Source organism: Hesperophylax consimilis, chromosome 15, assembly GCF_061612785.1.
Source record: "Hesperophylax consimilis isolate HC1 chromosome 15, BYU_Hcon_1.0, whole genome shotgun sequence".
NCBI classification, from domain to species: domain Eukaryota; kingdom Metazoa; phylum Arthropoda; class Insecta; order Trichoptera; family Limnephilidae; genus Hesperophylax; species Hesperophylax consimilis.
Window position 1 is genome coordinate 5,742,266 of NC_142850.1, and position 288,358 is coordinate 6,030,623.

Consider the following 288,358-nt stretch of genomic DNA (forward strand, 5'->3'; position numbering starts at 1 on the left):
ATGCTGGATGCTTTGTTGATGGTAAACGGCTTGAACCTCTACACATCTTCGCCAAATATGACATAGACCTCGAGGCATTTTTACCTGAGAGTCTCCTGTGTGGAGCTAATGCAAAAAAACTCTCTAAACGTACAAAAAAAGGTGGCTGTTAGTTGGATAGGTTGGGCTCTCGACTGACAAATCTAAGTCGGACAAATCCATATAAAATCTGACGAGGGACCTAGAGTTCTTTTAAAAAAAAAATTGTCAATATCACAAGAGTCCCAACTGCTCCCAATCATTTGGAGCCAGTGAGGTATGCCCATCTGGGGTATGTTGTGTGGCTGAAGTTAGTTGAAAGGGAAATTAGATGGGAAATAGGATGGTGAAGAGTACCTGGCTCTTAAGATCTGGTCACCAAACACGTTTCAAGCAACGTTTTAATTCTACATGGTGGTTATTTATTATTTTATATTTATATTATTCACTTATTATTTAAAATCCTAAATAATGGTCTGGACTCACCAGAACTTACCAATTTAATAAAACTTCGTATTAAGTCTAGATCAACCCGACAATCTGATTTATTTTATCTAACCTCGTGTAGAACAAACATTCGAAAAAATTCCCCAATTTCTCGTATATGTGCACAATATAATACAAAATTTTACAGCATTGACATTTTTGGTAATAACCTAAAGAAATATCGATATGAAGTAATGCGTACGATCGATTATTAATATGAGAGTATGGAATGTATCGGCAGCATCTCCTATCCTCTTCCTATTTTCCTCTTCCTCTCCCCTTCCTTTAACACCAAATTAATTTTAAGATACTAAAACTTCATTTCTAATGAACTTTAACATAAGAAACTTCTGTGGCTTGAATTTAGTTAACTTGTATATTTATATCTATCATTGTATATTATATAAAAGCTGTTTGTTTCTTACAACATAAATTACACCAAGGCGATACTGAGAGTCTCTTCCACTCTTTAACGTGCCGCAAACATTCTATATATTATTTTAAATGAGTAATTTGTGAAATAAAACAAATTAATCAAATAAAACTTACTTGCGTACACCGGGATTTGAACCCGCGACCTCCAGCTTGCTAGTCGAAAGCCTCGGCCCTCGACCAAGGAGGCCGTCTGATCCTGAGACCTGATGGCTAGAAAGCTTTGGCGTGTCTGCACGTTGTCAACGTTTAAATTGTCAAAAAAAAAATCCCCTATCTAGAAATATTTGACAGAAAAGAACATCAAAATACATTTGCTGGTATTCCATTGGTATTGGTAGGAACTCAGGATGGTTTTGTCTTAAAATAGACCTTATACGGTATTATAGTCCTTATGGATAAAGCTAACGTTACGAGATGAACTGTAAAAAGGGTTAATTCAATACTAGTTCTTCTGAGAGCATTTCTGAGACCTGTACGTCTTTAAGTAGCTACAACAGTGATAAAATCTAATATACTGCTGAAAGCTAAAATACGTCAGCTAAAAAGGAAAATTTTGCTAAGGTCTTCCAGGGAAGTCGTTTTGCGTTTTAATTATTATTTATTTTTTTAAACAATAATACAAAGCTGACTCGAAATATTATATTAAAAATTAGTGACGTTTGAAACTGACTGCGCTACGTGGTAAAACTAGATATCTACTACGTAAAAAAACCACATCATTTTATCATTGTGATGTATGGTAATAAGTTGAGTATTTAAGCGATAGATGGCGCTAGTCATAAAGCTTACTCCAGAGTCAGTCAGATATCGCTAGAGTGTAACAGATGCTTGTGAGGTTACAGTGAGAGGGAACAAGCTTCTCGAACCAGAGAATTACCAACCCTCGGGTAATGAACAGTGTAGCTAAATCCAGACCAATTATTTGTAACGTAAATGAACACAATTATAAGTAGAACCTTTTACTTTATTCAAAGAGTCCCAACACTACTATCTGCAAACTAAGACAGATATAACAATTATTACATCAATAAATACACCACCATCACGAAAATCGCCTAGCATTGAACTTTTCAAATGATTGAACCAAACCAAATGTTTCGTAAATTAATAGGGATAATATATACGACGCTTTAAATATTTGTTGACTATTGACTTTTTCTTTGCACTCAATGCAGAAAAACCGATTTTTCCATAAAATGAATTTTTCGCTGGCTGCCCCCATTTCTCACCAAATAATGAATATAACACTAGAAGTGCCTTCCATACAAATTTGATTGAAAACAAATATTCCATCTAGCTCAACCTCCCAACGTTTCGTCTCACACTCGCCTGGAATCGTAAATCTCCATCCCATATGAATTTTGAAAAAAAAACATAGTTTTGTATGGATATATAGGCCCAAATTATATCACGAAACACGCCCACAAGGCACGTCTTATGTTATTCTTTACTCTATGTCAAATACCTAAAATGAAAATAAGTTGATAGGAGTGAACGAATAAATGTATTCGTTCCATCACATACATCGATTCATTTAGAATTTTAAAACCACCATTGCAACCGAGGAATTATCAGAGAATAGTGGAGCAGTTTTGGGGTGGTGAAGCTTTAACGTGAATGCACTAGAGTAGAGCTTTATTTGTTTCAAGAACTTTGTTGGTTTACGTAGAAACATACCTTATTTTATCTTTTGATAGTTATCACTTTTATGATCATTATTTGTTGATATTTTTACAGTTGTCTCATATATGTAGTTACTATTTTTCTTATGAACCTCATAACACCGTCTCTTCTCTGTGAGCTGTGATACTGTTGCTATGTCAAAAAAATTTTTAAACGTATTATTCCTGTAATACGTTTTTGCGAGTCAAAATATTATATTTTCAAAACTTTTGCAAAAGATTTTATGTAGGCATGTGAATTTTGTAATAAATGGGTCTTGGAGCGATGCATCTAAACACTATAAACATTCTGCGTTATAAGGATGTTACAACGGACTGAAATGATGGTGGCTAGTAAAAGACGAGTAATATATGTATTACATACTGGTGTCTGAAAACGCTTAGTACAAACGGAAAACCGGTGAATCTATCTCACATTTGGATATGAGTTCGAGGTTTTTTGGGTCAAATTTGAAAAAAAATATCGCCAGGGGTTATAATCAGCTGTTTATTGTCTTTAAAAATGCGTCAAAGTGTAGACCCAGCTCTAAATTGTTTACACAATGTGATGTTTCCAGAATTTGCTGCTTGAACCACTAGTTTTCGGACACCGTGCATATCATGATAATGATTGCATTTTTCCATTGAGGGAAGCAGCAATACGTACATCGTTTGTCTCCCAATTATTTAGTGTGTTAGAAAGGGTTCCATGAAAACTCAACACAGTGACAGTTCAACACACTTTTTAAAAGTGATATAAAGTCATTAGAAACTATGAAATTATTATTTTTTTAACCTAACCTAACCTACTTAACCCAGTTAATAAAATTTTTGTTTCATCACTTTCCATGACTTTATATAACTTTTTAAAGATGTGATGAATTATCACTGTGATGATTTATCCGGTCACCGTAAGAAAGAGCTGCAGCCTTATTGTGATAAAGAACGTAAGTTTAATTATGGGGTCTAGTAAAATGATGTTTTTTCGTGTTTTTGTTACTCTTTTATTTTTATTTATTAGACAATTTGTATAGCGCCGCTTTTGTGAGATATCACCTCAGGGGCGCTTTACAGTTGATGCAGATATTACAAAAAATATAAATATTACAAAAACCAAGTGAAATTGAGTTAAACAAAAGAAGTACAGGAACAGGTGACACGAAGATAGAAGATGGAGACTGCAGCAAGAATCCTAGGTGGTGAGGAAACTGGACCAGCTGCTGCAGCAAGAGAGTCCACCGCGTCCACCAACAGTGCCAGCACGAGGTTCGTCATCCGTCCAGGTATGTGTCTGCTGCTAATAGAGCGCTGACACAATATCCTCTCAATAGATACCAGACCTTGGCAGCACCGCTGTGACATTCGACGAAAATAGAGGATGGAGACTCTGCAGCAAGAGCCCTAGGTGGTGAAGAAACTGGACTAGCTGCTGCAGCGAGAGAGTCAACCAACAGTGCCAGCAAGAGGTTTTTCATCCGTCCAGGTGTGTGTCTGCTGCTAATTAAGCGCTGACAAAGTATTCTCACATAGATAACAGACCTTGGCAGCATCAATGTGACGTTCGGCAAGTCCATCATTCATATCCACGTAATCTTGCTTCTGGTGATTGTATTAGCGACAAGAAAAGCGACGGTCGGCATAATAAATCACCCTGGGCTTAGCGAAACACTTTAAGTGCCTTCAGAGTTTCCAAGAATATGCCCATGGAGCTTTCAAACTGGGTACAATATGGCTGATCAAGCGATTGGTTGTATATATTTATAAATTTTGCATATTATTTAATTAATATTATTCTTCAAAATATTAAAAACTGAAAATGAGAAACTGCTTACTGCGGTTTAACGCTAATGAATCCACTAACATTTTTCCGCTTATCCCATATTTTAGGTTTTATAAATCAGGCACATTATGACGAGCGATCACTCGAAACGTTTTTGCAAACATGCCATAGTATGCCAGAAATCGCTCGAGTGTATATGTTTACAATTATTTACACTATCGTAAGTAATAAACAAACGTGTCAAATGATTTACAATTGAATATAATAAGAACATACATAATAAACTAAATATTTTCAGAAATAATATTTTGACGTTAAGAATTTATTTAGGTTTATTTTAAACATCTAAATTGCTATCTATAATTTAATACATGGAATAGAAACTCGTGAATCGTTTTGACAGCTATTTTGACTAAAAACTTCATCTTGATAATTCAATTCGCTTGCGTAGTTTACGTTAGATTAAAATCAAAAGATTAAGAAGAGAAGTGTTGAGTTTATCTTAACCCTTTAAAGGTTTTGGCCCTGTTCATTCTATTCAATTTTCCAACTGTGAAAATAATTGTTCTTTAATAATGAACGCCAATAATATCTTGGCAAATTAATTGATTTCATCTTTTTTTACATTAACTCCACACAGGAAGCCCCAATGAAAATAATTTCCCTTAGAGCCTATCTTATCTGTGGGAATGCTTTGAGAGTTGTCTTTTTGAGTGGACATGGGTTTAGACGAGACGGTAAAATATTCGCAAAAGCTGGCAAGTCATAGAAGCGACCTGTTCTCATGTCAACCGTGTTCAAATGTCGGGCGCGCGTTTAGCTTGTTTCCCGAACGCGCACCGGTGCTAAAGGGATCAATGACGCTAGTTCATCAGAGCATCTTCCATTGTAATACCGGTAGAACAAGACCAGCTTTAAATATTGCAATCAGTTTCTTAAGATATGGGAACCTATCAAACGGAGCGCCGTTTCCACACACAGTCAAGGGATTTTTCAAGTATTTCAGAGTTGGTCGCCAAATTAAACAGTGGGGCGCCACTTTCAATTGCACAGGATCAGCAGTCGTGTATTATCTGCAGTATCTCCGGGACCTATACAGTACACCCAACTTCGAGAGGTTAACTTGACTCTGGCTTCGATGGAGCTTCCGATTCGTGCCTCGGCTGGTCACTTAGAAAGACAAGAAGATTGAATTCCTTCCGTTGAAGGAGCATACATTGTCATTTCGAACTCTTTTACACTTGAACTTGCACACATCTACTTTCACATCGTTAACGGTTCCCATAAAAACAACCCTAATGTAAACATAATATATGCTGCTAATTCCTTAATAGTTTCCTTTCTCTTTGGTGAAAAGCTTTGATGTAAGGATTATGGACCTTTATTGCCATTGTGCACATCTAAGTATAGCATATTAAAATATACCAGTGGTGTGCAATATCTTTTCCGTTTTTTGCTATTTTCTATCTCGATTCATTTTTAATGTTTAAAATGTCAACATTCTTAATAGAATTTCTTCTCGACTAGCAATCGGAATGTCGCGGGTTTAATTTCTGGAGTGCGCAAATAAATTTTATTTGATTGATTTGTATTAATTTACAGTTAAATCATTTCAAATAATATAAGGTATATTTGCGGCACGTTTCGTAGTGGAAGATACTCTCAGTATCGCCCTGATGAGAATTGAAACGTTGCTTGAAATGGCTTTATCCGTGTTTGATGACTAGATTTGAATAGCCAGGTACTTCCCCACCGTGCTCTCTCCTATCTCCTTCCCCTCCCCACTACCCTCAGCTTCACAACATACCCCCAATTGGGGACGCCATAATCTAACCAGATGGTTCCAGGTGGTTGGGAGCAGTTGGGGCTCTTGTGTGGTATTAAAATAAAAAGAAAATAACCTGAAATAATAAAAAACGTTCACGGTCTATAAGCTAGTGTGTTTTGTCAGAGCAAGAAAAATTATGAATAATGTGCAATAAGCTTAAAAACAAACCTTTAATTTTTAGGATGTTTTTCGGCACGACAACAAAATTTTGATGGGGGTGTATTTCTCTGGGTATAGGTTTTATAAAATGTACGAAGAAACGAGTGTAAGGAGAAATAATTACGTGATGGTGAATAGTGGAAGAAGTCGGGGACGCTAGGGGAAGATATTTCACAACCAAGTGAATCAAATACTACAGAAAGTTCATTTCAAGAGTCTGAACTCCAGAACACTATAACAAAGGTAATTGTATGAATGTGAATGAAGCAAGAAATGTGTGCCAAGAGATAGTTGATATACTAGTTGTCCAGAACATACTGGTTGTATACCACTGCATAAAATTTGTTTAGCTTAAAATTGATAATTCAGTTAGTTAATAATTTTGTTAGGTTTTCTTATGCATATATGAATTATAATCTGTTTGCTTTATATTTGTATTGAATTAGGTAATAATAAAATATTGTATTTTGGTATCTACTGTTCTAATGGACCTCAAAGCAAACATCAAGAGTATTATAATACTATTTGTCTTCTGGGAACTCCTTGATCCAATATACACCACAAAGGGAGTTATTCCTACATCTCTAGCTGCCCCTCTCCTCCCAGGGATTAATATAAATATTAATGTAAGTACACGACCCTTCCATTGTCGTCCGTCAAAGCCAAAAAGGCAAAAGGCTGTATTATTGTAGCAAAAGTGGTGTGTTCTGATTTCCGTAACAACGGGTTTCCAACAAAAATATTTAAAATTGTCGGTGTTTCTGCTATCGTGGTACGAGAACACGCCGTCAGATGGAATGCAGGAAAACACTTCTTCTTTTTGACATATAAATTTATTAATTCACAATATATTTGCAGAGGATCTTATTTTCCTCTGCTAAAACTTAAACTGAAAGAAATAAAGGTCTAGTTTCCTCTATTCTTCAGTTTTCCCTAGGTTTACATAAACCTAGTAATTATCTCACGACTGACTGCCTAGGTACGCATGTACCTACCAGTTATAGCAAAACTCTAATACTGTCCTTTTTCTGGGAGGTATCTGTATTTAAACTAAATTCTGAAGGACATTTTACCAAAATAAAGATGTTCCACCCGCTCGTTGGCAAACAACATTCTTAACATAAAATAAAATGCACTAAACTATTCTTAATGATACAAACGTGACTTAAACAATACAAATATTTTAAAGGGATTATTTTAAGGGACATGAAACTTTATTTGGGGTTTTTATTACTATGGGACAGGGGTGGGAAAGGTATTGGCAAATATTTTTAGGCATAATGGTTTAACTAGGGTGATCATAAAATATAAAGCGAACAGCCCTATTTGAAAGCTGCCGCTGCTTGCAGTAAAATGTCACTAATTCTTAAATCATAAATGATACAAACAAGGCAATATGTTTATAAAAATACCAGGCCAAAGAATTGTTTTATTGTAGGGTCGAATCTGCAAATGTAGGAAGCTACACTATCTTTAAAAATACGAACTGTGAGAACTGGCCTGAAGGTTAAATTTTACTGAGCAATATGTAATAGTCGCATTCTGGAAGATCCATACCTCCTCCCGTGAAGATACTTCACAAAATAGGCAAAGAATGCGACTGTTTATCTTTGTTAGGTACCTACTGCTTGTCTACGAAAATTACCAATTAAATTTATTAAAATGTCTAAAATACAAATATTTATGCTACTCTTAAAACTAAAAATTCCGTGAAATATGTAAATCTTATGACTAAAAATTTTGTAGTTGGTAATGTCTTAAAACTATAAATTCCGTAAAAAATGTATATCTTATGACTAAATGGTTGTAGTAGGTAATTTCGCATTCACCTCCCCCCTTAAACCCGCCTTGAGCATGTAAGTATGTAATATCTTGTATTAATTTCTTCTCACTTTCTACTGAATTTACACTATCTAAATAGTCGTCCATGTAATGTTTTGTTTTTATTGCTTCGACGGCCTGGGGATACTGAGATAAAAATTGATCCGCGTTTTTATTTTTTACGAATTGCGCCGAACAAGGTGATGATTTTACGCCAAAAATCATTGAATTCGTAGCGTATACATACGGGGCTACCTTACGATCTATTCCTCTCCATAAAAACAACTGAAACGGTGTATCTTCATCAATAATTTTAATTTGTAAAAACATTTCTTGAATATCGGCGGTGAATGCAATTTTATTTTGCCTAAATTTAAAAAGCATTCCTAGCAGAGAATTATATAGATCGGGCCCGGTTAAAAGCCTATCATTCAAAGAAATTCCCTTTGATTTTGCCGCCGCATCAAATACAACCCGAAGCTTTCCTGGCTTATTTGGGTTGTAAACAGCAAAAGGTGGTAAATAAAATTTATCCGAGCTATCCGGATACCTACCACTGAAATTGAATTTTTTTGCATTTCCTTTATCTAAATAATGTTGAATTTTGTTGCAGTAGGCTTCCACAAATTCAGGGTCTTTGTCCATTCTCTTTTCTAAAGTTTTAAATCTATTTTCCGCAACCTGAAGACTATCAGGGAAATATCTCTCTTCATCCTTCCACAGCAAACCTGTCTCCCAATGACATCCCTGACTATCGCGTTTTGTGGTACTTTCTAACAGGGAATATGCACGTTTATCATCTTTGCATATTTTCGGGCTCACTACTCCCATCTCGTCTATTTTAAAACTCTCTTTGATAATTTCATGCAATTCGCTATTTTCGTTTTCCTGAACATGAAAATTGAATTCTATACTATTTCCCGTTTTCTTTGAAATATGGCCGAGCGCGACCCAACCAAGCTTTGTATAAGATAATGATACCTTATGTTTATCTCCCTGAACTATTTTTCTGGAAATAATTAATTCCCAGTTGTTTTGCCCAATTAACATTTGGGGTTTTACATTCCTTTCAAAGCGAGGAGCATTCTTTAAGAGTTTATTACTCGAAATTTAAGAATTAGATAGCGCCATTTGAGCTGGTATCTTTAAATCCCGAACGGTTCGAGCACTAGCTATGTACGATTCTACTTCGTTTTTACCTTTTATTGTTACATTTATTGACATAGAATCCGCGTTGTTGGAGCTCATTTCATTGACTCCATGCAATGAGAGGTCACTAACTGGTCCAGACAAACCGATTTGTTTGGCTACTTCTTGGTCTAACAATGTGACGGTTGACCCATCGTCTAATAGCGCATGAATATCTCGGCTTCCGAGTGGCCCGTATACCGTAATCGGAATAATTTTTAAAAGTACTTGATTACTTTCCCACGTGTTTGTGACAACTTCATCGGTTTCCACCCGATTGTGATTAACCAAAAAATCATGAAATTTTTTGTTTGGTGATTTTAAATTTACTTTACAATTAAAACGGGAATGTCCGTACCCTAAGCACTTATAACAAACATTATTATATTTAGCAATTTCCCATCTTTGCGTTATTGGGACATTTTTGAATTTCTCACATTGCCAAATCTGGTGTTCTCCTTTGCAAACACAGCACGGTGGTTTTCCATTATTAGTGGTGTGATAAAGGAATTTTTTTGACGTATCGTACGAACGTTCGAAATGATTATTTTTGGATGTATAAGGCCTATTAAAATTTTGTTTATTTTGATGTTGATTAGCTTGCCGTGGATGATAATTATTACTATACTGCTTGAAATGGTTATTGGAAGCGAATTTAGTTTCATTACTGATTTTAGAATTAAAACTTATTCCTGAGTCACGTGAATTAATTACGATTTCTTCCAGCCAAAGTGATAAATAGCAGAGTATTGGCTGTGTTGTGTTCCGCCTATCTTTGTCTGTAAGCCACAACGTTCTTAGTGTACTAGGTAGTTTACCGATTAATGTCGATAACAAATCTGGATTGTGCAAATGTCCGATATTTTTAAATGATTTTAACATAGAAATTAAATTTTTTACTTTACAAGAAAATCGAATTATGGCGTCTGAACTGGTATTCTCATCTAATTTACTTAAATTTCGGATCTCACCAATAGTTTTTTGTATGATGTGATCCGTGTTGCCAAAAATATTTTCTAACGTATTTATTATTTCCTTGACATTGCAAGGAGATAATAGAAGGGAAGAAACCGCGTCACGCGCCTCTCCTTTTAACGCTTTTTGTAATCTATATAAATTTTCGCTGTCAGATACTTTTAAGAAGTCTGTGGTATGATGGTATATTGATTTGAATGCAATCCATTCAATTGGATTGCCGTTAAATGTGGGAAGATCATTGACTTTGGGCCTGGTATTATATAAAGACATTGCCTTACCAATTGATTCCGCGAGACGGTCTTCAGTTATAGCAGGTGTTGGTCCCTGGAATCGGCCCTGCGAATCTGGCAACTGTTGCCCGTCGTGTTGCTCCGCTAAGTTGAATGGCTGCTCTGATGTACGCAGCTCCCAGTAGCTACTGCTTGGCTGCTGAGGCTGCGTCGACTGCAGCTGAAGAGATTGCCCTACCGAGGGCTGCTGATGCGATGTTCCTCTGGGTGGGAGTAGCTCGTACCGCCCGCCCTGCTGCTGCTGCTCCAACCGCTGTCCCAAGTGCAGCGGAAGAGTCTGCTCTGCCCGAGGCTCCAATTGCGATGGGAGAGTCTGCCCTGTCAAGGGCTGCTGCTCTGAGGATCCTTTTGGTGGGAGAAATGCGTACCGCCCACCCTTGTGCTGCTCCAACCGCTGTTCCAATTGCAGCGGATGAGCCTGCTCTACCCGAGGTTCCATTTGCGACGGGAGAGTCTGCCCTGCCAAGGGCTGTTGCTGTGCAGTTCTTGTGGGCGGTTGTAGTGATAACCGCCCATCATGGAGCAGTTCCTGTTGCTGCTCCATTTGAACTCGAAGAGGCTGTTCATCGTGACCTCCAAGTTCTGATGATGAACTGTGATGTGACTGGTCCACCCAGTCATTGACTCTATCCTCGAGAGTCCGTTGCGAAGTCCTTGATGCAGCTTCTAAAACGAGCGCCGCATGTTGCTCCTCTGCTTCCAATATTGACATTGCTGCAGCCATCTTTGCTTCGGAAGCAGCCATCTTTGCTTCGGCCATCTCCGTAAGTAGGCGGGCCTTTTGTCTCGTGATGTGCACCTTGGTTGCTGAAGCTTTTATTTGAGCCTCCGTCCAGCTGCTGCTGGTTCCCGCCTTGCTGCCGCAGACAGATGACGTCTTTGAGTGTTGTCCCGCTTCCATGATGCTGCTGTTCCCGATCCGGCTCGAAGGACCATATGTTTCTGCTATCGTGGTACGAGAACACGCCGTCAGATGGAATGCAGGAAAACACTTCTTCTTTTTGACATATAAATTTATTAATTCACAATATATTTGCAGAGGATCTTATTTTCCTCTGCTAAAACTTAAACTGAAAGAAATAAAGGTCTAGTTTCCTCTATTCTTCAGTTTTCCCTAGGTTTACATAAACCTAGTAATTATCTCACGACTGACTGCCTAGGTACGCATGTACCTACCAGTTATAGCAAAACTCTAATACTGTCCTTTTTCTGGGAGGTATCTGTATTTAAACTAAATTCTGAAGGACATTTTACCAAAATAAAGATGTTCCACCCGCTCGTTGGCAAACAACATTCTTAACATAAAATAAAATGCACTAAACTATTCTTAATGATACAAACGTGACTTAAACAATACAAATATTTTAAAGGGATTATTTTAAGGGACATGAAACTTTATTTGGGGTTTTTATTACTATGGGACAGGGGTGGGAAAGGTATTGGCAAATATTTTTAGGCATAATGGTTTAACTAGGGTGATCATAAAATATAAAGCGAACAGCCCTATTTGAAAGCTGCCGCTGCTTGCAGTAAAATGTCACTAATTCTTAAATCATAAATGATACAAACAAGGCAATATGTTTATAAAAATACCAGGCCAAAGAATTGTTTTATTGTAGGGTCGAATCTGCAAATGTAGGAAGCTACACTATCTTTAAAAATACGAACTGTGAGAACTGGCCTGAAGGTTAAATTTTACTGAGCAATATGTAATAGTCGCATTCTGGAAGATCCAGTCGGGTACCTACCCCACCTATGCATTACCTACAATAGGTAAGTACCTACCTCTCCTACCCATTACCTACAATAATACTTACAATAGGTACCTACCTTACCTATCCATTACTTACAAAAGTAGTTACATAGGTTGGTACCTACCAAAGATATTAGAAGAACGAGATGTGCTATGAGCAGTTCGTACTGAGTGGAATTGTTTTGCCGAGTGTCGCCGGTTTTGTTCACCAATACTACTGCACACCTTCGTTTGCGCTAAGGTATCCGCACTAATACATAGAACAGATTTCTGTGCGTACACGTCCCGATACCGTTCAAAGTACCCTAATTAGGTAGTACTCCGGCTACGGTCCGGCGGCCAACATAGCGTATCTCGTTCTTCTAATATCTTTGGTACTTACCTCTCTTGTCCATTACCTACAATAGTAGTTACAACAGGTAAGTACCTACCTCACCTATCCATTATCTACAATAGTAGTTACATATTGAGTACCTACCTCATCTATTCATTAGCTTCAATAGTAGTTACAATAGTTAAGTACAGTGGTGCCTCACACAACGAACTTAATTCGTTCCAGGAGCAAGTTCGTTATGCGAAAAGTTCGTTATGTGAAACGCGTTTTCCCATAACAATACATGTTAAAAAAAATAATTCGTTCTGTAGCATAAAATATGGTAAGATGACATAAAAAAAAGATAATTTTTTTTTTTCTTTAGATCTTCATAAATTATCTTGGCCTTGTAACAGATAATATCTTGGGTTGTTACGTCACCTTTCACCTGCCTGTCCTTAATCCAAATCGCTAATAGCCTCTCCATTTCCTCGTGGATTGAAGATCTATGTTTTTCATTAAATAGTTTTGATACTCCTTTGGCTACTTTGGCTGATTTTATTGCATCCTTGTTTTTCAAAATGGTGAAAATGGTGGTCTTGTTGAGGCCAAACTCTTTGACGAGGTCACACTGTTTTACCCCACATTCACTCCTTCTAATTATTTCCTGTTTCATTTCAAGAGAAATCACCTTCCTGCTTTTTTTAGAACCCATCATATAAAAAAAATGTTGAGTTTATCTTAAAAGGACGACTGCCGTGATACGTGTGCGATTTAATTCGTAATGAAGAACGATTGCTGCGATACGTGCGTAAGTTAAGCGTACTACGCAGTGACCATAAATGAACCACTCACTAGATCAATATCTTCGGGTTTTTAGTACTGAGCCCATGGGTCCTAATGTTTGCCATAGATAAAAGTCTGAAACTGAAAAATATACGTCACTACTACACATACTCACCATCGACTAGGATAGAAACTATAAAAAAGGCGTAACCATAGACAATATAATTCTCATTCGGAGCCAACCCATTGGCTAGCCTAAAATCGGCCAATGACAGCGGCCTATAAACATGCATGAAGTTCGTGACAGCGGCCTATAAACATGCATGAAGTTCGCACTGGAATGTGGAAAATATACGTCACAAGTCACCCATAGAGATTACCGTGTCTTTTTTTCTGACCCACTTTTTTCTCGGAGTTATACCCCCCTGGCAGTGACTAACGAGTCTAACGACTGCCTGCGCGGGAGGATGCAATTAATCGGCAGTGATCGTAGAAGATCGGGCGACTTCGTTGTGTGAAGCGAAGTTCGTTGTATGAATCGTGAAATGAACGAAAAGGAAGTTCGTTGTGTGCAGCATTCGCTGTGCGAGGCGTTCGTTGTGTGAGGCACCACTGTACCTACCTCACCTATCCATTACCTACAATAGTACATATATTGTGGGTACCTACCACACCTATCCATTCGTTTTAATAGTAGTTACAATAGGTAAGTACCTATCTCATTTTCGTTTTCAAACAAGACCGTATAACAAGTATACCTTACTTTGTTAATTTTTGTTATTTACTGTAGGCACTCGGTTAGGCATGTATCTATACATTTTTTTCCTATTTTCTTTGTATTTGTTGAACATATTAACCTTGATTCCTTTTGTTTTCTTTTTATGTTTCAAAAAATTGTTTGCTATAGTACCAATAAAGATAAATTCCTGTAGCCAGTAATTAAACTATTCTTATTTATTAAGATTTAAAAGCCCTTAGGGCGTAAATAAATAAATAATTTTCAAAATTAAAGATTGGATTCTTCTCTTTTTACAGATAACTAGCTGTAAAAAGTCAATCCCCGTCACGGCTGTGGCTCTTTTCAGAATTTAAAGAGTATTCTCGAATATTCCGGAACCTCCACTCAGTTTGGAGTCTTATAGAACCTTCTTGAACTTCTCCTTCCAGAACTACGAGTTGTTGTAGTAATATTAAGTGTTAAGGTTAACAGCGAGATTGCAACAATAACATTTGGCTGTCATCAGTTGTTTTGTTTTGCTCTATCTAAAAATAATTTTATACCATTCTTTTTTGCTTTCTGGCAAAAAAGGGTGTAGTGTGTTGTGCCTTGAGGTTTCTTCTTCCTCCTGATCTTCCAGGAGTCACTTTTCGCTGCTGATTTCCAGATATTTATAAACTTTTTTACTTCTGTCATTTTCCATACTATTGTTGTAGTTGTTTACTGTTGTGAATAATGGAGGAAGATTTCCCCCCTGGACCCCCTACAGAGCCCCCAGATCCCTCTCCGGAACCCCCAGACGGGGAAAATGTAGAAATTTCTGACAGTGATTCTGTCATTTTGACTTCTACCAAAAAAAGGAAATTTACTCCTTCCCCAATAAAACTTGACTCGCCTTCGACTTCACAGTCCCCACCAACACTTTCTCAACTTCCTCCAACAAACTTTTATTCTCCTCATTCCCGTGGCCCATTCATAGTATACGCCCAAAAAACTGAGCAAGGAAAAACCATCCACCCTCTTGAATTTGGCAAATTCCTATCAAATAGCAAGAATCTTTCAATCAAGCCTGGAGGTGTAAAAGCCGAGGGTCGCTTCCGAATCTCCGTCGAATTCCTCTCAGGGTCAGCTGCCAACAGTTTCATCAAAAATATCTTCATTTCATCTAATTCAAAGTTCAAGGCATATATCCCTACTTTCAATGTCACTCGCATGGGCCTGGTCAGAGGTATCTCGACCGATCTGTCCATCGCAGAAATTCTGTCTTCACTTTCAACCCCCCAACACATTGGCAATCCCATAAAAGCCAGGAGGCTAAATTACAAGGACTCCTCTGAGGGTATAATTTTTTGGAAGCCCTCCCAATCTGTCGTTATCACCTTTGAAGGTCAATCTCTTCCCTCCCATATATATTTATTCTTCAACTCATTACCAGTTGAAATGTATACTTATCCCACCACTCAATGCTTCAATTGCTGCCGTTTTGGTCGTACAAAAGCTGCATACAGATCTCAACCCAGATGTTTTAAATGTTGAGAAAACCATGCAGCTGACCAATGTCCTTCTTCCTCCTCACCTAAATGTTTTAACTGCTCAGGCTCACATACAGCCATCAACACTTCTTGCCCAGAACAATCTCGCCAAAAAATATCAAAATTTCTATGGCCTCTCGGAACTTGTCTTTTCTGCAGGCTTCTAAACTATTCCCGCCTGTCAAAAAATCATTTGCTGAGGCTTTATCCAGCAACTCCTCATCCAACCCTCTTCCCTCCTCTACAACAACTTCTTCTCGTTCAACTAAATTCACATACAAAAATGCTATCTCTAAACCGGCTTCTGGATACGATCAGCAACAACACAACTCACTGCTCTTAAATCCCAATGGTTCATCTCTTTCAAATGCCACAAATGGGTGTGCAAATAAATATAATCCCTCCTCAATGAACTCTCATAAACTTTCTGAAAAACTCTCCCATCATCATCATCAGTACTGATATTAATTTATCAATTTCTAAACAGGAAGTTTGTCTTGCCGTCTTTATAGATATAGAAGGCGCCTTTGACAATGTTTCCATCCCAATCTCGAAAAAAAAACTTCTAGGCCTTGGCCTTCCCCCCATGTTTGTCCAATCTATTATTAATCTATTTCTAGTTAGAAAAATTTTCATTGAACTTCCAGATATTTCTCCTCAAAGTAGGTCTATTTGGAAAGGTTTACCACAAGGCGATGTATTGTCCCCCTTACTGTATAATATATACACATATGATATGCATGTCGCTATTCCCCCACAAGTAAAAGTTATTGAGTTCGCAGATGACATAGCTTTCTTCTTATCATCCAAAATCATCCCTCTCGCCGTCAAATATCTTAACGAAGCCATAAATGCCCTTTGCACATGGCTCACGTTAAATGGTCTTGAACTTTCAATCCAAAAGACTCAGTGTGTCACCTTCTCAAACCGCCATAAAAACCCCCCCGTTCAAATTTTATTTAAAAATTCTCCAATCCCCAACGCTTCTGAAGTAAAATTTTTGGGAGTAACATTTGATAGGAAACTTAAATGGTCTTCCCATATTAATAATTTAGTTATTAAAGGCGAAAAAAATATAAATACCATCAGATTATTATCTGGCGTTTGGTGGGGAGCTCACCCTACTTGCATTAAGTTGCTTTACAACGCACTTATTCGAAGCCATCTTGACTATGCCTGCCCACTTTTTAGTACTGCCTCAAAAAATGTACTTGATAAATTAGACAAAATTCAATCTAAATCTTTGCGAATTATAACTGGAGCGATGCAATCATCACCCATCAATTCCCTTCAAGTAGAATGTTCTGATCCTCCTCTTTATTTAAGGCGTCAACTATTTGCTGACAAATTTGTTCTTAAATGTTTAAATTCTAAATGTCATCAGGTTATCCCCAGCGTCTCGTTGTTCATTGAGTCAACCCATTCATCTACAATCAGAGCTTCAACTAAACCTCTTCCTGACATCTGTAAAAATTTTAAGTCTCTCTCAGAGCTTCACATCATCCAAAATGATCTACTTCCCTTATACAAATTAAAATATAGTCACGTCACCCTATCCCCAACAATAATAGAAGGGATCGGAATCCTTAAAAGTCATTCCAATCTCCCGGCCCGAACTGTCAATAATATGTTCAATGACATTATTTCATCTAAATGGCCCAACTTTTCTCTTTTATTTACTGATGGATCCAAATCTCCCGACTCTCCTAACTGTGGTATAGGTATTAACGTTTACCACAATAATTCTAATGACAGAATATTTCATTCAATTTCAAATCAATTTTCAATATTTTCAGCCGAGTGTATTGCAATAATAGAATCTATCAAATATATAATCAAAAATAATTTTGAACATTCCCTCGTTCTCTCTGACTCTCTCAGTTCCCTCCAAAAACTTAAATCCAGTCCTCTTCTTCATCCTGATGATCACTTTGTATGCCTTATTCGAGAGATGATAGCCTCCATTCAAAGCTCTGGTAAAACTGTAACTCTGATTTGGATTCCTGGACATGTTGGTGTCATGGGTAATGATATTGCGGATGCCTTGGCAAAACAAGGAGCGTCCAACCCTGTTGTTACCCTCGTAAACCACATTCCCCTACCTGACATTTTTTCCATCATCAAAGATAGATCCCGCAATGTTTGGTCGGAGTATTGGCACATTGCTAGTCAATCCAAGGGAGCCTGCTATGCCTCAATACAAAGGACTATTCCATCAAAACCGTGGTTTCAGCAATTTCCTCATTTTTCCAAAAAATAAATTTCTTCACTCATTCGAATGAGGATCGTAGATTGTTCCGTTCCTTCCCATCTTTTTAAAATTCACGTTGTTGACTCCCCAGATTGTACATTCTGTGGTCTAGAAGTGGGAACTTTAGATCACATATTTTTTGGTTGTCCCTCTCTAAACAAATATCCTCTCTTCTATCAAGCCTTATCTAAAATTGCCTCCCCTCCATTCAACATCTCATCTCTTCTAAGTCTGAACTCGACTCCAATTTTCATTATAATTTTTAAATTTGCCTATTTAAATAAAATTAATATTTAAATTCACCTTTCATTTCTCAATAATTTTAAATGATGGCCAAGAACACCCTTGAAGGGTGAAAGCCAGAAATAATGGGAAAAAAGGTTAACAGCCACCCTCTATTGGTTTATTTCTTAAGTTATTGGTTGCAAGGTTTTGAACTTGACTAAACCTCTGTACACATATTGGTTAATATTAAAAGCAATAGAGGTCTGCTGAGCTCATAGGGTAAAATCATTTCTTGTTATTATTTGAAAATATCAAGTCGTTTTTTTTATAAAACGCTGTTCTTATTGACAAACTTTCTTCTCCATTATAACAGCATGATATTTCAGAGTATCGAGGAGGCATCGGGTTTTTTTAGTGTAAACATTTTTTTTCATTATTAAATAATTAATCAATTGACAGAGTATAATCATTAATGTTAACTAAAATAATTCATAAAATTAGTTTTCACTGCTTTTGATTTTTTAATGATAGATTCTTCTATAGAAGCTGGCGCTTGTGTCTAGAAGGGTGGTGAGCATCAAGATGAAGAATATTTAGTGTTTGTATTTATGAATATTAAAATTTATAATTGATTAAGAAGATAGTTTCATCATTGTGGTATTTTTACATTGAACTTCTCTTTAATCGCTTTTAGTAGGTGTTTATCGTTTTCGGTTTTTCTGATATTTTCGGGTAAGATGTTGAAGTATTTTTTCCTTAGATATATGTAATGATGTTGAGCAAAATAGGTGTTTCATTTTCGAATGAAATAATGAAATAATTCGTTGGAAATATATGTTTTTGGTGAGAACGACTTTTAGTTAAAAAACTGTGATTTTTTTTTCTTTTATTATTTGAATTATTATGTTTTTCGGACAAGATCATTAAATTTTAACTCTACAAAAATGAGGTGTGTTGGATAATCTCTTGGTTTTTTCAATATTATTTTTATAATTAGACGTTGTATAATTTCAACAAGGAGTATATTTGTTATGTATGCAGCTCCCCAGCTGATTACAGCGTATTGGAGATTTGATTGTACTATAGCGTGGTAGACCGTTGTTAGATTTTCCTATGAGACTATGACTATGACGGCCCTCATAGTCCAGTGGTAACGCATTGGACTGCCATTCCGAAGGTCGCGGGTTCGAACCCGGCGTGCGCAAATAAATTTTATTTGATTAATTTGTGTTATTTCACAATTAATTAATTAAAATAATATATAGTATATTTGCGGCACGTTCCAGAGTGGAAGATACTACCAGTATCGCCCTGGTGTAAGACCACCATTCAGAATTGAAACGTTGCTCCAAATGGCTTTAGCCGTGTTTAGTGACTAGATCTGAATAGCCAGGTACTTCCCCACCTTCCTCTTTCCCTTCCCCACTTACCTTCAGCCTCACAACATCCCCCAATTGGGGATGCCATAGTCTCACTGGCTCCAGACGGGAGCAGTTGGGACTCTTGTGAGGTATTCACTATAAAAAAAATAAATAAAAAAAATTAGAGAAAATTTAGGATTTTCAAAAATATATAAATTGATTTATTTTGTTGACGGTAAGGTTGATTTGATCTTTCCAGTTTAGGTTTATGTCTATTATTATTCTTACGTATTTCAATATGGAACCGTTTTTTGTATAGTTATTTTAATTATTATTTTTTAAATTGTCAGGCATAATTATGTCAAAATTTTGTGGAACGTCATTTGATTTTATTGCAAATGGTATAACTAGAGTTTTTCGCTATTTAGAGACAGTAAGCTTATGTCAAACCAGTATTAAAGAGTAAAATTACAATCATCATCTGATTTTTCCATGTAAAATAAAACTCAGTGAATTGATCCGAGTATTTTTTATTGAAGAGACTTTGAAATATTAACATTTAGTCAGCTACTAAACTACTCTTCTTATCTTCTTAACTCCTCAATAATACTCAATTATTCAATGACACCTTAATGAAAAACGAGAGTATATTCATTTAACAGCGGGTTTCTGGAAACCATTATTTTTTAACACAGAAACGGATATCCAGAAACGCGCTGGATGGCAGCACTGAATTCATGCCGAAAATATACCTAGACATAAAAGCGCTGTCCCAAGCTGAGTAGTTTCTGTTAGTTCGTTACAAGATTTCTTACCACTGGTTTTACCAGCGAGTTTTAGTTTTGAAAATACGTGGTGTGAAATCAGGCTGAAAAATAATTTTACTATATCTGCAATTATTTACCGAGATGTATATCTTAACTAGAAACTAACTAAATATTTTTCTATAGCCGAAAAGCAAAAAATTTAAAGGTATGGAATTTTGTCTTTAATCATAAGTTTAATAATTTGATTTATAATGACAAAGAGTTCATATAGCGCAGTTTTCTGTGAGTTCATTTCAGGGCGCTGCTTGTATTAGGTATCTGATAGTATTATTATGCTATCCTCTGGACGTTTTCGGCCCTCTGATTGGTTGAATTCAAATCGTATGTTTCGGGTAATTTCCGCATTCCGCAGACCGGACCCAAAAAATTAAGACCAGATTTCATAATGAAATATTTACTTCATAATTCATAATTTACCTGCGACCAAAACTGGAATCTTCTAGTGCTCCAATTTCGCCTTAGATTATAATAGATATTTTTTTATTATTAAAGGAGAATGAAGATATTATAAGAAAGACAAAAGAATATGCTTTAATGATGTGGGTAAATAATAAAAAAAAATATTCCGTCTTTCGCGAGCACCTCACCAGGAGAACCTGTTTTTAGGTGTTCACGTGTTTTTTTTAAACACAGTTATCGTCATACTAATTAGATTCTTACAAGCCTGATCAATATTGGTATAATAAAACCGGCCTCGAGCCTGGTTTAAAAACGTTTTAACCAAACAGACGCCATGGTAATAAGTCAAGTTTTCACTATTCTGACCTTACGCCCTGCGTAATATTTATACCACGTTTTTAAATAAGCCTTTTTTATTGAATTATAGTATTTAAAAAAATAAACTGCAATCCTTTTCTTAAGCTTTGTCTATTTAAATTTAAATTTGGACTTTTTGATAGGAAAACATTCGTATTTTGTTGATTCATTAAATGAATTTTCTTCTTTTAAATAATGTTAGGAGCCAGTATATCTTGACTGAGCTCGTCAGAATCAATAAAAGCCAAAACCATTTATCGGAATTTATTTTATATAGTAAACGGGGCTCATTTACAATTTTTCGACAATGTTTTTGGGAAGAGAAATAATAATTGTGTGAAAAAGTGTGATGTATACCCACCGATTTAAAAAAAAAATTGATGTCACCAAAGCCAGGCATTTGAAATTGATTAGCTGTTCAATAAGGAATTTTTATCAATCAAAATTTGGAAATCATCGACTTTAAAAATGATAACTCGACTAATTTCACTACCAATCTATGATCCATGCTATATTTAGACAGGTAAAATAAATGTTCAGTTTAATTTTTTTATTTTACGAAACTACTTTTTTGAGAACTGAAAAACGTTCATTTTTAATGGAAAAATTTAAAATAAATTGGTGGCCATTTTATTTTCCCACTAAGTCACAGACAATTGCAAGGAAATAAAGACAGCTTTATTACAAGGAATGTTATCAGAGGATTTAGATTTGTCTTCTTCTTTGGTGAGTCGTTCCTTGGGCAAGTCGATGTAGGGCTCTTCGGGTGTCCTTTTGATCCGGTGAAGAGGCAGGGACTCTTTGATTGGTCCAGCGTACAGTACATCTCTGGTTACAGAATCCGACATGGCATCATATGAGAACAGGGCAATCAGAAAAACGAGCTTCACCCTGAAAAACAATAATATGAAAAAATGTTACATCAATTTTATGCATATTATTATTACATCTAGGTATAGTTATGCCTTCCTACAATTTATTATTTCTGATGTACGAGTATGTAAATAAAATATGATAGGCACCGTCTATCAGAAAAAATATTATTCTCATTTTGTCAAGACACAAACATCTAAACTTAATTTATTCTAGGACATAAAGGTATTGAGGGCAACGAGCGGGCTGACAAACTAGCAAAGAAAGAGGCGAAAGCACCACTTGTAGGATCCGAGCCGGCCGTAGGAGTAGCAGCTTGCCACACTAAATTACATATTGATAGGTGGGTCAAATCCCAACACCCGCAAAGAATGGCAGATGGCACATGGAGTGAGACAATCCAAAGTACTCATAAAAGGATCAGACCCTAGACGAACCAAGAAACTACTCGATATGGACAGAAACTCACTGAGGGAACTGGTAGGACTACTAAGGGGACACTGCCATATCAGAAGACACATGCAGATATTGGGAGTGGAAAACACCAATATATGCAGAAAATGTGAAGAGGATGACTCCAATTCACCTATGGTGCCAATGTCCTGCCCTTGTGGGAACTAGGCTCAGATACCTGGAGAGACATACAGTAGAACCATGAGACAAAGCCACATACCCAATAACAACACTGGTGAACTTTATTAAATTGAGATTGGGTCTTTGTTAAACGATTGAGGTAAAATAATTAATAATTTATTTAGAACGCCAAGGTTTTAGTAGTTGGTGGTATATTTACCAAATTATGTGGAGAAAGTTTTTTTTTTAATTTTAAAGATTGTCAGTTTATAATTTGAATTTAACAAAAAAACGCATGTAGTGAGATTTTCCTTTTTGATCATATGGAAATCGGGAAACCCGGGACTCACTTCGGCACACTCTTGAAAAGTGGTATAAATTCATGAAAAAAAACTAAGCAAAATAGGTCACGTGGGGTCATCTTTTTTATCACTAATGAATTTATATCACTTTTCAAAAGAGTGTTGAATTGCCACTCTCCTGAGTAGCAATGGAAACAAAATTAGGACATATTTGATTTTACGATTAAATTATTTTTTTTTTACATAGAGAAATTTATTATATCTGTTTTGTATATTTATAACCCACCCTTATGATTATGGTGTAAATATTCCTCTCATAACCTCTACCAAGTGGAAATCAACTTATGAAAAGAAATAGTATAGAATTTAAAAAAGTGTATAAAAGTGTGTAAAGTGTAAAAATATAAATGAAAAATGTTTATAAACAGCAAAAGAAATTATTCAAACGCAATAAGAAATTTGGGACACCTTATGGAAAATAAAACAGTTTTCAGCGGCAGAATAATAAGTCATTACTCGAATGAAAATTCACGTAATTTTTAGAATTTAAACTTTTTTGTTTTTATTATTTCATATAACTTATTTTCGTCATAAAAAGTCTTCATACATTAATATATTACAGTGTTAAGATTTTTTACATCACTGACCAATAAAATAACAACATTCAAAATAAACCAAATAAAAAAAAATAAAAATATAAACAGTTATGATAAAGTTCAACTACTTAAAGGTACAAAAAGCGTTTTTTAAAATAATTTCTAGGCTTACATTTAAACATGGGATGGGTATTAATAATAACAATGCGAAAAGGTGATGTTATTCAATTATTCAAACCGCATTTATTCAATTATTAGGTTATTCAATTATTCTGTTATTCAAACTTATTAATTTATTCTATTATTCAATTATTCTGTTATTTAATTATTCTGTTAATTAATTATTCTCTTATTAAATTATTCTGTTATTCAATTATTCTGTTATTCAAACTTATTAAATTATTCTGTTATTCAAAATTATCGTATTAATTTGTTGCAAATCACATCACAACCGAAATTATTTCGTTTAAATAATATAAAAGAAGACTCACATTAACAGCATAATTGGATTCTGAAGGATCTTATATAGAATAGAGCACTGTGCATTTACAAAGTACAACCAAAGCCGGCGGTTGAAGAACACTAACGGTAGGTAAGTACACCAGGTAAGGATTTGTTAGAAATCATCTCTTCGAAGTTTTCCCTGCATGTACTCTAGTAAAGTAATGGCATTCCGTGAAATTGGTTTATGTTATAATATTTTCCAGTTTGTGGTCTTGTTTCGTTCTCCTAGAGTCGAGAGTATTCTTAGTGCATAATAGGATAATAGTTAGAGAAAATTTAAATTGCCTTGTAATAAAACAGTAGGGAACATTCGTTTATCAAAATAACGTGTGTTGCGTTTGATTTTATGGGTAATATGCTAATAATTTCATTGACGTCTGCTCAAACTAACCAACTTTTGCTATTTTTATTTAGATTTTAAAACATTATTTGATAGTGTGGGCTTCACTGTGTGCTTTACACGTGCTGAGGCATCCATTTTACAATTTAATAATAATCAATAAAAATATAATGTAAAATAATAAATTGAAATAAAATACAATAAAACTGAGATTAAATAAAATACAATTTAGCGGAAAAAAAATCGGCAAATTTGTATATGTTTTGTTTATTACGTATATACGTTTTATTCGTTTATGTTATTTGTTTTTAATATTCCATATTTGTTCTTTAATCCATTTTGTATCTAAATGTTTTTCGTTTCCGTCATTTTTTGTATCAGGACAAAGATTGTTGAATGTTTTCATTGCCTGGAATTTGTAGCGCTTTTGTCCAAAGCATGTGTTTTCCGTCGGAGTTTATATGTTATACGCTTGTCTAAGTGGTCTATTAATGATAGTTTGTTTGTTGAAATCAGTATTTTTGGTAAAAAATATTGTTTAGTAGTGTTTTTTTACGTAATTGGCAAGTATCTAGTACGTAAAACGTGTTGATTATTTGGTCTGTGTCATTCATTCTATGTTTTTCAGTATTACCATTAAAGTGGTTTCTTTGCGGTTTCCATATGGCCGATAGCTGAGTCTGTTTCTCCTCCCCAAATAATAATAACGATTGAATAATTTGTACAGCGCCCTAAGAGATGAAATCAACGCAAGGGCGTTTAATTGAATTCGTATTCTATAAAGGATTGACAAATTTTTTCTTCATAAGAAATTAATAAGTAAGTACCTACATAAATATTTTTATCGTGAAATATCTATCCCGACAGCCTTCATTGGTCCAGGGGTATGGCTATCGACTATCAAGCCGAAGATCGCGGGTTGAAATCCCGGGGTGCGCAAGTAAATTTTATTTGCGTTATTTCACAATTTATTCATTTAAAATAATATGTAGTATACTTGCGGCACGTTCCAGAGTGGAAGATACTCTCAGTATTCGTGTACCACCAGCCAAAATTGAAACGTTACTTTAAATGGCTTTAGCTGTGTTTGGTGACAAGATCTGAATAGCCAGGTGCTCTCCTACCTTCCTGTCCCACGTCTCCTTCCCCTTCCCACTACGTTCAGCCTCACAACACACCCCAATTGGGGATGCCATAGTCTCACTGGCTCCACTTTGGGACTTTTTTAGGAGCAGTTGGGACTGCGGGACTCTCGATCCATCACATCAGTTTTCTTTACTACTAGCAAGTAGACAGTTTTTGATTCGCGGTTACTTAATATTTTTCCGTCATCATACGTCGTCTTTTCGTGTATGCACTGTGCCCATGGAACTAATATCCATACTATTAGATTGTGCCTGTCCAGTGTCCGCAATATATATTTTTTTCAAATTGTGGAATAAAGATATGTCTCGCTTTAAATTAAATTCAAATAAACCCACTCTTTTCGAGAGCAGCTGTGTATTCACGATCAGTGCCGAACTAAACCCTGTGGCCACTTATTAACTAAGTTTTTCATTATTACTAACGAGCAATTGCAAGACACGAATCCAAACATTTTTGGTTATTTTAATGTACTAACAAATCTCTAAATATTATTTTTTATCATTTTGTTACGCGTGTTTAGTTTATATATTATTTTTAAAACGTTCCTTCTGCAAGACGTGATAAAGTACCTACAGCATTTTTCAACCAGGGTCAATTTACCCCCATAGAGAACATAGAAAATTGAAGAGGCTGTTGGTTAAAAATCCAGTTTATAAGATTCCAATGTAAGAATACAAAAGCATGATAAACAATTATTATTTACGAGTAATCCATAACATATTACAACATTGATAAGAAAGTGTTCAGTGGTTATTTCGGTGCCAGAATGTCTTATTTGACAGGACGCAGAAAAATTGATTTAAAAATTATTTTTAACGAGAAACGCTGAACCAATCACAGTGCCTACGCCTACGTACCTACATTACTTTTTAAAGTACATCTATTTGAAGTTCACCTTTGTTTTAGAGTGAATTAATTAATTAAAGAATTAATGCAAATTTGTAAGTGGAAATTAACCCACTTCCCGACATCCAATCGAGCTGAAATTCGGCAGTAAGACTCGATGTCGATGACAATGGATTGTATCAATGTAGCCATCACGTACACACATGCGAATATATACGCATTTCTCTGAAATTGGATGACATTACAGCAGTTAATATACGAAATAGATGTCAGTCCTACCCGATCGGCATTTGGCGAGGTTGGTACAGTTATCGACTCCAGTTCCTGGGTAGGAAGGTTTAATCCTAAGTCAAACAAAAAACATAGTTTTTGAAGTGTAAAATTTTCAAAATAAATGTATTTATAGCAAAAAAATAACTAACGGATTGCGCTTACAATTGGACATCGAAAGCTTTAAAGCATTTTTGGTTCATTGTCGCTGAACTCATGGGCCCATGGATCCATGGGCAATGGCCTACTATGCTAATGAACAATCCGGCACTGATCACAATAGTATTAAGTATTCGCCATTTAATCTGCGTCACCCGCCGAACGGTGTGTGACCATTTTTAACGCTTCGACAGAAACACACGTCGTTGGTTTTTATTGCCGATTCTACGCCCGTAAAAAAAGAAATCAGTTTTTAGTTATAAGAATTCAAGGCGACACAGGACTCATAATGGGGGTTTGCTCGAGGTTCACATTTTAATTTATTCCGACGAATTCGTAACTTTAATACTATATTTTCAGACAGGTACCCACGGATGTTAGACCTGCATTATCATTAAAACAATTTACATGAAACGGTTGGAAAAATTATAAAACCTCTTTAGCCAGATTCCAGAATTTTTCTAGACGATGAATTGGTGAATTCCTTCAAAACATCTGAGATTTTAGTAATACGATTTTATTTGATTGATTGACTTTTATATGATAAAATAATATATGGCACATTTGCGGCACGTTCCAGAGTTAAAGATACTCTCAGTATCGCCCTGGTGTAAGACCATAATTCAGAATTGAAACGTTGCTTGAAATGGCTTTAGCCGTGTTTGGTGACCAGATCTAAATCACAACATCCTCTTCCCGTCTCTTTCCCCTCCCCACTACCTTCAGCCTCACAACATACACCAATTGGAGATTCCATAGTTTCACTGGCTTGGATGGTTAGGAGCTTTTGGGACTCTTGTGCGGTAGTCACATAAAAAAAAATAAACCCCACAGAAAGGTCAATTTTCTAGGCCTGCCAGGGCATATTTGACCGTAGGTTGGTCCAATACCCCGGGTCTCTCGCCGATTCTGTTTGTAGACGCCTTCTTCACGATTCTCACTTTATTTTTGAGTATTCGCTAGGGTAAATTAGACCTTAGGTCCATCCGATACACCAGGCCGCGCGTCGCATATTTTTGTTGACGTCTTCTTCACTTACGTTAATTCCCACTTTATTTTAGGGTATTGAGTTGTCTTAAATGGAGACATTTTGAAATTTATCTGGAAGTGGCGCGGCAAGTCATGGGCACAAGAAATGAACAGCGTGGCTACTCCATGATGTTTCAAGGTCACTCAAATAACAAGTGACTCGAAAGCTGTCACTGTAAATACTACTGAACATAATAAACAATGAATAAAGAATATACGGAATTCGAAAAATCATGGCAACTTGGATATGCATGGAGAAATAAAATCAAATAAATTACAATTTTATTATTTTCACTAAATCAATTAAACTATTTACTTTCCCCCCGTCAGAATAATGGGTCACTCCCTGAAAGTACGGAATTTAAAACATGAATATCGAGTAATTTAGATGTTTTTCTAGCCTATTATTCAAATTGCTGTGTTTTCGAAATGGCAACATTTTTAATATTCATTTTGCTGAAGCTTGTAAAATTATTCATATATTAACTTAAATTTAGATGGTTTTTTTTAGTGACTATATAACAGTTAATGATTTTGTCATTCTGGCAGTGTAGACCCAGCTCCGCCCACTGTCCTAGTGTGAACAGTCGTTTGGAAGACAGAACAATGAATCAAGACACTGTCTCAGAGATCGACGGGCAAGCTATCTCTGCAGGATAGCGTCTTACCCCCACCATTGCGCTTGGCCGCGTTGTCCGCGTGTAAACACGTTTTGACAAGACAGTAGGACAATAGCCAATAGCTCCGCGCATACGAATCCGTATTTCGGATTAAAAAATGTCGCGTAGATGGAACCCTACAATACATCTAGGTACAAAAGACCGATAATAATATTTTTCGTGAAATCGCTCTTAACCGTTATATTTCCATTTTGACAGCATTCTAACTAAGTGAACTAAAGCGACAGGACACTATTGTATTGACATTTTTTTAAACATTCTTTCTAATTTGAAGCCTATTTTTCCAATAATAATTAACATTTATTTAGGGCCTCTCAGACACCTACATTTCTCACGTGTTATTGGAGTGCCCAGTCACTTACATTACAGTTTTGAAGGTCTAAAAACTGACATCAACACAAAAAATTTTGCAAACAGAATAATGCATTTCGAAAAATACCCCCTATGAAGAGAATATGAAAGGAACTAATAGTAAAACTTTTTTTCTAAGAATTACAAACAAAATAATGCGTTTTGATAACTTATATTACCTAAAAGACCGGTCAGTGGCTGAGTTGGCATCGCGTTTGGGTCCCACCCAGGTGTAGTGTATTCACTTCTTCGGATGGCTTAGTCCTCCATTACAACAAAAGCAACATTTTCCGCTTTCTGTGGTGTTAGTAGAATATGTTCAAATATATTCAGGTTATTCGTAAAAAGGGTGTATTTCTTTTAAACAAAAATAAATGTACCATGCAAATGTAAAACTAACGCTTACACTAAAAGTGCTAGTGAATCCATAATACTCTGCCAGTAAGTTAAAATCACGTATTATTAAAAAGTCATTCATTAAGGCGAAGTTTAATGCTAAATCACTATTTTGATTAATCTTTATAACGAATAGGTGTACATTATGAATACCAACAAATATTCTTTAGATAAATTTAAGGTTTTTCTATCGTTTCGCTTGAGTAGAATGCAAATAAAATAATAAAATACTCAATTAAATATATAAATGTAAACAACTAAAAAAATATTTTTCAATAGAAATGTATGAACGCGTAAAGGAAACAACTTTAAAAAAATACAGTATTATAGCTAAGATAATCTGTGACAGTTTCACTTAATTAACTTTTTTGCTTTAGTATAAAATTATTTACAAATTAAATAAAAAACAGTTTTGTGCTTGAAATCGAACGTTTCTAGACTCTGTTTGTCAAGCGATTTTAATAATAATAATATTACCTACAATTAAGGTATACCAAGAATACACACATTTTTGGCTTGTAGCTTCCTCTGTAGGTTTTTCTTTCTGTTTTATCGGAACGACGAGACAGAGGGCTCGATAATGGAGAGAGTCCCGATTTATTAGGATGGATGGCAACCCTATCCTATTCATTGTTCGTTCCCTGTCACTTTGACGTTTACCATACTATTTAGAATCAGATGGTTGATTTATGTTTAGAATATAGATCTGAAATATCTGAAATAGTTCATAAATTTATGTTTAGAATATAGATCTGAAATATCTGAAATAGTTGGTTAATAATATTGTAATAAATCTATTATAATAATATAGTCTGTGGTAAAAGAAACTCAATACTAATGGACATAGACTAAATAATACATCAATGCTAATGGACCAAATAATGCTTTTTAGGTCTATGGGTAAATGGGGCAAATGTCAACGCTCAACTCAAGACTTGTCTACGGCTTGTTTTGACAGTTCGGCGTTTTTGACGTTTTGAATTCTGTTGGTGTTATTATTTATGTAGATATTGAGACATAGATTTATAGATCTAAAACATTTGCTTTAACTGTTTCGTGGCAAACGAAAAGTAACATAACATTATAAAATGGTGAGTTAAATAGCCGATTTTCTACTTGCCATCAGTACAATAATACCGAACATTATTTTTAGTTAAATACATTGTTTGAGAGATAATACACGAAGTTGTAATAATAAATATATTGTTATTGATTTTTTAGTCTTAACTATTACTTAATCCCCGAGATTAACCACTAAAAGGGGCAAATAATATAAACCTAAGCTAATTGTCATTTTGTTTTCCAGAAATTGAAATGTTTTGGAGAGAACACCTGCCCTGACTGGGTGCTTGCAGGACTGTACGCTGCATCAGGCCTCACAGCTCCTCGAGCCAAGGCTTTGGCAGTGCTGGTGGCTGAAAATCTCACTGGAGAACCTTTGCAGGTTAACTCAATATTCAAATTTTGATAAAGTTGACAAAATTTCCAAAATATTATCTTTGCTGCACTAAGCTTTGATTAAACAGTTACTTTTGAACCATTAATTTATTTTGCAGGAAGAAAATGTGAAAAGCATCTTGGCAGATGTCCAAAAAGGTAATTATTATAAAATATAATTTAATATATCAGTGTCAAAACCAAAATTTGGGTAATGACCATATATGAATTGATAATTTTCTTTTTTATGTAACATATACTTTTTGACATATTAAGATATGTTGTTTCACAGAATTTTAACAATTTATCAAAGTTTGAAGTACTATTCAAGTACTGTTATTATCCAAGTACTGTGAACAACCGGCCCGTGATGAAATAATAATAGAAAGTGAATTGAACTTTCACAGAAATTGAATTTTAACTTTGAAATATGTTAAATTGTTCAAATTCTGTGAAACCCGTCCTTATTATCTTTTTTGAGCTCTTTAAAAATATAACTGCTAAAATGGAATATAATTAAGTAAAATGTTTATGGTAACTAGATTGAAAGTAATTTTATTTATGAGATGAAAAAAGATAAGGGTGTACATTACTTCGTAGTCTGTTGTTTTTATTCAGTTTTGGGTCTAATCTTGTGTTTAATTTGTAGATTCAGTAACCGATATGAAGAAAGTTCTGGCTGCAATGTTATTTACGCTGACCAGTGCTACTAAATGGGGCTCTGATGGATCACAGTTGGATGCCGACCTTCGCAGTGTTGGAGTTGCTTCGGAGGTGACCAGGGGATTGAGGGTCGCTTTAGACAACCATGGCTCTGAAATTGGTGCTGCCTTGAGAAAACAAACCTTGACATGTAAGTAAAAACACCCTCAGAAACTAAGATATTATTTCAGTACCTATTTATTTTGCTCATACGCTCCTTGCTTTTTAAAAATGCATTGTGATGTTTGTCAATTTATGCATGTCAATTATTTTTACAGCCATATACAGAATTCAAAGAGATAATTAAAAAAAAGTTGAATTTTAGAATAATGACATCTGTGAGATTATCAGCAAAACTTTTTTATTTTACGTGAGATATTTCTTAGTGGAAGTATGAATTTATATGTCCGCCATCTCTTGAATAATTTTGGAAGCTTTTTTCATTATAATTATTAATATTTTTGCGTGACAGCCATCTATTGGAAATTTATCAAAACATTTGTAAATAAAATTTGTTTATTTTTCAGTTACAAAGTTAAAAGATGTTTCCACCAGTCAGGCGCCAGATGGCAGTATCGACTGCATTCAATTGGACATGAAACTTGAGGATGTTTTGAAAAAAAAGGATAATGATCACACTATACTCATCCAAAAACGAGATTTAGGAGAATTATTGAGTGAACTAAAGAAAGCAAGAAGCTTTATGGAGACGACGTAGAGATTCAAACATTCCAAAATATATTTATATCAAAACCCCCCACTCAAGAAAACCACTCTATTATAAAAAATATTATTATATTAAATCGTGTTTTCTCGTAGTAATAACAATGTAAAAAACTTATAAAGTACTGTCTATTCTTAAAATAATTATTAAAATCTTGCGAAAAAACAGTTTTTTTTGTTTATTTTAGAATTTATTATAAAAATATTAACAATAAATTTATTATGCTTATTTAAAAAATAATATTGATGGATACAACAATTTGTACCGAATTAACAAAATTATTACTATTTTTAAATGCGTAGAGAGAGCCATCTGTTAAATATAGCATGAATTGAATTGCCAGCCATCTGTTGGTAAAATGTCACAACTTTTTCCTATGCATTTTATTTAGTTATTACGCCTTAAAATGGCATTTACAATAGAATGATACATCGGATTATAAGCAAACAGTGGTACACAGAAGAATAAGTAATGTGTACACAATATTATTGCAAGTGATACAGCTGTTAATAGAAGTGCAGTTAGACAATACATAATTAAAAGAAATATCTACTAGTGTAATAATAGTTGAATGAATAGTAGGTTTGTTTAAGACCTGACATAAATCGAGGTATGAGGTGTTTATGATAATAGATAGTAATTAATACAAAATAAATTCTATTAAGGTATAGAATGTTATAATAACAGAGAATATTTGAATTGAACAGAATATTAATATGTATAAAAACAGTGGCTTGTTAACATTTATAAATCTAGCAAAATATTATAATAGAGTAATTAGTTTATTGTCACCTTCAAAATTAATTATATTTGGAATAGTTGGGCAGGTAACGCAATTTGGCTTTGATAATTTCAGGTCTGTCAGCGATTTAATGATACGTTTGGATATGAAATAATAATTTTTAATAAAATAACACATGGTAGCTAAACTTGTAAGATATGGTTTCATTTCAAATGGAAAGTTAAAAGCAGTTTTAACAAGTCAGACGCTAGATGGCGGTTTCGACGACTCAACTTATTAATTCGGGAATTTTGAAAGAAACGGATAAAAATAATCATTATCATTCTTTCCTCATCCAGGTTAGAGATTAGAAGAAATAGTGAGTAAATTGAAGGAAGCAAGAACCTTTGTGGAGATAAAGGTGCAGTATAGTCGAGATTCAACTATACTAATATAATACATGTATTTATTTCTGGTTAATCTTAATAAGGAAAGATAATTTATTAGTAAGCTTTTGGGACTTCTAATTACCACAACATATAACATACCTACATCAAATTAAAAATAATTTATAGTGTATTTGCGGCACGTTCCAGGGTGGAAGATACTTTCAGTATCTCCCTGGTGTAAGACCACAAATCAGAATTGAAACGATGCATGAAATGGCTTTGGTTGTGTTTGGTGACCAGTTCTGAATATCCAGGTACTTCCGCAATTTCCTCTTCCCCGTCTCCATCCCATCCCAACTACCTCACTTGCCAGACGGTTGGGAGCTGTGAGACTCTTGTGCTGTTATATATTTAAAAAATCCCTTATGTACGCCCTTGTTACCTTGTTACTTCCATAACATAAAGGTTTAAAATATTAGCATTTTCAAAATTAACTTCACACTAGAAGCCCTGGCCCTGAGGAAAATAATTTCTCTCTCGGCCTATGTCATCTTTGGGGATGCGTGGAGGGTCTGTTTGAGGAGAGGCGACAGTGAACATGTCACAAGTAATATGTGTTGTTTAAAAGTTAGAGCATCATAATCTTGTTCTGAGGGACTTTGAGAACACGAACTCACGAATGAAACGCAGTTTTGTTTTCAAACAATAAAATATTCAAATTTAATGTAAATTGAAGTACGAACATGGTTCTTATAATATAGGCTACGATTAAGGCAAGACAGAGAATGTGTAACTTACCTATTGAGAGATTTTACATTAACATACGCAATTTATCGAAGGTTGAACGGCGATGGAAAACTTTAATGGTGTCCTTTAGGCTCTAGGTTGACGCATAAATTAATCGTCAGACTCCTTGTGAGTTGATCCGAATGATCCCGCTCTTGTAAGTGTGGAATCCATCCTTAGCTCAATGCGTCTCTTCCCAAATTTTCATCGTCAATGTGATGTTGGAAATGAAGTCTTCGTGCTTCAAACAGGCGTGCGTACTAAATAATTAGAGTTAAATTCCTTTGAAGGGTGTATTTAGTTCCATGTCAGCCCAGTGTAACTTCCAGTCTCTAGTCCATGAACCACTCCTTCAAAGATTCCCCGGGAGCGGGTGCGCTCCTGTTCGCAGTAGTTTCTTGAATACCGCTGATTTGATTATTATGCGCGGACATTGGGGGACCTTCGTTTACTTTGGCAAACTCCGTCTAGAGTTGGGATAGCAGGAATAGGGATGTTCAGGTTTGTGACAATTGGGTACTAACCTACACGTTACAAACATTGATCTCGAAGGTACTCGTGTTGTAGGAGGGAAGAAACACAGAGGCCGGAAAATGGTTCCACAGCCGAGCTGTGTAACTGAAGTAACTGAAGAACGTGATAGGATGTCAACCGCGTACTAACGCTGGACGCACGTTTGCAATGTTAACCTATGTTACATTATTATGAAATTAGGATAATTTACACACTTTCAACTGATTTAAAAAATCACGGGAATGTTCTTCAAAAACTACTTAAATAATTTTTGTAAATTTGTTTGTATTTTATGAATTAAAGTTAGTACAATAAATTAATACATATTTAAACACATCTACTTAAATTTCATTTTTGGTACCTAATGAATGAAAGAATAAATGTAAATCTTGGAAATTTTTCCACTTTTCGACATTCGGTCGAACATATAGACTCGTTGTAGATGACAATGCGTTCTTTCAATTGTTGACAATTACACAAATACACGGACATATACGCACTTTTCTGAAATCGGACATTACATTATTGTTACAACTGTTTCGGCTTTCTAGGCCATTTTCATACTGTGGTTTTAACCACGTTTATATGTTTTATTTTTATTTTTATTTTTGCGGGTTGATCTTTTTAAATATTATTTCGCCCGCCATGCAAGGGATGTCTCTTTGTTATGGTGGGTGAATTTGTAAATTATAAATAATATGTATCAAGGACGAGATGTTTCACAGATTTTGAACAATTCATCAAATTCCAAAGGTGATTTTTAAATTCTGTTAAGGTGGTTCTATTCAAATTCTATTATTATTTCAGTTTTGTGAAGCCCCTGACCAATAATGATATAATAATAGTGGCCATACCTCATGGTCTGTTCAAAGTCCACTCCAAACCTCAACCCCGAAGACGACAGTTTTCAATCTAGGCCTCTTGTGTTGATTGAAAAATAAATTAAAATTTAATTGAATCTGTGATTTACATGAAAATAGTGTATGAGCTCACCCAGAGATGGCACTATATTAATATATTAGGTTACCCATAGATGTCGTTAGCTGTCGAGTGTTGTAGAGGCCGGGGTATAATAAATAAAATGGCAACGTCAAGGTCGGGGTCCATAATATTTGGTCCATTTAATTAAGATATCATAGCTTATTCGTCATCTCAGTTGGACAAGGTTACTGACATTTATTTTAAAAATTAAATACAAAATACTTTTGTATACAAAACCAATTCTTTTGCTTATTTATATAACCAGAATAACTTTAAGAGCCATGTGTATTGTATTTACGTAGATGCTTGTATGACAAAGTTCTAACATCAAGTTTTTAAAGCTTCCAATTTTTTACAAGGTTCTAACATCACTTTGAACCTTCTACAATTGCCATTTTGTTTGTATGTGACAGTTGATCGTTTTGTAGTTCAGTGGAGTTTTTCACTTTAGTTGGATAGGGTTCTAACTTCGCCTTACCATGTTCTGAGGTATCAAAGTTTGCAAAGACGATTTTTTACAATTCATTCAACATTTTCTGCTATTAGTTTAATATATTGTTTTAATATTTAATTATAACGTGGACACGTGGTCCTATCTTGGAATGGCGTTACGGAAATATAGTTAGAACCTTATGCAATTAACACATTCCCTACTTATCACGAATAAACTTAGAAAACATATTTATTTCTTCAAAAAAATTAGAAACATAATAGACTCCAAATCAATGAAAATTGTTTATTACTTTCTTTGTCAATCTATCATTGAGTATGGAATAATCGAATGGGGAAGTGCAACACTATCAGCTTTAGATTCATTATCTAAGGCACAAAAAATAATTATGAAATATTCTTAAAGTTCCCTTAATAACAAGTACCTACTGCAGATATATTCTCGAAATTCCATGTATTAAATATTCGACAAATTGACACAAAAACCATCTTAACTCATCTGTTTAAAAATAAAACACATACATTTTATGAAAATACCCAAAATATTGTAAACACGAGGCACAAAACCATAGAACTCATACAAACACCTAAAACAAACACATCATTTGGTCAAAGAAATTTCAAATACATTGCGTCTAAAATATACAATAACCTACCTGAAAAAACAAGACAATCGAATAATATTAACAAAATACAAAATCCTGATCAAACAATGGATCATCGAAAAAGGTCGTGAAATAATTAGTCAACTCACCCAAATATAATCCTTTATCTCATTATTGTTTCCACTACATACCAACCTGAAATTTTTTCTCAAATATTTTTGCTTTATTGAAAAATGCACTTTATTTTAATAGTATAAAATATTTGTAAACTAGTCTGTCTCAACACAGGATTTCCCAGTGAGACAGGCAAAGCCAAAAAAAATATGTTAACCTTTTTATATAGATGCACATAATAAAAAAATATTATTCCCTAGCTGTTAACCGGTAGCTAAACACAATGAAAATTCAACACAACTTTAAAAAGTGATATAAAGTCATGAAAAGTGATGAAACACGAACTAGGTTAGGATTAGAAGTTAGTGTTTATCATCGCTTTTAATTATTTTATATCACTTTTTAAATATTTTCCATTAAAATGTGTCAAATAAAATAAATAAGATTCAACCTCGAAATCATAAATCGGTAATAGATTACGAGATATCGTCTTTGCAAACGTTTACACCTCAAAGCTCAGAACAAGGTAAAGTGAGGTTAGAACCCTCTCCAACTGAGGTGACTCATCGTCGATCGATCACAAGTGTTTTGTTAAAGACAGAGTTTTATTTAATAAGAGAGTTTGAGAGAGACACAACAGAATCCTCGGCACTCCGAAATAAAAAAAACTTTAATCCAGGGTTGTACAAATACATAATGTATTAATGTACTGACCTTGTTGGCCACTTGAACAAGTCGCTATAGGTGCGTACCGTCGTACCATCACCCGCCGAAGCTCGTTACCTCGCAATCCTCGCATAATCAATCCGCTGCTCATTTGTATAGCGCCATGTGCGTGCAATTCGAGCACAAAGCTAATAACGCTGATGATATTCGATTAAGCGTATTACAATTAAAACGATGTACGTGCGCGCGGCCTAATTGCAGTTTGATGCCCAATCAACGGTGCAAATGTATTGTTGCGTCGGGTGGCGGATGTAAGCTGTATATAAAGCAGTCCCATACATAATATATGATTCGTTTTCATTGTATAAAGCCAGCTTGCTGAGTACTCTTTGATGATACTTTTGTTCCGCCGTAGTCCACACACGGTTCAGAGGGTTGGTCAACCTTTATTTTATTTTACTCACGAAATCGTTTAGTTAAAACAAAGCTTAAATTATATGAATGTTAACCGGTAGGTACATATAATAAAAATAATAATTTGGAAATTTCATTTATTTCAGATGGACAGAAGTGGTGCGGTCAATGACAGTCTAAAAAATAAGTGTCTTCATTGTTGCTACGTAAAGCCGGGATCACGTCTAGCTGATAATGATAACTTTACAATATTGGATCGATATGCGTAACTATGATATCCTGAGCACGATCAAACTGTTGATATCCAAACCGAAGTTGATAACGCAATAAATCACAACGAGATACATGCTGACAACACTCCCTATGAATTGACAATCTTAAACCACAGACGGCTACTTAAATATTTAATATGTTCATTAGTTCATGAGGTCATTAGGCATACTACCAACTTTTATTTCTCGATGCTGGAACGGTATCAATTGATCGGGTCTTAGATGACTTCTATGGATCGTGTAGATAATTTCTTTTAGTTCTAAGAGCTTAGTTAGTACACTCGCATTCATTAATAATCCTCTTATTTTGCATAAAAAACGACAATTATCCAAAAAGTTGTGTATATTGACAGCCCGGAGGCCGCGCTAAAAGTAGCGGCTTTTGTCTACTGACTCTCAGAATTATATTCTTACCGTGCTCGCAAATTTCGCTAACTGACCATTGATAAATTGTCAGTATCATATTGACATAGAGCTTTATCGATCGTCCTTAATAGACCTCATGATCTATTCTATGATCCATGGAATCTATAAAAAAGATCAGTAGGTATGGACTTTTCTATAAAATATAACCTAAAGTTTCGTCCTTTATTGACCGTAGATTCTCAAAGAATAGATCAGGTGAGAGCCTTTTAATTTAAACTGTAAATTTGGTATCACTTATCATTGTCTGAGTGTAGAGTAATCCTGTTTTAACACAACCATTTGCAATTCGTACGTTTGTAATTTTTTGTCCGTCCCGTTTCTGGTTCAAGATGGTGGCCATTTTAATGGTTCAGTGACATTGACGTTTGGTTTATGTTCAGTGAATATTATTATACCGGTAGGTGCATAGTCGAAACAATGGCTATCGTAACCGACTAGGATATTTTCAGGTGTTTAAAATAAAAGGTTCTGTATTCCTGTCAGTCACGAACATCCACAGCCCGGGTGTGCTCTCCTGTAATATAATGTACATAGCTGATATTCCCGCTTTTATAATAATACTCTAATATCGTATGTATTATCTAGTAGGGATGGGCGATAAAAACCTCATTATCGCCAATATCGGAGCACGTGGCGTTCCCAGGAAAAGTTTCCCGAAAGACGCCATCTTGCTAATCTGGTCCGAAGTTGGCTGCGGAAGTTTTTGCGGTTGGCGGCCCTGGACAACTGCTGGAACACTGCGGGCAACTTCACACCGATCACGCTTGCAAACTGTATAAAACCAAATGTCACCTCGGCACAACATACTCTACTGCGGGGAAAATTCGGAAAGTTTTGCCGCTGCCCGAAATTTATGAATGATTATCTATTTATAAACTCCGACTTAGTACAACATTAACCAATAAGTTTTACTTTAATGTGAAAACTCGTTGTATTATTTTATATTTAGTTGGAATATGTTGTCATTATGTGTTATTATCTTTTTACCTAATGAGCGAAGGGAGGATGACTCCTTTTTACACAATCAACATATTTACTTACATACGGAAAAAAACGAGTATTGCGAATCTCTTCAAATTATTGGTAATCCTGTTATAAACGGAATTGCGGGCCGTTTCCTGACAAACTTTTAATAAATTCCTATTATTTAGGATCACGCATTGATCAGATCATGTTGATAATATATAATGACGAAATTCTAAAATATTAGAATTTTCATGAACACGTGTTCCGACATCGTGATAAGATATTCGTAATTTACTAAAAGTTTATCAGGAAACCTATTAATTCATTCGTTAAGGCCTGCAATCCCGTTTTAACAATAATTTGAAGAGATTCTTAATAAATTAGTACACAATACATATTTGTCTCCATGTAAGCAACAAATAATACCATTGTGTTTTTTTAAGAAAAGCTTAGTAAAAAAAGTAGATATATTTAGGCCTTTCGTACACGAAAGAGATACATACAAGCTACGTGACTGTGACGCAAACACAAGTAGCCTACCGATAAGCTTCTCTTTAAATATGGTTTCCGTACACGGCGCTGTACGAATTATATTGAACTTGATCACTTTTTCAAGTCCAGACGTGGAATTAAGACGATAACAAGTGACACTAACGAAGAAGACAATAATATTTGTCTTCTTTATATTTACAGACACAAAAAATTATCTAAAAGAATATTTGGGGATCACCCATACAACGAAATAAATGTTAATAGTAAGGCATTTGTTGCCGGCAATGACCTATATAAGAATGAAGTCGAATTGACTTTTCTTTCCACCTCCAATCCACGCCCTTTCCGCTAAAAAAATTCTAACGTATTCCGAAAAATCATAGTATGAACATGGATATTTTCCCACCTCCAGAACAAATTTAACATTCAAATCATGTTCGGACGTATTTCTATCAAACGAGCAGCAGATGCGAGTGCCACTGACGTCAAACACGTAGTCGACGCGTCGCGTGTGTACGAACACTAACAAAATAGAATGGTGGATACTCACGAGCGGCGCGTATGCTACGCGCACAAAACTCGAGTCGCTTGTAAGTATATCCGTGTACGAATGACCTTACTGAAAATCAGTGAAATGCTGAAATGTAATAGCTACAAAGCCAAGCTCAAATTGTATGCAGCTATAAAAACTCTCGATGTTAGACTTAATTATGGCATCGGGAAATAATGCACCTACACAGCTTTCCCGGTCTCGTGTATTTGTAAATGGCGATAAGGTTTAAATTCCCGCTTAACACCATCCGCCTGTTTTGATTTATGCAAGAAAAAAACATGGCCAAAAAGTGCCTTTTATTTTATTTTGTGGATGTTCAGCCATAAATATTTAATTTTTTTCGATCATTTTATAAATAACTTAATTTGCCACAGTATTCAATAAAATCATAACCGAAAATGGATTCGTAAGTAGGAGATTTTGAACTTTAAAGCAGTTTTCATAGGCTTATACATTATTTTTTTCTGGGCTTATAAAAAGACTTATATAAAAAATACTCGATTATTTCAAAGGTCAAAATGTATTCTACTCGCAGTATTTAATTAAAGCATCTGAAACATTTCTAGGCGAACGAATTTTCAAACCAAAAACACATGATTTTGCATTACTACGTATGGCATCGCCTTAAGTACAATATTAATATTTTCACTAGCAACGCGATGTTGCCATGTGAATAGGTTTTTAAAAACTTTGAAGTAATTTTTAAAAATAATTTCACTATCAATGGCTTAGAATTAAAATATTGTATCTCCATTAATATTATTTTATTTAAGAAACAAACAGTCATTTGTATATTTAGCATAAACAGCAATTATTTTACAATATTAGACTGATAATGTTCCATTAATTCTAGAGAATATGTTTTCATAATATTGAGAAAAGAGATACTGAATCAGAGGCGGATTTGCCCTTAGGCCTATGTAGGCCCGGGCCTAGGGCGGCCAGATATTAGGGGCGGCCAATCGTGACAAAAAAGTCACAGATGATAACAAGAAATGACTTCCTAAGCACCTAAATATTGTACGTACGAAATAGCGATATGCAAGAGCGTACTCACACACAGCGCGCCCCCACGCCCCGCAGCCGCCCTCGCCACACCTATCATGCTCCGTCGCTCGCCCGCTCGCGTATTTTCAATCCATTCAGTTGCGCTAGCGACTGAACCGCCTTAGGTATTGTTATGCATAATAGCGTGTTCACACACAGAGCTATAATATGCGTGGGATGGCGTATTTCAGCATATCGCTCGCCATACTTTCCAATTTGGAATGTACGGCGAGCGATATGCCGAAATACGCCATCCCACGCATATTATAGCTCTGTGTGAACACGCTCTTAATCACCTTACAAAAGCTATAATAAATAAATAAATCAGAGATTATAAAATAATACAATAATAAGATGTTATTTATGCCAATTATGAACTTTCCACTGATGATAGTGAATAATGAAGTGTGACATTATAAAGGTATTTTCTTTAAAAAATAAAAATATATATATTTTTAGTTAAAATCTATGAAAAAGGGGGGGGGGGGTGGAGGAACGTAGGAATAGGATTAAGAGGCAAAGGATTTTTATTTCTTTTTAGCATTGTTCTAAAGTAGCCTACGGAGTTGGGATTTTTGACATCTATGGTCAAAATAGATAAAGCATTGCAATTTGCAATAGCTCCGTGTTAAAATAAACGGCTGGCCAAGAAAATGTTTTAAATAATTACAGTAAATGTTTTACGAATGGTAGGAAATGTGGTCTATTTTTGGACCGAAATCAATCGCAGAAAAATAAAAGTGGTCCGTTGTCCATTTTTCGACCGAAATCGTTCCAGAGGAACAAACCCGCAAAGTTTGGATACTCCTGGTCAATATGATGGGTACTGAGAAAGGGGCGGCTACATGCTCTGGGGCCTAGGGCGGCCAAGACTGCAAATCCGCCTCTGTACTGAATGATTGCAAATCTTCGAAAATTAGATTTTGTAATACAGAAATATAAATTTTGGTACAAATTATAGTAATCTTATCTGATGTAAATACAATATTTATATATAATATCTTAGCACGAACTATCGTTAATAAAAAAATATTATGATTAAGGAGATACAATATCTGTTCTCATAAAAATATTGCCTGTATGAATCACAATAAATTTTATATTTTTCTTATATTGAGTTTTATTTTCCAATGTACATTTGTTACTTAATTTTTTTTTACTTTGCTACCGTTTTTGACACATCTGTGTCATTAACTAGCAATCTAAGCTTAGTTAATGCCACAGCTGTGTCGAAAGTAAACAAAATTTAAGTAACAAATGTACATTGGAAAATAAAACTCAGTAAAACAAAAATGTCTAGAAATTGTTACATAGTTAATGCCCAAGAAATACAAAAATATTTTAATATGTTTACATCTTTGGGATGGTAGTTTTAGGAGATGCAATATTTGTACAAAGACATATGGACCATCTTTAGTATATTTCAGTACTTAACCCATTTTCGACCGAAATTGGAGATACAACATTTTTACTCTTACTTTAAGCCATCGATATTATGTTGTCACTACATTGTTTTTGCGATATTTTTTACTATCATTTGTTTCGATTAATTATCCTGAGCATTGTTGTGATGATAAACACAGATTTTTTTGTTAACATTATTATTAATTATTACACAATGTTAGTTCCGCTAAGCCTCCACCTATGTGTAATATAGCTCCATACAAGAGTAAACAACCAGATTACAGATTCGATTACGTTTCTTCCCTTAGGACTGAAAGCTACGATGGACCAATGCGGGATGAATTCGGACGATCACAACAAATAATAATAAAATAAGATACCAAGAGTCGGAAATGGATATTGTTATTCCAGCTTCCCGATCATACCGCCAGGTTCTGTTATGATGTGAAATAACTGGAATAAACGGATAAATGTCTGGGGGAGGGAATACAGATTTCTGTTTTATCTTCTTTATCCCTTCTATTTTCAAATTCAATTTTTCCCGTGCGCCCCCGGGAAGCCGCGGGCAGAGGGCTTTGTGTATTGAAATCCGAATCGAATATCAATCGGATGACTGTTTGTTTTGTAAAAAGGAATAAGTATTTTCATTTCATTTTTATTTATTTGCTTGGTACTATAATAACACGTGATGTAGAATCTCTTTTCTGATCATCTGATAATTCATTTGAATTGCTTAGGTACCTGTATTGTATATCAAAAATTTATATAAATATATTTACACATAATTGATTTTTCTAGGAAGCAGGGTTCAAGGCTGTTTACAAGCTATTTGTTTTTTTTACCAATACAACCAATATTGGTTGAGAAATCTATTCTCGTGTTTGATGTTAGAGTACAGTTTTAATTTAAGCCCATTTAAATGATTGCCCAGCATTTTACGTAGGTAGAAATGTTCAAACGAGGATGGTTGAATCATCGGTACAATATTGAATGTGAATATTATATCTTTATTGAAAGAATTGAATCTTCATGTTGACAAATCTATTCGTATACATATTGCGTTAAATAATTCGGTTTAACACGAATATATAGTTTTGTTCGTTTAAGAACTCAATTCTTTCTAGAAAGGCATACAAATACAATACTGTACCGATTGTTCCAATATTGTATTTGTATGCCTTTCTTGAATGAATTGAGTTTTTTTACTGACAAAACTGTTTATTCATATTCATATTCATATTGCGTACCTATGTACGGGCGCAAACAAATAATTTCATAGTCGTATAGGAGCTATTGGATACTGATATCTCGTCGAAATGTTTCGCTATTATCACGCGATTGAGCGGGGACCGGATTCGGTAGTTTACGGTTAAACGTGGAATCATTTTTTTCTCTTCGTGCCCCATATAATGGGGATAGTCTGCATTCTCGACAAATCAATTCCAATTTTTAAAAAGACTTGTGTTAAATATTGTAAAATAGGTAGGTACTGTATCGCTTGTCTGAATTCTCCAAACACGCGATTCAATTTTTTTCAAATGAAATTTATTTAAGGCAAAAGTTCTTGAGTTCATTTAACCATAGAGGCTCAACCGAAATGGGTATTTTTATTTATCTTGACGAAATGAAGTTCTGAGGGTTGTTCCCTTTTCATCCATATCCGCAGAGTGACCGCTGGGTAGCTGGAGGTAGCCGGGGGTAGCCTGTGGGGGTGGGGGACGGGAAGTGACGGGGGGAGCACTTTGTAAATCTTTACGTGTAAAGTTATCGCAGGATCAAAACATCCCCTGAACGGACGTGATTCGTTCACAGTAAAGGCGATACCAGACGCTTTCAATACGTATCTATTACCACGCATACTCGTATCATGTGAGTAGGATCTGACAATATATCCCTAAACCCATAAGGTACGACTATATTCTACATTGTATCAAATATTAGAAAGAGTTAGACAATAAGCTTGAGTTATATATAATCAATTAATAATGTCTAAAAATCAAATTAATATTTAAAAAAATAAGTTGTATATAATGAATAATCAATTAACAACGTCTAAACAAATTAATATTTTAAAATACTAGGTATTGATTATTCAACAAACCTCGCTTTTGAAGAATTAAAAATATTATAATTTGATGATCCGTCAAGAAAAATGTTATAATTTAAATTATAAAAGACATGTATTCCCATCACATAAATGTAACGCCTTATTTTTACAACATCAATACCTATATGTACCTAAATATTTTTGGAAAAAATACATCAACAGCGTACTAGAAATTATCAGAACAATTAGGGGTGAAAAATACATACACGAAGAAAAATTATCCTGTTAAAAAAGTGATAGCAGCCAATTTCCTGATAATATATTAGTCATTCAGAATATATCGAGAACACGGGATCTTTTCCTATTATATATTAAGACGGAATGCGACACTATCAACATCAGTATGAACAGGTGTTCCACCGTTCTCATAAAACATTCGCTTTTTACTGATAATTTGTTAGAAACTAGGTGAATTCATTCGTTAAAGGCCTGCAATCCCGTTTTTGACCAAAAAATGGATAATTTGACCAGATTACAGAAAAAAAAAACAATATTACATCAGTAAGTTTTCTCCGTGTACCTAGGAAAAGCAAATAAAAACCAATAATTGAATGTAAACAAAAAATTACTTCTTCAATTTCATCCAAAACCAATTACTCTCCTACCTAATGATTAAATTATCTTCTTAATTAGAAAACAAAATTAAAGTGTTCATCATTATTAATTTTAAAATCTACCATTTTTAATAGTAGCTCCACACAGAAGGCGCAGTGAAAAATATTTCCCCTCTGGGCCTATGTTGTCTTTGAGGATGCTGTGCGGGGTATTTTTTCAAGGAAAGGAAGGAAACGCAGTTCAGGAAAGAAAAAAGGCATGAGGGGTGGGTAAGAACTTAAGGCTCAGTGGGTCCAGGAGTAACAGACGTATGAATCCATCCCTCCCAATGCAGTCCAAGGCGATGGGTCGAGAGCCCGGCAGGAGAGGTCAAAAGGTCTCCCACAACCATTCTCTCCCGATCCGACCCGCCACGCAGTAAATGAGCAAGCGCATCCGCCGCCAAGACCTAGAAAAAACTCGCTCCATGAACCCGAGCACCCCTGCTTAGTCACCAAACGTAGCGAACCAATAGTGGCGATCTATGGCAGAGGTGCTAGTTTTCCAATACTTGGCGGTACCCATACGACGACGGTTGCCTCCCAAATTGAGATCAAATTAAACTAAAAATCTTCCTTTTTATAAACACGATGATGAGAAAAGTAAGTGAAAAAACAAAAAAAACATTACATTACAATCGTCAAATAGTATTTTGTAAATATTATTATCATATTATACTTTTATTAATAAATTGTATTTCACATGACAGAATACTAATAGTAATAATAATTGTATCGAACGTCATCAAATAGTTTTTTCTTGTACAGGCCTAGAGGCCCCTTACAATAATGTTTGTTTATTTCAGCTGAACACAGCGTTGAGAGCAATACTCTGTCTGCCATATAAAAGCGTACATTTAAATAAATTTATGATATTATGTTGAAAATAAATTAAAATAAAACATATTTAATTAACTGTTTTGAGTTTAATACAATAAAATCTAAAACTTTTTGTAGTTTTCGACAAAAAAAAACAATTAAAATTAAACCAATATTTTCTTATCTTAAATGTCTAAGTAAATCAATAACTATTTTCATTTAAATTTAATGATTCAATTAGATACTAAAAATTCGACAAGGGATAATAAGTGTTTAGGAAAAACTACTAAATTTAAATAAATTTTTAAAACAAAAAAAAAATGTTCCAGCTTAGATGATGAAATAGTTTCTTCGTCTTAGAATGTTAGTTAGATTTTGCCAGATATTATTGTGGATAAATTAAAGTGAAACGTTTCAAAAAAGTCAAGGCCTATTATGTTTGTAGGTATCCGAAAAAGTCAAGGCTTATTATGTATGTATGTATGAACCCGAAAAAGTCAAGGCCTATTATGTATGTAGGTACCCGAAAAAGTCAAGACTTATTGTGTATGTAGGTACTCGAAAAAGTCAACGCCTATTGTGTATGTAGGTACCCGAAAAATTCAAGGCCTATTGTGTATGTAGGTACCCGAAAAAGTCAAGACTTATTGTGTATGTAGGTACTCGAAAAAGTCAACGCCTATTGTGTATGTAGGTACCCGAAAAATTCAAGGCCTATTGTGTATGTAGGTACCCGAAAAAGTCAAGACTTATTGTGTATGTAGGTACTCGAAAAAGTCAACGCCTATTGTGTATGTAGGTACCCGAAAAATTCAAGGTCTATTGTGTATGTAGGTACCCGAAAAATTCAAGGTCTATTGTGTATGTAGGTACCCGAAAAATTCAAGGCCTATTGTGTATGTAGGTACCCGAAAAAGTCAAGACTTATTGTGTATGTAGGTACTCGAAAAAGTCAACGCCTATTGTGTATGTAGGTACCCGAAAAATTCAAGGTCTATTGTGTATGTAGGTACCCGAAAAATTCAAGGTCTATTGTGTATGTAGGTACCCGAAAAATTCAAGGTCTATTGTGTATGTAGGTACCCGAAAAATTCAAGGTCTATTGTGTATGTAGGTACCCGAAAAATTCAAGGTCTATTGTGTATGTAGGTACCCGAAAAATTCAAGGTCTATTGTGTATGTAGGTACCCGAAAAATTCAAGGTCTATTGTGTATGTAGGTACCCGAAAAATTCAAGGTCTATTGTGTATGTAGGTACCCGAAAAATTCAAGGTCTATTGTGTATGTAGGTACCCGAAAAATTCAAGGTCTTTTGTGTATGTAGGTACCCGAAAAATTCAAGGTCTATTGTGTATGTAGGTACCCGAAAAATTCAAGGTCTATTGTGTATGTAGGTACCCGAAAAATTCAAGGTCTATTGTGTATGTAGGTACCCGAAAAATTCAAGGTCTATTGTGTATGTAGGTACCCGAAAAATTCAAGGTCTATTGTGTATGTAGGTACCCGAAAAATTCAAGGTCTATTGTGTATGTAGGTACCCGAAAAATTCAAGGTCTATTGTGTATGTAGGTACCCGAAAAATTCAAGGTCTATTGTGTATGTAGGTACCCGAAAAATTCAAGGTCTATTGTGTATGTAGGTACCCGAAAAATTCAAGGTCTATTGTGTATGTAGGTACCCGAAAAATTCAAGGTCTATTGTGTATGTAGGTACCCGAAAAATTCAAGGTCTATTGTGTATGTAGGTACCCGAAAAATTCAAGGTCTATTGTGTATGTAGGTACCCGAAAAATTCAAGGTCTATTGTGTATGTAGGTACCCGAAAAATTCAAGGTCTATTGTGTATGTAGGTACCCGAAAAATTCAAGGTCTATTGTGTATGTAGGTACCCGAAAAATTCAAGGTCTATTGTGTATGTAGGTACCCGAAAAATTCAAGGTCTATTGTGTATGTAGGTACCCGAAAAATTCAAGGTCTATTGTGTATGTAGGTACCCGAAAAATTCAAGGTCTATTGTGTATGTAGGTACCCGAAAAAGTTAACGGAAACTTGAAAGGGAAAATCATACCACTATTTCTTTCGTTTTAGAAATCACATACCGAGTACACTTCGATTTCCAAATCATTTGCCGCTTTCTGCCTGAGGCCACATGAGAATTTGTCATCCCCACGCTAAGTCCCTACTTTCTTCTTCCTTTCTGGCCTGAAGTTATTTATTTCACCTCTGTTATTGTCCATTCAAAAAGAAAATGCTTTATACTATGATAACAATAAACACATGGGAATACAGTAAACACTCCGAGCTATTTTTTTGAAAATTCAGTTTCTATTATTTCCTGAAATCAGATTGTCTTTCAGATATTCGCAGAAAGCAGTACCTACCTAAAACACCAATAATATTATTACAAAATAGGTAGGCATATACATGGGTGTTCGGAGGTAAAGTGCGCTAATTTCGGGAGGCCATTTTACATGATGGTAGAAGTTATAAATAACTTTTAATTCCAATGTTCATTTTCCCAAAAAACAATTAAATTTGTTTAGTAAAAATAAAAATAAACTACCTTAATCAAAAAAAGAATCATATAACTAAAGCATATTTTTTAATTGTACTATCATGTAGAATCACCCCCCCCCCCCCGCGATGTGGAGCTTTACGACTATAGTAAATAATAAATATGATTGTAAACTTAATACATGGAGAAAAATGAGTAAGGCTGATTGATTAGAAATCCTGTTCATTACAAAACGTGATTTCAATCTATATCCTTATAAAATATTAGTCTATTCAGAATATACCTAAACACGTGTTCAAGCAGGTGTCCTTTTCTCGATAAATATAATGACGAAATTTTACAATATTAGAATTTTTATAAACACGTGTTCTTACATCCTGATAACATATTCGTGTTTTACCGACAGTTTGATAGGAAACCTGTCAAGAAAATCAACTGTGAAGAAAATAAAATGCCATGTACTATAATATAGGCCGGCATAGTCCAGTGGTAACGCATTGGACTGCCATTCCGAAGGTCGCGGGTTCGAACCCGGCGTGCGCAAATAAATTTTATTTGATTAATTTGTGTTATTTCACAATTAATTAATTAAAATAATATATAGTATATTTGCGGCACGTTCCAGAGTGGAAGATACTACCAGTATCGCCCTGGTGTAAGACCACCATTCAGAATTAAAACGTTGCTCCAAATGGCTTTAGCCGTGTTTAGTGACTAGATCTGAATAGCCAGGTACTTCCCCACCTTCCTCTTTCCCTTCCCCACTTACCTTCAGCCTCACAACATCCCCCAATTGGGGATGCCATAGTCTCACTGGCTCCAGACGGGAGCAGTTGGGACTCTTGTGAGGTATTCACTATAAAAAAAAATATATATATATATATATTTTTTTTCTACATATCCTATATAGGTAACAAACATATGATTACAAATTATGTAGGTGTTCGAGTAAGTACAAGTACAACACAAAGGTTTGTACCTAATTAATTGCAATTAAAATCATGTGTTAAATTAATAAGCAGTAGGTTAATGCGATCCAATTAATTAATTTCAATTAAATAAAATTGTACAAAGAAGCGAAGCTACCAGTTGACAATGGAGTTTTGATACCTACCCTGATGTAGGGCAGTGAGGCATGGAACTGGAAGAGTAAGGATGAAAGTAGACCGAATGCTGTGGAAATGAGATCACTAAGCCGTATGTGTGTTAAACCATTTATGATCGTGAGAGAAATGTGGAGATCCGCTAAGAATGTAAGGCTGATGGAAGCGTAATGAGTAAGATTAGGAAAGCAACGCTTAGATGGTTTGGGCATGTAGAGCGAATGAACGAAGAAAGGAGTGGAAGGAGAATATGTGACGCAAATGTGAGTGGTAGTAGAAGTCGGGGACGCCCAAGGAAGATATGGCGCGATCAAGTAAATCAGAATAGTAATAAGAGTAGGGCCTTCACCGGTGCATTCACCCAAATTCGCAGTTATTGAAGTTACCACATTATTGAGCGAAAACATCTTAATACAAGTATAGGTATGTTCAAAGGTATTAGGAACTAACACGAAAAATTCTGCCTCAACACAGGCTAGCCTAGTGAGGCGGTATTTGAGAAACCTAAACTGTACTTTTATTTTCTTTTTACCTTCACAATATTATTTTTGTATTTTTCTGTTAATTTTATAACCTTAAATATAAAAGTTACAAATCAATGTACACCATAATATGTATGTATAGTTGTAATGTGTAAACTTTCCTAAATAAAGATATTATTATTATATGTTATTATTAGATACTTTAGTCGGGTCATATCAAGAGACAGAATAATATAAAAGTATGTATGAGACGTTGTATGAATGTGAATGAGGCAAGAAGTGTGTACCGAGATCGATTTGTTTGAAACGGCGTGAAGGTAGCCAGATAAATAATTATTTCGTTAATGCAACTTACCACCATTGTACTTTGATCAAAACTTTCCAAATTTTCACAAAATTGTGAAAAATTAACACTAAAGTCAAATAGCCACAAGCAAGTTGCTTCAAAGTGTTTGCAAAGATTGCTTAAACTCGTTAACTTTCAGGCTATTTTGTTCGTGTTTTTTCTGGAATAATATCGAATAAGTTACAATTCAAATTGCGTTTAGAACTTTGTTGGCCTTCCTCACCCGGGATTCGATCGCCATATACAAAAAGATAATAGTTTTTCGTGGCTAGAATATGTACACAAAACGTATCGGTAAAATATTCCGTTCAAAAAGCATAGATACGAATATATGTAGCTTCAGATGGAATCCATAGATGGCGGAATAGTAATAGAGGAGCGACCATGGTACACCTGCCGCCTGGAGGAGGAACTAAAGTGCTAGTGACGGGAAAGGAATCGCAAATAATAGAACGAAAATAAAATTTTATGGGAAATGAAAGTTTGAAAAATCACGGTTCCTGGTTTTTTGAGGTAGGTACTTTAAGGGTATCCCATTGATATTACAATTGAAAGAGGTGTGTTACAAATAATACTACACGGAGAAAAATGACATTAAAATCCTGCTAAAAACGTGACATTTCATGATATTCATACTTTCACAATATATCGAAAAACGTGTTCATACAGCTGCTGTGTTATTATATGAAAATATTAGAATTTTCATGAAGAAACACATTCGTGTTTTACTGAAATTTTAGTAGGAAATGTGTCAATTCATTTGTTAAAAGTCTGCAGTCCCGTTTTCAACAGGAATACCAATAATTATTGGTATTCATGTTAAATTATAATTTTAAGAAAATAAAAAAATAGTAATATTTTGTACAAGTTTTCTACGTGTAGGCGTATTATTTGGTAACCGGATAAATCATTACAATGATAATTCTTCACATCTTTAAAAAGTTATATAAAGTCATGGAAAGTGATGAAAGAAAAACTTTATTAACTGGGTTATGTAGGTTAGGTTAGGTTAGGTTAAAAAAAATTTTTTTTCACCGTTTCTAATGACTTTATATCGCTTTTTAAAAGTGTGTTGAATTGTCACTGTGTTGAGTTATCATGGAACCGTGTTATTTATAAAAAATATATTAACAAATACGATAGGTATGAATGATAGTCGATTTTTTGGAAAATTATGCACAAAGTTTTTTTGGAGTGGAGTTTTTTTACATGATATTAAAAAAAAATACTGTAGCACGGGTGTCCTTAATTTGTGGCATAATGAACGGAGAAAACTCACAGAAATAAAAAAAAAACTGTTCATATTTTAAGAATCTGGTAATCTGGTGGTTTTTCTGTTAAAAACGGGACTGCAGGCCTTCAACGAATGAATTAACAGAGTTCCTAACAAAATATCAGTTAAAACCGAAACTTTTATGAGGACCGCGGAATGCGTGTTCATAAAAATACTGATATTGTGGCATTTCGTCGTTATATTTATTAGGAAAAGAACACCTGCATGAACACGTGTTTCGATATATTTTGAATAGACTTACATTTTATCAAGAAATGGATTGTCATGACGTTATTAGCAGTATTTCAATAAATCAGTCATACTCATTTTTCTCCATGTATCTCCTCATGGTCTCTTCAAAACCCACTCCACACCTCTGATATACTGATATTGTCACATTTCGTCATGATATTAACATACTAATATTGTCGCATTCCGTCATGATATTGACGTACTTATATTGTCACATTCCGTCATGATATTAACATACTAATATTGTCGCATTCTGTCATGATATTAACATACGAATATTGTCGCATTCCGTCATGATATTGACATACTAATATTGACGCATTCCGTCATGATATTGACGTACTGATATTGTCACATTCCGTCATGATATTAACATACTAATATTGTCGCATTCTGTCATGATATTGACATACTAATACTGTCGCATTCCGTCATGATATTGACGTACTTACATTGTCACATTCCGTCATGATATTAACATACTAATATTGTCGCATTCTGTCATAATATTAACATACGAATATTGTCGCATTCCGTCATGATATTGACATACTAATATTGTCGCATTCCATCATGATATTAACATACTAATATTGTCGCATTCTGTCATGATATTAACATACGCATACTGTCGCATTCCGTCATGATATTGTCGCATTCCGTAATGATATTAATATACTGATATTATTGCATTCCGTCATTACATTTATTGGGAAAAGAACACGTGTTCTCGATACGTGTTAAAATAACGACAAAATGTGAAAACTCGCACATGGAAGCGACTAAATTGAACAAAAGCAAATTGAAGAAATGCAATTCTTTCTAAAAACTTCGGTAAATTCATTTCTATTCGTTCGCCGCCGTTTTGTACCCCTGCAATCTTTATATTATGTGAATTGTTTGCATATCCAATAGCATCCATATGTGTCGATGGTCAAACAATTTCAATTCCGGAAAGGAAAATATATTCTTGGGGTATCTCCACTTCCAACCAGTCTCCCCTTCCCCAAATTCTCAATCTCACACAGTCGCTGTGGGCGGTGGGCGGTGGGGTTGGGCGGCTATATAAAGTTTAACATTTCCCCCCCGGATCGTGTTAGATGCTGGAGCCTTGACGGTCCGAGTTGAATGCATTATTTTTGAATAAATGTGTCTGCTTGATGGATTCAGACAATAGCTTGTTTTTTCAAAGACATGATTATTTATTAGACAAACAGTGATTTCAAAATGTTTGATTTCGTTATAACAAAATCAGAAATAATATATTTGTTTTGGCATTTCTACGTAGTTAAAAACAAATGATCGAAATCTAGACATTGAATCATATTTATCTTGATGTAAGTGATATTATTACATAATTGAAGAATAAAATAATTCTAACAAATTTAAACGAAAAATGAAACAGAACAAGAAAATACACAAAAAAATAAATAGGGAACGTTCTCAACTGGGAATCAAACGCAGGATCTCTCTCTTAGCGGGAAAACACCTCTAACCACTTGATCATTGGGACCTAATTAATTTAATTTTTGTCGATCTCATATTTCAATTTTAGAATTAACAATATTATCTTTCACATAATTTTACCCATATTTTTGGAAGCATTATTTTTGAATGATTAAAAAGTTCCAAAGAATTTGTGTGTAAACTCATTGGGATTTCTCTAGCAAGAAATAAAAATAATAATAAAAAATAACCTAGATAGTGTCTTGGATAAACATTTAAGACAATATTCCCGTTTGTGATCGTTACCTCTTATTTTTTCTGTGTCTTGTTCTGTTTCATGTTTTCTTTAAATTTATTAGTATGTATTATCTTCTTCCTCAATCATATATTACATTGATGGATATAACCTTCAAAGGTCACGCCATTAAAATTTGAATATTATATTTAAAGTTTTTTTAATGTTGGATAATGTTATTATTAAAATAAAAAAAACAACAGTTATATAAACAAGGCGAAACAGCAGTCACGCATAGTAATAATAATTACACCACAGAACTAATTTTAAAATAAACAGTTTTTTTAATAAATTAAATAGTTATATTATCTCTAGTTAGTATTAAATAAAGTCGCTATCCGCGTCTGTCTTCTGTACTAAGCACGGATTTTGATAGGGTTTTCAATGTCATTTCTTCCAGAAGGTTTACATATATGTATGATACGGTTCTATGATAAATCAACACAATGACAATTAAACACACCTTTAAAAAAGTTATATAAAATCATTAGAAACGATGAAAAAAAATTACACCTAACCTAACCCAACCTACTTAACTCAGTTAATAAAGTTTTTGTTTCATCACTTGTTTCATGACTTTATATAACTTTTTAAATATGTCATGAATTATCATTTTGATGAGTTTTCCGGTCACCCACTTAAATTACCGGCGAAAACCATGTCTTAATTCACAAAAGATTTCAAACGACAATTTTTAAAATACATTTTTATTTGTTGTGTTGTGTGTTGTTTGCAGGAAAGTGCATTTAATTAAAAATATTTGTTAAATTATGGTATTTACATTTAACTACATATTTAAGAATATCGTTTTGCGACCAACATTACTTAGTAAATGTATGCAATAGAATAGGTACACCAAGAGGTGGGGCTGCCAAGAAACAAAAGCAAATAATTTTCAATTTCCATCGCGTAAATTGCTGGTAGACTGAATATGTCTTTTAATGTCGTCACATATCTCAGGGTCTAAAAAGGTTCACTCCATCCTTATTGAATAAGCACAAAATGGAGTTAGTTTTCAGTTTGGCCGCGTTGGCGCTGTAACCGCAGCTATAACTCTGTATTAAGACAACCTACGACTGGAAAAAAGGCAAAAAGAGTGAAGATATATACTGGGAATCCATTTAATGGCCTCTCGGTACATGCTGCAGATATAGGCTTTTTCAGTTAGCTGGAACCGGCGGCGATAATTGACTGAAATTTATAGTTTGGTCACTTTCTTGTCTTAAGTTGTTACGGCGGATTTCACAGCTCGGGTGCTAAACCAACAGGGTTGCCAAAAACATTTTTCATACATTGAACGTTATTAGGTAATTTAATGAGGAACTCCAGTTGATTCATGTTTTTTTCAATATTCACCGACTAATTTCAATGTCAGTATATACTATATACCTCAAAAATAAGCACGTTTTTCTTATTAGATTTTTTTAAACTTACAAACACACCGCTGAGTGTTGTAAGTGGCATAAAGGAATTTTAACTTTTTAAGTTAAGATTTTATTTTTAACAATTGTGGATTTTATATTTAAAAGAATTTTTCAAAGGCCGCCAAAATGATAAATCTGACGGGGTACGCATGACGTTATACAAACCATGTTTTTTTCGATTAACAGTAAGGTCAATCCCATCCAGGGCGGCTTGAAAACAAAAACCCAATTAAAATATTTAGGAATATTTCCAAGAAAATTTAACTCTTTTGAAATAATTTGTAAGCTGCAGTAGTGTGGGAATATACGCAGTGCAACTAAGCATAAAACTCTCAAGTCGATCCGTGATGTAGCTGTTGTGTGCTGTCAGAACCCGCGGACCAATCACAGGGTGTTTGAGTGTCTCACGGTTTTAATAGTATTTAAATGAAGTTTTTTTCTCTCTTTTATTCTTATTTATATGCAATAAACCTAAAACTTGTGAATTCAAAATCAGTGTTTGGTCTTTGGCATTCCTTATTGTTTATCATCGAGTGTAAACTAACCCTTTTGGTGGGCAAGTTTGTAAAATTATTGATAACTGTTTAAGTCGAGTAAATTGGAGTTAATGGTCAATTTGTTATTAAACCAAGGGATTAGTTTACAACTAATTCCTTGGTTTTTTTTATTTTAAAAAATCTAAGGTTGATGTAGGTGCAGTTAGGTATTATGAAATTCTTTATCAGAAAGCCTCATGGTTTGTCTTTGAGATGGTTTGAAGTAAAATTATTATTATTAATGGAAATAAAATTTGTTTATTGTTTTTGGCAACCCTGCACGTAACCCCGAGATGACTACCACCCCTCTCTTCCCTTCTCTAGCAACACCGCTCTCCACCCACCTAATGTGTCACTTAAAACACTTTGCTATCGGGCCAAGGGGGAGGGAGGGGGATGCGAATACAGAATGAACTAAATACACAGTCACACGAATGGTTAATCACAAATACAGTACAATAAATTACAATATTTAATGATCAATATTATTGTTTTACATGTAAATAGGTACACTTTCTAAAGCTTTTTGTTATATTCGTGTGGCCACTAGACCACACGTCAAAGGTGTGGGGATGTATCGAAGCATAGCATTCTTGTTTGTAAATGATTCACTTTATTTTATTTTTTGTAAAAATTTAGAAATAAGTTTTATTTCTACTAATTATTAGTTTAATGACGTGACCAAAGCAGATACGTGCATTCAATATACTCTCATAAGTACTGCCTACCCTACCTGATTGACATAAAAATGTAAATAACATAAAAAATTTCAAACTTATTTCCCAAAATCAAACTTTACTTATGAACGCACACTATAACGTGTCAAAAGCACAAACTAAGTATGCCAATTATTGCTGACGTCAGAGTATTCAATGTTAATTATATACTGCATAAAATATGTATAAGTGTGCTGTGTTTGGATTAAATTCTTTTGCGTTAGTTCCTAAATAGCCAGACCTTTTGTGAACTAATTTTGACGGCCAGAAAATATCAGTGCCATCCGTAGGTATTATTATTGTCTGTTTTTATTAAGCGGAAAAATATAGAAAAGTATGGACTACAGCTTATCCTGATCCAAAACACTGTTCACACGGAGAAAACTATGGATTATTCATTGAAAATCTCTTCAAATTATTCGATTTCCTGTTAAAAACGGGGTTGAGCCATTATCGAATAAATTGATAGTTATCCCGATGAACTTTAGGTAAAATACCAAAGTTTTGTCACGATGTCTGAACGCGTGTTCATAAATCTACTAACATTTTTGCATTTTGTCATTATACATTATTAAGACCAACGCATTTATATGATCAGGTGTTCCAATATGATTACGAATTTACCGACACTTTATCAGGAAGCGGCTTGTAGTCCCATTTTTAACAGGATGACTAATAATTTAAGGAGATTTTCAATAAATCACCATTACTTATTTTTCTCCATAAACGCCACTGGTCCTAAAAGGGCATTGAGAATATTCGTGGATTGTCTATAGAATGGTTTCGTAACAGTTAGGTGCATGGCAATCATATATTAGAAATTGCTTCTTCACAACAACACTCACATTCGCATATTTTTACCTCTGACTTTTAATTAACTTTTAATCAAAAATTTTTAAGAATTTTCAATGTATAAAAGCTGATTTTTTTTTTGCTTTTTGAAAACATGTCAATTAATTATTTTTCTCTCCTGACTCGGTCTCCGAATTTCCTTTATCAATCTGTACCCAGCATTGGCCAACTAGCGCCCTCCCCTGCTAAGTGAGACAAACGGCCACTCAGAGAACTAACCGCACCCCCAGGGGTGGACTAAGGGAAGGGGGACTAGGGGTAGAGGGGACAGTAGCGACAAGTTACGCGGGATAAACAAAAACAGGGGATTCCCGGTCCCGCACCCTCGTTACGCGCCTTTCTTCTAATGACGTTTAAATCATTAGGGAAAGTTTACGGCCGCTGTTTTATTCAGTCACTTTGAAAAGGGTAAAGAGACAGCTAGTAGCCTCTGCAGGAGGAGTTCAATATAGAGCTACAACTATCTTTTACAATTATATTATTATTTATTGACAATCACAAGCAACAATGTACTTTTTGGGAGACAGTCGCACTTTTCTATGCAATCTCTTAATTTTGTAAAAGAACTCTTGGCTTGCATTATGAGATATTTAAATACGAATGTTAGAAGGAGCGCGCTAATATTAAAAAAAACGATAATAGTAAAGCAAAAATGGTGAAAATATTTAATAAAACACGACTAGTTTGAAATAGAACAAAAATCTCCAGATAAATTGATTAGTTGCATTTAAAGATGCACTGTATCTTTTCTTGCCTATAACATATTAGATAACAGAACAAAACGTTATTTTAATAATTTTCGGAGCTCACTTTGTGATTTTTTTCTATCGATGGAATTTCATATAATTAACTTTTCGGCATAACAAATGTACAGATATTATCTCCAAAAGTTACAAATATATATTTTATTAAACTTAAATACTTATAAATCGTTTGAAATTGGGTTTGAGCGGTCTTAAATATTGTACTTACTGTAGTTTGTAGAATAATTATTGATTTAGGAACATGTCATCATTCCTCGTCTCAATAAATTTTACATGATTCCTTATAGACTATATTTAAGGGATTTCATCTTGAGTTATTTAAAACAATATTGTCTCTAATGTGGAGATTGTATAATGCCGTAAAATATAATGAATGTGGTGATTGTATAATGCCGTAGACTGTAACGAATGTGGAGATTGCATAATGCCGTAGAATGTAACGAATGTGGAGATTGTATAATGCCGTAGAATGTAACGAATGTGGAGATTGTATAATACCGTAGAATGTAACGAATGTGGAGGTTGTATAATGCCGTAGAATGTAACGAATGTGGAGATTGTATAATGCTGTAGAATGTAACGAATGTGGAGATTGTATAATACCGTAGAATGTAACGAATGATAATGCCGTAGAATGTAACGAATGTGGAGATTGTATAATGCCGTAGAATGAAGCGAATGTGGAGATTGTGTAATGCCGTAGAGTGTAAAAAATGTGGAGATTGTATAATGCCGTAGAATGAAGCGAATGTGGAGATTGTGTAATGCCGTAGAGTGTAAAAAATGTGGAGATTGTATAATGCCGTAGAATGCAGCGAATGAGGAGATTGTATAATGCCGTAGAATGAAACGAATGTGGAGATTGTGTAATGCCGTAGAATGTAACAAATGTGGAGATTGTATAATGCCGTAGAATGAAACGAATGTGGAGATTGTGTAATGCCGTAGAATGTAACAAATGTGGAGATTGTATAATGCCGTAGAATGAAACGAATGTGGAGATTGTACAATGCCGAAGAATGTAACTATATAGGCATGATTACTTTATAATCCTTTATTATTATTAATCTTCTTTAATTCTTTTCTTTCTCTGTACTATATACTTAGTATATTTTATAATGCTGAAAATTTTAAAATGGAGTGTTGACGTCTATGCATATCCCAAAGGCAATTTTATTAATGTCATATTTGTTAACACTCTGTAAATGTTTCAATCAATAAATAAGTGATCATCTCGCCTTACGCAGATTAAAAATATTATTATAAATTATTACATATTACACATCATTATTTTTAATCAGTATATATTTTTTAATTATTATCATAAAAATTATTAGTAATGATAATTGATATTATTATTTGGTTGAGATAATTGAAATGTTTAACATGAATAATTTTATTTGACCAGGATTCTAATATATCCTGGTTGGGATTTATAAAAATTGGCATTCTCGTCGTATAAATTTAAAGGTGTAATGTTTCTATCTGCTTTGCAAATTATTTTGTGCATTTCTGAGCTATGGAGCTTTCCTATGTAAAAAATTAGTAATTATCATTACCATAGATTCTTGAATTAATTATTTAAATTTATCTGTTACATTAACGAAAACAACGTTTAAAAAAGGCCATTAGGGTTTGAATTTAAACACACTTTTCACCAATCAATAAATATTTTCGTCAAATAAACGGATGCTATGAAACTCTCATGATAGAATTGATTTTGCAAGCCATGAATATTTGTGATGTACCTACTAATATTTTGAGTCGAAGAAAATTGTGCAAACGTTTATTCATTTAGAATTAACGGCACAAGCGATATTTATAAATATAAAAGTCATAGTGCAATATGGAAAGAAAGGAAAAATTATGAGATTATATATGTTAACAAGAAAAAAATACACTTTAGTACAAAGTTATTAAAATAAATGAAAAATAAACAAAAAAACTGTTATCTCGTTAAAATACGCGCTGCTTAAATGTTTAATCAGTACAGATTTATATTAAAATAGAGGCATAATACAAACATAAGCTACCATAGCATACGTGTTACCAATGGTGTGTAATATATTTATGATAAAATTGTAGCCAGAAACCGTAGTATAATTATTACAATAATACATACTAAGGAACTTTGATCTTATGTTAGGATCATGAAAGTGAATTAACATTTATATATCAGGGCTATCCAACTTTATTTTTTTAAAATTATAAAATGTTAGCTCAACAGTAGGTTTTTATTGAGGCAAAAATTTGACAGATTTCTGATTCATGAAATTTCCAGGCAGATACGTATAAATGTCTGTACTGTTATTATTTTCAAAAATACTTGTTTTCGTGCTTAGAACTTGAACCCGCCGGGTATTTAAGTGATAGTTTTGGCAGATAAGGTTATAGAACTAAAGGCTTAATAATCTTAATAAGGATATTTTAGTGGAATAAGGCTGTTCCCTCGTACAGCCGTATCTACGTACTAGCCGAGCGGCCGGTGATTAATTGTCCGAGATACCCAAATGTATTTTCATTACAGACTATCGCTATTACTAAGGGACATTATCTCCTAGAATTTGAATTAAAGTTTCGAATTACCGACGTACTCACCTGTTTTCATGGGTAGTTAGTTTGTTGGAATATATTTATTGATTTCTATAGATTCGTTCCGACACTTTACATTAGTTGAACCCGACCAGCAAATAAATAATAATTAATCTGTGAAATTTTATTTTAATTTTATTTTATTTTATTTTATTAGGAACATTAACAGGTTTATAAGATAACATGCATAGAGAAGGTTAAAAAGCAATAAACAAACAAAGAAAACAAAGAAAGGTTAAAAACAAAGAAATGTTAAAAACAAGGAAATAATAAGAGAAAATGTATATATACAGGGTGTCCGGAAACTCGTAGTACAAGCGGGAAACTGGTGAATCTACATCACATTTGGAGTCGATTTTGTAGTATATATTTTTTTGATTTGAGCTTTCGTTATCGAGTAAATCGACTTAGAAGTTGATTTTTTTTTTTTTTAATCAAATTCTTATAAATTATTACTGAAGATCAAAGTACCCAACTAATTAAAACTATTTGAAAGTAAAACAAATGAAGAAACTCGGATTTGAAGCATTATTTTGAAATCACCCTTCATTTAATCCGGTGTAATCATAAAATATTTCTGCTCTGCAGGGTTAAAACATCTGTTGTTCAACCCTAAACACCAGAAAAAACTTTAACCCTAAAATAGCCGAAAAAATTTTTTTTTTGGTTTTTTTTTTTTTGTGAAAATGCTCAAATCAAAAAACTTTATGTTTGTTTGGGTTCCCCATGTGGTGTAGATTCTCCAGTTTCCCGCTTGTACTACGAGTTTCCGGACACCGTGTATATATATACACGTATAAACACATACATACATATATATACATAAACATGCATATACACATATAAATACATATGTACACACATACATATACATAGTTGCATACATACATACGCATACATACATGCATACATACATACATACACACACGTACATTTGATATTAAATACAAATAATATGTAAGAGTGATAATGAATAAATGATGAATGATGATTTTCACAATATTAATGTGTTTGTGACTTCCCATCAATCCTTGAGATTTTTTTCTCAAAATACGGCGCTATAAAAAATTCAATGATATGGACACAACTTTTAATTAACATAATATTTAACTCCTCAGGCCTTTGGCATATTCTGAACGTGTGCGAAAACTAAACACTGTTTTTGAAAGGTGTCCAAATACGCTATAAATTTTTTTTACCACAAATAAACATATGATTTTCTGAAATATTAAAATTTTTAAGGCTAACATAAAAGTTTTAAATACGGTTCACTTTACATTTTTTCATTTAAAAATTGAACTAAAATTACTGATAATAAAAAAAACATAAATTTTACTGTACGAATGAATTATAAAAATATATTTACTACCGAAACTATAAAGTCTGCACAAACGTATTTTCACAAACTATGAATATAAAGAGAAAACGTGTTTATTAAAGACTTAAATTATATTTTTCTGATTCTGATTATTGTACTAAGAATGTGTTTTTATTGATTTTAAGAACAATCTAAAAACCACACATTCCGAAATGGTTCCAACTGGCTACAACGTCAATGTATACCAATTATGACAACGCCGCCAAATTCTTTTTTGGCGGCTAATCGAAAATGGTACATTTTAAATCGTTATTGAAAGTTCATTCGTCAACTTAAAAATAAATAGAAAAGAACTTCATTATTATTCGAGATTAAAAAAAAACAGTAAAAATACCCTATTGATGATTCGGGCTAGATTGTAGAAGCCATATAAATCAGAAGAAAATATAATTAAGAATAATAATGTATGAATGCTAGTTATAATAAATTAGACATTTGTGAAAAAACTATATATTTACATCATAAATTATTGTCCTTACTAATTCTGTAGAATCCCTATTTGATATCAATGGTCACATCACAAAAAAGTTTTGTTACACACTATTATTATTTGGCAGATAGCATTTAAATTTCAAACGGGGGGTTGGTTATTTTGAATAATTTTCTATGTAAATGGTGTTCCGTTTTACACCCATAAAACTCGACCGCCGATAACAAAAGGGCGGCTATAAAATTATATTTATTAGTCATATCGTCATTAAGATAAGGCGAATGATAGTTCTTTTGTCGTTTGGGTTATTGATACAATTATAAATATGTTAATTTTTATGTCGCGTAAAAATTAAAACAATTTGGCGTCAGACAAATCACACGTTTGCATGGGAACGTGATATTGATTTGCATCCAAAGATATTTTTTTGAAGTCGTTGTCATTTACACATTACAAACTGACTCGTTATTAAATTTTAGAAGACTCTATGTAGCTAGATACTGTTGGCGTAAAGCTTGGTACGAGGCGTATCAAGTTTGCCTAGATTTATAGCTAGAACAGTGATTTTTCTTGCATTTTTTTATACAATGGTGTTCAAAAAAAATTGTTATTGGATTAGTGTTTTGATTTTTAATTAATGATTATTCAAACAATAATCGAATTATTACTATTACTTGTACTTTACAAAGATACTGCGAAATTCCGAAAATTGGGACAACTAGGCTTTATAGATCTCTAATTTCTAATATTTACTAACAGCAATCGGCAAAAGTACGAAATATGTGATGAACCTTTGAAGTATACAGGTTCATCCTAGCCTAGTCTCCTAGCTAACCTAACCTAACCTAACTAAAACGTTTCCCGAAATGACTTAGTAAACGTTCAGTAGAAGTTGGTTCATATTCGGAATTTTACCAAAAATAATGATTGTTATTTTGTTACCGATAGGATTTTTCAACCATAAACCATTTTCGGAAAATCTAAATTATGCCAATTTTCGGCGTTTTAAGTTATATTATATTATTTCTCATACTTAGGCCCTATATTGCTTAATCTTATTCCCGATGTATGGAAATCAAAAAGTGCTAACATTCTCCGAAATCTGGTAAATAATTGGCTTCTGATCTTGGGGAGAGATGAATGCGAAAATATGCTAATTAACAGTCATTAACTTGCTTTTCTTAAATGTCGTTTTTTCGAACTACACTGTATTTTATTTTATTTTATATATATGTATTACAGTAAATTTATGTGTTTACCATTGTAAATTTAAAATCTTCTTATAACCTTTCTTTACATCTTTTTATTTTATTTTTCCTTTTTTTAATTTCTCAACTCTATTTTAAATTTTAAATATTAATTTCATCAAAATAAAAAGTAAAATTTCAATTTTATAAACTCGTATGTCAATAATTTTTTACGATATTGCTATTTTTTGTATTATCATATTTGAATATTCTTTTGGTCTATTCTCTACGTTTATATTATTTAAAATACAAGTTAGCCTCTTCCTATAATATATATTTTTTTCTTTTCATATTATTTATAAAGTGCAATAAGTAAAAGTCAATACACTAGACTAAACATGAATCGCTTTTAATAAATATGCCTATTTCTGACTGTTCTAAAACAGGTATTCTCCTAGTTGGACAGCCAAAGATCATTGTAATATGTAATATGTCATGTTTAAAAAAAAAATAATAAATAAAAAAATAATAAATAAATAAATAAATTATATTCTCAAACTTAAACGTAATACCTATGTTGTGAGATAGTAATACGCAGCATCTTTCTTCCCTTACTTAAAAGCATTTAAATTTTAAACCAACCCCCGAAGTAATGGGAGCCGCGATGCCAATCGTATGCTGAACATTCTGAACAATATGAGAGCAATCTCTACATGGATCTTAAATGTCACTACATTTAGAAGCATAAAACGACTTTAAAATGCGGTGACCATGGTTTCTAAGGAAAACCAATCACATTTTATTTTTTATTTTGTGAAATCAACTGATGCAATAAAACGAATAAGCTTTTACACTTTTTTTCCGATTTTACAGCCAATAAAACCAAAAATTGCAGATTTCCTTGCATACGAAAAACCATATATTAAGACAAAAAAACTCAAACACGTAAACAAATAAAAACATTAAAAAATCTATACGAAGAGCAGGTGCTATATATAAACCATACGAGTTGTTCCCAAAAGCGAAGAATTTAGCCTGAGGCGTCAAACATCATTTGCGTAAGAAGATACTTACGCGTTATAATTTCCTTTTTAATGTTCTTAAATCTAAGTTGGTTTTTTTAATGTGAAACACGTGCAGTATCCCAACTGCTGTCAACCGTCTGGAGTGAGCCTGTGTGGAAACCCCAGTGAGACTATGGCATCCCCAATTAGGGTATGTTGTGAGGTTGAAGATTGTGGAGAGGGTAAGGAGATATGGAGGAGGAAGGTTAGGAAGTACCTAACTATTCAGGTCTGGTCATCACACACGGCCAAAGTCATTTCAAGCAAAGTTTCAATTCTGAATGGTGGTCTTGCACCAGGGCGATACTGAGAGTATCTTCTACTCTGGAACGGGTCCCAAATATACTATATATATTATTTTAAATGAGTAAATTTTGAAATAACACACATCAATCAAATTAAATTTACCTTTACTGATGCCGTCAGTTTTATTACATACTATCATTGTCAAACCGATCAGGCAATAAGACCCATATTCTAAAAACAGAGAAAATTTGCGTATTGTTACATGAAAGCACGCTTCATTCTACAAATATAATTATTGTTTTAATATAGCTTGCTTGCAGATATCCTGACTAGCTTACTTTATGCAATCATAGAGCTACAATTAAAGGCGCTACTGTTTACTAATATCTCTTCGAAACTTGTTCCACAATTAGAACGGTATAAGCGGTGAGCGTAGACACGATTCGGTAGTTTTAGTTAGAGCTTTGGGAGAGTTGGAGGTCAGTTGGAGGTAAAAAAGCGGAGCCTATTTTTCATGTCTCATCTACACGTCATAATACCTCAATGTATGCAGTACAATGAAACCTCCAAAAGAAAACATCTCTATAATAATCCCCCCAAATAGTATTTGTGAGCCTCTGACTTGTTGCTCTGAATGACTTTCGGTTCTGATGATGAATATTTCAAGACTTGAATGTCCTTAGAAGGAGTAAGAAGCGCCAAACGGCACAACACCCCAAAATTCAAACATTATACCTGCTGAATCCAATAATATTTACGATTTACAGCTTCAGATGTACTTAAAAGTGGATTCCAAATAATTTAAACAAATCGGAATGAGAAGCACATAGTACAATCACAATATAGTGAGTTCTACCGCGATACGTTGAGGTAATTATCGTCACAAACAAATTAATGGTTACTTAAAGTTATATTATTCACTTCCAAGATAGTAAGCTTCCTTTTTTTACTTTTCGACGAGATCGTGTACACGAAAAACAGCAATAAACTTGCTTCCGAGGTACTCACAATACTTCTTATGTTTTCAAAATCAATCGCTCTAGAATTAGCACTATTTATTTACAATTTTCATGCTTCATAATTCAAATAGTTTTCCAGTAAGGTGATGATGACACGTAGGAACTGGATACATGACGTTCCGGTAGGAACCAAGCACATACTTATTTAAAGACAAAACAATATCAGTTTTTTAAATCATTGGTCTATGTATGACAATATTTTATTATTTGACCATAATTTTCATTATTGTTCGCTTTTGTCCACCACACAATCACGAGCGCGTGCGGGTGTCCTGAAGTCATTTCCCCGGGGGAGTCACCCTAAGCGTGGCAGCCGCGTGGCAAGACGCGTGGCGGCCACGTGGCGTGGATCGAGATCCATCCGCACACCTAATCGAAGCGTGTAATACGATAACACTTGTAGACACCAGTGTAAACAGGGACTAAATGGAGGATAGTATCGGGCGTGAACCTAATTTGAATTTGAACATGTCACGATATGGAAATGATAAGAAATTATGTTTACTCATTGTTTGGTGCGGTGTCCACTTCTCAAATGTTCAGATTTATTTTATTTTATGTAATACTTCTAATCTTCATAAAATTTTCCTTTAATAAGTGTTTTAAAATTTTGAAATTGACCCAAGCAGAAAAACCTGAAAATCAACAGAAGAATCACTCTGCACAAAAATTCGGGTTTCAAAGACAAGAAATTTCAAATCATGGAAGAACGAATTTATTTATTATAAAATAGGCAATGGTCGTATGTTTGTGCACGATAGACTCAAAAACTACTCGACCGATTTTGCTGAAAACTTCAAAGTTTGTTCTCAATAATGGGAGGAATGTTTAAAAAGTGCTTTGAATAGTAGAAGAAATCGGGGACGCCCAAAGAATACTTCACGACATATCTCTGCTCTGGAATAAGATACGGAGTATAAATCATTAAGCAAATATTTAAATAATAACGACTCTTAAGAATAAACCAATTCCAATCTCTATGAAAGAGATCGGACTAAAAATAGGCTGTCTGTTTTTGTTTCTGTTACGATATGGGTAATCCAAAATTACCACTAGTATGGAATTTTTTTACTATTTTCTTGAATTGATTTAAACACCCTATATTTTAACTGAGCATATTATAAAGCAACGGAGCTTTAGAAGAAAAAGTTATTTTGTCCAAATAATGTTCTGGTAAGAAGAACCTAATCTAGAATAAAAGAAAACTTTTATTTCTTCCAGATTATTTTTTAAATTAATTTTTGTTCAACATTTAAAGGCTCTAGGATTGTCTTGTGACAAGAACCCCAACAGACAACATCATATGAAAACATTGATTGAAAAAGCGCATAGTATACAGTTTTTAATGTAACTATGTCAAATATATTTCTTAAAGTCTTGAAGATGTAGCCTGGCTTTCTTATTTTGTTTGTTGATTTAGTAATATGATTGTTCCTTTTTAGATTCCTGTTTATCAATTATTAAGCCATGATATTTGATATTGTCTATTCTTTCCAAAGGTTGAAAATTACACTCCTACACCCAAAAATGTTTTTTTAAATAAAGATGGTTGATTTACAGAAGAAATTTTAAAACAAATTAATTTTGTTTTGGTCATGTTTAAGGTTAACAGGGTTTGACTAAGCCAAATTTTGACTCCCCTTAATCCCGCCACGCACTTAACATAAGTTTAGCAAATATCAAAACAGTGTCATCTGCAAATATAACTGAAGTACCAGAAAACGGCAGCTTACAAAGGTCGTTAATATATAACAAAAATAAAATTGGACCTAGAACACTACCCTGAGGAACACCACATACAATAGATTTATTTGAATTAATGTGATCATTAATCATTACCCTCTGTGATTTATTTCAAGATAAGATTATGAACTTATTCGTTTATAAATATAACATCACATTCCCTGTTGTAAATAGATGCCTGTCAATTTCAACACACGGGAATTTCACTTAGGGATTGTCATCTTTTGGATGCTATATGGAAAGTCGTTTAAAGGAAAAGGAGAAGAGGAAGTTGAAGAGGAAAACGATATGAGGGGTGGAGTTATTATTATCATGTAACCTTTACTAACTTTTCTAGTAAATAAAATAAGCATTCCAGCATATAAGGTAACATGAAAAAGGTTAGTAGATACAACTTTTTTGACGATCTAGACTTTAAAACTTAAGTCCGCCATTGTTTTTTCTTTCACTTAAACATTTTAATAAGACGTTATTATACGAAGCGAATGATGGAAAATAATCCAATAATTTCCCCGAAAGTCGAATAAAATATGAAAGAAAGGAAGTCTTTTCGATTATAATAAACCTTCTCATTAATCATTCAATACATAAAAAGGAAAGGAAAGTTTGCTGCTGCAGAAGTTAAACTCAAAGTAAATTGAATTATGAATAGATTTTTTAAAGTCATTCTTTATTTTTCGATCGCTGGACTGCCTCTCCGGCTGATTAGAATGCCTTCCACGCAGGATGGGATTTGGAGCATTACTTAAAAATAGTTTTTTTTTGTATTAACGTCATTATAAACCGTAGAGCTACTTTTAGAGGCGCTACTGCATACTAATATCTCGTCAAAACTTATTTCATTATTAGAACGCGTCGACCGGATGTGGTAGTTTTCGAGAGTTGGAGGTAAAAAATCAGAACCTATTTTTGGCTTTTGTCTCATCTATTTAAAAGAATATCATCTTATAAACCTGTTATCTACTTACCACAGGTGAAAATAAGTATCACTGTTGGTATTCAGTCCAAATGAAATAGCTCTGTAAGCGAATAGTCTGATGATAAATATCACTGGTGTTCTGTTTACTTGAAGTGGCCTTGAAAGCAAATAGTCTGATGATAAAGATCACTGGTATTCTGTTCACTCCAAGTAGCTCTGTAAGCGAATAGTCTGATGATAAATTTCACCAGTATTCTGTCCACTCCAAGTAGCTCTGTTATTATGTTGACTTAAAGTAGTAATGAACATAGGTAAGAGATAATGGAATAATAGTGAACGTAAGTTCATGATGAATGTTCGAGAGAAAGAAGGATATAAAAGGCCTGTTCATGTCTTTATAAGTCTTTTCCTTTTTTGAAAATTATATCAGTAGTTCTTTAACGACACTAAATATTTTCAAATAACTCTCCCAATTGTTGTAAAATATTAAACATCTTCTACAATTACCAGTTTTAATTCAGGTCTGAAAGTGTTCAATTTTATATGTACTTGTTATCAGAGTGAATATTTTAATACACCTTCCCATTAACAAAACACTTCCCATTAACACAAACCAGCAGAAGTGTTCCAGGCGTTTCTCGACTTTTCTCTACTTTCAATAAATATAATATCCGTGTATTATAATATATATATAAACCTTTCGGAAGAAATTCTCTAAATGATAGTGAAAACCCTATCAAACTCCATTGCATAGTTTAGAAGAACTCAGCGCACAAACAGACAGAAGCGGATAGTGACTTTGTTTTGTACTATTAAGAAGAGATATTACAATGAGATTTATAACCATGAATAAGTTAATCCCAATAAAATGAAATGTTTTTCAATTCCAATGCAGTTCTGCGTCTTTTTTATAACTTAACGATATGGAAAATGAATCACGAAAGAAATGCTTCCGTCTCTTCCCCTCGTCCTTCCCCTCCCCTTTGCGATCAGTTATTACGGAAAGATCCCAATTCATCGATAGAGCGGCGAAAACTCATTTTCTAATTGAAATTTCGCAGCGTTTCCTGAAAACATTTCAGAAGTTTTTAGTGAGGCTTTTTATTTATTTGATGAAGGCTTTTTACATGAGATTTATTCCATTTGCCTAAATCGACGCGTTTAACTACCAGTCTTGATCAAGGTGGTTAAACAATTAATAAACAAGCAGTAAAATATCACTTTAGAAAATGTTTGTACTATTAAATTGTATAATATTATTTAAGCAATTATTACTCGCCTGAAATATCCATACAAACTAAAAAATATCTCCGCGGTAAAAATAAATGCCGCTGATGGGAATTGAACCAGTACCTTCTGATTGACGATCAGGTGCTCTGAACCACTAAGCTACGTCGGCTTATTCCCAACCCGTCAAATAATTCAATATGTACTAGTATCAAAAGTATCAAAAGTCGTATTCATATCTGGGACCGAAATTATTTAATAAAATCCCCCAAGAATTAAATATTCAAATATGCAAAATGTCCTTCATCGGTTCAATAATAACTAAATGGTTGATTGGCTTGGGGAGGGTGGCGTCTGGAAAACTATTAAATGATGTCGCTAATGTTTCCTATTAATTCATTTAGTAAATACTTAATAAATATTCAAATTTGATAAAATAAAACAACAACAACAACACTTGGCAATTTTTAACAGCATTTGGTTCCTTAGAACGGGCAATCTGGAACTAATATTGACCTATAATTCATAATAACAAATGTACTTATTTTGAATATAGGTACTTATGCAGTTATTGCAATATTATTATCTTGTCATTTTCGCTATATACATGTATCTTATGTACCTAATGTAATAAATAAAATAAAAGAAATATTTCAATCAACAATTATTGATTTTTATTTTTTTTTACCTGTAAAAAACAAATTTTATGTTATTATTAATATAATATTATAAAAAAAATAACTATAAAATCGGTTTATTATTAATTTATGTGTTAAAGCTCATAATACCTGGATTTTTAAAAACAATTTTCCAAACCGCAAAAATGCTATGATTTAAAGATAAAACATAATTATAATATGAAAATAGAAATAATATTAGACTGTTTTAGTAATTTAAACCCCAGGTAAATCTATATTATCCCCAATTACATTAATTTTCAAATAGTTTTTATTTTATTTATTTGCTTTTGGGTTGTTATGCCGTGTTGCGCTAACTCCTTCTTTAGCCAACGTTTCGGAAAGCATTGCAGTGTCCAACATCAGGGCAGATGTGTTATTTTTATATTTTCAAATGGAATCGCTGTTTTTGAATGTACACCAAAATGAAATACTGCCTTTGAAAACAGATGAAAGAAATAGAATCGTATTTCTACAGAATAAACTGTAGAAATACGAATCTAAACACATTGAATTAGAACGTATTATAAAGGTTATTATCACTGAACTTTTTTTCGTTTCACATAAAAATAATTGCAAAAAATCACGCAATGACTTTTGGAATAATATTAGAATAATTTGAAAGCGTTGGAAACCTTTGATGGAAATATAAAGCGTGGTGTTGTCTCTTTCCAACACAAATCATATATCTTACCGCAATACAACAGGAGTAAGAAATAATTTTTTCTTACTCCTTACTTGAAGAAAATCAATGTTTGTTTGTAGTGTAGTGTAATTTTTATGTCTCTATTGTTTATATCTCTATTATGATTTGATTTATATCTACAACCTCTCTCCATGGCTATAAATGTATGGAGCTATAACTTACCTTTATAGCTAGCCATTTAACGTGTGTAGTGTAGATTGAGGTAAAGTAAAAAGATGTAGTTTGATAATTTAAGTTTAATGAAAATACGTTACACTATAACACGAAATTAATATCAGAAGGATTTTGTAGGAACCGAGAATTGTCGACTGCCAGGCCGGACTCGAGAAACAGGAATAGTGGCCGTTTACGGAACTACCAGCGAGCTCTGTTTTCGTGTGGCGATCCCCAAAACAGTGTTTCCGTATTAAAAATATTATTTAAAATTGATTGACAGTTCTTGATTCCACAAATGTGTTGTTTTGTAAATTTTTCGTTTTATATAATCTTTTGTTTTGTATAATTTTTTAATTCATATTCCTTCCTCACAAATTTAAATAACTTATTCCATATTATGCTGTCTCAGTTAAAGTCACAAGGAGGAAATCCATAATTGGTTTTATTTTACTATATAATACTTATGTACAAACTGATTAAATGTAAACTGTCGATTTTCCGAAAATGAATAATTAAATAAATAAAATCTTACCCTGTTTTACTAACGTTTTAATACTTCAAATTACAAGTTATTTAAAAAAATATATTTATTCACCGTCCACAAAGTGTTTCAGGCTTATTTTCGGAGCCGTCTGTTTTAAGCATGAGCGTCGTGATTTAATTTATAATTTTTAATCATAAACATTTTTAATTTCGATCAATAAGAAAGCCATTTCATTAAATTAATAAAACGCCCTGGTACAAAATGTCCATTAAAAGATTCATTACTCATTTTCTGTGACGTTTTCTCCGTTCCGTTCTCCTATGCAGCGAGCGGGGAGGAGCGATATGGAAAGCTAATTCACCTGCAGTTTATCGAAATGGCCCGGGAAATTACCACTCGGCACCTTAAAGACTTTTTCACCCCCGGAATCGAACCCGGTGCTTAAACTCACCTGCAGGGATGTTAATATGCCTGGAGTACAACTAAGGCAATTCTCTTCAAATAATAATAATAATAATTGTCTTATACATACTCCTCACTGGAATCACTCAATCTAAATTATATGAATAATACGAAGTTACTATTGTAAATATTTCTTCAATTATCCCAAAATTCAAAATGATTATATGAAAATAAAACACAATTTAATCAAAATACACGGAGAAAACTTAATGATAAAAAATTAATTCATCAAAAATTAATCATTAAAAATTTAAACGTATTTAGATCTGATAAAGAATTTATACATAAAAATGCAAAAATCAGTCATTTTAAATACATGTAGGATTACGAAAGATTTTTTAAATATTTATATTGAGGGATCAGTAGGATTTATAGATCCAATTAGAAGTTCTAACGAGCCCTCTGATATGAAAATATCTAGAGTCGGTGAATTATTTTCCCATTTGATCTCTTGTGATTTGACGTGTTGTTTTTGTATTATTTTGTATTTATTATGCTTATATAATGCACTTGCATATCGTGTATTGACTAGATGATCATTTGTGGAAAAGTGTGTGGAAGGCTTTAGTTTTTCCTGTGGGGAAGATTTAACTCGGACATTAAGTCGAAAAAATAATATTGCTAAACTAGTAAGTATCTCTTCAAATTATTTGTGTCCATTTAAAAATGGGTTTGACCCTTTACGAATGAATTGATAGGTTTCCTGATAAACTTTTAGAAAAATTCTAATAAATTGTCAGAATGTAGGAACACGTGATCACAAAAATCTTCGTAACATTTTCGCATTTCGTCATTACATTAAGACAAATATAAATATTACGATATTATTACGAATTTACTGAAAGTTCACCAGGAAACGGCCTGCAGTCCCTGTTTTTAATCGGATTATCGAGAATCGGATTGAAAACGGCCCTATATAAAGAATTCAATAATAAAAATAATAATGTATCACATTGCAAAACGAAATAATTTTCTTGCTTTATGGGATATTTGACATAATTTTTCGCAAATTTCGAAAAATGTACAATAATTTTATTTCAATTCGGATTCAATCGGAAACAGTCGTTAAATAAGAGGTTGAAGTTCAAACATTCAAAACATATTTACACCACTGTAGTTACTCCCTCAATCCAGCAATCGAACCTGCACCTTCTTGCTTGGCGACATGTGTTGCCCCCGGGCGGCCCCGGTCGCAGCCCCGCCCGCCCCGTGTTGTGCCACTGGATCCGGTGGGGCACGATTGGCCCGCCTAATTTATATCCAATAACAAAGCGAAACCGTTGAAAAAGTTAATATTATTTTAGGGAAATATTATTGCATTATTGGAATGATGGAATTATATAATCTGGGTACAGTCAATCTAGGTGGCACAGTACATGAAGATACATTCAGAGAAATTTTCTTCGATTTATTTCATTGTTTCCAATGCAGCTTGAATGTTAGACGGATGTAATTTACTTAACGATTTTGGGTTTTTAAATAAGCCATGGGAAAATGATTCATCATGGTATGCTTAGGTTGCGTATTTTTACCAAATGCTGAAATGAGACAAGAATCCGGATCGTGCAAATTTAAAATGAAAAAAAAAAAACAACCGAATGCACGCTTACGTAAATGTTTCACACGATGTCCGAACAACGCACAGAGCCGCAAGCCGCCCTACTAGCAAGTAAGTTAATAAATGCCTGAACATGGAATTACAGCATTTAATTTACGAAATAAATGTCGGTCATCCAATCAGCATTTGGCGACGTTGGTAGAGTTGTTGACTGGTAGGAAGCTTCGATACTCAGTCGAACCATTTTAAAAAATTGATTTCTAAAATAGATGTACCTCCATTCTAGTAAAAAAAACTTTTTTGATAACTTTTGCAATGCATTGATAAGATACGGTCACATCTAGGACTAGAACCTAGGACCCTGAAATTTACATATAAAATGGAAATGGAAAATAAAACAAAAATTGGTAGTTCTTATTTGAAGTATGATACAGTTAAGTGTGAGCGAAGGAGATAGGGTCACGTTAAGTTGGTAGAGACGCGCCTTGGCAAGGCGAGGATTCCGGGTTCAAGTCTTAGATGCGACCGTAGCTTTTCCGATGTTTCTGTTTCAGATTTTCGTTTAAGAACTGTTAAGTAGGTTTTGGTCTCAGAAGATCATAAAACAGAGGAGTATGTTCTCTACCATACTTCACTATTAGTTATAGGTACACATATTTTGTTACATAAACTTTGTTCAATTAGAACGCGCCAATCTAGGTAGTAACAAATTTTTAGAATGTTTATGCACAAATAAACTCAGGGGTGAAAGTTCGCAACCAGGTCGTGTGTCAGTATCATGATAGTTTTTTTTTAGGATGGTATCTCAATGTACATAAATAAAAGGCGGTGCATGGATTGATATTACATGTATTGGATACCTTTTGGACATTTTGCTGATGAGCCCTAGCTCAACAGATTAACAGAATTATATAATTTTGACTTACCCCAAAGACCGACCAGTTTTTAGCTATCTGTATCTAAACTACGGGAGCCGAACATCGCGTTTTCTAATGCCGAACACTGTTTTTCTTGATGGGAGAAGCGACGGAACGTCCCGCACACCCTTTCGGCGGCTGACGTAACTCCGTAGAAGCGTGATCCGTCTTCTGGAAAGGTGGATATACTCCTCCTGGCCACATCCATAAACCCCAGCTATCTATAAGCGCGTAGCCGTTCCTGGGGATGCTGCAACCCAAACAAAGGGCTCTTTCTCGGCCCGTCGAACACGTGTGATGTTGGGATTCAATCTCCAAAAATCAAGAAGAACGAAGTTCCCGCTTGACAGCCATGCATGGCACGAAATATTAATTGCGTATGATCCAATCCTACGCAGGATTGACCGTTACTTTACGGATTCCCGTTCAATCGTATAACGCCGGTCGTGTGGTGACGTGAATGATTTAGTATTACTATTTGAGTCTTTACTCATTAAGTTATTCCAAAAATGAATAATTATTTAGTGCTGAAATAATAAATTTAAAAAAATAGAAAATATAAAAAAAATAAGAATATTTTTTCATTTGATTTTCCGTTAGCTCTGCATGGATCACTTCCAATTTACTGCAACCATTCCCCCTTACCCTCCCACGTTCGATGCTCGATTAATAAAAACTGTGATTTTATGAGCGAGCACTTAGTAATTTCGCTAAGTTTGGGGGTGCAAATGTCGGAATGACTTGCATATTGTTTTTTTATGCCCCCATCCCCCACGAATCGCGGACGCCACTGCGAGATTTATTAATTCTAACGTTTTGCCAACATTGGCGAGAAGTTTTTTTTAATTAAGTTTTGCCATTTTACAAACTGTTTCACAGGCAATTTGGGACAGCATTACAACATCGCCTGATTGGTGGGTATAGTTTTAAGATCACCCTCTTATATTTTATGATTGATCAATTTTTAAATTATTTTGAAATTTCTTTGTTTGAAAAAATCGCAGTAAAGATAAATATTCATAAAATTTTTGTAACTTTAATAATTTTAACTAGGTACTGCAAATCATCAAATATCGATTCCACGACAACTCTGGATAGTGACAAATCAACACACTTTTGTAAAGTTATATAAATTCAATTATTGAATAGAATATTAGCGATTTTTAAACGAAAATTTGAAACAGAATAATCAGAAAAAGATACGGTCACATCTAAGACTCCAACCCAGGACCCTTGCCATATCTCCTTCGGTCATATTTTATTATATCATACTTCGAATAAGAACTAACAACATTCATTTATTCATTTCTCTCGCATTTTTATTGGCAGCTATCTTTATGTATGATCGCAAGATTCAACCAGAACTAAATGCAATCTTGACAGTATCTGGTAATTATTAAATAATATTTGGTTTATATTATTATTATCCAAGTAATATAAGTATAATGAAAACAAAATATTTAATCATTGAAGACAATATTTGCGATTCTCAAATGAAAATTTGAAACAGAAGAATCAGAAAAAGGTTACGGTCGCATCTCGGAATTTATCGGGGCCCTGGTCAAACACTGAGTTATAACTACCATATTCCCTTCGGTCATATTTGACTTGATTATACTTCAACTAAAAACTACCAACATTATCTCCATTTTCTTAATGCATATTTTTATTATATGATATCTTTATGTATGATTGCAAGATTCTTTCCGAACTAAATGCAATCTAGAAAGTGTCTTGGATAAACATTACCATTTTTATTTTAATGTTGACATCTATTGACTTTTCGGCAAGTCTAGAATTAATATTTTATTTTTGGAATAACTTACTGAATAAAACCTCAAATTATTATATTTAATCATTGAAGACAGTATTGGCGAATTTAAAACGAAAAATTGAAACAGAAAAAGATATGTTCGCAACTAGGAATTGAACAATTGAATAAAATAAAATAAGGAAAATGTCAAATTTATTCCCAGCAAGGGAAATCCTAGTGAGGAAAACATAATAAAATACAATTAGGTTAATACGAATCATTGTAAATAAATGTCATTAAAATCTTCTTATAAATCAAAAACTTATTATTTATTTATTTATTAACTTTCGGGAAATCGACAGTTTACATTTAATCAGTTTGTACATATAAGTATTATTTAGAAAAATAAAACCAATTATAGATTTTCTCCTTGTGACTTTACCTCTACAGAGACAGCATAATATGGAATAAGTTATTTAAATTTGTGAGAATTTATACAAAACAAAAGATTATTTAAAACGAAAAATTTACAAAACATTACATTTATAGCCATGGAGAGAGGTTATAGATATAAATCAAATAATAATAGAGATATAAACAATAGAGACATAAATATTATTCACAATTCATTAGAGAAATATTCTTTTATGGACCTCTTGTATTTGGTAAGTTTGCAACTGAAAATATCAACCTTGGATAATATGAATAATACTATAATATTATGAAATGTGTATTTATTTTTCCACTGAATTTCGTAATTCGCAAATTTTCATAAAGTTGTACTCATTCTTCATGGCATCCGCCGTTGATAGTAAATGTGTTTGCGTTTAGCTAATAAGAGCAATAAGCCATAAGCTAAAAGGAGTGAGCAAGTGGGTAGGTACGAGCGGCCGGAGTTCCTTAGTATTACCGGAGTGCAATTCAATATCGCGAAATGTGCCCTGGCTATAAATTTTAAAACAGCGTTTTCATTCCAATTATTTGTTTTTCTTTGCTTTAGTAGCCTGCCTCTTGGAAATATGTACCTTTTGAAGGAGGTTGGGATAAAACAATGCAATATCTTACAAATTATTATTTTTATTTAGAGAAATGTTCCTAATTACTTATAATATTTTGATTGTGCAGTAGGGAATGAACCTAATTTTTCCCCAAAAAACAAAAGCTTTATTTACAAGAAATATATATTAAAAGTGTTGTAATATTATTATTATTTTGTAATGTGTATATATGTCTGCGTATTCGTCTGTGTATGAATTCCATAATATATTTATTTATTTATTATTTATTAACGCCCTATCGGGCTTTTACATAGTAAGTTGACAGTATATGTATATAAGTGTAACATGTACATAGCACAATAGCTAAATATAATTTACTCATAAGGTAATTAGAAAATAATATGGTAAAGTAAATCAAAGTATGAAGGCTAGACCTTTTTTTAAAGCTAATAAATATTACAAGTTAATAACTAGCAAATAGGTCAAAAATTAGTTGCCTTTTGAAACTCTCAAAGTTATTAATACCAAATATGTCGATAAGTTTACAATATTTGTTTGCAAGTTGATGAATTCTTGGAATTGGTGAGTACAAAGAGTAGTTAGTATCGAGGTTATTGTTACATTTAAAAGTGTCTATGCTTCGAGTTTGTCTGGCAGGTACATTCATATAAATTAATTCCAATAATTCAGGGCTGTCAATGAGAGATTTGATAATTTTGAATAAAAATAATATATCAGTTAGAACTCTTCTATCCGATAGTTTGAGAAGCCTGGTTTCGGTACGTAAGTTATTATAATTTATAAATTCGATGGGAATATTCATTTTAAAATTGATGTACAGAAGAAATTTATTTTGTACCTTTTCTAAGGCTTGAGAATGGACTTTGTAGAACGGTGACCATACTGTTGAATTATATTCTATTTTACTTCGTACTAATGAGCAATATAAATGTTTTAAAGTTAACACATTTTTAAACTTTGCCCCCATTCTCAAAATAAAACCGAGCATTCTCATTGCATCGCTAGTAGCTTCATCGATGTGTAAGTTAAACTGTAGACTTTCGTGGAATAAGATACCGAGATCTAGAATCTGTGAAACTCGAAGAAGATTAGCGCCATTAATGAAATAAAAAAAATGAAGAGGATTTTTACCTTTGTAAAAACTAATAATCTGGCATTTACTAATATTTAGTTGCAAATCATTTTCTGAACACCAAGCAAATAGTTTATTCAGATTCGACTGCAAAATAGCGCGATCATTATCATCTTTAATTATTCTGTAGATCTTCAAATCATCGGCAAATAACAGAACTTTGACTTGCTAAAAATATTTACTATCTCATTGATGAACAAACAAAATAATATTGGGCCCAGATGAGATCCCTGCGGTACTCAACTTGATGCCGCATGTACATTAACGTATAAGTTAGATATACATATCTCCCTTAAATTAACTAAGTATAATAAGACATGTTTTAAGATTTTCACGGCTAAAAGTATTATAGTGATATATTTTGGTGGCATATTTACGATGGGGATTAATTGACACTGTAATACTGTCCGAAACGTGGGATAGAGAATGAGATAGCGCAACACTGTAATAATACCCCAAAAATAAATCAATATAAATAACGCAAATTTTTTCAACGTTAAAAGCATCCATTTATAAATTACTAAAAAAGTGTTTATTGGTGACTTTCGTGTTATATTATTTTCATTTTAAAAAAATGATCCCTTAAAGCTGTTGTTACATTGCACTGCATATATATTATGATAAGGTAAAGTGAACTAAACCGGACAACCCCTAAAAGTGTGGTAGGAACCTTCATAAAAATACTGACTCAGAAATGAACATACCATCCTTCTGTATTTTTAGCATTTACCACAAAACTGACTCTAAAAATTGGAGACTTCAAGAGCGGTAATTGTTTAGTATAACGATCCCATTGACGAACAATGTCAACAGGGGGGGTGTCATCCCACCCAACCTTTAGAACCCACAACTTTTGTACTAGGGATTTGGCGAAAAACGTCAAAGGGCATAGAAAACCGAGAAGGTCAAAAACCCGAGCGACTTCACCGAGGATAGTGCGTTTAGTACACTCGCGATCGAGGCATAGGACTTCGAATGAAAATGTATCATTTCGTGGCTCCCACTTTAATCCCAATACCCTGAGAATGTGAGAGTTATCAACATCCATGGACACCAAGTCATTGAGGCAGTATTTCGGAGGCAGATCGGCGAGTAATTCTGGTTTGTTACTAGCCCACTTCCGCAATTCGAATTGACCTCGTTTGAACAGCTCGATAACTTCGGTTTTCGTTTGTTGAGCTTGTTCCAAGCTGTTGACGACAACCGGTGACGATGTCATCTATGAAAATATCCGAAGTTAGCACACGACGCGCTAGCGGTAAATCATAACCTTCATCTTTGGTCAACTGTTTGACAGTACGACAGGCCAAAAATGGGGCGGAGGAGACACCATAGGTTACAGTGTTTAGTTGGTACTCTTGGATGGGTTCCGACGAATGAAAACGCCAAAATATTCTTCGGAAAGCACGATCTGGTTCTTGAACCAATATTTGGCGATACATTTGTCGTACATCAGCAGTAAACACTACCGATGGTATACGGAATTTTAGCAAAAGCTCCAGCAGGTTCTTTTGAAGCTTTGGACCGATAAGCAAGGTATCATTTAACGAGGATCCGTTCACATCCGTCGCTGAGACGTCGAAAACCACTCTTAACTTAGTGCTAGCGCTGCCTGGACGAAGAATGCAATGATGAGGTATGTGATACTTTCCCTTATGCAAATCTTTTCCAGGAACACGAGTCATGTGACCACTATGTAAATAAACATTGTAGTGGAAAACAGTTTTAACGCATTAATCGTAGTCCTTACACATGTAACTGTTAATTTATTTTAACAGTAGCTCAAAAACAAGGCCACGAGGAACATAATTTCCCTCAGGATCTATGTCATCTTTAGGGATGCTATTGGTAGGGCCTTTTCAAGGGAAAGAAGGGGAAGATGTTCAGGGAAGGAAAAAGGTATGATGAGTAAGTAGTAATCTGGAATCTGTGGATCCAGGAGTGATGGATGTATGAATCCATCTCTTCATCTGCGGTCCCAGGCAATTTGGTGGAGAGAGTCATTCTGGAGAGATCAAATGGTCTCCCTCGACCAGTTTCTCACGATCCGGCCGCCAATACAGTAAGTGGCACAGTTGGTAGACGCATCCACCGCCTAGACCTATAAAAACTTCACCCATGAACCCGGTCACCCCTGCTAAGTCATCAAGCGCAACGAACCACTTTGGGAGAGGTGTTGGTTCCCGGAGCGGCGGTACCCATAACCACCTCTCAAATTAGGTAAGCTTTAAATAAGGTTAAAGAATATATCAAATTAAATATTTTATTAATATTTCTCCTGTGTCGAAACAGAGATATGTGGCGGTCTATCGTCTCTGATTGCCCCTGCGAGGAAACAGCGTGATCATTAGAAAATTAGTTTTTTCAAATTTTTCTGTCTTTTACACTTCATGGGTGTTCCAGACCATCATTTAATTTTAATTTATTAATTAATTAAGCCATAAAATTTAAAATATTAACATACCTATCTACTGTATTTTAGCATTTATCACAAAAGTAACTGTTAAATTAGTTAGAGTATGAAAATTAATGAAATGTTATAAATCTGCAAGTTACAGAATTTCACATGTTTTTAGGTTGACTTATCGGTGGAAAAAATCAAGTCATTAAATGTATTTGTTTATTTCGTCATGTTCTCCATAACACGACAATACGCAAATGTAGTATTACGGAGAAATTACTAATTTGAGGCAAATGTAAGTATAAAAAGGTGACTATTGTAAGTGATAATGAAAATGTCGATAGTCAATGTAAGGAGTCGAGTCGCTCAGTTGATTGGCGCGTTCTGATAGGCAGAAATCCTCTTTTTCGGAGCATAAAAAAGTGTATAGGTTCTTCAAATTAATTCACCATTAACAATCAGTTTCTAGATAGAATAGAAATGTACCATTGTTTAAGTATATAGTTAATATGATTAGGTTTAAGGCATTCTCACTATTTACTATTTTCAGCAGAAAATGTGACATTTTCCCCCAGTCTTCCCTAATGTTTTTTTGTTCTGTAGTTGACTTCGAGTCTTGTTCTCATTAAGAACAAAACGCCTTTCTTTTCTAGCAAATTCATAAAACTGGGTAAAAAGAAAGAAATCGTTTGCATCGCGACCAAAAAAATCATTCCTGTAGACAGACTTTTCTATAAAATTCCTCACTCACTATCCTTATTTAGATTTGATCGGGTATCATTTTAACTGGTGTATTGCAACGAAATTTAGCCTAAGTGGAAGAATAAAAGTACAAAATAACCCATTTATTTCCTGATTTCAATATCCAAGTCTGCAATTTGCAAATAAGGGAACATTAGCACGATTTATCTATTAGCCAATACTAAAGCATTGCTATTTTAATGTTTCTCTGTTAAGTTAACGAATAAAGCGAACGAACAACTATAGCTGTAAATCAAATTTTCGCTTTTGCACCCCTTTAATTGGAGTTAAGAAAAAATATTTAAATGAAGAAACTTTCTCCACTAATCATTTGGCTGATTTGAAAGTTTTAAAATTAAAAAATTAAACTTATTATTCACTTTTTTTATTTCATCTCTTTCTTAGATCCGATTACTGCATGATTTATAAGATAGATTTATCGTAAATTAACGAGCACTCTCCAATATCTCTAATATTAGTTAATTGACATTTTTCAATATTTTTTTTCATGTTATCAATAGATAATAATAAAACAACAGTACAGAATAGCAGTTTTGTCATTAAATATAAATTTTCTACAGAATATAATAGAGAAATGCTACGTTTTTGTAATAACTGTGCTATTTTAATTTTTCATAATAAGCACAAGGAGAAAAATGACTATTGCTAATTTATTAAGAATCACTTCCAATTATTGGAAATTCCTTTTAAAATGGGATTACAGACCTTACAAATGAATTAACAGTTTCTTGATAAAATTTGAGAATATTACGAATATATTATTATCATTGAAAATTCGAATATTCTTTTGTATTATCGTGATGCATTATCAAGGCAAAACGATAAAATATTCTTAAATTGATTAATAAGGCCTTTTAAAATATCAAACTCTCAAACTTCAAAAATATACAAGTTCTGCTAGCACGTAAAATGTATTAATGTATAATGTATAAATGTATAAGATTTTTTTGCATTTTATGTAAGATTAGGAAAATATATTTTTATGTTTGGTCTTCACTTCCAATGCCAAAATACACATTTTCGAAAATATTGTACATACATTATATTAAAGAAGTCTTCGTGAACGCCATTAATAATAAGTTACTAAATAATATAAATTTCAACCAAAATAAATAATATTTATTGCTTATTCAATAATGTAGGAACAGAACGAAAATATTTTTTTTAAATTATGAAATATGACAAATTTATTGATTTGAATGCACTCAACCTTCCAGGGACATGAAATTATTCAAAAGCCACATAAATAATCGTAAAAGGCCTCAACCTGTGCCTGTTTTTGTGGCCTATCTGTTTTTTACGATTCCAAACTACGTATGGAAGTAACTGCAGTACCTACCTATATGTGGAACATGGTCCTATAAATGTATGGATTCCTTCGAATCCATTTCGGCTTTTATTACCCTTCCGATCGCACCTTGGACTTTGATTTTCTTTCCAAGGCAGGTAAATAAAATATTTTACAATTCCACTTACACACGCGCGCTGTAGCTACCGTGGAAGGTAGTCAAATGTACCATGTAACAAAATGGATCTAAATCAAATCTCAGGTAGGAGATTTATTCGTAAACGGTGAACGCTATGTGTTCCATGTCAGGGGTATTCAAACTGTTATTCCTCGTAGAACACAAACACTAAACACAAGCCATTTACCATCAGGTGTAAGTATTTTGTTTATAATGTATACAACAGATAGGGGTTAACATAAAATAAAACTTACAAATAATTTATACCAACCGTTCAATAATATTGTGGTACAATATGTTGAAATAGAATGATATGTACGTTTGTAAAAAAAAGTTTGGGTCAAGTAAAGTCAAGTGAAAAGAAGATGTTCGAGAAATTTTGTCCCGAATCTTGCCACTAAAGTGGATGTTACGTCCCATTTGCTCAAGAGGTTGGTAAAATGTTAACTTGATTCTTTGGAAAGGAATGTGGAATGTTTCTGGGTTTCTCAGTAGATGGTGATTAATATCGATTGTGGCCAAGAGGGATGATTCTATCTGGTTATTTATAATTTTAAAAAAATTGACGTTGTTTTTATCACGATCATTTTATATTTCTAATTTGAAAATATTCTAGGCGTTTCTTAATGTCGGTAAATTGTTTAGACAATCCAGCTCTGTAGAATAATGTCCGAGTTATTCCTTTTGAACTGTTTCGATCAATATTTTATGATTATCATATATTGGACTCAAATTATTAAACTACAAAACCGAATACGAGAATGCTGCAAATAATGAATGTGTTTAAAGTGGCTTAGTGACTCCATGTAGAAATCCAAGAAGATGATTTGCTCTGGTTACTAGATATGTTTTCTAAGTGGAAGTTAAAATGATCTTTGTATTCGATGCCGAGGAATTGGATTGGTTATCAAGTACCACACATAAATGTTATGTTTAGAGGCTACTTGATTACGATTTTTAGACAAGCTAACGAGCAACATTTTATGATATCGTTGTCATTTTATTTATGAGCGCCATGAACATATTGCTATTATATCATTTTAAAGCAATAAACAATCAGTTAGAGATCAATTCCGGTGGAATACTTTAAAATCTTCTGCATATATAAGATAACTACAAATATCCGGAACAGAAGCGGACTAAGATTAGATCCACGGGGAACGCCGGAATCAACTAAAATAGCGGTTGATGTGAAGCCATGTCATGCTACCAGTTAACTCTGGTAAGATATGTGGATTCTAGCCAACTGAATTAATCTCCATATTTATTTCATAAAAAGAGCTTTTGATTTCTAATCAACGGTTGCTTACCTCTGTTCCATGTAACAATATTAAACTGGATGGCTCGGCATTCATAAATGGACAATTTATAACCGATGTTAATGGATTCAGTTTTACCTGTAAAACACTTAACTTGATGTGCCGTTTAGACTGTAGGTATAATGTATAGATATAACACGTATTTAAGATAGAGATATTTCGATTAATAGTATTTTTGAAAGTGGACGTCATAGAAAAAAAAAACATGGATACTAAATGAAAACTGTGCAGTTTTTCCATAAAATAGAATACATTGAATAATTATTCATTGTTAGTTAAAATTGCCAAAAGATTTTGAGATTATTTCAATATTATTAGGGTTTTTATAAAATTACCGGTTTAACCACCTAACTTTCCAAGAGATTTAAAAGTCTTTTTCATAAACCTTTAATAAATTTTACTTATTTTTACAGTCAAATGAATATTGGACGCAAAGAACACATTTATTCCTTTCTAAACAGATTTATGTAATTTTAGGAAATTTTTAATTTCGAACAAAAGGTTTTTTAAATTTTGGGAAGTAGCTAAGTACCTCCATGCTAACTTTTTTACAAAAAAAATTGTGACTTGCTTATATTTTGTTTATTTACTTTCTTCTTATCAACAGACTCATATATTACCGACAGGATATTTTATGCACCTACGAACAGAATTAATTAGAATTAATTTTGAACTTTGCATCAATTTAAATTATTACGAGGTTTAAAACAGGAACAATATTTTTATCAAAAAAACAAACATTCCGTATTGCTACATATATTTAAATTATCATATTAAAATTATCTTTGATGCAATAAGAATGACTGCTGTGGAAATGAGCCTTTTGGCGTATGTGTGGTAAAACCACGTATGATCGTTTGAGAAATATGGAGATTCGCAAAGAATGCAAGGTGCATAATGAGTAAGTTTAAGAAAGGGACGTTTAGATGGTTTGGTTATGTAGAACGAATGAACGAAGAAAAGACTGTAAGGAGAATATATTAGGCGATTGTGAATAGTGATTATAAGGAGGACATGGCACGATCGAGTAAACCAAATACTTGAGTCGGGCCATGTAAAGAGTAAGAATAACAGTATGTATGAGACGATGTATGAATGTGAATGAAGCAAGGAGTGTGTGCCAAGACCAAGTTATTTGGCTTTCTGTCCTCTGTACCTACTGTGATGGTTAGTTAATTAGTTAGTTAGTTAATAATTATTTGTATACACTGACATAATTATATAAAGCCCCAAAAATGATTATACAAATTTCTCGCTTTCAACGGTGGAAGTTTTTGTTGACTTACAAAAAAAAGAAATGGGGATATTAGACATCGAATGAAACGCGGGGTCATTAGCCTTTATCGCATCATAGACTAGAAGCACCAATCTTATCACAAGTCCATCCCTTCTCGGGCGGGAGGGGTAGGAGTGTTTGAGGTGGCTTTGAGGTTTTGATTCGTAGACGTTTGGTTTTTTGCTCCCTCGCCAATACATGGCATAATAATAATATTTCCCCCCGGCAGTAAAGCCCGGGTACCTGGGCCAGGTGCGGGGGTCATAAAGTTTTATTCCTTTCATTTGTTTTAATGCTCATGTCTTTGAAATGTTTGTATTCCGAGATTTGGTTATGTCCTATGCATGCATAGCGCATAGCGGCGGAAGCCAATAAATGTTACGTGAACCCGAAGGTTTAATAAAGTGGACGGAACAGCGGATTTATTTGCAAAGCTTATGAATAATTTTCATTTTGGTAAGACTAAACTATCTCATCCGGAATAATGTAATTTTATTTGTGCGAACGTTTGTCCCACTTTTCGCAATGCGAACTTTAGCCAAATCCACACATCATATACCTATATATAAATATAATAGGTATTTAAGATTAATCGTTTTTATAAAACTTATACACCGAGAAAAAAGAGAATTTCTAATTTATTTAGAATCTCTTGAGATTATTCGTTATCCGTTTAATAACTAAATTGCAGGCACTTATCGAATGAATTGATAGGTTGTATGAAAAGTTTAGTAAAATATGTGTAACATGTGTTAATGGATAATGAAAATCATTAAATTTTCGCATTTCACCATCACAGATTATCAAGACAAACGCAGGTGCATGAACACGTGTTTCGATGTATAAGGGATTTACTAAAATAATATCAGGAAACGTCCTGCATTTCCGCTTTTAACCGGATTACCAATAATTTGAAGAGATTCTTAATGAATTATCAATACTTATTTTCTTTCGTGTACTTTCTTTTTTTCAAAAAAATAATTTAATGCATGATATTGCTAGTAATCATAATGTATATTTAAATATTTCAAAGAGAGTTGTTCTTAGATTTTGAATTGAAGGTGGATACGATTGGATGTGTTTGCATAGATTAAGATCTTATCTTAACCAATATCATCTAGAATATCAGATATACAAGTAATTGTTGGATAATTAAAACTTTAAAAGTCAATTTCCTCAAATTTTTAATCATGAATCACCCTCGAATATTCGTGCTTTCAAATAAGGAATTATAAAAAGATGACTTTAAAAAAATCCCCGAGGCACATAAATAGCAGTTACCGTTTACGCAGAATTATTATAATAAGTGAAAAATCACGGGACATATTATAATTGTAGAATTTGTGAAGCTGAAAGTATTTTTAAAATATTTCTCTCAGGGTCATTGCCCATTCTAAACGAATTTGTCATTTTTCTTTACAGTGTAATAATATTTTTTTGTTGACGAATAATTAGAGAGACAACCAGAAATACATTTCGAATCAACACTGTAAGTAAACTTTAAAGATTATTATTAAAATAAAGATTTAAATCTGTCAAACATATAAACTAAATAAAAAATATATATATACTTTATCACACGTCTGATATGATTTATACATATCAGTTCCAAATTCAAAAATTAAAAGTCAATTGATTATGAATAATTTTACGCATTACGAGAGAGTACAATTTCAAATCACGCATGCACCCATGCGACGAAAACCGAAATTAGTGCATTTTTAATTACTTGTCATTTTTACAAGCTACGGAACAGTTATAAAATTTGATTATCTAATTATTTCTTCAGTTCACTACCTACCTTAAAATCTTAAATACTACCAAAAAATAATTTAAAAGGAAGTAAGTTAGAACTACAGCTGAAATGGAAAACAAGGTTCACTTTTTACATTACAATTGATTCCACGAGACGTCAAATAAACTAAGCAGAAAATCTGGGTCGATATTTTTTGGTTTTTATTTTAGAAATTTCGTGCCGAAAACCGTGAGGCATCATTTTTTTCTTAATATGCTTTTTCCTATATCTATATTGACGGCTTAGAGTTAAAATATTAAATCACCAATCAATGGTATTGACAAAACCAAAATAGAAAATTTTCAAACATCCCAAAAATTAGATTTTATGATGTAAAGTTTTTTTATTCTATATGTAAATAAAAACACATTATTTTGTGTAAATAAAATATTTTGTTATAATGCTTAGCATAAAATAAAAATAATATATTGTTAAAGAAATACAATAAATGTACCAAGTCAGTTAAACATTTCCTGCAGGATTCAAAGTATTTTAATAATGTTTACCACTTTTTTGACGATATGTTTAGGAAATGCAATATTTGAACCCAAAAAAACAAAGGTTATCTTTAGTGCATTTCAGTAGTTAACTCATTTTCGACCAACATTGGAGATACAATATTTTCTCGTTTAACGTTCAAAGAATCATAGCTTGAAATGATGAATGACAAAAATTGCTTAGGTTAGGACTGGTGTTCAATTTGAGATATAGCTGTATTGGATCAAAATATTGATTGAACAAAGTAATTAATACAAATAATATGAACAATACTAATGAAAATAAATAAATAAAGATGCTTTTTAACCATTGAAGACATCACATTAGCGACTCTCAAATGAAAATGTGAAATAGAAAATGACAAAAAGATTCGGGCCCATCTAGAAATTGAACCCAGGGCTTTATTCTATCACTCAGTTAATCCAACCCTATACTCTTTGGTCATATTTAACTGCGATCATACTTTAACTAAGAACCACCAACATCATTAACATAATCATACTTCGACGAAGAACCATCAAAACCATCTTTATATATGATTGCAATATTCTTTCCGAAATAAACGCAATCTAGATAGTGTCTTGGATTAAAATATTTTTTTTTTGATGTGCGACATCTTTTGACTTTTCCACAAGTTTAAGATGAATATTTTACTACTTTTTTGGAATAACTTAACGAGTAAAACTATAGAGCAGTCTTTCTCAAAGTGGGCGATAACGTCCATTTGAAGACGCTGGAGGCTTTCGGAGGGGCAGTAAAAGGCTCAAAGAAAAATATGGGGCGTTAAGGAAATCTAGAGGGGCGATTCAGTGTGTAGTAACGTTGCTAACTAAAAATAGAAATCGGCTACAAGTCACTGAACTACGGCTGTTTTTAAGGGAATTCGAGCCTGATATTGACAAAACCGTCAAAATGCATCAGATTCATCCTTACCATTAGATCAGTTTTAAATTCAAAGCCTACTTTTAATGTTAATTATGTAAATACATATTTCTAAATATGATAAGGTATTTTATTTCTTATCATTGAAACATTCTTTGTTCTCAGAAATTGTCCGATCATTAGCTGAGTTGACATCGCGTTTGGGTCCCACCTAGGGAATGCAATCCCGGTATACCGGGATCCCGAAATACCGGGATCCCGCAGACATTTTGCGGGACTAATCTCGGTCGAAAATTTTGCGGGATCCCGCTGGACTGGCGGGATTACAGAGAAGCTTCTACAACTCGACGTCCAGTTCTTCCACATCGGCTCATTGTGAACCTCAACCATCAACAAATAAAATCACTGACCATTTTTCAAGCGAAAACAATACCGTCGAAAAGAGGGTATCACGAATGGTAACAATTATTTTACAAGCACATTGAAAAATCTCCTGATAAAAGATACATGACGTCAACGGGACTCGAACCCGTGTCCCTTCGATTTCCGGTCGAAAGCTCTGACCACTGAGCTATGGAGGCTTATCTCTTATCCGCGAAATAATTCAATATATACTATTGTTTCATTCAACAATTACTGCTTGTTACAAGAAAGTTTACCATTCCAAGTTTTCTGTACCTCGTCGGATTTGCGAGATCTTTAGCCGGGGGTTTTAACTTACCAACATCGTCTAATTCAATCAAATCAATGGTTATGAATTACGGCAAGACACTAAAAATGATGGTTATTCAAGATCTTTTAAAGCTGAAAGAGAGCAACTACAGATTTACCCTCACTTACTCTGAATTACTTCGAGTCCGGTGGATTAAAAGGCACATACCTTCAATTCACTTACAATGCGCTAATGACTATTGTGCCAACCAGCGTGGAAGCTGATATTGGTCACATTCTATCTATCCTGTACAAATAATAATGGATGTTTAAAAATTATATATTTATTTATTTTATTGATACATGATTTAGAGAGTACATGTGGTTTGATTTTACAGTTTGCGGACAGAATCTGTACATTGCTATAATATAAATAAGAAAAATGATGTATAGCTAGTTTGGGCTACAAGAAGAGGATGGAGAAGTTAGAAAATTATAAGAAGATGAAAAATTTGAGAAATTATTAGTAAATAGATCACACTAATTAATTATGTACATACTATACCGTTAAGTTAGGGAATAAGGATATATTATGTTTTGTCAGAAAGGTAATTAAATTGATAGAGTGTAGAATGAATGGGTATTGTAGTTGTAATGTATTCCGTGTGTAAGGATCCATTTCGTTATTTGTTTTTTAAAGGAATGGGGTTGATTCACGGTTTTTAGGTTTTCAGGAATAAGGTTAAAGATTTTTGGAGTTAGGAAGAAAAATTGTCTTTGAGCTGACGTGGTATGTAGTTAAATTACTTTATAGTGACCGTTGGTTATTGTTTTGATGGTGTAGTTGTGTTGTAAGAGAGTTTTGTTTTTATATTTGAACAGGAAATGATACGCACTACAGATGGTAGGTAACGTAAAAAGTTAAGTTAAAAATATAAAGGGCACTAGATTTTTTTAAATCTCTCGGTGATCTGAATCTAGAACAAAGCCACGGCAATGCTGAGGTCATTTGTTCAATTCCTAAATCCGACCGAATGTTTTTCTGTTTTTTTGTTTGAAATTTTATTTTGAAAGTAGCTAATATTGGCTTTAATGTTTAAATATTACAATTTAAGGTTTTAGAGATGCTATATTTTATGTCTGATTTTTATTTTGACCAGTTAAATTCTTCAGAAGTCAGACATTTAAGTCATCATTAAAAACAAATTTTATGCCTGTCTGTTAAAAAAAATAAATGGATTTTTTTGAAATCTTATGATACCAAAAGGTAATTGTATAATTATTATTAAAGATTAAATATTTATTATCTTTTAGACTGCGACGTAGATAGGTACGACAAGAACATTAATTGTGATTCACTGAGCGATTCAAATGCTTTATAATCAACGAAGGACGGAACGAGATAACCATTTACACATCCATTAGAGACATTAACTTCATAATTTAAATCGTTCGCATTTAATTTCATTCCTAGAAATGCAACAAATTACAAGCATTGAACCAAAAATTTATATATTTTTTTCGGTTTTTGTCAAAAGGCATTGAGCGCTTCAAACAAACTTTAGAATAACACTAAAACATTGTAAATTTTTTTTACACTTTGCCATCTGCTTCATTTTTAGTTTGTCTCAATGAAGACAAATTCAAAGTGACGATGTGAGCAGCAGGAGTTGATCCTTTTTGAATTGTTTAAATATTTTGGATAGTAAATAGAACTTTAAAAAAGTACGCTTTCATTTGATGGTGTAAAATTAGCCGTTGTGAGCAATTTTTGTGTTTTTCTACTCAGGGCAGTTATTTTAAGTGGTGTACGAGAGATGGAAAATTTTTCATCCCTTGGTGAAATGACACCCCATTTTATTATGCAGCCCCGAACAATGGGATATGATCCCCTTACAAATTTAATATTGTAAATATACAAAGTTAAATAGGGAGAAATAATTCGATTTGGACCCCAACGCCAGCACTTTAGTTAAAATCCCATCCATTAAGGCACTGACTTTAGCGGGGATTATATTTAACCAGTTTAGGGTTTTTTGCATTACCCATCCAGCTTTTGGGATTTGTCTAAGCGGGGTATGTTTTGAGTTAGCATTCTCTTCAGGGGTTAGACGGATTAGATTAGGAAGAATAGAAATGATGCTGATGTATGTTTTCTTCTATTATTACCAAATAAATAGAAAAATAGTGACAAAATAATAATATTTTTTAATGAAAGCTTCTCTATTCTCTTTGAATCAAAATTAAATTAACATGGCTAAAAGGTTTGATTTCTCGCTTAACACAAGCCGCTTGTTTTTATGTTTTATTTTATTTTGCAAATTTCAGGCACAAATATTTAAATGTTTTACGACCATTTTTTCAAATAACTTAATTTGCTACAATATGCAATAAAACCACAACCGAAAAGTGGTTCGTCAGAAGGAGACTCTAAAGTTTACGCAGTTTTTATGGGCCCGATACTTTCATATTTCAAAGGCAAACATTTCGCAGTAGGTATTTAATTAAAGCATCTGAACTTTTTCAAAGTGATCAATTTTTAAAAGCAAAACAACATGATTCTGCATTATTGCGTAGTGCTTTGCTTTAAACTGTTTTATTTTTCATACATTTTTCGAAGAATTTACGTCAAAATCGCATCGCAAATTATTCTAGTAAGAATCACATTAGAAATCTTGCTTGTCCTCCAGAGACTGATTGGCGTTCCACTGGTTAATTGATACTTAATTATTATATTGTGGTTCAAACTAGAATAAGCGCCAGTGTAAGAGAATGTAGGTAAGTACCCACCTTTAAAGGAATGACACATATATACACATGTTTGATTTTTTGATACTTGATTTAATTAGCCAGGCACATTCTGCCTCCCGATTATTTCCCCTTTTATGGATGTGAATCCCTCGACTTTTCCCACAATTCACAATTTTTCCCGATTGGAAGAGCCACACTCTTTCTGGTTTCGGCCAGAAAGGAATCTGGAATCTTTGTGCAGTGCACACACGAACCAAACATAATATGTACCTACCAAAATATACGATTGGGGTTAGCCATAGTTTAAAAATATAAAAAAAAAAATTATTTGAGATCTTTTGTTAAATACTAATTGTACCACAGTACTCGTTGCTGTGGCTCAGTGTGTCTGTGCAGATAAAGAAACAATGCGATGCCGCTGTTTTTCCAACACATGGCGATGGTTAACATAAAACCTTGTTTTTATCTGTCACAGGTGACATCTATATAAAATAGGTATATAAAAACAAACGCGTATTCCAATCTAACATTGTGTCAAAATTGCAAAGCAATCGGTGAAGAACTTTTTGAATTTAATATTTCGAACAAACGAACATTTACATTTCTATTTAAATAGATAAATTGTTTTTACACATTTTACTTTATTCAGTCTTTCTAACTAGATATCTAGCGAAAATGTGTTTTTTTCTGCATCATGTTATCAAATTAACCATTATCTACGATAAGTCAAGTTTCAATCTATAGATAAGGTTTTATTCAATCAATCATCGATAATTGCATATTGTCAATCGAAGATAACATAGCGTATAATATTATTTCAAACCAAAAAGTCAATGTGCATTTTATGCACCTACCTATGCACCTAAGATGGAACACTCTTGCATTGTCTGCCTATATTCTTGTTATGTAGAAATTTTAAATTCTTATAAGAACTACAAAATTTGGGAAAGCGTTTTTTTTCATCTAAAAATCCTGTAAAAAAAATTAACAAACATATATAAAGGTAAAACTTTAAATCCAATTTCATAGTCAAATTTTGTTTGTAATAGTTGCAAGAGTGGAAAATTCTATGAAAAATGGTTAATATCTGTTCTTTAAAAATGGTACAAACATTTGGTGTGTTATTTTTAGATGAAATAAAAAAAGTTAAATTTATTTAAAAATATATACTGATTCCAGAAAACCTTCCTACCAGAAGTCAGAAGTTAAACATTAAAACTTTAGGTAAGTAATTAGGTATATTTGCTTTAAAAATACTTGTTAATTTAGTCGAACCCAATATCATTCAAATGTATTTTGAAACATAAAATGATAATTTTTCTAAACATCTTTCAAACATGTACGATTTCCTTCAAAGCTCATCTCCCTCTGAATGCTCAAGTGTCACTGAGCTTTTCCTTGTGTCAAAAGCCTCCACGTGGCCTGTCGGTGGAGGGGAGAGGCGGGCCTTCCTATTGGTCCCACCCCCTCCGCCCAGGGCCAATCATCACGGTTCCATTTTTAAATCCGTCCAATCAAAATCTCATCAATCTCCTTTCAGGGTTTCGTGACGCAGCTACCGGCGAGAGATTGCCGATCGGCGGCACCGCTCCGTTATTTCGATGTTAGCTTTTGTAAGGCTGTGTTTGAATAAGTAAAAAATCATTTTGATGGTGGGTAGGTTGGACCTGTTGGATCACGGACCTAGTTATGTATTTTGGACATGCTTTAACGTCTATTTAGGAATTTCATGTGTGAAAAGGTTTGTTCAAAATAAATAATTAAAGTTATTGATAAAGTAATAAAATATTAGTAGGTTGATCCTTTTGTCATGTTTTATGATGATGTTTGTGAGCGGATTAGAAGAATGGGTAGGGGCACTTTTGAACCCATCTTGAAGAGACAAAATGTATAGATACAAACGACAGAAAAAAACACAATTTGAAAAATAACAAATATATGTAGCATGGTAATTAAAATAGTTTCCTACTGAAAATTTCATCAAAAAAGGTGAAGAATTTAACCGTTTTTTTTTATTCTATAAAAATATTTAAATTATATAGATTTTAAAACTAAGGCCTACGCCATTGGAATTTACAATAAAATCATCTTATCATCGCGCAGGCGAATAATGAATAACTATTGCTAATTTCTCAAAAAAATCTTTTAAATATCGAACAAGTATTTCAACGTCATGATAATGAATTCGAAATGTACTAAAAGTTTATCAAGAAGCCTGTTTTTAACCGGATTAGCGGAAGGCGATGGACTAACTACATCGTGTTTCATTTTGGTTCGAGGCGCTAACAATAACACCCCTTGTGAAGATGGAGATAAGGTTTAAATTCCCCGCTAACATCATCTGCGTGTTTTGATTTATGCAAGAAAAAAATATCGCCAAAAAGTGGATTTTCTTTTATTTTGCGGACGTTCAAGCACAAATATTTAAATGTTTTACGATCATTTTCTAAAAAACTTAATTTTCTACAATAAACAATAAAATAATAATCGAAAAGAGGTTCGTAAGTAGGAGATTTTGAACTATAAAGCAGGTTTTATAGGCGTGAACAATTATTTTTTCTGGGCTTATAACTCGATTATTTCAAATTATGTGTTCTCGCTGTATAATTAAAACATCTTACAAATTTTTAAGCAATCAAATTTTCAAACCATGCATCGCCTTAATTTGATTTTTTTTAAATAAATTAGCAATACTAATTATTCTCCGTGCATGTGCATGCATTTTTCACTGAAAATTGTATTTATTCAAGATACGTAGATTTTTTTTTTCAAAATATTTAGTTCAAATCTGACTTGTTATTTGTGTCAGAAAGTCACAAACATCGGAGAAAAAACCCACCATACGCCACTGGTCTGCTATATAAGCAAATAAGCAGTAAACTACTTGTACCCCTATAACAAACCAAATTAGGCAGAAGCATTTAACCCCTCGATCTGCACTCAGTTGAGGGTGAGCAATATATTATTATTAACCGGCTTTTTAATTGAAGAGCATCTAAACAACTTCTTATCAATCATCTACTAAACAAATGCTTTAAAAGAGTGGATATTCAGTGAAGATAAACAACAGCCTATTTTATGTCTTCAAATATAGCACATAGTTTTGTCGCCCACAATAAGGCATTTCAGTATTTTTTTGTTATGTTCACCGACGTATCAGATTTTTTTTTAAAATAATTTTCAAAGTTTGCATTTTACAAAGCCTGCCAAAACAATTGAATTCTGACAGGGTTCCTACGCGTGACGTCAAAAGTTATTTGGTTTCGTCGGCTAACTGTAAGTTCAAACCCGATCGGGTAGGTATGAAGACAAATTTAAATATCTAGCAAGATAAAAAAATAAATATACATGTATATGCATGTATTTTGAAAAATAATTTTAAACCGTAGTAGTGACCTGTGTGCGAGTCTACACAGCGCAACTTAGCACAAAATTGTTTGTTTTCATAATGCACGCGGCCGGCCAACCCGTGAGGTAGCGGCTTAATTGCTGTCAAAACTAGCCGACCAATCACAGGGCGTTTGAGTGTCTCACGATTTCAATTGTTTTTAAATTACGATTTATTAATCCTACGTGGTATATACAATAAAACTTACATATTACATTCAGAATCAGCAATTGCTGATCTATTTGTTTTTAAACCATAATATTTTTCACTCAAGCTTATTGAGCTTTTGTTAAAATCGGAAGTCGGTATGGCAAGTGTAGATAGGTAATTACATTTTATGCATAAGATGACTGATATGTAGGTACGTGTGCGATAGGTACCTACCTTATAATTTTTCCTCTTTTCAAAATTGTTGCTCAGTGAAAAGTAGTACACATACAAGTTAATGTACATACCTTCTATTGATATTGTAAAATGAATACATATTTCCAATATTATTCTAACAGGTAGATCTGATCTGATGATTCGATAAAAGTTCTATTTGGCTGCAATTTAAAAACATATAATTCTTTTGTTTACTTATTTACAGTTAGTATATAAAAATAAACAATTTTGGTTCTTAAAAAATTGTTATTCATAAAGTTTTATCACCAGCCACATTATCACATAGAGTCACGTGGGGTAACCGTGCGCAATTTTTACATTAGGATTTTTGTATTAAAAAGCTTTAGGTATTTTACTCAATTTTTTTGTTTATTAAAATGATCGATTATTAAGGAACCTCAAACAACCATAAAAACCTCATATGGTCCATAAATGAAACAGTTATGTAAAAAAGTTTACATGCATGTCGATTGCGTACACTTACCCCGTGTGCGGGGTAAGTATACGCATACCATAGGGTAAGTGTTCGCACCGCGAAGAGTTACCCTCTATTGCAATTATCAAACTTAAATTGCCCCTTATCGTAGTCTGTGCAGTTCTCATGCCACCATGCTTTACACACAATACATTCTATCCAATCTTCTGTTGGTGGATCTCGATATTTCTCCTTGCATTGTGGGCAAAAATAGTCCTTAGGTTTTTGTGCTCTCTTTAAACAGTTATGCACGCTGGAATCTCCCGCCTTACGCTTTGTGGTGCGACTTTCTTGAAAAGAGGTGATCGTCCGATTTCCATGGTTTTAATTATTGGTTTTCGGACCATTTTTGCATTTGCATCTCTCTGCTTCTGATGAAGTTTCTTTTTATAGAGACTTGAGGTAATTATTTCAGACTTGCAAGCATTTTTTCGTCGTTTTTGTTTATGTGTTGCTTTTGGTAGAGGTCTTACAACCAATATTGGGACGTTAAGGATTGATGTTGCATCTTGTGGTAGAGAGCTGGCCTGAACTTCAATTGCATCTTCAATCGGATCGTAAGAAGCTGACGAATAATATTTTTATTAGGTCTGAGAGACGTTTGTGAGCTGCTCGGTGCCGCATGTATTTTGGCATAGCAAGAGATCTGATTGTTCAGAATATCTGTGCTAATTATTGATCACATGTCACTTTGCTCTTGATTAGCTAACGGAGAGATAATGGATACGTCAGGTTGGGGCTCGAACATATCAGTAACAGAAACAGCTGCAAAATCAGCTTCGGTGAAGAGTTCACTGTCTAAAGGATGTATTCCGCTTACTTTAAAACCTGATACCGCATTCCCCCCAGTTGCAACTTTCTTGAAGGCTTTATCGAAAATCGAGACAACTTGGTATTGGTTGATCTTGTTGATTTCAGCATACTCGTAAACAAATTTTCTCATTGTCTGCATAGTCAGGCCATAGAACATTTCGTCAGTTTTTTTAATCAACGATTTCGGCCTGAAAATAAATGAATAATTATTATTTACTGCGGCGTTTACGCAGAGTGGCTTCACTGATCCCAACAATATCTGCATCAGCCTGCTGACTCTTCCCCTCTTTCATAAGCCTTTTTGCAGTTTCAATCTGCTCTTGAGTGCAAACTGATCTCTCCGGGTGCTTTCTCACGTACACACGCGGCATATTTCAATGTAAAAAAATAACGAGAGTTGAAATATTATGCTATAAAGTCAATTTTATCTATCGGGGTAAGTGTTCGCAATCGTCCAACTGCGAACGCTTACCCCAGCACACTTACCCCATCACACCAAAATTCAATAAAATTTAAAAATCAGATTAGTGGTTATCTTTATTAGAATTATCACTTTGCACCCGTCTAACTAACAATATTTCACCAAAAAATATCATAGACCACGTCGCTCTCACACAGCTGGTTACACAATAGCACACATCCGTAACGAAGATGAAAAATTTAAGAAAAGCACAAAAAAAAGTAATTTACCTACCATTTTTTATTGACAAATCTGCATGAACTGTACACATGTCCCGCTTCGGCGCGATCCAGAACGCTACAGAATTAAGGAACGCGCGGGCGCTTAACAGGCACAATCTTGTCGGAAACATCACTGCGAACACTTACACTCCGCGTACGGTTACCCCACGTGACTCTACAGCTAACTAAAAATACGAACACTACACACACGCTACCTTTTGAATGCACACACAATGTATAGCCACACTTACAAACTCACACATCCGCTTCTAACACATTGTGGTTATTTATTATTCACCAACAATGCACCTAAAAAAGGAGTTAACTTAATTATATATAACCCCTGTACAAAAGTCCTGCAGTCACTCTCGCATACATTGCTTTCTACCACTTCCTTCGAGCGAGCTTCGAACCTACGTTACTTACTTACTGTTAAAAGCTCGATCCTTTCCAAAGCTAGCTTTGAGCCAACACAACGAAAATAAGCTTTTAAAATCACTGCTGGAAAAAAATAAAGAATGATTTGATTAAATCTTTTTTGTGTTGAGCCAGTGATTTGTATGGCTGTTTTTGAAAGCTCAGGGACTGTAGTGTGAAAGCGGGACAGTGTTGAGACCGAGACGAAGCTTTTGCCTCATGTAATCGTTTCTGTAAGCTCCGCCCTGCATGGGTATGACATCGGTGGGCGGAGTTTTGCTCGACTGTTTTCTCGTTCAGTTTACACCTTCATTCGGTACGAATGGACTGGGCGGGTGCCTATTTACAATAGCAATTCTCGTTTTTTTTTGTTATTGCCCCTGTTCTCAGAGAGAGGGCACAAAGACCCACGAGGTGTGATCATTCCTTCGTTGACCGGTGACGCGAATGGACCTTTTTTCTTTTAACTTCCCTCGAGCTATTATCGTTTAAAACATTACTCGCTTACGGATTTTGGCGAACAACAATTTATACAAAAATAAATAAATAATTTTTTGAATACAGAAACAAGCAATTTATCCATGATTGACTTTTGAACTAAACAAATTAATGTTTTAAGTGAAGTGAATATTTTATACCTACAAACAAAAAGTGAGACTATTGAAGACAAACAAAGTGTAAATTTTCGTATTTTTGAAGTGTTTAATTTATACATTACAAGCAAGAGTCAAACAAATCAGTGCTTCAGAAAGACTTTTTTTAGAACATTTTTTTAAAGCAGTGAAAACAAGACTGAAGAATCTTAATGGTGAATTAAAATTGACAATTATTTGAAAACACAAATACAAGAAAATAGTTGTCATTGAATTGATATTTTATCCATAGTTTTATGGTGAATATCGTTTGGAATATTCGATTAGCATATTATGACAAGTGTCAGTAGAGAGTCGCATCAGTGTTAACTACGGCAGTCAAGATATCCGAGGAACGGGATCACGAAGAGGGCCCAAGGGCGGGGATCGCATCCAACGGCTGGATGTGCAGCGAGGCGCTTCTGGGGCCTTGGCGCGGCGCCGGGGCGGGGGGCCCGCCTAACCCGAGGGCCTGGAGACTGCCCGACAGCTCGGAAGGCAGCCCGTCACCTCCGCCGCCCTTGCAATCCCACCCGCATCTAGGCCTCAACTTTTTACCGCCCGGACCTCCTTTGGCTGCGTTGCATTCCATGACGGAAATGAGGAATAGTCCACCTAGTTCGTCTCAGCATCACAGCAATCCTGCGCCAAGTCCGAACAATCCGCACGGGATTGATACCATTCTGTCAAGGCCAGCTCTTGGGCCTCGGGGGTTGAGTTTGGCAGCGGCGGCGGCCAACGTAGCACAGTACTTCCAGCACCAGGCTAAGCAGGGGCAGATGGACGCTCTGGCGCAGCGGGGGCTGTACTGGCCGGGCTTCCAAGGGCTACTTACCAACCCCCTGGCCTGGAGGGATAGGCTTAGCACAAGTAAGTCTAACATTTTAATTTCGATTATTTTTCAATGTTTGATTAATTAGCATAATATATAGGTACCTCCCTCAGGTATGCATCTAACATAGGAATAAATTTGATTGATTTAGTATGCACGCAACGCAAATTAAATCTTTAGGTATATAATCGGTTTTGTACATTCCAGCTCAAAATAGTAGTTAGGTCGTGTGTATTCTTACCTGCGTTTGAAAAAAACTATCTACCTACCTTTGCGGGATCGTCGGAAGACCCATTTGACTTTAAAGTGATGTGGTTCTTATTTATTATTTCTATATGAGTTACAACATAATTACTATATTTTTGTTTGAAGATCAATTATTCAAAAGCTAGACATACATAATACATATAACTTCTTACCAATGTAGCATATATACCTACCTACTTACCTGTATTTACATACCCACTTACGTATCTTATCTAATTATGTACCTACCTACCTACGAGGTGATACTAAATAGAGCTACAAACATTTTCACAAAAATATAGTAATTAGGTACAGCATAATTACTATATTTTTGTGGACAGATCAATTATTCAAAAGCTAGACATGCATAATACATATACCTTTTTACCAAGGTAGCATATATACCTACTTACTTACCTGTATTTACTTACCCACTTACGTATCTTATCTACTTATGTACCTACGTACTTACAAGGTAATACTAAATATTTCTACAAACATTTGCCCAAGAAGAATACATACCTACCTAAAAAATTACCTTGAAATTCGAATGTAAATATTATAGGCAGTTTTTTCAAAACTTGAAATATGTGTATCTCATTATAAGGAAAATATGTCATAAAATAGAAGATAAATAGTTTTAGGTAGATTCGTAAATATTTAAAAGTTGGCAAATAATTTGCTATTTATAAATTACACCATTATCCTAGATATTGCAGGGAAAATGATTAATAAGATGATAAGTAGGTGTTTATATAAAATTAATATCTATCTACCTACACGCCAATCTACTCAATTTGTAATTTAATCTGTGGATAGTAACTTACTACAGTTACTTAAAAAATATTCACATAATTTATTATAGATAGGTAGGTACCAAAGATATTAGAAGAACGAGATGTGCTATGAGCAGTTCATACTGTGTGGAATTGTTTTGCCCAGTGTCGCCGGTTTTGTTCACCAATACTACTGCACACCTTCGCTTACGCTAAGGTTGTCCGCACTAATACATAGAACAGATTTCTGTGCGTACACGTCCCGATAGTATTCAAAGTACCCTAATTAGGTAGTACTCCGCCTACGGTCCGGCGGCCAACATAGCATATCTCGTTCTTCTAAGTTCTTCTAATATCTTTGGTAGGTACATAGGTAAATAACTCGCTTAGTAGTAGGAACGGTATCTACCTATCGTTGTAGATTATTTTTATACGTTCATATCCACCTCAGCTTCATATGGTATTCGATTTTTTAAAATATTATTAAAGGTAGGTACTTACCTACTCATATGAACACCTTCAAAAATAATATTTAAAAAAATATATGTTTCATTTTATAAAGTTCACCTGGTACAATGAGTACCATACTGATCAACATAACCTTAAATCTACCTAACAATCCAAAATTAAATACATATTTCATTTTACGAAATTGTACAATGCCTTTCCCAATTAAATTAATAATACCATAGAGATAAAAAAAAGTTTATCAATAACATCAAAATTTTAAAATCAGTAAACACGAAGATGAGATAATAAAAAAAAAATAATATTAAAAAAAATGAAGGCATCGGAAGTAAAACACCAATACAAAAATCAACTGTCCCTCTTAGTACAGTAATCCCTACCTACTGAGTAGGAATTATTATTATTCTATAATTATAGGTAGGTACTTAATAATGAAAAACATGATTAATTTATCTTAAAATCTTAATTCAAAATTTAAAAAAATAGCATAAGTACCTACTTAACTTAACACAGGCTTGTTCTAGTGAAGTTAAAAATTCTAACGTATAAAAAAGATACTATGTAAAGAAACAATAAACATTAATCGGGCAACCCAGGACAGTGGCAATTCAACACACTTTTAAAAAGGGGAGAAAATTTGTGGGAAGTGACGAAAAAACTAGGTTACATTAGGTAAGGTTTATAGGGCTATTTCAAAAGCGGATTGAGTTGCCAGCATGATGAGTTATTGAAGAACATTATATGACTTGTCGAAAGAACGTCAAATTTTTTTAAAATTTATTTTTCCTTAAAATTCTATGCTTCATCGGCAGCACCTACACCGTGTGGGTCAGTTACAATAAATGGTTTAAAATTATTTTTTAAATCCAAAATATATATGAAAATAAATATATATATGACAATACCTACCTATTATAGAATCCATTAGTTTCTGTCACGTGGGATGATCGTATCACTTGATATTCTGGAGGTACTATTTGTATAATAGTTAATATTATTTTCATTTAGATAGGTATCGTCTTTGTTTCAAGAATATTTATATTAAAATTTCGGCTGAAGCTTGTATGCCTAGAGGGTACCTAGATACCAGAGATGTGTTTTATTTCAAATAAATCCATTTCAAATGGAAATGCAAAATGCAAAATGGGTATTTTCCATTTTGCATTTTAAATGCTTTTCTAAAAACCATTTTGCATTTTGCATTTTAAATGCTTTTCTCTGTGCATTTTCCATTTTAAATGCTTTTTGCAACATTCTTCCTACTATCTCCACTTATCTTTTTTTCATAAGCCCCAAATATCAGTCTGTCCTCAACCTCGCTATGAGAGATAATTTACATTTGTCAAATTGCTCTTTGGTAGAAGCCCTGGCAATTGAGTTATACCCTTACAAAAAATACTGATTCAAATACTGAACATGGGGCCATGACGCTGTAATATTAAATGTTAGATAGCAGTTTCTATGTTTTTACATTGGCGACATTAGTCCCGCGCAAATTTTTTGTGGTTTCATAATCTGTAGTCGTGGTGTTTTTGGATTTACCATCATGTAATATGTTCTACATTGATGTCTATTGTTAAATGACAAATTTGTTTAAAAATTCTATAATTATTTTAATTGTTTGACCTGAGAAACCATTTTGCATTTTCAATGCATTTTGAAAATAGGTATTTTGCATTTTGCATTTGAAATGCTTTTCTAAAAACCATTTTGCATTTTGCATTTTCAAATGGAAAAGTTTTGACCCATTTCCATTTTGCATTTCAAATGGTTTTGGGTACCCATTTTGCACATCTCTGCTAGATACACAGCAGAATAAATCGTGCATTGAAGGGAAAATAATAAAACTTTTTTTACTACGGCAGCGCGCCAGAAATAAACGTAGCCAGTACGATCACCACCTCTCTTTGGTTCATTATCTCAACTAGGTACATAACTACTTAAGAAAAATAAATGTTAGCTCCACACATAACACTTTGTATTTTTAAGGAAAGGAAGAAAGATCTGAGAAAGAAATATGTATGAGGGGTGGTTAGGAATCTGTGTGTCTGTGAGTCCATGAGTAACGGGCGATGGGTCGATAGAGTCCGGCTGCAGAGGCCAAAATATCTCATTCAACCAGTCTCTCCCCATCCGGCCCACCACGCACTAGGTAGGCAAACCTCACTCCATGAATCCGGGCACCCCTGCTAAGTCATTAAACGTCGCGAACTACTTAGGCTGACCTACGACAGAAATGTTTGTTATCCAATAAATGGTTCCCGGAGCGGCGGAATCCATACCCGCCTCCAAAATTGAGATAAAAGATTTCCATTTCTTCAACCTTCTCCTGGTTCTTAGCAAACCGGAAGAGAATCCTTTTACACCTAGCCTTTTTAAATCCTGTGTCTACCTTTGTCACCTACCTAAAACGCTAAATCTTTTAATTTTGTAAATACTGGTAGGTACCTTATTACCGTATTTGAAAGTAATTTAATTTATTGAAATCAATTATTAATCAAAAATTATCATTACCACTCCGGTAACTAACTGACTAACCATTAAGTTGGTCCCCCGCAGGTGTAGAAAGAGAGGATGAAAGGCCAAACAATTCTGTCTCGGCACATTCTCATTCCTTCATTCACGTTAATATATCGATTCCTACATATACTACTTATGATAAAATTCCCTCCATGCTCATAAAATAAAATTAAAACAATACATATCTACCTGTACGGGACGTGTTAGCCTGCACAAGAAAAAACTGTAAAAATATAAGCACCGGCACACATTTACCTTTGTCCTGTGTAATGATTCAAATAAAGCACTTGAGGTATTTCATTTGAACCATTACAGAGTTATTTAAAATATCATAAAAATGCAGGGAATATCGACTCTTGTAATATGTTTGCCTCAATGAATGCGTCTTGAGAAAGACGATATATTCGAAATTTGTAATTTGCTTTTGAAAAGAACGCCTTTATAAAGGCGGTTGTTTTTATTGCGGATAAAACTCCTTGTATTCGTCCAAGGTCAGTCAGTAACGGCTCTGTGACATCGGGGCCAGTGAGCAGGACCGCACGCTGGAGGGAAGGCTCTCCGGGACTGGCTGGCAGGCGGGCTGGCAGGCGGGCTGGCAGGCGGGCTGGCAGGCGGGCTGGCTCAGTCGGCAACGTTCAGTCCCCTCGATCCAGGGAATATCGACTCTTGTATGTTTGCATAAATGAATGCGTCTTGAGAAAGACGATATATTCGACATTTGTAATTTGCATATTGAAAAGAACGCTTTTATAAAAGCGGTTGGTTTTTATTGCGGGTGCAACTTCTTGTATCTCTCCAGGCTCAGTCGGTAACGGCTCTGCGGGGCGCTGGCTGGTTCAGTAGGCAATGGCAGATCCTCTCTCCGAGGCTGGCTGTTGGGAAGGCTCAGTGAAGCCCGAGGCAGAGGCGCCGCGACGTCGGGGCGTCGTTGGCTTGTCGGTGAGCAGCGAGCTCAGCAGCAGGCAGTTGCAGTAGACAGCGGAAGTGGAGCGGGGGGGGGAACCGGGTTGAAATCAAACACAGCGTGCTGCTCGTAGGTAGCGAAGCGGGTCAGGCAGAGCGGACAGCGGTAGGTGTTGCTCGGTCCAGGGCTTATGGCGGAATGGTGAAGGGACCGGTTTTTGCGGCGCCTTTATAAGATTCTATAGGACCGCGCCTCCGACCCTTGATTGTATTATGAAATTCCCGTAACGAGCTTGCTTTTTTCTTGCTATGAAGCTCGCCACGTTTGTAGGATTAAATCTGTTTATCTCAGAAATATAGGAATATTTTATAATATTAGACCTTATCTGCCTCTGTCGCCCTGCCAAAACCACATCGTCGCAATATTGTTTATTTAGTTATAATAAGACATATTCTACAAGATAAGTGGTCAAATCTCTGTAACATTTTCAGAGTTTCGCTGATTACATAATTATCTTACGTGTAACATATTTTATTTCTATTCGAGCTTATTTAATTAACATATAAGTATCTTTGTATATAATTATTTAGTTAACATTGTTTCCTATTATTACAGGAAGGGCTTGCAAATTTATATTTTTTTACAAATCTCTTGGATACACGTGGGTCGCTCAAGCAGGTTTTGTGCTTAGCCAATCAGCGGCTGCCTAGCCAGAGTAAGATGGTTGCTTGAGTTGAAGCGAGACAACTGCCTTTTAGGTCCGAGCGATAAAATTTACCGTTAAACGGCAGGGCAGGTTTTTAAACATGAGTTACCTATATGTAAGGCAGGTTTATCAACATTAGTTTTATGGAAGGTTTTACATAGTTTTCGACAGTGGTAAATATGATGGCATTTTGTTGTGTTTTTTTATAATTGATGTACATTTTATATTGATGATGCTGATGACGTTCGATACACTACCTATAAGATAAAAATATAGAAAAGTACCCAAATATGTGCAACCTAACAGACATTCAAGTCTATTAAAATAATTGTACATATTGCGTTGAACATTTTTGATCATAATTATTGGTGATAAACTTGAATAATCATGACAATAATTAATTATAAAAACGTATGTATCTAGGTAGGTAGGTAGGTATATACTGTTTATACACCTAATGAAAAAAATCATTAGAAAAATAATAAGTAGGTACCTAATTATTTTCGAAAAACGGTAAAATCTACAAGTAAGTTAAGTACTAGGTAGGTACCTACTTACCCATCTAGATATATCTACCTAAGAATGTCAGCACCTTAATACTTACGCCTATAATTAGGTAAATACCTACCTTTGACCAATTAAATACTTTTGCGATTTTTTCGCAAAAATAATAAACGTGCATTTCGCCCTTTGTTTTTCGATTGGTCATTCTGTTAATCGACGTATGTCGGTGGGACTTGTGTAGGTGGTACCACACTGAACGGGCAGTGGGCAGGGAGGTGATGGGGGATAAACAGGGGGCAGCGCGACGGGAGGGGGTGGCACAGTAATTGTGTCGACATCTGGCCGTGGCGTTATTAACTTGCCAAATCAAACAAAACACTATAATGCCTACCGGACGACAAACTAGGAGGTACCTACCTTCCTGCTATATATCAACATAGGTTATAGGTACCTACATACTCGGAAGTTTCCCGTACCTACCTAACGGTAGGTACCTAATACGCGAATTATTCTTCTTTCTGTTGAAAAAATGTAATTAACGGTCACGTGGGGTAACCACGTAATTTTTACGTTAGAATATTTGTATTAATCAGCTTTAGATATATTATACCATTTTTTTGTTTACTAATATGATTGATGAACACAAAATCTCAAACTGTTGTATGAAAAACTTCACATCCATGAAGATTGCGTAAGCTTGCAGAGTAAGAATACGCATACTGTAATGTACGTGTTTGAACTCTGCTTTCAATCTGCTCTTGGGTGCAAAATGACATATCGGGATGCTTTCTTATATGAAATAAGATATGTATATGTTTAAATTTTTTTTTATGTTTATTGATAAGTGTACGCACCTGCAAAACTGCGCACACTTACCAACACATGCTTAAAATTAAATAAAATCATTAAAAAAATAAAATTAAAAAACAGAAGAAACTGCATGAGATATGCCTCTTTGCACCTTATTTTATTATTTTACTAAAAATTGATATTGATCCTACCGTTCTGACACAATTGGTTTTTTATATAGCACCCATCAGTAACAGAGACGAAAAAATAAGAAAACCATGATAAAAAGTAATTTACCTAAAAGTAGTTTACCGTGTGCTTACTGTATACACACGGCCGTATTCAAGGTTACTTAAAACATTACAGAATTGAGGAATGAATTAGTCCAGTGAATCTTGCAAACATCGCCGCGTACACTTTCCCACCGCGTACGGTTACACCACGTGATTCATGCATTATATCGAAAAGACGAATAATTCGTTTCAGAGTTTTAATAGATTTTTAGGTAGGTATACATGGTTAATGCAAATTTCTGAAATACAACAAATAATATGTATCTGCCTATCCAGGAGGATAAAACAATGTTAAAGTTGTAAAATATCAGCCACTGTATTGACATATAGTTTGCTAACTAAGAATGAAAAACTATTAAATTAAGTTAAGTGATAGGTATCATGAAGGTAAATAAATAAAAAAAATAAAAATATTGTGTCGAAAATTCGATTACCTACAGCTGAATATTGCTTAGTTTGCTTGCGCCATATCACATAACTAGGTACACTTTTTTCATGGGTGTTTCAGGAATTACATTGTATAATTTGCTATATATCTAGAAAACATGTAATTTTTACTATCTTTCCGAGGAGAGGTAGGTACTGACCTAATATAACCGTACACTAATGCGACGAATACCAAAATTCATTATCGATGATTTTTTTTGCAGTGGGAGCTTTGTATTATTGGTGAACATTTATGGATGGCTATAAAGATGGAGGTTTAAAGGATGTAGAAAAGTATTATCAGGTATGTGAAAGATAACGTCGTTTTTTCCACTAGAAAAGCCTTCAAATCGAAAACAGTGATGGTTGATCAACTGACAGATAATAATTGATGAATGTCTGCCAAGTTTTGTTAACAGATGTTTAATTGTTTTTATATTTAAATGTACATTTACAGAAATTAGATTCAATAATAAACGTTCATAGCTAAAAAATATGGCTTTAAAATTTTTTAAAGTGCAATTGAAAATTATCTATATCAGGGAGAAGTTATTTATTGGCAAATATACCTAATCATTTTTCTGATCGGCGCGGCGTTGCTTTACAAATGGTAGGTTTATTCTGCTCTTGTGAAATTATCGAGTACAAACTCAAATTTTTGTATTATGTCTGAAATACATATATGGCCGTTCAGAAGGTTATTTGATGTTATGAGCAAAGCAGTTTTCCTTCTATTGGTGAAGCTATTAATACCCAGCATACCAGACTGATGTTCTAATACCCGAAGTTACTAAGATGTAAATATCTCATTGTAAGAATCTTTTTTTCTACTTTTACTACCATTAAGTAATTAAATCCACTGGTCTCCATATTATTGAGCCACTGTTAGCATTATAATAATGCTCAAGATACCATAGACAGCAAAGGCGTACAAATCTCTACATCCTGAAAGAGCCTGGGGTCCAAAATAACCTGTCATATACTATACCTACGTATCCTAGGATACTTTAGACGCATCGCTCACAATACTGAGAACTCGAACCTGGAGAAGAACTTGGTCAGTAATAATGTGGAAGGCTAGAGAACAAAGATCGTGTAGATGTACAGACTTACTGCTATCAATTAGTAATAAAGAAGCCTTGCAAATTTGCAGCTTTTAAATAATAAGTATCAACTCCTTACATCTCTGTCTTCGAAAACGGCGTAAAAGTACGATTTATTGAGCAGTTAAAAAATCACCTCTTTAATTATTATGATCTCCGCAGCTCCGGGTGTAATAAATGAATGTACTGTCGTAAATCGATTAAAGTCTTTATTTACAGCTCCTACGGGGATATAAACAAGCGATATAAATTAATAATTAATTTGAGCACATCAATAAGATTTTGTAATGTTGTTGTGCAGTTTAGCTTTGACAGTATGTGCTCTTACAGTCAACTGATTTGTTCGTTGATTACTAAACAATCAACCTACAAGAAGATGAGCGTTTAAAACTATTGCTAACATCAAACTTTCATAGAGATTCTTAGTATTGGTAAGTACATAAAATATTATATGTGTCTGTTTGTAAATACCATAGAAACACTTCCTAACATACTTTAAAAGATTAATTTGTCCAAATTAATTGTAACGTATTTTAACTTAGACGTACACGACATAGCGCTATTCAAAACACTTAATTACAAAATAAATGCAATATCTAATTTGCAAAATATTGAACTGTAATAATAAACTCTAACATCGGTATTTTTTTGGATTTACTTCCCAAATTTAGAAGGAGTATCATGTCAATGATATAAGCTGTTCAATGCTCATACATATACAAACACTAACAAATACATCACACACATACGCCTGTACACCACACACGTCACCCGATAATGATTACATATACGTACCACATCTAAGACATTGCAAGGAAACATATCACCTTGAAATATTTCATACTTATTTTAAATGTTTCATCACTGTAACTAATAAAATGTTCATTAACAAAATATAAAATAAATACATAAAATGATTTCAAATTTGGAAGACAACATATTACTCTCGGAATATTTATAATGTCTTTTATGAAATACCACCTCAAGAACATTTACATGTATATATTATCCGTATGTGATATTGGTGGTAGTGTTTTTAATTAGGTAGGTAATAAATATAGCTTGCCGTAAAGGAATTAAGAGGATATGTTTCGAAAAGGCCAAAAAGGACTCTACCAGTAAAAACTTTAAAACATTTTATTTTCACTTGCATTTTAGTGTAGAACTATTGAAGGTCGTATATTAATGTAGTTGAATGTAGATGCGGATGTAAATACTTATAAGTTTGAACATTTAAATTTTGAGAGCATTAAGACATTAATTCATCTGATTTACGATATTGGCTAACTTTTATTAGCCTCCATTGTAGGTTTTGTTGGGAGTTATAATTAATATGTTTCACACGGACCAGGATGATACGATCAAATGGGTAATGTTTGTTTAATTTTTAACTACCAAGCTAACATAGCAGGTTTTATAACCTATCTATTCAATTATTTAACCAGTGAGTAGTAATCAACGCTTCTCGGGTTCCCGGATACCATTTTTCATGATATTTGATTGAGGTAGGTACCTACTGATGGAATTAATAATAACCTTTGTATCAATCCTTAAAAACTATTCAATTATGTTCCTACGTACTTGGAGTTAATCAACAATACATCATTTTATACGGAGGACCTACTAATTTTTTGGATATTTTTGAAAGATTCATAAAAGCTTGTGGGTCGTTTTTAAGTATAAACTTGTATTTGTATTAATTATTTATCAGTGTGCATTTGTTTGCAAAAAACGAACGATCTCACGCTGAGTTTAACTGACCGTAAGGATCAATATCTCCGGACAGGACCGGAAAAGGATCCTGGAAATTATTTAGACAAACGTATTATCACAAACCTGCCCGTGCAGGAGTACGTCATTTCGATTTTGAACCTTTAGCTTTTGATATTAAAAAAATGATTTTTTTTCAACATATCAGTCATCCATTTGAAATGAACATTATTATTAAAATGACAACTATGTGGCTTAAAATTTCGGAAAATATCGTCGACAGAATTTTTTAAAACGTTAATAATTCATCGTATGAATGAATCACTTTACAAAAAAAACGCTCGCACTTTCGTTTTGAAATTTGACATTTTCATATAGTATTTGGCTAATTTATGTAGCGCCGTTTTCGTGAGAAATCACCTCAAGGGCGCTGATATGGGTATAACCTACCAATTAGATAGGTTATATGATATATGATTTGTTTATTGAAATACGTAGGTACAGATATCAGTTTTCCATAAAAATATGCATTGAAAACCAAGTAATGAAGTGTTAGAAATAGGTATTGCCCTTTTACTTAAAATTACATCATCTCGTACTTGCCTAATAATCGACTGCAGCAATTCCCATAAAAATCATACCAAAAGTAATATACGTAATATATTATCACGAAAAATACGTTAAGTTAACACATTATCACAAACAACGACATAATATTAGGCGTATCTACTTGAAGTTGCGCAAAAAGCGGCATATGCAATGATTACTTATTTGGCTACGTACGCACTCCACACCAGGTAGGTAGCTACTCCATACTCCACTGTGTACACATTCTTAATCGTGTGGCGGAACACATCAGAGCAGTTAATATAGCAAGGTGAATTGATACGGCCGGACCTTAATAAAGCCATATGCCACCGGGTGGGTACATTATTGGGCGGTGCATCGCAGCGGCAGGTAGCTGAGTCAGGTAGCGGCAACAGGGGGGGTGCCTAATTATCCCAATGGTGGACAAATTGAGTTGGTTTTTCTCCTTATTTTATAATTGGTTTAATCCGTCCCGCTTATTTGGTAAGTAATATCAAATTTAATTTATGATTTCCTAGTCTTTTTCCTAGTGAATTTTGTCAAGATTTTATAAATCGTTTTTTTAAGACGGGCTCCGTGGGTGAGGTGTAAGGATCTCGACTGGTAATCCGGAGGTGGCGTGTTCAAATTCCAACGTGTGCAAGTAAATTTTATTTGATTGATTTTTTTTTTCAAAACAAATTAATTCTATATAATACAAAGTATATTTGCGGCACGTTCCAGAGCGGAAGATACTCTCAGTATCACCCTGGTATAATACCACATTTAGAATTGAGATGTTGCTTGAAATGGCTTTAGCCGTGTTTGATTATCAGATCTGAATAGCCAGGTACTTCCCCATCTTCCTCTTTCCCATCTCTTTCCCTTCTCAATACCTTCAACCTCACAACATACCCCAATTGGGGATGCCACATTCTCACTGGCTTAAGAGGCAATTTGGAGCAATTGACTCACATCAGTTCGGAGCACGATTGATAAAAAAGGGATGCTACTTTAAAACAAGGAACAAAAACATTGTATTTTTGATTGAAAATTATAAAAAACGTAATGAACTGAAAGTAGGCTCGTTTTCCATTACATTCAGTCTACAAAAGCTTTAGGTACAAATTTCACGATGCGAAAGTTCAGAGTTCTAGAAATATAAGTGAAAATTAAAAAAAAAAATTACGGTGTACCTAATTCATTTTTGAAATAATTTTTAAGATTACCAATAAAAGATAAGAATACGAAACATTCCGATTTTTTACCTCACGAGAGTCCAGTCCACTGAATATAACCTCCATGTATAAAATAATGAAAAGTACCTACCCATCTTCAACTATACTAATTAATTATTTGTAACAAATAAAAGGCTCATATTATATAAAGGCTCATAGGTAAAGCCAAGAATATCTACACTGTGAATTTTATATATAATATCATTGAATGATGTATAAATACGAACACGATTTTAATTAATTTAAATTCATATTGTAGGAAATCATCGATATAATAAACTACCCTTAGTTGAGGGAGATATCATGCTAACGAATTTTCTTGCACTTGTCGGGTTGTGAATCTGTGACCTCCATAGAATGAAGAATAACGCTAGAAGTGTTAGAAATTGTTACATTACAATTACAATTCAATAATGATTAAATCACACAGATCTAATTTTATAAATTTATTGAATCGTAATTCACCGATAATGACGCCCGAGATTATAAACCAGCATCGTTATCACCAAAGTAAGTTGACACCTAATCGTCCAAGTTCTGATGTACCCCTTTCCCTTCCCGTTCCCTTTCCGGCCAGGCAGGCAGGTAGGTACTGTAGGTACTACGGTCCTGCCTTCTGCTCCATCAATTATAATGGGTAATCATATATTATTGGTTACGTGCTTATCTTGTTAATAATAGCCTAGCTTGTACAAGGGAAGTATAATTACGGGCTTACAGCGCGATTATATTACCTTATATTAGCTTATCGGTCCTTAAAGGGAGACGTACCGAGTCCCTCTTGATATTAATTAAACTATAAACATATTTTGTAACTTAGTTTAATGGGAATTTGCAAATGAAAAAGCTGTTGGCTTTGCGATAGGGTCAACTTTGGTTTATAGAGCCTGCTTTAATGAGAAGCTCATGTTAATTTGTCGAACAATGGATGTTGTGGCAGAAGTTTCAGTAATTAAGAAAATTCCATCAGTTATTTCAGTTATTGATGGCTAGATTGGCTGTCTAGCTTTCGACTACTATATTTCATGCATTTCGTTGGTTCTCAAGAAGAGATTAAAGTTATAACGTTTTTAAAGCTGTAATGAGTAAAAGCACAATGTAATTTTTTTTTCAACATTCATCCTTCTACGAGTATCTTCCCACATCGACCAGTCTTTACAAATTGCAGTAATTTCACCCATTTAGAATGACCTTTAACCCAACTGATTTCTGGTGGTCTAAATTCAGAAATTTGTTCACTCAACACAGAAGGCCCTGAGCAAATTAATTTCCCTCTGGGCTTATGTTAACTTTGGGGAGTCTTTGTTTTGGAGGGTCTTTTTGAGGAGAGGAAAGAGTGAACATGGGTCTCTTCAAGACATGGGTCTTGAAGAGACCCATGTTGTAGGAGGAAGGACACACAGAGGCAGGCAGTTTGTTCCACAGCCGAGTGGTTGAACACAAGAACGGGACGTAGAAACGACCCGTTCTCATAAGACAAATTTCAATCGTGTACATATTGGGCGCGCGTTTGGCATGTTTCCCGACTACGCACCAATAATACCAGGACAGTATAACCATACCTGACGCATTTGCTTTAAATATTGCAATACATTTGCTAAGATAAGGCAATTTATCAAACGGACCGCCCGTTTTTGCTTAGAGCCAAGGGTTTTTTCAGGTATTTTAGAGCTCCAGACCAAAGGTGGCTGCAAAAATTCAAGATAGTGGGGCGCACTTGCGATGTGCACAGGGTCGGCAAGCTTTATGTAGGAAGTGCACGGAGAAAAATGAATATGGTTGATTTATTAAAATCCTGTTAAAAACGTGATGGCAATTCATTCCCTGATAAAATATGTGTCTTTTCGGAATATATCGAAGAACGTGTTCATGCAGGTGTCCTTTTCCCGATAAATATTACGACGAAATTTGACAATATTAGTATCTTTATAAACATGTGTTCCACCATCCTAATAAAACATTTTTTGTTAGGAAATCTGCCAATTCATTCTTTAAAAGTCACGTTTTTAACCGGAATACGAATATTTTGACCACATCTTTAATAAATTGGCAATATTCAGTAAGATTTATCCGTGTGTAATATCAAGCTACTAATAATATCTTTAGACCTTAATGAAGTACAAGTACAAGAAAAAACCTGCGTGAAAATAACATTTCTGTATGTCGTGCAATCGCAAAGTCTCAACTGAAGGTGTTTTCTACCTGTTAAAATATAAAAAGCGACAAAAAGCTTTAGAATCCTAAACAAGTACTCGCATGCAGTTATAATAATAATATATAAATAAACGTAGGATGAGATAGCTAAAATTTAAACCTGTGCACTACCGAAACCTGGGTAAATCCAGAGTATTCCATCAATATGACTATCCGGTGATAAAATATTAATTTGTCCGCATTACGCAACAAACTGCTCTTTAGAAGTCGCTCACCGTAGCGCATTTCGACACGAAATAATAACGCCACAGTCGACACGGCCGATTGACATGATAACAGCATATTAAAATATCCACAAAATGGCACTAGATACAACACGAATACTTTGCCTAAACGATTGTTATAAGTTGATTAATGCGTGCGTAATATCGCTGATACAGTAATACGTATCAATTACGCCATATGGCAGTGTTTGTCGAATCGTTTGACAGTAATCTCACTAGGGCGCGTAGTGATAAGGCTTGCAGTACGCGCTACGGTCGCTCGGTACCGGTGAGGACACCCTTCGGTTGAATGATTTACTCCGTAGAGCATCTGTAAATTTATTAATTAGATCGATAGTGCTGTTTATTGCGTGTTGTTTTAGTGGAATTATGGAGACAACTGTGATAGGACTCACTTATCTCGGTGTTACGCTTTTTTATGGTAGTGTCAACACTTTTATGGCGTATGATTAAGTGAAGGATTTAGATGTAATGAAGGAATATGAAGAGAATGACTGTTCTCATTTATTTTTGGAAATTATTACGGTTAATGCACTCGCTTTAGATTACGAATGAATTTCACGGTGAAACCGCAGTTACATAGCACAGTTATTGTTGGTAAATAACAAAAACAAAGCTTTTTAAAAATTGACAAAAATGTTTTGTTTATTTACTGTAACTATCAATGTAAATCATAACATTTTTTTCTTACGCAAATAAATTCATATACATTTTTTGAAACATTAATTCCACACAGAAGCTCTGGAGGAAAATAACGTTCGTCAGTCCTTATGTCGTCTTTGGGTTCACTGTGTGGATGGTTTTTTATGTTAAGGAAGGAGTGAAAGTTCTGGGATGGAAAAAAGGTATGAAAGATGGATATACATCTGAGGTTAGTGTGTCTAGTAGTGACGTATGCATCCATCCCTCGTACTGAGGGATGGACAAGATAATCCAGCCGGAGAGGTCAAAGGGTCTTCCTCAGCCACTCTCTCATGATCCGGCCCGCCACGCAGCTGGTGGGCAAACGCATCCGCTACCAAAACCTGAACAAACCTCACCCCATGAACCCAGGCAACCCTGCTAAGTCACGAAACATAGCGAAAAACTTGGGGGTAACCTAGGGCCGAGGAGTTGGTTATCCAATAAAATGCCAATTGTGGCGTATTTTTATGAGATATTAAGAAAAACCGAAATGTGTTTTTATGACTACATTTATTCTGTGGTAATAAAAAAATATTAATTAAAATATATTTGGGTAGATACAGAATTTTTCACATGCTGCTCTAAAACTCCATAACAACGCAATACTATTTTTATTTTATTTATTCGCTGGTAATGTTTAAGCTCTCTAATCATCTCAAAAACATTTTATAACTATTTTCTTCTAGTGGTGCCCTTCCTATCAGAAAGTGATTATCACAATAAAATTGACTACGCATAAATTATATTCAAACTAATGAATTGCACCATGACATTGTTACTAAGAAAATTTTCATAAAAATGTGCCTATCACCCAATATCAAAACTACTAGATAAGGCTAAAACAGGTGACGTACCCTTTAACAAAGCTCCAAAGCTCGAAAGCTCCGATAGCAAATCGCAACATCCCCTTTTTGTCAGATCATTCGAGTAACAACCGCCGCTCTATATCTTGACCGAAAAAGCCTCACGACACGTGATGATGACAGATGACATTAGCGCACCAAATGGTGTCCGTCCGCCCCTCCCTCGTCATCGCCCCCTACCTCCCCCACCGCTACGCCCCTCTCCACCCCCTGAACCGCTGCCTGCAAGCTGCTGCAACCGGCGATGACGATCTTCCCCTATTTCCCCGCATCGGGAAATGACAAGCTTTCGTTTTTTATCAATAATATTTATTGTATTCAAGGAACAGATTGTAACTGGTTTTTTCTTCGTATACTTACTATTAGTTTTTATATAAAATACTTATTATTTAATGAAATGATGTCAGTAAAATTGACATAATCAATAAAGATTACGTAAAAATGTATATATTTCGCCTGAAATATCCATACAAATTGAAAATATCTCTCGAGTAAAAATAAATGCCACTGACGGGAATAGAACACGCACCTTCTGATGTCCGGTCAGGTGCTCTGTACCACTGAGCTACGTTGGCTTATTCAAATAATTCAATATGTACAAGTACTTCAATCGACAATTATTGCTTATTATATTTTTTTTACTTGTAAACAACCAAATTTGTTACCTAATAATTTGTTATCCTTTGTGCTTTGCATAAAAACCTTGTCTTATAAACATTAGTTTATCATTGTGAAGTCCAAATATTAGTACGTAGTTAATAGAACAATAGTATAGTAGTAAAATGGAATAAAATATTAATTTTTTTAGCTAAAAGGCTTAGCTTATTTCAGCAAATCGCTAGCTATACATCCCCATTGGGATTGTATGGCGAGCGATATACTGAAATGAGCCAAGCCATAATGCGTATACCGTAATCTGTCAGCTCTATAAATCTAAGCTAAGCAACTAAATCTTAATGGCCAGTTTCTTCTTAACCTTGAAAAGTTGTTTGATAAATTTTCTTTTCGACGTATGAAATAGCCGTGTAAATTTGATTCTTTTGGCAATGAAATCTCGTCTTTTTTTCATACATAAAAACGTTATAAAATATATTTTTTCGCCTGTAAAAATGACAACCAATATGTGAATTAATGTTAAAATCATGAAAGTACCTACCAAACTACATAATATATAATGTTTTAATAGGTTAATTTTAGTTTTTAATTAATCGTGTCTTAAGCTATTGGTCTTATATAAAGAACACGAAAAATGAACTAACTACATTATACATTAAAAATCAATTATACGACTCTCCAACTGTATGCTATGGGATCATAGATGATTTTACATTCACGTCACGTGCGTTTCACAACCCTTAACGTCTTCTTCTTCTTATAGGCTGCGTGCGAGGGGTGGTCGGCGGCTATGGCGCTACGCCATACAAGTGCCACTACATGTGTAGCGTATCTGCCTGAAAGCGTAGAATATTTCCGTAAGTTTACATATGTAGGGCTACGAGAAGCAAGATGCTCTACGATTTAGAGAAGACCTTGTCAAACTTGTCTTCTTCAATATATTTTCATTACATTATTACGAATATAAATTTGATAAAATGGTGCGCTTCCTATCATGATATTGACGTACTCCTTTGCGAAATGGTCTACGAATTTAATTTAGAGTAAAGATTGAGGGTTCAATTTTATCAGCAGCAAACATGAAATTGATTTTGATGTTACTCGAAACTTTTGACAGACTTTACAACTGCCGTTAGGAAAATTGATGGAAAATATGATTTTATCATACTGTCTGTTATAATTTAAAAAAACCTAGCGGAAAGTATATTTGACTAAAACTGACGAACTGTATCACAAACTTTGCATAGATTTCTGTCGCATGTAGATATGAAATTTCCATTGCGCTTTCTTGCATAGTCATTTTCTTGGGGCTATATAGAGGGGACCCGGACAAAGTGAGTAGATAAGTTTTGTGAAAAAAATATACGTTTATGTATTAATATCATATTTTATGAAAATTTCATGGAAAAAAATCAAAAGATTTCACGAAGTTTTACTTATAAAAACTTTTTGAAATTTTGAAACAAGATTCTTAATTGAAAATTTAAACTGCCTTCAGTAATAATAATTTAAATTTCGAGAGAAATCTGCCATAACGTAAAAATCCAATGCATGTAATATTTACGTTTTCCCCACAGTTCAACAATAAAGGAATAAATCTTTTACATAACCTCTGTTCTGCCTAGGCTCTACGCACACTCCGCTACGCGTATGTCTACGAGGCTACGGGCTACGGCCCCCTCTACGCCCTCGCTACGTGATAATGTTACCTGTCTATTCCAAATGCGTGATAATCTCGCTAGGCATTATATTTCCCACTTGTTTGAATATTATTAAGGTGGTTTAAACGCATATTGTAGTCTTGTAAAATGATAATGGCGTCATTTGGATTCAAATGGTGTAATAAGAAAGCAAGTTTACATCAATAAATGATGGTGGCTTTCAATAATTAGACAAACTTGTATTAGAATTAAATAGTTGACTTTTTATTTTAACATCTATCACTTTAGTGAGGCAAGTTTTAAAATTATATCACTGTTAAATTTTAAACACTCCTACTCTGGTGTTATAGATATGTACAAAGGTAGAATTATTATGAATTACACTTTTTTTATTACGTAGCACTTTTTAATTGCATATAATAAATAATAAATTCGCTATCCGTGTTTTATCTTTACCCATCCTTATTTTAGCACCTCAGTTGGACAGGGTTCTAACTTCACTTTACCTTGTTCTGAGATATGAGATGTCAAAGTTTGCAAAAACGATTTCTCATAATCTATTTACCGATTTTTGATGAACACATTTTTAATTTTTTTTTAAAATAGGATGTATTCCATTTAAGAACAAAACTAAACGTGTAAATAGAACCGTAAAAACTTGCTGATACATTGCATAAGGTTCCAACTACATGTTCTTATATAATTTCAAGATAAAGCCACGTTCTAATTAAATGTTTTCCTTTAAAATAAATTAAACTAAAATACTTTAGACAAGATCAAACCTAAAAATCAGAAAATTAAATAATTTATGCAAAACCGTCTTTGCAAACTTTGATACATCAGAACATGGTAAGGCGAAATTAGAACCTTGTCCAATTAAAGTGACAACTGCACTGCACCTCATAAAAACAGTCATCTGTCAGATACAAACAAAATGGCAATTGAAAAAGGTTGAAAGTGATGTTAGAACCTTATAAAACAAAAATTAACTTCGTCATACAATACAACACAGATATTTAGTTATTTTGGTTAAAGATATGAGAAAAGAGTAAAATACATGGTTTTGACTAGGGGTTTGCATTCAAAGGTCATTGAAAAATATGTCAGTTAGAACCTTTTCTAGCGGAGGTAAAGATTTCTTCCTGCTATTTTCGTTTCTCCATTTATTGCCATCAGCTCTGGGTAGTAGATCTCGTGGCTCAAATTCGCATTAAAAACACATATACATGTATATCTAAATGGAAAATATTTGAGAGTTTCTATAAAATAAAACAATCAACTAAAATAATTTTATATACTTTCGTTAATCACAACCTTATTGAAAAGTTTCCCATCTAAACCGACCAATGGTGCAGTTTGATTGTTTAAACAATAACATTAACGAGCGCCGAATAAACACTGGCCATTAAAACATCCCCGGGGTAGAAGGTAATTAAGGGTGACCGTTTCAGTAGTTATTCCAGTCCTTAGCAATCACCCACTCCTGGGAGAATAGTATAGTGTCGAGTACACTAATCCTACCAGCGAGGGGTTGTCACCAAACTTTTCCTGAAAAATACCCACCTGGTTACAAATTCACAAATCATTAATAAATCGATAGTCAATTGTAAGCCCACTTTGATCAACTATTTAATGGACCCACACGGAGAAAACTTACTGATAAAAAAGTTGCAAAATTATTAAGAATCTCTTCAAATTATTCGTAATCCGGTCAAAAACGTAATTGCATGCCATTTTCGAATGAATTGAAAGGTATCTTGATAAACTTTTAAAAATACACATTTTGTCACGATGTCGGCACACGAGTTAAAAACAATCCTTGTGTTTTCGCCATTCATCATTATATATTTTTAAGAGAAACGCAGGTGCATGAACACGTGTTCCGAAGCGGTCTGCAGTCCCGTGTTTAACCGGATCATCAATAAATGACCGGTCGGTGTGTGAGTTGAGATCGCGTTTAGGTCCCACCCAGGCGTAGTATGTTCAATTCCTAGGCTGGCCAAGTCCTCCATCACAACATAAGTAACATTTTACGCTTACTGTGGTGGTAGTTGATTTTGAAATATTGTCAGGTTTTGCTTAAATCAGGAATGTATGTCTTTCTTTAAAAAAAAAATAATGAAGGGTTTTTTAAATATCAACAATAAAATTTTGCAGCAGATGGCCTAGCGCACACATGTGTTAAGTACTGTTAGTAAAAACAAAGAGGTGTTAAAAAAATGGAGCGATCAAACGTAAAAATTTATTGGAGTAAAGATTTTTTAATATATCACCGGAAAGTATATGAAATATAAATAATAATAAAGATTTTAACACGCATAAAAATACACTGCAAAGATAAACCGAACACTTTAACATATAAATAAAGAAAAAACGAATATAATAACACATCCTCCTTTACACACAAGCCTAGCTTTATTATGGTGGCACATTTTATATGTAACATTATGGGAATGATAACTATGTACATAGTTACAATTTATTTCATTACCTACTTATATTATCTAGAATGAATAAAACATGATTATTCACATTCATTTTGTTGTTTAACATCTTATAATTAACCTGAAGTATTCTTATAAATTGAATTTTCAAATTGCAATTTTAGATTTTTCTTTAGCTGCCACCTATTAAAACGAAACAATAGTTTTTATTAAACATTTATTTAAATAAGACACCAAAAAATTTTCAAATCGAGATTTTTAATGAGATACAAAAAAAAACTAAATTTAACAAAGTTTAGCATCCAAAATTGAAGTGCCAGGAAGGTTTATTTTGATCGAAAGGCGTACATTCTGGTTTTTAATTTGCCCAATTTTTATTTAATAGCACAGTAAGAAAGAGGCAATCACCTTTTTTGTTTAATTAAAATGCATATTGTCACTGAAAATTTCCTTTTACAAAATGTAAAACGTGGATGCAATCGTGCATGGATTATACTTCATAAATAAGGAACCTACGTATGGATGATTGCTTTTCACTGACGTCATTATTGTGGGTTCCTTCCAATCAATTTGATTATTAAATAGCTGTATAGCTCTGGCACAGTTTCTCACCCCTGTAGAATATCGAGAGTTTAGTATAAAACAAGTAGCTACAGCAGTGACTCTTGTATTATAACGGCCCGTTTACGACTCTCAGTGTGTAACGACTTCAGCGGGAAGCGGAAGTAGCGACACTTTAATCAATTAAGGGTTGCGCGTTATTGTGCGCCTATCTGGCCATAGCCAGACTTACTTCACTACTTGAGGGATGGAAGAAACCCCTATTTTATATCGCCGTAAACAGAGAACAATTAAATATATTAATAGACGGGTTTGAATAATTTGTCTGGTCGTAAGAGTCATTTAATTTATAATCATCAACGAAAAAACAACCAAATAGATTAATAGACGGGTTTTGTGAAACAACTGGCCAATAATGAAATAGAAAAAGAATTTGAATAGAACCTACACAGAACTTGAAAATCAATTTCGAAATTTGATGAATTTTTCAAATTCTCCGAAACAACCCATGCTAAATATTTTGACTAAAACGACACATAAGTGTTAAGTATGCCGTGCGGCGGTCTGCGACTTTTCAATCAGATGTGAACTGGTAGATTGAAAAATACGACCTTAATTTTGTATCTGAAAATACATATTTATTCTAAATTTCAATTTAGTAGGAAGATTTTCAATTCGCGGATGCTGCGTTTCCACAAACTGAAAAAAAAACATGAAAACCTTCATAAAATATATTGAAAAATTTGAAAAAAAAAATTTTTTTCAGCTTAAACATAATAATGATTTTTTTTAATTTTTTTTTTTTAAAAAGAAAGACAAACATTCCCGGGTTACGAATAACCCAACAATGTTTGAAAATCTCCTACTACCACCACAGAAAGCCGAAAATGTTGCTTGTGTTGTGATGGAGGACTTAGCCAGCCGAGGAATCGAACACGCGACGCTCGGGTGAGACCCAAGCGCTATGCCCACTCAACCACTGACCGGTCAAAGATAAAAAAATCTTACCACTTTAGCTCACTAAAAAGTCACACACCGCCACTAATGTATATCTTCTTTTCTTACCAGACCGGTTTCACTCTACTGGGGGCATCTTCATGACAGATCAAAAATAACATTCATATAGTTTTTGATATTTTTTTTACAATAGTATAAAATATGTTACCGTGTTTCGTTCATGTTTTCATTATTTCTTGTAACTCAATAGGTTTGAATACCAAATTAACCCTAGAGTACTTCACTGGGTCCATGCGAACCCACCCGAAAATACATATCTCTCCAGATACAATTGTGCTTATCTAACCACCGCCCCGCTGTCCCCTGTACTTTCTTTTACGCTGGGTTAGTTAGTCTCGAGTAACGTAACAACTCGGGTCCATACAAACCCAATGTAGTATTAGTGTGGTACGAATTAAAAATATATTTTTGTTTTGTATTTCTTAAATTTGTTTAACTCTAATGTATTTTTGATAAGTATTGTTTACACTTATTAAAAATATTGACTGATAAACATATTGGAGAAATTTGTTATAGGTACCATAGCTTTTAATAATAGTCTTAATAAATCTTTGTTTGCTACAGTGTATTGTCTAATTGAGAATTTTTTCAAAAAATGGTGAAGTATATTAAATGGCTAAAACTTGTTTTACCGATTCCAATTTAGAACTAAACCCGGTATATTGGTAAAAGAAGTATTAAAAAAATTCTTAGGTACTTTTTTTTTTTTTTTTTTTAAAAGAAAGACAAACATTCCCGGGTTACGAATAACCCAACAATGTTTGAAAATCTCCTACTACCACCACAGAAAGCCGAAAATGTTGCTTGTGTTGTGATGGAGGACTTAGCCAGCCGAGGAATCGAACACGCGACGCTCGGGTGAGACACAAGCGCTATGCCCACTCAACCACTGACCGATCAACCACTTAAATTACGATTATGTTCGCGGGTCCGTATTGACCCAGTGTGGTATTAATGCTTGTCGAAATTATGTATAGAACTTAAGGGTTAATAACAACAAAAAAAACAAAAACCCAATTGGCCACGTGATACCTATATATCTACCAACATCACACATTCCTTAGTGATCATTGTGAAATTTATTCAATTTCATCGTAAATCTACTAATAAATGTAATTATTACGAATGAGTTTTAACTAATTGTGCAAATTAATTACAAAAAATTGTAAACGTGCCTACTCAATTATTCACGAGCGTATTAATAATTTATAAGCATAAAATTTTTCACGAAATACATTTATCCTTTCCTCTTACAATTGGAATTGAACCCAATCAGTACCTAGGGATAAACAGGCTCAATTATAAAACAAAAGCCTTCTTTACATGTTTAATCATTGGCTACCCCAAACCCGCGTCCTTTTAATGTTTGAAATTAACAAAATAAGTGGTCCCCTTAATTAGGGCCGAGGGAGAAGGTGGATGCTTAATGACCAGGAGAGAAGGAGACGCCAGGAGAAAGAGAAGATAAGAGACAAACAAAGGGAAAAATAAAGGATGGAGTGAGAGGGGTGTAACCCACAAACTTACCCCTCTGAGTTATATTTAAGGGAAAAATCTGGTTCACTGAATATGGCCGCATTAACAGTAAAAGGTTTACTGTCGTAATCATTCTGGATTATAGCTAAAGTTGTTGTTTTAATTGTTTTATATTGTTCATATCCCGTAATAATGTGCTTTATTAGCTGGGAGATAGTATTTTTATGCCAGGGGAAAAGCAATGAAATTTAATATGCCTCTATACAAAAAAGATCACAATTTCGTTTAGGTACTTTTTTATACGGTTTTTTCGTCACAAATTGAAAAAAAAACATACAATGTTATTAAATTGAAGATTGATACAGACGAATGAGTCTCCATTTACATTAAATATTTTATAGGTAGATGTATACTATTTATTAATAAATGAGTGGTCCAAAGCATCCGGTTAACATCCAAGAATAGCGGATTTCATTCTCTACTATCTAAGGCAATTCTTTCACAGAGATCAGCAAGTCCACGACGATTCAAATATCTTGGCGACTACCACCATACATCTGTGCGGAGGTATTTACACAGGCACAAGTTGCCGATATTCTGTAAACTCGTCGGCTACGCGACCTGCTCATCGAAGTTGTTTCATCGAGATTCTAAACATGTTGTCACTTATGTCTGACATTTTGATACAATGCGTGTGCTTTAGAACAACATTTGGAACAAAACAGTTAACAAATTATGACAGGATAAAAAAATTACAGCTACGGCAACTCTTTGGTTGTGAGTGAGTTTACGAAAGCAATAATGGTTGGTAGTGACGTGGATTTTGTGATTTCACTAGCGATATGTACTGAGTGTGCGAGACATTAGTACACAACATGAGTATCGGATACTTGCATATTACTGTGGAAGAAGGGTCTAAGTCTTCCAAGCAACATTTTTCGTCCATAATGAGAGCAGTAAGACGAATTCAAATATTGTCATGTTAATCGAAAGACGGAAGTGTTGATATTGAGTTTTTACAAAGTTAATTGTTAATTACAAAGAAGTTATATGGATTGAATCGAAGCTTGGAAAGGGTGTTTAGATCCTGCAACTCAAATGGATTGAGAAAAAATCAGAATAATTCACCATTATTTTTATATTCGTATCCAACCATATCGCACCAAGAAAAAAGACTATTGATAATATATTAGGAATCTCTTCAAATGATTGGTAATCCGGTTAAAAACGGGATTGCAAAAACGAACGAATCAACAGATTTCCTGATAATCTTTTAGTAATTTTCAAATACATTATCACGATGTCGGAACTCGTATTCTTGGTAATGTAATAAAAGTTTATCAAACACCTGTTAATTCATTCTAAAAGCCTGCAATCCCGTTTTTAACCGGAATCTCTAAATAGTATAAAACAAAGTCACTATCCACGTCTGCTTGTTTGTGTGCTTAGTTCTTGTAAACCGTGCAACGGAGTTTGATAGTGTTGTTTTTATTTTCTGTTTTTGTTTATGTATTTTGTTACAGATGACACACATAAACTCCACTTTGACTTTGGTTCAAGATTTTGCTTATGATAGCCTGCGATAAGCGAGCCCTAAGGGTCTGAGACAGAAGTGTGAAATCGTCGGATCACGACAATAGAAAGAATTTTATTCTTTTATTTTTTTGCTGGATTTTATTTAGGTATTGGAGCCAGGAAGGAGTCTGAAAGGGTCGAGAGGATGCACTAGGTGGCATGAAAGGCTGGGAGGTGACTGGAGAGACTAGGGTAGACTAGGATGAGGTGATTTTGCACAGCGGTGCTGCCAAGGTCTGTTATCTATGTGAGGATGTTGTGTCGGCGCTCTTTATTGGCAGCAGACACATGTCAGCGCTATATTAGCGGCGGACACATGCCTGAGCGGATGACGAGCCTCGTGCTGGCACAGTTGGTGGACGGGGTAGTCTCTCTCCCTGCAGCAGCTGGTACAGTTCCTTCGCTACCTAGGACTCTTGCAGCAGAGTCTCCATCTTCTGTCTTTGTCGAGCGTCACAGCGGTGCTGCCAAGGTTTGTTGTCTATGTGAGGATGTTGTGTCGGCGCTCTCTATTGGCAGCAGACACATGTCAGCGCTATATTGGCGGCAGACACATGCCTGAACTGATGACGAACCTCGTGCTGGCACAGTTGGTCTAAATAACAAATGTAGATCCTAGGAAATAAATTGTACAGCGCCCTTGAGGTGATTTTTCACAAAAACGGCGCTCTACAAATTATCCAATTATTATTATTATTATTATTATTATTATTCACTATCATTTAGAGAATTTCTCCAGAAAGGTTTAAATATGTATAATTATAATACATGCAATATGTATAATTAAAATTTATAACCTCAAAACTTTACTCCTAATCATTCACAACCTTGTGCAACGCCGGGTACACATCAGCTAGTTACCAATTATTTGAAAAGATTCTTAATTTATTATCTGTAATCATTTTAGTCAAAATAATATCCATTTAATAATAATTGTGATATCAATAGCTTCTTTTATTGATATAATTCAGGAGTTGGATCATATTCCAAAATATTCCTCGTGTATGAAATCCAAGCTTGCAGATATAAACATATGTAGGTAGGTATCTCTTCTGTAATGCCGGTGCAAAACACAGAATATACTCGCGTTCGCCAGTAATAATAAGAGGAAAGTTCCTAATGAAAACCCATGGAGTATTCCGAAACCTGTGTTGTGTACGCTATGGTAATTATATTCTGTACACAGACAGTACAAAGGCAAATACTTGCGATTCGCGAAGGTAATAATTTTGTAATTTTATTAAATTTTCCAAATTTTTTATAGCCAGATTTTATAAGTTAGCTCGTAAGTGGATTTTTTTAATTTCTGCAAAAACTTGCATTGCACGCAAACTTTCTATAAAGCCCGTTAAAGAGTAACATTTCTAAGAAATTTAGTAATTTAAAATTTTATGCACAAACCGTTATTTATTGGATCTTAAAGTTGTCAATTTGCGCGATAAATATAGAAGATTGAAAAATACATCGTAGGAGTGTCTCGTAAGTAGGAGAAATCCTCGAACGGTAAACTCTGACGTCATAGGTACCCCATGTTAAAAATATAATAAAAAAGAAAAATGTTTGAACTCTGGAACTTTCTAACTAATTTCTTTAATAACTAAGAGGTATTTCAAATGATAGGTTTGTATTTAGCGTTTGAAATTGGAATCGATTAGAAAACGGTAAGTATATAATTAATAAAAACATTTTTTTCTGAATTGAACACCTTGCATAACACACACTTAGCTGCTCTACAACATTGAACATGAACAGTATAAATACCAGCTACATATGTGTAGCATTATGTTGAATTGTACAATCCCACTTCACAACGCTTTCATCCCCGCTACCATATTAAAATACACGGGTTACACTTACTTTGCGAAATATCTGTTCCCAGCTGAAATCGGGAATACGAACAATACAAGGGAATAAACTCACTGTGTTAGGAGAATGTATACTTGTAACTTACCTACCTGTGTTTCTAATACCTACGAATATAGAGCACAGACATGAGAGGAGGCGGCTGTAAACATTAAAACATTTGCCCATTTAGAGGAGAGAACCGCCAGATAACCAGCTTACTGGCATATAAACCAAATCGTTCTAGAAATTCATACCGGCTTTTGTGCTTTTCGTTTTATGAGTGTTTCTCGGTCTTATTTGAGAGGGATGGAAAAGATCGTCAACCCTGGAAAATTCATAATTTTTAATATTCGATTGGTATTTGAAATGGATTGTATTTAAACTAGAAAAAAATATCAAGCGATCTTGTTATTAATCTCAAGGAATATCAGGAGAGAAAAAGAAAGCCTTTATCAGTTGATGATGTTGGTTTTTTTTAAAGTCCTGTTGGTTCCTGAAAGATTTCGTGGGTCACTTATTGTTAATAGATGTACATCTTGCACCATTAATTTTATCGATTTTAAAATTCACCAACCGAAAATAATGAAATTGGAAATTTTGCAAACGGAAAATTCGAACCATAAAACAAATGACACTGACGTGGGTATTATTTTTTCAATTATTCTTTCTTCCAAAGTAAGGCTTTTAGGAAAGGAACAAAAACATTGGAAAATATAATTTTTGCAGGAACTGGGATGTGAAAATTACATAAAAAGAGGAATATATAACACAAAAGTGTGTATATTCTTTCATATTGTGCCTTATACCACCACAAATGTTGGTAATAGGCATTAAAATCGATTGGCAAACGGAGTCTAGAAACGGTCGATTTGAGCGCTTAAGTGATTCTTATTTATTTTGTGAATAATTTTATAAGAGAGAACCTATCAAAGGTAATCAAAACTGTATTTTCAAAACTTGGTTTTTATACGCGTTCGTTAATGAGAGAATATATTTTTAGTAGTTTACACTTAAATTTTTTTAAAAGTTACAATTTCATTTTCATTCTATTCAAAGGAAACGATAGAAAAAACTTCAATTTATCCAAAGCATATTTTTTAATATTCAAAATGTAAGCCAAAACGTAGTAAAGATTAATAAAAAATATTGATATAGCAATGCGCTTCGCCTTAAGCCATTTGTCTTAATTAATACAATTAAGAAGAACAAATTGTCAAAATAGTAAGTAAATTCAGATTACTACATAACATTTTATAATTTGTAATAAAAAAATGTATTATTATCTTCTTCGTCGATGATTTAAAAAATATAATATTGTATATTATAAAATTGCCAGCCATCTGTGTCGGCCCCTGCCAGAACATAAACGAATGCAAATAGGGCCGCCATAGAAGTGAAAGCAGAACGGAGCTGGGAGTATTATTGTATGATGGCCTCCATTGGTTAGGATTTAATTTTGTAGCGAGCACATTCTGCTAAGCAGCGACGTATTGCCGCCGGGGGGCTGGATGAATACCAAATTATTGCTGCCAAACTTTTCAGCAGGGATCTACGCAAAACGATGGATGGCCCTACATCAAGATTACATATTATTTCAAGATGGCCACCGCTACTTGAAGAATAGATAATAATATCATGTTTAACAGTGCCAAATTGTTATCCAGTACCTCTTCTGGTAGTTGAAACTTCACTTGATACGCGAGGAGCTAAAAAAAGTGTGAAAATAACGTCATTTCTAATTTATTGACATACCTATTATCATTTGAATACCTTTTATCATTTGAAGAGAATTGGCCGTTTTGACCAAAGGCAGATATCTTTCTAATATAATTCAAATGGCCAATGCAATCTGCACTTAGTATTTGTTATAATTTTAAAAAATACACTAATAATATAAGCCAAAGCAAGTATCGTTATAATACTTATAATTTAAAACTAAAGACACTTCCAAGAAATTTCCTCTGCGGAATCCCCGAAAGACCCGTTGCCGACACCACTTCTGGCGCAGCCATAATACAAATAGATTAGGTATTTAATTATATAATAATTGATTTCGGACTAAAATAGAGTTATCTTTACTATTGCTTTTCCAAATATTAAGTATGTTATAAACTGTTAGAACGTTGAATTGAAGTTGTTTGTGTGAATAATAGATTACCGCTCTTCGTAATTCCGAGCAACAATGAAAAATATTGCCTTTCGTCTACATTATTATTCCAAATACATTTTGTTTCTGATTTTGGACGGGGGAGCGCGGGCACCCTCGCCTCTTCCACGATGTTCTCAGCTCCGTAGTTTCGAAAGTAAAGTTGTTCGTATTAGTATATGGGTGATATTATAAACACTGCTCCCATGTGAAGAAAACACTCGCTTTTAATAGTATTCATAATGGAGCGATGTCTCAGAAGACAAATTATTTTCCAAAACGGGCGGCCTTTCGGGCAAACTTGTAGTCGTCGTTATAAGGGTTATTGAGACAGAGGATTTATTTTCGTGAACAGAAGGTATAGGAATTTGAGGGAAGTTTGAGTCTCAAACCTTCAAAATGTTTGGATAATTTCAATTGATTGCAGGTGAGAAACTATCCCTTTCGGTATTTGAACAGACTATGTAATTATTACAATAGCGTATAATCAAAGGTGTATATTTTCAGTTGCAAACTTACCGAAAACAAGAGGTCGATAAAATAATATTTCTCTGATGGTTTGTGAATAATGTTATGTCTCTATTGTTTATATTTCTATTATGATTTGATTTATATCTATTACCTCTCTCCATGGTAATAAATGTATTGATAAATGTTTTGTTTTCTAACTTTTCGTTTTATACAATCTTTTGTTTTGTATAAATTTTTGATTTCGTATTCCTTTCTTACAAATTTAAATTACTTATTCCTTGTTATGCTGTCTCAGTACAGGTAAATTTACAAGGAGGAATTCCATAATTTGTTTTATTTTGGCTACATAATACTTATGTATAAACTGAAATAAATGTAAACTGTCGATTTCCTGAAAAAAAAATTTTTTCCTTCAGTCAAAATATGGAAAATTGACTGATTAAATTAGTACAATAACATTGTATTTTAACAATACGAATTATGTTAAAGCTATAATATTATTATACTGTGTACAAATTTGAAAGGAATCTGATTCAATTCAAAGGAGCGAATAGTCAATTTATTTTAAAATGAAAATGGATTTAGTGACTTTTGATTCCAAGAACGTCTTAGAACGGATTTACTGATGAAAGGATAACATGTATTTTGTTAAAACTAATTTATTTGTATACATCAAATAATATGTTATTGTAGAAGAAGATGATACTAATAATTCCAAACGAAACGTAAAACAGAAAAAGACAAGAAAAAAATACTAAAAATACTGTATAAAAAGTCCCAATGGTCGAGTGTTTATTTTCGGTTCGATTCCAAGTTGAACCGTAATCTTTTTATTTTTCTGTGATTTTTCTGTTTCATTTTTCATTTAGTTTTATCACTATTATCTTCCCTTTCAACGATATATTACGTTGATAGATATAACCTTCAAAAGTTATTAAAAAAAAAAGTTGTTCCGATAAAAAAAAATTATAAAATAATACGGTGGTGTGAACTACGTGGGTTATTTTCATTTTATTTGAACTAATAATGTGTTCACAATAATCTTTTAACGGATGTTTTTTTATTATTATTAATCTACTCGAGAGATTTCTGGCATATTATATAAAGTTTGCAAAAACGTTTTGAGCGATCGCTTGCCATCATGTGCCAAATTTATATGACCAAAAAATATATGACAAACCGTAGTAAGCAGATTCATATGTTTTCATAATGATATTTTTGAGGAATGGTGTAGATAAAATAATATGGAAAATGTATATATACAGGGTTTTCCAATAAGAGTTGTTATTTTGAATAGCCCGCTATTTCGGTAGATGTTACTTTTAAAGCTATTATTTTTTGACATTTGACAAGTGGAAACTACGCCATTAATAAAAATGGAACGATATACGCTTCAACAACGCATTGAAATTATTAAAGTTCACTTGAGTGAATCAAATGCAAATCATATTGAGTGATGAGGCCCATTTCCACCTCGGTGGTTTCGTCAACAAGCAAAATTGTCACATCTGGGGCTCGGAAAACCAAAGAATTATTGTTGAAAAGCTTCTCTATCCTCAACGTGTGACTGTTTGGTGCGATTTATAGTCCGGCGGAGTCATTGGACCTTACTTTTTCGAAAATGAGGCTGGAGCAACAGTTACGGTGAATGGATTATCGAGAGATGATTAATGATTTTTTATGGCCGGAATTGGATGATATTGATCTGGACAACGTTTACTTTCAACAAGACGGCGCTACATGCCACACAAGCAACGAAATCATTGATATTTTACGATTGAATATCAAAATAACACCTCTTATTGGAAAGCCCTGTATATGACACCAATCGCTCTAGTGGTTAAATCTATACCATCTTCACTGAATCATAAAAAATAAGTTTTAAATTTAAAGTTTGATTACAGTGTAAACATAAATACATATTTACGATCTTAATTGCGCCCTTCTTGAATATAAGGGTAGTAGGGTAGATCGTATAACATTGTTGCCTCTTTTAAAACTGAATACGTACTCATTTAACCTCTTTTAATACCTCTAATAAATTAACCTCCCTTAAGTAAAATCCTCGCTTTGAGACTTCGTTTACAGCTTCAGAAATATTCGGTGGAGGGGCTAAACTAAACGAATAAAGAGGGTTATATTTGCTCGCCTAAAAGCTGAAAACAAAAATAGAACCTTCGCTGGGTGCGAGGGAGATAAGCATGTATGGGGATGTTAATATTTGGTTACGAAATACACGAATTGTTTTGGATTTTCGTGTTTTCTTTGTCTGGCTATATGCTGACATGAGTGCTTATTTGATCAGATTTTGTATGATTCAAATTTTATTTCTCTTTTGACTACGTTAACCTTATTAAGTTTTATAATATTTTATTTGGTTTTACGCCCAGCTGGGCTTTTACATGGATCATAAGAATAAAATTTACTTAGTGAGCTATAAAATTATACACAAAATTTTAAAGCATGAAATAACGTTAAACTGATAAACTAAATATGAAACAATATTGGCAAAACATGTAACAGTAACATAAAATAAAATAGAAACTAGAAAAATACTTCATAATAGACTTATCACTAAAAATACATTACCAACGCTACCATAACACTATCATTTGTAGGATTCAACAAAGGGCTGGCATAGATTACGCTTAGTTCTATAAATGGAGTCAGTAAATATATCAATAGTTACACCAAACTTGTTGTCGAGATCATGCATCCTATTAGTTAGTGAGTGTGTCATATGTGTTGCATTTGGTCTTGTGTAGTCTTCCTAGGTCTAGCTAGTTGGTCCATGGAATTTAATAGTGGCGACGATGGCAGGGAGATTATCATGCTCATTCAAATATTTGTTAATATCAAAACTATCCTTAATTCAAGATAGTGCCTTAATTAGCAACGAAACATTGATGTAAAAAAGATACATAAAACTGTGGTCGAAATATGACTTTCTCCATGATCAATTTGCGTAATTTAAAAATTTACTCATTTGATAGTATAGTATATTTATAGAGTAGAAGATGCTCTCAGTATCAGGTGTGAAACAACCATTCAGAATTGAAACTTTGCTTGAAATGGCTTTGGCCGTGTTTGGTGACGAGATATGAAAAGCCAGATTCTTTTCCACCTTCCTCTTCCTCATCGCCTTTCCCTTCCCACTATCTTCTGCCTCACAACATACCTTAGTGAAGGATGCCATAGACTTACTGGCTGCGGACGACTGAGAGTACCTTAAGAGTAGAAACTAACACACTTACATTTATAAAGAACTTCGACATGGTATGAAAGAGTCCCATATTATTTTTTAACATATCCACTATAAATTTTTGAATAATATATGTAACTGAAAGTACTCATAGCTTACACGGTATTGAGATGCGCCTTATCGGGCCAAAACGTGAGGTTTTTAATATAAACCAAATAGGGGGTTTTATTGCGGGGAGTATTATGTTAAGGTGTGCGTATTCATAGGGAGGGTTTTACACGTTTTATTTTATACCCGATTCTAAAATAATATTACATAATTTATATCATCTATGATTTCATCAAAATCTTTGAAATTATTTAATTGAAAATTGCAGGTATCTGATGAAATTTAGTTATAGGTAAGTAGGTTAGTAAGTGAAAGGTAGAAATGTTTGAAAAACAAATTACGCACGATTTAGCGAATTCCTAGCTTGTTTTTGTTGTATATTTATATTCACTCTAAAAAAAATGTATTTTCCTTGTGAACCCATTATTGTTCTTTTTCAAAACAGAAAAAAAATATGTAAAATTATTGTAAGTACACAGAAAAAAAACGTTTAGATAAAAAGGATGCAAACTATTTTATGAAAGTATTAATGTTTAGGTAGAACGCATTTCGTAAAGCAATGATTTTTTTTCTAAAAATATTTAACGTATTTTGTAACACTTTTCAGTAGAAAAAAAGATATTTTGTAGTATGAAGTAAAATACCAAATCTTTTACTTTTGCATCAAAAGATTAAAGCTTTAGCGAAATGCAAACTGAATACCGTACACAAGAGTTGATCAAAGTAGAATGTTTATCGAGCAAAGTTTGATCAATAAGGTGACATGAAAGTTTAGAGAGAAGCCATTATTATTCCGTCTCTCGAACACAATATCCCGCTGGTCAGTCCGCCGGTGTATAAAAACATCCTCACAGCATTTCGTCGCCATCTCGCGTCGTTCATCCCAACTTTAGCGTTATTGAATCTTCTCGGCATCCATACTGGATATTGATTCAGTCGGGGCTATCCATTGAGCCTTGTGGTACGCCGGTTTCGACGCCAGAAGGACTTAAGCGCTTCGGGTATTGAAGCGTTTTGGCTTTAGGGGGCTGGAGCAAGACGGCGGAAATGACGTTACGGTTGTGAAGGCTTTGAAATATTTTGATAGCTAACTGTGGCGGGATAGTGAATATCTGGCCCAAGGGGGTGGTAAAATACTGCCAGGGGCGTGTATTATTTTGAAGAATGAAATAATATAAATAGTTTTACCCATTATTAAAAAAATATTCTTTTTATACATTTGGTTCTCAATAAACATGGATTCGAATTTCAATCAGAAAGGTTATTGTCATTTGGCAAAAAACGACATTATTATGCATTCAGATACATTTTTTTAATAGTCAGTGTTATTTATCTAAAAATTTAGAGTTGAAAATTAGAAAAAAAAACATAGCATTCCAGTTTATTCCAAACTTTCGTATAATAATATTCAATTCAATTTTATACTAGCCGGCTGCTACCGAGTTTGCTCGCAATGTATATTACAAAACTCCATAGTTGATGGTGTTAATTACTTTGTCTGCAAAACATTGTTGCATTGACCTGATAATTCTAATCAAACAAAGCTATTTCAATTTTGTGACACCGATCTCTCTATCTGATACTCTCAGATGTCGGGTTTCATAGTTGAGTTTGTTATATAATATAAATCTGTAGGAAGTTCAGTTATATTCGAGAGTACAATTATTATTTATTCAATAGTATCATAGTATGTTATGCTTATAAACTCTCTGTTCCGTTACTGGATATCCAAGCGTCTGCGTTTCTACAATCTACTAAGGAGCAGAACGTGTGAATGTAGGAGAATTCTCTAGAACTTTTATAGAGATATGAAAAATGTGTTCGGAAACTTTATGAAGCTTTGGAATTCATTGTTCCGCAAGGGTGTCATTAGGATATCCATTTTCTCGTCCAATATTTTTTTCACTGCCCAACTTTGCTAATAAAATATCCGATATTATCTCAAGATTTTTTAATGAAGCTTTTCAGAGATTTGATGCCACGGGGAATTAAGTTTGTTTTGTTATAACTATCTATCTGTTCAATATAAATACTCTTTATAAACACCTTCCACAGTGGTTGATACTCTCAGTATCCCCCTAGTAAAAGACCACCATTTACGTCAAAATGTTGCCTGAAATGGCCCACTTCATTTAGCCTTTCAAATTACTCCAAATCGTGCATGCCATGGCTACGGGTAGTTGAACAAAAATAGCCCTGTTAGCAAATTTTGTTCATCATATCAAAAGCATTTATCAATTTTTTCAAGTTCCCAGAAACTTTCTTTTTTGATGCATGGATTTTTTCATATTCCTCTATTCCTGTGCTAATCAGTTTTTTATTTTTTTTTAAATTCCTACCCCATAATCTTTTGGTCTTACTAAAATTTCAGCGTAATACCTACATATTCTGACATATATTGCCATACTTTAGTTATAAGATATGATTAAATTTAATCCTTTAATCATATGAATAAATTGTCAAAATAATTAAATCTTTACACTGCTACCTATATGAAAAGCTTTTCTAGCGAATTTTTCTAGCGGAAAGTCCTGTTTGTTTTATACTTAATCAATATCGAAATATCATAACTAAAAATAATATAAAAATGCAGACGAAACTTTAGCTATGAAAATTGCGTCGAATGGACGTATTTTCATCCCCCTTTGTATTGTGTAGCCCCTGTGGAAACTATCGACTGTAATAATATGATATCATAAAACCTGTGTTCTGCGCCGTGTATCTGTTCTAAGATTACCTTCATAAAAGTAATCTGCGAAACTTTTGCAGGGTAGCTAACGAAATATTATCATATCACGATACCAAAGCTCAAAAGCCAAACTTTACTAGAAAATTATGAGAATAAAACAAAGTTTAGGACTACATTTTTTGATGAGTTGAGTAACGAACCCATATTCTCCCAATTCTAAGTCAATTCGCACTTCAAGAGAACCATCTCGAAACAGCGCTATATAAATGAACTGTTACTATCGTTAAAAGCGAAATAAATTACGCTCCGAAATCTACACGGTATATCACGAAGTCTTGCCTTATTATCTTATGATCAAAACAAAATATTTCAAAGTCTCCATTGATGGAATCTCGTTGGAGCTTTATAGTGATATCTAGCGAGAGAACTGAGCAGATTTCATGATGTTGGCTCTTGTTAACCAAGAGTTTTCGATGTTTCAAATAATACTATAGAGATTTTTTTGCCTTGTAGTTAAAATTATATTTAATTATTGAAGACAATATTAGCGATTTCTAAACGAAAATCTGAAACAGAAAAATCAGAAAAGGATACGGTCACATCTAGGACACGAACCCAGGACCCTTGTCTTTCCTTATTTTATTTTATTTATTTTATGATTTTACTCATTAAGTTATTCCAAAAACAAAAACAAATATAATTTTTATTTTTCGGAATAACTTTACTGAGTAAAACCTCAAATTGTAATATTTAATTATTGAAGACAATATTAGCGATTTCTAAACGAAAATTTGAAACAGAAAAATCAGAAAAGGATACGTTCACATTTAGGACCTAGATGTGACCGTATCCTTTTCTGATTTTTCTGTTTCAGATTTTCGTTTAGAAATCGCTAATATTGTCTTCAACAATTATACATACTTGTCTATAAAGGTAATTCTTTCATTTTCCCTACACTTTTGCAACATCATGTCTTTCTAGTATCCTCTCCTACCTCACCTGACACACGAAGGATACTTTTATGTCCCATACAATTTCGCCTCGGTATAATACGGCAATAATTCGCATTTATTGCCACATTCCGCCAAGATCCATGGTTCATATTAAGATTTCCATAGAAGGAAGTTGCACAATTACACATACATGCTGTTTTACTCTACTTTTAAACGTATAAAAAAGAGACAGAACTCGATAATTTACAGATTTTATTTATGAAAATCATACTAGAAAAGTATGACTAAAATATTTTAAATCTACGTCATTATTCTCATCTAAGGGCCGGTAATTTAGTTGTTCTTTAAACTCGGTTTGAGAGAAAAATATTTACGTCCGTCTAGTTTCATTCCAGTGCATTTCCTGATAATCCAATCAGATTCATAATTCCAAAACTGCATCAGACATTGCAAATTTATATTAAATTTAATACACGGTTATAAAATGATACATTTTCTGATCCAGTGCAACACAATTGAACGTATGTACCAGTACTTGCTCTAATACGTTATTACAACCGGTACATCCATAAATTCTCTTTTATAGACAAAGTATTCTTACTTTTCTCCACATATCATGCGATACCATAAACCTGAGAGATATGTCGCAGTTATGTAAGCGTAGCAGTAGAAGAAAGGAAATATAAGTGGAAGAGATGGAGGGTGAGATAAGCTGGGGGAAGAATAGAAGATAGAACAAAGGAGAAACTCTTATGATTGGTCAGCTTATAACAGACCCAAATGTTGCTATTATATTTTCAAATGCTTTGTGGTAAAAGTTCGTCAATATACGATGAACAAAAAATGATTATGTATAATATAACGATAAACTGTATTACAAATTATTAAAAATCTTTTTGTGTAATTTTTTTATCAAACAAACTTTACATTTCCACTGAAAACTGACCAATTTTTCAAAAAAATTCCCAATACCCACGTGTTACTATAAAATATTTATTAATTGATTTTCGGATAGAAAAAAAAACCGTTTCGAACAGGTTTAATTTCTCTGTCCCATTGCAAAATTATCGCATTAGTATTAATAATAATGAAAATAAATTACTTTGTGTACAAAACTAATTAATCAAATTAAGCTTTTAATGAAGTCCTCTAATTTATAGATATTTTATTTTTAAAGCATTGAAGTATTCCTACATATTTTTTTCTTAAAAAAACTTCTATTCGGTAAATTGTAAAAATATATTGTGTCCAAGTAAATCAAATTTGTTTGCGCAAGGAAACATGTTCATCCACTGCATTCATGACGATACGACAATCAAAAGAGATTGCCATATTAGAGCTTCACGTATGATCGAAACCTCCCCCGGCGTCATAAAATAATGCTGATGATGAAGCGAATTGCAGCACGTGATGAGAGCATCCGAGGACTGGAAGACGTAGTCTTGGAACTTAGTCTTTCAGTACACGTAGGCTATCAGCTCACAAACACTTATATCAGTTTATGAAATTGGTCGTAGGTACTAGCTTTAAGGGGTGGCGAAGTTGCTGGGTTTCAGTTGTAATATTCAATTAAGTGATAGGTGTATATTTCATAAAAAAATTACAAAACTTTATGTTACTTTGGGTCAGATATAGATAATTGCACTTAAGATTTAAAAGCACATCGACGTTTGTTAAAGCTTATGTTTGAGTGAGAAACATCTGAATAATAGAAAATGCTTTACTATTTGATTACTTCCCGATTAAAAACATAATTAACGGTTTGCAGAAAATAATAAAAATAAAAATAATGTAAATCGCTGTAGTGTTTTTAATAATACATTTATTGGTCATTTTAAGGTAGAATGCTCTTTGTATTGCACTGTTTGAGACAAACATTCAGTATTGCAACAGTGCGCGATATTGCTTTAGACATGTTTAATAAGGATACCTGCTAAGCTAACCTACATCCAATTGTCCCAAAATTACATTTCAATAAGAGTTTTTAAAAAATAGGGACCGATGTAGTCCTTCTGATTCTAGGCAGGGGATTGCAAATGATGGGAATTAATATGTACGCAGTTCGCATTACTTTAAACGTTTAAACAAACTGCACTAGAACCAAAAGATTCAATTCGATTGTTATTATAAGATATTTAATGTAAAGTAAATATCGGTTATTATTTGATCTCCCTGTACAGAAAACCTGTGTCTCGTACACGTTTATCGATTCCGTCTCAATATCCAAGGCGGTTATTTACTCTGGTATCTGAAATAAAAACAATATCGCCGTTCCGATAGGGTTCTCAACTCGTAACACGTTGTCTCCCCGGGAAGATTGTGTTCCATCGATTCCCTAGGATTCCATAACAGAGGAACTCTTCGTAAAGTAATACTATTACATTCTTTACAAGCTTTTCAGAGAAAAGCCCGGTGGAATACAGTGCAAGGAGTTTTCAAAATGGTCAAAGCTCTATTTGAACAATGTAGACTTTATTATTTTACAGATTTTTTTTAATACATTCTAAGAGACATTTGCATTATTCACAGGAACGTCGGAAATGAAGGTGTAATTTTCTTTTGAACACTACGATTGCGTTTATGTGTATTTTTATAACCCGTGAGTGCGTTTACACAATATGATCTGAAGGTGATAAAACCTTTCATTAATTCTCGACTCCTAGTTTAGAGGGCCGAGCTAAGGGGGTCGTGGCCCTATGCAAAATATCACGTAGTAGATAAACCTGTAATTTTAAAACCATCCATCGAATTACAGAAGACTTTTTGATTTGTTCTGTGGGGTATGTATCCGAGTAGTTATACGTCAAAGTCACTTAAATTTTTCTCTTATTTGCAATAAGTTGTTTTATATCGTTTTTATATAAATATCATCTTTAATATGGATTCTATAACCGCACAAGCTCCACACAGGAGGAAAAGGGCACGAGGGGTGGGTAGTAATCTTTGCGTCAGTGAGTCCAGGAGTGACGGACATATCCATCCCTCCTACTGCGGTTAAGACGATGTTCCGAGAGAGTTCTGTTGGAGAAGTCAAAAGGTCTCCCTCAACCGTCTCTCCCGATCCGACCTGCCACACAGTTGTTGGACAGACGCATTCGCCACCAAGACTCGGATAAACCTTCCCTATGAACCCGGGCACCCCTGCTATGTCACCAAACGTAGCGAACCGCTTGGGGTGACCTATTGCATAGATGTCGGTTATCCAATAGATGATTATCAGGGCGGTGGTAACCGTACCTGCCTCCCACCCGAGATTTCCTGGTGTTACTATCGTTACTAGTTACTAACGTATATCATCAACCTTTCACCTGAGTTTAGACCTCTGCATCTCCATCGTCCTGTGAAAGGATCTTTATTACTTTATTAAATCTTGTTATTAACGTCTCTTCAAATAATTGGTAAAGCCTTACCATGTTTTTAATGTCTATATACACATATTGGCCGGTAAAAGATCTCAGAAAGCTATAAAAACATGTTATTAATTTGCTTTTTTGCAAATTATATAGCTCCCGTAGACTTGGTATTCTTTGGATCCGCTTCTGCTGGATCCCAATATACTGCCCACTTTGGACCAGTATATTAATTCCCGTTGAATAGCAAAGGTGTGAGATTGTGATGCTAGAGAAGATTAAGCCACTTTCAATGGTCCACACGTGATCTGAAGGAGGTGCTGAGGATTAAATTTATCGCCCCTGTGTAGAATTATTGTTGTGAATTGTGGGATAGTTAAAGCAACATATCGTTTATGGAGAATCAGTGCGATTGTTTCTATTGATATGTCCGACCATTCCTAACAAAATGATCGATGAAGGATAAATGTAGAAATCACTTGATCAAATATTTAAACTTTACTTTAAGCTTTTAGGGAAATTCTGTTTTTATTCGCATTTCTGGAGCTTTCGAATCCTTGACTGATTTTGAGACCCGCAATCCGAATATTACCCTTGAACACTAACTTTTCAAGCTCTTAAAATTACATGTCAATTTTGAACATAATTTCTATATATTTGTAGAGTTAAAAAGTAATTATACGAAAATTCCCACATAAAAAAAGACGAAAATTATGCTCCGAAAGTTATAAAAACAACATCTGGTTCTGTTATTTAACACGTTATAGGTATGTAAAAAATGCAGTTTTTCTTTAAATGCTGCTAAAGATATTTGTAAATATATATTTGCTCCGTTTTAAATAAGTCATTAAATATTTAATATTTTTGCTTCGCCTTCTTTTTTAATGTTTACTACGGAGCCTTAAGATAAATAACAACAATTGGTATTTTCAAGAGAGACTTAATTTCTATTTTTGATTCCCGCAATAATCCAAACTGTCCCGAGCTAATGGGACTATTGCATCCCAAAATGGGGTATTAAGAAAGAGGAACAAAGAAAGGTGTAGAATTACCTGGCTCCTTAGATCTGGTTAATAAAAATTCATTTCAAGCAATGTTTTAATTCTAAATTGGTTGTCTTTCGACAGGCCAATACTGAGTGCGCATTTCGCTGTTATTTAAATGAAATCCGTTCAACATTAATAAACGTCGTGTCAGAGTAAATATACTACGCTATGTAAAATAAAAAAGTTCCTATCCAAATAACGAGTCCTCAATTATACGAGAGATATCATTAGGGTGATTTTATTCTCATTATGGCGCAAGAGATTTATGCGTCGGCTGCGTTACTCAGCTTACACTAGGTGTAGATGTATGGAAGGAGCGGGAGGTATTAACGTATCCTTGTGGGGAATTCTCGTATAACGCTAATTTAAATCTACATAATTCAAAGGTTGTTAAATATTACATATCTATATTAATTAAATATTTTATATTAATTAAATATCCCACTAGAAGACTTACAATATCATTTTTTAATTAAATACTTTAAAAATACACACATTGGAAGACAGGCGTAAAATAAACAGCTTAAATTTTTTATTCAAGATTCTAAACACTAAATTCGACTGTTGCGAACTTCTGCAACTCATAAACTTACGAATACCTACAATAACAACACGACAAAATACACTATTCGAATGCAACACACATAAGCGCAATTACATTGCGAACTCCCCAATACAACGGTTTCACACTATGAGAAACCAATACTTAGGTGATGTCTAAATATTTAATATTAACTTTGCGAATTTTGTGGATAACGTAAAAGACTTACTTAAACACTATTCCTAAATGGAAGTTATATTTTTGTAAGCCATTCAAATCGCTGTATTTTTTAATTTGTGTTCTTTTATTTATAATATTTCTTTCTCATGTTTCAAAACTGTCATTAAAATTGTACCTCCTTCATGTAAAAGCCCTCTCTGCGTTAAATAAATAAATTAAAAAATATTGGTAATAATAGTAGGTTTCAGGCAAAAATAATGATTAAAAATAGACCGTAAGTGATTGTGCGTATTCTATTTCAATTTCAAACATCAATTTTTAAAAACAAAGTATTTTTTACTGTGATACATCAACATCAATAATATTAACTCCTGTAATGTCATCCGATTTCAGAGCAATGCGTATTTGTCCGCGCGTGTTTACGTGATTTACACCAAAAGTTAATAGAATTCACTGTCATTGACAACGAGTCTATTTGGCGAGTTTCAGCTCGATCGGATGTCAGAAAGTGGATTAATTTTCGCTTCCGAGATTGGCATTCGTTAATTACTGAAAATAAAATTGAAATTAAAATATGTGTATTTCAAAAGTCCTCGAAAAAAAAGTAATATTGGTTGAATGTATTTAGAGTAAAAATATTCTGTTTTATCCCGGACGTCAAGCCAATGACCTAAGTGTGTAAAGTATGTATTTACAGTAGGTACGCTTGTGTGGGTGGGATAACATTGCTTGGAAACTGAAGAGTCATTTGTAGGCCATTTAGAGTCATTAGTCAGAATTATGTGGATCAATACTCATCATCATCAATGCTCCCCCCTCCCCCCGACCGACGCTCCCCCTACCGTTCGATAGAAGAACATTAATATTTTTTCAACACGTCTTAATGCTTTACCATTCAGTCGAAAGATGGCGCCATCAATCAAAATGTAAAATGTGCTGAATTATCAAAAATAAACGGAATTTAATAACAGCGCCTGGTGGGTTTTTTGAGATCTATTTAAATGTATTTATTCAGTAGATGTTTTTTTTACTAATGTTTCTGGCGTAATAGATGAGTTGCTTTTTGGAATAACGTTTTAATTATATTAAAAATAATCGTTGCGATGTTAATACATTTTACATAAATAAAATTCTTGTTACGTTATACGATTATGAGGGTATTTCAGTATCCTCTTGATAGCTATCAAAAGCACTATCCACAGGATAACGTACTTGCTCGATTTACGATTTATTTATTTATAATGTCTGACTTTACTATTCGTTAGTCAAACCTAAGAATAGTGGCTATATATTTCAGATATGTTAGCCGAGTTTTCTACCTATTAGTGATAATTTCTTTAATATATCTGTTATTTATTTTGATAGCTTATCGGTTAAATATTTTTGTAACCGCCACACTTGTACTAGGCTTAGATTAAGGGAATTCCACTTCGTTTCAACTTAATTACTGTTGTATGTTAAAAGATACATTATAATTCCATTTTTATTAAATCAAAGTTTCACCTTATAAAATGATCCCTTTGTCACCATTTTGGATTTTTTTGTATAGAGTGACACTTTCGTAAGTTTAGTTTCAATCTAAATACGCATAAATTACCTAGTTAACCCAATCGTATTTTTTGCATGTAAATTGTTGATTCTTGTAGTAATTGTTGAAACAATGTGATTTTTTTATAACCTGTGCCTTGAATTCGGCGGTTATGGAAATAATTACCACTTATCAAGAGGATGATGAAATATACCCTATATTTTTTTATAATAATAATAACAAAAAATCAATTAATAATAAAACCGGGCGGTGGCTGAGTTGACATCGCGTTTGGGTCCCACCCAGGCGTAGTGTGTTCAATTCCTCTGCTGGCTAAGTCCTCCATCACAACACAAGCAACATTTTCCGCTTAGTGTGGTGGTGGTGGTAAGTTTAAAAAATTGCCAGGTTATTCGTAACCCGGGAATGTTTGTCTTTCTTTAAAAAAAATTACATAGTGCAGTTTAGTGTTGTTTCACTTCAAGTGCGCTTTGTATTTTGGCTGATCAGCTTCAATTCAAATACTTTTTTTCTGCCTTACAAAGTACTGTTGAGTAAAAACAGGTTGACATGATGTCATAAAATGAAATGGCATGCATTAATTTATAGTGTTTAATTAAACTTTTTGCTTCAAACTAATATCTTCCATATATTCAAACAGTATATACTCTCAACTTATTGCTCAAATAATGCCTCCAATTCAAAATAATAATCAGAAAATTGATCAAAATAAATAACGACCATGCTAAATTCAATTCGTCAGCCCGAAACAATGCCCCTTAAAAAATGCAAAAATCCATAAAAATTCAAATTGAATATTCCCGATGGGGAGGGTAATGAAAAACGCCCGTCGATAGCGCTTATCGACAGAGAGGCCATTATTTTCCTCGCCTTTAAAAAATACCAGTGTCGATCGGCGGATATTTATTCGTTCTATGTGCTCGGCTCTGTATACTTCATCGGCGGTGTTAGCGGTAATCCCCGGGTAACGGCGGGTACCTCCCCTCCACCCCACCCCTCCCGACGTACGGCCTTCAGGGGGTTTGGTTGGGTAGCGTGGGTTACACCACCCGCGATATTCAGACAGGGATGATTCTCCGAATTTTTAATGTTCTAAAAGCTTTGTTTGAATAATTTAAATATCAATGATTGAACATTCGTATTTTCTTGTTCATTCACGTAATATTTTTTTTCATTTTGTATCAGAGTTGATATACGGAGAAAAAATTATAATATTGAAAATTGCTAATTTATTAATAATCTCTTCAAATTTCCATAATTCGGTTAAAAACGGGATTGCAGGCCCTTAATTAATGAATAGATACTTTTCATAATAAACTTTTAGAAAAAATACGAAACATATTATCATGATGTAAGAATACATGTTCATAAACATTCTAAAATTTAGGCATTTCGTTAATATCAAGGCAAGTGACACGTGTATCCATATATTAGGCAGTTAATAATAGTTTTTCAAAAACCGGCATGCAATCCCGTTTTTAATTGGATTACCAATAAGAGATGTTTAATAAATTAGCAGTATTCATTTTTCTCCGTGTACGTGCGTTGACAGTATTTCTGAACTAAGGGCGACCGAGGATGACATGGCACAATCAAGTGAATCAAAAACATTAATCGGGCATTAATAAACCCCGAGATTACAACTAATCTATCAAACTTATGTAGGCAATTAAACATTCTTCATTCTGAAACATTTTTCTGTTCTTATGTATTTTTCACCCAAAATTATTATAATTATTATTTTATTTCTCTGGGCATAAAATACATAAGAACAGAAAAAGGTTTCAGAATGAAGAATTGTTTTAATGAATACATAAGTCTAATAGATTAGTTGTAACCGTAAACTTGAATCAGGATCAGAATCAGGATCTTTTAACAGTGTGACTGTAACAATGTAGAAAATTTTAGTATTGTTAATCATTGCACATTGAGTGTTGTGAAGTAAAGAGTAAAACTCAGGGACTAATAATATTCCTACATTATCTAGGCTACATAAATATATATATACATAACACAAAATCAAAAATCGTATACGGAGTAGCAAATGTTGTACGCAAATTAGTTTGTGGTCTTATTGTGGATAGTTTATTAATATTTGTCACAACTCTTGGGGCAGCTGTGGTTAACAGTTAGAATTTGAATAAGATTCCGACTTACCTTTGATCTTTTCTATCGATATTATGAACTTGAGATACACTGCTTGATCATCACTGCCCAAGCTTCCGTAATAGATACGAATTTATTATTTTTATTTTATATTATTGAAACAAACAGTACATGATTTACAGAGATGAAACAATATACAGGAATAAGATACTTCGTGTTGTGTACCTATGATATGTTTCCTTGTAATGTCTGCTAAGTGGTATGTTTATTCCTTAATTACCAGGTGACTTGTATGGTTTATTGGTGTGTGTGTGACGTGTGTAATATATGTGTGAGTGTTTGTGTGTGTGTGTGTGTCTGTATGTATGCGCATTGAATTCTTTAAATTATTGACATGATGCCACGTTTGAATTTGGGCAGTGAATCCGAAAAAATGTCAATGTTAGAGTTAAGACAAATATTATTTAGAGTATGAAGAGCTCGGTTAATTGTCGAATTAGATGCTGCATTTGTTTTATAATTTAGCGTGTGGAATAGCACTGTATGTCGTGTACGTCTCAAATGTATGTTAAAGTTAATAAGGGACAAAAGTTCAGTACAGTCAATCTCATTGTTTAAAATTCTGTGTATAAATATTGAGTCAGCTACTGCTCGTCTTCGCTGCAAAGTTTCAAATTGTGGTACAACGAGTGTTGGTACTTCACACTGTCAGACAGGTACAGGTAAATGGGTAGCAGGAAATTTTTTGGAGGAATGCAGGAACATCTGTTAAAGAAAGACTCGTATAGTTGCGGCAACAGTGTATAAAATATTTGTAATCTTTTCACAATATTTCATTGGCTTACGCTTCGTTTGTACAATGTTGCCAACTCCATAAAATCGTCGAAAATGCTGGACTTCTAGCAAACAAGTAATAATCTAATTTTATTCACGTGTTTTCTCTATAAAATTTATGTTTATCTAACCAAACGCTTTGATAGCAATTCCTATCAGAATCAATCTATACCTGAACAAATATTATGAAAAGATATAATTAGTATCCAAATGTATGTATATGTACTAATACTAGAATTTACTTATTTTTTTTAAATTTAATATATATAAGTGGGTACAGTCATGTTGTATTAGTAGATATGGTTACAAAATATATTTATATTCGCAATATCATCAATGAAGAAACTGGTTCTTGTGCTTGGTGAGCGAGTTACACTAATTATAAGGAAAATAGAATATCGTTATGCAATATATTAGTATATATATAATAGGAACAATTGAAACTTGTCGATTGGACTATCTATATGTGTAGTTGTACATATATAAGATTCTGTCACATAGTATTTATTGAGTAAGTAGGAACATTTGAAAACAGTGGAGATGAGTATAGACTGAAAATAAATATCAAGAAAGGGAAAAGCAGGCAATTATTTAGTTTATTATTTCTGAAAGTGTAACATCAGTTTTAGTTTAAGTTTGTTGATATCCTATAATTTCTTTATTTCAATCGGAAGGTTGTTGAAATACTTTATTCCTAAATAGGTATAGTTATTTTGCATTTGTAATTGATGTGTAGTTCTTAAATTATCAGTAGAAATTCGCTTTTTTTTTTAAAGTTCTCTGAAAATTTGATTGCGGTTCAAAGGGGAAAAAGACACATACCGGACAACATTGTGTCCGTTTAATGACGTTTCTAAATTTGGTTAAGCCCAGTGGAAATTTATCTGTCGGCGTGTCACTCTCGCCGCCACTGTCAGCGCGGCACTTGATGGATTGTTTTCACGTTTTTTCCGGGGCCCTTTTCTACTGAAGCCCTGGATCAGGGGTTCGGAAACTTTGGTAAAATAAATTAAATAAATAACACTTCATTTTATTCATTATTCATTATCACAAGAAACATCTATTGTGACTTGTACTAATTAAGTTGAAACGAAGTGTCATTTCAATAGTTTGGGCGTATTAGAAGTAAACGGAGTGCGAAAATTTTACGCGGGGAAATTTATTGATATAAAATATTCCTTATTTATTCGTAATCCGGTTAAAAGCGAGATTTAAGTCTTTAAAGAATGGATTGACAGATCTCCTAATAAAATTTTAGAAAAAAACGAATGTTTTATCGTGATCTCAGAACACGTGGTCATAAAAATACTATATTTTCGCATTTCGTCATTGCATATTATCAGGGCAAATGCGGGTGCGTGAACAAGTGTTCCGATCTATTACAGATGTATTAAAAGTTAGTCAGGAGATGGCCTGCTATCAAGTTTTTAATCGAATTTTAATAAATTAACAGTACTCATTTTTCTTCGCGTTTTTAAAATGTTTTGTAATTACTTCGACTGTTTTGTTATAATAGGCCGTTGTAAAGGTTATATAAAATGACTTTTGTAAACTTTTAAATACTATTCTAATTCTATTGGCAATAAAGCACTTCTAGCTTGTCATCATTTTTAGCTTCAGTTGCTTTTGGTTTTCAATGTTTTTCTCTTTTATCCTTCCTACGTTGGCATGTAACTTGCCAATTGTTTATTTTCAGAAAAACGACTCGTAGCTCTTCTAAAAGCTGAAAGACCATTTTAATATTGAACTTTGACGTTCAGTAAACTTTCATGATATTACGAAATTTTTTTCTATTCATATTTTTTAAATGTTTTTTTTTCAAATATTTCTGACTTTCACACTACGAGGTGTTTTAGGCCAACATTTCAAATTATGGAGAAAGAAGAAAAATGAATTTATATATTCACTTATTTTAAATGGGCAAATTTCAAAATTAAATGGAAAATGGTGTCAAGTTCAGACTTAGAAGAGATGAGACGTTAAATGGTTATGAGGCAATTTTAGATAAGGCTTAATAGAAGATAGAATATTTGTTTAGAGATGAACATTGGACAACCAAAAAATAAGTGATCTAAAGTTCCCAATTCTAGACCACAGAATGTAAAATCTCATAGTCAAGCACGTGAATTTTATTGTCAAATGTTCAATAAGAACAAAAGGTTAACAAAATTTTGTTGTAGATGTTAGTGAATACGTGATTGTTACAGAACTTTATGCAAGGAAAAAATCAGCCTGTATCGCATTTTTTACAGAAAATAAAGTTATATTGTATATGAGATAAAAAAACTAGAAAATAATGGGCTCTTACAATTCTGATAAAGTCTTTCTGAAAAGTTTTCGTTCCTCTGTCCGAGATCATAATCCGTTAGAGTTGTTACTCTCATCCTGGGGGTGGGAAGGGGAACGAGAGGAATTTAAGGGTTTGCCGGTTATTTAGCTTGATAAGAATCTGAGGGGAGGTTTGTTGTTTGGTGGAGCAACCCTGTTTTAAATCGGATCCGTTCAAATTTTTATCGCCATGAAAAATGATGTTCTCAAATATCTTTGCGGTGTGCCCATTAAACGGCTTTTATTTGCGGTTCTGACTTTTTTACTCGTCTCTATATTTTATGCAAAATGCTTTATCAAGATATTGACAAAAAAATGTTGGGATCATTCCGAATTATAGACAGGTTTACGAAATGAATTGTGTATGTTATATAAGCGACACATATTTACTTTTGAAGGTATTCAATTGGATTAAAACCTTTCTCTTATTTTAATAGGGAAAGTGTTTAATGATCGCTTTTTTGATTACCTGTGTGAAACATCCAGCAGTTCAACGGGCGTTTTGACTCTCTTGTGCTCTTATATAGGCGAACTTTATTTCCATTCGTTTGAACTTCATGCGAATTGTACTTCGCCCACATAAAACTTAAATATGATATGAGATTTTCACGGCCAAAAGTATTTTTGTTATTTGTTTTTCGGGTGTTATGCCGTGTTGCGCTAACTCCTTTTTTAGCCAACGTTTTGGACAGCATTGCAGTGTCCATCATCAGGGCAGATGTGTTATTATAACAATAACAATAACACATCTGCCCTGATGATGGACACTGCAATGCTGTCCGAAACGTTGGCTAAAGAAGGAGTTAGCGCAACACGGCATAACACCCCAAAAACAAATAACAAAAAAACATAAAACTTAGTTATACTAACGCTCAGATAATGTTGTTTACAACAATTTTCTAACACAAGAAGAGTATAAATATTTGATTTTAAAAACCCTTTTCTTACAAAACGATTTATAAATAAGGGACAAACAATTCTTCATATTGTCTGTTTGCGTCTGTTTAAGAACATTGTGTTGAGACTTTACTAAATAAAGTCCATATTTACCAAATTACAAGTATGTCTTAGGTTAAATAATTTTATTATGTTTTATTTTGACACCTTCTGTTTGTAGTTTAGTTCCTATAGAAGGTCTTTTTATAATCATTGAGATGGATGGCAAACAAGGAAAAAAAAATAAAAATTAATGTTGATTATTTTTCAAAGAAAAATGGATGCAAACGGCAGCAATACAATAGCTTTCAGTACAACAATGTATTGGATGAGCCTTCTCGGATAGATGAAGATTCAAATCGTAGTTGTAATGCTGTGTGTTTTTTCTTTCCAAAAAACCCCTTTCTAACTCAAATTATTGTTAAATATAATTAATATTGTTTTAAAAAATATATGCTGTGTTAGGTAACGTTAGTGATTTCTTACAAAAGGGAATAAAAATAATATTAAAAACTACCTTCCACTAACATCCCATTTTGCTGTTGGACAAGGACGGGATGAAAATATATTCAATCTCTATTCACCTTTCCATCTCTCGTGAACATAGTACCAAAATATATAAACTCATCCACAACTACATTGCACAGAATTTTCATGATCTTTCTTTAAAATTTCATGACATTGTATAATTTTAACTGCCTTCCATCAACATGGTATGTTTGTTATTGATCCAGTATCAGCCAACCGTTTTTTTTTATATCAAGAAACATGACATTGTATAATTACAACTACCTTCCATTAACACAGTATGTTTCTTGCTGGTCCAGTGTCAGCCAACGCACTGGGTGTGTTGCACAGTGTTTTTCTTTCAAATAATATGACATTGTATAATTTTCACTACCTTCCATTAACACGGTTTGTTTGTTGTTGGTCCAGTGTCAGCCAACGCGCTAGGCGTGTCGCAGCAGCACGACAAGGACGGGAAGAAGAAGCACACGCGGCCGACGTTCAGCGGCCAGCAGATATTCGCGCTGGAGAAGACCTTTGAGCAGACCAAGTATCTGGCCGGGCCGGAGCGCGCGAAGCTGGCCTACGCGCTGGGCATGACGGAGTCGCAAGTCAAGGTAAACCACCACCCTCAATAATCTTACAACAACTGACATTAACCTTTATGAAGTTTATTGGTCCCGCTACCGAAAGCTTCTTTGTAACCTCTCATTCATCATATTAAAAACTTTAATTATTATGAGGGAGAGGTTATTAATTATGATCAACACCCAAGTAACGTGCTTATTTGACAGTCTCCTCTGGTTGAGGGGAAAGGCTTTCGACTAGCAATCAAAAGCCGCTGGTCAAATACTTGCGTAGTAAATTTATACTCTCAGTATCACCTGGTATAAAACCACCATTTAGAATAGAAACGTTTTTTGAAACGGCTTTAGCCCATCTCACTCCGTTCCTCTTACTTCCTCTTCCCCACATGCTTCCCCTCCCTACCATCTTCATCCTCACAACATACCATAATTGGGGATTATTTTTTAATGATAAACTAACGTTTATAAGACAAGGTTTTATGCATAGCATAAAGGATAACAAATAATTATAAGCAATAATTAGTCATCCGAAATACTAATACAAATTGAAAATATCTCCCGAGTAAAAATAAATGCCGCCAACGGGAATTGAACCCGTGCCTTCTGATGTCGTGTCAGGTGCTCTGTATCGACTGAGCTATGTCGGCTTATTTCCAACCCGCCAAATGATTCAATATGTACTAGTACCTCAATCAACAATTACTGCTTTATTGTTGATTGAGGTAATAGTACATATTTAATCATTTGGCGGGTTGGAAATAAGCCGACATAGCTCAGTGGATACAGAGCACCTGACTGGATATCAGAAGGCAAGGGTTCAATTCCCGTTGGCGGCATTTATTTTTACTCGGGAGATATTTTCCATTTGTATTAGTATTTCGGATGACTAATTATTGCTTATAATTATTTGTTATAATTGGGGATGCCGTAGTCTCTCTGGCTCCAGACAGTTGAGAGCAGATAAGCAGTTGAACATAACTCGAAATCTCCTGAAGCCTCTCTTATTATTTCCTGATTTAATTATATACAGCTACAAGAAACCCACGAACCCAAAACTCAGTAAGCTTTTTGTTCACTTGCCAGTCCATTGTCAATTTCTTGACACCCCAAATTGATTGACACACCCCAATAAATTGAGGGCTCTTAAAAAGAGGAAGAAAAATTAAGGAGAAAAGAGAGATGATGGTTGGGAAGAACCTGAATATCTGGAACTACTATAGCTTAAGGACATAGTAAAATGAATAATTCAACATATCTGCTCCAAACGGTGATCTTTATTTTACATAATTTACTCTATTGCAAGATTGATGATTCACACAAATATCAATTGTTCTAAATAAAATTCATATAGCGTATTGTCAGATAACAATAAAATCATCATAATGAAGCCTTATTTACTAACAAAATAATTCGTAACTATTGCGTCTTTCAAATACGAATTTATAATATCTCCATTTGGCGTAAAGTATTCCTTCATGAATATATATTAATGAAAATTCTTAGATACTTAAATGTAGCATAATCAAACGACTGAATAAACAATTCGCTTCTTGAACTGAAGAAAATAAAAACCAATTAATTAAGATAATTGGTTGGATTAAGCAAAGCGCCTATAATCTTATCCGCTGAAAACTTGTAATAATTAACTGTGATTTATGTCAAAAACTAAGCGATGACACGGACTACTCTTCTTAATAGCATTATCTCTTTAGAAAATAGAACATTTATAGGCGTAGAACCTATTTAATACTAAATCCGAGGAAGTGGTGATTGTCATCCGTTCGCTAATATAAAGAGAGTTATTACCCCGAACAACTCAATTAAACTAATAGTGAAGGGAGAGACGAGGATAGTTGTGGAGATGGGAGACGTTTATGCGAGGAGATGTGGAGAAGTAGAGGGAAACAGCAGTATAACTATTGTCACGTTCGGTTAAACAACGAATAAATACAAGTCAACGATCGCGAGCTCCAATGTCAATAGGGATATCTATTCAATTAGATATCGAACTCAGGGTTGGCCATATTGCCACACGTCATGTTTAGTTCTTTTCTTTATAATACTGATACTCATTATTAATAAAATTTGAGAAAAACTCAATAATATGAAGAAATAAAAACGAATATGTACATTAAGGTCTGCCTTAACATCTCATCCGTCAAATCTAAATAACGCTTTAAGGCTAAATCCTCAAAGATATTTTCAAAAATATTTATTTGTATTTATAACTAACTTTTCTGGGGAAACTACTTTCAGATACATACTATTTTTATAAATCTATGTAAACATATTATCTGGTAAGATTACAATTTACAAAAATATAATTTTATAAAAACAAAATAAATATTGTCGGCGATCAAACAGTTAACAAAATTTTAAATATATTTTGTACCTAAAAAAATCTTTTCAAATCAATAAAACGCTTTTTTTCTCGATTGCATGTTCTCTAAAGATAGAATTTTTCGTTTATTTTATTTATAGACAAGAAAACCGCACTCAAAGATATTAGCGCAATTTGAGAACCTAAATAAAAGTTATGTTAAAATAGTGCAAGTTGGTAGGTTTTTCAAAAATGTATTGAAAAGTGTGTTAAAAATACTTTTCCGTAAAATTTGTATATTAGACTTTTCGCAGCCCTAGTTTCACTGTCAATATTAAACAAGGGCAAAAGCGTGCAAACATCAATGGGCAAACAGCAAACAGCCATATCACATTCTGACGCTGTTATTTATAACAATAAAGCTTTCACTGTAATGAGCCTAACACAATTAGGATTCAGACTGCAAGGGTGCCACCCCTGCCTGGGTTGGAAAATCAATCCCAGTGCATTTGTAAAACTTATTAAATTCGACTTTAAATACTCTCTGATAACGTAGATTTTTCATCATGGAAATTATATTATTTACCAGAACATTTCGTGTGAAATAGTTTTCAATTTCGACCTATTCTCTTTGTCTTACTGTTTATGCCAATAAGTTCTTTCATACCTTTATTTAGTATTTTCAACTTTCTGATTTCGTTGCTTTATATAGTGTTTATCTCAAATGCTTGCAGACTAATTAGGATAATGATACATAATAATGTATAAAGCTATCACGGAGTAAATGCAACCTTCCTTACATTTACCGAAATAAAATTCTGAAAAAAGTAGTGGTCCTAGTTATACCCATAATAAATACAATTGTCAACGCATTTTTTTAAATATTAATATTTTTTTCAATAATTAAATATTACAATTTGAGGTTGTACTCATTAGGTTATTAAAAAAAGTTGTTAGATTGTCATTCTGTTATCATATGTTGTCTTTTTTTTAAACCATTACATTAATAAAAACACAAATACTCGCAGAACTTAATAATAACATCACGAACAAAATAACATACCTATATGTCTACTGGGTCAAAGAAAATCCTCCCCCACTTGTCATCTGTACAAATGTACGAGAGCTTAAAGTATTCGGGAACACCACACGAAGCCGCTTCGGCAATCATCGGCAAAGCTCGTGAACGCTCGTGATGTGAAAAACACTCGCGCGCTGTTAGTAACGTGGTAGGACACTGATTAATGATCGAGTTCCAAATTCAATTCAAAATGTGATGACGTGATGACATCTAGCGATGTGATTGGTTATCGAAATTTGAACGGATTTTGATGGAGGTTAATGGTATGTTATGTATTTGGAACTGCAGGCAATGCATTTATATCAACGTTAACGATTTGATTGAGTTAACAGATTGTAATTTAACATAAAACATCTTTTTTATTACATTGGTACGACTCTTCTCTACATTCCTAGTTAACTTTTTATAAGGCATTATAAGTTATTAAAATCCTGTTAAAAACGTGATGGCGAGCCATTTCCTAGTAAAACATTAGTTCACTCAGAATATATCGGAACACGTGTTCATGCAGCTGCGCTTTTCCTAATAAATATTAATGACGAAATGCGACCATATTATGCTGCGTATTACGCGAGCCAAACTGAACCTCAAATTATGGGAAAGAAACGAACCAACCACAAATGGCGCAAAATGCCGCTTCCAGTTGCTTAGTTCCTTCGCATTTTCAAGATTTTTACATTTTTTATTTAATAACATACTGACCAGAACGAAGAACCCATCTAGTAATCCGGAAATATATATCAAAACCATTTTAAGTTGGTATGTATTATACCTACCCAACTTAATTTAGTTTTAATTTTTAAAGAAACTCTTTACTATACAGAATCTAACTACACAAACTAAATCTACTGAATTGTCTAATTAATATGTAACCCCTCGGTATAACACTTGATTGATTGTGATTTAAAATATAAGTACAATACACGCCATCAAACTAAATATTAAATTATTAAATCTTTGCCATTTGAAAAGCCCCCGTTATAATTTGGTGATCAATTGTTCCAACGAATAGCAAAACTTGCTGACAACTTGTTTCTAATGAAAACAGATGATCTGCTCGTTAAAATACATTAGAATTACTTTCACTGAACTATTTATAAGCAGGCAGATGATAATGATGATTGAACATTTAATTATGAGAATCACTATGAAGTACCTACTGTGAAATAACAGCACGTAACTTAATTAGACCCCTCACTAAAATGCGTGTATGACTTTTAAATCGAATCAAGTTCCATTTGATTTGATATCAAATGGAAGTCACTGAGCATAATAGCTAAATTCCATTATCGTATTTATACGGTTGTAATGGGGGAGGGAGATGAATGTATGGGGTTGGAGAAAATTTAGTATCGAGATGAAGAGGAGAGCAGATATTTTGTGGAACATTTGTATGGAATTATGCTCCCCTCGTGAAATGATACGGTTATTTTATCGAATGCTCGATGTTCGCTCGGGAAGCTTCAACATGATGTGTTGTTATATTGAAATAAATTGATATGATGTTTTGAATTCAGCGTGGATGATGTATTTTTTCTGTTATCTGTTGTCTATCGCGTAAGTGAATTCGAGATATTTTGAAATATTTTTGAGTGTTTTTCACGTGAATGTGAATTCATGTTTAATATTTTTCTATAAAAAGATTGCAAAATAAAAAACTCTTTCTGAGGCCATTGGTTAGGCAGGTTGGAGTTCAAATATGCACCATGTTTCTAATTCCCATATGAACCTGATCCCTTTACTTAAACACAGTGATATCTGATCGTAGTATTTTATTGACAATTTTTAACACAGTCTTCATTTATTTTATATCATTTTAGAGAGCTCTCTAAAGTGACATTATTTCACAAAAGCACAGTTAAAACATGCCTACTAACAAGCTTAGTCATGATTCGATGCAAAAGTGTTATAATGAAATATTTGTTGCATTTTAATTTAATACCTATTCACGGTGTCTGGAAACTAAAAAACCCTTAAAAAAACTGAAATTTTGATCTGATCATTTCCATTTTCTATTTATTTGTACCTTTTTTTTTCAACCAAATTTTTGAAGCCAGCAGACAACAAACAACTGATAATAACCCCATAGTGACCGATTTTGTTTAAATTTTACCTGAAAAACTCCAATTTCATACTTGATTTACTTGAAAACGAAAGTTTAAAATCAAAAAAATTATACCTACTACTTTATCGACTACAAATGCGATGTAGGTTCACCAGTTTTCCGCTTGTACCGCTAGTTTTTGGACACCATGTATAAAAGTATTGGTATTTATAAAATCTTTATTTTTTAAACGATCCTAAAGTATGGTTGAGCAGGTATATACTGGAAATATTATGTGTTGGCTTTTTTATGTTTTTTGTAACTATAATTTTACTGAGATGTATTCAGTTGTTGCTGTACCCACCCCTGCACTGCCTGTCCTTGCGGGACAAGGCCAGGGGTTAACTGGGATAAATTGAATTGAATCACTCCCGAGGGAAGTGCTACAAATGAAACACATCTTCAATGCCCTTATTTGTGGGCGGCTGGCTTTATATTTCACGTTAGCCATTGTTACACCTCAAGTGTCAAGCAATTTCACGCCACTTCATAAAAAGATGTATAATGCATTCTAATAATTACTAACCTTTTTTATGAGAAAGCCATTACAAGATTTAATACAAGAATTCGGTTTAAATACGTTTTTTTATGAAACAAAAGAAAAGGAAAAAAATATTCTTTGAAGTTCGAAGTACGTCCAAATGTCGCTTGTTCAAATACCGTGCGCAAGTATGTATGTATTTGTTTTATTTCACATTTCATTAATTTAAAATAATGCATAGTATATTTGCGGCACGTTCCATTCTTTGGTGACCAGATTTGAATAGCCAGGTTCTCTTCCAGTTTTCTCTTCTCGATATCCTCCCCCTCCCCGCTACCTTCAGCCTCACTGCATACCCCAATTGGGGATACCGAACTCTCACTGGATTCAGAAGGTTTAGGGCAGTTGCAGTATTCACATTAACAAATAAATAAAAAATTTACCCCTTTTTCAGAAACAGGACTTGCTTTGATCCTTTTACGTCATTAGAATAGTAGTAAAACATGTCATTATTATCTTGGTGAAAAATATATAAGTGTTATATATCATATAATTGCTTGAGCTATCTTGTAAGACAAGATCTGAATAGCAAGATTCTCCCAACATTAATAAATTATTTCTCCTTCTCAGCGCACAAACTTTTCACCTCACGAATTTCGAGGCTAAGTCCCGGGGCTCCGGCAATTGAGATCTAGTATAAAAAAACCCGCTGCACCTACCGTAAAAAAACCGTGGATTACATATTTGAACTATTTCTATCGAAACTGAAAAATTGTAACACAAAATTTATTTTAAAAAACTACAACAAGAATGCAATTATTCAAAACTTAATTCGATATCTATCTCCACACGTCCCCAGACTGCATCATCCCGTTTAGTACAATCTGTCTGAATTAAAATAGGGGAGAGAAACATTAGTACAAGCACAGTATTACGTCCTCATCCCTTCCACCAACCCCTTACCCCCTACCAGATACCCTCCACTCAAGGCTGTTCCCCTAGTATTTTGCTACTTGTGTTACCCCTGGGGGCGTTCCCAACGCACTGCTGGACAAAAGACCTAAGGATGACACTTTTGAATTGTATGAAGTGAACACCCAAATATTTTAGAATTTAAGTAACTCACCTGGGGATAATGACGAGGCAAAAATAACCCCTTTATAAAAAAATACGAATTTAAATATTTGTGTTAGTATAGTTACCTACTGATTGAAAAGCTTCATTTTCAATAGTTTTTTTAACATTGTTGTAGAAAAAAAATCATGCATTTGAAACTTGGATTACAAATCTACCAATGATTTCAAGGTTTCCCGGGAAACCATTCATTGGATTATTAAAACCTCTGCCATGGGCCACTCCAAGTAGTTCGCAGGTTGCTGAGTTCATGGGGTGAGGATTGCCTAGATCTTGGCCGTGGACGAGTCAGTCCACCAATGTGTGGTGAGCTGGATTTGGAGAAACTGGTTAAGGGAGGTATTTTTACCTTTCTAGTGAGATTCTCTAACACACACCGTTTACCTCTCTGTACCCACCCCTCATACCTTTTCCATAGATTTTTATTATACTTTCATTCCTTTAAAAAACCCTTTACACAGCATTCCCAAAGAAGAAATAGGCCCTGAGGAAAATTATTTTCCAAATGTAGCAAATGTAATAAACAAATAAATTCAATAAAAATATAATCATCGAAGGAAGCAAACACTTTGTGGCTTGAGATTATCTTCATCAGGACAGTACAAATATAAACTGTTTATATTTGTACTGTCCTGATGAAGGTTTAGTTCAATCGAAACCGGTCGACGTATATAAAATTAATAAAGTGGTTTAAAACAAAGATATTATTTCATTTGTGTAAAAATATAATAAAATAAATATAATATAATCTTTCGAAATGCAAATACGCATCATAAAAATCCAGTAGGAATGACTAGATTATTCAACTGATATTCGAAGGAATATTGTTGAGAGGAGAAGATGTCGCACCTTATAACTTTAAAACTAACGCGACTGGTATGTAACATCGAATGCAGATCCCCTGCAATGTTGCGAGACACAGACTGCAGGGTAGGGATTTCCCTGATGATAACTAACCTCCGATATGAAAGAGCTTTAGAAGAATAAAAGTTTACATGATAGAGTTTCATTGAAAGTTATGTTGTACCAATAGGCGACAAAATGATTAGAAAATCCATAATTTTACTCATGGACTGCTATATGACAAACGAACAGCAACGTATTATATTATTTGATGCTTTGTACCTAGTGTCTAGTTGTAGTAGATTCCCTTTGATACTGTGCAAATGGTTCCACCCCGTTATGCGTCGTTAGACAAATGATTTGGACATTTGCAGGAATGAAGAAGTTCAGATAATGTGACTAGGGGATGGTTGAGGGGCCGCAGGCTGTATTCTGCACTGCAAGGGTGGATTGGTCACGGAGATTTCATGCAATTCAAAGCGTTATTATTACAAATCATTTAGTATAGAAGCTTTCACTTAATTAAAATATGTCGTTTCTTGCATTGTAGGTATCTACATACATTGTTCGGTTTTATAACAGTTTATTTGATTTACAATAATAATACTACGAAATATTGCCCTAGTAATATTGTTTGTCGTAAAAATAATAATAAGAACTCGACTCAAGATGTAACTAACCACATTTATATCAACACTGAGAAAATAAAACGAAATCATTTACGACATTTTATGATAAGTCTGAACAGGGTACAACGATTTCCTGGGCTTATAAAGGTTCATTGTAACAATTTTAATTGGCAGAATTACTGCATAAATTAATTACTGTGCCTTCGTATCATAAACAATTGTCATAAAAGCTAAATTATAGGTGTAATTCGTTTAATGCGGGTGTACCCACAGGTCAATTACTTGATCTTGAAACGTTATCGATGTATTATACTACATACGTAAAATTACGAAAAAAAGACAACGCGATAATATGATCGCACAAGAAAATAAGAGCACAGTTGTTTTCTGTCGAGTTTCTTATATAACTTTGTTTAATTAACTTGCAATTAATCCATAGTGCTATCACCATTCGATATTTAAAAAAAAATCGTGTTAAGGCGATGCACTACGTCGTGTAATATTTCAATAACACTCCTTACGTAGATGGCGATAAGGCTTAAATTCACGCTTAACACCGTCTAGCTGTTTTGATTTATGCAAAAAAAAACATGGCCAAAGAGTGCCTTTTATTTTATTTTGTGGATGTTGTGGAAATATTTAAATGTTTTCCAATCATTTTATAAATAACTTAATTTGTCACATTATAAAATAAAACCATAACCGAAAATGGGTTCGTAAGTAGTTTTAAAGTTTAATTTTGAAATTTGAAGTTTAAAGCAGTTTTCATAGGCCTTATAATTTTTTTTTGGGCGTATAAAAAGACTTATGTTAAAAATACTCAATTATTTCAAAGGCCAGGATGTATTCTACTCGCGGTATTTAATTAAAGCATCTGAAACATTTCTAGGCGACCAAATTTTCAAACCAAAAACACATTATTTTGCATTACTACGTAGTGCATCGCCTTAAACAAACAAAGTATCGTCTTTGACTGGAATAATGATAATAATACTTGACTAATTCATGTAGAACCGTTTATTTGCACCTCAAGGGTGTCTACCTAAAAGCGTCATCAAGGGACTAAACTGTTTTATCATCATTATAAAAATTGTTTACAATCCCTAACTTTTCTTATAGTACTTCCACTGTTTTTTTTTCAATTTCAAAAACCATGAAAATAATTTAGTAAGATAATGAAGACATTTTTATATTTACATGCGCAATTTTTGATTTACTGTCAAAACGATCTGTTCATTTCCGTTCGTGAGTACGACGTTGTTGACGTCACACAGTCAAATATCGGTTACAGTCGTCTTACTAGCTAGTAACTATTGATGAAAATATTAAAGTAATACATTTTTAGTACAATAATTAAAATCAGATAAAAAAACTTAGGCACATTTTTTACAGTTTTCATGGTTTATGAAAATACCCCATTTCGCACGGAGAGAAATCGATTTTTGCCTTAACGATAAAATAATAGACCTTATTATTAAAGCGTGATATCATGACAATACAAATGTTTTTCTTTGTAACGCAAAAATATTCGGCTTTTCATGAACACCCGTCCTAAGAGTTAATATCAAGATCCCGATTTTAACCAGAATTACAAGTAATTTGAAGAGATTCTTAATAAATTAGCTATATTTATTTTTCTCTTTGTGTTATTTAGGATATATAAACGTATCGTAAAATTCCTGCGTGATATTTATTTTATAAAAGATCTTTATTTTTCGGTATCATCATATTCAGCTAGGTACGTACCTAATTGAAGACCCCAATAATCTCTCTTAAATTTACCGAAGCTACCGTGACTAATAATATTATTGTCAAATGAAATAAATAATCTCTTTTGATTGACATGTGGACATTCTTGATAATTATCCTAGATACGAGAGTCCATCTTAAATTGATGCTACCGTACTGGTGTATTATAAAGATCACAGAACAGCTTGAAAAAAATCTTTATTCAAATTTGGAATCAGTGAACGGATTCATTTATTTATTCATTCTAAATTTGAATTATTCACGCTTCGGTTGGTCAGACGGCATTAAGGGTACTTAATTCTAATTGTGTCAAGTGATTGATCGATATCACGGATGTTTTCGTTTATTAATATATTATGATATCGAGTTGGTCCTACTTATTGAAAAATAATATAATTCACGTCAATCAGACGGCGTAATGGGTGGTTGATTTCTGATAAGGTTTGTGGATAACTTTATATTACAGGGTATTAGACGGGGATTATTTATAAAGTTCAGATGTTTTACTTATAACTCACGCACCATACAACAATTTTAATTTATAAATTGAGAAAATAAAAATGAAATATTTATTAATATTATTTTGTTCTTAAATATATATATTTTTTTAAATTTCTCTCATGGGTTATGTCATATATGGTGATACTGTTTAGAAAGTTTTTTAAAGGAAATAAGGGGAAGAAAGTTTTGGGAAGGAAACAAGTAAAATAAGGAGGTAAGATAAAGGTAGAGGTAAAATCCAATTGTACCACTCACAACTAAAACATCTCTCGCTCAAAGACACTTCTCATTCATAGGTCCAAAACTATACAATTTCATGCTTGATGCTTGGAAAAACGAAAACACAGCTATTCTTCATAAATTGACCACTAATTGGTTTCATCAATTAGGTAGAAAGGAGAGTGAACTCTTACTACACAAAAAATTAAATCAAACACAAACCAAAAACAACAACAAAAACTCCAACAAAAAATAAACGATATAAAAGATACCTTTATGTTCTAATCTTTATCATTATGTGTATATATGTACCTACCTAGTACTTTTAAATTAGAATGCCACCCAAGCAGCAGTTAATCTTATGTTTAATTGGATATTTTATTTTATTCTATTTCTTCTCTTTGTTATTCATATTTATACAAAATATGTTAGTAGGCTTAGGCACCAGTTAAAAGTACATATACCTATTATTTAATTCTATACTTATCAAAATGTTAATGCTCATCCTAATTTGACTGTCCTTAAACGGCAATCCTCCTAGTTGGGCAGTCAAAACATTTCTTAAATAATGTATATAAATGTTTAATCTTTTACTAAATAAAAAAAATAAAAAAAGAATCTGGGTGTCCAGGAGTCACGGAGCTATGAATCCATTTTTCCACTGCGGCGCATGGCGATGGATCGACAAAGTCCTGTTAGAAAGATGAAAGGGTCCCCATCAAATAGTCTGCAGACGCATCCGTCGCCAAGACCTGGAAAAAACTTTACCCCACGAAACCGGGCACCCCTGCTAAGTCACCAAACTTCGCGAACCACTTGGGGTGACATATGGCAGAGGAGTTGGTTATCCCATAAAAGGTTCCCATGCGGAACCCATACAAATGTTGACAATGTTGCTTAGTTATTAAATAGGTAATGTACTTCTATGGGAATATGATGTACAGTAGTCCCAGAGAGAGGTCATACGTCATCGATGAAAAATATTGTATATAAACTAAAAATACAGAAAAAACCATAACGATGATTTCACGTACGACCTCTCTCTAGGACTACAACATTCATGATTTTTCCTAGTACAATCGTTTAATTTCTCTATCTATACTAACTATCGCAATACATACTTACCATCTAACTAATTAGATTCTTACAAGCCCATTCAACGTTGGTGTGGTAAAGCCGGCCTTGAGCCTTGTTTAAGACCCTTTTGACCAAAAAAACGCCATGGTGATAAGTTAAGTTTTTCACTTTTCTGACGTTAAACGATTTTAGTAAGGCTCTGTAAATGTATACAAATGCCAGTGTTTGTATTTAAACAGCATTTAAAAAATGCTGTAAAATATATTTCACTTTTTCTTTCCCCAAGTAGATGCCCCAAAGATACGTTACAATTTTTGTTAGATTTTTTTCAGGTATCTTTAATAAATACACAAATACGTGCCACCCATGGAATCTAAGCCCAAAACAACATCCCTTATTGAAAGATTCAATAAAAATGTAAATTCGGCCGCCGACAAGGGGGTCTTATTACTATATCCATCATATTTTGTTGGGCACACAATAGACTGGGGCCGCCCCTGCATCTGTGTGCGGTGATCGTTTAAATCATACTGTATATCAAGACAGGGGCGCACTCGTAAATTTAAAAAAAAATTAACGCATAAAAAATTGTTAATGACTGAGCGTAGGGAAATCCTGTTTTGCTTTTCGTATGTTTATACAATTGTTTGTACCTACGTTTCGTTTCCGTTACAAAATGGTGGCCGTGTTGAATACTGCCTTTTTATACCGTCAGAGTTCGCGTGAGCGTAGATACTTCTACGAGCTGTCAAACCTGAATAATCAATATTATGTTACCTACCTACCTGCATTAAGAGTGTTAAAAAAATGTCGTTAAAATAATGACGTTTCTTTGGACAAATTGTGTTTATTAAAATTGTTTATCTTATTTTTTTTTTAAAGTTACTTAGAGTAGGTAGATATTATTCATTAGATAAGAAAAAATAGAAATGCACTATTTTGAACGCTAGGTCTACTGTACAGGGGTTAATTTTATTCATATGAGCGAAATGGTCACGTTTTGGAAGGCACACCGAGAAAAAATGAGAATTACTATTATATTAAGAATCTCTTCAAATTTTTGGTAGTCATGTTAAGAACGAAATTGCAGGCCGTTTCCTGATAAACTTTTAGTAAATTTCTAATATATCGGAAAACATGTTCATGGACCTACATTTGCCTTGATAACATATAATTTTATGAACACGTGTATCAACATCATTCCTGCCATCCCATTATCAATCGGTTTACCAATAATTTGAAGAGATTATTAATAAATTAGCAATACTTATTTTTCTGTGCACGTGCATTGAAATATATTGATAAATATTGCCTCCATTGTATAAATGAGGATTTAAACTATAGTTGTATGAATGGTGTACTTCATCTTGCAGTTACTACCCAATTTCGCAAATTCTCTCATCAATTATTTTTCATACAGATCAGTTGAAAATATTGTCACTTGTCTTTTTTGGCAAGTTAAATGCACATTTCAAAGCTGCATGGCTCTTGATAGAAATGAAGATACGCTAGCCCCAGCGAAAGCTCGTACGTACGTCTTCAACGATCGTCCTCTTCCTTCTCATTTTTTAATGTACGATGACGTTACGTACGACTTCTCGCTAGGACTAGTAGATATATGCGGTTCCGTTGATCTAGAAATTCTAAGCAGAAAAGCTGTGACTGTTTCGTGGAGCCAGAGCTCTTTGTTCAAGAGTTTTTGAAGCTTCAACAAACATAGTTTAGATTAGTTCTGCAAATCTTAGTGTTATTATAATATAATATAAAGGCGATAAGTTTGTCCTTTTTTGACAAGCGTTTAAATCTCACTGGAAAAAACAATGTATGATTAAAATGGGTGTTCTATTTAAAATATTTTACATAGGTAGGTACAATATGTATCCAGGAAATCCGACTACATAATTGAAAACACTTTTTTTCCCTAAAAAAGCACCTCGCTGACACAAATGCAAATGGATCGCGTCTCCGATACGATGATAGAACCATTCATGTACCGAGTCCCCTCGGCAATTTCAAATTGACACACGTTCGCCTCTCTCTCATTCCCACCGTTTCCAGCACAGCCGCGTCCCTCTCCAACCGGCGGTGAATACCACTCGCTCCATTCAATTACCTCAGTAATCCTTCAATTATAACGACAGATGTCTCTCGTAGACAGGGTAGGATTGTTAGAGGCCATTTCCTTTAAATCCCGGCTGCGCCTATCCAGAACACAGGAAAAACAGCAAATAAAACACATCACCAAATAAAAATGTACAAATCATTTATGTACAATCTCTTTAGAATGCGTTTTAGGGGAAGTTTCTTGCTACTCGAAAGCATGTGGCTGAGCTTGGTGTAAAAAGGCTTGAGATTGGACTGTAAGTAAGGCTTCTCCGGATTAGCTGATAATCGGACGTATATTTCCTTCACGAGGTAATAGAATGTCGTGGGTTTATCTATTTTACTGCGTGTTCTTTTTATGGGGAGGACACTTTGTTAACTGTGTATAGTGGAAGGTTTTAGCTACCTATCATTTATTAATTTTATAAAGTCGTTAACTAAAATTAAACGTACCTACTTGCACGGAGAAAAATGAACCAATTAAATACTCATTCAGAATATATAAAGAACACGTGTTGGTTTCCTAAAAAAATATCATGACGGAGTGCTGTAATATAAGTATGTCAGTTTCGATACTTGTATAAACACGTGTTTGCCATTTAGATAAAACATGCTTTTGATATTTTGTTACGAACTCTGTCTGTCAATCTCAAGATTTTTAATAAATTAACAGTATTTCATATCAGTAAGTTTTCTCCGTGTGTTAATTCGTATAGTATGTATGTATGTAGATATTTTGTTTACTCTTAACATGAAAAGGTATGGCAGTTCTTTAAAAATGATTTAAATAACTATCATCGATGAAGAAGAGAATACTAATAAATCTATACGAAACAGGAAGTAGAACGAGGCACAGAAAAATTTAAGAAAACACGGTCTCAACTGGGAACCGAACCCGGGATATCTGTCTTAAAGAGACAACGCACGGGACCTAATTATATCATTTTTGTAGATTTCAAATTCAGAAATAACAAAATTATCTCGGAAAATTTTTTCCCTCATTTTTGGAAGCTATCTTTTAGAATGATTGCAAAGTTTTAAAGAATTACGTTTGTAACCTAGAAAGTGTCTCGGATAAACGTATCCAATTTTTATTTATATTTCCTGTCCCGGTAAGACAAGAGATCCTGGGTTCGATTGTTCTATTTCGTGTTTCGTTTAGATGTATTAGTATTATCTTCGTCTTCAATGATTCAATGATTCAACGATTCAATGATTCAATGATTCAATGATTCAAGGATTCAATGATTCAACGATTCAATGATTTGATTATCGTTTTTGAAATTGTTTTTGTTTTTTTGTCTTCTTTTTTCTTTTTGATTTTGTTTTTTCATTTTGCGTTCATTTTGTTTTTTTTTTTGTGTTTATTTAGATGTTCTTTCTGAATAAATACAAAATAACAAAATGTAAAAGCCCAGCTGGGCGTGAAATTATAAATAAATATAATAATTGATTGAAGGTATGACCTTCAAAATAAGTTGAAAGAAAAGTTGTTCCTGAAGATTCTCAATAAATTAGCAATACTCATATTTCTCCATGCAACTTGAAAAATTGATCGGTTTTTTTTAAAATGATTATCAACTGGAGCTATACAGTTTTCGATGATTCATTAAAAAGGTTTTTCAAAGCCATCAATCATAGTAAAATGAACCAAAATGTGTTTGTTGCATTTTGAATGATGTCAAAATAAATTGTAATTGCGTATGAAAACTTGTTAGGGACTCTATTGCTTTATTCCAGTTAACATTAAAACCACATCTTTTCAAAGCGAGTCCACTTATAACCAACAACCCTTCCGTTAGATAGAAAAGTAATTTGCCAAATTACACTTCAGTTCCAACAATGACAGATAATAACCTGAATGAATAAAATCGTCTGGTTGGAGGCATAGAGGCGGGGCCGTCGAGAGAAACGATATTTTGATTCTAGCAGAACAAGTTTCACCGCACTATCGACACAATCGCCATTTAGCCACCCCAAAACGTAGACAAAAAAACTGGGCGGTTCCGCGCGGTTAACCCTCCGAAACCGTGTAAAAGTTAACAAATAGAGGGGAACATATGCGACGCCAAATTGCATTGACATCCGCTGAGATATTTGCTGACTCTGTGATTAATATCATCCCTTTTATTATATTTTTTATAATTCTAGACTTCATAACTCTGTCGCTGATCGCCATTATGAAAACTGAATTAATTGAGCATTGTTACGTAATGGATTTATAATAAGAGCGGTGATATTATAATTTTTTTTTAGATTTTTTGTTTTGTTTTGTTTGTGTGCGCAGGCTTAAGCGGATAATGTGGCATGCAAATCGGAGCGTTTCACGGTTTTGAGTAAGCCTGTTTTATAAATGAGGTATTAAAATGATAATTAATAAACGTGGTTGTACAACAGTTGTTCCGTTCATTTATTTCACATTGATTTTATCTAGTGATGTAACCATGTTCTCTTTGACTATACATAGCACAGATATATTCAAAGACAGTAAAACTATATCTAAAAATTTACAAAAAAAAAAAATTATGGTATTTTAGTCGGCGGTCTCCATGTTCGAGTGGTAAGGCTCTCGACTAGCAATCCAAGGGTTGCGGGTTCAAATCTTATCTGATGGATTTGTGTTATTTCGCAATTTAATCATTCAGATAATATACGGTATGTTTCCGGCACGTTCCATAGTGGAAGATGCTTTCAGTACCGCCCTGGTGTGAGACCACTATTCAAAATTGAAATGTTGCTAGAAATGGCTTTAGCCGTGCTTGGCGACTGGATCTGAATAGCCAGGTACATTTTTACCATGCTTTTTTTCACCTCTTACCCTTCTCACAGCAGTTGGGACTCTTGTGCGGTATTCACATAAAAAGGGGGGTAGGTAGGTACATTATATTGATAATGTTTATCAAAAAATTCATACAAAATACAAGCTAAATATACCTGCCTGCGAGTAGCATTCATGTGTTGCCTACGATATATTCTAATCACACTTTTATTATTGGATTTACATTATTCAAACTCTCTTTATATATACTTATCAATCTGTCTCATACCAAGTGACGAATCTCATTTGGGAAGATAAGTTCTGGTCAAATCCTTGTACTTTTGTTGCTTTTCCTTTCCTTAACAGGTTCATGAAATAACATAAATATACATTAATAAAATAAATACCAGAATTAATAATACATTTCCAATTAAACTTCTTCTCTAATAGACAATGTATATAAATTTCTCTAATAGACAATGAACAGTGATAATCTCAAGTAACTTCCCAGGTAAGTAAGGTCCAGTATATATATTATCTGCATGTACAGAATGTAATAAATTGCAATATATGTCCATTAGCAGCATCACGTTCGTTCATCAAATGCATTGTACATATAGTTTTGTATTAGTGATCGACGAACCGGTGGATGCAATTTGTTAGACATGAATTGATAATAGTTTGCCTAGTCTATGGCTACAATATGGGTGATTTTTCACAAAAACGGCGTTATACAATTAACAATAATAATATTTTGGTAATACAATATTTTTGCTATTGTTCAAATAGTATGTATTTATTTAAACATAACATAGATAAAATTTATTTTTTATAAAGAACAGAAGTGCATATAAGAGTTATAATTTTATTTTATTTGGTTTTACGCCCAACCGGGTTGTTGGTTGGGCGTAAAAAACCTGTGGTTTTTAAAAACAGAATATATCTAGACCTATCGAAAATTATACTGAAAAAAATTAAAGCATATATAACAGTAAACTGATACACTGAATATAAAACAATACTATTAAAAAATGTAACAGTAACATACAAAAAATAACATGAAATAAAAAATAATATAACATAAACTAGAACAATACTACATATAAGACAACAAATCACTAAAACTACATTACCAACGCTGCTCTAATTTGTAGTATTCAACAAAGTGCTGGTGTAGATTACGATTAATTCTATAAATGGAGTCAAAAAATATATCAATAGTACCCTCAAATCGTACATCCCATAATCATAATAACAAACTAAAATAATATTCTTAAAGTTAAATTTGTCAACAGAGCAAGTTTCGTTCCCCACACAATGTGATACCTGCGAATATTACACTTCTTCGCGATATAAATTCACTTTATCTAAAAAAAATATATTAAAGCCCGCGACACTACAAATAAATGCAAGTTTCGTTTAGGTTTTTAGTGTCCCAATCACACAAAAATTATTGGAGATAGTTTACCCTTTACGATAATCACTGAAAGTACAAGATGTTTTAATATAATGCCCATACCTCAGATTAATAATATTTTTACGGTATAATCTGATGTAAAAAGTAATCAAAGCGTTTATTAGAGCAATAAGAATCGGATTTTACGGGTGGGGCATTTTGTTAATCGGAAATATTTTGTGACTGACATTTGTTCTATATACCTCGTGACAGAGTCACACTTTCATAAATCAATTATCCATTTTATACATATAATATAAAATTACTTTTTAGCTTGTTTTACCCCATTTAACTTTTTTTGGCAATTACTTTTACTTTTAGTAGTAACTGTGTAGTAAATCTTAGATGCGATCAACACATCAAAGTTATTACGGAATAAGCCACAAGACTTGTAAATTTATTTAAAAAATCTAAGATATGTGGAAAATAAAAAGGATATGAAAATGGCCACTGCGCATTATATCATTTTCTAAACGAGTATGAAATTATAGGATGAGGATCTGCTACAGCTAAGTACATACATAACCTTAATACAATTAAAAAAAAGAATCATAACAACGCCGATGTAACAAATGTACAGCAAATACAAGAAAAACGGGACTGTAGACCTCTTTCTGATAAAATGTTAGTAAATTCGTAATAATATCGGAACACGAGTTCATGCACCTGCGTTGGTCTTAATAATATATATTGACGAAGTGCGAAAATGTTACGATTTTTATGAACACGTGTTCTGACGGTTCCATGCTAACTCAACACAGTGATTATCAACACACATTTAAAGAATGATATAAAGTCATTAAAAACTATGAATTTTTTTTTTCTAACCCAAACTAACCTTAAATAACCAAACCTACTTAACCCAGTTAATAAAGTTTTTGTTTCATCACTTTCCACGACTTTATATAACTTTTTAAAGATGTGATGAATTATTATTTTTATGATTTATCCGGTCACCGTTCTGACATTGTAACAATTCATTAGTATTTTACTGATAGTTTATCAGAAAACCTATCAATTCATTCGTTAAGGGCCTGAAATCCCGTTTTTAATCGGATAACAAATAATTGAATTTATTAAGAGATTCTTAATAAATTTGTAATATTTTGAATCAGTTAGTTTTCTCCAGTACAAAGCAATATAAATCTGGCTGAAAGAGGTTAATGAAAAAGCTCTTTAAAAAACACCAATAACGGCATAGAAGCGCTGTCAAGCGGTAAGTTCAAATCGTAATTCATATTACACAATAGACTTTTTGTGAAGTTCTGAATCCGTCCACCACTATAATCGTGAAGTAGAATGGAATATCTGGTATCCAGTAGCCAATAGGTAGAGAGTAGGTAGCCCGCTGTATCACATCTAGTAGTCACACCGCTGTCACTTGATTGACAGCTATACTAGCGACATCTGGTGTTACACCCGACGGCCATTAAAAACTTGTTTCCGTTTCCGAGACCAAACTGGTCGGGACGGATCAATTATTCCTTATTGTACGACGGTAAATTCATAGTTCGAACAAACAACGCCTACGCCAATCAAAATGCTTGTTGTTTAATTAGAAAACAGATTATATTTTCGAATTGATAGTTTAGTACATCTGCAGTACTTTTTAGCTATAAGTAGATATCTACTTCTACTTACATATAATCTGAATAGTTTTCTTGCTCTAACGTTGTACAACGCCGTGTATTGGCCTCGCTCAAACAAAACATGCCAATGATAACGTACATTCTACGTTTAACGTTTTACTGTCTTTAATTTTTCAATAAAATTATCGAAATAGCGATGTGGTTATTTAATATTCTATAACAGGAGTCTTCACGATTGTTCAATACCTTGACACAACACAGAGACGTAGTATAACAATGTACAGGTTAATTGCAACCAAGAAACAATTTCCATATTGCTGTTTATTTGGTGAAAATAGCGATGAATTGCAATATCAAAACTAGTCACAACTCAAAAAAACTTCACTTGATAAAAATAATCTTCCTTTTTAAGAAATTTTCCACCGTGCAAAATAGGAAACTTTAAAGCTAAAAGCGTGTTGAAAACCAAACCATTTTAGATCTTCAATACAGGGATCTTCAACAATATCATCTTAATACAGGGTTGTCCAATAAGAGGTGTTATTTTGATATTCAATCGTAAAAGATCAATGGTTTCGTTGCTTGTGTGGCACGTAGCGCCGTCTTGTTGAAAGTAAAGATTGTCCAGATCAATACCATCCAATTCCGGCCATAAAAAAATTACTAATCATCTCTCGATAGCGCAATCCATTCACCGTAACTGTTGCTCCAGCCTCATTTTCGAAAAAGTAAGGTCCAATGACTCCGCCGGACCATAAACCACACCAAACAGTCACACGAACTTCAACAATAACTTGGGTTTTTTGTTGACGAAGCCAACGAGGTGGAAATGGGCCTCATCACTCAAGATGATTTGCATTTGATTCACTAAAGTGAATTTTAATAATTTCAATGCGTTGTTGAAGCCTGTATCGTTCCATTTTTATTAATGGCGTTGTATCTACTTGTCAAATGTCAAAAAATGACAGCTTCAAAAGTAACATCTACCAAAACAGCGGGCTATTCAAAATAACACCTCTTATTTGAAAACCCTGTAGTATAAAACAGAGTCGGTATCCGCGTTTTTCTGTTTGTGTGCTAAGTTCTTCTAAACTACGCCACGGGTTTTGATAGCAATCACGTACACACACGCGGTGTATGATCAGTTAATATACGAAATAAATGTCGGTTCTACCCGATCTGCATTTGGCGAGGTTGTTGGCACGATTGACTCCAGTCCCTGTGATGGAAGGTACAATCTATTCAGTCAATCATTCAGAGAAGTTCTTCCGGGAGGTTTATGTATAAAATACATGCATATTATATTTATAGAAAATAGAAAAAAATCAATTTTTTGTCATCAAGTCGTGAAAAAAAATTAGGGTGCTTAAATTGCTAGAGCTGGATAAACCTTATTTTTAAAAGGCGTGAAGAAAAGTCCGCGATGGTATATGTATGTCTATCTCCTAAAGATAACTCCCAGTAACGCCGGGCATAAGCTAGTTAAGTAATACATTGATTCTGGTAGCAAGCAATACAATTGAATCAATCAACGTTATAATTTAATGTAATATTTATTCACCGTGGGGAATTCGGAATGTCCACGTTTAGACGGCTCTTTACAAAAGTGCAACGCCACCTGAATTTATTTAGAAAACAACAGCAGCTTGAATACACATTTCTTTATTTCTAAATCCTTCAAGACAGGCAAAGTGTGGCCGTAAGCTGGACTTATGTCCCCTCGGTTGAAATATTATATTAGTATATCTGGCGAGCAACTTGTTCCCGCATAGTATGTGCAAAAATAGCAATAAAACCTTGCGCCATGGTTCCGGGATGCGTTCCGTTGAATATATACGACCTTATTATTGTTTCCGCTTCATTGACGAGAAGCGGAAATCTATCGGAAGTTGCGCTTTTTGCGCGGGAACAGGAAACGAGCGGCCATCTTTGTGAAGACGTGTTCTGATCGAGCGCCATCTAACCACCCTATCAATATTCATGATTTGTCGGAACGTGGTATAAACCTTCTCTGCAATCATACGAGTCATCTATATGCGTATGCTAAAAGCTAGTGGCTTTCATGTCTCCTACTGATTGTCGGTAAATTGATAAGTTAGTTCTCTAACGATAAGAATATCACTCGTGTAATTTATTAATTTATTGTAATAATATAATACAATGCTAGAGAAAAACCTGATGATACAAATTGAATACGTAAGATTTCTATCAATTGCTCGGATATACTAAAATGGGGTTGCAGGCAATAACGAATGAACTAACAGGTTACCTGATAAACTTTTATAAAATTAATAATATTACTACATGTTGATGAAAATAAGAATATTTACGCATTTTGTAAAAAATGCAGGTGCATTTGCTTTGGAAATATATCACGACGAAATACGAAAATATTTGGATTTTTATGAACACGTGTTTCGAAATCGTTATAATATATTCATAATTTACTAAAAGTTTATGGGGAGCCCGAAAAGTTAAAATGAAAAATATTTCTTAATTAGGTATCGCTACCACTACCTAACTAACGATTTTAGGATAAGCTTTTCCTAATCTACTGAACATTCTTGATCAGAGTAGACATCTCATGGACCGAAATAAAATTGATTGTGTTAAACTCCTCTTTTCATTTTGTTACTTCACCTACATATTTTAAAGCAAATTGAAATGAAGAATATTACAAATATCTTTTGAAGCAATTTTATGTAATAAAATGGCGGCGGAACAATCGATCTTCTCCGATCTTACCATATTTCCCGCCGGGAATAGTTTAATGGCATCAAGGCCCCGCATCCCGTACCCGAATCATCTATACATCCCATATCCTATCATCGTCTCTGCCATGGATGCCCTGTCATGCAAAATAACAAGACGTGCCGCTCTATTAACTTTCATAGTGTTTTCCTCTCGTCTTGATGACTAAGGAATATCCGAAAAAGCCTTCGCAGCGCCCTGATAAACAAATTGAACTATTTTACTACCCCCAAAATGCTATGTAGAGCATATCGCGAGCAGTGGCACGCGAGCCTATAATATAAATATTTATATCAATGAAAAATTGCATATAAGTGTCGCCTTTTATCTAGATGAATGTTCTTAGTGAACTCACCCGTGTGAAAAAATTTTATGCTGGTTCGTTCAAATTATTATGCAGAGAGGTTGAAAACTAATAGATTTTCGGGCTAGAAGTTTTGGCGCTACAGTTTTAAGACCGAATACCAAATCTATACTACAAAGCTTTTTCGATGACAACCGAAAAATTGTACTTATATCTTGGGAATCATTTTATCGTACATGGTTTTATAGGAGGTCCTCTGTAATATTTTGGTAATCAAAATAATTAGTATGCATGCACTTTCAAAAAGTTTGCACACTCCTCGCCTAATAGATACGAAATACTATGAATTTTACGATTGTAATTCCTTGGAATTTATGCGCCCGCAGCAGTTTTCTTTGATTCGTTTTCATTTTCATTTATCAGTGATTTAACCAAACTGTTATTTTTTTACATCTGCCATCAAAGCGGGTGGGCGGGTTAAGGAAGAACCTTGATTCTACTCAACTTGTGCGTGGGCAAAGTGCTGTAGAAAGGAATGATTTATCGGAGACCATTAAACGGCTTTGTGCAAATGATCAAAAGATCAAACAGAACATATTTTCATTATTGAAATTGTGTAATTATTTCATTCGACCTACGCAATGAATGGTATATAACAAAACCCAATGATGTCTTGACAATGAAGAATAAAACTGTTTTTTGTTTGCTTATTAAGTAGAAATAACTTCATAAATAAACTCCAGCACCAATAAATGTTTACAGCTTTTCTTTGAGGAATTTAGAAGGGTATAAAATTATTTTCTATAGTAATTATCTTGCTCCACAAAAATAGGGGTTATTATGCCGTGTTTGGCCAACGTTTCGAACAGCGTTGCAGTTGTCCATCATGAGGGCAGATGTGGATGGAGAAAAAAGAAGCAATACTGCATAACATAGAAAAATAAATCGCGATAGTACAAGTAGGTACGTATTATATTATATCTGTAATTTTATTTCTTTATGTCACAAATTTTTTAAGGTTCATCTATTAATAGGATTTAACTTAACAAAAAAATTAATATAGATATTTAAAACGAAACAAATTAATTAACTTCAGTACCTACGCGGAGAAAAACGATCTTGTCAAAAAAGTGATAGCATGCCAATTTCCTGTTAAAATATTAGTCATTCAAAATATATCGAGAACACATATATTTTTATTAATGAATGTCACGACGGTATACTACAATATCAGTATGTCAGTATCAATATGTATATTTGTAAGAACACGTGTTCTGTGGTCCTTATAAAATATTCGCTGTTAACTGATACTTTGTTAGGAACTCTGTTAATTCATTCGTTGCAAGCCTGCAGTCCCGTTTTAAATATTTGACCAGATTTTTAATAAATTAACAGTATTTATATCTACCTACAAAAAAAAGAATAATTTTTACACTTATCATGTACAGAGTTAAGATTATATTGTAAATCTCGGGTATTTTGACGAAGAGCATTAAATCAAATTTGGTTTTCGCTTGCAGATATAGCTTTTTATAGGCAGCACATAAATATTTACCCTTTTTGCATGAGGTCAAAAGAACCGCTGGAAACGGGGGATGAAAATAATAATAAAAAACACACAAATAGATGGACATCTAAAATGTATTGGGATGAGTCTGAATGCTACGGAATGCTGAATGTATTGGAAGAGTTATATGCGGGGAATGCGGGGTGATCCAATATATTTGAAATATGGACATTGAAAACCACGTTCTGATATATTTATTGCTTATTCCTAGGAGATTGAAACTCATAATATTATTTACTTTTATATATCGATACACATTCCGCTCACGGGGGAGATATGAAAAATAAAATAAACAGTTTATTTTGTTTCAGATAAAAACATGTTTTTCGGGCGGAATGGTTTTTAGGAGCGTTATTTATATACTAAGATAAAACATAAAAATAATGGAAACTTCTTTCAAACCCATCAACTTTTTCTTCCGATTATTTATTGTTTGACTACCGGTTACTTTTTTGATGCTACATATACCAACATAATAAAACATTATGTACTTACTATATTCGGCATCTTATAGACATTTTCTTTATTTTCGTTGTCTACCGATTTTCTATACGAATTTATAAATGTCGAATTGTGACACATCGGGCCCAAAAATGTGGCCCAAATAAGCCGAGATTTACTTAATACAATTTTATTTTTATTTATTTAGCTTTTTTATATACTTACATAATATTACATTTATTCGAGTTCTGTCGAATGTGCTTTTAAAATTTTTACAATTTTTGAGAAAAATATTTAATTAGTGCCTGAAAAATTATTGTGTTAACTTTATTACTAACGCTTGTATTTGTGGATAGAAGAAAATGAACAAATTATAATAATGAAAGATAAATACCAAAAAAGTTGAGAACAACCATTTATGTCATATTATAATAAAGTCAACAAAACATTCTTTCATACGCGGTAGTGTACTTTGAACTGAACAACTTCACGTTGACGAATGTTGGCGGACTATCCCTCGTTTACGGGAATTCGTTTACTGACACAAATATGCATTCGAATATTTGAGACACATTGTTTTAAGATCGAAATTTGTTCTAAGTAAACGGAATGGTTTCCAAGATAACCGAAGTAAATTAGTATTAGCATCTTTATTTGGTTTATATGTATTGGTTTTTGTCCCAAATAAACGGTTGTCCCGATAAACCGGTGTATCAATTAAGCGGAATCAACTGCATTTGAAAATTTTGTCAAATACGAGTCAAATCCTTTTCACGATCTTAAGAGAAATATTCAATAAATCCTTAAATGATTATATTACGTAGGTAAATAGCGCATTTTCATAATATTATATATTTACACGATGAAAAATGAACTTTTGGTAAAAAATCCTGTTTGAAAAAAAAAACAAAAGTTGTACATGAAACCTATCAATTCATTCGTGCAGTCACGTTTTTAACAGGATTACAAATAATTTGAAGAAATTCTTTATAAATTAGCAATATTTTATATCAGTAAGTTTTCTCTCTGTAGTATACGCCTACTCAAGTATCATTTATGATTGCATTAAATGTTTATATTTTATTTTCAATTATTTAGTTATAATGAAAACTTGTCATTTGAGAAATTTTAACGCAAACTGGAAATGTTTGAGTTCAAGCTGTTACTGTATTACGTTTCTTATTGTAGGTATATTCGGAGTTAATCTATGGCAATTTAAATCAATAATAGAAAAATGTTGTTTTATTAAACGCAAAATTATCTCGAGTAAAACACAAATATTAGTTCGATACAAATCAGTGTTATTGATTTTGATATCGGGGCACTTAATTAACCACATCAGTTTATTTGTACTCTGTTCACCATGTGACACTTTCATTAAAGCGGTTGTTACAACTCATATAATCTATTAACTAGGCTGTGATAAGGGTCGTTTGACAGAATGAGTCGTGGGGACTACTAACTCACCACCACGCGGGGGTAGGCAGAGAGGAGCGACCTCAAACAACTCTTGGCACACACTCCTTACCTCGTTCACATTCATACATCGTCTCATACATTCTCTTCTATTATTCTGACTCAAGTATCTGATTTTTTTTATTTTTTTTTTTTATAGTGAATACCTCACAAGAGTCCCAACTGCTCCCGTCTGGAGCCAGTGAGACTATGGCATCCCCAATTGGGGGATGTTGTGAGGCTGAAGGTAAGTGGGGAAGGGAAAGAGGAAGGTGGGGAATTACCTGACTATTCAGATCTAGTCACTAAACACGGCTAAAGCCATTTGGAGCAACGTTTCAATTCTGAATGGTGGTCTTACACCAGGGCGATACTGGTAGTATCTTCCACTCTGGAACGTGCCGCAAATATACTATATATTATTTTAATTAATTAATTGTGAAATAACACAAATTAATCAAATAAAATTTATTTGCGCACGCCGGGTTCGAACCCGCGACCTTCTGAATGGCAGTCCAATGCGTTACCACTGGACTATGCCGGCCGTCAAATTCACTTGATTCACGTCGATTCACTTGATTCACCATGTCTTCCTCTGGCGTCCCCGACTTCTGCTACCATTTACATTTACGTCATAGGACTAAATTTGTTAAAATTGTTTTAGGTAATCGTGGGTACCTACATTATGTAGAAGATACCAGTGTTATTTGGTTCCTTGATAAAATAGATTAATTGAAGAAGAGATGAACACAATACAACTAATCTAACCTAACCTATTATTTCATTATGCTCTGTTTTGTCTTTTCCTTATAGTTGTGTACCTTCATATTTGACTGGTTCGTTAGGTCACTGGTTCCAAGCCCGTGATAGATAGGTATATATTTTCTCCCCATCTTTAAAGATTAAAGATAATAAATTATAGTATGATTGCTGAATTAAATGAAGTATTTATTATCATTTGCGTAGCTTCCATTTATCCATAACAATGTAAAAAAAATTTATGTATCGTTCATCGTCCAAATGTGTCAAATGTTTAAAAAATTTCTAAGCATCATGCGGTAGGTACTTGAAACACGGATATTTAAGGGTTACAAATGGCTTGAATTTCAAATGCATTTATTTATCTTGAGTTCTGTGAAAAGTTGGGGTTGCGATTTGGAACGTGATTTATAGTGGAATCCATTCAAACTTGGGGATACTTTTTGAAATAAATATTACGGAAGCTTTTTGGTTTAAAATGTTGCCAATTTTAAACAAACATCAAATAAATAATTTACATCAAATTCTTCGCAAAATATAGTAAATAACGAACCCGCACATCGAAAAATAAAATATGTTTTTCATTTGAAATATAATTATTAAAATAAAATTATGTCCTGCCTGAATAAATATTTTACTTTCCCGTTATTAAATATTCTGAATATGGACTTAAAAAAGGATATAATATCCTTGATATTACTTACATGTCTCTTGTATTAGTCTATTAGGTTATCCATAGATGGTGTTAGCTGTCGAGTATTGTAGAGACCGATTGTATTGTAAATAAGGTGGAAACCTCAACGTCAGGGTCCATATTATTATAACAGCCTGCTAATTGAGATATCAGAGCCGATTGTTAATCTACGAGTACCTCATTAAAACTACAAGTGTTTTGTCGAAGCCCGAGTTTTATTTACAGAGTTTGTGAGACATAACAAAAGAGATGTACTGGTTGAGAAATGTGATATGATAAATATAATTTGTTTTAAAGGTTTCATTATCTATTACTTCTAAAAATGTTTTACTTTACAATGTTATATTAAAATAAAAATGATGTCATGCGTGATAGTAACACTAGCTCTAAATAACAGAGATAACGTGAGAAGAAAGCCAGAATATTGCAGATAGCGAGAAAGCGGGGGGTGCCAGGAGGGCAGAAGTGGAGGGTGGAATTATATTGTGGTACGAATGAGCAGAAAGCGGAGATAGAACAAGGAGGAAGCGGAGTAAATGTAGCAAGAGCTGATAAAGGAAAATGTCTTACATGTAAACACGGATTTCATGGATGTATCAACGAAGCAATTTTACCGAGGAATTTTTTTATGTTCGGTGATTTATTTTATGTCACCGCACTCCTTACAATTTCAATCGGTTTAATTTTGGCCCTGGATAGTTTATCCCACGTTTTTATTGTTTTTTAGGTAGTTTTCTACAACGTTTCTGTTCTTGTAGGTTGATTTTAGTCAGGAACTGTAAATACATATTCTTAAAAGCTTTTCATTCTTATATTCTTATACAGGGCGGTATTTTTTCTTAGTGGGTAAGACAAACTTTTACGGTTTCCCGTCGGAAAGAAGAAAATATTTCCTGGAAATGTAAATTTTAAATGCTTGGATTTTTTATATCATTGTTTTGATCCAGAGGTTATTTTGGCACTACCATTTTGAAGAAAGCAGAAGGAAAAGAATATGATTAAGAGCATGGTTTATTTCAGAACCGGTATCAAAGAAAAGAAAAATGAGTACGGATTTTTTATCGAGACACTGTTAAAAATATGACTATTTGATCATTTCCCAGTAAAATATTAGTCATTCAGAATCAGTGGCGGCTCGTTACTTTCGGATGTTCTAGAGTGCTAATATTACAAAAAAATGGATTATTGATGTTGTTGTAGCTGAAAACGATTTTTTTTTTTCAAAAATTCTTTATTTTTGTATGAAAATTTTCAGGAAATTTCAGTTTAGCCGTGGATTTCGTGAAGATCTCCATTAAAAAAATCGAATTTTCGAAAAAAATTCAAAATATTTTTCAGCTACAACAACATCGTTAATGCCTTTTTTTGTAATATTACCACTCTAGAACACCGAAAAGCTACGAGGCGCCACTGTTCAGAATATATCTGAACACGTTGTCACGCAGTTCCGACTTCCTTAAAAGATATTCGAGCTTTACTGATAGTTTGTTATGAAATTCGGCAAATTATTCGTTACTTGTCTTCAGTCCCATTTTTAACAGGAAAACTAATAATTTGACCAGATTTTTAATAAATTAACACTATTTCATATCACTAAGTTTTCTTCGTGCATAGGTTATAAAGTCCTTTATTGGTTTTCCTAATATATAATGATAGTTACGAAAGCCCTAACACGTTATAACTTAGTAAGAACGGTTTAGTAATATCTGGGAGCTTAGTTTATAACGTAATAAAAAAATTTCACTAAATAATAAAAGAAATCAGAAAGAGATACCGTTTTATTCAAAATAGCTATTATCCAACGATGATATATTTATACCCGTTTAAAAAGGTTCTTCCACTTTATTTTAAAACCCGTATAAAATAAGGGACGCGAAGCTTTAGATGCCGACAAGATAGCGCTCGGCACAAATGACTTTGTTAGTGGTATATAGACTTATCCGTACAGAATTGGATTGCTTTTACCGCTTTAAAGCGCTGTTTCTAAATCTCCCCGCGAGGTGTCGCCTTCTGATTGGTCTGCCACCCCCGGAGCCTTATTTCCGCTTCCTGTATAGGAGAGGACGGAGGCGGGAGGATGTACTACACCCCACTACATATAGGTAGGTACTCCTAAAGAGAGGTTGTATTATACAACCTTATATTCGGAGCGGTAACAGGGAGGGATCGGGATATTATATAGACATTTAAAATCATGGATTTATCTATCTACGACTCTTGTTGAAAGGAATAGGTATTTTTTAATTAATATTATGACGTCTTATTTCCGTTAATTCTACATGTTTTTTTTGTCTGCTTGTTGTTAAATGATGGAATACCATACTCGTATAATGAAACATTAGCATTTTCAAATGTATATATGTCATTATTTAATTATAGATGTACTGAAAATTTGTGGGGATTTAACATTGTTTTAAAAATTATTGCTTTTAGGAAACTGCCTATAAAATTTCTAAAGGCATAATGTTAGACAACTTAAAGTCACTTAATTTATTTTCAATTAAGATTTCGTTCAATTCATAACATGCATTTATTTTCCATAGCTACCAATATTTACATACACGAAGAAAACATACTCATTTAAAATATTGCTAATTTCTGTTAAAAAAGGGACTGCGGGCCTTGAACGAATGAATTGACAGGTTTCTTAATAAACTGTCGGTAAAACACGAATGTGTTATTGGGATGTCAGAATACATGTTCTTCAAAATTCTGATATTTTCGATTTTCTTATTTTTATATTTATTATGATAAGCGCAGCTGCGTGAACACGTGTTAAGATATATTGTGAATGTACTGATAGGGTTTAAATAAATCAGTCTTATTTTTACTTCGTTTATCTGTATTTTATACTAACTTTTCTAGTCACTAGTTAGATTCTATAATAATTTATGAAAGCGCCTACTAGTACCTTCCCATATAATTTGACTTTGTTTTGGACCAGCCAAAAATACGTAACGATTTATTTCGATCTTACTTATTCTATCTTCTCGACATTCTTACTGACAATCTCCCTCTATCATCCCCTACTCTTCCCAACCTCCCTTCCTCACACCCCTTGTGAGATATGGAAAGGAATTGCTTCCATCCGCACTCCTTTGTGCGGTAGAATATATCCGAAACACCTTTGTGTTATTCTGCTACAGGATTGCGGGAAGTGATTCAAAGAACTAAATTATGAAATAAAATGTAGCTATGATTTAGGATACAAAACAATCGGTACCTAAAAGTAATAGCCGTAACCACGACTTGTTTAAGATACCACACGGCAGAGTAGATGTTCGAGTACTCTTTCAATCACATTAAGACTTGTTTGTATACATTCCCAAATGATTTCTTCCTTTAAAATTACAATGTAAATTGATAAATAATCTGTCGTAAAATAATTAAGAAAAAAAAAGATCAAGTCATTCAAAATAAAAGTTACTGATAAACAAGAATGTTGTAAAATCTGTTTCAAAATCAATTGGACACCAAAGTATAACAGCATCATTTCACAATTGGTTCAATTTCGGTATGATTTCAGTTTAGTTTTGATCCCCAATACAGCAAATTTGTTCATCAATTCATATTTAAAAATATTCAGGACAGTTTTTAATAATAAATAAATCGGTCAATAGATCAATAGATTGATAAAGAAAGAGATAAACATTCACTTAATGCAATTTATCGTGTTCTATAATGAGTAATTCTTTGTTATATAACAATCTGTTTTCCATATTAACTTTCGGGAACAAAAGCTTTCCGAAGATTGTTCAAAGGAAGGCACAATCTATCAAATTATATGAATATCTACTTGTAGGCAATTTTAATTAAATAACTGGAGGTAGTATTACATTCCAAAAGCCAAAATATCCTTAGAACATAATCATTTCATACAATATAGTTTGGTTAAGAAACGACTTCTCTTGGCAGGTAGATAAGTTCCCGCTCGGTCTCTAATTACACATCTTCTTCCTTAATTAAAATTAAAAGCAATCCCAGCGCAATGTCATCTTAAGGAGAATTAAAAAAAGTATAAATGAAACAGCAACACGAAAAATTAAAATTTAATTACTCCTTTGTCTTTGCATATTATTAAAATTAAAATTGCTCATCTCCCTTTTTCCCCAGGGAGGAAGGGGTGAAGAAGATCCCTAAAAAATGTTTAATATTAAGAAATTACGCCGTAATTAGTTTAAAGTTAATTATCCTCGGTATCATATCGTACAAGATCAGAGGTAGCCAAGCTGATGCTAGCCAGCTACTTCTGAGTCTATTTCGTTAGAGGTATGGACAAGATATGCCTCTTTCATGATACCCAAATATTGTAATAGATCTACTTTATAAATATTAAAGGCATATAGTTATGAGTGACGAAACACTAACTTGACTGAAGTGGCGCTTGGTCCTGGTGGCTGCGGTCACCACCGTGTTGTAGGATGCCAATAGCCGCATCCTGGCTCTAGTGACCTGGTGTCTCTTCTGGCTGGCAGACGCATTTAATTGGTGTTCCTTTAAAATTGTGTAGGACAATTTCAAGGGTAAAATGCTGTTGATTTATTGAAAATCTGGTCAAAGTATTCGTTTTCTTGTTAAAAATGTGACTGCAGGCCTAAAACAAATGAATTGAAAGAGTTTCTAACAAAGTATCAGTCAAAAGAAAATATTTTGTGAGAACGGCGGAACACGTGTTTACACAAATACTGATATTGATAACGACATACTTATATTGTAGTCATCCTCGATGATATCTGTTAGAAAAGGGACACGTGCTCTCAATATATTCTGAATTACTCATATTTTATCAGGAAGTTCTCTTGCTGTCACTTCTTTAACAGGATAATTTTGGTTTTATGTAGTGTAAGAGTTAAACATAATTATATTGTCGGCGGTTAGCAAAACACAGTTTGCGAAAACAATAACATTTAAGTATAAAAATTATTTAAACAATTTCAACACAATAAAATATGATATTTTTCAACGACTAATTGATTCTTTTCAGTGGACGTATGAACTTACTTATAAACACAATACAAACAAAACCAGACAAGTTTACGTCGACGCAATGATAAACGGGTAGCGAAGTATTCTTTGTGTTTCAGAAAAGTTTGCAGATCTCTGCACAAGTCTCCGAATCTCTATTTTATCCCTTTCTTTCTCCCAGCATCTTCTTTGTCTCTTAGACACTGAAATCCCTTTATTGTTCTACTCGCATTTTTTCTTGTTGTTCGTATTATTCTTTTCCCACCCGGCGGAGGGGGCGAAAAAAGTTACCCTTAATAAAAATGCAAATTCGCCGCTTTAAAAATGATCTAAGATATTAGTTAATTGGGCTCGAGGTGGGAGCTGATGCTGGGCGGGATGGCTGGCGCGGAGGTGGTGAGGGGAGGGGAAGGCAGGGTAGCTTTTACAATATTTATGTTATGCTAAAATACTCGTATATATTATTAAATGAATAAGGTTTTTTAGACTTGGATTTCTTGATAGAGTTTTGAAAGTTTTTTTAGTTACGTCATTCTGTGATCATTTTGAAGAATTCATTAATACAAAAAAATGATGGAAATGCCTTAATTTCACTACTGCTTTCGCTAACCAAACTGAATCGAATGATTGATGGATAAATTAACATATAGCTCAAATTATTAGTAACTGACGTTGTAATAAAATGATTGTAATCAAATGATCGTAATCAAATGATCGTAATCAAATGATCGCATGCAAGAGATCGTATATAAAACGATTGTAATTATCATATAAGATTGTAATTATCATACACGTAAATCATATGACATCTTTGTTTTACCTTACCTTACCCTTTGTTCTGTATACGATCATTTCATACACGATAATTTTGTATACGATCATTTTGCATGCGATCATTTTTTATACGATCTTTTTGTAAGGATCATTTTGTTTACTTTAATTTTAAATTAAATTAAATGCACCTGCATTTGCCTTGATACTATACGATGACGAAATGCAGAAATATTAGTACTTTTATGAACACACGTGTTCCGACATCGTGATAAAACGTTCGTATTTAACTAAAAGTTTAACAGAAAAAACCTATCAATTCATTTGTCAAGGGTCTGCAGTCCCGTCTTTATTTAAAAATTGAAGATATTAAAAAAAAATTGCGTTTAGGTAATCAATATTAGTAATTTTTCTCCATGCACTTGACCTTTAAAGCAGGAAAAAGATTTTTCCCACCTCTTAAAGCAGAACTATTGTTACGTATTGATGAAATTTTGCACACTTACTGTTTAAAATAAGAGGCAAATTACTTTTTGCAGCCCTGGCAACACCGTGGACTTAAAATAAATGTCAGGCTAACGTGAGATGGTATTATGATATATAAACTAATTGTATTATGATATATCAACTAATTGTATTACATTTTAAAGTTTAAAATTACATGTTAAACTCATTATTTGTTCTTCTTTTTGAACGTTTATCTCTCCGGTATTTCCTATGTTGGTAACCGCCATTTTTAAAGCACTTTGCTTCCGGCGCGCATCTTTTTTATTTCAGTTCATCATACCGTTTTCCAGCTTTTTATCGGGCTTTTATTAAAACACCCTGCCTACAAAGAAGGTTCCATTCTAACTCCTCTGATACTACAATATTTTTTTTTGTAAATCCACATCACTAGCGTATTCAGTTATAAGAGCAGTGAAACAATATTTATTAATTATGCATCATTTTAACAAAAAGTATAATGAAATACTAGTTCCGCCAGCATGTTTGTAATCTGGAAAGTTACGATGACTGAGTTACATATCAAAGTAAATTTATTGGGGAAACAATTGGAGATAAATGAGTACAGCTTTTTTTTACCAAGATACTGTTAAAAAATGACCATTTCGTAACTAAATATTAGTCAGTCAGAATATATCTGAACAAGTGTTCACGCAAGTGCTCTTGTCAGAATTAATATAATGGACGAGATGCGAAATTATTATTACTTTGAAGAACACGTATACCACGTAACTTCCTCGTAACATATTCGTGCTTTACTGATAGTTTATTATGAAATTCGTCTATTCATTTGTTGTAGACCTCTAGTCCCATTTTTAACAGGAAATCTCAAATTCTGTTTTAATTTATAAAAATTATTGTTATTTAAATACTACACTCAATTTAAAATGTGTTATATTTTTGTCTATAGGTAGGTACTTATTTGTCTGAGCCAAATTGTATACGCCGACCTACCACAATTCTTGTCATAATTTTCAGAATTCTTTGTATACAGATGAAAAAATCTTTGGTTTTTAAAGATGTTTTTATATTTTCATAACAAACTTTTTTGAAAATGGTAGCTTAAACCATGTTGGTTAATTTCATTTAATTTAATTCGAAGTAATTTTGGAAATTATTGAAGAAATATAATTTTTATTCACTTCTTCTTTCTCCTAAAAACATAACTTAATGCACTTCAACACCTATATTAAAAGTATATTAATATATATCTATCTACACAGGTCCGTAGCTTAGTGTCTCAAGCGTCGGGTTCACAAACAGGCATAGCGGGTTAAATCCTCTGCTATCATAAGTCATCCATTATTATTTTTTTTCAAGAAACCTTTTTCAGTTGCTATAATTTTATGGTAGTAGGAGAAATTTAAAGAATAAATATTACGTGATGGTAACCGTCAATGTAATGCAATAATTTGGCTTAAAACAACAACAAAAAAATCTGAAATTATTTGTGATTTTCACGGCCAAAAGTATTTTACTAATTTTTGGGTTATTATACCGTTTTGCGTTACCTCCTTAGCATTACAGTGTCTATTATCAAGATAGATGTGTAAACGAGCTGACAAATTCCCTAATGATGGAAACTTTAAGGCTGTCTGAAACGTTGGCTAAAGAAAGAGGTAATCACCATAGAAAATAACGTTTCTAAATTTATGATCACAAAACTGCTAAATCAAGAAAATTTTCTTCATTGAAAAAATACAGTATGCGTATAATTATACTAATACAACTTTAAAAATGTATTGAGATGTTTCAGTTTTCACTGTCTAAAAATTGAAAATTTATTTTTGTACTTTAAATATTGGGAATTTCCATTACTATCGTATATTATATGATAACATACCTAACATAATAAACGGTTCATCCTACCCACCCTGTTCCCAAATCCCCGGTCGCCTCTATTTATAATTTTCCCTTTTTATATTTTTTATATAACGCACACCTTGGGAATAATTAAATTTACCCACCCCCTCATCATCCCTCCAGTTCACCCTCATCTCGTAGTCGCCTCTACGCCGTGCTGTGTCTACGCCGGGTACGCTATAGGCTACGCCGTGCCGAGTACAATCACGTTATTAAATGCTGTTTATTAAAAACATGATATTATCTCAAAAATTTTAAGCCAATTGAACATTTTTTTAAGCTTCGAGGAAAAATTCAACTAATCGTAGAAATACAGTACATACTTATCTACTAACTAGTATAGTTAGTTGTGCAACGCAGTCTTGATTAAAAGATTACCTAAAAAATTCAGAACAATTAACCCGTGCGCATTTCAAGTGCCAGAGCTCACCATTGCAGTTGAGATATTTAAAATTCAACGTCACGAATTGAAGATAAAAAAATAACATATTTATAAGCGCATTTCAGGTGATTTTTCACAAAAAAAATTATTCAACTATTATCATTATTGTTACTCGACAGCATTTGCTCTATTCACCGAGACAAAAATCAATTAATTGCAAAATAATATCCATAATTAAAAGATGTCACTAGCTGATAAAACTTGCGTTAACTTAAAAATTCTACCCAAAAACACTGTTCAAATTTCATGACCTCGTAGCGTAGTTTTGATTGGTTTTAAATAGCAAGACTTACCGATTACCGATCACCTATTGTAGTTTTCTCATGTTATTGTAATCATATTTTCAATCATGATAATGAATATTGTCTCTTATAATTAAAGTATGTTTTACAACTCGATACTTTAAACGTTGTCGATCAATACACGTTGATTGAAATACCAATTGTACCAAGTCAAACATTGATCTGCAAACGAATAATAATTCACCTTGCTCACAAATTGGTTTTCTACAATTTAAAAATACGACATGTTCTGATCCATTTGAAATTGAAAAATACCCAGCATGCATCCAGAGGCAAGTTGTGTGATGCTACGAGCTTCGAGCTTTGGCTACTACGTCGATCGTAACCTCCATACATTGCAGCCAGCGGTCGCGTAGCAGCGTCAAATTTAATCAACTTTTTGTCCACCACGAATTAAACACAGCGCTACGGCGTAGAGCGGTTCATTTTTTTACGCGCTGTTTTTATTTGCACCGTGTTATTTTTATTTTTCCCGTGTTATTCGAGCCGGAGCAGTAATGAAAGTGACGCTGTCTGGTTTGACGTGGCTGTGCGATTATTCATCCGGTGGAGACGTCATCGCGGCGTCAATTTATCGGCGGAAGGCTGTATTGATGGGCTGCGCGATGGCTTTATGAAGGCTTCTATGCTTCACTGAATTGTGTTACAAATCTTTCTGACTGATGGAATTCGTAAATCTGATGAATTTTATCGACCCATGAATGAACACACAATAAAATACTTAGGCCTAGTTTTAAAATTTATATGAGGACCAGTTGTTTCGCAGAAATTTAAATATAACATTTCATAAAAGAGACATTCAACGCCCATCTTGTTTTTTTGACATTTGAAAGGTCACCGTTAAACGCCGATTATATATGCGATTCAGTTTTAAAACCAAACTGTAGAAAACTGATTATAAAGAACATGACAGTCGTCCATTTCTGCTGATTACAGCATTTATATTACATTAATATGGCATTTTACGGTAATCTTTCAACTGGTAAAAAACAAAGTGGCGCTGAATGACATTGACACACGTAAATTTCTGCGAAACAACTGGTCCTCATATAAATTTTGAAAGATGGACGGATTGAAATAAAAGTAAAACAAACTGAAAATGTCATAAAACTGAAATCTTTTGCTACCCATTGGCCATTGCTATAAACAACAAACAATATTAACTATCGTAGCAACCTTTAGACCCGCCGCGTTCCTTCAATAAATTTGTGGCATTTAAATAATATGTTATTTCCCACAACTTCTCAAGTTTCACAAAAAAATTACACTGTCTTATTTCCTGAAATCGATTATCGCTTTAAAAATGATTCAAATGATTTTATGACAAACCAATTAAATGAAATTTTCATATTTAGGCACTAATTCATTCTTACTCTTCGTTTGAGTTTAACATGCAAATAATATATTTTTTTTAAATATTTAAATAATTGCAATTCACTTTGTGACACTATATTAATTAATATAGTGTAATAAAACTGTAATTTAAAATTATACTTGTTGTAAGCAATGATCATTATAATATCTTAAAAGATTTTCTCCCTTATTATTAAACGTGTGTTAAATTTAAACAACTGATGATCAACCATTTACCATATATAAATGGTTTTTTATCAGTTTTGTTGAACTTTAAACAGGTTTAATAGTAACGTCCTTAATGTTAAAAATAAGAAAAAATAATTGTTTTAAAAAAATCGTAAAACCCATTAAAATGGTAATCTTTTATTTATCATTTTTTTAATGATAAACTAGTGTTTATAAGTCAAGGTTTTATGCAAAGCACAAAGGATAACAAATTATTATAAGCAATAATAAGTCGCCTGAAATATCGATATTGAAAATATCTCCCGAGAAAAAATAAATACCGCCTACGGGAATTGAACCCGCACCTTCTGATGTCCAGTCAGATGCTCTGGACCACTGAGCCACGTCGGCTTATTTCCAACACGCCAAAGTATGGCGCATGGATACTAGTACATATTGAATTATTTGGCGTATTATCTTTTATTTATGTTTTTAGGGTGTTTAATTTTTCCAGTCTTTTATTTTTTACGCTGAATATCTACTGTTTAATGTACACAGTAGTACGTAGCCATATAGCTACACGGTGTTGTCTATGGTAGATAGGTATGTAGGTAGTTACCTCCGTGGAAAAACGAATTTGAAAAAAAATTGGACGGATTTATATGCTTTATCGGTGATCCCTACCCCGGGATTTTTGACATATTTATTGTCCCGGGCAGTCCACGTATGAACCAGAGCCCATAATCCATTTCAAAATAAATTCAATGGTTTTTTTTCGATTCGAGAGGAAGCAATGTAAAACGAGTGGACGCAAATCTTTTTTCTGCATTTTTTATAATTCGTTATTTATTTTTTTCTAGTTCTGAATCAAAGAGAATTCATCCAATTAACGATTAAATTAAATCAAATTATTTAATATATCATGAAAACTTAATAACAATAAAATAACAAAGTACTTATTTAAAAAGGATATTACTAGCCGAAAAACTCTGCAGTTATATTTCAGTTCGGAATGTACTGATACTCCCTTTAGAGAGGCAAAAATAAAGTATTTAAAAAAAACACTTAGGTGACTATTGTGCTTTTTAAATGAATTTAGCGAAGCCGTTTATTAAAACTAATGTCGTAATAAAAATCTATATTTATGAAGAAGTTATTTTATAAAATTTAATCTGAGCAAAACAAAGCTTTTTTTTAATATAATACATCTATTTAAACAAAAATTTAACCTCTCTACTCAGGAACTAAATTCAACAACTCGATCAAGCTGATCGGATAGGACTGACGGTTAATTCATGTATTAATAAAATTAATAATAAGAATTTATTCCAGAATGTATGCAAGGGTAGTGCAATGCAATATATTCCATATTTGAAATAATGTACATAATTAGAGTTAGAACAATAATAATAATATATAGGTGATTTCGATATGCACAAAAAAGCGGAATTTAAGTGAAAAAAACATAAAATATAAAAACAAAAATGAGTATGAGTAGCGGTTTATGAAGGATATTTGCACATCTCCCGTCTCCAGAGGGCCATCAGAGGGGACTCCATTCAAGCAACCATGGCAGGGATGATTTTGTTACTTGATTGGCGTAGTCTGCGCCATAAGCTTCACATTTGATGGCGGAGAAGCGCTCTGAAAGAGTGTACTCGTCCTTCCAGGAACATTTCCGTGGCGCTGCAGAATGTCGGTAGGCGGGATAGTTGGCGATATGCATTATTGTAATCGACTTTTAGTTTATGCCATTGCCATGAGAAATGTGTATATGTACGCGTGCGTATACGTGATTGAATGAAACACACCAAAATATGATAGAATGCATTGTCATTGACAACGAGTATATTCGCCAAGTTTCAGCTTGATCAGAATTCGGTAAGTGGGTCAATTTAATTTTTTTTAAGTGAAATTCAAATATGTTTTTACATATGTAATACTGCTTTGTAGTTACATCTTACTAATAATTTTGATATTATTATGTTATGTACCTATTTAATTCTGTTTAACACAATTCAGAGAGTTCTTAAACAAAGCGATACGTATCAACAAAGACCATAAACCGAAATTACGTTTCTTATAATACTATATTTTTAATTCCTTTTTACGACTTATAACTTATTTATTTATCGGTTATCAGGCCGTTAAATCTGTTTTGATGTTCGATTGTTTCCTATTTTTTTATCATATACAATTTTTTCCATTCTCCATATTTTTATTGTCGGCTAACGACATCAATTTGATGAAAAAGCCATCAATGTTGCCTACAAAGGCTACAAAGAAGAAGGGATGTCTTTCAGATGGATTTTTAGTACCGCGAGGGTTGGGAGACGCAAACAAAAGTTGACAAGTTTATACATAAAGTTATTACAGCACTTAGCTAATTGAATCATTGGAAATGAAACATCGGGACGGAGTTGTAGCTTTTACCATAAAACAGGATGGGCTACCAAACTTCCATCCTCCATAGGGATAGAGGAGGGGGCAGAATATTTTTTTAAGGGATGATATTTTCGATACAATGGTCACATTTTTACGAGAATTGGATTCTTTGCTGTCGTAAAAACGAATTGAATGATGTGGAAAAATAATATCATTGGGAAGAGATTATTAATAATTTTAACTTTGTTTTTATTGTTTTTTAAGCGATAGAAGCTAAGATTTTAATGGCTTTCTTGGTTGAGAGGTTACAATCCTTGGGTACGAATTCGGAGATCACGAGTAAAGATCCTGGCATATTTTTTTTAATTTTTTTTTTATTATTTGGTACAATATTTTTTACATTTCAAAGTTTTCCAGTAATGTTGGCCTCACTGGGTGGCTTGCTCGTGCTGAGGCCTTCATTTTATAGTATGCAAGTTAATTTTATTTTATTAATTTGTGTTTATATTAATCGTTTCAAATAATATGTAGTATATCTGCGACACCCAAGTGATGAATACTTGCGGTATCAAAGACCACCATTCAGAATCGAAAGGTTGCTTGAAATGGCTTTAGCTATGTTTGTTGAGTACATTAAATTACCAATTACGTCCCCACCTTCCTTTTCCCCATATCTTTTCCCTCGCAATACATTCATACATCAGTATACATATTGTGCGGTATTCGCATAAAAATATTAAAAACGAGTTTTTAAGTGCCGTTGTAAAAAAATTCCAGTATCGGAAGATTATTTTTAAATAGTGAGAAGTCGAAATGTCTCTTCTCAAAATAATTTATTGTGGCAGTATGAAAAATATAACAATTAAATGCCATCAACTATTTTTTAAGGTATACAAAGCAAAACTTCAATTTGTCGACACCACCTGGCAACAATTTTTGACACAAATGAAAAAAGTTCACCTTTATAATCGCAGTCTAGCGGATAAAACTTCAAAAGTGAATTCATACTTTAAGTATATTATGTAAATGTAAATAGGTGTTTTAAACACCTCATTTAAATTTTCTGCCGATTTATAATATATTTCTCATAAACCATTTTAGTGTAAAAGAAAGAAAATTTCTGTACATTTGCCGACTAGAAAAAGTAAATATATGAAATTACGTCGATAATTATGTTCCGAAAATTATATAAAACAAATTTATTTCTGCGATTTATATGTAACAGGTATGAAAAAATTCACAGTATTTTTTTAAAGGCTTGTTAAGATGTTTATCGAAAGATATTAGCTCTATTTAAAATAAGCCATACTTTATTAAATATTTTCGTTTACGCCTGTTAATAAAAATCGTTTTTACAATATTTGCATATCTCCCATTCAAGCAATCTTCTTCTATTTGAACGCTTACTAAAGGTGTATGTGGAGGTCATTCCTCTCTGCATGCTGCGTTTTGGTGTGATGGTTAGTTAGTATTAATAATATATGTACATTTTTGTAGCAAAATTATAATGAGATACAAATCTAATTATCAACCCTACTTCATTCACTGATTTTAATAATATAATTTAATTGGAAATAGTTAGTAAATTAATTATTATTTATCTAAAAGTGTAAACCTCATTAAAATCGTTAAATGCATCATTAAGCAAAACTACAACCGTTTTATCGTCTACGAAATTGTTTGTATTCAAAACATCACAATACTGGAGATTGTTACAGGAAAAAAACTTTTTTAAATATTTTTATACATTTATGTAATCTATAATTTTTTTATATTGTTTAAAAATTATTTAATAACTTTTCCGTGATTTTATGAATGTCACACACTACGTAATAATTTTTTAAACTTTTTGGTGTGCCCGCGAGTTTTCAAATCTCGCATTTTTAGAAAAAAAAAACAATAAAAATTGTTTTTATTTTGTGGACATATCCACAGTTTGATAATGGCCTCAAAAGCCGAAACAGCTGTCACATTAAAAAAACTGTAAAAATAACAGAAATACTTGCAGAACTTAATAATTATTATAACATTATTAAATTTGATTTATTTTAAATTTATTAAAAAAAAAATGGAGTTCTACGAATTAAACACCAAAACAATAAATAATAAAAATGATTATTAAAATTCATAAAATATTTTTTTGGATATGCATTATTTATTTGATTGTGAGTGAGATTTTTTCTAATTATTTTTCAGAATTCTGAACACCCACGTAAATAATAATATAAGCTCTATTCCAAATGTAAAAAGTAATTCTTTCAGGGTGAAAAAGTATTAACTAGACTTCAATTAATTATTTACGTTTCTGGTCCGGTCCTGCTCGGATCCGCATATCAGAAGCATTGTTCCGCTATTCTTTTATTTGTTCGCTATTTGATTTCATTGGTCGTATAATACTTCCCCTAGCCGCCGCCCGCCGCCGGGGGTGAACCGAGAAGATGCGGAGCGGGCAATCGCCCAAACGACGCCAATGCGTGGCTGCCTCCTAATTATCATACATAGCCAAACCCACAGTACGCATTATTCAAACGACTTTTGTTGGTAGAATTTGAAGTTATTTTCGTAATAAAAATACAAACTATGCATAATTACGAAAGAAATGATCATTTCCATTATGAACTTCAAATAACCAATATTGAAATATATTATTGAAGAATAATAAATCTAAACCAATCATCTAACACAGAGGTTCCCAAACTTTTTTGCCCCGTAGACCACTTGCTAAATATTTTTTTTGTCCGTAGACCCCCTGCCTGCCAAATATTGAATTTTCCTAAAAGTATTTACGTCCCTTTATTTTTTTGTAAAAATATTCCCTTCCCTTGCCTGTCCAACAACAGGGTGGCGGTATAGTTCCTCTGTATTTGCATTGTGCAGACAGGGGCAAAACTTGTGGAAGTATTACACCAAGTGAAAATGAAGCAGGATAAGCAACGGAAATTTCTTTCTGTAGCTAGCCCTACAGAACTGCCCCTTAAGTTCTTAGTCATTGCTTATTCCGGTCATTTCTTCCTGTCACATGATTTCCGATTCTTCGACGTTCCATTTCCATAGTCAAAATGTCTTCAAACTTAGTTTTTAAGTCTGTGTGAAGTACAATTAAATGTTGATAAACGTTACCCTGTACATTTTTTAAAAACAAATTGGGGAACTAGGAAAAATCGCGGCCTCCGATGTGCAATGTTTTGCTTCAATATATTAATTCTGACAAGAAAATGAACGTATATCTCTGTTTATATACCTCAATAAACAACTTTACGAAATATAAAAATACAAATATCAAATAATTAATTTCTCAGTCAAGATAAGTATTAATAAATATGAATGAATAAGTATTACGTAAACTGTGTTATTTGTGTTAGGTGTATTGTGTCATTTACGGAACTCCTAAATGTTGACTTGAGGTAAATGGAGGACGGCTCGTATGTACCCCCATTTGAATCTTGTGGACTCCTAAATTTTTTTCTGGCTGACATGGACCCCCAGCAAGCCGATATCGACCCCTGGGGGTCCATATAGACCACTTTGGGAATCTCTGATCTAACAGAACAAAACAAAGGAAAATAAAAACGTATCGGTCTAAACTGGGAAACGAGCCCAGGATCCCTGTCTTACCGGGATAACGCCTCTAACAACTCGTCCATTAGAACCTAATTATTGTACGTCATTTTCGTTAATCTCATATTTTGAATTCAGAATTTAAAATTTATTAATTTATCATGCAACTAATTTTTCCAATGTTTTTGGCCGCTACCTTTCAGAATGATTACAGAGTTCTAAGGAATTAGTTTATAACCTAGATAGTGTCTCGGATAAAAATATCTTCATCAATGTAATATTTTCATGACATATTACATTGATAGGTTTCAAACACCTTTAAAAGATATAAAAAGAAAAGTTATTCTAATAAAAATTGAACCAACTGATAATCACTTGAAGGACTTTTCATACACGAAATTAGCTGTAAATAAACACGATAAAAATTGGTTGTCAAGGCACTGTATGAATATTAGATTATTAGTCAGTTTTTGTAAAATCTATAAATTTGATGGATTATATCAACACCCTGTGGTTTGACCATTGCTTTCAAAGTAAATTTTTGCCAGTTTTTCTTGTTTCGGGTTATATATCTTCATTTCCAACATGTCTCATTCTGTTAAATCGTATTCTTTAGCTGTATATGTCATATTTTCTCACACAACGTTTGGTGACAGCGGTTTATTAGAAACATTAATTAAATATGGCGTTCTCTCAGAATGAGATAAAGATTAAAAAAATGATTTCGTTAACTACGACCCTAATTATTTTGCGTTACCAAAAATTAGGTTAACTTCGTTAGGATAAGTCGTTCGCTTATTCTTCGGAATAAGGAAAAGAGAAGTAGGAGGAGGTATTCGAATACAATAACTTTGCGTATATTATTCTTTAGTTCACACAAACTAGTTTCGGTCACAACGCGCCTTCGGTCACATCAGGACTGTAGGCATTTCAAATTGTTATGATTTCATTTTTATTTTTATATTTTATATTTTTCCATCACAAAGTTACAAATTTTCGAAACATAATATACGCGCGCAGGCGCTACAGTCCCAATTCTTCAAAAATAAGTTTCAATTTTGATAATGACAATTCAAATAATTTAAGTATTATGTAAATAATTTCTTTAATTGTTATTATTTTTTTGATAAATTAATGTTTTTAAGACAAGATTTTTATTTATGCATAGCACAAAGGATAACAATTATTTTTATAAGCAATAATTGTTCGCCTGAAACACTCATCCACATTGAAAAATCTCCTGATAAAAGATACATGACGCCAACGGGACTCGAACCCGTGTCCCTTCGATTTCCGGTCGAAAGCTCTGACCACTGAGCTATGGAGGCTTATCTCTTACCCGCGAAATTATTCAATATATAAATAAAAAAATGTAACAAGCAGTAATTGTTGAATGAAACAATAGCATATATTGAATAATTTCACGGGTAAGAGATAAGCCTCCATAGCTCAGTGGTCAGAGCTTTCGACCGGAAATCGAAAGGACACGGGTTCGAGTCCCGTTGGCGTCATGTATCTTTTATCAGGAGATTTTTCAATGTGGATGAGTGTTTCAGGCGAACAATTATTGCTTATAAAAATAATTCTTTAATTGTGTTTGAATTCTTCACACAATCGGTTCTATTTTTTGAACATGACACTTATATTCAAAGCAAATTTGAGTTCATTATACCAAGGTTACTCAGGATTCGCCGACCACCGAAACTAGTACTTTTTATGATATTCTCGAAGAGCTCAAAGCGTTTAAATCTCTCTAGCACTTAAAAATTACATATGAAAAATAAAACCGTTTTAATTTTGAGGTCTTGCGCCGCGTGCGAAATAATAGGCACAGACACACAAAAAGAAAACACATTCTAAAATGACCCAATAAAGAAGGTGGGGACTCCACAACATTCAGTGGTAACCACGCAGTAGAAGGTGGAGGAAGTATGGTACAGGGGGTGGTAATTAGCCTTCTCCGTGCTCCATTAGCTCCATATGCAGCTGTAGGATGGCCCACCCCTACCTCTCCCTCTGCCCTGTAAAGCCTTACGGCGGGGCTGAGATTTTAGGGGTGGTTTGGAGGCGCGAGCGCGAAGGGAATGTTAATTCCATTGAGAGGAGAATGGATGCAGGGTTCATTGAGGCAGTTGCCAATGTTGTTTGAGATCTTTAATTTACCTACAAATAGTTTTTTATGATAAAAAATCATAATTGTTTATAACATAGTAGGAGTTTGCATGGAATATGAGTTTGTATACGTTCCAACTGGTCATTATGACGTAAAAAACGCTACTGGCTGATAAGACAGCTGTCGTCGACTTTGGCGTTGCGTTAGCCGTTTTGACGTTGCAATGTATCCAAAATGTATACGTCAAGGCAAGGTATACGTAATTGTAAAAATAAAACAAAAATTTCTTCAATAACGTAATATTTTTATTAGAAAAAAAAAATAATGAAAATACCCTATTTATCGAAAAGATGAGTGAACATTGCTTCTTCCATTCAATTTCATAGACCAACTCATATAATATTTAAATAAACGAGAAATATAGTTTTATCGTAAAAGTATTCTTAAAACTTGCCTACAAGTAATAATATTAAACTGCCTCTCTATTGAGGAATTTGTTCAGTCAAAATCCAAAATAGTCACAGGTTATTTTGTCCCTTATTATTGTGCCTGTTAAAATTAGAAAACAACACGTGTTTGTCAGTAGGCTACAGCCTTTTAATGTTTTCACCCTCTTCGCTATCTGGAATGGTGTACGTAAGTACCCTCCACTTCATTCTGCCACCGCAGATAAATGACCGCCGCAACCCTTGCGACAGCACCACCCTCACCCACCACCTACACCGATACACCCACACACCAATATACCCACACAAGTACTGCTTCCTGCGAGGGTGAGAGAGAGCAGCCTCCTTGCGACCACCTTCCTCAAAGGCTCTTTGTTGTACAGTGAAACAAGAATGTGGCGAACATTCAACTTGAAGAGATTTAAATTTGTTTACAAATTAACTTTTTTTCGTTTGATATAAAAATATATATTTTTAAATTTTCAAATGCTAAATCTTGTTTCATAGAATTATATCAATTTTTCGGGTATTTTTTAATGCCGACTGAAAGCACGGTATTCTTTCTTTCTAACACTGTTTAAATCATATTTCTCACCGTAATACAAAATGAGATAGCATAACTTTTATGAGACCATGTCAGGCTAGAATATATGTATCTCCTAAAAATACTGTTGTCTTTGAAGAATATCTCCCAAAATTGCCTGGTGGGATTAATGGATTTTAATGGGATTAATGGATTTTCCACCTTGTAAAACGCAGTATACGCTGTGAGTTTAGAAATCAATTCGTCCGACTGCTATAAGAGTATCCTATAGCAATATCAACACCAGAATATTGTAACTAGAAAACTTTCAAACCAGCAAGTAACTCCCTTATCTATCATTAAAGAAATATTCGTATTGACTAGCCGTTTTTCCATATTTCTCAAAAGCTCTTTTGGTATCCAGCTTTGGATATTGACTCCTCTAAAAATGGATAGAATATTTTTAATGGCAAGAAATTCGGTGTGGTTTTGTCTCGTGATTCTAAAGTCTGACCATTATTTGCATAAATTAAAAAAAAAATTGTTCCAAAATTCGTTTGGAATTTTTTTTTCATCATCACGAAATTTTGGCGACTTCGGTTTCCATTCAAATCTACGTTGAAGGCATTTCAACGTTTCACATTTCAATAATGCAATATCCGTAAAGTCCCACTAAAATAACTAACAACTTTTGCTTTCTATATCATGCTCCTTACAAATCATTATCTGTTGTTAATTAACCCGAAAACCCAGAAAAAAATAATTGTAGTATTTTTTATTGAATTTTAAAATAGCTGTAATAGTTTCGTAATCCAAAAACGTCGGTATCTATTTACATTTAATGCGGGATGATATTTACGTTGTACAGTGTTCATCTCCACGAACCCTCCCCATTCTGCCCAGCCTTAATTGCTTTGCAAATTATATGGAGCGATCGACGCTAAATAATACCATCGTGGAAATAATATTAATTAATAGACGAACTTTTAAAAAATTAATAACCGTCTTTTTAGCTTCTTAATATCCACAGTTTCGTTAAAATTAAAAGGAAGAATTCAATTTTACATTAACACGGATAATATCTCTTATTCACGATAGGATCAAGTTCAGCGAACTCCGGAAACATTTTCAATGTAGATAATTTAACATTTGTTTGGATATTTGTCTGGAATCTACATGACATTTTTATGTATAAGCTATTAAAATAATATAAATTAAATTCTTGAGCTTTATAACTTATAAAATGGGTATTCCAGCAATTTTGTTGAACTACAACATTCTTCTAAATTAAATGAATATGTTTAAGGCCCGCATATCCAATTTCTACAGATTTATAAAAAGTTTCTCTTTAACTCTTTAGTTTTTATGTTTCTAAAAAAAAAGTTATATATATGAAGATAATATCTGTACATTTTTTATGCCGAAACGTTAATTATATGAAATTCCCTCCATAGAAAAAATAGCAAGTAAGCTCCGAAAGTTATTAAAAACACGTTTTGTTCCGTTATTTAATATGTTATAGGCATGAAAAAAATCACAGTGTATCTTAAAATGTAACTAAAGCATTTGTCGAAAGATTTTTCTCTATTTCAAGCGAGTCGTGTTTTATTAAATATCTTCACAATTTTCGCATAATTATTATCGTTTATTTTAATATAAGCGAGCTCCCTCTAACATTTGTATTTACATATCTCCCTTTCAAATCATCTTTAAACGGTTACTACGGGCCTTAAATTGTCGGACAGAAAAATTTTCACTGACTTGGTATTTCTGTATAAAAATTCTAAATACTGCATTTGATGGTCCAGAATTGCTTGCATTGATAAGTTTTCGGATTCCACTACGTAATAATAGAAATCGAGATTAATTTAGTGCAAAAATTCTATGACTAACTACCATATGTATTCCTCACTGTCCGGAATACTTATGGAGGGAAATATTTATACCGAGTCAGTTTACATCTTCAATTTATCACTTAAAAATTCAAAGCATTATCACTGAGGCAGTTTAGTTATGCATTATAAATACTGAATATGTTTCACTATTCATATGTAAAAGCCCCTGGAAAGGGCATTAATAAATAAATAAATGTTTCGAACACACATACCTCTTGAAAGAATAAAATTCTGCAAACCGACTTTTAAATAGTTGTTTTAGTCTAGAAATTCCAAAGAGAAAAGCTGATAAAATTTCATGACACCAGAGCTCATCAATGGAAAGTGCCAACTACTTTTGACACAGTGTTCATTCTTTAAAATGTCGTTAAAACAGACACAGCATTCTAACCTGTCCTCAGTTTTCCATCAAGTGTATCAGTTTTCGCATTTTTGAAAAGAGTCGAGGTTTTTTGAGTCCTTCCATAAAATCCTTCCAGTAGTTACCTATTGTTAATAAAGCTAAATTAATATCAACCTAATTAATATCCCTGAATATAAATAGAGTAAATCCTTATAATAATATTAAAGTCAGGATTTCTCTTGATATTATTATCCTCAGCCTTAGTAAATCACGTTAACAAAGCGAGCAAGCAATTAAAATTTTGTTCAACGGGCTAAATGGTTATGCCTTGAGGATCCCTGGGTTATTAGTGTATTTTGATAGCAGGAATAATTCGTTCCAGTACCGTTTAATGACCACCCCTGTTAAAGTCGCTATTTGCAGCCATTTTAGACACCCGAATGGAGCCTCCCCAACATCCTTACCAGGGCTGCCACCTGCTTTAATTACTAAGTTTTCATTTTTTGTTATCTTTTATAGTCAATCGAAATTTTAAGATGAAACGACAAATATATATGTGTATATATACGAGTATATATACATATAAATATATATATATATATATATATATATATATATTTATATGTAGGCTGCAAAGATTTGCCAAACAGGTAAAAAGTTTTAAAAGTCATAAAATTTATTTGAATGTCGGTTATTGTGAACATATTTTTTTTGAGTTTTTTGCATAATTTAAAATTTGATTATAAAATAATGGTATCAGATTGAGGAAACGAAACCAATGATTGTCTTTAAGATTTATCTATTGATACTGATATGAATGAAATCCTGAGCGTCAACACTTAAGATTTTGACTTTGGCCGTGTTTGGTGACCAGAACTGAATAGCCAGGTACTTCCCAACCTTCCACTCTCCCATCTATTTCCCATCCCCACTACCTTCATTCTCATAACGTACCCCAATTAGGGATACAATAGACTGACTGGCTTCAGACGGTTGGGACCAGGGCGACTCTTTTGCGGTTTAAATAAAAAAGAAAAAAAATTAAGCAATATCACCACATTAACAAAAATATAAGAACCCAATTAATTCCTTGTGTTGATACAATGTTAAAGGATTAAAAATTAATTTATTTCGATTAAAATGAGGCAATTGTTAAGTCATATTAAATTTAGCAATTGGTCACGTGGCAAGGTTGCAGCGCCAACCCTTATTCCGCCACCCACCCTAATAGACATAAGATGGCGCCCGGATACATACATCTCCATTATTCCATAGTTTACCGAAGCCAGCGCACTCTACAATAGTCATTAACGAGTGTTTAAAATTAGACAATTTAAAGTTCAACGCAGAATGCTTCAGTAAAATATGGATTGACCGTTGGAATACTTATTTAGCAAATAGCTTTGGGTCGTTAGGGCTAACGGACATCGCTTTAGGCTTAATAATGTTACTTGGTTGCTAAATACTAACAAGTAATGATAAAATTAGTAATGCTTTGATATACGTATATAGCTAATAGATTCAAATATCATCATGTACTCTTACATTGTACCTGAATTTTCGCATGTGAGAATAGTAATTATAGTTTCAAAGAAATATAGAATACCTATCGACACAAAACTTTTTCGATCGTTAATGTTGTGAAAATTTTATTCAATTGACAAACGACCGTGTACTGCTATTGAATTGAAAAGGAAAATACAAACTGACATAATATAGTTTATGGAAAGATACATAAACTGCTTACCCAGTCAAAGGGGGTTGTTCATGTGTTGTGTAAACTTGAAATAATAATGATTTCTCGTCGAATTTCTGAATTTTTCCAAAGTATTTTGAATATTCTTTATATTTCTTCATTTTAAAGATGTTAAAAAAATACTATTTTAGAAATTAGATAAAATTGCACGTATTTAAAATATACTTTAATATTTAAAAAAAGTGCAATATTTTAAATGCAAACACGAAAAAACTGATCAAAACGTCGAAAATTTTCCCATAATTAAAAATACACAGTCGTATTATTTAAAGAATTTGCAAAAAAATATCACCCCACTTTTCTACTCGTTCGTGTAGCTAAAATTTATAATAATAATTTTGGCGCAACTGCTTTGTTTTTAAAAAAAATGTGTATTTACTATTGTAAATACGCACGTATATAAATAAGCAGAAAGCATTTATTTTGTTAAAAAAAGATTACTTTCATCGAAGTTTTATTAAATTCACGCAGTACAAGTCAATTGAAAAATTATATGTACCAAAAAACCTCTCTATTCCAGTACAACAAAACAATGTTCACAATGCGATATTATAAATAGAAAATAACACACATAAAAGGTTGGGCAAAATTGATTTCAAAATGTGAATTTGCCATAATTCTTGCAAAGAGCATCAAATGTCATTGTGCTTTGGCATTTATGTTGTAGACAGATAGAGAATGAGTTAATAAGCAATACACACCTGAAGAACACGGAAATATTATTACTACTAATTTGACCAATTTCCGGACTGTTGTGTTAAACAACAGGTGGGGCAAAAGAAATGTCATAATGTGAATTTCTTAATTGATATTTTTTAAAAATGGGCTCTGTTTTAACTTAAAGTTTATTTCAAGGTTTTTACGAGACACTTAGCCAAATTAATACTCACTCACTCAGCCAAATATTCCATAAATTATATGGAATGCTACAGTCCCACCGGTTCTGGACAGTTGAGTTTCTTGTACAGTAATCATATAAAAACAAATTAGACTGTATGAATAGAAATTTTTTCTACGATGTTCTATTGTTTATACCGACGTATAATGATTAATTATATTTTTTTAAATGGAGAGCTAAATATTATACTGTACATATAATACAGTTTGATAACTTCATAATAATTTTAAAACCTTTCTAAAGTAAGGATATTTGAAGGGGTATGGGCCAAATCATTATTCCCGCTTCTTCTTAATTATTCATTGGATTAAACTGTGTTTTAATTTTGTTATTAATTGCGAATTAAATTTTCTCTTTATCCTCCGATTAATTAACATTATTTTTATTCACACGTCTCGTTCATAATTCACTCTAATCCGAAACTTTGTAAGCTCGGTACACAAAAGCTACCGGCGAACTCAGCTCATTGCTTTGGATTCTGAATAATATAACACGTAAAAACGAGATAAAAAGTGTTCTGGGAATCTATAAAGACTCGCGAGAAAGTAGGAAGACTAGCTTACTTTGGATCCGTCTTGAAGTTGTAGGGGTATTTTTAAGGGTGGGTTGATTTTGTGTTCCCATCCCGCTCACGTGTTTGTAGTCTTATACGGCGATGAGAGAGAGAGTAATCAAGGGTAATTATGCATTGTATTTGCAAATTACACGGTACTTAGCCGTTCATATAATGTTCATTAATCATCCCCTTCTCCTTTCCACCCCCCTTGTATAAAGTTACGGGTAAAGCCGGAGCCGGCGGCTGGGACCGTACCTAGAAATTAGTTGTTAATACAACACTATAAAAGTGTAATTAGGGATAATAATCGGTCCGATTCGCATATTTACAAGTAATTTATTTATCAGTACAACTGTTATTCATTACTGGAGTAATTATGAATTACATAATGGTTAGTAGGTATTATTTAAAATAATTTAAAACATTTATATCGGAATGTAACAAATTTACATTGTGGTATTTATGTAGGTAGTTTAGAGCAATCGTAACAAAGCATCAGTTAGGTTCAGTTTATATTCGAGTATTTTGAAAAATAAATATCCTTTTATTGTATAAAACTATTAATTTAAGATTTGACTACTCTGACGCTCTAAATTTACTGTCACTTTAGAACTTTGCATCTCCAAAGGATACTTGATGGAAGATATTATTTTAAAATAATAGCTTCGTGTTCAAATCTGTTATGGAGTCTTATATGTAGTGTTGTTGTAATTTCTATTTTATTTTATGTTACTCTTACGTTTTACTAATATTGCTTCATATGTATTTTTCTTTTTTTGAATTATTTTCTCATTATACTTGTAATCACAATTTTACAATTGTGTATTTTGTACGTACTTTACAATGGATTCCATCTATTTACTGTCAGTATCTCCTGTATAATACAGATATTCTCCTATGTACACTGCATCATGTATCACATATATAAATATATAAATAAATAAATAACACATAGACTTTGTATTTTGGAAATGAGCTTATAGATACGTCGCTGATATTTTCGACTTAACTGACACATTCAAAGCCAAATTAGTTCAGCACTTTTTAATAAATATAAATAACGAGTAATCATAATTTGTGCATATGCGTAAGTATTTTCAATTTTCATTTTTTTTTAAATTTGTAGTGTTCTTTAAGGTTTTGTGTGATAACAACTTAACAGGTAATAGGCATAAAAATCGCTTGACAAACTGAGGGGTAAAATTCGGTTTATGGGAGTCACTCGAACAACCGAAATTGAACTTGATTTAGACTAATTTAGGGCTGGGGAATTCGAATCTGTAAGAATTGGGTGGAGGTCGGCACTATTAACTGAGTTATAGAGTTTTGAAATTTCGTACGCGATACATAGAAACCATGTTTTATTTATCAACTATGACTTAAGAAAATCAAATTAATGACTATTTAATTACTTTTGAAATTTCAGTTGTGCCAACTAAAAAAAGAAAAGTGTTGCCAGAAGTGCCAAAAGTGTTACAGATTCGGATTCCCCAGCCCTAAATTATTCTAAATCAAGTTCAATTTCGGTTGTTCGAGTGACTCCCATAAACCGAATTTTACCCCTCAGTTTGTCAAGCGATTTTTATGCCTATTACCTACGATATAAGGTATAGGTAAAAAATATACACATTTCTGGCTTGTAGCTTCCTCTTAAGGAGAAAGGGACTTACAGATTCGGATTCCCCAGCCCTAAATTAGTCTAAATCAAGTTCAATTTCGGTTATTCAAGTGACTCCCATAAACGGAATTTTTTCCTAACTGAGTCCAGAAACGTTCGATTTCAAGCAAATTTTACTAACTAACTAACTAACCATCACGCCGTTTCCCCGCAGGGGTAGGCAGAGAGGACGGACCGCCAAACAACTCGGTCTTGGCACACACTCCTTGCCTCATTCACATTCATACATCGTCTCATACATACTCTTCTATTGTTCTGACTCTTGACATGGCCCGACTCAAGTATCTGATTCACTTGGTCGTGCCATGTCTTCCTCGGGCGTCCCCGACTTCTGCTACCATTCACATTTGCATCGTATATTCTCCTTACACTCTTTTCTTCGCTCATTCGCTCTACATGCCCAAACCATCTAAGCGTCCCTTTCTTGATCTTACTCATTACGCGTACATCAGCCTTGCACTCTTTGCGGATATCCACATTCCTCACACGATCATACATGGTTTTACCACACATACGCCTCAGGGATCTCATTTCAACAGCATTCAATCTACTTTCATCCTTTCTTTGCCAGTTCCATGCCTCACTTCCATACATCAGGGTAGGTACCAGCACTCCATTGTGGACTGCTAACTGCTAACATAGCAAATTTTATAAGAAAGCAAAAAAGTTAATCAAGTGAAACTGTCACAGATAATCTTATCTATAAAACTGTATTTTTTAAATTTGTTTCCTTTGTGCTTTCATACATTTCTATTGAAAAATTATTTGTTTTAGTAGTTTACATTTCTATTCTTTATTGAGTAATCTATATTTTTTATTTGTATTCTACTCAAGCAAAGCGATAGGAAAACTTTCAATTTGTCTAAAGCATATTTTTTTGTATTAATAGTGTACACCAATTCGTTATAAAGATTAATCAAAATAGAGATTTGGGACTAAGCTTCGCCTTAAACCAAGAATGATTAGTAAAATGTATGATTTGTATAGGAAAGTACATACTTACCAAGATTATTTTAATTACTTTTATATCAAGTTATACCTTTTTTTTATTTTGCAGCGATAGTAAACTAATTTTTTTTTCCTAGTAGATGGATGAATTAATCTTGCATATTATATATTAATAAACATGAAAAAACAAATGACTATAGAATCACAGACTTGTTCTGGAACATATCATTTGGTAAACAAGTATTAATATGGAGAAACATAAGAATATTTATTTTAATCAAGTTTAATTTATAAAACTCCATTTTATTTTAGGCTTTTCCTTTCTTCATTCAAAAATATTATAATACAATTAATTAAATTTAAAAAACCAACTAAAACTATCATATGACTGGTATACTCAGAACTCCATTTTATTTTAAGCTTTTCCTTTATTTGTTCAATACTATTATAATACAATTAATTAAATTTAAAAAACCTGTTAAAACTATCATAGGCTAGTATACCTACAGCATTGCAGTCATTACATTGGAGTTAATAATACACGTAAAACTGAGTAATTAATTATAAACAATTAATAATTTCCATTTCAGCTCTATTAACTATTTAATAAATTTATTTGTACAACGCCCATGAGGTGATTTTTTACGAAAACGACGCTACATAAATTAGCCAAATGTTATTATTATTATTATAACCTAGGTGGAAATAAAATAAATATATCGTCTGTTAGTGACTTCAATACAGTTTGATAATACCCTCAGAAAGCGAAACAGCTGTCACGCGTAGTAATAAATGCACAACAAATAAATTAGATTTATTTTATCAATTGTATAGTAGTAATAATATAATAAAAAACATTGAAAAAAAATATGATATAACAAAACACGTTATTATATTGCTTAGTAACCTTAAGGCGAAGCTTAGTGCCAAATCACTATTTTGATTAATCTTTATAACGAATTGGTGTACATTAAGAATACCAAAAAATATGTTTTAGATAAAATGAAGATTTCCTATCGCTTTGCTTGGGTAGAATACAAATAAAAAAATAGATTACTCAATAAAAAATAGAAATGTAAACTACAAAAAAAAAAAGTTTAATATTGAAATGTATGAAAGCATAAAGGTAAACACTTAAAAAATACAGTATTATAGCTAATATTATCTGTGACAGTTTCACTTGATTAAATTTTTTGCTTTCTTATAAAATTATTTAGAAAATAAATTTAAAAAAAACAGTTTTGTGCTTAAAATCGAACGTTTCTAGACTCCGTTTGTTAAGCGATTTTAATAATGCCTATTACCTGAAATATAAGGTATACCAAGAATATACACATTTTTGGCTTGTAGCTTCCTCTTAATATGTTATACCACCTTATATGCTACCTACGTTAGAACGTGTTTTCTTCGAAGAATACAATTTTTATCATTAATTTATTTTACGAGTGGGGTATCCAATTATCTACGTACCTTATAAAATATAGATAAGTGTACATCTGTTTGTAGGTAGTGCTTGATGGGAACAATTTAAGATATAATTAAACAAATTCGTTCAGTTACACCCCGAGACAAGTCATTCCGGCCAAGTTGCTAATTAATTCACGGGTCCAATATAACAAGACATTCCATCAAAGTTAGGACAGGCAGTTTTCAAGAGATATTACACGTACTTCATCATCCCGTCTTCCCTGTCTGCGAGGGTGGGAGGGAGACGGCGGGATGGGGGACTGTCGGGTATTTGCAACAGGGAGAATGATATTATATTATAATTCTGAGTTGTTCGACTCTGTTAAGGGCTGGAACTAATAATTATTCGGATGTTTCATAGATAAATGTGGCATTAATTGTAAACTAGCAGTTAAAAACCCGCTCCGCGGGTTTTTGCTGCTAGGCCCTGCGGGCGGCACTTCGTTGGGCTTCGCCCAGTTTGAGTGATACTAACAGTTACATTTAATAGGTAGATATTAGATCAATGGGTAGATATATAATAGAAAGACATTCTGAACCATTAAACACCCCTCACCCCAAAATAAATCTCGTCAATGAGAAAAATGTTTCCTCTTCCATACCACCGAAATGATTTAATTTTTAAATCGAAACTTAAATTGCAAAATATTTATATGTAATTTGAAAATAAAAAAATATCAACATATTACAATATTACATATAACTTTGGTAAAATAATATACTCTTACCAAAAGACTGTCAAAGTAATTACATTTTTTTTAAAATATATGAAGAATTATTTTATTGGGATAAGTCCTAAAAATCTACATATTTGGGTGAAATAATATTACGCTCTTACCTAACGATTGTCAAAGTAAATACACCAAAACTCTCTTAATTCTTAGGCTGGAAAACCTTACAGGTGGGATAAATTGAGTCAAAAAACAAAACTTTTTAAGCAAGTACAATTTATTATACTTTTATTTTTTACAATCTACAACATAATATTATACACTTTCATTAGGAAAAAATCTCTTTATAAACAATATTATCCGTATACCAATCAGTCAGAATTTGTATAAATAACGATGACTGCGCTCAAACTGTCCATGAGAAAATACTGGTTCAGGAAGTAACAGTCCACCCCGTTCAAAAGTTTGTCCTTGAGATTTATTGATGGTCATTGCATAAGCTAATTTGACTAATTGTAACATCCGACAAAGTGTTTTAAATTCTAGGAATGAAATGTACTGTACCTTTTCTGTTCCCCGTAATGATTTTGGCTTGAATTAAGTTACAGCTGAAATTTTTATAGCACCGCTTTTGTGAGATATCAGCTCAGGGGCGCTTTCCGTTGAAGTACATCCTCATTGATAGCATAAACATGACTATTTTTAGGGCACAATATGGTACGTTGACTCATCACTAAGGCATCAGGAGTTGTATGTGTCTCACTGTATATATAGTGAATAATATCTTGACAAATATTTACATTGGGAATAAGCACAGATGATTCTAATGTTCCTTCTACCGAAGGAAGTTTGCCATCTTCCAAGTCCAAAAGCCATTTAGAAAATATATTTTCACTTTCTAAAGCTCTGACATTTGTTTTTAATTGAAAAGTTTTCAAATGGTACCAAAGTATGCTGCTTTTTATGCAAGCGGCAATTAATTGTCCTCGTGAAGTACGTCGACACACTGGAAGGATCTGACGAAAGTCTCCGCCCAAAACAATAACTTTGTTACCAAAGACAGAATCACTTCCCATGATATCACGTATAGTACGCTCAATAACTTCTAAAGCTACACCTGGTGCTTCATCCCATATTATAATATCTGCTTCCGTTATAATTTTCCGATTCTTTGATGTGACCTTACATGTTGTATTGTCCTGTAAATTGATGGGTAAATTAAAAGCAGTATGATAAAACTCTTTTACCTTTTCGTCTTAGAGTGTGAATTAAAGTTTAGTAAAGGTATGTTTTCCATGTTTCGCCTGGGCCATCAATGAAGAAACATTCATTGTCATCATTTTCATGTGAAAAAACTTATTCAAAATAGAATTATATGCTTGAAGTTGTACGTCATTGAGTTTGGCAGCCATCAATTCACCTAAAGTGTTTTCAGAAATTACATTAAAATCAGATACTTGTCCAAAACTGCAACTTTCATCAGGTTCAGGTAAGCCCTGCATTCTGCAAGATGAATTCTCCTTCATAAGAATATCCTGTATGTTTAAAAGACAAAGATTAATTAATAGCTGTTTCTTCAGCAACACCACGATGAAAAAAATCTTCAGCCGAAGATCGAAGGGATACATTGTATTAAAATTAAAACAAATAGATGTCTAAGAATTTTAGGCATCAAATACAATGAAGCCTCCGTCATGCACTGCGTCCATTCTCGTATGTCATCAATGATGTTGTCGCCTCCCCGCTGTCGCCTCGTCCACTTTTTACCAGCTGAAAAGACATAGTTATTTGGTACATCTTGATACAGAATAGAGCGTCCCTCAATATCTTTAAGATTTAATTGGAACCACGCTGTTAAAGAGGTGTTCCTTGTAGATGCTTCCCTAAGAGCCTGTTCCTCCCGCCCCTCTACAAAATAAACAGATTGGCTGTCGGGTAAATGTAAAGCCAGAAGTAAAATTGAGTGAGATTGATCATGTATAGATAAGTGAGAAAATCTCTAAAAACCCAGTATAAATAAATAAATACTATCCAAAGAGGAACAAATTTCAACATTAATATGAGCATCATATTTTTTGCTAAGGAATGCATTATATGGAACAACAAATCGATTGTCGATACGTATATCCCGAACAACGTGATTTTCAGAAAAATTATCACGTATCCTGTACTCTGGGTAACCTGCGGAATTATTATCAGTAGCATCTTTAAATGATTTGGGGAATTTTTTAGAGCACTTACCGTATACCATGCAGACTGACCTTGGATTAAGTACGCCACATGGTCCATGAATGTTATTTTTTTAAATAATATGGTACAAAGCCGTTCTTCGGATGGGGTAGTTCTGCAGATACGGCATTATCAATATCAGAAGCTGTAATAAACTTATCTTGGCTGCAAAGTGTAAACACACCATGTAGATGAGGGAGTCCTCTTTTTTGCTGATCAATTACAGAAGTATACACCCAACAAATTACCTTTCCAAAAACATGTTTCTCAGTCATATCATGAATAAATTCCTTGACTTTTAGATGGAAAACCTTGGCTACTATATCAGGCCTGTCCGCGGCCGATTGATAATGTTCCAATTCGGTTGGTATTTCTGTCCATTTGGGATTGCATGTAAAAGTTATGACGACGACAGGACGACCAAATTTACGTACCATTGCCATTGAAACTTGATAAAGTTTATTCACATGGCGTGGTCCACCAGTAAATGAAGATGGAAGAATGACTGTATTACCTGCACATACTCCTCTATCAGTGGCTAAATTTCTTACATGGTTTTGCAAACCTTGATAGCATTCCACTCTGAGGTGTCGTTGGTTTTTCCTAATGTAATCTAGGCGACCAGATTGGTAAATAATGTAAGCATGAATTAAATACTGTTGAAAAAGTTTACCCGCATAATGGATTGGATTAAATATGTTTCTTCGCACTGCTAATTTACTTGCATAAAACTACATAGCAGTTACAGTATGACATTGAGCAGTACAGAAATCAGCATGATGCTGAAAGCCTGGAGTCCAACCACATTTACCTGATGGAAATAGTAGTGGGAAAACCATGGGATCTAAATGCTTTGATAAAGTTGCCATCCTTTGAGGTCCTTCAACATTTTTAGGTTAAACAGCGATATCTATACCCGATGACAAATTCCCGTCTGTCTGCTACGTAAACCATAGCGATATCGTGAGAACTGGTTGGAGCATTGTACCTCTGATGAACGTGTAAATAATAGACGTATATCTCTCACCTGCCCACCCTCAGCCGCAATGCGTATTTCTTCTTCCTCGACAGCTTCTTTTAGTTCAATCATCAATTATTTGCATTATATTTTTATAGCAATCGGCATAACATGGATGACTCATACGCACTCTAACAGCCTCATCAGGATCATATAGATAAAGCTGAGCATAGGAAGGTATTTTACCTGCAACTTGTATACTTCTGGAAGTCAGATGATAAACCTAACCAATTTTTTTAAAACAATATGGACCATTACCTGGGATATTAGCTATTTGCGCTCCAAATGAGGCAAATCTATTAACACTGTATACATCAAGTAGCATTTGTATTGACAAACAAAATTCCTAAAGTTTTTAGATTGACTACAATCTCCTGTCAATCATTCGTGCTGGAGGATAAGCTAAAATTTGTAGTATATGGCACTTCAATCGCTTGGTAAATTTCCCTCTCATTCGAACATTCCGAAATTTGACCAATTCTGGTAAAATATTGCCCACATACCTTTTAGCCATAGTAATTAAATTGAAATAATAATCTGAAAACAAACATTTCTTTTTAGCGATTCACAGCGATAGTTTTTAAAAGAAATATCTACGGTTATCACGTCAATAATAATTCTGTAATTATCACATATTAAACATGACAGCTGATGACAGCGAATGGGGTCGGTGTTGTAATATCAAAAAAATAATTAATTACGTATTTAAGTATCGAGTGGAACTGGTTATTTTTTATTTAATTTATGATGGTGGATTTATAATTATAAATTATATTTATTATTTATAATTATTTATAATTATAATATATCTCACATTAAATAATCACACTGACATTGTACATTGCTTGACACTAACTGGCTATAAAAGTTTTTTACATTTTTTCCATATACGCTGGCAACACTGAACAATCTGTCTTTCGCGTGAATAATGATAAACGTCAAATTTTAATACGTAATTGTGGATAATTTTTACTGTAATGTAATGAATCCAATGGATTGTCAACTTTCTAAAACATATTTTCTTCGATATTATCCAAAAATTATATGAGCATCGTGTCATTTTCAAATCGTGCCTTAATTTTCAAGTTAGCGGAATTTAACTGAAACAGACAATTTAAATTTGACCAATGAGAGGGCCTACACCGTCCAGACGCTAGAGTATTAATAATATCAGATTTAAGGATTTACCTAATACTGGTTTCTAACTAATACTGGTTATATCAACATCCCAAGTAATGAATCTAAACGCAGAAAAATGAGTACAGATTTTTTTATCACTATTCTATTAAAAATGTGCACGATAATTTCCTTATAAATTAGGTATTCAGAAAATATATTAACACATGTTCAACGCAGGTGGCCTACTCTGAATATATATACGGACGAAAGGCGTTATTATTATTTTTTTAATAACTCGTGTTCCTACTTCCTCATAACATATTCGTACTGTACTGTTATTCTGTTATGAAATTAAATTTGTCAATTCATTCGTGATAGGAATCCAGTTCCGTTTTTAACAGGAAAACTTACTTAGTGTGCATTTTGTTGCTCTTTGATTGGGGTAAGCACGTGTTTATGAATAGTAAAATGACAACTATACAAAATTTCATTTTAACTATGAAGCAGAAAACTGTCTGAAAAATTAAAGTCTTAAACAAATAGAACCATGGAACTAGGATTCATACTCTTTTGATAGAACTCTTGAATAGTGAGTAATGGGGTCATGATTATTGTACAGCTTTTGTGTCTAGAAATTCGAAGCCAATGTTTTCTGGTCGATTTTCTAGTCATTGTTGTAATTTGAGCTTTAACGCCTTTGAAAAATACCTTCAAACCAGACGCAAAATTTTTAAACAAAATCTCGTAAAAATGTTAGTAAAGCTGGTTGTACAGACACTATATTTTTAAGTTAACTGTTGGCCTCCCAAATAAATCAAGTTTTTATTGGAAATATTCTTGCCTTGGATTTTGATTATGTGAGAACTTATATTAAAATATGAATGCTGCCAAGATGGGTAGGTAGCTACTAGCTGCTTGTGTTCTAGTAGAAACAGTATAAACCTTTGTATTTATTTAATTAAATGAAATGTGAAAGCCACTTAGTAATGTTTTAATCCGGCTGCAGAGGGTTTCCATTATTTTAAATCCGCGGATCACGGCAAGACCGGGTTAAGTCCGACTCGAGTTCAGCGGACAATTTGTATCGCGAAATTAATTATCTAGTCTCATTTCAGATTTAATACGCAATTAATTTCAGCGAATCCTCTCTCTTAGGGCTTCGCCAATAATACTTGTTCCGAGCGACGGCACGGCGACTAAATCCTCGTGAAATTAATTTCTAACAATTCCTCTGGGGATGGGGAGGAACACCATGCTACCTTGCTTCCCTCCCGCTACTCCTGCTACCCCTGCTACCTCTGCTAGCTTGTAGCCTAGAATCCTCCACCCACCCTTGTATCGTTACAAGTTATGGGGGGTTATATCGACACTTAGGTTTTGATGCAATATTAGTTATAAACTTGAATGAAGCATATCATTACTTTGAAAATGGAGTAGTTATAACATGCTTGAGTATCAATAAAATATGCATTATGGTTGAAACTTGCGTATTACACTACTTGTTCTAATTTATTACGTATTACCGTAACAACGGTGATATTCTTACAATCATTCCAGTACTATGCGGAAGATATTTTTTTACAAGATAAGGAACCTACTTCTTTGCTTCTGTGTCTGTAGGTACTAATTTCTCAAGTTTGTATTGTTTTAACGATGAATTTTGTATCTAACAATGAATATTCTTTACTTTCAGGTTTGGTTCCAGAACCGTCGCACAAAGTGGAGGAAGAAGCATGCTGCCGAGATGGCCACCGCTAAGCGTAAACAGGAAGAGCTGGGTGAGGAATGCGAGGAACCAACTCTTGAAGACGATGAGGGAAGCGAACCCGACTCCGAAGAGACAGCCGCCAAGAGACTGCGCCGAGAGCTCCAACACCACCACCAGCAGCCGCGTCCGTAACGCCAAGGACCCTCGCCTCAAGAAGTCGAGAGGGCCAGGGAGTATGTCGCACGGTGTGGAGAAGTCCAGGGATATGTCCCCTGGATGCAAAACCAAGAGTATGATCCAGGAACTTCGAGGCAAGCCAGTACGAGACAAGAGTTTGAATCCGGAACTTCCAGACAAACTAATTCCAGACAAGATTTTGATGCAGTAACCAGACAGACTACTTCCAGAACAGAATTTGAAGCTGGAACACAAAGAGGTGTCGTTTCAAGGCAAGAATATGATGCAGGAACTTCTAGACAGACCAGCGCAAGACCAGATTTTGATGCGGCAACATCGAGGCAAGTTAACACTAGACAAGAATTCGAAGCAGGATCATCCAGACAAACTAACGCGAGGCAGGAATATGAGGTTCCTTCTTCTAGACAAGATTTTTTGATGAACGATGCAAACAAAACCACCATTCGTGAACAAAGTGATCGATCCAATAAAGATGCAGGATGCAGTTTAAACTACACTTTAGCTTCTAAACAGATTGAAGAATATTCTGGATCGGAAGACTATGCCGAAAAATTGAATCAAGAATTCCAAAGAAAGGCGAATAAGGATATGGCTGGAAGTTCCAGCTACAATTTTGCTGGACAATTGTGCCACGATTATTCCAGAAAAACGTTAGAGGATTATTCTCGAAAGAACGAGGATTTTGGTGGTGTGATGAGTAATGACTTCGAGGACAACGGGGGTCAAAATTTAACCGGTAGATCGAATGAGGACTTTTCAAATAAATCTAGTCACGAGTTTGGTGAAAACTTAAGTTTCGACTTTTCCGGTAAATGAAAACTATTCTTCGATTCGTTCTCGTGGGAAGGGTTCAGTTGAGTGGATATTTTTAAAAGTTTAAGTGTGCCAAATGAAAAACTTAAAGTTAAGTTTTTGAAACCATAACTCAACAATCGTGATGTGTACACCGTACACAGCATTAAGCTGTTTTGTAGTGATGATGGCTTTTTGATGGTCAGAAAACTATTATAAGTATTACATTATTTATTAGAATATATGTGTAACAATTTGATACTTGTCAAATAACAAAGACTTGAAGTGTAAAATGTGGAGGAGGTATATTAAATTTAATTATTGCAAATTTTTAATCGAGATGAGCTTGTAAAAAGTAGCAATTAATATTATAAATATTTATCGTTACAAATGTAAATAAATTCCGGTTACATAAATTATTAAAAATGCTAGAGTTACTCGTTAATGTATGTTTCATGATTATTATAAATAACCCAATTATTGAACATAAGATTAGCAAAAAATACGTGGTTTTAAACTTACATGCTTCAGATAAAAACAAAAATTACACTTTTTACTGAGAGCTTTGTATGAAATAGTTTACTCTCCTCAAATAAAGTAAAAAGTTTATCATGACTTTTCTCATTTTAAAACAATATAAAATTATTGACTAAATATTATATAATACACCATGCACAGTTTTTGATATTGAAATTAAGAAAAAATGTATGTGTTCGTTTATCTGTCAACTGAAATGGTTTTTATAGTGAGTACCTATATTATTAAAGAACATTACGTACCTATATAAGTTTGTAAATAAAATTTCACAGTGCAATTCGTAGTTAAACTCTTCAAGTTAGTATTTTAATAAGACATTGATTATTTTATAGTGGATAAGTCTTAATTATTTTTTTTAAATGCTGTTTAAATCACTTTTTTTAATCTTCTATGAAAATATTGTTATATTTTGAACAAAACAATAACTAAAAGAAAGTCAAGTTTACTAAACATTTATAAGAATATTTCAGGTTTCATTTGACGCTAGAGTGGAAAAATTGAAAACTAATTTGTAATTTCTTTCATTACAAATATTCATGGCAAGACTATAAAAACTTAAATAATAACTTAAACACGACCATTCTTTTTTGACAAATAAAATGAATATATAGAGCAGTTAATATCAAAAATAAAATAATGTTTTTTCAAATAAATATTCAAAAGCTTCTTGCACCCCTATACATTAGGTACTTAGGTACTGTACTTTCCACTATTATAAAATAATATTTATGCTTCTACTTAGTGTAAAAAAATATGCTAAGACTATTTGTAAAATAAAAAATAATTATAAATCTTTTGTTCATGGAAAAAACCGTTTTTCAATCAATCATTTCCCATGTCATTTAAATTTTATACTTATTACACATAGGTAAATAATTTGTAACATTACGGATGAAAAATAAAAATGCATTTTTTTCTAATTTTAATTACCAAAATCATTTTATAAGAAATGTTGATGACTGTATGATATTCAGATATTGTTATAGATATTCGGCTCTTCTCTGTTGCCTAAAACAATGTTTACCCGTGGCATCTTTCTCCTCTTCAGTACGGATTCAGCATCTTCACGGGTCATTTTATCTGATTTATTCGAAGATGTCATTCAATTTATTGTTACCTGTATTAGGTAGCACTCTCTAAAGCTTAATTTTATTGGCAAAATTCACAAAGTAGGGTTAGATTTGGAGGTACCATCCGCAAACACCTACTAAGGTAGGTAGCCATGGCAGTCGTTATCACGTGATCTTCCTCTGAGGGGCGCGGAATAGGGGGAGGGAAGCACCCTATAGCCTCTGGTATCCATGGCAACGGCTTCAATCCCTACCCTTCGCCGCTCACTCGGAAAAGTCTCAAATCTCAAAGGGCGGTCGTGCTATATTAACCCCCAATGAAGGGAAAACTAAGGACTATTTTTGTATTCAATGTTTTCCGGCGGATAAGGATGTGTAGTTATAAATGTTAAACATGGATCTATGGCGGGAAAACACAGCGGGAGGCTTTCGGGGGAGGCTTTCGAGCGGAAACGGATGAAAGGAGGAGTTAAGTGGCCGGAAACTTGGGAAAAGACCTCCGGGACGCAGGAGTAGCGAGAAAGTATCAAAAGGGATGTTAAGATTTGAGGAAGTGTTTCATTGCTTTGTTTGTACATATGGTAATTCTTACGGCAAGGTTTCATAGCACAGCTACAATTCTATTTGTAGAACTCCGCGCTTGTTCGCTAATTGAATAAAGTGATTCTACTTACTTTTGCTTCTGACCCCCTTTTCGTTTAACCACAATGTGGGAAAACAAAGGGGATTGATGTATTATATACCTGCTCAATTTACTTTAAAAATAGACATGCATAAACAAGTATTGTCATAAAGTTATTTCTACCGATTAAAATAATAAATTATTGCGCTATAGTTTAATAGTAAACAATATTAAGCTTCGAATACAATATTGTTCCATAGAATTCAATTGATCTTGGATAATTAATTCTAAATTATGAATACTATAATTGTTCTATATCATTCAATTGTAGAAATCTTTGACTTCGAAAACCATCCTGTTCCACACCATTCAATTATTGTTTCTTAGCAAACAATATTAAACTACCAATAGAATATCATTCAATTGATCCTTGATAAACAATTATAACATATGAATAACATAATTGTTCAATACAATTATGGAAATCTTTATCTTCGAACACCACCCTGTTCCACATTATTCAATTTTTGTTTCTTAGTAAACAATATTAAGCTACGACTACAATATTGTTCCACATCATTCAATTGATCCTTTATAAACAAGTCTAAATTATAAATACCGTAACTGTCCCATATCACTCAGTTGTAGCAATCTTTATCTTCGAATACCATATAGATCATTGTAGAAATATATTATATGATTGTAGAGCGCCCCTGGGGTAATTTTGCACAAATACGGCGTTATTTATTTATTATTCATTAACGCCCTATCGAGTTTTTACAGAGGTAATTGACAATTTATGTATTCAAGTGTAACATAATACAAGGATTAAAGCATAACTATATACATAAAAAAATAAAAATCAAATGCTAATACTAAGACTAACATCAAATTCAAATAATAACTTGGTACACTTGGTATTGTAAATAAAGCGAAGTTTCAAATATAAAGTAAGTATTTACATTGTACAATAGTATATGTATACAATGCTATAAAAATCATCCAAATGTTATTATTGCTTCATATCATAAATAAACCATGCAATTTTTCCTTGGTAAACAACAATACACTACGGATAACAAAATATATTGTTCCGTATCATTCAATTGTTCCTTATTAAATAATATTAATATGAAACAATTGAACTATGGATACCATAATTGTCCCATACAATTCAATTCTTCCAATACCTAAATATATTTTGAAAAAAAGGAGTGTTAAAAACATAAAAAACCAAACAAAAGCTAAGAAATGTGCAGGTAGAAGTATATGTATTTTTTTAATGCGTAGGTTTCACCGATTATCCCTAGAAGTCTGATCTACAGGATTTTCCAATAAGAGGTGTTATTTTGAATAGCCCGCTATTTCGGTAGATGTTACTTTTGAAGCTGTCATTGTTTAACATTTGACAAGTAAAAACTACGTCATTGATAAAAAATGGAACGATGCACGCTTCAACAACGCATAGAAATTATTAAAATTCGCTTGAGTTAATCAAATACAAATCATCTTGAGTGACGAGGCCCATTTCCAACTCGGTGGCTTCGTCAACAAGCAAAATTGTCGCATCTGGGGCTCGGAAAACCCAGGAGTTATTGTTGAAAAGCTTCTCTATCCTCAACGTGTGACTGTTTGGTGCGGTTTATGGTCCGGCGGAGTCATTGGACCGTACTTTTTCGAAAATGAGGCTGGAGCAACAGTTACGATGAATGGATTGCGCTATCGAGAGATGATTAATGATTTTTCATGACCGAAATTGAATGGTATTGATCTGGACAACATCAAATTTCCACAAGACTCCGCTACGTACCACACAAACAACGAAACCATTGATCTTTTACGATTTAATATCAAAATAACACCTCTTATTGGAAAATCCTGTATATTGACTTTAAAGAAAACTTTTATCGCCGATTTAAGTAGTAAGTGAGTAATTTTCTTGACCCTCAGACAGGTCAATAAAATTAATTACACCTCCAAAAAGTTTCACCGGATCATTTTCCTCAGAAATAAGGAACAATTTTAACTTACTTTAGGCACACGGAACGCCCACAACATACTTTTGTCGGTAGGTATGATGTGTCTTCAGTTAGAAACTAGTAAGACGGTATAATATAAGTGTGGGCAGAAGTTTATGTAATTTGTTTAAAAAAAATAAGAAGTAGCTGCATGGTAGAGCTGTCTATTTCATATGGTGATAAATATGTCGATGACAATTTAAATATTTATGGCTCGTGCTTGAATTTATTATAAAAGATGCTTAAATAAGATACATATGCAATAAGCTCATCAGGACAATTTAAATAAAGATTATAGAAGCGCGTACGGAGTCGAATTATTGCGTGGGTGCGTAATACCCGATACGAAAGTCAAAATACTTAGTTCTTTAAGTCGATGAAAATCCTTCTTAATAGGCAGCCTCGGAGGCTAATTTATTTGTTAATGATGGTAAGTCCCGTATAATGAAACCACCATGCTTCAGTGCTTTCAGACAGATTTATTAAGCTGTCTAAAGTCCAAATACACTGCGTACTTACTACGGGCCACAATGGAAAGTCATTAATTTTAATATGAAATTAGAAATTAATTTGTCTATGAAAGGTCACATTTGATTTAGAAGAGTTATGGCTAGATGGAAGCTTACTTCAATAATTTACTATAAATAATGGCAGTTAGGAAAAAAAATGTTATAGGCAATCAATGATGGTAAGCTAAATGATTTTATTGGACATCAGAAGCATTTATTTAGCGATGTTTTTTATATTTTATGATGAGCATAATCGAAACAGCTCTAAAATAAACATTTTAGAAACGTTATAACCGAATGACCTTTAGAAATATTGGGATTTGAATGTCGAATAAAACGACGGACTACGATTGGAATTCTCTGGTTGTAAAGTATCCATGCTAAATTATTCGAAATGTAATTCGATTGTGTCGGCTACAACACTATCTCTTTCGAATTATTTTTAATCAATTTTATCTAAATTGATGTTTCGATTGACCGGTCTCAGGACGAAATTATGCAGACGTGAAATTCATGTAGGATCAATGCGCTGGTAGAATTACACACGGACGGAATTACACGTGGACGAAATTACTTAATATAAAATTACACCTACTGGAATTACGCACTATTACTATACAATTACGGAAAAAAATTCTGGCAGTTTAACGTACGTTTTGGTACGTTAAATTCAAGCCGGAATAATCAAAAGTGGGTAAAACCCTTAAAAAGGAATTATAGGTAAATAAAGTTTTTCTTTTATATTTTCAACAAGTTAACATGTACCCGGCGTTAATGGTTTGGAGTAAAGTTTTGAGGTTACGAATTCTAGTATACCTGAAAACTGGATCTATTTTTAAGGCGAAAGTAATATTGTTCAAAAGAATTGATTAAATTTCCTTTTCATAAGTCTTTGTTTCACTTGATTGTGCCATGTCTTCCTCAGGCGTCCCTGACTTCTGTTACCATTTACACCACTCTCTAGACACTCCTGACACTAATAAAAACAAACTTTGAAATTTGCAGCGAAATTGGATCAAATAGTTTTTGAATCTATTAAGGACAAACAAAGAATCATTCATTTAAATAAATATAAAAGAATAATCTTTATATATAAAAATCATGTATCACTGAGTTCGTACACGCTAATCTACGAAACTTCCCAACCGATTTCAATGAAATTTTTTTGGTGTGTACAGTTGGTTCCAGCTAGAAATATAATATAGTTTTGGAGTAGGTATGTGGAGCTGTTGTCAGAATCTATTTTTTTTTTGAATTTTCATCCAAAAATACATACAACCTCAAATTTTAATTTCCCTATATAGAAGGCGGTCTGTGGCAGGACACATTCCGCCCGGCCCCACTAGTATTAATATATATTCAATTTATAAAAAATAAAACAGTTTATGTGTACACAAGTTATGCTGTACAACTATTATTAGAAGGCATTGTTAAACTTTATAAATAAACATTTTTTAAATTGAAAAATAATATTAACAGAAGCGTCTATTGAAATAAGTCGCTGGGCTGGACATTGTTGTAATGCGGGTAAAGGTGGGGACTGTAGAAAGGGATTAATTAATGCGGGTTCTGAAGAAGTCCGGACTATATGAAGAAGGAAAAGGACTTGTTACCGACTGCAACCTGCAAAGTGATGATTGCCAATGATGCGTGACAAAAAAAAATATGTAGAACCTCGACAAGCAGTATAACTGTGAAGTCAATTCCAATCACTGCTCTTTTAAAATAATAAAATATTTATATTTCATTTTATTACCAGGCAACTTTTAAGTGACTCGCAGTATTTATGTCTTCAGTATGGCAATCAGTTGCAGTTTTCTGACCAATAACCCTTTAAAGGTTCATATAAAGTTGAAAGTAGGTAATTTTTTTACATTTTATGTATGATTTAAAATCGTGTTTGTGCTGACGTTTGTAAGTAGAGAATACAATTTTTATTTATTTATTGGACAATTTGTATAGCGCCGCTTTTGTGAGATATCACCTCAGGGGCGCTGTTTATCGATAATGCTAAAATGATCCCATATACTAATCAGCACAATGTGTTGCAGGAAAAGCACCTCTGATAAACTAATAGGTATTAAATACTCGAGGAGATCAGAAATACATCTATGTATTTAATTTTTTTTTATTGAATGAATAAATTAATGAAATGTATTCATAGAAGTGTAAATTAACCCACTTCCCGACATCGAAATGAAACTCGGCTGATCGACTCGTTGTCGGTGACAATGCATGCCATCAACTTGTGGTTATTTTGTAAGCACTAATTCTTACACACGCATTAATTTGCTGAAATTAGATGACATTATATTTTAAAATGTGCATTTGTTGATATACGAATAAAATGTCGGCACTATCTTAGTAGGATTTGGACTAACGGCTCTGACTCCAGTCTCTGAGGAGGAAGGATCAATCTTCAATAAAAAAAAATTTACGGTTTAAAAACATAGACAAAATTTCAATTCTAATTCAAATAAAAAAAACCCTTTTTAATTGGCTACTAGCAAAACCTCTTAGACCACAATTCCGGGACACTGGATCAAAAAAGCCTCGTAACTTGTATGGGCACCTCCAAAAAAATATATTTTTAAATTAACTAAAAAAAATTAAACTAGAATTAAATTAGAATTAGAAAAATTAAATTAGAATAACACATCTGCCCTGATGATGGACACTGCAATGCTGTCCGAAACGTTGGCTAAAGAAGGAGTTAGCGCAACACGGCATAATACCCCAAAAACAAATAACAAAAAAAAATTAAGATATTTAAATGAATAAGAATAAATGGAATTTTTTGTTTTTTTGTAAAATCCCACACAAGTTAGGAGGCTGCTTCGAATGAGTGTCCCGGCCTTGTGATCTTGGAGGTTTTGCTACTATCCGGCCCAGGAGATGGCGCAACTAGGTCAAAAATTGAAAATATATGTTTGGCAATATTTTTAGATATATTTTTTGAAAGCGGAATAATGCAATTAATAAAAAGCACAACTCTCTTTTCTTAAATAATTTTTGTAGGACTCCTTTTAGTTACCAAAGGCTCTGTGGAATTTTTAGACTACTTCTTGTTGGCGTGATTTAAGTGGATTTTTATAACTAAATTTTATGTAAGTGCCAGGAGGTAGAGATTAATGTTCAAACGACATTAAACGTGTTACCTTCCTTCACAAATTTGAAAGGCACTAAAACATCCTGAGACGGGTGCATGTTTCTGAAAACGATGAACTATTTGATGAGGTGACTATGGAAGGAGATCTGCTACCACAGGCTGCAAGGGCAATTGAATAGGCATTGCTGTCTAGGTGGAATAAATTCTGTGTTGTTTAGTTTGACCCCTTTTACAAATATCTTTATAGCTATTATAAAGGACATTATTTATACTGGTAGGTAAAGGGAAAGAAAACCTCATAAAATCTCCTGAATATAAATGTTAATGGCTGACATCAAGATGAGCTATAACTGTCACCAAATTTGTTATTGACTTTAATGTGAATAGGCATCGATCGCGTGATACTTGTCATTGTATTCCAACCACAAGAATTTTGTTAGAATTATATTGTAGTCGGTCTGGAAGTTTTTAAAATTCTGTCAATGCCAGCAGAGGCGCGAAATGAAATATTTATGCATAAACATATCCGAAAATAATTGAAACACTATGAACCATCAAAATATCCCGAACATGAATTATGACCTGTGACTACTTGAAAGGTTGTTAGTCAAATGACAATTACATACAGAATGAAACTCCAATAGCTTGTCGACGTAATGTGAGACAACTAATAATCCAATAGAGGAGTAATTATTGGTAGTGGAAAACAAATTATATCATTACTATGAAAGGTATATGTCCTGAATGAGTGAAAACTAGCATCACCCGTCTTGTATTTAGCAGATTCTTCAATAGTGACCAGCCCAAAATATTTGATAAACCTAAATGATTCCGTGCAAAGAAATCCGGTCGGTCCGTCTGATTGATGATTGCCACGTTAGTGCGACAGACGCAATACAGGCATGCTTTTATGAGTCTGTTCTACAAGTATTTCAATGGAGCCTGCTCAAAACAGCCAGCAGCATTGATCGCCTATGCGCCGGTGGACGTGCGCGAAACTTACGTGACGGACACCAGCAGAACATCCGTTCACAATTGAATATACTAACTTTAGAGTCGTATCTTCGACTCGTATATGGAATGAGTTACCGGTTTCGGTTTTTCCTCCTTTATATAGTCCTGGCCCTTTTAAGATCCGCATTAATAAATCCTTTCCTACTGCTCCTACCTTAGCCAGCCTCATAACGCTGCATAACTGGGTGGCGATATAGTTCCCTTGTATTTACACTGTCCCCACACGGATAAAAACGAGTATTGCTAATTTATTAAGAAACTTTTCAAAATATTAGTAAATCTGTTAAGAACGGGACTGCGGGTCGTTTCCTGATAAACTTTTAGTAAATTCGTAATAACATCGGAACACTTATTCAAGCATCCGCGTTTTTCTTAATAGCAAATAATGACGAAATTCGAAAAGAATTTTTAATAAACACGTGTTCCAACATCGTGACAATACATTGGTATTTTACTATAAGTTTATCAGGAACATCATGACTTGGCCTATTTCAGTATATCGCTCGCAATTCCCTACCAATAGGAATGTATGTCGAGCGATACGCTGAAATATGACAAGCCACTCAAATATAGCGCGCTTATAGCGTGGTCTATCACAGATTTCATTATTTAAGTATCTGCAATCGCGTTTTTAACCAAATTACGAATAATTTGACGTTAACAATTAGCAATAGTTTTAATCAGTCAGTTTTCTTCGTGCAGGAGAACGGTGAAGCATCACATTAAAATTTATTTTAAAATGCGGGTAATAAAAATCTCTGCAGATTATCAATAAGCACCCTAGCGAGAATTTAAGAGAAATACTTGGAAATGATATGGATGGTCTATCAACTTAATAACTTATCTTTTCTATGAACCATTGTTAAATTATATTCATTGGGGAAAATAAGATAAGGGCCGCCACTGGCTCCCATAAAACTATCTGTGGTCGCCTTTAATAGATTTTCACATAAACCATAATTTGAGAGCGTAACCATTAAAATTAATAAATCCATCATGCGGTCTTTCGGGAAATAATTGTCATTTATTGATATTATTTACAAGACCACATTAAACATCCTCCCTTTTTATTATTTAGGTAGTTACGTCACATTCCGATCGAAGTGGAGTTTTTATGGCGACATATTATTGTTATGCATTAAATCGTATAATCATTGTTAATTTTTCCGAATTTCCAGTAGTGTAAAAACGTTTTATATTATTTTATTTTATTTTTTATTTTACAATTTAAACCTGCTAAACTGCTTTTGCAGTTTGTAAGCAGATACATACAGACAAGATTTCATACAATGACACGGTTAAGGCAGCACTACGTCGTGTAATATTTTAAATGAAGCCGCTATCAATAACAGCCCTTACGTAAATGGCGATAAGGTTTAAATTCCCGCTTAACACCATCTGCCTGTTATGATTTATGGAAGAAAAAAACATGGCCAAAAAGTGCCTTTTATTTTATTTTGTGGAAGTTTAGGCATAAATATTTAATTTTTTTCCTATCATTTTATAAATAACTTAATTTGCCACATTATTCATTATTCATTATTAACAGTGATTCTAAAAACAAAATCTTATCCGTGACAAGTGACATTTAAAGCCATAGACATATATCTAATGAAATATTGTTCTGGCTGTCACTGAAACCAGAGACAATATTTTGAATTTGAATTGAAGTGGGGGCATTTTTGAACCCAACTTTCTTGTAAACTGTGAACAAAATGTCTAATACCCAAACACGTAGCAATAAATCAAACCTTGATAAAGAGGACAAACAAACTATGGATAAAATTTTTGATTATATCGACAAAAAGTTTGATTCTTTAAAAAAGGATATAATTCAAAAAATTGAATGTCAGAATACGGAATCTATAAAAAGTATTGAGTACATAAGTGCTCAATATGACGAAATTATTAAAAAATTGGATACAAATAATAACCAAAATAAATCAATCCAAAACGAACTTGAAAATATAAAAAAAGAGCAAGTGGGAAAAAACGCTACAATAAAAAAAATGGAACTAAGACTAGATGAAATTGAATATACATCAAATCTGCACTACCTAGAAATTGCAGGAATTCCACAAAAAAAATGGTGAACAACTGGAGGAAATTATAAAAAAAGTCGCATCTGCAGCTGGAGTTCAAATCAAACACGCTGATATAAACAATGTGACCAGAACTACAGACCGAAGACTTAATGCTCCGCCAAAAATCCTAGTAAAATTTACAGAAATTAAACTAAAAGAAATCCTTCTATCTAAAAAAAGAGAAATGGACCTTAATTTACTAAAGGATTTGACAAACGAAAAAGTGTACATAGGTGAAGTAATAAGTTCCTACAAAAAAGAGTTGCTTTGGAAAACAAAGCAACTAGCCAAAGAAAAAAATTATGAATTTGTTTGGATCAAAAATGGGAAAATAATGGTTCCTAAAGGTCATGATCAAAAAATTTTGTACGTAAATCATCTGGACGACCTCGATAAATTAATATAACAAATCACTTACTTGAACACACCAAACTGAAATACCTACTGAGAACATGGATAAGGAAACAATAACTACAAACAAACCAGATGAACTGCTAACTCTTAAAAACAATTTTAATATATTAAATAAAAATATACGAAGTATCAACAAAAACTTCGATGAACTTCAAATACTAATTAAGAATCTAAAAATTAATCTTGATATAATTATCCTCACTGAGTGCTGGATAAAGGATAAATATTCACCCTTACATATTAATAATTACACCTCATATGCAACCAATTTGAATTACACAAAAAATGATGGTGTGATAGTGTACATTAAAGATGACACTAAAACTGAAGTCATTTATTGTTTTTGTGTTTAATTCGTAGAACTCCATTTAATTTTTTTTTATAAATTTAATTTAGATTAAATTTGATAATATTATTATTAAGTTCTGCAAGTGTTTTAGTTTTTTATTATTGTGACAGCTGTTTCGGCTTACAAGGCCATTTTCAAACTGTGGTTAGTCCACATTGAGACGACGTTTTTATACTATTTCAAATGTAAATTTTGAAGGTGCATACATTGATTTATTACTGGTTACACCGATGACATGATCTATTGTTGGTTAAACCAATCTATGTTTTCCCCTCAGTAAATGGTAATGGGTTCTTAATTATTTACTAATGACTTTATTGCTATGAATTATTTGGGTGCATTATACTGCTTGGGTTTTGTGAAAATACTAAGAAGTGGTGAGTAAATTATTTTCCGTACTTTATTAATTAGTGTTAAATTTGGGTCATTCGTTCGTTTATTGATTTCTAATTGTTCAAGTAAATTTAATCTAATGCCCTTTTTTTCTATATGCAATGGTTTAGGACCCTTGTTGTTAAGTGGGGTATGATTATTCACCAAGAGATGTTCTGCGAATTTTGAGGATGTGTTTTTATTATTATAACATCGTATATGTTCTTGGAATCTAGTTGAGAATGCCCTCCCCGTTTGTCCGATGTAAGTGGCGTTACAATCGGCGTGGTCACATTTTAATTCATATATGCCACTGTTATTGAGTATAGGGATTTTACTTTTAGAGTTTTTAAGGCTTGTTCCTAAATTATTGTTTGTTCGAAAAGCTATATTTAAACCACATTTTTTAATTTCTTTTGCAATTTTTTCAGATATTGGGCCGAGGAATTCGAGACATGCAAATTTTTCTATATTTTTGTTATTTACCGGATATATTAAATTGATTTTATTTTTATATTTCTTATTTTTTATTATTTTTTCAATGTTATTTGCCTCATAGCCGTTATTAATCGCGATCGTTTTTATCGTTTCCTTTTCTTTTACATAAGCTTTATTGTCTAAGGGAATGTTAATGAGTCTATGTACCATTGAATGGTACGCTGATAATTTATGGGACCAAGGATGATTTGAATTTGAATTTATTGTTGTATCTGTAAAAGTTGGTTTTCTAAATATTTCAAAGGTATGTTTATTATTACTTTTACCAATTGTCAGATCTAAAAAGTTTATTTTACCTTCAATCTCATGTTCAACTGTGAAGCAGATTTTATTATTAACGGTGTTGGCCCAATTAGTAAAGATATCTAACTGTCGGTTGGTACCATTCCAACATATAAGGATGTCGTCTACGTATCGGACATAATATACTATATGTTTAGCTAAGGGAGATTTAAGAATTATATTTTCAATATAATCCATAAATATCTCCGCTAGAAGTGGACTTAATGGTGACCCCATGGGGAGACCATCATGTTGTTGGTAATATATATCATTGAAAAGGAAATAATTTGTATCTACGCAGATTTTTATGAGCTGGAATAACTCTTTTCTTATTACCGGATTGATATTACATTTTTCCAAGATATTTTCAATTATTATTAGGCATTCTTTAATGGGGATGTTGGTAAATAGGGATTTTACGTCTAGAGAAATGAATTTACAGTTATGCGGGAGATTAAAATTTTTTATTTTATTAACTAGTTCTATCGAGTTTTTGACACTGTAACGCGGTGAAAAATTTGTTAATTTTTTAAAGATGAAGTTAAGTCTTTTAGCCAGGTTTGATGTAGGGGTGAAAAAAGCCTTGTAAGCCGAAACAGCTGTCACAATAATAAAAAACTAAAACACTTGCAGAACTTAATAATAATATTATCAAATTTAATCTAAATTAAATTTATAAAAAAAAATTAAATGGAGTTCTACGAATTAAACACAAAAACAATAAATAAATTAAAGGTAGTTGATATAGCTACCCTTGTGATCTTATATAGACGACTTAAACTCAAACATCGAAAAATAGTTCAAAATTTGTGGTTTAACCAAGAGTGCTTGAAGTGTAATGTGATTCCGAAGTTCGTGCAGATCTCCATCAAAAGTACATCTACGGCAGCCATAGCCACTGTGGTGAGAGCACAGAGGATATGGCTGAAGGAAGAAACAAAGGAGTGCTGTCGGAAACGGGACACATTGCTTCACTACATAAAGGTGATCCATTCAGAATTAACATTCAAACTTCACGCATGGGAATTTGATACCCTAGATTTTGATACACGTGAACATATTAACGGAATTATATTTGAAAAATTTAAAACACAACAAAATAAACTTCAAAATTTGATTGATAACAAAAATAAAAGTTCGAAAATAACTAAGATTCCCACCAGAAAAAATATAGAATTTTATAAAAAAACTGTGAATTTGTCAAACACTGCATTTGAAACGGATGAAAATAATTTATTAGATAAAGGCTTTAAATATAAAATCCCTAGCGAAGTAACACGCAAACAAATAGAATCATTAGCTATCGATACTGAAATTTCTCTACGTAAAGTGGAAAATAATAATTTAACAAAACACGTCACGGCAGTTATTTTAGAAAAAACACTAAAATCGATAAACAATAAAAATAAATATGCTGTCAGTACAGAAACCCGAACATTGAAAGAAATTAGAGATAAAATTAAAAATAATAATCTAACTATAACCAAAGCTGACAAAGGTAACTCAATCGTTATTTTAGATAGAATTGATTACATCAGTAAGGTGGAAGACTTCTTGTTACCAGAAGATTTTAAAATTTTAACTAAGGATCCAACCAATAAAATTGTCAATAACGTCAACATCCTTATAAATAATTGCAATGCCATATTTCCCACCGAATGGTCAAAGAAAAACGTAAGGGTCATGAACCCAAGAGCCCCAGCTCTGTATGGCCAACCTAAGCTCCATAAAGCGAATAATCCAATAAGGCCCGTAGTATCTTTTATTAACGCCCCTACATCAAACCTGGCTAAAAGACTTAACTTCATCTTTAAAAAATTAACAAATTTTTCACCGCGTTACAGTGTAAAAAACTCGATAGAACTAGTTAATAAAATAAAAAATTTTAATCTCCCGCATAACTGTAAATTCATTTCTCTAGACGTAAAATCCCTATTTACCAACATCCCCATTAAAGAATGCCTAATAATAATTGAAAATATCTTGGAAAAATGTAATATCAATCCGGTAATAAGAAAAGAGTTATTCCAGCTCATAAAAATCTGCGTAGATACAAATTATTTCCTTTTCAATGATATATATTACCAACAACATGATGGTCTCCCCATGGGGTCACCATTAAGTCCACTTCTAGCGGAGATATTTATGGATTATATTGAAAATATAATTCTTAAATCTCCCTTAGCTAAACATATAGTATATTATGTCCGATACGTAGACGACATCCTTATATGTTGGAATGGTACCAACCGACAGTTAGATATCTTTACTAATTGGGCCAACACCGTTAATAATAAAATCTGCTTCACAGTTGAACATGAGATTGAAGGTAAAATAAACTTTTTAGATCTGACAATTGGTAAAAGTAATAATAAACATACCTTTGAAATATTTAGAAAACCAACTTTTACAGATACAACAATAAATTCAAATTCAAATCATCCTTGGTCCCATAAATTATCAGCGTACCATTCAATGGTACATAGACTCATTAACATTCCCTTAGACAATAAAGCTTATGTAAAAGAAAAGGAAACGATAAAAACGATCGCGATTAATAACGGCTATGAGGCAAATAACATTGAAAAAATAATAAAAAATAAGAAATATAAAAATAAAATCAATTTAATATATCCGGTAAATAACAAAAATATAGAAAAATTTGCATGTCTCGAATTCCTCGGCCCAATATCTGAAAAAATTGCAAAAGAAATTAAAAAATGTGGTTTAAATATAGCTTTTCGAACAAACAATAATTTAGGAACAAGCCTTAAAAACTCTAAAAGTAAAATCCCTATACTCAATAACAGTGGCATATATGAATTAAAATGTGACCACGCCGATTGTAACGCCACTTACATCGGACAAACGGGGAGGGCATTCTCAACTAGATTCCAAGAACATATACGATGTTATAATAATAAAAACACATCCTCAAAATTCGCAGAACATCTCTTGGTGAATAATCATACCCCACTTAACAACAAGGGTCCTAAACCATTGCATATAGAAAAAAAGGGCATTAGATTAAATTTACTTGAACAATTAGAAATCAATAAACGAACGAATGACCCAAATTTAACACTAATTAATAAAGTACGGAAAATAATTTACTCACCACTTCTTAGTATTTTCACAAAACCCAAGCAGTATAATGCACCCAAATAATTCATAGCAATAAAGTCATTAGTAAATAATTAAGAACCCATTACCATTTACTGAGGGGAAAACATAGATTGGTTTAACCAACAATAGATCATGTCATCGGTGTAACCAGTAATAAATCAATGTATGCACCTTCAAAATTTACATTTGAAATAGTATAAAAACGTCGTCTCAATGTGGACTAACCACAGTTTGAAAATGGCCTTGTAAGCCGAAACAGCTGTCACAATAATAAAAAACTAAAACACTTGCAGAACTTAATAATAATATTATCAAATTTAATCTAAATTAAATTTATAAAAAAAAAAAAAAAAAAAAAAAAAAAAAAAAAAAAAAAAAAAAAAAAAAAAAAAAAAAAAAAAAAAAAAACTGAAGTCAATGAAATAAAATTCCCAAATGCAAGCTGTTTGAAAATCAAAGTGGGTGATGACACCACTATGATGCCATAGAAAATCTAACAAGCATAGCCATAAAAAACATAGATGAAGGGAAAAAGTGTTTGGCTTTATTCATAGATCTTCAAAAAGCTTTTGACACAATAGACCATAAAATATTACTAACTAAGCTAAAAAAAATAGGAATGGCCGAAACAACAATGAACTTATTAGAGTCATATATAACAGGGCGAGAACAACAAGTACAAATTGGCAAACAAAAGAGCAAACTACTATCTTTAAACTATGGCGTCCCTCAAGGAAGTGTACTGGGACCGATCCTATTCATTATCTATATCAACGATTTAACTAACCTTACCATTAAAGGAAACATAATCAGTTTTGCTGATGATACTGTTTTATTATTTCAAGAAGAAAATTGGACGGATACATTTAATGAGGCTGAAAAGGGGCTTAGTGCACTTCAAAATTGGCTTAAAATCAACTCGCTTACCCTTAATATAAGCAAAACAAAATATATAACATTTTCAATAAACGTAAGGAGCCAACCAATAAAATCACTAGAACTAAAACTACACGAAAGCCATGGAAATAATATACAATGTTACTGCCCCGTCATCGAAAAAACACAAAACATAAAATATCTCGGAGTAATAATCGACGAAAATCTTAGATGGGACCTACACATCAAAGGTATTACGGAAAAACTCACAAGCCTTATATATTTCTTTAAAAATCTAAGAAACGTATTAAATAAAAAGGATATGAAAAAGGTCTACTACGCATTATGTCATTCTCGAATTGAATATGGAATCATAGGATGGGGATCTGCTACACATACGTACCTACACAACCTGAATACGATTCAAAAAGGAATCATAAAGACCATATTGAAAGTACCAATTAGAACGCCTTCAACTGAAATATTCAATTCCTTTGACGTACCAAATGTACAGCAAATATATGCCAAAAATATATTATTGAAGCTCTTCAAAAATAACAAATCCTCTACTAGACTGTGTATGCATAACACTAGATCGAACAAAAATGATATAAAAAATATTCCAAGTTATAAAACCACATTCGGACAAAGAAACTATATATACTTTGCAACAAAACTCCATAACATCCTTCCCCAAGACATAAAACTAATAAAAAATCCTAATGAATACAAATCATTAATAAAAATATGGCTAAAAGAGGTCAATGAAAAAACCCTAATGAAAACACTAAAAACGATATAGAAGACACTAAAAACGACATAGAAGACACTAAAAACGACATAGAAGACAAATAAACCAAATTTAAATAACTTTAGTCCGCCTCGGCACAGGACCCCCTAGTGAGGAGGACTAAGAAATACAATATTTTATACTTAATTTCACCATTATATTTTGTATGTAACAATTATTTTATATAGTCGCTAAAAAAAAAAAAAAAAATTCAATAAAATCATAACCAAAAATGGGTTCGTAAGTAGGAGATTTTGAACATTAAAGCAGTTTTCATAGGCCTTATACATTATTTTTTTCGGAGATAATTTATATTTATAGATATCTTGTGCACAATGTAGTTTAGAGTTTTTTCTACGTACTTATTGGTACATTTCGGAATTTTTTGAGTGAATCTTTATGATATTATACAACAATAATACTCTAACAGGTAAAACATTCACAGAATTGTAGATTATTTTGATGTTACTTCTGTGTGCATTTGTGTATACATGGATTAATAATTTAATAATGGAGTTTTGTAACGTTTGTATATAGCTACATAACGTACAGGTATATTTCATTGTTTCCAAATAAATCTGGATAGTCGGCAAACTATTCAAATTAGTCAACTTGTTGGCGACAGTGCATTTTTTAAATAATAACAAAAAAAATTAAGTAACTTATTCATCTATCTCTATTTTCTACATTGTAATTTATCGTTATACGTCCGAGGGCATGATAGTACAAGTAAAAAAATTGAACTTTTTTGAGATTCATAACCGTTTAAGGGTAGTTTTTAGGAAAAATAGATGATTTTTTTTTTGTATGGGAAAATAAATATTATTCTACCGAAAAATATTTTGTTTACGAAAAAAAAATTGGAATTTATGTATATATATATTTTTGTTATTTTTTACTTCTTCCATCGTGTAGAATCACCTCCCGAACTTATCGCACTTTAACCCGCACACCCTGTATTATAATAATTATTGTTATTATTAAAATTAACCTGATGACAAACTGCGGCTTTTGGCGGCTGTCGAAGAAAAAATTTAAAAACATGTTTCGTGTTTCTTGCGATTGACAAAGTGTTTTTTTTTATGTGAATACCGCACAATAGTCGTAACTGCTTCCAACCGTCCGGAGCCAGTGAGTCTACTGTATCCCCAATTAGGGTATGTTGTAAGGCTGAAGATAGTGAGGAGAGGAAGGAGAAGAGGAGTAGAAGGTGGCTGGTACCTGTATATTCAGATCAGGTCACAAAACACGGCTAAAGCCATTTCAAACAACGTTTCAATTCTGAATGGTCGTCTTACAACGGGGCAATACTGAGAGTATCTTCCACTCTGGAACATGCCGCAATTATTTTTAATTGATAAATTGTGAAATGACACATATTAATCTAATAAAATATTCTTGCACACGCTGGTATTGAACCCGCGACCTTCGGCTTGCTAGTCGAGAGCCTTACTCCTCGATCACAAAGGCTGTATAATGTACCTACCCGCAACTAATGTTTATTTTTAAAAAATAATTAATTAATAACAAATAGAAAAAATATATATTTATGACGAAGGACCTGCATAATTGTTTGTACATTTTAAAATTAACCAAAGCGCGCTGGAAAAAAGTAGGCACTAGTCAGAGTTTATTGAAGGTAATTTTATATATTTTTGCGTTTGAAGTAAGTAGGTACTCTTTTTAAAATTTAAAATATTAGCTGACTTTGCTCATAGTAAAATATTGAATGCGTTTGTTTTTTGTCCAGTTTATATAATATATAGGTACCACTACGTAACCTTCAATGAAACCATTGTCAACATTTTACATTGACTCCGTCAGTGGACCATGAATGGTTTTGCCAAAAAAATGCAGTCAATGGGTTCCTTAAGAATGCACGACTTTATGAATGAATGAACTGGACATAGTATCCATATCCGCTTAGCTATTTGTCGTTTGTTTGTAGTTTTAGGTGAAATTCATACCACTCCAGGGTGACTTATGCAGGTACAAACAGGAAGTGATGTGTGCAGAAAAGATTGTAGAGAGAAATATTGTTTATTTATTTGAATATTTCTAAAACTAACAAAGTTCTTATAAATTATTTTTGATTTTAACGAAAAATTACGTTTGTTGGCTTGCTATGATTAGATTAAAGAAACAAATTCCACTTCAATTTTAATTTTAAATTATGTTTGCAGTTAACGGGTCACGTCTATCTCCTTAGCACTTTTCTTACCTATCTCTTATCCTTGTATTACTGTCTCCTTGTGTAACTGTGTCGACATCGACAAAGTTTCACATAAAAATACACAAGGAAGAGCAGTAGTAAAATGAGACAGAATAAGTCCAGAGATTCGAAAGCATACAGTTATTACAAGCTTTAGGATCTGATGAACATACTCATCTGTATACATCCAAATAGAGTAAGTATAGTATCTGGACTACGCATTTGTTCCTCTAATCTTGCAATACCTATCTGATAATACAGGATTTTCCAATAAGAGGTATTATTTTGATATTCAATCGTAAAAGATCAATGGTTTCGTTGCTTGTGTGGCACGTAGCGCCGTCTTGTTGAAAGTAAACGTTGTCCAGATCAATACCATCCAATTCCGGCCATAAAAAAAAATTAATCATCTCTCGATAGCGCAATCCATTCACCGTAACTGTTGCACCAGCCTCATTTTTGAAAAAGTAAGGTCCAATGACTCCGCTGTACAAAATAGTCACACGTTGAGGATAAAGAGGCTTTTCAACAATAATCCTTAGGTTTTCCGAGCCCCAGATGCGACAATTTTGCTTTTTGACGAAGCCACCAAGGTGGAAATGGGCATCATCACTCAAGATGATTTGCATTTGATTCACTCAAGTGAATTTTAATAATTTCAATGCATTGTTGAAGCGTGTATCGTTCCATTTTTATTAATAGCGTAGTTTCTACTTGTCAAATGTCAAAAAATGACAGCTTCAAAAGTAAAATCTACCGAAATAGCGGGCTATTCAAAATAACACCTTTTATTGGAAAACCCTGTATTTAAATAATTTGCCTTACAGACCATTCAATTTGGTTGAACGAATGTATCAATTTGGTTGATTTGAACGTAAAATTGAAGCGTGTGGAGATGCGTTGTATACGATAAGAGGGCGTGGCTATCATGTATGAATGGTTGTACCGCCAGCGCACCATCCAACCATCCAACCCTCTAACCAAATTGGATCGTGTATAGCGTGATTGAGCGGTGGAACCAATCTTACTCAGTCTGCCTAGGCAGCTGTCGTGCGTACATTTAACGAATAAAATAAATGAATTCTCTAATGAAAAACTCACTAATGCACTAATTTTTTGATATTACATAAATATAAGTGTGAGAAATGTGGAGATCTGCAAAGAGTGCAAGGCTGATGTAAGCGTAATGAGTAAGATCAAGAAAGGGACGCTTAGATGGTTTGGACATGTAAAGCCAATGAGCGAAGAAAGGAGTGTAAGGAGAATATACGATGCAAATGTGAATGGTAGCATAAATCGGGGACGCCCGAGGAAGAATCAGATACTTGAGTCGGGCCATGTCAAGAGTCAGAACAATAGAAGAGTATGTATGAGACGATGTATGAATATGAATGAGGCAAGGAGTGTGTGCCAAGACCAAGTTGTTTGGCGGTCAGTCCTCTCTGCCTACCCCTGCGGGGAAACGGTGTGATGGTTAGTTAGTTAGTTACATAAATATTTAGCTTACTTGTGAGATACTACAATTAATATGTACTCTGATAGAGATACCAGGAACGAAACTATTGTGATACTTTTGGGGCAGTTCAAATATTATTTATTGGAGTAGAATCATATATGATTGAATCATATTTCGTTCGAGGAGCCATTTTGTTATCAACGTTTGTCTTCTTTTTTTCGTATTAATAGTCACCGATGCTAATAGAGCTAAAGTAGGAAGTAGCAGGGTTGCAACTGCTGAAATTGAACCAACAATCGCGTCGTCTGTAGGCAACACTCAACGGTTGACGCACGACGCTTAAACCAACCAAATTGAGTGATGTGTAGGGGGTTTTAGTGGGTGCATTTCAACCTGTCGCTTTCTTTACACTGTATATTAAATAGGTGGGTATCCTTTTACAGACTAAAGTTAAGTTCCTACAAGATCAATTCATCTTTAAATAGACGGATATTGATTCCAAATACAACAGAAATGCGTAAATCTATTACACAAACACACAAGTAGTTTTATGAATTCTTAATCTTTTCATTCACAAAACATTTCATTCATAATATTTTTTGCTTTCTTCTAGAAAGTGTCGGTTCTGTCTCTTAAACCGCATGTCAATACTCAGATTTTGTGACAGGATGACGTTTGGGACGTGTGTTTTTGTCGACACCGATTAGCCGATACGTTTCTCTTATCGATAAGTACCTACCTCGAAAGTGAAAAGATTATTTTCATAGAAATTATATGCTGTTGGATGGCTGTATCGAGGACTTTTTACAAGAGCTTTCATTTCAATATTTCAGATTTACATTATTTAGGTACATTCATAAATATATTAAATTCAATACCTACCTACTACATATAAATACTTTGTTCGATAATGGAGAATGTTACCAGTAGTGAGTACCTATTGTATTTAATCTATTTATAAATGTACCTAAATAATGTAATATTTCAGATTTAGATTACTTAGGTACATTCATAAATAGATTAAATACAATACCTACCTACCATATATCAATACGTTGTTCGATAATGGAGAATATTACCAGTAGTGAGTATCTATTGTATTTAATCTATTTATGAATGTACCTAAATAATGTAATATTTCAGATTTTCATTACTTAGGTACATTCATAAATAGATTACATACAATACTTACCTACTACATATAAATACTTTGTTCGATAATGTAGAATGTTACCAGTAGTGAATATTATGACCTGAACATTGTTTTTTTTATAGTGGGAAGGGTCCTAAATTATCCAGTGTTTTGAAATAAAATAAATATCACCTCTATTTTTGCCACGAATCTTCTAATAAATGTAATATCAATAATAATGGAGGTTAAAATATCAAATATAAACTGAATCTAAGTATCCTATGCGTACAAAGTGGTAAACTTTTCAACAAAAGTGTGTTTATCTGAAGTGACCTGCCAGTGACCAGGATCTCATAATTAATTTTACAGCGCCCTTGAAGTGATTTTTCACAAAAATGGCACTATACAAATTACCCCATTATTATTTGTAATCTCCTGAGAAATTGAATTTTGTGCAAACGAAGTTTAGCCAAAACAGCCACAAAATGTGATGTACCTATTTAAATAACTTTCGTACGTAACTTCTTAATATTCCCACCAAATATTATAATGTGCCATCTCTTTTCCATAAAATTTCAGACAGAAAAAGCAGGCGTCAAGCTGTCTAGCGGCTTTGTTGATTTACCTTCTGATGCAACACGCAACGTGCGAGATGTTATAGGTATGGGAAGTCTCGTCCCTGGGGTCCAATTTCCCGATGATGGCGGCGGACCGGCTGCCGAAACGTCCGCATCCGGAGACCTGCAACAATAAACACTGGGTCCCTGAGAGATGGGAGAGACCTGCCATGGATATGTAGCTCTCTATGACTGGATGAATAACATTGCGGTGACGTTTAAATGACCCGCGATGAAACGCACGTGTGATTGCAGTTGGGGTGCATTGAGATTTTTTTATTATTATTGAAACATAATACCGATTGATTGTGATTGTTTTAAAACATTATCATTCCTTCAAGCCAGGCATTGATTTGGAAGAAATGTGGAAAAGTAAATTGTTAATTCCACGAACACATTTAAAGGTTTTTCGCCGAGTGACCAAAATGTGCATACCTAATAGATATAAAGTAGGTACCCATCTTACATAAGCAGAAGGTACCCCATCTGATGATTTGATATCCAGGGGAAGATTATTGGAAGACATTGTAGAGGAAGATGTGAAAGAGAATGGTAAGTACCCATCTGACGATCTGATATCCAGAGGAATATTATTGGAAGATATGGTATAGGAAGATGTGAAAGAGAACGGTAGGTACCCATCTGACAATCTGATATCCAAAGGAATATTATCGGAAGGCATGGTATAGGAAGATGTTGAAGAGAATGGTAGGTACCCATCTGACAATCTGATACCCAGAGGAAGATTATTTGAAGACATGGTATAGGAAGATGTGAAAGAGAAAGACGATGCACATCATGCTTTCGAAATGTACAAGGTTCTTCTAAGGTATTCCAAAATGCAGTGCAGAATGCCCAGATGATAGACAGTTACCGATGGGAGACAGGAAATAGGAGACGCCACAAAAATAAGTAGAATAGAGAAATAATAGGCCTGGTCGCATAACGCATACACAAATTTAAAACTAGGGTATTACAATCTAATTTATAGAATTTTATATATTAAGGTTTCTTCCGCCACAAAACCTAAGTCGCTGATCCTACCCTGCCCCAAGTATCAAACCGCTCAACAGAAAAAAACCCACTTTGCCGTCAAATGATACAGATAGGAAGACTCCTTAGATAAATAAATAAACACATTGGAAACATATCCTACGGCACAAAATGGAATTTGTCACTTCTTGTTGATGTTTTGCCGGAGATGTGACGTTTTTATGCTTATTTTAGAATGCGGTTTATTATTATTTTTTTAATGTCCCAAAATCCGGCTACGCAAAGCAAAAAGGCACAACCGACAAATATTCTTCTTCATATGTATCAGCTACTCGTATATACGGGGTTTTCCAATAAGAGGTGTTATTTTGATATTCAATCGTAAAATATCAATGGTCTCGTTGCTTGTGTGGCATGTAGCGTTGTCTTGTTGAAAGTAAACGTTGTCCAAATCAATACCATCTAATTCCGGCCATAAAAAATCATTAATCATCTCTCGACAGCGCAATCCATTCACCGTAACTGTTGCTCCAGCCTCATTTTCAAAAAAGTAAGGTCCAGTGACTCCGCCGTACCATAAACCGCACAAAACAGTCACACGTTGAGGATAAAGAGGTTGAGCTTTTCAACAATAACTCTTGGGTTTTCCGAGCCCCTGATGCGACAATTTCGCTTGTTGACGAAGCCACCGAGGTGGAAATGGGCCTCATCACTAAAGATGATTTGCATTTGATTCACTCAAGAGAATTTTAATAATTTCAATGCGTTGTTGAAGCGTGTATCGTTCCATTTTTATTAATGGCGTAGTTTTTACTTTTCAAATGTCAAAAATGACAGCTTCAAAAATAACATCTACCGAAATAGCGGGCTATTCAAAATAACACCTCTTATTGGAAAACCCTATACATACATATCAAGTTGTTATGGAGTGTATGCTCTTATACATCAAGTTCTCATGCAAAAAGAACTGGGTATGCATAATTTTAAAATATACAGTGATAGAACGCAGAGGTGCGTACTGACTGCGTATACATTCTAATCTAAATAGCACGTTGCAGATTTGAAAGTATACGTTGTTATTCTCTAGCAATTGTTTGTTTTCTGATGGTACGTATACATTTGCGAACCGAAACGCGAACCGAGCCACTAATTACGGGAAAGGAACGAAGCAACTGCAAGCGGCGTTTCGCGCCCTTTGCGGTTGCTTTGTTCTTTTCCCATAAGTTGAGGTTCCGTTCGGCAGTTCGGCTCGCGTATGTATACGTAGCTTAAGAACCTTCGCCTGGCGGTTATCGGTAAAATATATATACACTGCACCAGTGCCCTAATCTTAGAAACTATACGCGATTAGTTCCGCGTTCGCCGTCGCTATCGCTTTCATTCCTTAGGAAGGACTAAGGATGATCATCGATTATTTTACAACATCGCATCCGATCATTCATTCGACACGTGACATTGTTATTTAAAGCATTCTTTGTTTGTTTTATACATTACTACCCCAGCAAGGAGTACTCTTGTCCCGGTGCGACCGGTACACCGGGTGCATGATCGGGAAACACGGTTAACATTTGTCAAATGAGAACGGGTTGCTTCTTCTTGAGTTGAACAGCTCGGCACTGGAACGATTTTCCGGCCTCTATGTTTCCTCCCTCTTACAACATAGGTCTCTTCCAGACCTATGTTCACTCCTTTCTCTCCTCAAAAAGACCCCCACACAGCATCCCCAGAGATGACATAGGTCCTAAGGGAAATCATTTTCCTCAGGGCCTCCTGTGGGGAGTTATTGTAAAAAAATGGGGTACTGATTTAGTTAGGACTTGAAAGAAATTTTATGAGAATTGGGAGAAGGTAGGAGTTCAATCGACCAGTATACTAGCAACCTAATAAACCAATATAGGAATTTAGGATGTGTATGAATAAAGAAATTTACAGAGCATTATTCTAACTTCTTTGTGTCTTCCTTCTACTTGCCTCTTTTTACATTTCCTTGACCCTTTTTGGCTCTTTCTGGTTCATGTTGCCTCTTCTTCGCTCTTCTTGGCTCTTCTTGGCTCTTATTGTCTCTTTTTGCATCCCATCATTCATTCGGCTCGTGCCATTATTTTGATAAGCATTCTTTGCTTGTTTTGTTAGAAAAAAGTATTATTTACATGGTATTTTGGTGATCTAGAGAGGAGGCACGGAATGAAAGATGTTGTGAAGGTCAGAGTGTTTATTTTGTGAGTCAGGGCCGTGATGAGAGTGGGCGTAGGACTGATGTAGTATTCTCCGGATGCTGGCTGTGATGGCAGGTCAAGCGTGGGTCTGTGAGTCGACGCCGGACGCTGGTGACCGGACTCGTTGACTGTCAGGCACTGGCGATCTTGGCAATCAGTACTCCAGTGCTGACGGGAATGCCGAAGGTGCGGTGGACCTTGAAGACGGTTGAACGGGAGCTGAAGAGACCAGTGAGGATGCTGCGTGTCCTCGTGATGGTCATGGTGAGTGGATGAAGCGCTGGTCAGAGACGCTGGAACCAGGGCGCTGTAATCCACGTAGCGTTGGCCAGGAACGGCGATCTGGTCAAAGCGCTATGATGATGTCCCGATGGAGTCCATGCGCAGAGCCGGGAAGAATGTCCTTCGCGCAAGTGAGGTGCGCGGATTATCACTCGTTGAGCACCTTGTTAACTGATGGCAGATTGATGACTCACTGACTTCTTCATACTGTCGCTTTGAAAAGGTGAAGAAGCTTCTGGAACAATTTGGTTGCTATGTAGAATTTTCCAAACAAATAAATAAAAGAACATCCAAGAAGCTTGTTTGGAAAAATCGAGACTTCTAGAATTGCGTTCGAATGAAGTAGTGGCGTACCACTACAGTATAAACTGAGAAAATGATAACTAAAGTGATTATCAGGTATCAGTTTTTATCAGGTAGCTGTGGTGAATACAAACCGCTCGTGATGGTATTTGAGTCATCGCATGAGGGGATACTATCCCGATTAATTTTCAAAATATCTCAATCATGCATACTTTTCCATGATATGATAAATTTGAGAATACTATTTAATTAATTGACATTCTTTATTCTCACATTATACGTATAGTCTTACTCGACAGGTTTTTTTCAACCCTAGTTTAATTTCCACATTTATTCATAGCTGGTTCTAAGGAACGCGAACGGTGTGATTTTTTTAATGATTCTTACACCATCCAAGGAATGCGATCTTTTGAACAGGTTCAGGTTACATGACAGTCTACTGAAGGTACTTACCTGAGACGTCAAATATGTTGCATTTAATGTGTTAAATTATGTGCATGCACCACTCTTCATCTCTTGGAAAGATTTACATATACACGGAGAAAAACTACTATTGTAATTTATTAAATAATTAAAAGTAATTCCAGGTAAAAACGGGATTGTAGACCTTATGAATGAATTAAGATGTTTCCTGCTTTAGTTACGTCTTTCTGAACACGTGTTTATGAAAATTAGAATACTTTTGAATTACAATGAAAATTCTTTTTGTCGGTATGACATGACAAATCGATAAAACATTTCTAAATTGATGTTTTATTAGTAAGGAGTATTAATTAATTTATCGTGGGGGCCAAAATCGATTTCTCTCCTTGTATGTACCTATAGATATAGACCGATCGGTGGCTGAGTTGACATCGCGTTTGGGTCCCACCAGACGTAGTGTGTTCAATTCCTCGTCTGGCTAAGTCCTCCTTAACAACACAAGCAACATGTTCCGCTTATTGTGGTGGTAGTAGGAGATTTTCAAATATTGTCAGGTTATTCGTAACCCGATTATGTTTCTTTCTTTAAAAATAATATATGTATGTAGGAAACTGCGCGATAAAAGATAATAATGGCTACAACACGGTTATAAAAAAAAAAAACAAAATCATGTATTTTTGAAATTTTAAATACAACCGTGAATCTAGATATCCTAATCAATGTTAATCCAAATTACATATTAATGTGACAAAGCAATACCAGTGCCCTAAGGATCTTTAAGGAATTTAAATAAATTACATCGATATGAGATCATCTGTGGCCATCGCTAAGTGATTTCCGGTTTTGTTTTCAATTAGATTGATATCTAACCAAGAAACGATATCCATTAGTCCATTGAATGAGAGATTTTGCCATCTACTTTTTATAAATTTAGAATTACCTGTTTTTATAACGCCGCAATCCAAAGGGGGGACTTATCTGATCGTAATCTGGGGGATTTATCACATAGGGAAGAACTCCAATTTGAAACGGTCCAAATCTAAATTTTCAATTATATTAATATTTATCTTTCACGGGATCAAATTGGTATTTTGTCGCAAGCTTTTTGAGGGGATCACTTTGGTGAAATTTGAAGCATTTTTATATCATGTAAATAATAATTCAATTCTCCCATCTGAAACCCACATCATAATATTCAATTACAAGCTATTGAAAAAGTTCAAAATGAATTCTTAATTTTTCTAGTTTTTAAATGGGTATTTCAGCAAATTTTTTGAACGACAACACTCTTTAAAATTATATGAATATGCTTAAATTGTGAGACAGAAGGATTTTCACTGAATTCGTATTCCTATACCTATAAAATTCTAAATTATGCATTTCATAGTCCAGAATTTCTTGCATTGATTCCACTACGTAATACTATTTTGGGATAATTTTGGGAATAGCTACCATGGGTATTCCTTTTTGCTCAGAATACAGATGGATGGAAATAATTATACCGAGTCAGTGGACATCTTCAATTTATTACTAAACAAATACAAAATGTTGTTACTGAGGCAGTTCAGTTATGTATAATAAATGGATACATTAGAATTTTTGCTATTCATGTTTAAAAGCCCCTAAAAAGGGCGTTAATAAGTAAATAAATAAATGATAACTATAATAATAATAATAATATTTTTGCTAATTTCGGCACCGTTTTGGTGAAAAATCACCTCAAGGGCGCTGTACAAATATATTTATTAAATAATTAATACTAGAACTACTGACTTACATAGACATATAACTACTTAACTACTCTCTTACGACTAAGGCCTATAACTACTGCCTTAATGACATATATATTTACCTATGTAGAAACTAACATTAACAATAACAATCTAATTTTACTAGCGCCAGAAGAAGAAGGAAGTTTTATAATATTAGGGTGTTTTCATAATTAATTTTAGAATACGGGTGCAAAATGCGCCCAAATGGTTAGCTGGATTTATAAAGTGATGATGCCAGCTAACTTCCAATTAATCTAAGAGTTTTACGAGAACATGTTTTTTAAATCCTCTAATTCTTGTCTGAGTCATAACATGCCAAGCTTAGGTACAATATGACAAATTATCTAAATATCTGAAGCCTATATAAACGCAATTCAGTAGCTATCTCTTATATTCACCGAACAGCTCAAATGTATATAACTATAAAGCAAACAACATGATTATCTCTGCTTATTATCATTACCATCCATGCCTGGGATAATGATCGCATTGTTATTGTCAACAGACAATTATATTATAAGTAGCTACCTATATACATTGATATTATATAATATATACTTACGAGAAGATATTAGACGTAAGCCACTAATTCTGAGATTGTAATAAGCTGACCTATGACCTTCTCTCTTCAAGACAGTCAATAACTAACGGTAGTACTCTCCAAAAAGATAAGTTTTTAATCATGAGATGTCACTAAGGTGGTTGAGGTTAGTGTTCAAAAACATGAATAATTGTTTTTCATTTTCCAATTCATCTCCAAAGTGCGATCACCTAGTGCGGCGCTTTCTTTTGAAAACTATATATATAGGAAATAAATTTACCTACGTATCTGTTATTTACCAGAACTTAAAAAAAAAACTGTAAGGATTAGTTTGAGGTTGGACGTAAAAACCGGAATTCCCAGTCCTGACGATAAGTATTATATTTTTAGATTAAAAAAACATAAATATATTTTTCAGATACTTCTCTATTTACGTACCTACCTAATTGGTGTTTACGAAAATCTTAGATACTTGTAATTGTTGAATCACCATTGCAGGTGCATTGCGAATATTTTGAAATCCCTCAAAGTATGGTGATCAATCTAATTCTATGGTATCTACAGTAATCCATACCATTATTTTGTTTATCCTATATCTTACAGTTAATATAACTAAAAATTATAACTTTTTCCAGATGTTTCATCGTATTTACTTGTAGGTACTTACGCACAAGTTAAGTCTTCTCACATAAATATTGTGGAAAGTATAAAACCCTTCATCACTCATAAACTCATCTACCCAGCATACAAAATCACACAAGATCGTCGGATATATTGCGGTGAGAGATTTCTCAATTTCACCTAAAGTCAAAATTCCTTCCCTTGTCTAGGAACAATTATTTGGTGCCAGGCTGTCTGGCAGAGTCAGTGTCTTCTGTCGCCTTCTTACTCGTGCACAGCGGTATCCCTTGTCTCCTTCGTCGTGAGAGTCAAAAGCCGGCTAGGTGTCGTAAAGCTCCATTGAGCAGGGAAGACAGGACAGGTAGAGGAAATCATAAAAATATCTACGCACAAAGAAAAGGGAAGAGAACATTAGTCGCAAGATGCTTTGACTTGTCAAAACCTATGCTACAGGGTGTTTATCAGTGTTCTACCCCTTGGCTGCGCATTAAGTAAGCAAACTAATTAAATATCTGCTTGGTGAACAGAGTGCCCAAGATAAAACATAGTTAAAGGTTTTCTCTAAAATTTCGGTGAATTTTCAACATTTTCCGGAATGACTGAAAACTAGACAACGGTAGTTCAAGTCGACTTTCTTTTAATTTTATTTTTTTATAAATTTGACAAAATATATAAGTATATGTATTTATTTATTATTTAATGAAGACTTTTTGTTGTCGTGAATAAATATAAACTAAATTACGTATTTTTATCACAGTTTATATATATTTATGTTTACTTTTTTATAAATATTGTATGTTTATCACAGTGTAGTAAAAATTGAACTAAAAGAAATTAAGGCGATGCCATACGTGAAAATTCAAAATCATGTGTTTTTGGTTTGAAAATTTGATCGCCTAGAAATTTTTCAGATGCTTTAATTAAATATTGCGAGTAGAATACATCTTGGCCTTTCACATAATCGAGTATTTTTTAGATAAGTCTTTTTATAAGCCCAGAAAAAAAATGTATAAGGCCTATGAAAACTGCTTTAAAGTACGAAATCTCCTACTTACGAACCCATTTTCGGTTATGATTTTATTGTATAATGTGGCAAATTAAGTTATTTATAAAATGATTGAAAAAAAAAATATATTTATGCCTGAACATCCACAAAATAAAATAAAGGGCACTTTTTGGCCATGTTTTTTTTCTTGCATAAATCAAAACAGGGGGATGGTGTTAAGCGGGAATTTAAACCTTATCGCCATCTAGGTAAGGGTTGTTATTGATAACGGCACAATTTAAAATATTACACGACGTAGTGCATCGCCTTAAGCTATTTTTTGCTTAAAAAATCAAGTTCCTTGTATTTGATGATAGAATTTCACTGATTTCAAAGAATTTAGTAAAATGATGTTAATCTTTTACAATAACTAAGCATAATTAGTCTACCTTTTAGAAAAAGCTTTGAAAACTTTAACAGTTAAAGCAAACATATGAATTTATTTAATTTATACTTAAATACCTAATTAATTAATAGGTCTCCATACTTTACACTCTCAATATTACACTCAGACTTTGTAATTTTAATCCAATGCAGTATAGACAGTAAAATGATACATTGTAAACAATATCGTATTAATGGAATTTTTAGTCACCCTGTGCAGCTCATTATTCAACTAAACATGCAGGGCAATTAAAGCTCCTGCTAACTGTACTACCTATACCATCATAAATTGTGCACACACACTTGGATGCTGGCCTCAGCATCTTACAATAGAGCAAATCTCTCAGTATTCACACCGAGCCCTTCTAGTCATGGACCAAGTCAAACACCACCATGTTTGTTTTCAACAACAACTAGACATGATGGAGCTACCTACTTTAAAATAGGGATGTTATTACTATTTTACAACAACCGGTTCGCCTGTTCAATTACCGAAGTTTTTTTTGTATACACGTGGAGAATTTTTTATCAGTTTAAAAAATATATTTACTACATTAGAAACTAGGCTTCAAATTAGCGAACGTAACGTTATATTATTTATGCAACCTAGTACACTAGAAATTCTTTTAAAAACATGTATTTAAATACAAAAGAAAGTAAAATAAAAAATGTCGAATAAATCATCTTTGTGACTTAAAATTATATTTTAAATGCAAAATTACTTAATTCTAAACCACTTGAAGGTGGTAGGTTATAATTGAAACTAGTTGACTATTTGTATAATAGTGATTTAAAACCAAGTACTTTTACATTTAAATTAAAATTATATTAAAAAAGAACGAATATCGCTTTACATGCCAACTTAACTCTTGTTTCTAGATCACCCCTAATGGGTGAAAGCCAAAATAAAGAATAATAAATAAAAATTAAACTCTTGTTTCTCTTTGTTTACCAATAATATCCCTTTATGACAACAATGGCCTTTATATTATTACTCTAAGACAATGGCCGCCTTTACGTATCTGTCATTGGCTAGAAAAGTACTCATGGCTGTATTTGCCTTTCTATAACACTGAAGGTTCACCATTGAAGGCCTTCAATCAGATCTGATGCATTAATGCCATTTTGGTGGTGTTGAAACGAGAAATAGCATTGATTTTTAATTAACACCTACAAATTGTGTGCAATTAAAAATCAAGTAGGTAAATAAATATTAATCACAACCAGAAAAAATCATAGGTTTATTTCAACAATTACAACAACAACATCAACGTTTTTTAACAACTACAACTACAACAACAAGGTTTTTTCAACATCTACAACAACAAAGTTTTTTTTCAACTAGAATTAAAAAACAACCTTTTTTTTTTAAACTACAAAAATAACGTTTTTTTAAAAACTATAACAACAACAACAACGTTTTTCAACAACTACAACCACAAGGTTTTTTCAAAAACTACTACTACAACAACAACGTTTTTTAGAACAACTTAATCTACGGCAACAACGTTTTTTTCTACAATTGCTTTATTTTATAAGAAGTGCAATCACAAACAAAAAAGTGTAGTAATTAATAAAATGTTTGTTTCATGTTAACAACTTTCATCAACATCTACAACTATAACAAAGCGTTTTTTCAACAACTACAACAATAACGGTTTCCTACAACTATAACTAAAACAACAACAACTACATAAGATTGCTCATTTTTATAAGAAGTCACAAAAAATGTGTAATAAATATTAGAATATTTGTTTCATGCTAACAACCGGTTCACTAATAATAATAAAAAATTCGTTTCTTAAATCCGGTTCACTCGAACCGGTGCGAACCGGCTCAATGACACCACTATATTATGTACTATACACACAATAAGTCGATACCTTGACTTCGCCTTACCTGCGCAAGGATAATGCGCATGGGCAAGAAAAGGAAACTTCGTGGAATGAAAGACACTTCCGTTTCTTTGTGGCCGACAGTTCCAAGTCAAATGAATGGATTTAGGAATTTATTTAGGAGCTCATTCAGAACTGGTGAAGATGAACATTAATTGGGTGATGTAGGAAAAACCAGTCATTTTGATTTTGATGGATGCACATTGTATAGTTGTAGATATGTGGGCGGTATTCAATCTTTACCTAATATAGGTAGCATCATAAAAAATCACGATGATTTTTTAAATTATTTAATAATGGCCACCGGAAATTTAGAATTTACTTTGAAGGTACAAAGACAATTTCATCAGCCAAATCGACTACTGGACCATATTAAATCAACCTAATTATTAATGACCTCAGAATGATACAATATTTCACTTAAACCGGTTATCTATTTTTTTAAACTTACTGACTGATCTTTGTACTGTAAGGATCGAGACTTGGAAGTAAACAGGAAGAAAAGGATTATCCTAGGAACTGTCAAGGGATATAATTTTCGAGTGACGCATTTCTAAAAAACGCCAAACGACCACTTGTCTATGTCTCACCGTAGGTGCCTAATTTATCAAGACTATAACTTGATAACCCGGTGTAATGTCTTGAAACTCGTGAAACTTTCGTAAATTCATTAAATAGTCGTCAAATTTCAATAATTGATAACAACAACAATAAGCTGTTTACTTTGTTCACTAAACATAAATAAATATATATCTTTCTGTACTGTATTCTTACCGTGTTCTTTGTATACTGTGTTATGAGTTATAAGTAAACAGTTAAATACCTCTTTTGCAAAATTAAAAAATCAAATTTAGTTTTAAGAATGGATGTATGTTTATTTTGTGTAGGTATCGCAGTTGAAACGAATACAGAACTCACCCAGATTTACCTACTGCATATATAGTAATAGCATGGAGTAAGAAATTTCTTAATGTTTAATTTAATTTAAATGGTCCTGCTTTGGTCTGAAAAATTAGTTCAGTTTTAAAAACAAATACGTATTTACTACTAAGATTAAAACAAAACCACAATTATGAGTGCTGAATTGTTTAATGCACTTTTCAAAGTAATCTTCTGCGCTCCTTACTAAGACACTCTTTGTGAATGTTGGTACATACCATAAAACAAAACAAAACAACAAAGGTGTGTAAGAATATTTTTTCAAAAAGAAAGATACTTACAAATAATATCTATTCACTTAAGCAAAAACAAATGAGCAATAGAGTGATGAAGAAGAAAAGGAGGAAACAAAATAATAAAAAGATATGTTTACTTTGAATGACCCTGGGCTGCTGGATAGGTAAACAAAAGAGGGTGGCTTTTATTAATTTGAGTCCAATTCCTACTTATATTTAAATTTTTATTTTCTCTCTCCCCGCGGAAAAAATTTGACGGTTATTCAGTTAATATAGGATTTATCGCATAACACTAATTTGAATTATTATTCAAGGTAGGTACCCGGCGTAGCCCCTTCATAAATGGATGCTGCACTTTCTAGTTTTCTCGGTTTAAAATAAAATAAAATAGTAATTTTTATTATGTGTATATTTAAAAAAAATCAAAATGTCTATTTTTTCTAGCCGTAAACCGCACTAGTTACTGCAATTTAATGATAACAACGCGACACCATAAATACAATATCAATGCTCGAATGCCGCGTAAACACACAGACACCAGAAACAGTGTTGAAGAGTTTGATATTGGCGCATGCGCATCAGACCCGCCTGTCCAGATCTACCTTGGTCGAATACGTATTTGATAAGAGTATCCAAAGCACGAAAAACGACTTAAATTTTATGGGCATAATGCACAGAACAGTACACTCGAAGCGAGTGAATTGTTTAAGAACGATTGGAAATTTGTTTGCGTGACAATTTTTGACAGTTTTGGCTTGAATAACAGAAACCGATTAAAACATTGAATGTCTTTCGATTTCCCATTTAAGGCGAAGCTTAATGCCAAATCACTATTTTCATTAATCTTTATAACGAATTGGTGTACATTATGAATATCAAAAAATATGCTTTAGATAAATTGAAGGTGTTTCTATCGTTTCGCTTGAGTAGAATACAAATAAAAAAGATTACTCGATAAAAAATATAAATGTAAAGAACTAAAAAAAAATTCTTTCAATAGAAATGTATGAACGCATAAAGGAAATTTATTTTAAAAAATACGGTATTATAGCTAATATTATCTGTGACAGTTTTATTTGATTAACTTTTTTGCTCTCTTATAAAATTATTTACAAAATAAATAAAAACCAGTTTTGTGCTTGAAATCAAACGTTTCTGGACTCCGTTTGTGAAGCGATTTTTTTTTTTTTTATATTAACTCCACACAGGAGGCCCTGAAGAAAATAACTTCCCTCAGGGCCTATGTCATCTTTGGGGATGCTGTGTGGAGGGTCTTTTTGTGGAGAGGAAGGAGTGAACATGGGTCTTGAAGAGTCCCATGTTGTAGGAGGGAGGAAACTCAGAGGCCGGCAGTTCGTTCCACAGCCGAGCTGTTGAACTTAAGAACGAATCGTAGAAGCGACCCGTTCTCATGTGACAAATGTCAACTGTGTACAAATGTTGGGCGCGCGTTTGGCGTGTATCCCGACTACGCACCGGTGCCGAAAGGATCAATGACGCTAGTTCCTCAGAGCATCTTCCATTGTAATACCGATAGAACAAGGACAGCATACCTACCTGACGCCTGTGCTCTAAAGATTGCAGTCCGTTTGTTAAGATTGGGGAATCTATCAAACGGACCGCCCGTTTCTGCACAGAGTTAAGGGTTTTTTCAGGTATTTAGGGGCTCCGGACCAGAGATGGCTGCCAAATTCGACAGTAGGGCGCACTTGCGATTTGTACAGGGTCAGCAGTTGTGTACTATTAAAGTATCTGCGGGCCCTGTACAGTACGCCCAGCTTCTGAGAGGCCAATTTTACTCTGGCTTCGATGGAGCCCCCATACCTGAGCTGGTCACTTATAGTTACACCTAGCATATCAATGGAAGGCCTGTTCGGAAGATTGCTTCCGTTGAAGGAGACTAGATTATCATTTGGATCCCTTTTAGAAGTAATCAGACAGGATTGGGTCTTTGAAACATTAAATTCGACGAGATTATTTTTACCCCAGGAGGAAATACTCTCGAGATAACCGTCCATTCTCTGCTTCAAAGCCCTCCGAGCCGTTGGAGTTTGTGTGCCCTTTGGGGGCTTGTCAAACAAAAAGCTATCATGAACTGTACTGTCATCCGCGTAGCAATGAATCGGTGCACATATCAAGAGGTCATTGATGTGCAACAAAAAGAAAGTCGGAGACAGAACGGATCCCTGTGGGACGCCAGCATTTATGGAGTGCGAGGAAGAGGTGAAACCTTTAATGCCTATTACGTACAATATAAGGTATACCAAGAATGTACATATTTTTGGCTTGTAGCTTCCTCTTAAGTAATTTAAGTTTGAATCTGTAATTGGTGTTGTGGGGCGTAAAGTATTTATAGAGCTAAAATGATGTAGTATGTATTGCAGTAATTGTGTCTTGTTCATGGGCTAGTCTATAGATTTGTATATTTGATAGTAGGTATGTATATACGTAATCATCCCTTATACAAAAAGTCACCGATTGACACTGGAAGATAACCACTTCAAACACCCGGTTCATGTTAAATGGATGCATGTTGTTAAGAGGTTGATTAACAAATGAAATAACTTGGAGGCGAACGGTTTTGTGACCGTCCATAAAACGCCATTATCGAAAGTGCGAAATTTTACAACTATACAAACAGTTTTTACATTTATATGGGCGGTCGTAAAACTTTGCACGAACATCCATTTGAACCATAAATACATGAAAAAATAATATACTCTTTTAAAGCCATTAGACAAAATCATCCATATTTATATCCGTGTTATTTTATTTCCAATAATTCCCAATGAAGATTAAACTAATAAAACATTTTATAATGTCACCAAAAAGTTATAAATTCTTATAGTTCGTATATTATATGATGAGTCATGCATTTTTCAGAGCATATGGCATTATGGATTTGAATAAATTGAACACACTCTTATAATAATAATAATACTTGGATAACTTGTATAGCGCCGTTTTTGTGCAAAAACACCTCAAGGGCGCTGTACAAACTGATAATACATTTGTACAGTGGTCTATGTTATTACTTAACTATTTATGGAGAAAATATACAGTTCAATACTTACCTGATAGGTCACTTGAGATTAACACTTAATTAACATTATCTAATTATTTATTGGCGAAATTTAGATACAGGATTTAGGACTTAATTGAAAAATTGAATATAACTGGACTTTCTCTTAGGATTGGTATATTTAATTTAAGGATACGACAGCTTAAAAAGGTAAGTTTTTAATTTAGACCTGAATTCTGTTGGACTTGTTATGGATCTGAGTTCCGGAGGGAGTTTATTCCAAGCCTTCGGCCCAGATACTCCGAAAGCGCGATCACCAAACTTAGTATTTGGCTTGCGCATAGGTTCTATCAGTCTGCCTACAGCTGCTGATGTTGCTGATCTAAGCGTTGACTGCCTCAGACCAGTGTTTTCCGGGAAGCATAGTTCAGAGATGTAGGGTGGGGCCATTTCATTGGTGGATTTAAACACCATCCAGCACAGTTTGTACTGGATTCTTTCAGGGCACTTGAGCCAGTGAAGGTTACGAAGGTGTTCTGAAATGTGCGAATATTTTGAAACCCCGGTTATGAGCCGTGCTGCTGCATTAAACACTGATTGAAGTTTGTCAATTTGATATTTTGGAAGGCTGGCATAAATGCCGTTGCAGTAATCGAGACGTGAGACTACGTAAGAGTTGATAAGTAGTTTTGTTTCTTCTGAAGGAAGGTTTCTTCGGACAGACTTGAGTTGTCTTAGGTGAAAAAAACCGGTGCTTACAGTCCTATTTATTTGACTTTTAAACGAAAAGTCTGAATCTAAATTGACACCGAGAAGTTTGACTGTTGTTTTTGGGATGATATCGCTGCCGGATATAGCAATAGGTGAATTGTCTATGAAATGTTGACGTTTGTTTGTGGCTACCCAGAGAAACTCAGTCTTAGATGGATTGAGCTTCAGCTTGTTTGAAGACATCCAACGAGTTATTGCTTCTAGACATTCAGTTATACGGATTTTGAGACTATTGATATCATTTGGAGCGCAGTAAAAATAAACTTGCTGATCGTCAGCGTAGCAGTGAGACAAGAGATCAAATGACTCGATTATTTTGGCGACATCATTTGTAAAAAGGATGAAGAGAAGTGGACCCAAAACGGATCCCTGGGGTACCCCTGAAGATAGTGTTGCGAAGTTGGACAATTTATTTCCAACCCTCACGGCTTGTAAGCGATTGGATAAATAAGATACCAGCCAATTTTTTATGTCGGAATTCAAACCAAATGTTTCCTCTAATCTCCTAATGAGGAATTCATGATCAATCGTGTCAAACGCTGCACTCATGTCTAGGAGTGAGATAAGTGATAACTTACCTGACTCTACGGCCAGAGTTATGTCTGATAGCATACGAAGTAGTCCGGTTTCAGTTGAGTGGAACTTTCTGTACGCAGATTGACGTTTTGCGAATAATTTATTTGAATTCAAGTGACTGGTTATTTGTGCGGCAGCAATTTTCTCCAGGATTTTTGAAATAAATGGTAAGTTTGAAACGGGCCGATAATTACCTAAGTTATCGGGGTCTAGTTTTGAATTTTTCAGGATTGGTGTAACTACAGCTGACTTGAGTGGTTCAGGAAAGTCACCCGTGCTAAGTGATTTATTAAAAACGTGAACTAGGAATGGAGCTAAAACAGTAGAACATTGTTTTAATAACCATGTCGGTATGGGATCAAGACTGCACTGTTTATTAGGCGAGCTTGAAATAATTTTTATTACTTCTTCCAGCGTTGTGGGTTTGAAGAAAGACAAAATTCATTTAGAATTTAAAGTGAATATTGGCGGAGGGGCGTGAGATGCGGAAGCACGAATGGATTCAATTTTTTTCCCGAAAAAAACTTGAGAAAGCTTCCGGGGTAATATCTATTTTCGTTGGAACAGTGACTTCGGAAATTACTGTCTTTATTGAGTTCCAAAGACGTCGCGGGTCGGTTCGCTCAGAGTTAATCTTTTCTTTCCAATAGTCTGATCTTTTGGAATTAATTTTACACGTATACTGTTTTTGAGAAAGGATCCACTCGTCTCTTGTAGTTACAGAAGAGTTTTTCCTATAAGTCCTCTCTAATTTCCGCATAAGTCTCTTCTGGTTTCGACATTCATCGTCAAACCAGCCGTCAGACTTTCGAACTTTCCGTGTTTTTGATGATGTCGGGGCATATTTATCTAACAGACATGAAAGTGTTTTATTATATGTCTTGACAAGTTCGGTAGGGGTCTTTGTTTCCCAAACATTGGGTGTACATAAGAGAGAGGTCTGTAACTCTTCCAGAAAATAGCTAAAGCAAAATTTACGCCATTCCCTTGATACAATTGTTTTATATGGTACTTTAGGCGGGTTAAAATCAATATCAGTGCAAACGAGCCGATGGTCTGACAGTCCTATATCACGAATATCTGCTGAAAGCGGTGGATCACTGTTCTTTGAAATTAGTACATCTAATGTACCACCAGCATCATGAGTTGGGACGTCGACCCATTGGTGGCATCCAAAGCTGGCTAATAGATCTAAGAATTTAACAGTGTTTGGTGATGTCACGCGCTCGAGACGAATATTAATGTCGCCTGTAATAATGAGTGTGTCGGAGAGTCCGACTGAAACTTCCAAAAACTGTGAAAACTCATTATAAAATTCGACTGAGATTTGTTTCGATCCGGGCCTATAAAGGGTGCACAACATGAACGACGTTCCTGAAGAAGAAACCCTGCATCCAATATACTCAAACGTGTTAAATGTACCGAGAGCTACTTTGTTTAGCCGTAATCCTGGTCGGGCTATTATCGCGACACCCCCGTGATTCACGTGTGAGATATTGTTTGATGGTAGGTCCCTACTAGGTCGGGCTTCTTCAAGAACCACATACCCTAAAGCTCGGAGTCTCTTAATTGAGTACGAATCACTGTTCTCGTGCCAAGTTTCTGTGACAGTAAGGATATGGAGTTTTTGGTCTTTGAAAATATCGTCCACCACCTCTAGTTTGTTGTTAAGGGATCGAGCATTCCAGGAACCAATCGCAAGCTGTCTGCTCCTTTAATTGGCATGTCGTTCTAATCTAATTTCATTTAAGTTGCTGTGGAATTTATCAGAATCGCGGAGGGCTTTAGACGGTAGGTAATTCTGTTTGTCGATCGGTTCGACTACTTGAACATCCTGTACTGACGGAGACTTATTGTTATTTTCATTACCATTGTTATTATTAATAATTTTTGGAACGTATTGTTCCTCCCTGCAAAAATATTTTGTTTTTTGTCCACCGCGACACCCCCTGTATCTAAATTTCACATTCGGATCACGGACTGGATTGTATATGGTTTCTTTTGCAGTCACTGAAGGGTTCAACACACTATCACTTTTAAAACTTAGGAGTGTAGCCCGATCACTTACAGTAGGAGTGTTTTCGGCCTGTGCTGCATTTTTTTGCAGTGTATGTTTTTTATGATAGCGTCCAGCACGGCAACCACGAAATCTAATTTTACGAGTAGTATAATTATCACGTCCAAGGTCATATAATGATATTTTTGCGGCTAATTTAGGGTCCAAAAAACACTTTCACTTTTGAGATGTAGTAGTGTCGCCCTGTCGTATCGGATATTGTTTACAGTCACCATAGTTCAAAGAATACCCATTATAAATCACTTGACGTATTTACACTTGACACGGTTGCTCGCTTGTCTTTCACCCTGCACATGTGGCCAATTCTTTCTACCGATTTTACCGATGCTGCAGCGTTATTATGCACTTCTAGAACAACGTGGCATATTTGAACTTAAAATATTTGAAATTTTAACTACGTAACATCTTACAAATTCTTGGAGGGGAAAAAATAGTCCATTCTATCAAATTTATTTTCTTCGTCATCATCTGTATGTGTGTAAACAACATTTTTAGTATTTAAAAATTATTTGTCTCGGTTTGCAAATTTTATTTATGTAAAACGAAAAAAATGTTAAGTGACAACAACTTTTACAATACCTTAGTCTAATTATTTGTTTTTTTTATTCGTGTAAATTGGTAATTACAATTTACACCAAAGATATTAGAAGAACGAGATATGCTATGTTGGCCGCCGGACCGTAAGCGGAGTACTACCTAATTAGGGTACTTTGAATACTATCGGGACGTGTACGCACAGAAATCTATTCGATGTATTAGTGCGGATACCTTGGCGTTGCCTTAGCGTAAGCGAAGGTGTGCACTGTGTGCAGTAGTATTGGTGAACAAAACCGGCGACACTGGGCAAAACAATTCCGCACAGTATGAACTGCTCATAGCATATCTCGTTCTTCTAATATCTTTGGTTTACACGATTTAAACCATTGGTAAGCGACTTTAAAAACTTTATCTATGTTTGCGTACAAAATTTAAATTTAAATTTCAAAACATGTCGATTTATGAAATTAAAATCTGATAGAACATTTCATTTGGTTTTAATATCTGCATTTTGTCACAAAGGAGATCCATTGCATATCTGGGCTATTCTAGCAAATTTTTCTTCAACTTTTTTCGTAAGAGAGACAAAGCGCTTGCGTATAAACATCGCCTAATCGGGCGTCGATAAACCTTCCCTGACTACACAGTTCAACCGGAGAATCTCTTACAAGGTGTCTTACTTACAAGGTAGATTCCTCAAAAACTTCAAGTTATGCGGCGCTTGTATTTGCTTTGTTCCTTTCCCGTTATTCTTGGCTCAGCTCGCGTTTCGGTTCGCAAATGTATACGTACCATATACATACCTTTCTAAGCCACCGCCCTCTTAGATTTTTTTACAAAAACACTGGCTTAGCAGCATTGATGATGCATTTTAAATGACCAATAAAAAAATAAGTGTTTATTAATCCACGTCACAACAGAAGTCATTATTCCAAGAAGGTACCAAAACGGGTCATTATTAAGAATAATATTTCCATAGTTCATTAGCTCTAATTCATGTTTCATTTAATATTTTATTATGAATCGGAGGTGATTATTTCTGTTGCAATTGATGATATACAGGAGCTTCTGTGTGTGACCAGTGGTCCATGTATTGAAGTCATTAGATGATGATGCTGAGATCAGAATTAATGAATTGATGAATATTTTCCATTCAAAATGACCTCATTAATCACCACCTTCACAAAAAGATCGCGTCTATTTTTTCCTTGAAAATGATCTCACTTTTGGATATTTGAAATTAAATCTATGCGCTATGCATATCTCTAACTTATTGATGACTAAAAAGGTACTTAAACGTCCGGTTTCGGAAAAAAATACATACAATATAATACATAGTAAATGTTAGTCCTCGAGCATGAATTCCTGGACAGTTTATTTCTATAAGACATTTATCTTCGTCGTCTTCGAAGTTTTCGTAGGTCATGTAAAGGGTTGAAATATCAGAAAATTAGGCATGAATGATTATGAATTTAAATTAAACAAATAGTTTACAAAGACGCAATGTCTGTGTGGCATTCTGACTAATCTGATTCTCGCAGCAGGATGGAACTGGTTCCGTCAACACAAAATATAAGATAAAAGAACAATTCAAACCTTAGTTGACGTCACTTCTTCCTCTCTGCATCTACTCAATGCGGGGGTACCACAAGGATCTGTGCTGTGGCCGATGCTGTTTTTGTTGGACGTCCATGATCTCGAATTTGCACCAATTCATTGCTACGCTGAAAACAGCAGGGCTATCTTAAATTGAAAAAAATAATTTAAAAACAGCGTTTGAAGGTCTTTCCATGATTTCCAGATTGCTTAGATATTAAGCATGTATGAAAATGATCATGAAATGCCGTTATGTTGACTGAATAAATGGAATATGAAAGACTATATTATATCTTAAAATGAGCATATTTCGCTCTGGCTAAAGCATTCAAAAGCTCTCAGCTACAGATTATTATAAAGCTTTGAAAACATTTAGGTCCACTGTTTTGATGTCTTCTTCAATATGAACAAGATGTTCAATAATTGAACTTTACACCACCTGAGTCATACATATATTTTTTCGCGACAAACGTGATGGACGAAAATAATAAGCTGATTTATTTGGCACTAACAAAGTATTTTTATAACCTAAGAAGGTATTGACGGTTTAACACGAATTTATTTTCTAAAATTTATTGAATTTAGTTGACAAGACTTATTATATATTTATCACAAAACAGGAGTGTTTTGTTACAAGGTTTTATTCAAAAAGAAATCATTACCTACCTGAAAAGCATATTAAACTGTAAACCAAATAATGTCCATTGGTTATTTCTACAATTATGGACAAATTGATTATGACTTGACTTTACCAACGTAAGAAACAGACCTCAACTTATTTTGAATAAATAATTATTATTATGATTACAAGCTTTAAAGTTTTATTTGTTGACTTTTGGCTTTTGATTCGTTTTTTCCTGTCACAGTGGTGGTTTAAAAGCTAATGAATGGATACAGGTTCGGTAGCTCGCCGGCCCATTGTGAACAAGACTTAATACACTGGAGACCTTTACGATTGTGATTCGGCCGTATACACTACATGCACATACGTACTAGGTACAGACTTGTTTGATTGCATGTGTCTGGGTGAGGTTTGTTTTATATCAGATGTTCGAAAGCTTTTTGATTTATTTTTTTATGTGAAACATCACAAGCTTCCAACCGTCTGGAGCCAGTGAAACTATGGCATCCACAATCGGGATATATTGTGAGGCTGAAGGTTGTGGAGAGGTTAAGGAAAGATGGAGAAGAAGAAGGTGGGGAAGTACCAAGCTTTTCTGGTTACCAAACACGGCCAAAGCCATTTCAAGCAACGTTTCAATTCTGAACGGTGGTCGTACACCAGGGCTATACTGAGAGTATATTCCTCTCTGGAACGTGCCGCAAACATACTAAAGATTATTTTTAATTTTTTTTTTGTGAAATAATTAAAATAAATTAAATTAAATTTACTTGCGCACGCCGGGATTTGAACCTGCGATTCTGATTCTGATTGCTACTCGAGAGCCTTACCCCTCGACAACAGAGGACGTGAAAATGTCTCTACTGTTAATTTTAACGGGAAAACGTTTTTAAGAATCTCTCTCTCTCTCCTCTAAGAAGGCTCCCATACTAAGGTCCTTCAGGAGTTAGCGATGAAACGCTTATGGCGCTAAATGGCGTATAAGAAAAATTGTAAAAATAGATCATTGTCCCTTGATTTTAGTACATTTATATCATCGAGCGGTCAGATTGATAACAGTCCCGAAATTCACTCTGCGTGACTGAAGAATCTGCCAAAAATCCCCAACGAAAATGGTTACATGAGTTATTCGTGCGTCGTCGTGTAGATCTCGAGGTGCTCTAAAAATTAAGCTGAGCAGAAAAACATAAATCATGTCCAGAAATATACTTTATGGGAAGCGTGGTATCGCACCGAACCGAATTCCGGAATAAAATAAACTATTGTATAGTATAATGCGTTAATGAGTAAAAAGTTAAAATTTTTATATTTAAATATTAAAGACAATATACATAAAAATAGTAGCTAAAAAAAATGCGTTATAAAATGAAGATAATGTTGGTAACAAATTATAATAAGCCTTATTACTCGCCTGAAATATCGATTCAAATTGAAAATATCTCCCGAGTAAAAATAAATGCTGCCGCCGGGAATTGAACCCGCACCTTCTGATGTCCGGTCAGATGCTCTGGACCACTGAGCTACGTTGGCTTATTCCCAATCCATCAAATACAACTACTTCAATCTAAAATTTCTGCTTATTTTATTTTTTTCACCTTTACACAACCAAATTTATTTTTGTAGAAAAGACTTTGTTAGTACTGAATTTCCCACTAGATGGCGTCGATATATATTATATCTACATTTGTTGGTTTATCGTCAGCCGGTGTATGATTTAGTTGAAAAAATTACTCAAGTTGATATTGAATTAGCTCAGTAGTCAGAGAACTTCCCCGGAAAGGAAGAGGACGTGGGTTCAATTCCTATATACGACTGATTTTTTTTGTCCTCACTGTTTCAATTTTTTTGTTTATTAATATGGACATAAACGATTAAATGAAATATTATTATTAACATGTTTATGCAATATTATTTCATATTAAGAAAAAGGACTCATCAAAGCTTTAATTGCACCTACTACTGATCGCTAAACTTGTACGCGTACCACAGTTTGCGATCCCTGTTAAATATAATATAATTATTGTTTGCATGTGTCTGGTGTGTGAATGTGAAATCCCTGAATTATTGGACTTGATAAATAATAATTAAGCTGCGTACAGACGGGCGAAAGTACCATCCCTGAAATATATTAATTCTCATAATCTTAATGATGTGTCAACTTTACACTTATGGTGGGTACTTAGTGCAGCCTTACTTCCTGTCAACAAAAAATAAATATTTGTACTATTGGTTTCCTTTATAAAAATACTAGCTTCAGATAGATAGTAGGTACTAACCGGGTTCGCTCGAGATTATGATTGAAAAATATTGAATAAGCATTCATTATAGCATCTTGAACGTTGTACTAGTTTTTTTTTTATTTGGTACAATATTTTTTACATTTCAAGTTTTCCAGTAATGTAGGCCTCACTGGGTGGCTTGCCCGTGCTGAGGCCTTCATTTTATAATATGAAAATATAATCTACATAGTACATTTAAAGAGAAAATTATACATTTAAAATTAAAAATACATAATAATATATTTAAAATTAAAAAATTATACATTGATAATAATCTTGTGTGTTTGTGAGTGATGTGTGTTTATATTGGTTTTGTGTGTTACGTGTAGGTTTTATTTATATTATATTACGTATTTTATTTATTTATATTACGTAGTTTTCAAAGCTTTATTTGATAGGCGGGTCTGAATTCCACCGCCCGGGAACAATTTATTGGATAATTATCTCTGACAGGTCATTCCAAGTGGATCGCTACGTTTGGTGATTTAGAGTGGGTGCTTGGGTTCATCGGATGAGGTGTGTTCAGGATGCGCTTGCCCAGCTGTGTGACATGTCCTTGGGAGTCCCTTTGACCTCTTCAACTGATCTCTCGACCCATCGCCTTGTGCGGCAGCGGAAGGGATATATGAATTCGTCCTTCACTCCTGGACAAATCGATCCCTAGATACCACCACCCACTACCCACCTTCTTCCTTCTCAGAACTTCCTCTCCTTCATTTTCTTAAAAAGACCCTCAACTTAGCATCCCCAAAGATGACATAGGTTCTGAGTTAAATTATTTTATAGTGAAATAGTAAATATTACATATTAATGCATTCTTAAATTATAATCTTCCCCATAACTTACGTTCCATCTAAGCAGTAATCTGTTTCCTCCCAAACAATCCTCAGCGGTTGTGATACCGCTACCTACCTACGTACCCGCAGCTTCCTACCTGGCACCAACCATCACGGGCTACCGTGTTACCCCTGGCGGTCGCTTGGCGAAACATTGCCCTTCTCAAGCAATGGAGTCAGTGCAGTACCTTCTTACTAAAAAAAGCAATATTATTATATTTATTTATTAAACGCCATAAAAGGCTTTTACAAAAATGTGATACATGAGATTATAAGTACACAGTGGTACATAGGCGAATATTAGTATTACATTTAAGAACACAACAATATGTATACAAAACGACATTGAATGTGATACTGCTGAAATTTTCTTAAGGCATAGAATGCTACAACAATAGAAAACACTTCACTTAAACAGGATAAAATATACAGAAAAGGTGACTTGCCAACAGATATAATCTAGCAAAATATTATAATAGCGCAAATAGTAGTGAGTTTATTGTTACTATCAAATTTATCTCCACTTGGCCACTATGGCCGGCGGGTATGGCAAAGTAGCTTCAACAATTCAGGGCTGTCAGAGACTTGACAATTAAAAATAAAAATTTTCATTAAAATAATAAATTCGTTAGCCAACACTATAAGACATCTGAAGCAAGCAGTTTATATAGATGCTATACATATACATTTCACATATATGTATATATGTAGTATGCATATATGTATATATGTAATGTTTATATATGTAACATATTGTATATTTTAAAGATCTTCGACCGAAACGATGTGGTGCAAATGAGTCAAACTGATTTATGTCAACGTCTTAAAATATTTCAACCCCGATTCATAAAATTCGTATTCATAAATTAAACAGTTGAATGATATACCCACACTAAAAAATAATATTCAATCTCGTCGAATTTTTTGACATGTAAAAGGATATTACAAAGCTTGATAGCTCACGATGGAGATGATGTAGCAAGCTAAAAATAGTTGGAATACCTACTATTATCAGAAAAATAATTATTTTGTGAAGAAAAATTTACATTTTTTTTCTCAGACAATCAGATTTTGCTCTGTCGTTATGATTGATGACCAACATAAGCCATAACTTTTGACCTCTTTTAAAAGTATCTTTTAATGCAAATAACAAACAGAAGAAAATTCAATACTTGTTTAAATAGTAGCTATATACCTACATGCGCATGCACAGAATTAGAACACGTCAGAATTGTGGGTAGATTACACTGATTTTTAAAGGCTGACATTATTGCATATCGGCAACTATTCCGCCTACCGATAAACTGCCTACGGAAATTTTCCTGGAGGAACGAGTGCATTTCAGAGCATGGGAAGCTTATGGCGCAGACTAGGCTAATCTTACGAATTTACTCAATGAATCACTATTTGCATATTTTCTATTATTTTTTTCCATTTCTTTTTTTATTTTATTTTATGTATCATTATTTTGTTTTACTTTTAATTATGGAATTAATGCATTACGATCCCCCTGCATACCTAGTAGTATAAATTTTCACTATTATTAGATATATAACTAAAAAAAAACAAAAAACAAACATGTCCTAACATGATCACAAAAACATGGAAGATTTCAAAATGTTCCCTTTAAATTTATTTTAGTAGGGGATAAAAACAAAGTCTTTATTACACGAGGTTAACTAACTAACCAACCATCAAGCCGTTTCCCCGCAGGGGTAGGCGGAAAGGACGGACCGTCAAAAAACTCGGTCTTGCCACACACTTCTTGCCTCATTCACATTCATACATAGTCTTTTATTATTCTGACTCTTGACATGGCCTGACTGAAGTATCTGATTCACTTGATCGTTCCATGTCAGCCTCGGGGGTCCCCAACTTTTGCTACCATTCGTATTTGCGTCATATATTCTCCTTACACTACTTTCTTCGCTCATTCGCTCTACGTGCCTAAACCATCTAAGCGTCAATTTCTTAATCTTACTCATTACGCTTGCATGAGCCTTGCACTCGGCGGATCTCCACATTTTTCACACGATCATACATAGTTTTACCACACATACGCCTCAGGGATCTCATTTCTACAGCATTCTGTGCTGGTACCTACGCTGATGTATGGAAGTGAGGCTCGGAACTGGCAGTGGAAGGATTAAAGTAGACTGAATGCTGTATTTAAATAAATTCCATAATATGTACTCGTAAATCGTGCATTAAACAAATATGATTGATATAAACATTGATATTTAATCAATAGAACTTTGTAGGTAGGTAAGAAAAAAAAAGTATCAAGATTATAATTTGACACTTTCACAAAATGCAAGTATCACGTACCGCCACTGCCAAACTAAACATCAGAATTATAAGCCGAATAAAATCTGCTACCAAACGTGATCATAATAAATACATTACTCATCATTACGGAGTTTTTCATCTTCCGATATTTCACAGCCGCGTTTATTATTCTTTATTAATAAAAGCCCGGCTCTTTTGGATTTTAACCGGGATCCTTTTTTTGTCGAAACCTTCGAGTCGTTGTTTGTCCGTTTGGTAGTTGGTTGTTTTGTTGTTCCGTTGAGTCTGCCGGAGCTGTTCCTTTATTGCTTTATAAATAATATCGGCCGATAGTCATTTAAAGGAATTAAAGACTTAGGTCGCTAACTGGCGTGAGGGAGAGAGGTTGCCGTTTGAGGTTGTTTAATTATGTTTCTTCGTAATCACCCAAACGTTGTGTGTCTGACTAAACTGTGGGTCTCAGGGTTTGAGAACATTGGGCGAAAAAAATAGATTCCTTGTATTATTCCAAGCAGGATTTAAAATCTCAAAAATGTTATTTGTCCCCTTCCAATTCGTTAGTGGGGGCTAATTTTTGTTCCCGACTTAATTATTTTTATTTATTTTTCAATATTTACAAGGTTTATACAATATCAAAATATTAAAAAAATATTGATAAAAAATAACCGTTATACTATCATCATCATGATTACACGCGTAACCGTTTGAAAATGAACCATGTTATTACATAATGGTACGTATAAATTTGCGAACCTTAACGCGAACCGAGCCACGAATTACGGGAAAGGAACGAAGCAACTGCAAGCGGCGTTTGTTCCTTTCCCATAAGGTTTAGTTTGGCAGTTCGGCTCGCGTATGTATACGTAGTATAAGATGTTGTCAATGTATACCTGCTAATACACTAAAAAAGTAGTTTAGTGGGTTTGAATGATAATAAAAGACAATCTAGTTACAAAAAAAAACAAAATTAATTATTGCCACTTGAAAAACAAAACATATTTCTGAGGGTTGCCGTAATTTTGAATACAAAAACCCACCATTTTAACAATAAAACCTATGATATTCGTGGTCGAATGCAAATATTGTAATAATATCTCATGTTAACAATATTTGAACTTAAATATTATGAATTAGTAACATCCGTCTGAAAACAAGTGAAAACATAATATATATCTAGTACAGGGTTTTCCAATAAAAGGTGTTATTTTGATATTCAAAGAAAAATGCCATTTTTTAATATAAATGATCAAATGTTTATTTTATTATAAAGAAAAAGATTTGCCGTTAATAGTGAAAAATAACATCAGTCAAATGACCACCACGACCACGCCTACAGGACCATATCCCTTTCATGAAATTTTCCATAACCAAATCGCAAAGTGGCTGCCTTATGTCCTCGATAGCCTCACGAATTCCATCTTTGAGGTCTTGAATCGACGCTGGGCTGTTGACGTAGACCTTCTCTTTCACGTGGCCTTAAAGGAAGAAGTCGCAAGGTGTTAAATCACAAGATCTCGGTGGCCAATTGTGATCACCTCTTCGAGAGATAACACGGTCCGGAAACTTTTCCCGTAAAAGATCAATGGTTTCGTTGCTTGTGTGGCACGTAGCGCCGTCTTGTTGAAAGTAAACGTTGTCCAGATCAAAACCATCCAATTCCGGCCATAAAAAATCATTAAATCTTCAATTAATATTCATAATAACACCTCTTATTGGAAAACCCTATACAATAATGTTACAGCAAGTAAAGATTGTAAGTGCACCTTGGATTTTGGTTAAAATTTACAATATTATTTATAATCGGCTTCAAAAAGCACAAGCATCACACATCTATCTAAATATATAAATAAAAATGTTCGTTTTTTTTAAATCTAATATCTCGGAAAGTTATTCACCGATTGCTTTGAAATTTTGACACAACTTTGCATTCGAATACGCGTGTGTTTTTATATTTTATAAAGATGTCACCTGTGACAGGTAAAAACATGTTTTTTTGAAAAACAACATGCGCCATTGTTTTCTCTATCTGTACAGACAAACTGAGTCACAGCACATTTAGTATTTAAATAAAGATAGTAATAGAAAACAAAACAAACGATTCCATCTTTAAAGTCTTTAAAATGATGAAGGAAAATATTGGACAGAGCTTTAAAGTCTTTCGCACCAACAATTTCGAGCGAAAAAGTTACTTTTGTGCTATCCCGACATTCTTTGTAACCTCTCTATGTTACATGCAAGATTCAAAGAAGAGGTTGCAACGGAGCTTTCAGTAGTAAGTATAATCTGACGTCATTCGCCCACAAACAAGGTGGACTTCCGTACAGGCGACACATGATCAAGACAGTGCCATCGAGCAATGACAGTTTGCAAATAGCTGCGATTGTCGTCAACAGTCGTTGTTACTGCTGATTGGAGTTGTTTTTTTACAAGCATTTTAAATATACAAAGGGATTAGAATATTTTAAACGGTGAAGCTTACTTAGACTTCGTAATTTGGTGGTCGCGCGCACAGGCCTGTACCTTAATCGGTTTTGCTCACAGAGGTTTATCCATGATTTTTTTTTAGTGGGTACCACACAAGAGGAAATAGAAGAGGGGAAGGTTAGGTCAGGTTATGTTAGCCAGGTGAATACCTGGATTTGGTCACTAAACATGCCTAGTGCCATATCGAGTAACATGTCGATTCTGAATGATGGTATTTCACAAGGGCAGTACTGAGAGTACCTACAATTATTCAGAATAATTATTACAAGGGATGTCGACGCGCTTCTGATCTCCGTGGACCAAAACGACAGATGATATTGCATATAATCTGATTATTCAGTGACCGGACGGAATTATCTGTAAGATTTTAACAAAGATATATAGGTATGCACATGAGCTCTTAAGCGTCATTTATCATACCCACCTTCTTATTTAATTACATTATAAAACAAAAATCATAATGTGTCATTGAAATATATTCCACTATATTTGATAACTGTCTTACTTAAAAATAATCAACTATGCGTGTTAGTTAATCGAATGTTGAAACGATTTAATTTAGAGTTAACTGATCATAGCTCTATATGTTTAAAGAAACTAATAAAGATTATTTTAATCATTGAAACATTTTCAATAATCTTCAAAGAATATTTTTGTATCTTTCGAAATCTTGGATTTCTCTTCAGTAAAACTCTAAAATTACCCAAATTACTGTTATTTTTCAAGCAATAATTATTAGCCTGAAACACTCATCCACATTTAAAAATCTCCTGATAAAAGATAAATGACGCCAACGGGACTTGAACCCGTGTCCTTTCGATTTCCGGTCGACAGCTCTGACCACTGAGCTATGGCGGCTTATCTCTTATCCGCGAAATAATTCAATATATACTAGTGTCTCATTCAACAATTTCTGCTTGTTAAATTTTCTCACCTGAAAACAACCAACTTTATTTTATATGAGAAAGGCATTGTAAGTGCTAACTCTCTCACTAGATGGCGTCGAGACAAATTGTCTACATTTTTTGGTGAAGATACTAGAACTTGTCAAATATTAAATCTCCTGATAAAAGATACACGACGTCAGGAAATTTTTCAATGTGGATGAGTGTTTTAGGCTAATAATTATTGCCTGTAAAATAATTGTTACCCTTTGTGCTATGCATAAAAAATCTTGTCTTAAACATTAGTTTAACAAAAAAAATTATAATCAAATTACTGTTGTCGTTTTGTTAAGTAATTTAAAATGAAAGCTGTATAATATACAGCCAGAATCCTAATGCCGGTATTCTATTACGATAGTAATCTTTCTCCTCTTGACCATGAGAAGATATCAGAGGCGTGTATTCCATGTGGGCACATATGACATAAAAAATACACACGAATGAGGTGTTAAAGACATGGACTAAGTATGCAAAATGACGTACACGTCATTTTCAAGTGATCACTGTATTCTACAAGAAAATATATGCACGTGTGCAATGCACATTCAAGGGAAACAGGAAAGGGAAAAACGCCGTGCCTTTTAGGTAAAAATATTAATACAGGTACTCTGCCATCTATTAGTGCCCCTGTTAATTGGTTTATAATTAACGAAATAATGATAATATTATATTTTAATATCATTAAATGATATAAAAATAATTTTGCATTCACAAACTATAAAAATATTACCATTTTTTATTTCGGCTACTGGCATTATACCTAGCTCTCTTATTAAAAATTTAGGCGTATTAGATCTATCAAAAAAATTATATATAAAGATGCAAAAGTCGGTCATTTTGAATACATGTAGGATAACGAAAGATTTTTTAAGTATTTAAGTTGAGGGATCAGTAGGATTTATAGGCCCTGTTAGGAGTTCTACCGAGCCGAACCCTCTGATATGAAAATATCTGGAGTCGGTGAATTATTTTTCCATTTGATCCCTGGTGGGTTGACGTGTTGTTTTTGCATTGTTTTGTATTTATGTTGCTTATATAATGCACTTGCATAATGTTGATTGACTAGTTGATCATTTGTGGAAAAGTGTGTGGAAGGGTTTAGTTTTTCTTATGGGGAAGATTTAACCCGGACATAAAATCGGAAAAAGAAAAAAAATATTTGTTGTAATTTGGTTAATATTTTTTCGATAAATCCGCTGTTTTTCATTTACTATCCTGATTTAAAACTCTTTGGGCGCATTGGGAGTTGTAGTCTATATTTATAACCCTGTAGTTCCCTGTAATACCGGTAGGTATCAATTAATGCTACCAGTGACATCTGTATTTAGCACGGCGAACCGATATCTAATATATCACAAATATGAATTAAACGAACACACAGAATTCTAAAAAATTATATTGCGACTAAGAAGAAATTGGGATCCCTGCTTTATTCGGGATAACGCATCAGTGAAAACTTCTTCCTGCAAAGATTCAAATCATCGAATAACATTTTACCAATGCTTAGTTAGGATCATTAGTGTGAGTATCAGTAAGTTCGAAATAGAGTTTCCCATTCAGTAATATACTGTATATACCTATGTATGTATTTATAGAATTTACAATGTTATACCTATATAATGACCCAACAGTTGTTCACCAGTAGCCAAATGAGCAAATAAACAGAAGTTCACAACATGTATTATTATTTATGAATGGGTTCACGAACAACAATTAATTTTTATCAAATATGCATTAGGAGTGACTTTTAACTACTGTGCGCCTATGACTGTCAGATTCCTAAATAATTGGGAGATTTTCCGAATAACCTTTTGGTCTATTGTTGAGTCATTCGAAGTAGATGATAATTAATTACTTCCGGTTTGATTGTGTATTTTAATAATTACGTTAAGTAATTAATGAGAAGTATGAATATAATTAAACAATACGAATCAATGAGATAAACTTGGTAATTTGCCAAAGAAAGAAAATATGAAACCTCCTATGGGGGACTAGCACAGTGAAATCGAAAACTTTACAATAACAGATTGATAGGCGTAACTACCGATGATTTTATACCGATTTTCCGAGCACGGTCGCGCTGTTGAAAGTAAGACCGATATTGATAATGCAATAAATTACAAATCGAAATACGCTGACAACACTGAAGATATTTTACATGAATTGACATTCTCATACATCAGACGGCTATGTAAAAGTTAAAAATACTAATAAATTAACAATTTCGAATTAAAATAATAACTTTAAAATACATTGACAGTTCAAATGTTCTTTTTAACAATAAAAAGGGAGTTAATTAGTTCATTTGGTTTTTGTTTCTCCAAGTTGGAACAGAACCACGTGATCACATCGTAGATTAATTAATTAGGCATTTAAATTATGTATTACATTTCTTTCAATTTTGAGAACTTAATTAGTTTACCTAATTATTATGCCAGTTATTTTGCATATATGACACTACCTAAAAAGTTATGCATAATGACAGCTTAACTGATACCTCAGAGGCCGTGCTAAAAGCATAGGCTTTTCGCAAATATCGCTGACTGACCAGTGACCATAGATGACGGATTTCATCAATATCGTATTGACGTAAGGTTTTATCGATCTATCTTGCTAGATACCCTGAGGCGTATATCCAATATGTTTGATTGAATTTCGGTTGAGGAGATTTTTAATTTAATTTTAATTTTAATTTTATTTATTAGCGTTATAAACAGTCTTTATACATGCATATATAAAAGTGATCAGAGTAGTTATGTCATTGACCAATAAAATAACGACAAAACAAACCATAACAGAAAAATACATAACAACATACCTAATACAAACAATTCTCAAAAATGTATTAATCAATTGGAATATTTAAAAAAAAAATCAATGAAATATTAAGTTTTTTGGTTAAATAAGATGCAGTATCACTTTTTTACGGATGCTGTGAATTTAGCTAGGTTCGTGTTAAACACATCGATGTTTGGGCATTATCTATTGAATGTGCTACAGCTTCTTCTTATAAATACATTTTCAAGGTAATTTGTATTGCTTTTAGGAATATAAAACGTATCCAGAGATCGAGTAACTCTTTTTGGACATTTGAAATGAATATTTTGTAGTAAGTATGGGCTATCAATATGGTTATGAAGTATCTTATAGAGCATCAATAGGTCTCTGATATCACGGCGTTGTTCAAGAGATTTAAGGTTTATAGGGACATAGTATTCATCATTTCGCACGCGATAAGAGACATATTTGATAAACTTTTTCTGAACTCTTTCTAGATGTGCTTTATAAGTAGAATAATGAGGGTTCCACACTGTTGAAGCGTACTCCAGGTGGCTTCTGACGTAAGATATGTAAAAAATATTAAAAGTTTGTGGATTTTTGAAAACTGAACTTACTCTAAGTATAAATCCCAACATTTTCAAAGCCTTCGACGTGATATGCTCGACGTGAGATTGAAACATAAGCTTACTGTCTAATAGAACTCCAAGATCTCTTATTACATTTACCCTGTTTAAAATATTGTTCTTAATTAAGTATGGATATAATATTGTGTTTTTCTTTCGATAAAAAGAGATGACGCTACATTTATCTGCATTCAGAAGAAGACGATTTTCTAGACAATATACATTAACCAGAGAGTTCAGATCATTCTGGAGCTCCATACAATCCCTCTCAGACTTAATTATTTTGACAATCATAATTATTTATGAACAGAATAAGAAAAATTCCGATGTAAGCATATAATGGAAAAGATTTTGATTAAGAGGTGGAACAAGTAGGTAATGTGGATGTTAAAAATAATTTGAGAACATCTCGGGAAGACATTGCAAAAATGCACGACTTTCTAAGGTGACATCTATTTCGTCTGCATTAACTAAATTTCACGATAGTTTAACTAGTGCCATAGTTCTATAGATCCGCTGTTCCAGGGCTAAAGTAATCTGTTGTGGTTTCATATTATTAAATATAAGGGGAGGTATCATAAGGAGGGACAATTCATAGTTTGTTATTACGCGCAAATTAAACAAATCATAATATACCTATATTAATATACCTATGAAGGTCCTGGAGAAACAAATTTGGTGATACCTAACAATAGCTACAGTCGTATGGAAACGGTTAAGTGTATACCTATTTACCTATGTACTTAGTCTCCGAATAGCGACTCTCTCGGTCATATATTGCAGTAACTATAAACACGACGTTACAGGTTACAGTGTACCGCGGGAGGTTGGAGCTGATTTAGGCCGCCAATCTATTTCCCAGATCAAATTAACAACAGGAGCAGTTAATCCAGGGCTTGATGTACCTGGCACCGCACGGAACCAGGGGTGGACTTTGGATGGAGCCTGCATGAAGAAAAATAACTATTGCTGATTTTTTAAATCCGCTTATAAATGGTTTGCAGGCCGTTTCTTGTTTAGTTCTTTTAGTACGTTCCTAATAAATCGGAACACGATAAATACGAACACGGATAATATTCAAAGAAAATGTGAAAATGTGAAAATATTGGAATTTTTATGAACAAGTGTTCCTACATCGCGATAACACATTCGTTTATTTTTACTGAAAGTTTATTAGGAATTCTATTCATTTATTCGTTATAGGCCTGCATTCCTGTTCTTAACCGGATTACGAATAATTTGAAGAGATTCTTAATAAATTAGAAAAATTTTATATCAGTAAATTTTCTCCGTGTGATCTTTATAACTGGACCAGGGATACCCTTGTATGATGCCACTACCTATTTGATTTATTCTCCAGCTGGTGCTATTATATTATTATGCTATCTTCTGTTATGTACATACACGGTGTCCGGAAACTTGTTGTACAAGAAGGAAATTGGTGAATCTTTTTTATTTTATTTTTTTATTTAGTTATAAGTAATTACATTTTTACATCTAGTACTTTAAACCTTTAGAATTATCAACAGCGAAAAACTTATTTCCATGACATTTAAGAACACTTTACACTACATCTAAAACTTGTTCTTTATAACATTTAAGTATAACCAACAAAAAGCCTCAAGGTTAAAAAGAGTTCAATGATAAGAATTTATTCCAGAATGTATGCAGGGATAGTGCAATGCAATACATTCCTTATTTATTTCAGAATGTATGCAGGGGTAGTGCAATGCAATACATTCCATATTTATTCCAGAATGTATGCAGGGGTAGTGCAAAGCAATACCTACATTCCATATTTATTCCAGAATGTATGCAGGGGTAGTGCAAAGCAATACATTCCATATTTATTCCAGAATGTATGCAGGGGTAGTGCAAAGCAATACATTCCATATTTATTCCAGAATGTATGCAGGGGTAGTGCAAAGCAATATATTCCATATTTATTCCAAAATGTATGCAGGGGTAGTGCAAAGCAATACATTCCATATTTATTCCAGAATGTATGCAGGGGTAGTGCAAAGCAATACATTCCATATTTATTCCAGAATGTGTGCAGGGGTAGTGCAATGCAATACATTCGGTATTTAAAAATAACAGACAATTTTTTTTAGTTTTTGTTTTATTGGAGCATTTTCGGTCAATTTGTAGAGTGCATTTGATTAATGAACGCGATGCTGCTTTAGAATATAAATATTGTATATACAATATACTTATTTTCATCTACTTAATTTACCTACCTATTATAATCTCTTTAAACTATGTACGTTCTCTTGTCATTGTCAGTATGGTCACCCTACGATTGTTGCTGATAAGCCAACACGGGTACATTGTAATTCTTCTTTAGTCAATAGAATGTTATTATTTCCATTTTTAAACGTTTTACAGCCGCAATTTAAAATTGGCAATAATAACATTCTATTGACTAAAGAGATAATAATAGAATGTTATTATTTCCATTTTTAAACGTTTTACAGCCGCAATTTAAAATTGGCAATAATAACATTCTATTGACTAAAGAGATAATAATATAATGTTATTATTTCCAATTTTAAACGTTTTACAGCCGCAATTTTAGTTTGAGTCACTGCAGTGTTTATTTTTGTGTTAAGTACTAATATATTATTATATTAAATACATATGTGTGTTTTTTTTTTAATATACTATAATCGTAAAGCTGCACATCTCGTCACAGGAATTCCCTTGTGGCCTAGTAAGATGAGCGACTTATGATTTTATTGTAATATGACTATTTTTTAATGAATAAATTCACTGTTCATATGACCAATCGTCATCATCTTCTAAATTCGTTTAATTCTAAATAAATAAATAAAGGATTCTTAAACGAAACCTCTTTTATATTACGACGCACCATAGCGCCTGTCATGCGCTATAGTTTTAGAACAAATAATCTCTCTTTAAATAAATTATCCGTAATATGAAAAAACTGAATCCCCCTTTACCCTTTGAAGTGGAAAGGAAGTTCAGGATAGTACCTGCCAAAAGAAAACCATACAAGTTTGTTCTGCTCATAGAGTAAAGAATAACACAATAAGTGCCTTGTGGGCGTGGTCGGGGGTAAAGCTCTCGACTAGCAAGCTTGGTCGCGGGTTCAATCCCGGATACTCTCAATATCGCCCTGGTGTAAGACCACCATTCCAAATTCAAACTTTTATTGAAATGGGTTTGGCCGTGTTTGGTGACCAGGTTTAAATAGCCAGGTACTTCCCCACCTTTCTCTTCCCCATTTTCTTCTTCTTTCCACTACCTTCGGCATTACAAAATACCCCTATTTTGGATGCTACAGTCTCACTGGCAGGTAGCAATTGGGGCTTAAATCAAAATAAAAAAACTTTTGTCTAATCGAAGCTTAAATTTCCAATAAAAACTGTATTTACGAAATTAAAATATGATTGAGATCTACAATGTCAGGTGAGTGTAAGTGATATGGAGCGCATGGCTATTCTGTTAAATGAAAAATTTGTTTCCATTCATATTTGGATGGAAAGAACTTGCAGTTTTCTTTTGTAATCTATGGTTCTGCCCTAATTTGTAATTATGAAGTAACTGTGACAACCTTAATCCTCAATCTATCTCATATCGAGGGAGGAATCACATTTGGGCAGATAAATTCTAACCAAATACTTGTGCTGTAGTACCGTCCAACATAAAACATTGCTTTTCCTCTCCTAAACCAAAAGCTCCTAGATCACAAGGCCGGGACACAAGTTAGAAGGCTGCTTTTAATGAATGTACCGGCCTTGTAATTTAAAAAAAATTGCCTAAACACGCTGATTAAATAACATAAATTTATATCAGTAAAATACCTGCCATAATTAATAATGGCATATCCAATAACACTTGTTCCATTTATGTCCTCTGCGTGCAAACTGTATATAAATTTAATAAACAATAAACAGTGTAAATCTCACCTGACCTCACAGGTAAGCAGGGTCCTGTACATATCTGCCTGTACAGCATATAAATAAATAATAATACATGTACAACCTAATGCAGCATCACGATCATTGGTCCAACACATTGTGCATATAGTTTTGTATTAGTGATCAACGAACCGGTGGATGCAATCTGTTAAAGCCATAATAAGTTGAAAAAAGAATGTCCACAGTTAGTGATAATATAGAGTATTTTAGAAATATGTGATTGGTGATTTTTAACACAAACGCCGCCATACAAATCTTCCTAATATTATTATTATTTAAACGTGTATTTTGATGAAGGACGCTGGTGTATAATAACTCCCGGCAAGTAACAGAGTTTGTCACGAAATAACCGATTGCATCCCTGGACTTAAATCCTCGTTAGATCACATTTAAGCGTTCAAACACCAGATAGTTAATGATGGCGCATAAATTAGAATAATTTTGCACTCCGCATAAATTTGACAAAGGGACGATGTGGTCTACGGGCGAGTAGATAGACAAATGAAATTCGCATAAATCCGGCGAAATTTTGCGAATTTGTCTGCGAAATGCCTTCAGTTGTTTCAACTTGGTTCAAATCACAAGTAAAAATAAATATTTTTTTTATATACCTACGTTTGTTACAGCAAGAATAACATATTTTAATTTACGTTAAAATTAATTTAATCATGATTTTGGATACCTAGCATGGTCGATCGACAAAGGTTTTGTTGTTTTATTGTTCACGAGCACGACTACAGATCGTCAACGTTCAAACAATAGTTCAGGTCGAATAAATCTTAGTCGTTGAGATCTGTTGTTTGTTCATTTGCGGTCCGCAGTCGAGCTTGGGAACGATCACAAGTTATCGAAATTATTATTGTATATATTAATTATGTCACTTTGATGACAGTAGAATTATGTCACACCTGGTTGTTTTACATAGGCTCATTAACAACTTAATTGACAGTCCAGCCATCGTTGCCACTATTAAATTCCATGTGCCGACTAGGAACACAAAATTAGTATTGCAGAAGAATGTTACAAAATGTAACATTCTTCTGCAATACAGACAACTAACTATCAGACAAAATTTTGACTCTACCTATAGAAGTAAGCTATATCAGCACTTCATTGAATCCTACAAATTATAGTACCTATCGTTGGTAATTTAGTTGTAGTAATTTGTCTTTTTTTGTAGTATTTTTCTCGTTTCTATATTATTTTATTTTATTATTACATTTTTTACTAATATCGTTTCATATTCAATTTATCAGTTTGCTGATATATCGTGCTTTAAGTATATTCTGTTCTTTATTGATCGACCGTGCTAGATACCCTGAGCGCTCGAATATAATATAGTATTTCACGATAAAATAACACTATTCGGCAATGATTATTCACAAATGTTGCAGGACATAGCTTGAAAAAGTGTCAGATGTTTTGTTCGAGAAAATGTAAAAAAATCAACCCCTAAAAACAACGTTCCTTGAACTAATACATAATACATCTATTTTCAATTTTCGACCAAGTTGCGCCTTCCCTTGTGCCAGCTAGTAGTCAATTTCAAAGATTTTTTTTCTTGGTTTGATAGTACCGATATTTATTTCGTACATAAAAAGCTCTAATTTTTTATAAATAATTTAAGAAAAATGCGTGTGTGCGCATGAGTGCCACCAAAGTGGTAATGAATCATAGAATGCATTATCATCTTAGTTTCAGCTCTATCGGAAGAGGGTTAATTTCCACTTCCAAGCTTCCATTCCCTTTAATTATTCAATCAAGAAAGTGAACTACAAATAAAAATAGATGTATTTTTTTAAATTCAGATTTAACGGGATAAAATTCAATTAGGTAGGATTTTATCAAGAAATATTTCAATCTTTGGTACTTAGGTGAAAAGAAGATACGAAATGTATAAAGCTCTATCTTTAAATGATATTTTGGGAGTACATAGGTACCCACTAGTCTAGTTGGATAAAATTTGATGTTTGTCTTCGAACCATTTGGGATAACAGGTAGGTAAATAAATATTATAAATTTCATTTGGATTCGGGGGTTCTAGTCTTGCTTAAAATTACCAGAACAGTGGGTTAATTGAATAAAATGCATCTATATAAATAAATAATTGTTATTGAAACCGCACAAAAAATCATCTTCAAGGTTAAAAAAACATAGAGTGACTGACACATATCAAATATTCAACATGTTTGACGTACTAAACTGCCATAATACGGGTATTAGCCTAGTGTGGTAGCTGAGAAAGTCACCAAAATTGTAATTTTTTAATATTTATAAAATAAATTTAAAAAACCAAACCCTTCATGCCAGTTACACATAAAAATTATACTGAACCATAGTTTAGTCCATAAAACAAATTTCAACAAGCACAAACTATCATTATCTGTTAGACAAGCGTACAAAAAACCAAAAACTCCGACGGTAAACACAAGCTTTGGAAAAAGACACAAATACCAGGCAACAAAAGCATTCAACTTTATTTCACTCGATACAAAAAATGTAGGAAAAAACAAATCAGATACAAAATAAAAAGATGGATTAAAGAACAAAAAGGGCAATATTACAAAAGTTTTATAATAAACAATAATTTTAAATAAAAAAAACATAAATATTCGCAATAGACAATACCTACCAATTAACAAAATATCTAAATTCATTATATAGGTACAACAGTAACTCATAATATTTTCCGATTTAAAAAAATCACTACCGCCTTCTCATCTCAGTTATGTATAATTTTAATTCAATTAATTATGTCGTAGTTTCATTTTATTGAACACATTATCAAATAATTTTTTATCATATGTAAAGTTATTGTATCGAATAATTAAAAAAAATACATATTTATATCACATTATTAAAATCATGAACTGCAATCTTTCTAAGACCCGCCACCATATTAATAACTCGATTGCACACCAGTTTCCCGATCCCCAAATTTAAACAAGTCCATTGTTTGGGAGCTTCGATTTCGCAGACAATGCATCTTACGTTCCAGTTGGCATTATTTGTCAATGATTCCTCTCAATGTAATCGTCTTTAGTCGTCCCGTAATCGATTGACATCGTCCATTGTGACCGTTGACAACAGTTTAGTGAGTTTAGCGACGTGTGTCATTGGCGATATTGGTTTCACAAAAAAAAAACTGGCAGCTTTACCCGACACCTGGATATTGGACAACAAATGACTTTTAACTTGTAGCTATACAAATCGGTGTATTGACCAAAAGCCATTCAAGAGGAAATAGGTCCGTTTCCCGTTTGTAGGAAGAGAGTACAATCTGCTTATACTAATTCCGTTGAGCTTATGTCATTCAACAAGGCTATAATACTGATTTTGACAATAACTGGAATAGGTATTGAGTGATATTCGCGTAGACTATCGACACATGGGCAAAATTATTTTGGTTATAATCTAGGCAAGTATGTGCTTATGTAAATCAACGCTCTGTTCGCTGATCCAAAAAGATAGGTATTCGCAAATGTGACTTACGGAAGAGTTGGTTGTGATGTTCGATGATATGGTTCTATTGATAGCGCTCGTATGGTGGAGTAATTCACAGGCACTCGTATAAGATTGAGCTAATTATAACTCTGGCTAAAATTCGAATTGACTCATCGGTTGCTTTATCGGTACGGTGTTTTGGCCAACTGTCATTAGATGACTTTTTCGCTACAGCGCCGGCGTGGGCGGCTAGATTCAACTCAAAGCCACACTGCGCAAATGCAAACCGGTAAAATTTGAATCCTAGCCTCCTTATTAGTTGGAGCGAAAAAAGCGTTCAGCGTCACGAAACAGGTATATAACACAAATTTAGAGTAGGCAAATTTTTACTGTGCATAGTTAGGTACCTAATTAATAATAAATAAATTAAATAAATAAGCATATTTCCACTTGGAAAAACACCACTTTCCTTTGAGTATCGGAATGAGTACTTTGAGTATTTCTGATCGGTATCGGAACCGCCGTTCCTTCTTAGGATTTCTCAACTACAGTTTCAATGATGTTAAGTTGGTAGTATTGATAATTTATTAAAATTCTTTTATTTTGAATGATTGGCTAATGTTTACCAGACAAGGTTTTTATGCGTAGCACAAAGGATAACATGTTTTTTTTAAAGAAATTATTATTATGTATTTTTCAACTTATTATGTAGATTTTTTCAATTTATAAAGGTGTTTCAGACTTATAATTATTGCTTAAAAATAACATATAAAAAATCTCTTCTAATTATCGGTATTTCCTCATAAACTTTTTGTAAATTTCTAATATATCGGAACACCTGTTCATAATAATAATAATATTTGGATCATTTGTATGGCGCCGGTTTTGTGCAAAATCATCTTAAGGGAGCTGTACAAATACATGATACATTTGTACAATTATCTATCTTATTACTAACTATAGACTAGTCAAATTGCACATGCACTTGCATTGACAGTGTATAAATGCGGAAATGTTATGACATTGTGATAATACGTTTATGTTTTACTAAAAGTATAGTTAGAACATAAATTAGACATAACCTGATAATAGTTTTACATTCTATTAGTAATAACATAGATCATTGTAGACAACGCAAAAAAACGTCGCTCTGCAAATCATTCAAATATTATTATTATTATTAGAAACCTATCAATGCATTCGTTAAGGGCCTACGAATTATTTGAATAAATTCTTAATAAATTAGCAATATTCAATATTATTATTTTTTTCCGTGCAGATATAGCAATAATTATTTCATGGTTTTAAGAGAAAACAGCGCTACCAAGGACCTATAACACTATTCCAGTCAATGAAACTAACCAACATTTGTATTATGCCTACTGCAAAATTAAACACGGAAAAATGATTTAAGTGGATCTTTTACTGGGATATCAATGAATAATGTAATTACAACGTTTTCTACAAAAATTTGGTAGTTATTTTTACTTTTGTCACTGCCACTGTCTCACGTATAAATATTATATTATATTCCTTCGTGCCTCCGATGCCTCTGTTATGGAGAAAAAGGTTCTCGACTAGCAATCCGCAGGTCACGGGTTCAAATACGCGAGTATATGCTATTCGATTAATTTGTCATATTTCACAATTCATTAATTAAAAATAATATAAGATACTCTCTGTATCACTATGGTGTAAGACCAAGTTGCTTGAAATGGCTTTTAACATGTTTGGTGACTGGATCTGAATAGCCAGGTTCACTTTTCCACCTTCCTCTTCTCCATCTTCTTTCCCTTTCCACTACTTTCACAAGATACACCAATTGGGGATTCCATAGTCTCACAAGCTCCAAGCTACAGACGATTGGAAGCAGTTACTAGTAGAAACTACAGGGTTTTTCAATAAGAGGTGTTATTTTGATATTTAATCGTAAAAGATCAATGGTTTCGTTACTTGTGTGGCACGTAGCGCCGTTTTGTTTAAAGTAAACGTTTTCCAGATCAATACCATCCAATTCCGGCCATTACTTAACTTAACTTCACTCTATTTTTGTAATATTTATATTTTCTGTAATACCTGCATCAACTGTAAAGCGCCCCTGAGGTGATATCTCACAAAAGCGGCGCTATACAAATTATCCAATAAATAAATAAATAAATAAATAAAAAATCATTAATCATCTCTCGATAGCGCAATCCATTCACCGTAACTGTTGCTCCAGCCTCATTTTCGAAAAAGTAAGGTACAATGACTCCGCCGGACCATAAAACGCACTAAACAGTCACACGTTGAGGATATAGAGGCTTTTCAACAATAACTCTTGGGTTTTCCGAGCCCCAGATGCGACAATTTTGCTTGTTGACGAAGCTACCGAAGTGGAAATAGGCCTTATCACTCAAGATGATTTGCATTTGATTTACTCAAGTGAATTTTAATAATTTCAATGCGTTGTTGAAGCGTGTATCGTTCCATTTTTATTAATGGCGTAGTTTCTACTTGTCAAATGTCAATAAATGACAGCTTCAAAAGTAACATCTACCGAAATAGCGGGCTATTCAAAATATCACCTCTTATTGGAAAACCCTGTATGTGGATATCTCAGTGTGTTTTTTACAAAAACCAATTTAATATTTATTTTTAAAATGTTTTTTGAGACAAATTGTTATGTTTTGGTCATAAAACGATATTGAAAGGGGTGATTGTAGATCCAAGAGTCAATCCAATCTTGACGTTGAAGCAAGGGGCGGTTTGAGACCAGCAGCTCGCAGGGGGTTCCTACAACCCTATCGCTTGGGGCGGTTATTGGTCAAGAGGCTATCAGTTCTCAGGCCGGTGGTCAACCGCCCTCTGCTTATTTAAAGGGTACTTTGTCTTTGAAAGAATAACGTCTTCGCAACCCTTAGTGATTGCGGCGCCGAGATTTATTTGGACTTGATATTATTTTATATTGTGTGCTAGAATACTCCATGTCAGGGGATGTGTTAAACTGACTCAAACACGAAATATGTTTTAGCCGACGGGAATTTAAAATACTTATTAGTCTGTCAAAGATGCAAAACGGCTAATAATGCGATAATTTAATTAATTTATTGTTAAAATACTACTTAAATTAGACAATAAGGTTGTTCTCCGTAGTAAAGGGGTAACTATGGGTCTACTATGGTAACCGAAGGTCTCGGATTCCAATTCAAGCATGCGCAATTAAATTTCATTTAATTTTTGTTTTTTTGTTCAAGTGGAATATTCTCTCATTATCGCCGTGGAGAAAGGCCACCATGCAGAATTAAAAGGTTGCTTGAAATATCCTTAGTCGTGTTTGGTGAACAAATCATAATCATAATTTTAAAAAAGTAATACCTAAATAAAATTTAAAAATAATAAAAATTACTTTTATTACCGTTTTATATTATAATTTTGTTTGACTAAAAAACTTATTGTGTTATTAATGTTATTTGATAATGAAATAATAATAATAAACACTTGCAGAATTTAATAATAACTTTATAAAATACTTGCAGAATTTAATAATAATATTATAAAATACTTGCTTAATTTAATAATAACAGCATAAAAATTGATTTAATTCATAAAAAAACAGGTACTTTCGAAGCCTGCCTTCTCCTATCTCCTACCCCTCCCCTACTACCATCATCCTTACAACATTCCTCGATTGGGTATGCCAATGGTCTCATTGGCTCCAAACGGTTGGGTACAGTTGTTGTACTAACCTCTTTGACTAAATCATCTGAACGACCTTAAATGAAAAGTTACAATATCCTTAAATTTCAATATATTTTTGATCATGGGTACATTATTGCTAATTTTGGAAAGATTGCTTTAGCATTTTGGATTTTTTTAACATATTAATTTGTAGATCTAGGAATCTAGCATCTTGGAAATAAGTTTATTATCCAAATTTAAACCACTTATTTATTGGTTTCGACTTTAAAATCTTTGTGATGTATTTTCGGAGTTGAGGTAACTATTGAACTAGCATGTCAAGTAGTTACGAAGGATAGAGTAGGGGAGAATTAAGGGGGACCAAAGGTAAGACGATTCAACAAAAGAGTGAATAATTGCTGACAAATGGTAGTTGTTAAATTTAGTGGACTAAACGGCGCAGTTAGTTATTGCTATTTACAAAATCAAATATACGGAAAGCAAGTATATTTTCTGATACAGGGTGCAGCAAAACAGGCAGTTCAGTTTTGAAGTGTGGTGGGGGTAGGGACCTGGAAGGGGTCTCATTGTGTCGGGAGGGTCGTGCCATTTTCAGTCGTTACCATGGTTTATTCCGGACAACACTGGGGCTTCAACGACCGCACGTTTTTTGAAAATGGCCCTCCTTTCATCGCCACCCAGCAGGCCTTACGACTGCAATTTGAGACTTGAAAATGCTTTGAAAAACCATCGGCCTCTCACCTTGAAAGAACTCAAAAATTTTTTTTTTTTTTTTAAATTTACTCCACACAGGAGGCCCTGAAGAAAATAATTTCCCTAAAATTTAAAGGTTTAAAGGTTTAAATTTGGATAATAAAGATAGAATTCGGGAAGAAATCGCCGCTATACCCGTCCAAAACCTCAGAAACCGCCGTCATCCATGTATCGCTGCTGGGGCCATCATATTTCTGATATCATTTTCACGATATGATGCGTACAACGGCATGATATACGGATTAAAATAAAATAAACCCCATTTCTCCTTCAACACTGCACGGTCTATTTTTGCACTTTCTGTTTTGTCGCACACTGTATAAGTTTAGTGCAATTACCCAATACCTTTTTATTGCACGTTGAAAATACATACTGAATTAGAAATTCTACCTACATAAATCTGTGACAGACCCGTAAATAACCTAAATGATTGTCGAATTAGCTATCTATCATCAAAAACTGTAAATTTGAAACTGTTCAAACGTCACGTCATATTCCGAATAATATAAAAAAAATGTAAATCGGTATCTATTTAAAGGAATAAAAATATGACCAGCTTCAATATATGCATTTGTGAGATTATAATAAAAATACTAATAATTTTGAGTCGAATAGTTATAACCTTCAGAGAGGGAAATCGTTATTAAAAACAATTTTATCAATAATATGTTGTTCTCTAAGAACGTATATTTTCAGGCACTTTTTTTAATTAAAATAATATATACGTTGTCCAGGGGTAAAGTGCGCTAACTTCTAGGGGGTGATTCTATATAATAGTACAAGTAAAAAGATAGTAAAAAATTTTTGAAATTCCAACGTTTTAAGGGAGTTTTTAGGGTAAAAAGTTGAATTGTTTGTAGGGAAAAATAAATATTCTTCTATGGAAAAATATTTTTGCATGGGAAAATAAACATTGTTATTTCAGTAAAAGTTGTCCATCTTTATACTTCTATCATGTTTAATCACCTCCCGAAGTTAGCGCACTTAACCCCCGGACATTGTATAAAAATAAGTTGAATCATTCTTCTAGCTGCGTTGATCGTCTCGTAACATAAGGAAATCTATCTCTTTTATTCAAAATTTAAATTTTATCGTTGTTGATAATAAATACCTAAAAATAGCCTTCTTGTATGAAATGGCTATTGTATATAATGCTTGTTCCGCTTCAGCAAGTTCCATTTAATAACAACGTGTGTAAGTCTCTATTTTTGCCAAATTTCGTCACATTATCGTCTAAATCTGTAAATCCATTTGTAATTGAAAATGCGCCGTTGCCATTCATGTCGAGCGGCTTAGCAGAAATCCAATTTTTCGGAAAATAATCCCATTTCGTGAATGCGTAAGTCAAAATCCGGCTTTTGGTGTAACTGACAGGAGAAGCTTTACACTAAAAAAGATACACATTTTTGGAAATGTACTGTTGTGAACAGGCATGTCCTGAATAATGTAATTTGTAAGAAAGGAATAGTTTTCGGTGCCACCACGCAAAAAGTAATCAGAAAGTTTTATTTAAAAAATAATTTATGACCAAATGAAAACATTAAAAAATGTATAGTAATATTAGTCAAATTTTCGATTGAATTATGACAACAATGTTTCTAAAGAGTAATCAGCAATAGTTATAGCAGTTAATAATTATAATGACATTTCACAGAAAAATGGCCTGATATTAAAAATATACGCTTATATAATAAATATATATATATACATAAAGTTTAACTCTCATGCAAACTCTGACGGAGTAAAAAGGAACTATCTAACACGGCTACCATCTTAACAGATTGACTGGACACGGAACACACAAACAAATTTACCGAATGTCGAAATACAAACGGTATAGTTAAAACAGAACTTGTACAGTTACGCTCAGTCAAATATCTTATAGTCAATTTAATATTTAAGAAATGGTACAGTAGTTACAAAATTTATCATATTATAATAACAAACAGTAAGTTGTTTTGATTTTCGAAATTTAAAAAATAATTAAACATACTTGACAATTTTTACACGCCTGCCCTGATGATGGAGACTTTGATGTTGTCTTAAACGTTGGCTAAAGAAAGAGGTAACGCAACACGGCATAATACCCCAAAAATAATTGTACTTTTTGCATATTTGTTTTTTGAGCATGCCTATATAAAGTTGTGTAATGGTCCATTCTCTCTTTCTGGTGATGGTTAGGTTAGGTACTTATGTTACTTAGTTAGGTTAGTTAAAGTTAATAATGTTTCTTAGTAATTTTTGTAAACGTCTACGGGATATTGTGGGCAGAATTCATAAAATAAAATATTTTATGACCATTAGTAACATCAAAATAAATTTACTTATCTTTGGCCGAATTCACTAGGCGATATTGAAGTACTTCTTGGGGACATTCTCATAAAACTAATATAAGTTTCATCCGAAAATTACAAAACTGTTAATCCATAAATATATCAAAGCACACAAAGGAAATATTGAATTATATATACATGTCCCCGAATGTTAAGAGTACTTGTATAGGGAAAGAGTTTGCCATTACAAGATTCACTCAAAATGAAGGATTGGTAGTTCCAAAATGTATCAATAAATACGGTGAAAAAATTGTATTGTACCCAAAATATTTAATATACTACTAATAACAATTAAAAAATAAAACCATGTATGCTGCAAAAGTCGAATAATATCTAAAAAAAATGGCCATTAAATACATATTATTTATATTGATGCCCGATTTATAATTATAATTTTGTAATACCTCATGTACCTTCCTGAATCTATGAAACTATTGGTGTGACTATTAATTTGTACCCAGTTGTTGTAATGTAATGCTTATTATTCTATTTGTATGTTTTTTTATAATGATTATTATTCTATTTCTGTTAATTTAACCATTGATCCTACCGTTAAAAAATCATCAAATCTGACCATTTTAACAAATCTGCAGGCGACTGAGGTAACTGAAGCCAGCCCTTTGCTCGGTGAGGACAAAGAATGAGCCGCACCGCCACCACCTTTTGGGGTATTTAGTTGGAGTTATTTTTATGTCATGTTGACGATGTTATTAAGCCTATTAGGGTACAATAGTGCGGGACCAACCCTCCAACAATTGATAAGGGAATTTCATACTTACCTTGCCCTGTGCTTATTGGGGTATATTACACCCCTCAAAAGTCACATCATGGATTAAGGGTTGTGCGCGATACTCCATATTAATATTCTCATATTTTCGATAGATACTTCTCTTATGGATAAATTGATATTTTTAAGTAGGTGCTAATGAAGAAAAACTATTTATTTAAGGCGATGCCATACGTAGTAATGCAAAATCATGTGTTTTGGTTTGAAAATTTGGCCGCCTAGAAATTTTTCAGATGCTTTAATTAAATACTGCGAGTAAAATACATCTTGGTCTTTGAAATAATCGAGTATTTTTTAGATAAGTCTTTTTATAAGCCCAGAAAAAATAATGTAAAGGCTTATGAAAACTGCTTTAAAGTTCAAAATCTCCTACTTACAAACCCATTTTCGGTTATGATTTTATTGTATAATGTGGCAAATTAAGTTATTTATAAAGTGATCGAAAAAAAAAAATTTGCCTGAACATCCTCAAAACAAAATAAAAGGCACTTTTTGGCCATGTTTTTTTCTTGCATAAATCAAAACAGGCGGATGGTGTTAAGCGGGAATTTAAACCTTATTGCCATCTACGCAAGGGTTGTTATTGATAGCGGCTCAATTTAAAATATTACACGACGTAGTGCATCGCCTTAAAATGTATTTTAGTAAGTAGATAAGTATGTGATTATTACATGTTTTTAAAATACTTTTGCGCTCCTACATAATAAGATTCTGCCTACTATACATTCTGATGACGTGGGTAGGTGTGAGTTGCTGGGTAAAACCGGTTAGGTATAAAATCTTATCAATGTAAATTAAAAGCTATGTCCGTATGTGTGTGCCCTATAAACTCAAAACTACGAGACCGATTTCGTTGAAAATTTACAAGTTTGTTGTTATTAGTGCATGGAGTGTTTAGAAAGTTTCTATGGTAGGAAAAGACGGGGATGCCAGAGGAAGAAATTTTACACATTATTTCTGCACAGAAATAGTACAAAATATTTAGAAAGGTTTTCTTTATCATTTCTTTAAAATAATTGTATTACCACCTTTAAAATGCACCTAGATTTCAGGTAAACTTCTTCAATTCCAACCTAAAAACTCTACTCC

The 288,358-nt window shown here is 33.6% G+C and overlaps 2 protein-coding genes across 2 annotated transcripts; both read left to right on the forward strand.

The window, feature by feature from the left end:
* The first annotated feature begins 30,182 nt into the window (after nucleotides 1-30,182).
* LOC149417224 (COMM domain-containing protein 4) lies at nucleotides 30,183-32,246 on the forward strand. Its single transcript, XM_089639960.1, has 5 exons — nucleotides 30,183-30,322; nucleotides 30,538-30,675; nucleotides 30,788-30,827; nucleotides 31,318-31,521; nucleotides 31,898-32,246. Exons 1-5 carry the CDS (start codon nucleotides 30,320-30,322, stop codon nucleotides 32,086-32,088), a joined length of 576 nt encoding a protein of 191 aa, XP_089496086.1. The 5' UTR covers nucleotides 30,183-30,319; the 3' UTR covers nucleotides 32,089-32,246.
* A 67,263-nt stretch (nucleotides 32,247-99,509) lies between these two features.
* On the forward strand, nucleotides 99,510-215,363 carry HGTX (HGTX homeodomain transcription factor). The gene is made up of 3 exons (XM_089639961.1): nucleotides 99,510-100,545; nucleotides 151,312-151,499; nucleotides 215,149-215,363. Exons 1-3 carry the CDS (start codon nucleotides 100,080-100,082, stop codon nucleotides 215,353-215,355), a joined length of 861 nt encoding a protein of 286 aa, XP_089496087.1. The 5' UTR covers nucleotides 99,510-100,079; the 3' UTR covers nucleotides 215,356-215,363.
* The last annotated feature ends 72,995 nt before the right edge of the window (nucleotides 215,364-288,358 follow it).

What these genes read in the sequence shown, in the direction of transcription:
- LOC149417224 (XM_089639960.1), top strand. An exon ending in TCACTGGAGAACCTTTGCAG is followed by an intron (nt 30,676 to 30,787) that starts GTTAACTCAATA and finishes TTTATTTTGCAG; the next exon opens with GAAGAAAATGTGAAAAGCAT. An exon ending in GAGAAAACAAACCTTGACAT is followed by an intron (nt 31,522 to 31,897) that starts GTAAGTAAAAAC and finishes TTTATTTTTCAG; the next exon opens with TTACAAAGTTAAAAGATGTT.
- HGTX (XM_089639961.1), top strand. Translation starts at nt 100,080, where the DNA reads ATGTGCAGCGAGGCGCTTCTGGGGCCTTGGCGCGGCGCCGGGGCGGGG. An exon ending in GAGGGATAGGCTTAGCACAA is followed by an intron (nt 100,546 to 151,311) that starts GTAAGTCTAACA and finishes TTGTTGGTCCAG; the next exon opens with TGTCAGCCAACGCGCTAGGC. An exon ending in TGACGGAGTCGCAAGTCAAG is followed by an intron (nt 151,500 to 215,148) that starts GTAAACCACCAC and finishes CTTTACTTTCAG; the next exon opens with GTTTGGTTCCAGAACCGTCG.